The sequence below is a fragment of the Drosophila tropicalis genome, unplaced genomic scaffold, assembly GCF_018151085.1.
Source record: "Drosophila tropicalis isolate 14030-0801.00 unplaced genomic scaffold, ASM1815108v1 contig_393, whole genome shotgun sequence".
NCBI lineage: Eukaryota > Metazoa > Arthropoda > Insecta > Diptera > Drosophilidae > Drosophila > Drosophila tropicalis.
In genome coordinates, this window is record NW_027172855.1 from 1,756,804 (window position 1) to 2,045,161 (window position 288,358).

General features: G+C 34.7%; 21 protein-coding genes across 34 annotated transcripts in view; 13 read left to right on the plus strand and 8 right to left on the minus strand.

The window, feature by feature from the left end:
• Positions 1-3,579: 3,579 nt before the first annotated feature.
• On the plus strand, positions 3,580-10,718 carry Col4a1 (Collagen type IV alpha 1). 2 transcript variants are annotated; one of them, XM_068284365.1, is made up of 9 exons: positions 3,580-3,592; positions 4,134-4,230; positions 4,528-4,576; positions 4,642-5,598; positions 5,666-6,162; positions 6,225-7,675; positions 7,743-8,708; positions 8,766-9,910; positions 9,980-10,718. In XM_068284365.1, the coding sequence occupies exons 2-9, from the start codon at positions 4,211-4,213 to the stop codon at positions 10,238-10,240; spliced, it is 5,346 nt and encodes a 1,781-aa protein (XP_068140466.1). In that variant the 5' UTR covers positions 3,580-3,592; positions 4,134-4,210; the 3' UTR covers positions 10,241-10,718. The 2 variants fall into 2 exon arrangements, with proteins under 2 accessions (XP_068140466.1, XP_068140465.1); XM_068284364.1 differs by lacking the exon at positions 3,580-3,592 and adding an exon at positions 3,735-3,751.
• A 1,358-nt stretch (positions 10,719-12,076) lies between these two features.
• Positions 12,077-13,056, plus strand: LOC137572888 (uncharacterized). The gene has a single exon (XM_068284741.1). It carries the CDS (start codon positions 12,430-12,432, stop codon positions 13,054-13,056), a length of 627 nt encoding a protein of 208 aa, XP_068140842.1. The 5' UTR covers positions 12,077-12,429.
• On the plus strand, positions 13,016-14,416 carry SP555 (SPRY domain-containing SOCS box protein SP555). The gene is made up of 3 exons (XM_068284740.1): positions 13,016-13,801; positions 13,870-14,088; positions 14,184-14,416. The coding sequence occupies exons 1-3, from the start codon at positions 13,157-13,159 to the stop codon at positions 14,223-14,225; spliced, it is 906 nt and encodes a 301-aa protein (XP_068140841.1). The 5' UTR covers positions 13,016-13,156; the 3' UTR covers positions 14,226-14,416.
• A 581-nt stretch (positions 14,417-14,997) lies between these two features.
• On the minus strand, positions 14,998-17,822 carry LOC137572886 (reticulocalbin-2). Its single transcript, XM_068284739.1, has 3 exons — positions 17,000-17,822; positions 16,342-16,489; positions 14,998-15,945 (listed from the first exon to the last, which is right to left on the minus strand). The coding sequence occupies exons 1-3, from the start codon at positions 17,229-17,231 to the stop codon at positions 15,288-15,290; spliced, it is 1,038 nt and encodes a 345-aa protein (XP_068140840.1). The 5' UTR covers positions 17,232-17,822; the 3' UTR covers positions 14,998-15,287.
• Positions 17,823-18,337: 515 nt separating this feature from the next.
• On the plus strand, positions 18,338-22,077 carry LOC137572787 (uncharacterized). The gene is made up of 4 exons (XM_068284617.1): positions 18,338-18,496; positions 19,088-19,502; positions 21,014-21,117; positions 21,633-22,077. Exons 2-4 carry the CDS (start codon positions 19,421-19,423, stop codon positions 21,831-21,833), a joined length of 387 nt encoding a protein of 128 aa, XP_068140718.1. The 5' UTR covers positions 18,338-18,496; positions 19,088-19,420; the 3' UTR covers positions 21,834-22,077.
• On the plus strand, positions 22,078-22,620 carry LOC137572788 (uncharacterized). Its single transcript, XM_068284619.1, has one exon. It carries the CDS (start codon positions 22,080-22,082, stop codon positions 22,461-22,463), a length of 384 nt encoding a protein of 127 aa, XP_068140720.1. The 5' UTR covers positions 22,078-22,079; the 3' UTR covers positions 22,464-22,620.
• On the plus strand, positions 22,587-24,364 carry LOC137572786 (ankyrin repeat domain-containing protein 39). The gene is made up of 3 exons (XM_068284616.1): positions 22,587-22,722; positions 23,245-23,451; positions 23,518-24,364. The coding sequence occupies exons 1-3, from the start codon at positions 22,620-22,622 to the stop codon at positions 23,751-23,753; spliced, it is 546 nt and encodes a 181-aa protein (XP_068140717.1). The 5' UTR covers positions 22,587-22,619; the 3' UTR covers positions 23,754-24,364.
• Positions 23,923-27,638, minus strand: LOC137572784 (alpha-latrotoxin-Lt1a). Of its 2 annotated transcripts, none has more exons than XM_068284614.1 (5): positions 27,276-27,638; positions 25,852-26,148; positions 25,482-25,792; positions 24,801-25,419; positions 23,923-24,737 (listed from the first exon to the last, which is right to left on the minus strand). In XM_068284614.1, the coding sequence occupies exons 1-5, from the start codon at positions 27,499-27,501 to the stop codon at positions 24,382-24,384; spliced, it is 1,809 nt and encodes a 602-aa protein (XP_068140715.1). In that variant the 5' UTR covers positions 27,502-27,638; the 3' UTR covers positions 23,923-24,381. The 2 variants fall into 2 exon arrangements, with proteins under 2 accessions (XP_068140715.1, XP_068140716.1); XM_068284615.1 differs by lacking the exon at positions 27,276-27,638 and adding an exon at positions 26,214-26,350 and having other exon boundaries at positions 23,924-24,737.
• Positions 27,639-27,856: 218 nt separating this feature from the next.
• eIF3h (eukaryotic translation initiation factor 3 subunit h) lies at positions 27,857-29,323 on the minus strand. The gene is made up of 3 exons (XM_068284403.1): positions 29,166-29,323; positions 28,290-28,967; positions 27,857-28,220 (listed from the first exon to the last, which is right to left on the minus strand). The coding sequence occupies exons 1-3, from the start codon at positions 29,241-29,243 to the stop codon at positions 27,963-27,965; spliced, it is 1,014 nt and encodes a 337-aa protein (XP_068140504.1). The 5' UTR covers positions 29,244-29,323; the 3' UTR covers positions 27,857-27,962.
• A 251-nt stretch (positions 29,324-29,574) lies between these two features.
• cass (cassowary) lies at positions 29,575-32,440 on the plus strand. Of its 2 annotated transcripts, XR_011031759.1 has the most exons (8): positions 29,575-29,762; positions 29,867-30,028; positions 30,096-30,632; positions 30,701-30,901; positions 30,968-31,179; positions 31,246-31,432; positions 31,497-32,025; positions 32,082-32,440. XR_011031759.1 is itself a non-coding variant. In XM_068284786.1 (7 exons), exons 1-7 carry the CDS (start codon positions 29,694-29,696, stop codon positions 31,749-31,751), a joined length of 1,623 nt encoding a protein of 540 aa, XP_068140887.1. In that variant the 5' UTR covers positions 29,575-29,693; the 3' UTR covers positions 31,752-32,440. The 2 variants fall into 2 exon arrangements, 1 of the variants encoding a protein (XP_068140887.1); XM_068284786.1 differs by having other exon boundaries at positions 31,497-32,440.
• A 482-nt stretch (positions 32,441-32,922) lies between these two features.
• On the minus strand, positions 32,923-34,318 carry Sgt (small glutamine-rich tetratricopeptide containing protein). Its single transcript, XM_068284426.1, has one exon. The coding sequence runs from the start codon at positions 34,207-34,209 to the stop codon at positions 33,160-33,162; it is 1,050 nt and encodes a 349-aa protein (XP_068140527.1). The 5' UTR covers positions 34,210-34,318; the 3' UTR covers positions 32,923-33,159.
• A 430-nt stretch (positions 34,319-34,748) lies between these two features.
• vari (MAGUK p55 subfamily member vari) lies at positions 34,749-44,930 on the plus strand. 4 transcript variants are annotated; one of them, XM_068284407.1, is made up of 11 exons: positions 34,749-34,890; positions 35,056-35,235; positions 35,810-35,907; positions 41,717-41,869; positions 41,933-42,445; positions 42,831-42,929; positions 42,983-43,144; positions 43,210-43,420; positions 43,479-43,810; positions 43,899-43,973; positions 44,059-44,930. In XM_068284407.1, the coding sequence occupies exons 2-11, from the start codon at positions 35,130-35,132 to the stop codon at positions 44,317-44,319; spliced, it is 2,010 nt and encodes a 669-aa protein (XP_068140508.1). In that variant the 5' UTR covers positions 34,749-34,890; positions 35,056-35,129; the 3' UTR covers positions 44,320-44,930. The 4 variants fall into 4 exon arrangements, with proteins under 4 accessions (XP_068140508.1, XP_068140509.1, XP_068140510.1 ...); XM_068284408.1 differs by having other exon boundaries at positions 34,754-35,235; positions 41,933-42,367; XM_068284409.1 differs by having other exon boundaries at positions 34,760-35,235; positions 44,143-44,930.
• A 12,335-nt stretch (positions 44,931-57,265) lies between these two features.
• Positions 57,266-65,042, plus strand: IP3K1 (inositol-trisphosphate 3-kinase-like protein). 2 transcript variants are annotated; one of them, XM_068284393.1, is made up of 5 exons: positions 57,266-57,881; positions 57,913-57,985; positions 62,972-63,091; positions 63,676-63,785; positions 63,859-65,042. In XM_068284393.1, exons 1-5 carry the CDS (start codon positions 57,643-57,645, stop codon positions 64,676-64,678), a joined length of 1,362 nt encoding a protein of 453 aa, XP_068140494.1. In that variant the 5' UTR covers positions 57,266-57,642; the 3' UTR covers positions 64,679-65,042. The 2 variants fall into 2 exon arrangements, with proteins under 2 accessions (XP_068140494.1, XP_068140493.1); XM_068284392.1 differs by lacking the exon at positions 57,266-57,881 and having other exon boundaries at positions 57,953-57,985.
• Positions 65,043-65,959: 917 nt separating this feature from the next.
• On the plus strand, positions 65,960-67,171 carry LOC137572684 (alpha-ketoglutarate-dependent dioxygenase alkB homolog 4). The gene is made up of 2 exons (XM_068284451.1): positions 65,960-66,772; positions 66,836-67,171. The coding sequence occupies exons 1-2, from the start codon at positions 66,039-66,041 to the stop codon at positions 67,023-67,025; spliced, it is 924 nt and encodes a 307-aa protein (XP_068140552.1). The 5' UTR covers positions 65,960-66,038; the 3' UTR covers positions 67,026-67,171.
• Positions 67,102-68,281, minus strand: LOC137572685 (zinc finger protein kipf). The gene is given in 3 exon segments (XM_068284452.1): positions 67,102-67,601; positions 67,603-67,941; positions 67,994-68,281. Coding segments are annotated over 3 exon segments (759 nt in total). The 5' UTR covers positions 68,006-68,281; the 3' UTR covers positions 67,102-67,193.
• A 425-nt stretch (positions 68,282-68,706) lies between these two features.
• Positions 68,707-69,652, minus strand: LOC137572917 (zinc finger protein kipf-like). The gene is made up of 2 exons (XM_068284772.1): positions 69,232-69,652; positions 68,707-69,154 (listed from the first exon to the last, which is right to left on the minus strand). The coding sequence occupies exons 1-2, from the start codon at positions 69,600-69,602 to the stop codon at positions 68,944-68,946; spliced, it is 582 nt and encodes a 193-aa protein (XP_068140873.1). The 5' UTR covers positions 69,603-69,652; the 3' UTR covers positions 68,707-68,943.
• Positions 69,653-73,888: 4,236 nt separating this feature from the next.
• Positions 73,889-193,425, minus strand: nAChRalpha6 (nicotinic acetylcholine receptor alpha6). 4 transcript variants are annotated; one of them, XM_068284363.1, is made up of 15 exons: positions 192,735-193,425; positions 177,824-178,650; positions 169,186-170,616; positions 112,745-112,884; positions 112,409-112,453; positions 99,835-99,944; positions 90,766-90,946; positions 89,548-89,623; positions 88,655-88,849; positions 87,212-87,298; positions 81,469-81,555; positions 76,377-76,486; positions 76,087-76,301; positions 75,827-76,000; positions 73,889-74,896 (listed from the first exon to the last, which is right to left on the minus strand). In XM_068284363.1, exons 3-15 carry the CDS (start codon positions 169,244-169,246, stop codon positions 74,812-74,814), a joined length of 1,566 nt encoding a protein of 521 aa, XP_068140464.1. In that variant the 5' UTR covers positions 169,247-170,616; positions 177,824-178,650; positions 192,735-193,425; the 3' UTR covers positions 73,889-74,811. The 4 variants fall into 4 exon arrangements, 3 of the variants coding, with proteins under 3 accessions (XP_068140464.1, XP_068140462.1, XP_068140463.1); XM_068284361.1 differs by lacking the exons at positions 87,212-87,298; positions 112,409-112,453 and adding an exon at positions 103,213-103,257 and having other exon boundaries at positions 192,735-193,424; XM_068284362.1 differs by lacking the exon at positions 87,212-87,298 and having other exon boundaries at positions 192,735-193,424.
• Positions 193,426-197,174: 3,749 nt separating this feature from the next.
• On the minus strand, positions 197,175-271,469 carry nolo (no long nerve cord). The gene is given in 22 exon segments (XM_068284815.1): positions 197,175-198,883; positions 199,153-199,303; positions 199,404-199,775; positions 200,348-200,731; positions 211,302-211,424; positions 213,453-213,579; positions 218,238-218,349; positions 218,439-218,631; positions 218,633-219,608; positions 223,023-223,339; positions 223,570-223,776; positions 226,155-226,250; positions 226,494-226,596; positions 229,201-229,330; positions 233,684-233,828; positions 236,648-236,822; positions 238,482-238,834; positions 238,939-239,010; positions 239,012-239,050; positions 256,380-256,471; positions 269,800-270,844; positions 271,445-271,469. Coding segments are annotated over 20 exon segments (4,290 nt in total). The 5' UTR covers positions 256,449-256,471; positions 269,800-270,844; positions 271,445-271,469; the 3' UTR covers positions 197,175-198,737.
• Positions 260,034-261,535, plus strand: LOC137572857 (uncharacterized). Its single transcript, XM_068284701.1, has 3 exons — positions 260,034-260,261; positions 260,326-260,733; positions 260,793-261,535. The coding sequence occupies exons 1-3, from the start codon at positions 260,232-260,234 to the stop codon at positions 261,474-261,476; spliced, it is 1,122 nt and encodes a 373-aa protein (XP_068140802.1). The 5' UTR covers positions 260,034-260,231; the 3' UTR covers positions 261,477-261,535.
• A 1,358-nt stretch (positions 271,470-272,827) lies between the features above and the next one.
• eEF2 (eukaryotic translation elongation factor 2) lies at positions 272,828-277,377 on the plus strand. The gene is made up of 5 exons (XM_068284863.1): positions 272,828-272,975; positions 273,565-273,779; positions 273,944-274,471; positions 275,324-276,020; positions 276,084-277,377. Exons 1-5 carry the CDS (start codon positions 272,973-272,975, stop codon positions 277,173-277,175), a joined length of 2,535 nt encoding a protein of 844 aa, XP_068140964.1. The 5' UTR covers positions 272,828-272,972; the 3' UTR covers positions 277,176-277,377.
• Positions 277,378-277,506: 129 nt separating this feature from the next.
• LOC137573000 (uncharacterized) overlaps positions 277,507-288,358 on the plus strand; it is an 11,859-nt gene continuing 1,007 nt past the window's right edge. Inside the window, exons 1-10 of one of the 4 annotated variants that reach the window (XM_068284860.1) lie at positions 277,507-277,655; positions 282,091-282,662; positions 282,757-282,942; positions 284,099-284,276; positions 284,392-285,051; positions 285,114-285,711; positions 286,471-287,449; positions 287,518-287,645; positions 287,956-288,270; positions 288,332-288,358. The exon at positions 288,332-288,358 is cut by the window's right edge and continues 60 nt beyond it. In XM_068284860.1, coding sequence (XP_068140961.1) covers positions 282,346-282,662; positions 282,757-282,942; positions 284,099-284,276; positions 284,392-285,051; positions 285,114-285,711; positions 286,471-287,449; positions 287,518-287,645; positions 287,956-288,270; positions 288,332-288,358 — 3,388 coding nt within the window. In that variant the 5' untranslated portion in view covers positions 277,507-277,655; positions 282,091-282,345. Of the gene's footprint in view, positions 277,656-278,921; positions 279,029-282,090; positions 282,663-282,756; positions 282,943-283,458; positions 283,586-283,726; positions 283,797-284,098; positions 284,277-284,391; positions 285,052-285,113; positions 285,712-286,470; positions 287,450-287,517; positions 287,646-287,955; positions 288,271-288,331 lie in introns of those variants that run through there. The other 3 variants (XM_068284859.1, XM_068284861.1, XM_068284862.1) reach the window with 3 other exon arrangements.

Genomic DNA, 288,358 nt, shown 5'->3' on the forward strand with positions numbered 1-288,358 from the left:
CCAACTCTTTGACGCTCTCACTGGCGGCACACGGGACAGACGAAGAAGTCAGATATTTTCCAAACCCCATGGCATTGACCACGTAACCGAGTGCGAAAGAATAAGTTCCTCGACTCGAATTTCATCTGCAGTTTGTCAAACGAGCTGCACAATTATGATGCCAAACACGTGAGTCTTAAATGTGAGGAGAGGATCACAAAAGGCAAAGAATTGTGAAAGAAATTTTCTGTTTAATATGGCAAAAAGAGTGCAAAAAAAAAAAAAAAGTAAATTATTGTACTCATTATGATGAGGTGCTGGCGTGTGTCAAAAGTCATATTGATAGCCTTTTGATTCCTCCGAGTTAGATTCTAGTTGTCGCCATATTATTCTCCCATGTATGTATGTACAAATACATAGTTCTATTTTCAGTTTTTTTGTGATTCCATAATTTAAAATTCTTTACAATCAGAACGTCAATGCTATCAAGGGCGTTGAGCGTCGCCAACATAGCAATAAAGCTAATTAAAATAAAATGTTGATTAGTTAAATCTACAGACGCAATATTGATAACGCAAAACGGAAAAAAGGAAGCTCTCGTAGCATGTGCTTCTCGCTCCACATTTAGAGAACATTACGAAACACAAAAACCAAAATCACTTTAACAAACCCAATGTTCTTGTTTTTTTGTTCTTACTCGCTTTGCGATTTGCCATTAATTTATCAATTTCATAAAGGAAACAGTTTAATCTAATGAGCTTAGCAACTTATTAGCAAATTGACTACTGATTAGGTCAACATTATTAACATTTTCCAAAATGACAAAATGTGTTGCCTAGTTTACGGAGTCATTCAACTTATGAATGAAAACTTTTGTTATTTATGCAAATCAATATTAAACAGAATAAATAGAGAAATCCTGCAAGTTTTATTTATAGGATTATTATTAATTCTCACATCTGTGAAAGATCTTTAGACACATCTTATTTCTAACCGGAAATATTCAATGACAATTAGATTTTGATTTCGAAACAAAAATTAATCTTCAAAAGGTTATCGCAATTCTTTTTGCTTTTTAGCTAACCTTTAACATTTAAATTTAGATTGAGCTTCCAAAATAAACCCATCTGAAGTTGAATGACATAATATTATACATACATATGTTGTATATTTGATTGAAATCTATGAAAAAGCCCTGGCAACAAGTCATACAAAGTGAACTTCAGTTGGTTTATCTAACATAAGTCGCAACTGCAAATGCCGGAAATGCAATATATGTACATATGTAAAATATATGTTGTTATAATATTGAAATGATTAAGCCACAGAGAAACGCTGACCTAATTTGCATTTTCTTAAAGATTAAACCAACTTCGGACAACAGAACAAAGTGAGTAAGTGCCTGCTGGGTTTGAGAAGCACTGCTTAATTCTAATATGACTCTGTGGAACAATATGACATGTAATCATTCTCAAACCTAAATGCAAACTGTTTTGGAATTGGACATTAAAACACGAAATATTTTAAACATTAACTAATTAAGTGGTAAAATTTTTGTTTTAGAATATTGATTTCTCAATAGTTTCGACTTACCTTTGCGGCATGAGCAATTGATATAAAGCTGGCAATCACACAAACTGCTCCCGAGCACACCCGAGAGATTTAATAAATCTCTGGGCAACATCTCTGATCGGTCCTGTCGAGGTCCTAAGCACAAACTTTAACAGTCACCTCTCTCTCTCTCACTCTCTCAAATTCTCTACAAGTTTCTACACACACGAAACTGCGAACAGAATAAACATAATTTTAAAGGATTTTAAATTTTTTAACACTTTAATTTTGTATAAAATATATATTATATGAATTTTAAAATGGATATCAAGTCACAGATTATTAACAATTTTTTTTTATTTGTACTTCTGTTCGAATACAGGCTAAATGAATTTATGTAAAATGCATATGGATTTTGAAAAGGGGAAGATTAACTAACTGTTTCGCCACTTGATTTTTTCTGTGTTTAGTGCCTGCGATCGTCGGACACAGTACGCACTCCCCACATGTGGAGATCGTCAAGCGTTCGAAATGTTACTAAACACGAGCCCCACAAAAAGAAATTTGAATTCGTTTTGGCGCTCATTACAGGCCGTTCGGCTGCTGCTCCCCGTCGGCTCGGCTCACTCACACAAGCGCAGAGTCTGTTCTTTGTTTGTATTAGTGCGCTTTGAGGGGCTGGCTATGAGTCTTGGGGTTCTAGAAATTAGCACTTTGTTGCCTTGATTTGAGGAAACGCTACTCTAGTGCGCAACATAAATTTTTTATATTCCTATGTACATGTGTATGTATATTTTCGATTTCCCATCACAACAAGCTTCCAGTTGATTTCTTCTTGTTTTTGTCGCGTTTCGTGATTAGGTTAAGGCTTTTTTTTTTTTTTAATTCAACTAGCTAGTATGTGTCTGTATGTGCCAGAAGATTATCAGCTGCGTATTTCCTGTTAGAACAAAAATCTAATAATTTGAGTCCAAGCAAGCATCAACTCCGGGTCTTATTAATTCAATGGTACGCACAATTATAGACATTACGAAATTCCCAACTAAACCCAATTTGTTGAGATTTCAATTCATATTTTTTTGGGGCCACACATTTTGAAATGTGCTGCGATTAAAATAATCAAGGCTTTTTTGTTTTTTATTTTGACGAATGAAGCAAGAAATATGTTATAGATTTTGTATTATATTCTGGTCCATGACCTGTTAGCCTCAATAGATTGATGCTAGGGGAAACGGAAGCTAATTATGCGGAAACCATTCTTAGCTTAATCCTAGCTTCCAAAATAGAAACAGCAAACTAATTTTTTGATTAAACTAAGCAAATGATAAAAACCAAACTTATTAAGTTTAAATTAAAAATGGCTCATAGGGCTAAGAATCAAAAATTGGCTTTCATAATAGACATAAAGCAAATATTATAAAAATTTATGAAAAAAAAAAATATATTTAAATCATTAAAATTGTATACTTCATAACTCTAAGTTGGGAATACTTTGATTTAAAGGTTAAAAACTGTCTTTTTTTTAAATTTACAAACCGCTTTCGGATTTTTAAAAATTTTTTATTTATTTAAATGTTAAATTTTTGAATGGCCTTAATCGTTTGAAAGTTTTTTGAAGGGAAGTTAGGGTTTGTCCATCTATTGCCCTTAACAAAAACAACAAGAACAACAGGAATTAGTTTTTCAGACTTATCACCAGTAAGTTTCTCATATTCTTAAGGCAAAGCAACTATGACTTTGTTTAGTGGCTTGGATTAGTGTTGCTACATACATATGTACATGGTTACATACATTTATAATTATGCATAGTTCGCCCATCCGTTCCATATGTATGTCGCCGTCGCCTTCCACCCTCTATCTTAAAACGCGGACACACGTATACAACCACATGGAAAACTTTCCTCACACAGTCGACACAGACACTGTATATGAGACATATAGCCGATGTTAGGTTCGGGTTACTTTTGATCATCTCATCGTCGGCTCTCGTTTGGTCGGGACATTTTGGCTTTTGGATCGCTGAAAAAATTATACTATAATTAGTCGTGTTCCGTCTTCTCGAGTAAGTAGTAGACTGAGATTGGTTGCGCTTTGGGACTTTGGCTTCTTTTGCCTGAATGTCTAGTGTGCCTTCAGTCTTGTGGTCGCTGTCGTTCGGCTGTGGTTGTGTTTCTTTAGTCCGCTCCCGTCGATTCAGAAAGTTAGAACAACATTCTGTCAGGCAATTGTCTTACCAAAAAAAAAAAAAAATTAAAAATAAAAAGCAGAAAATTAATATGTGAATTTTATAAAAAAAATACATAATAAACACAAATAAATAGAATTAATTGAAATAATAATTTGAAACTTGAACGCTTAAAGTTTACAAATTTTCTAGTCAAACGCGTAGTGCTTGTCAAACTGTAACGCTTAGAAGTGAAAATAACTAGCAAGTTGAAAACAACAATTTAAAAACTTTTTTGTTTATTTATTTGAAATAAATTGAACAAAAAATATTTCAAAATTACAAATTCAAAAATTGCCAATAAAATTTGTAAAAATTTATTAAATAAATTTAATTGCCATATTTAAGTGCATAATTTTTTTGGTTTAAATTTTTGCAGGCCCAACGACGGCAGCATATTTGAAATTTGACGAACATTGATATAATAATAAGGCAGTTATAGGATCCAAGGGCGCCATGTTGCCCTTATGGAAGCGGTACGTACAAAAAAAACATAAAACATTTTTAATTTTAAAATTTAGGTTCTGTGTAAAAAATATATTTCTTTTAAACATCAAAGTTCCAAGTCGTTATCTGAAGAGCGATTTTATATTAAGAGCAAGCCCATGTTTTGCAGCGCTCTCTTCAATTTATTGTCTCTTCATTTTTCTCTTTCGTCTTCACAATGACACACATACACAAACTCAAAGTCACACAGACACGTAATCATTTACATATACATATGTACATATACTGTTACTTATAATCTGTTTGCATACATTTTGTTTTTGCAGGCTTTTGTTTGCCGCTGTCATTGCTGGTGCGTTTGTCGGTGCCAATGCTGTAAGGATCTATGCAATATTACATTGGCGACTATTTAAATAACTTATTAACTGACGTAATTTCAGCAATTTTGGAGAGAGTCCGGCTCAACAGGCTCCATTCAATCAAACAACAATAAACAAATTAGAGTTGAACAGAACGCAGGTAGATACACATATGATCCGAGCTATGAATTGCTGAATTCCACTGGTATACAGCGGGGGGACGAACCACCTAAGAACTGTACTGCTGGATATGCAGGTTGTTTCCCAAAATGCTTTGCTGAGAAAGGTAGTCGCGGTATGCCCGGTCCCGAGGGTCCCACTGGAGAGAAGGGTCAAATCGGTTATGCCGGACCAGAGGGTCTGCCCGGTGATAAGGGTCAGAAGGGTGATCCAGGACCATTAGGACCAAGGGGTGACAAGGGAGAGCGTGGTTCCCAAGGAAGACCTGGCTTGCCTGGTGTTGGTGGGATTCAGGGTACTGCAGGTAATCCTGGTGCTGCTGGTGCTCCTGGTAAAGATGGATGTGATGGCTTGGATGGTTTACCTGGATTGCCCGGACTTTCGGGAATGGCCGGGCCTCGTGGTTTGCCTGGCGGGCCAGGTGTAAAGGGTGACAAGGGTGAGCCAGCAAAAGAGAATGGTGACTATGCTAAAGGTGAGAAAGGTGAGCCTGGTTTCGCTGGTCGATCTGGTTTTCCTGGTCCCGATGGAGTTCGTGGTGATAAAGGCGAGCGCGGTGAGACAGGACCATACGGACCACCGGGACCACGTGGTGATCGCGGTATCAAGGGAGAGAAGGGTGCTTCCTGCCAAGGTATTGCTTTGCCCGGACAACAAGGAGAAAAGGGTGAAAAGGGTGAACCGGCTATAAAGTTTCCCTCATCTGGAATAGAACGTCTTGTTGGACCACCCGGTGAACCAGGTCAAAAGGGTGAACCTGGTCCATATGGCGAAAAGGGAGGTTTGGGACCTGTTGGTGAGCCTGGACATGACGGACAAAAGGGAGAAAAGGGTTTGCCCGGCGGAGCAGGCGACAGAGTGAGTATTTTGTGTTGGCCTACATTCTTGGAATACATAGCTAATGTGAAATCATGTCATTCATTAGGGTCGTCAAGGTGGTTTCGGACCTCCTGGCCCATCTGGTCAGAAGGGTGATCGTGGTGAAACTGGTTTACATGGTCGTCCAGGCCAGCCTGGTCAAAAAGGAGAAGCTGGTCGCCCCGGTAACGCAGGTGAACGTGGTTTGCTAGGACCGCCGGGTCCTCCAGGTGGTGGACGCGGGCAACCGGGAGCACCCGGCCCCCAAGGTCCCCGTGGATACCCAGGTATCCATGGTCCTCAGGGATTGAATGGAGAAGATGGACTACCCGGACCCCAAGGATACCCAGGTCAAAAGGGAGGCATCGGAGTCCCTGGTCGCCAAGGTGGCGAAGGACCACCAGGACAAAAGGGAGAAAAGGGCATCGCCGGACGAGGTGGACCCCAAGGCCCACTTGGCCCTGTTGGCCACACCGGTCCACCAGGACCTGAGGGTCAAAAGGGTGAACCTGGCCTACCCGGATCCAGCATTGAAGGACTTAAAGGTGAAGATGGTCTTCCCGGGTAAGTAATCTTTGTTACACCAACGATGTGAACACTTAATATTGCTTATTACCATTACGTAGATATAACGGACTGAAAGGTGCCAAGGGAGAGCGTGGTTTCAAGGGTAATATTGGTGTTCCTGGAGACTCTAAACTGGGTAGACCTGGTCTTCCCGGTATTGTTGGCGCTCCTGGACAAAAGGGTGATGCTGGTCGTCCTGGAAATCCTGGTGATAAAGGTGAAATGGGACCAAAAGGTGAAATTGGTGGAAAGTGCTCATCTTGCCCGCCTGGATTAAAGGGAGATAAGGGAGACCGAGGATTAGACGGACTTACAGGCAATCCAGGTGCAAGAGGACCTCCTGGTGAACGAGGATTTGTTGGCGAGCGTGGTGATGACGGCATAAACGGATTGATGGGTCCACCCGGAGAAAAGGGTGTGGATGGTCGTCCTGGAGTTCCTGGTGCCGTGGGAGCCCCTGGTGCTCCTGCTTTTATTGATCTTAGCTTGATTGCTGTAGAAAAGGGCGCTAAAGGTGAGAGAGGTAGTGATGGCTATCCTGGTGTTAAGGGTGAGCGTGGAGAGAATGGACAGCCTGGTTTGCCAGGATCAAAAGGAGAGATTGGCATTAAAGGAGAGAAAGGGTTCACTGGCCCAGCAGGGACAGATGGTCTACCTGGTGCTCCGGGTCGGGACGGTTTCGATGGAAGACCTGGTCAAAGTATCAAGGGTGAGCCTGGAAAAGCTGGTCTAGACGGTCTTAAAGGTGACACAGGCTTAACCGGTGAGACTGGACAAAAGGGTGAAGCTGGTACATGTGCCGCAGACGCACTTCGAGTGCCTGCTAAGGGCAATAAAGGCGACCGTGGCGCTCCGGGTAATCCTGGCCAAAACGGACCCATTGGACAAAAGGGAGAGATTGGTTACAGCGGCGAAAAGGGTTTCACAGGTCCTCAGGGTCCCCCTGGTCCCATTGGTCCACGTGGAATTACTGGACCTCGAGGGGAGAAGGGTAACCCCGGACCTCTTGGTGCTCCTGGTAATCCCGGAAAAGATGGACTTCGAGGTTTGCCTGGTCGCAACGGAGAACGAGGCCAAAAGGGAGAGCAAGGTATTTCTGTTGCTGGACCTCCTGGACCACAGGGTCTGGATGGATTATCTGGTCTTAAGGGAGAACGCGGTCCTGTGGGTAGCCCAGGACAACCCGGCCCCGAAGGCAACATTGGTTACCCTGGTGACAAGGGTGAAAGCGGTCTTCCTGGCCAGCCTGGTCAACCTGGAAGTATTGGCGAAAAAGGTGACGTCGGACCACTTGGTCCTCCTGGACACCCTGGCCCTCCTGGCCTTCCTGGCATGGATGGAATTCGCGGACTTAATGGTGTCAAGGGAGAGCCTGGAAGTCCTGGCTTGGTTGGCTTGCCTGGCAACAAGGGTGAACGTGGCGCTAATGGAATTGATGGCCCTAAGGGTTTTACTGGTGTGGTTGGTGCACCTGGTAAACGAGGACCCCCTGGAGTTCCTGGATTGTCAGGTATGTTATTACTGTTTATAACTTTTAATGGCAAAATAGTTATTTATTTATCTTAACTGTCTCATAGGCTTGAAGGGAGACAAGGGTGCTCGTGGTTTAACTGGAAATGATGGTCCGATAGGAGGTCGTGGACCGCCAGGACCCCCAGGATTTATGGGCATCAAGGGTGACATCGGCCCAGCTGGAGCCCCTGGACAGAATGGTTTAGACGGACTTCCTGGTGAGAAGGGTAACCAAGGCTTGCCTGGATTCGATGGCGCTCAGGGCGAACCTGGCGATGCTTCAGAAAAGGGACAAAAGGGTGAACCTGGCACTCCGGGACCTCGAGGAGAACCTGGACTTACAGGAGAACCTGGTCAGCCAGGTGAAAAAGGTCTACCTGGACTTCCAATTCACGGACGACCCGGCGCACCGGGCGAGAAAGGTGACGCCGGCCGAAATGGACTTGATGGACTCGATGGTCAGCCCGGACAGAAGGGTGAACCTGGTCTTACTGGTTATGCTGGACTTAAGGGCGACAAAGGATCACTTGGCCGACCCGGTGCTCCTGGTGCGCCAGGACTTGATGGTCAGCCCGGTCCACAAGGTGCAATTGGGTCTATTGGCTATCCTGGACCACAAGGTTTCAAGGGAGAAGCTGGTGTCCCCGGTTTCACAGGTGAAAAGGGTAACACTGGTCCCTCTGGACCATCCGGTTTCCGTGGATCTCCCGGTTTAAAGGGTGAAAGAGGCTTACCGGGTCCACCAGGTCCTCCACCCCCAGACGATCTCAGAGGTGATGTCGGCGCACCTGGTGAGCGTGGTTTCACAGGTCAAAAGGGAGAACCAGGTGAAAGGGGAGAACAGGGAACTGTTGGGTACACTGGAGCTAAGGGAGAGCGGGGCTTGGATGGTCCTCGTGGATTGGACGGTTTGCATGGAGCCCCTGGTCTTAAGGGAGACATTGGCCCACAGGGCGAGCAAGGCTTCCCCGGACCAGTAGTAAAGGGAGAGAAGGGTCTGCCTGGACGTGCCGGCAAAAACGGTCGCGAAGGTGAGTTTCGGAAATATTGACCATAGTTTTGCAGAATCTAACCACCAAATCTTTCAGGAGCCCCCGGACGTCCAGGAATTAAAGGCGATCGTGGTCTAGCCGGATTACCTGGAACACCTGGATTGGTTGGACTTCCAGGGCCCATCGGCCCAGCTGGCGCTAGAGGAGAACGTGGTTTGACTGGAGCACCCGGATTCGCTGGACAGGACGGTCTGAATGGAGCACAGGGTCTAAAGGGTGACAGAGGTATTCAAGGACCCAAGGGTGAACGTGGTCTAAATGGTTTTGAAGGACAAAAGGGAGACAAGGGTGCCCAAGGACAAGACGGTCCACCAGGATTAAATGGATTACCTGGACTAAAGGGTGATATTGGCTTGCCTGGTTTTGAAGGAGCACCTGGTGCTCCAGGAGCAATAGGCGAAAAAGGTTTTACGGGACCAAAAGGACGTGATGGACGCGACGGTTTGCATGGTCAGCGCGGACAAAAGGGTGAACCTGGTCTGCTTCCACCACCTGGCCCAAAGGGCGAACCCGGACATCCTGGTCGTGATGGACAAAAAGGAGAAGTCGGACCACCTGGAGAGCGTGGTCTTACTGGTATCCAGGGCGAGCGTGGTGAGAAAGGTGAGCGCGGCTTTATCGGTCTAACCGGACAGCCTGGTCGTCCAGGTGCAAAGGGAGAACGCGGAGAACAAGGTTTAATAGGACGCGAAGGCGCTATTGGAGAAATTGGTATTAAGGGTGAACCTGGTGTGCCCTGTAGCTCTGCCCAGGATTACCTAACTGGCATTCTAGTGACGCGCCACAGTCAAAACGATCAAGTGCCAACTTGTGCAGCCGGCCATACACAACTCTGGACCGGCTACTCGTTACTCTTTGTTGATGGCAACGATTACGCCCATAACCAGGATCTCGGCTCACCCGGTTCATGTGTTCAACGTTTCTCAACACTGCCCGTTTTGTCCTGTGGACAGAACAATGTATGCAACTACGCTTCACGCAATGACAAGAGTTTCTGGTTAGCAACTTCGGCATCCATACCTATGATGCCTGTCGACAACTATGAGATAAGCAAATACATTTCGCGTTGTGTGGTCTGCGAGGCTCCAGCCAATGTGATTGCAGTACACAGTCAGTCGCTTGAGATCCCTGGCTGCCCCAACGGCTGGGAGGGCCTGTGGATTGGCTACAGTTTCCTAATGGTAAGTTCATAATATTCCATTTCAATCATGTAATTTTCAATAACCATGAACATATTTGTTTTACTCCAGCACACGGCTGTTGGTAATGGCGGTGGTGGTCAGGCGTTGCAATCGCCTGGCTCTTGTTTGGAGGACTTCCGTGCCACACCATTCATTGAGTGTAATGGTGCCAAGGGTCACTGCCACTTCTATGAGACCATGACCAGTTTCTGGATGGTCACCCTCGAAGCCAGCGAGCAGTTCCAGAAACCACAACAACAGACCATCAAGGCTGGCAATCTGCTGAGCCGTGTCTCCAGGTGCCAAGTTTGCATGAAGAACTCGTCGTAGGGTACTGCGACAACAAAAACGCTGCAATAAATTTAATCTAAATGTAATACGTTAACTATACCAACGAACATCAGATAAACCGAACAAACACTGCTACAAATTCCTTAAACTAACCAATAAAATGAAACCAAATATTAAAAAAAAAACCAAACCCAAGAAGAGGGCCGCCAAAAAACACGTTCTAAGAAAAGCGGAGACCCCAATAATGCCATTTTTGTATCTGCCATTTAATGCTCTAAAGAAATGTAAAACTGCTTCTAAGTTACGAGTTAAGTTAAGTAAATGAAAAATAAACAAATTAGAGTGGTAAATATATATCGAAAGCTGCATGTTCCATTTAGCGCATTAAAATGCGATATATCTTCCAACATATACCGTTTCCACAAACAATGAAAGAAGCGAAAATGTTTTCGCAAATTGTTAATAAAACATAAGCAAAAATGGAAAAAAATTGAAAAATAAAGAAAATTTTCATGTAGCTGCTTCTCTTCTGGTTAGTTTACTTTCTAATAAAGCTATTATGCATTTCTTGTTTTTAAGGAAGTGGAAAGATCTAAGCAAAGTTTGTAGCATACTTATATGGGTTTATAATATTGATATAAATCACCTTACAACCAATCCAAAATTCGAAAAACTCATAATTTTGTGTATAGATCGAAGCCCTCATATGTAAGTACGTTTATTTAATTCAATATTTTTATTCAAGAATATTACATACATACATATGTGTGACTTTGCAAAATTTTCACCAATTTTCTAAAGTGATATCTTATTTAAATACTTTTAAATTTATTTATTTTAATTTAAAAGTAAATACCGCAAGTTTTTAAAAATCTTAAAAACATACATTAAAATCTTGAAAACTTTATTTGTCGCAAATTTTCGTAAATTAACATGATTTTTAAAAAAATTGCTGAATCGCTACTCATCTAAGATGCAACTTTTTGAAATCGGTTTGAAATATGACAAATTGACCAAAAATTTAAGTTCACAATTCCAGAAATATCAATATCGTTTTTGACCGAATTTCATTTATGTTTTAACTTTAATTGCTACAGTCCCACCTCTGACCTAATCTCCTCGTCTGATGTTATTTCGCAATATATGTACATATTTGTGCATATAAAATGTACATATAAGTAACGATTTTTTTTTTTTAAATTTTCAGTTTTGCTGATTTTGCTATCCTGCACTATTTGGCACAGTAATATCCAATTCTATTTTATCCCACCATAACGAAACGATTAAGTGTAACTGAATGAGTATATAGTACTTGGAGTATTTGTATGCCTTTATGAATTGATCATCTATAGAATCGGTATTAGTTGTTCTTGAGTATTCATTGTTTAATAAGTATTCACATAATCTTGAATATTAGCAGTCTATCATTAGTTTTTGTAGTTTAATGAGTGTTTATAATATATTGAGTATTCATAGTATCTTCTGTATTCATATTCCTAGTGGGTTGAGTATTCGTAAATCTCGAACAAACCTTCCTGTTTGTTTCCCTGTGTACCAGAACTACAAAAGTACTCACAAAGAGAAGAAAAACTGGATCCAATTTGAATTTGGGGGTTTGTGAATCTGTTGTGGTAAAAAGAAAATTGCTCGTTGAAAGGAACTCACCACTTTGCCCCAGAGAAGAGGCACTTGTGCGCATGTCAAACCTTTGTGGTTGGGGTATTTTGAGGGTGGCTATATGCCCAGAGGCATTGTGCCTGGCGAGATATCATATGATAATCATATTCCAATTGGTGGTGGGTTCCAGCTGAGGCCAACCAAATAGGGGTAGCTTTTGCAAAACGAATTGGAAAATGTTTCACAAGAACCAGAGCACAGAAGTCAGCGAGACATTAAGGTGTTTGGAGCGGATAGTCATCATACATATTGTATATGTATGTATGTATATCATATATAGACAGCAGGCAGAAGTTCAAAAAGATAAGGCGAACTTGTTCCAAAGGTGGAGGCGGAATAATGCATGGAACAAGTTAAAAGTGAAAAATGGGAAAGTTGTAACTATTTATCCTTAAACGACATCGACAAGGTAATAGTTAGTTCTACATGAAAGTTCATTTCGATTACGAATCGTCTAAGAAAGTTGGAAAAGGCTGGAGAAGGGTGTGTGGAAGCCGGAAGACCCACTTAAGTTAGCAACCCCCAACGAAATTAAACCCCCCAACCCCTATATGATTATCGTTTTGTTGCTGCTATTCCAATCGCTCTGTCTTTACTGTCAACGTCTGGTCCTGCACATCCACGACAGATGCTTTCCCCGAAACGTTAGATTGCTACAAGAAGTGGCCGAAACCGTTGGCGATCGTAAGGCCCAACAGCACTTGGAGCAGCAGGCAATTGAACAGCATAAACGACGACAAAAGCGTCGCATATTGGAACCAATACTGCCATTGGGAGCTGGAGCAAACTTGGAAGCTTGCCGTTTTTGTGCCCATAGTCCGCAAGGCTATTGCCGTCATCACTTTCATCTGCAGGAATTGCAATTGCAACGCGGAAACACCACGGACTACAAGCAACAACGTAGGATTAAACGTGAGCTAAAGCGTACTTTGGAGCAACAGCAACAACAGACACAGTTAAGAAGTTATCGGCCCCCCTTGATCGTGGCCAATAGTCCAAGTTGCAGTTCATTGAGCCCTAGCAGTGGCTACGGCACATTGAGCAATTGCAGCAATTACGACTACCTAGACGAACAACTGCAGGTGGAAGTCACAGAGGAGGAACAGGAGCAGGAGGAGGTGTCACCAGTGCCGGAGGTTGCCTTAGGGTCTGGCAATCTTGTAACGAGCCACTTGTAAAAAGTGCCACTCAAATTCATCTTAGTTGGCCCTTTCCTTTCACCTGCCATATTGATAACGTTTTAGGTCTCAAAATAATTTTTATATTGTATAAGAAACAATGTCTGATATCGAACAGCAACAGCAGCAGCCGCCTGTGGCCTTTACGCCTCGACGTCGACGTCATGTGGGCGCACGACGAGCTTTTCCCACTTCAACTCAAGAAGAGCACAAGCCTTCTACATCATCATCATCAACGTCATCATCGTTGTCATCGTCCCCATCATCCCATGCGGCATCAATTGTTTGTCCCATGAGCCTTGGCATCGAGGACAACTGGACATGGAGTAAACGCTATCGTTCCAAAGAAGTTGTCATTAACGGGCCCACAGTGCATTTTCATCCCAATTGGAGCAAGGGCACAGCCGGTGTTCAAGGCAAGCGACCATTGAATTACGGACGTCACTACTGGGAGCTTCATGTATCGCAGCGTGTCTTTGGTACATCGATAATGTTTGGCATTGGCACACGATCGGCAAGGCTTCATGTCAATGCTTTTCGCAATATGCTTGGCGAGAATGAACACGGCTGGGGTCTCTCACATAAAGGTGTTCTATGGCACAAGGGTGTAGCTTTGCGGTATACAAAACGATTTCGTGAAAATCATCCCACCCAGATTGGTATACTCTTTGATGGTGTCGAAGGAACACTCACCTACTATAAGGATGGCAGGTGTCTGGGTGTGGCATTTAGAGGCTTAGATCAGGTAAGTGAAATAATCAATAAAAAGAGGACAAATTTTAACTTACTTTCTTCATCTCTCCCCCTATATAGGTTAAAGAGCCGCTCTACCCAATTGTTTGTTCGACGGCGGCTAAAACCGAGATGACCCTAAAGTCAACACGTCGGGAATTCGTCAATCTGCAGGATCGTTGTCGTGCCGTCATAATGCGTAGAATACGCAACTTGGATCAATTAGATAAATTGAAGCTACCTCTACCAATTAGTGACTATCTTAGCGAAGTTATCGATGACATGGAACCACTGCGTCAGGTAGACAACTACGACATATTGTGTGATTTCTAAAGCTTCTCTCGTAGTCAACTTATTAGCATGAACAGTAAGTCATATATACTATGTAATTTTAGGTGGGTGTCTTGGAAATGTACAATATGAATAACGATTTATAAGCAAGTTGAAAAGGTAAAAAACCCGTGAAACGTTTATTGTGCCATGCCGTGGAAAAAGTAATCAAGAAAATTTTGAAATTATTGTAATTGTAAATTGTCAAGTTTTGTGGTTTATATTTGTAAAGCCACACAATTGTATTGTGCAGCGCTTCTCGTATTCACCGATTATAGATTATTTTTTGTTTTCTGTTTTTGTTTGCCTTTTTGTTGATTTTTTTCTTTTTTGTTTAAAGTTTATTAGCAAAAATTGAGATGAATAGGCCAATTTGGTGCAATATTTGTGATATAAGGCAAAGGAATGGTAAAGAAAATGCATTCAATTTACTAAATAATAAGTTTAGCTTTTAACACATTTCATTTACGCGAGTGTGAAAATCTAGTCAAAAGAGTTCGAGCACGCTGCTTTTTTTTTAATATTGTAATATAGAAGAGTTAATAACAAAAGGAAGTGGTTAGGTCTCGCAAATAAAAGTCTAATTTTAATTCTATAATTACTGAACGCAAACAATTCTAGTCAATGATGTGCATATATGTATATGTATATGTATAAGGATTAGTGGACAAATATAAATTCAAATTCAAAATAATATTAATAATTTATCTTTCACTTAAAGAGAAAATACTGAAAAATTCATGTAATTTAGTATTCTATTAACAAATTCCACTAATCCAATTTAACGATATTTTCTTTGCGATCTCTGTTTAATAGATTCAGTGTCGTGCTAATACCATATGAAAACATTTTAGTAAAAATTGTTTTGTTTTTTTTTTTTTGTATAATTTGTTTTTGGTGTCTATATATTTATATATACAAATATTGTAAGTTATAAATGATGGAGATAAAAAAAATGGCAAACGCTCAAGATAAAACCTAATTAGCATTATTCATTTTGTGAAAATATGTGTAATTTACAATAAATAAAACATTAAACATAAATTCGCTAACTATATAGGCATATGTGTTTTTTTGTGAGAATTTTGTGAAGAATGAAAGTAAATAATTTATATAAATTAAAAGCGCATTCTCTCGGATATGAGTTTTGAAGTTTTTAGTTTTCAATTTTACAATTCGTCTGTCAAGTGATTAATATTCTGCAAATGATCGCCATAGTCGGTGGCCTCACTGCCCACAAATGTATCATAATTGTTTAGAATTTCCAAATACGATAAACGATCATCGTGATCCAAATCGGTGGACACAAACAAATGATCGACTTCGTCGTTGGCAATTTCCGTATTGCTAGGCACAACCCACGATAAGACTTCATTGCCTGTTAGAGCACCATCGCCATTTGCATCGTGATCCTTGTCGAAGCGTTCTTTTTCAGTAATTAACCACTCCTTATCATGCTGACCAGCTGATTCGCCAACATATTCTTGAAAATCAATTTTACCATCCTGATTTTTATCCTTGTCCTTCATGGTGTGTTCCAATAGAATGGGCAGCATTTGCGGATGCTCTTCAGGATTTTGAAACAAAATGAATTCGTCTAAATGTAAGACGCCATCCTTATTGGTATCGGCGGCATGGAACATTTCCTTATCTTGCTTTATCATTTGCTGTTCCTCTTCGTAGGTATCAAAGTCAATGGTCTCCTTTTTAAAATGCTCATCTTCCATGGCATATGTGTCTTGTAAGTATTCCTTCCACGTGATTTTCTCATCTTGATCCTGATCGATTTCATCGAAACGATCTGCCGCCTCCTCTTCAGATAGTTTTCTGTAAAACAATACAAAACTCTTAGTTAATATACAAATTTTCATCGTGGGCTCAACACAATATTAAAATCAGAAACACATTAGCTAAGGCATTAAACGTCTGGGTTAGTTTGCTTTTGCTTATACCATTGCAGTATCCAATATGAATAACCTCTTTCTATTTAATTGATCCAAATCATTAGAAAAAGCAAATGGATTTTGAAGAAAATGCAATACAAATGCATAAACGATCACATTAGAATAAAACTTTTACATACATATGTACAAATGTCTGTAAATTCTTTTTAAAACTATTTTTGTGCATAGGTAAGTATATACATATATGTACTTTCAAATGTCAATATACTGCAAAGGTATTTCTTTTTTGCTTTTGTTTTAGTCAACAAACAACACTCACTTAAAAGACCTTAATATCCATGCTTTTAGTTCATGCCGATCAATAAATTCGTCCTTATTCAAGTCCATCATTTTGATAAGTATTAACAAACGTCGTTTTGACTCCTCTGGTGTAAGCGTATCGAATTCCTGTGCCTCTTTTGTGTTGCCTGAAAAGTGGAACGAAACAATGTTATTATTTTCATGTCAATAGAAGCACACACGTGTTCAAACAAAAGTACAAACAGATTGACGTGTTGTTTTCAAAATCTCAATTATTAAATGAAAAATGAAAATATTAAGGTCAATTATGGTATGCTCCTCTTCATATACACTTTTTCAAATTCAAATCATTTCATTCGGAATCCATTTTTAAAAACGTTATCAGAAATCGTTTCAAATCATTTTTTTTAGCATCAATTATAAATAACAAGTTTAGAATAGTTATTGAGATTAAAATTAATTAATGATTATATTATCTTAAGTTTATGTTTCAATAATCTCAGTTCACGAAATACTTAATGTGGACAAAAATAAAATAGAAAGATCCTGCTCAAATCATATATACCCGTCCCTTATGGAAGAGTATATGTTTTTTTATTGAATAATAAAAAATAAAAAAACCATCGACCAGGCAATGGCCAAAATATACAGAATTCAATGATGTATTCATGACTCACCTATGATCGCCTCATGATCGAACTCCACATTATGCTCGCCATGTTCGCCATGATGATGGGCGTCTCTGGGAACATAGATACCATCTTTCACTCGCTCCTTGCTTGATTGCTTCTCATGCTTATGGCTATGGCTGTTGGCCACAGCTCCAAAGGCCGGCATAGGTCCAACGACCACAAATAGGCCAAAAACCATAATACATAATGCCACAGGAAGATTGCCTCTACTTGGCATTTTTTCAATTGATTAGAAACAGACACGCGACCCCGGAACAAATTTCTGTTGCTTAGCTTCTGCTTGTTAGAAGCGTACTGAAACTGAGGGCGTAAATCGTTTTTTTGGGGATGCTGAGATGCTTTGCTTCTACTATCTGTGTATCTGATTATGTTTTTGTATTTGTATCTGTATCCACACGAGCGCGCACTTAAGGTGGAATTCTTGGCCAGCCGGTGGAATACACGTAATAGGCCAAAATAAATATTCAATGAACTCGTTTGAACTCTTTCGCTGACTTTGCCCTCTGGCTAGAATATTCACATGCTCTTTTACGCTCAAAACTAGTAATTTTTTATTCTAATGAAATTCAAAATTTTGAATTTAGAACCGACAGCTGTTAGTTTTGTTCAATGCATTTGCTCCCACTGCTTTAAGATGTTTACTTATCTAGTAAATTCCATTTCACTTCTGTTTACTTTGGCTTTCAGTAGTCACAAAGCGATGATACTTTAATTAAAAGTACATATGTATATTAAAAATTTATTTTAAAGTATTTATTTACGCAAACCAAGCCAATTTTTTCTTGTTTTTTTTTTTTTTTTTTTTTGGCTATTCTTGGTCACACTGCAAACCAAAAACTGAGTTCCGATGGTAAATGTCATTACTACGCTCCGATAAAATTAGATTTCAGTGTAACGTTTTTTCTGTTTGATTGCCCTGGTAGCCAAATATTTTAATCAAAATTACAAAATTTGTATAATTGCATAAAATCAAGAAATATTTTAAACTCAACAATATTTTCGTTTGTTGAAAATAGTGCGAACAAAGATCAAAAAGCCACTATTCGAGTATCAGAATTCGGTTTGACCCATCTTTCTAAATTGAACAGCTTTTTTTTTCCCGCCAAAATATTATTTTTTGTTAATTACTCAAATCGAAATAAATCGCGCACTTGTGTCGTTTTTCTTCGTTTGAACAAATTATGTAGTTTAAGCGCGTTTAGGGCCCAAGTAGTAATAGTAAACATTGTACCATATTTTCGAAATTGCAATACCAAAATGACACATCGCTAATATATCGCGCGGTTGTACCTATTTACTATTTTCCAACACTTTATGAGTGAAATAAAACCTTTGCAATTAATTAGATTCATTTTGTTTGCAATAATTGTTTGGAAGCATAAAATTTTTCAATAAACGAAGGAAATTTTTTATAATTGCTTAAGTAAGCTTGATGTTAGTTTTAAACACATCAAAGCGTTTAACCAAAATCAAATTTGCCAGGTAAGCTGATAAAAAAAGATGATTCAGAAGCAGGGGAAAAGTATGAAAAAATATCAAACAAAAACAGGCGACAAAGTAAAAAAACATATTTGGATGTTGATTAAATTCAAATGACATCATTGCAGGCAGTCATCGTCACCTAATATTTGCGACAGAAGCGAGTTTTATTTATTTGGAAATTTGAATCATAACTCACTATTACTACATTTGGGCGTTTTTGTTGCTTTTTTGTGAGGACAAAACACGCAAAGGATACTAAATCAAAAGGGAGGGGAAAAAAGCTTTTGTATCTGCGTATGAATGGGTTGTTTGTACAGATGGACGGCAGTGAAAGAGGAGTAGGGGTCTTGACCGGCACATACATAGGTTGGTAATAGTTACTTTTTATAGCCAAATTACCCATATTTTGTTTGGCCAGGTTGTAATTATAGCCTCTGACCAATACACCCGAAGTAGAGCTTAACATGCAACTGGTGTGTGTGTGTGCTTATGTCTATGTGTGCATATGTGGGTGTTAGCAAATGGTTAGGCATGGTGGTATGATTATCCTGTGTCCCGTTATTTTGTCATTTGTATCTTTTTACATTGTAGGTTAATCCAATAAAACACAAAATAGCTGCTAACCATTTTCAGAGAGACAAACACAAAGAGAATGAGAGCTAAATAACAAGCGAGAGCAAAACCAACAACAACACAAATAGACGCCTAGAGCCAAAGCTTGAGCAGGCAGAAAGCGTGCCCAAATTACAGTTTTAGTCGTGAGCCAAACTTCAACAGGAGAACAACCACCTGCAAATATTTGTTGAAATATCTAAAAGTTTGTTTTACATATTTATTTGATTGTTATTGTTGTTTGCTCACTTTGTCTCCGACTCCGCCCGCGTTAATTTACTAAAAAACAAAATAAAAACACAGGCAAATCAAATGCCTTACATTATCATTCGCGGCAATTTAGCCTCCTACAGTCACAAGTATCCATGGCGTGTACTCGTCTCTGGATTGAAAGGTAAATCCAAATATCTATGAAAATTATCGAAAAAATGTTTCGTTTTTTTCTTTGATTTGTTTGTCTACACTTTTTTTTTTTTGTTATTGCGACACAATTAAGTTTGAGAGCTTGGCAAACACCAAAGAGATACACACACGCACGCAGACCTACAAACACTTTTCATACACACATACATAGATATAACACAAAAACTTAGTGTTTGTTATTTGGCTATTCCGTTTTTTTTTTGTTTTGTTTGTAGTGACCACGATAGTGTCTGGAACAGTGTCTGCCCAAATTTAAGTTGACAGAGACGAACATTTTCGTTGATCAGTCATTCCAAAAGTAATAGATCCATCTCTAAATAATGCCCTTCTTATCAGCTGGTTTTGTTATTTATATTTAGGGTGTAGAAAATTTTGTCATAAATACGTAGATATATAGGATGTTTATTCAAAATTCGTTATACCAATCTCAAATGATGAGGTAAACAGTCGCAGTGACAAATTAAAGTCATGCTTAGAAATTAAACTGCCCAACAGGTTTTTGGTTTTTCAAATAGACAAAACAAAACAAATTCGAAAAACAAAATTGGTAGTTGGTTCGAGAAGAATTTTAAATTAATTGTTATTAGAAAAATTACCAAATTCCGACTTTCCAATCTATTTATTTCACTTACTCCTTTTTAGCCTGCTTCAGGGCAGATAATTTACACGTTATCCGAAAATATACATATACTCATTGTTAAATATATAGTGTAGGGCCATTTATCACATTTCAGACATTTAGCCCGATCTAGATTAAAAAAATAGTACTTATTAATATTTATTTATATGTATATGTATTATGGCAAAAATAAAATTGTACCTTTTATGGCTGATAAACGACATTTAGTACTTTCCCCTCCTTTCTCAAACTGTTTGCTGGTTAGATCGTTGTATTTTTATGGCCATTACTGTTGAGTGGAAGCTCTCGGTACCAAAACACAAATGGAGGTCGGTGCCGTCAGTTTAATTTTGCAATTCACTACGTGCAGTTCACACTCTCTTTAGGAGATCCGGTGCCTGGTCGTCTCATCCTCCTCCATCCATTCTACAGTGCATGTGAGAACATTGTGTATATGTATATACATATGTATATTTTATTTATATTTTATTTATATTTTACTTATATCTGAAAAAGTCAATGCACTTGCTTCACTTTGTTTTCTTCTCTGAAGTTAAGCACAAAATTGTTTATTATGCAGTTTTCATTTTTGCCTTTTTTTTTTATTATGAAATTAACAATAAGGTCTTGACTTTTAGCTTAATTAGCACACACATTCACACAAAAACACCCTTATAAAAACGGCCGTAGGCTGACGTCATTGGCCGTTTGTCTATCCATCAGTTATCTTTTATTTTGTTGCTGTTCAAACGTAGCAAAAATGTGGAAAAAACGATAAGCAGCTAAAAGCGAAAGCAATTACACAATGTAATGTTCTCTAAAACAGAAATATATATAAACCTATATATTCATTTAACTTCCAGCTGACGACATCGAACAGTTGAATAAGTTCTCTTGCGGCGGTTACAGTGATGAGTCCACAATTGTTTATCTAGTGCATCCTTGTCGCATATTATCAGCATTAGAGGTAAGCATAAGTGACTACATAGGGAAAATTAATTGGAAATAATGTTTACAATTAACATTTCACAAATTTTAACGTACAAAATTAACACATTGTTTTTTAACGAGTTAGACTTATAAAAAGAGAAAGAGTGGGGGACCTCGGAGACTTTTTGCTCCGAGTCTGGACTTCTCAAGGGAGCCTTAAGCCAGGGACTTGGGTACTTTAATGAATTAAAAAATTAAAACAGACTCGCATTTGGGATTTCCACTCGCCCTCTAATATTCTCTGAAAATAATTTTAGTTTTTTTTGAATTTAACAATCATTCTGTTTCAATCAAACTGTTTTCCAAATTATTAAAATTTGTTAAATTGTGGAAAAAAATTGAATTGTAAACATTGCATACAATTGTTTAATGTTAATAAAAACCAAAAACAAAGGCATCAACGTATGTAAATAAACCAATCAATATCAGATTGGTCTTAGAAAGAGATAAAGCGTTTGTGTTAACGGTTTTTGTACGCGTTCTTTCTTTCAGATTTTAGGATTTCGAGTTGTGGCCAGCTCATCGACGGCCGTGAAACAGGACTACAACGAATATATGTGGACAATGCGCAAGGAGTTCGATGAACCAGAACCCTTGGAGGCTGAATCAGTAGTGCGCGAGAATCTATCAAATATTGGAAGAGAGGCTGCGGCCAGTTTAGGCAATTATCACAAAGTTGATTCACCCGAATAGAAAACTCTCAAATCCCCACTCCCTCCCCCTTCTCACCACACACTCTCAATTCCATTTGTATAGCTTGCTGTGTGCGTGTGTGTGTGCATGTGTGTGTGTGTGAATGTAAATATATGTAAAAAGCAACAACAGAACTATAGCAACCCACAGCTGGGAATTACCACAACAGACTTTCGATAGTCAATCACAAGAAAATTCAACGTAAAACAGCAATACCCGAATCAAAAAGAAATCCAAATCTAAACTATGACTGATAGCCAACCGCCGACAATTAAGGAATCTCAATTGGCTTGCGAGTGTCCGCCTGCACAATCGACTACATCGGTGGCTGGTTGTCCGGCCAATGTTGTAACAATTCCCGTGCCCATTTTGCAAGCCGAAGGCAATTTCGCTTACATCACCGTCAAGGGTTCATTGCATGATTATACCTGCACCATTTTTGGTCTAAATCAGGCTGAGGTTCAAGCCTTATCGAAACGTTTTGATAGCGGTGTCAAGCAGTGTGTTAATGGTATTATGGTGGCTGTGCCACCAATGGAAATGTTAAACACTTTAGCCCAGTTGAGCTACAAAGTTGTCTGCAGTTGCGGTGAGGCCGAAATCTGTTGGACCATGCAACGTGAAGTCTAAACTTTATATCAAATCAGTCACATCATCACAAACATAATTCATTAACAAAGGAAAAGAATAAAAAAACCATAAAAGGTGAAACTTCACTCGAAACTCACTCGAAAATTGAAAGGATTTTGGAAACATAAAAAAAGAGTTAAAGAAAAAAAAAGCAAAATGGATCAACATAGCGCAGATAACTGCAAATGCCACAAGCAAACGCAGCCGGCACAGCAGACCCTAAGCGATATGGATTTTGATCGTGGCATTTGGAATGCTGGTAAGATATTTTAAACATAAACTAACTAATGGCTTAAATTGATTATCTTTCCCTATTTACTTGGGCTTCTCCTTCATTTTTGGGACCTTTTAGTTATTATTTTCAGTAGATATACATATGTATAAACCAAGTCCTAACCCTTGATTTACCATAGTAGTAGTTTTCGCATTAAATATTCTTATTGCCTGCTAAAAAAAAAATCTTAGCCATTAATGGTTGGACCGAAATTATCTACAAAAAAATTGCAGATTAATGGAAAAATATTTAAAATTTGTAACTTTTATAAATTTATAAGAAAATTTGCAATTATTCTTTATTCCACTGAGTCGAAGGCAAATGATTTGAAACTGACTTTGCTCAGAAGCGAGAACAGGTCTCAAATCTTATTCCGACCAAAACATTTTGAAGTCGAAAAATCCTGAACTTTCTTCTTTAAGTAAACTTTTCTAAGTTGTCCGAAATGTTAAACTTTTTACTATTTTTGTCTATCAATTGAATTTTAATTTTCTTCTACCTTTTTAGCCATCTACAATGAGGTGGACCGAGTGCGTGACTTTATCAAAAAAGGTCAGGCCATGGCACGAGATGAATGCGATTATACGGCTTTACATTATGCAGCACGCAATGGCAATGAACAAATCTGCAAGTTACTCCTGGATGAGGGCAAAGTTGATGTTAATGCGGTTACCAAGGCAGGGTCCACAGCTCTGCATCGAGCAGCTATGATGGGTAAGCAAATCGCCATAACATAGATAATGTTCGATTCGAAGTAAAACAATCTGAATCACTTTTTAGGCCACTTGGATATTGTAAAGCTTTTGAAGGATCACAAGGCCAATCTCTTGGTACAGGATGAATGTGGTCAAAGCGCCTTACATCGTGCTGCGTTGCGTGGTGAGCTGGAGGTGTGTCGCTATTTGCTGCAACAACAACCATCTCTTAAACAGCTCAAGGATAAAAAGGATAAAATTGCATTTGAGTATATTATGGAAAATGCCAACGATGATTTCAAATTGCTATTGAAACCCTAGAGAGATGGGAGGGTCTATTACTATTACTACTATTCCGCATTACAAAAGTTCGTTGTTTACCTCCCCAAAAGTATCTTTTATATCTATATATTTTCTATATTTTAGAACTTAATTTAAGAACGAAAAAGTTGCAATATTTTCAATTATCAAGTAGTTTTTCTTGTTTTTATTTTTTCATTTTAACAGTGCTACTAAAATTTTCGCGAAAATTCTTACGTACAAATTGCATTTTTTCCCCCTTCCAATGATTTTTTTCGTTTAGAGAGATCTTAACTTTGGCATAGTCAAATATGATAACTTAGTGCATCAAGTCTTAAAATATTCTAAAGGATATAGACTATATACAATACATATACAAAAAACATGCCTAATAAACATGAAATGTGCAAAAAAAAATTACAAATTGTCTAAAAGTAAAGTAAAAGGAAATCCTTAAATTTTGTGCGAACAAAGATGCTTTTCCAAATAACAATTTAATTAAATTGGTTGGGCATCTTTAAACGCTTTTTGAACACACACACACATATTCATTTAGCCACATGCATTACACATACATACCTATAAATTACTATGAAAAACTATATAATCTGAATAAATTTCTAAAGTCGTAATTGTGCCTATGTAGTAATCAATCCCACGATTCAACTGAACGTACACCCTGTATAGTGGCTACTTTAATGCCACTAACTCTTGGCAATTCTGCAAAATCGCTGAGGTACAATTTAAGTGTGGCGGGAATGGCAAATTCGTCAACCATTCTGCCCAAGGTGGAGCGCTCCGGTGTAGGAAGATACAGCAGTTGTATCTTTGGATTATGTTGCAGCGTATGTTGAAGACGCTGTCGTATTGTCAATCGAGCCAAAGATTGCAGTGATCGGGGTTGGGTGTTCAATAGAGACATCTCCTTCTCGAATTGCAATCGTGGCAGGGGCCAATCCTTTGGTAAAGGTCGTTTTTTATGAGGAAACTGAAAGCCAGCATTGCCTGAAATACAGAAAGTGAAGGCAATCTTAAGAAACCTCGTTAGGTTTAGGCGTTTTTACTTACACAGCAAACGCCCAAAGGCCAGACTACGATGTGAACAATTTGATCTCAACTCATTGACGACATGCTCACGACAAATCTGGGCAAGATTACAACCCTCACGTATGAGAAACTCGGCCAAGTCCAAACGATGCAGGTTAATGGCCCTTGACAAGGGAGTCTGGCAATAGATTAAACCACAGACAATTGTTGGAGCACACGATCCATAAAGATCTTTACGGGCACTGGCCAATTTGGACAACAGTACCCGCAAAATGTATTTGAACTCCTGTACATCGGCTATTTGTTGGACAGCAAACAAGAGCAATCCCTCATCCTGCGACTCCATATAATTGCCAAGACGGCGATGCTGTTCAGCTACGCCCAGCAAGTAATCCAGCATCTTTGGCAACTGATGATGGATCGCCACCATAATGGGCGTCAGATTATCTGCATCACGCACACAAAGACTATCGCCATGGTGAAGTAAAAGTTCTACCAAATCCAAATCATTGTGAATCACACAGAGATGCAGTAAATGCTGGGAGGCTAGACGACGGGCTCCACGCTCTAGCAGCAAACGTGCCATGTCCTTATGACGTCCTGTCACGGCATACAGCAAAGCTGTATGGTTGTCTTTGTCCTATTTAAAAAAAAAAACAGTCGATTATTAAGTTATTTATTGTTTAAAACTTATTTCCTTACCTGCAAATTAATTCTAGCTCCACGCTCTATCAATTCCGTTGCCAAGTCTAACAGGCTACAAGCTATTGCCGTCATCAAAGGAGTCTCTCCGCCATCATCAGTATCGTTAATATTAATATTCGTTTGTAATAACAGCTCGGCCGATTCCAGGGACCGACTTTCTATGGCCACATGAAGAGCAGTTTTGCCGTCACTTAAGGTCTTGGCATTGACCAAGGCTCCGTGCTTGATAAGCAGACGAGTGACTTCAGGAAATCCTGCTCCAACATGCAGTGGAGCATATCCCTCGCTATTCACAACATTGATGGGAGCTATTACCAAAAAGTATGTATTTATTAATAGATCAAAAATGAACCCCACAACCATTTACCATTGTGTTCCAATAGAATTCTGACGCACTCCTCATGCCCCCAGAAGGCGGCATAGTGCAAGGGTGTGGTCAAATCTGCATCATAGACATGGGGATCTTGCTGACGACAAGAGGCACAACATTGTGTTAGAAATTCTCCTGTATTCTCAAAGGTCTTGGCATAATAATGATAGAGTAAAGAATCATCGCCTGGACCCACCCCAGTGTTTTCCGAACAGCTCTCAAACTCATCGATCCATTCAAGTTTCTCCATTCCGTCTGGTGTGCTCTCAATCTCAAGACTGTCACCTGGATGACCTGCAATCGATCAAGAAGGAGAACTTACTGAAATGCCTTTTTCCAGAGCACACAAATTTGAATACCTTTCTACCTGACAGATCTTAACTTGTCTACTGGCCAAGCATTACTATATTCTTTCATATTCTTATCAGAAGGCCACCTTAGCGTACGACACAATGGAAACCAAACCAGTTTTTTCTCTTTTTGTTTTTTCTTGCTCTTGCCCACTTATGCACTTCAGAATGTGGGTCATAGATACACTACACTCTTGAACAAAATTATATTTAAAACATTCCCAAGAACTTGAACTTGGAAAAAAATCTATTAGATCTGTTCTCGTTTCCAAAACATTGAACATATAAAATAATACGAAATTTTTTTTCTGTAGAAATTGAATGAGAAATTTATTTCCTGATTTGACAGTTTATCTATTTCGAATTGGAAAACCGAAAAGTTATTGATACTTCTCATTTTACTTTATAATTAATTTCAGACTATTAATACAATATCGTAATTTTAAAATTATGTTTCGTTCAAAATAAATATATGTATTTTAAAAACATTATTTCATTTGTATTTCATGGAATTAATGAGTATCGGTGGCTAAAAGCTTATTTTTAAAATAGTTTGTTATATAAACATGTAATAAAATAATTAATTTTCATATCGGACAAATAATTTCTAGATTCCTACATTAATTTTAAATATTTGGGCTAACTCAAAAATGTTAAACAATTTCAAATAGGATTAGATTTACTCCTATAGCGCAAACCCTAGAGCAAACAACTATTGTCTATAATCAATCGTTATTTTTTTCGTGGCATACTGCTGGGCCTTAATCTTGAGTGAAAACTAATCCCGCTACCTGTACTTGGTCTGTATTTGCACAGAGGGACATCAGCTGCTTCACAGGAAACATCCCCTATATGGAATTTAAACAAGTTAGGAAAGTAAATGTTTTGGCCCGACAAATTCCAGGTAAAAAATTCATCTGTCGGACGCAGAATTTGTGCAATCATCTGTCGGCACCAAAGTCCATGTCTTTTATGTTTCCTTTGCCTCAAATTCAAACCTCGTCCCGTTGTGTATTTAATCGATTTTCTTTTGTAGCCAGCTGTTGCCCATGACGGGCCCACAGAACTCACTTTGACACTGATGAAACATATCCAAATCGGGCTCTTCACAGGACTGAATCAGAATTTCTAGTAGCTCAGCATCGCCCAAAAGGGCGGCCGTCCCAACTGCAGTTCGTCCGCAATTCGGCGAAACGTATGAGGCTTGCGCCCCTTGCATTATGCAGCTGAGAACCTCATCGAAGTCCCCACTCTGGACGGCAGTTACCAACCGTTCGTTGAGGTCGTAGGACAGCATATTGCCATTTGTTGTTCGGAGGGCCAATGCGTTATATGTTTACTTTCTTTTTAGTTTTTTAAATTAGTATTTTAAAGCATAGCAAAAAGCGAAAATAAGAACAAACCAAAGATAAGCTGCCGTATTAATGCTTTAAAACTTGCCTCGGGAACAGTTCACGAAAGACTAAAAATGGAGGAGAAAAAAAAAGAAACGAAAACAGATGAAAGTGCGCACGAGCGTGGCAGCCGCAGACCAATCTGAATGGAGGTGGAGGATACCGGCACCAAAGACAAACCACCACCACCCTATCATGCACTTTTAATCTTGTGGAGTGAGTTAAGAGATAAAGATAGAAAAATATACAAAAATAGGCTTATTTTCATCGTCTCCGTCAGTATTTCTATGTTTCTTTGTTTATTGATAGTACTTTTGACTTTTTTCTTGTAGTTCTCCAAATTTCAATACACGTGTGTCTAAATCTACTTGATTTCCTTGGCTTCCTTGGCATTCTGCAACGATTCTGTGATAAATAGTTTGGCCAACGATTGAGAGCAGAATTGGGCAATGTGCTGAGCGTGCGTATTAATCTGTCCAGAAGTTATTGTAGCCGTTAATCTGGCCGGCACAGGCATAGGACGGAACTGCTTGATAACCTCTTCCTCGGACACTGTGGGTTCACCCTTGGATGTACGTACAGCATTCTCGGCAGCCAGCTTAGCCAGAGCACGGTGCTTTTCCTGCAAAATTAAGTGTTTTTTTTCTTTTAATTTAAAGAACTGTATGATTGTATATGATTGATAACTTACCGTATCCTGTTTGAACACGACTTGTTGGTATTTATTATAGCGCACTGCCTCCTGATATAGTTCATCCACACGTTCAATTAAACTGCGCATATGATTCTCCAGCACTGATGCTGTTCCCAAGTCCAAGAAGTTATGACCCTTATCCTCAGGAAGCAGTTCATTCAGCTCACTCATCATAATGTTGGTAAGGGGCGAATTCTTAATTACAATGGGAATCTCAGCAAAGAGACTCTCATATCCCACCTTCAGATTACGGAATGCCTCGGGGGTAAAATCGCCATCCTTGTACATTTGTATGGCCTGTGGCGTTAGTCGATAGGCCTTAAGGCACAAGAAACCGCGAGAAGATTTTTGAGTATCATAGACCACCACCACAGATTCCTCAATGCTGGTCTGATAATGATACTGCGACTCCAGCAGGGCTAGGGATAAACTGTTGCCCACATCGGAGCTCTGATACCAGCCCACATGCAGATGATCCACATTGACTCTACGCAGACGCCGCATCACAGTCAGTTGGTACATTTCCTCGTCCATGGTCTCATCGCCACTCTTGGGAAACGGGAAGCAGTTGGTGATCTCCAGACATTTGTCCACAACAAGGCCAAGCAAAGCGCCCTGGGCAAGATCCATATTATTGGATTCTTCATGGCAATGCTTTACCATTTTCATGACGGCCTGGGGGGGTGGGAAAATTTAATTTTGATTAATTTTTGGACCACTGTAGTTGCCGCATTTACTTGTATTTGTCACTCCCTCACACATACACAGGCACACACACAAGCAACGAGAGAAGCGCGTGGCATTTACTTTCTTGCCAATTAAGCCTCAAATCTCTGTTGCTAGATTTGCGTGTGTAATAAAGGTTCATCTTACCAAGCCGTCGCATTGTACATAGTTTATAGCATTTTCAGTTTCCTCAGTACGAGCATGACGACCACCACGATTTGCCATTTTTATATTTTTTTTGGACGACGAGAGCGAAAAGAAAGGGTATTTTCCAACACTGCAGAAGTATCCCTTGGAGATGGAATTTAAAACTATCGATATGTTGTGAAACTGTATTAGCCAACACTTAAATATCGGTGCAAATATTGTATTGACTAAAATTTTAATTTGATATGAATTTCTATAGTTACTTTGATTTTCGAATGACATAATTATCATTAGCACTACGTGGAATTGACCTGTTATAATAATGATGAGTTGTTGACACTTTTGGTATTTTAATACGGTCACACTGAAGTATTTTGATAGGTGGCAACACTGGCTCAGGCACACCATTTTGTTTGCTGTGTGAAAAGAAATCGTTTAGTGTGCACGAAATAGAAAAAACTTCATAAAATTGGTAAATCTACGAATTAAATTAGTGTTTTTGAATTGGTAAAAAGAACTGCCTTTATAATGGATAACATTGAACGACTTTACAAATGCTACGAGATACTATCCGAAGCGGGTGAAAAAATTTCAGAGGTAGGTGAAAAAAAATGAGAATAGAAGAAAATGTGCCTATCCCTACCGCTGCCCACGCCGGCAAATTCATAGAAAAAAAATTTTATGTAATTTTGTTTTACCAGCACGTTGAAGAATACAAAGAAATATTGAAGGCGGTTAAAGGATCATCGAAAGAGAAACGTTTGGCCTCTCAATTCATTGGAAGCTTCTACAAACATTTTCCGGATTTGGCTGATACTGCAATTGATGCTCAATTCGATCTATGTGAAGATGATGACACACAGGTATGCCAGGGTGGAAGAAGATGATCAATGAACAAATTTATATCATTGTCTTGCGTGATTTGTGCAGATACGTCGCCAGGCCATTAAAGACTTGCCCAAGCTATGTCAGGGCAATGCAGAGGCTACTGCTCGTGTGGGCGACACTTTGGCTCAACTCTTGATACTTGACGACCCCACAGAGTTGCAGCAGGTGAATAACTCTTTACTAAGCATCATCAAATTGGATACAAAAAGCGCGGTTACGGGTCTATTTCAACAAATCACAAATGGCGATGAACCAACTCGTGAGCGGTGTTTAAAATTTATTGCCACTAAGCTATTGACTATGGGACCGACTGTTATCACCAAGGAAATTGAGGAGTATGTTGTTGAGGAGATTAAAAAGGCGCTACAGGATGTCACCGCAGATGAATTTCATCTGTGCATGTCGATTTTGGGGGCAACCAAGTTGGGTAACACCATAACGGGTCACGCTGAATTGGTTAAATTGGCCACAGAGCAGGCTGAACTGAATGCCCCAGAGTCGGCTGATAATATTGCTGTGGATGATGAGATTGTAGAAAGGTTTATTCAATGCGCCAGTGCAGCGGCACCATATTTTTCGGTAAGTCTAATGATCAAAGAATATAAATTAAGAAACAAAATGTTAATAGTGACAATTATTTTGTGTAGAAAACGATCAAATCAACACCATTTGTCTCGTATGTTTGCGATAAACTTTTGCCCCTAAACACTTGGAAATTGATAGCCACTGCTGTCTCACAGGATCAAATACAATTGAGACTTTTGAAAGTATTCGCCGAGATGATTACAAATACAGATAAATTAGATAATGCCAGCGATCGTATTAACAATGTCTATAATGTGTTATTGGTAAGATTTCTAATGGGTTAATATTTAAAAAAGTAAAATTAACATCGCTATATAATTACTTTTTAGGAATACATGCCATTGCCCAAGCTGAGCGATGACGATTTGGCCGTGGGAGATGCCACACCCCCTTCATTTGAATTTTCGCATGCAGAATGTTTACTCTACGCCTTGCATACATTGGGCAAGAAGCATCCTACAAATTTAACCTTTGTTGACGATGCTGAAAAATTAAAAGATTTTCGTGCCAGATTACAATACCTGGCCAGGGGCACACAAGGGTATATATTACTTACAATTATCAACCAAATATCTAGCAAAATTTATGTGTACTCTTCTTTTATCAGATATATTAAGAAATTGGAGGAGTCACTTAAGGGAAAACCAGCAGCGGAACTTAAAACAGAGGAGAATCAATTAAAGCAAACTGCTTTGAAAACCACTTCAAATATAAACGTATTGATTCGTGATCTATTTCATTCACCGCCCATATTTAAACATGATGTTGTATTATCTTGGATTGTGCCTAAAAATGTAATTATTTCTCGTATTATTATTTGTATTGGAATTTAGTACTAAAATTATCTTTTGATACTAGAACAAACTGGGTAAACGTCATACGCCCATCACATTTGGTGATAAACCGGAGGATGCCAATGGCAAGGAACAGGCTGATGAAAAGAAACCGAGACAGTCTAATGAACAGAAATTCTACTCCCCACCATCGGGAAAATATTCAAATAGAGTAAATCAGAATTATGGCAACAATCAGAGGTCAAGACAACGTGGAGGAGGCGGCGGCGGTGGAGGTGGCGGCGGCGGCTACAGGAATCGGCGTTACAATAGATATTAAAACATGGAGAGAGAGATGACCAGCGCATAAAGAAGCACACACAAACCCCTTTAACAGATCTATGTCCTAGTCGTAAAAAGAAAAAAGAAAAATGAAGTCCAGAATAATCAGCAGAGTCTTAAACTTGCAAAAAAAAAAAAAAAAAAAAAAAAAAAAAGAAAAACAATTAAACTTAAAATCAACTTAAAACCTTATGAAAAAAAAAACCAAGAAAGATGACAAACTCCACAAAACTCTACTTGGATATACAACGATGCATTGTTTTGTGTGTCTGGTAAGTACTGATGACAATTTACTTACTAATATTTTCTTCCCTTTATATATTTTCAGTGCCGAATTTTATCAAATTTACAACAACATAAATTTAACAAACAATTGTTCGCCATTCTGATTAATATTTTCTCATCGTCGAACTGCAATGCCCACGGGCCTTTCCCAACATCATCTCTCATTTCTCATCTCATGTTTTTTTTTTTACATTTTATCAATTTTCTTTTGTTTATAATCATTCTGAAAGGCTCTTGGCTTTGTTTCTTTATATACGAACCTTAAATACTATTTATATATGTACATAAATGAATATTTATGAACCTTAAAAAAATATTGCAATATTTATAAATACCATCAAATGAATTTAATAACTAACAAACGCATATAAATAAATATATTCATAACTTTCTTCAAATCGATTCGACGAAAAAAATATTTAAACATTATAAGCGCAATTAGTTTTTATTCAAAGTTAATACATTTTTTTTGTTAACAATTGTACAATGCCAATTTAAAACCACAAACAGCTAAGCAACATTGCAAAATTATTTTTTCTCAATAAAAAGCAAACTTAATAATCCCAATAAATTAAATTTTTGCCATATTTAAAAATGGGAAAATTTAATTGTTTTAGATAAATGGTCAATAACATAGACGTTTACATATTTTGGTTTGATCTAGCACGTTAAATTATATCGGAAAAAGTTGTCGACGTAGTCACATATTTTTGCATCGTTGCAATCTACAATAAACTGCAGGGGATATATGTACTTAAGAATGTTTTGATCAAGTTGGCCATCTTTAGATAAGTTAATTGTCAAAGATCAGAAATTGGGAATTTCAAGGGATTTAAAAAGTATGAATTGGTTTCTAACTTAAAGTTCAAAAAGCAAAGCAAATATTTTGTTTTTCTATATATTTATTATAATCAATAAAAATATAATGTATGTATGTATGTATGTGTAATAGATCCCTTTCTCAATGTATTCGGAACATATAATTTTAAATTTAATTTCTCTTTATTCTTAAATGTTTTGCTTCCTGTTTGTTTGGTTCAAATCCAAATCACGCTGCGTTTTGTGGGATTGGGAAAGACGAGAACAACACACATATGTATTTATATGGATGTAAGCGCAAACTAAATGCTGGGTGGGGGTTGCTGATTACCCGGCTGCTGTTGGCCATCACCAGGAGCACCGGCACCGGGCTGCTGAGCGCCAACCAATTGACTTGCGAAGCTCTGGAACAAATGCAGCATATCATTTGGCATGGCTGGTATTTGGGGAGCAGCACCGCCGCCACCACCGCCGCCGGGTGCAGCACCTGCTCCTGGTGCACCCATATTGGCAAACAGCTGTCCAATCGTATTCATTACCATGGGGTTTTGAGTCATTGATTGTAATTGCTCCAGATCGATTTCAGCACTGCTGAATAAATTTCTGATGTTGGGATTGGCCAGCATGGCATTCAGACCATCTGTGAGATGTGATAGTTGTGGTGGCTGATTACGTGCATTCCTGGCTACCTCCAGGTTGTTTCTGTAGTCTTGATTATCCGGCTCCAGATCGATGGCCTTGGCATATGCCTGTTCTGCCTCATTGTATTTGCCCAGATTGGAGTAGGCAACACCTAGACGGCTATAGGCCTTGCTATAATTGTTGTTATACAGCAAAGCTGATTTGCAGTCGGTTACGGCACGCTCATTATCACCCAGACGAATGTAAGCAGCGGCACGATTACAATAGTAAATGGGATTCTTGGGATCAAATGTTATGGCTCGATTATATTGCAGCAGAGCCTCATTATATTTGCACTCCTTCATTAGTCGATTGCCCTCATTTTTAATGGAATCGGCAAGAGCCAATGATTCGGGATTTCGTTCAATGTACAACGATTGGAAGAGCTCAAACATATCAATATTCTTGGTATTAACCACACTACCAGCAGATCCCGATGGGCCAGATCCATCACCACCTTGTGTTGTTCCTGTTGCGGATTGTGATGTGGTCTCAACTTGAGCTTCCACCGATTCCAGCTGCTCGTCCTCATCACCAACATCGAATGCGGCTTGCAAACATTGTATGGCCACCTCGATTGATTCGCTTTGATCGGGCGACATCACATCCACCTGCTTCTTCAAATAGTCTATGAAGGAGCGCACAAAGCTCTGCTGTACTTTATCCGTCATCTTTTCTATGTTCTTATTATTATGAATATATTCTTTGTGTAGATGATTCTCTTAAATTGTTTCAGACTATCACACTTATGTGGCTCATGCTACAGAATTCAACAGCGTTGCCGTTTTCTGTTACTTATCGAATCTATCGTTATTGCTAGAGTTAAATTGTTGAGACAGCGTTGCCAGATGCCGAATTTTGGAACCTCAAATACGCGGGCTTTTTGAATCTTTTGTTTGTACTATTTTCAACAAACGAAAATATTGTTTACAATATTTCTTGATTTTATAGAACAAATATTGTTCAGAATACAATATTCGGCTAAAATCTCGAGTAGCTTAAGTAAATATTTACCGAATTAAGGGTCTAAGTAAAAAGTGCTAAGGTCTGAGTAAAAAGTGCTAAGGTCGGAGTCGAACCAATGACTTTCGCCAGCCCTGTTTGAATTTATCGTTATCAACTCTTGTTGCAACGGCGCAAAACTTGTTTTGTATTTCTTTTGTTGGTTGAAAGCTTTTTTGGCATCAGTTAGCTCTCTTCTGGCCCTGTTGGAGGTTGCGTTTTTTTCTTCTTAGCCGCTTTGTTGATGTTGCCGTGTTTGGATTAGTTTCCAACTTGTTGTTGTCTGTTTGTGGCGTGGCATCGCGGTTGTGTGTGTGTGTAATCGTTTCTGTGTTTGTGACTTAAACTATGTATGTATAATGACCTAAACAATATTTAATTACATAATTGATTTAGATCTTAAATTTCATTTCTAAAATGAAACATATGTTGAGTTTTTGCCAAAAGTTATAGCCCTAATCTCTTATAAAAACCCCAAACCCACCCAACTACTTTGATTTATTATTTGGATTTAGGCTTTTGTCTTCTTCTTTTCTTCCGCTTATTTTGGGACTTGTCGCCGCCAAAAATATAAAATAAATACCGTAAAATGGTTCGTTGGAGTGCACGCTCTAGACGGGCGCGCCAGGATAAGGTGGAATTGCTCGCCAGCAATAATAAAGTGAATTCGGGCGACGATGAGACATCCGATAACGGTAAGTTGTTTAACATTTAACGGTTTTGTAAACTGTAAAAGAGATGAAAAACCTTATCCTACAATTATTTGTTGGTATTAAGTAATTTTAATAATTGTTCCACAAAGTTTAGTAATAGAATTATTTTATTGTAAATTTTTAATTTAATAGTAAGATATCAGACTAAATAATTTCCTTATACTCATAAATACTCTGATCCTTATGATATATCCAATTCCGTCTTAATACTCAGGAAAATATTGTTAATATTTTGTCCTCTGTCCTGACTATATGTTAGGTCCTTATTATCCTTTTAAACAAGCTGTCAGAGCATTTGACGAGTAACTAATGGCGTACAAACATATGTATGTACATATGTACATATACATATATAGCTAAACGGGGTTTTGATCCTTTAATACGTATAATGTTTTTATGTAATTGTAGTGCCATAACCAAAATCATTATAAACTGCCATTTAACACCAACTGGAAATACAATTTCCTAGCCTAAACTAGTTTCTCTGCTAGTTTTTTTTGCTAAATTTTGACTGTGATTTGCTAATCAAACAATCTTTATTAACTTAATCTTGCAGCTGCTTATCGTAATTCTGCTGATCTCTCTGATACCGATGAAATATTTCTAAAGGGTCTTTTACTGAGCAATCCCTCAACGCCGCACAAGGAGCTTATGGTATGTAGTTCATGAGTTTTCCATTTTTTGTTATTGTTGCTGACCCAGTTTATATGGCACCAAGCATCTGTTCAATATGAGGAAAAAAAAATTTACTTATGTGTTTTTCACATTTTCCATTTCCACACCAATACACACACAAAACTCATCTTTGTTTACGTTTACTTTGCATGTTGATTATATCTCGACCGAAATTTTCATGTGTCAGTGTGTGTGTGTGTGTGTGTGTGTATTTGCGCTCCACTATACGCTTTTCTTTATTACATCATTTTGCTTACTTGAAGTCTGAGTCGATTTTCTAAATCACTCACAATTGATTTTAGGCTAACGCTTCTTAGATTTGCCTTTTTCTATGAATGATATTGAGCTGTTATGTTGGCCTAAATCTCATTTCTTTTGTTTTCTGATTAAGTGACAAGTACTTGATTATATGTACTTACGGGTAGATACTTTTTCTGCTATTGTGTCTCGGTTACGGGACATGTCTTTTATGACTACTTTTTATGGCCCAATTAACACCAAGTCTCTATGTATGTATTTTCTGCTTTGCTTTTTTCGCACTAAACTTGACCCCCTAGAAGACGTGCCAGAATTATCGTTACATCATTGAATCAATGTACTTGACCTCGAGTCAAGAAGAAAAAGGTCCATTGATTTTTCTGTTTGTCCTCAATCATAATAATAAAAAATAAAAAAAGGTGGGAACCATCTTACCATGAGTTTTCTTATAATAAAAGCAATTTCCATAAAATTCCGCTGTATAATCAAATAATAAATATGTATTTTTGTTTTCTTATGCGGAAAACACGCAAATAACCTAAGAAAGCTAATTAGTTTTTTTTATTATAATGGCTTATATGCCCTTCTCTGACGAAAGTTAAAACAAATCAAATTCTAATGTGTATACTAAATAATAATAATCGTTAAGCTTGCTTATGGCTATGTAACACTATGTTACACTTGGTATTTCAACTAAAAGTAAAAAGAGTAATACCTGAGGATTACCTGATTTTACTTTTAAAACTAAGTTCGTCTCTGATATGTAGGTCTGCAAAATTTTCAATCAAACATTTCCCTTAACCTTATAGAAACATAATAACAAAGAAATTATAATAATATTTCAAAAGATTTTTACGTCTTGTGCGCTTAATAAACAATCTTTTGAATTCAGATTTTTTTTATTAAAATGCTCTGGGCAATTAAAATGTAATATCGATATTTTGACTTATTTTAAACTTTGTAGCTGTCTGTTTCTACACAAGCTCAATTCTTAGCGTTTCAGCTTAAATCACCTAACCACTTAACCAACAGCTAAGATTCTTTGATGATGTGAATTTCATATTTTTTGTTAGTTTTTTAAAAATCTGTTGGTTTTTCGAGAGGGATGAATAAGTAAAAGTAAATTAGACTATAAAGAATGGCTGGTCAAATTGCCTCTTATGACAATAATATCTGACTCTAACACAAATCCTAAGTTTTTCTTTTACTTTTATGTATGTTTCAGAAGTATGTACAAACTAAAAATACTCGTTAAAATGCCTATGTAAAATCAAAAGTGACATCGCGTGACGTAGATAATTAGAATTTGTGAAGCAAACATTTGCCCAGACCAACATTATGATTGTGGTTAGTAGTAAGATGGTGTTGTTGTTGTTGTGTTGAGAAAGGCAGTGAAAGTAATTAAAGATACAAGTCACGAGATAAGTGAATATGAAATGTCACCTAACGATTCCATCAACTTACAAAACTCACACACACAAACACACCCTCTTCTGAGTTTATGTAGATTACAAGTTACATACAGACCAAATGCAAGAAGAAGAAAAAAACCGGTTATTTGGTGAATATGCTTTTTTTTTTTTTTTAGTTCGAAAACGTTTTCAATGTAAATAACACATACCTTTGCTTACCCGTGTATTAATTATGAACTTTATGTTGGCTCAAAAGTTGTTGGCCTAATAATGCCGAAAAGCTCCCTCTCTTTTTATTTTTCTCTTAATGTCTCTCTCAGTCTCTCACTATTTCTAACTCTCTCACAACGCTTTCTTGAGCGGCTTGAGTACAGTTGTAATATGTTTGTGTTAATTTGAGCTTACAGCTCGCTAGAGAGACAGACCTAGCCCTCGCACAGTGGCCATTAACGTAAAAGAACTCTGAATTAAGGCCTATTGGCTACAGTGGTAACTTTTATTCTAAAGCGTTGGGCGTTTTCGAAATTCAATTCTTACTTTCTCGACTCCAAAGTAAAATATACCGTAAATAGTATAGCTTTTATCTGGGTTTTGATATTTCTTCGATATCTTAACGCAAAATTCAGTTTATGACGGGAAAAAATGAATTATAAAATATATTGTTAGAAGATTTGAAACATTTATATTTATTTGAAGAAAAACATTTTAATTTAAAATTTAGTATATCAAAAAATTAATTAAAATATAATAGTAGAAATTAAAAACAAATTAGAAGTATAAAACTTAAAGTTGCAAAAATACATACATATGTATATAATTCGGTGACTTAAAAATTATTTAAAAATAAAGACACATACTAAATTGAGGATAATAATTTAGACAAAATTTTTACATTTTAAATCTGTAAATTTAAAATATAAGTGATATACTTAAAGTATATTGAAAATAAACACTTTTTCCTAGGTTTAATCTTTTTGTAATTAATCAAATTAAAAAGGAAAAAATATTAAAAAGGTAATTTAATAATTAATTAAAAAGTTTAATCATATTAGACCACTGTGCGAGCTAGCCCTCGCTCTCGCTGAGTAAACTTGGTTTTGGGGCTTGGACGCATTGATGTGATGTGAGTCAGTTAGTCACTTAGTCCATAGCGAGCAGCTCGAAGGTGAGGTTGTCGTTTTGAATACGTGTTAACGCTTACACGGTCGAATCGTTCACATTGAGTGAGCACATGTGTATTGGTGTTAGTGTGGCTAAAACGGGGCGGCATATGCAACAGTTAGTTTTCAACTCTCGCTCTTTTCGAGAAATAAGAAAAACGCGGCTCAAATCGAATATTAACAAGTGCCTGGCTAAAATGAAGAAAAACTAAAGAAATCAGAAAACTGATTGTGATCAAAAATAACTAGAAACTGGAGCAAGTGTAAATTGCCTTGGTTACGCTTCCAAAACACCAAAACACCGTAAAAATGAGCTTTTTTCTTAGCCAACTTTTCGAGTATTGATGACGTAGTCGAGACGAGAATCGGTTTCTTTCTTGGTCGTTTTTTTTTTGTTTTATTATATTGTGTAACTTGGCCAACAAACTGTCTTAACTGGGCTTTGGCGTATCCAAAAAAAAAAAAAAAAAAAAAACTCCGAGAAAACGGTGTTGCATGCTCACACGACTCACACACACAGACATTCAAAATTAAATATATATACAAACATTTATATATACGCAGGGGCAAGCCCTCGCTCTCTTCAGCTCCCGCTCACACACACATAAACACAAACACACACACACACACCAATAATACACCTTTCGCTCTTCTTGGCTTAAAACGCTCGCGCGTTTTGGGAGTGGCTCCCCAAAAACAAAAAAACAAAAATTGGAAAAAGTGTTTTTCTTTTAAAAAAGTGAACAAACAATTGAAATTTGAAATAATTTTTAAATTATAAAAATTTTTGAAGCTTCTTATCCAATTTACTTCATATAACTGGTTTTTCTCACATTTTTCGAATAGTCTTAACCTTCGTCATTATTTTAAATAAATTTCATTGTTGTTTACGTATTTCTCTCTGCCATATAGAGATATTTTTGCCCATCTTTTAAGTTTTTTTTTTCACTACTAAACATGTTGTTGAATTAACAATTTGGTTAATTAGTTATTACCTGTTAAGAGATGTTTTAAAATGTTTCTATTCATATGAAATGTGGGAAGGTGAAAGCCCTCTTTTAGATATCAATAACAATTGTCGCTTCTATAAGTGTGTGTGTCTGGGTGTGTGAATGGGTGTGGGTGTGTGTATGAGGATGGGGATAGTCTGTCGTGTGGGGCTTCTTTCTGTTTTTGCATGCGGAAGAAGGGCTAAGGCAGATAGACAGGCTAACAACACGGACAAAGCGTTAATAATACAACCTCTAAAGTCGCTCTTAGCCGTTAAGCAGATTGGCTAAATAGTAACTTAATAGCAGCACATTCCTCTGTATTGATGTTGAATTGATCTTGAACTTCAAAATCAAGCTGATCAACTATACATATATCTATATATGTATAACAAATTATTGCAAGAGTAAACTTCACGGTCTGTCTTTAGATTTGCTGTAATATGATATTCGCGAGATAGGACTCACTGTTACAAGACGACAAGGTGTATCACAGCAGCAATTCAGTGGCGATTCTAAGCTAAAGAAATCGGGAAAAATTTGAAAACTTTTATTTACAAGCAATTTTATTGTGATATGGCCCCGAAAATTCCATAGAAATCTTTTTCAGATTCCACTAATTTTCAGTGAAACCATTTTGTTAGTATCAGGCTTCCCTCTTACCGGGAGAAAAAAAGTCAAAAAAATATTCAAAACATTGTCATTTCCAGACACCCAGGTCTTCTCCTTGGATTCGCACTGAAATCCTTTCCAAAATCTCAGCCAAACTTTAACTAAATAAAACTTGAAAACTACAATCTTAGAGATTCAAAGAAGTATTTAAAATTTAAATATTAATCTTCTTACAATAAATATACTAAGATAAAAAGAATTATATAGAGTACTTCGACAATAATTATATTAATAATAAATAATTTATAAACTTTCAATGTTCTTCGAAAATATTCTTAAGTATTCCACAATAGTCTTATTCAGAATGAATAATAGAATTTTCCTGCATGAGGTTTTCTGCATGAATTATTTATGAACTTTCAATTGAAACTCTTAGAAAAAACTTTCTATTATTCTACAGAGCTAAGACCTAAACAATCTCTGCCTCCCCATCTATAGTTATGCTCCATGCCATGCTCCCTATAGTTTATTTAGCTAATGCAATTTCTTCTTTTTTTTTTTGCACTTCTTCTTTCTACTTGTATTTGTCATCAGAAATAGAAAGAAAAGTCGTTCCCCTAAATTGTCAGATACATACTGATATAAATGTATTGTAGTTTATACATACAAACGTACATACATATAAATACATATTGCATGAGTGACTGAGTGACTGTCTTCATCATCAACTTGTGGGCGGAAATTGCGGAGCAAAAATAATGAATATAAATATACATAGAGAGAGCCAACCAGATGATGATGTTGATAGGGGAGGACCCGAAAAGAAGCCGTTTGTTTGCTTTGAAAGAAAACAAATATTCCGCAAAGTAGACAGAATATCAAGCCGGAAGAGAATAATTAAATCAAAGTACTTTTGCTTTACTTCTAATTTCAACAACAAGCTCAAACAATGGGCTTATTTAGTTCTGAAAGGGCGACCTAAATTTCCATACGGAACGACCTAGTTTTTGACCTAAGACTCAAAGAATGTTATAGTGACAGTCGAAGAGAAAAAGAGTTCACAAAGGTTAAATAAGAGCTAACCAAAAATGAAAAAACATTCAACCAATTAACGCAAGACAAACTCAATTAAGTTGAGGACCAGACCAGGCCAGACCAGAGAGCAAGAGCATAGCAAAAAATGAGATGAGATGAAATGACTCGAGTCGAGTTGACTTGACCTAGGGCAGGCATACGCCCCATGACAAAAATAATAATACTAATAAAAAAGAAAAGATAAATGACACAAAAATTTAATTAGATAGTTGGATAAATGTCTTAACAAAGTGTGTGTCTTTTTATAACTTCATATTCGCAGTTAAATCCCGTCGAGCCACAGCCAGTGCCAGCATTTTTACCCGCTCATCTTAATAATAAACCGATCTGTGACGATATTATACGTAAATTTTCACCCTCAAGACGTCTGGAGTCACGTGAGTTAGCCAAACTATTGGCCCAACCACATTTTCGTGTAAGTGGGAAAAAAATTTCTTATGATGCATATTAATTAGAAATCTCTTTTCCTTTCAATTAGGCCCTTTTGCGTGCCCACGATGAGATAGGATATTTATATGAGCAACGTTTGAAATCAGCTGGCGGTTCACTTACCAAACTTGAAGTCACATCTCAACGACAATCGGGCGGTTATCTATATACAGAGGATATATTAAATACCAAAATGCCAGTGGAAACCATAAAAATGGTGGGCCTACGACGGGATCCCAAACAGCCTTTGGGTCTGACAGTCGAAATGGATGAGTACAAACAGTTGGTGGTGGCACGCATCCTGGCTGGCGGTGTTATTGACAAACAAGGAATGCTTAATGTGGGTGATGTCATTTTGGAGGTAAATGGCACTTCAGTACGTTCGCCAGATGAACTTCAAGTGGAGGTATCGCGAGCCAAGGAGAATTTAACACTAAAAATTGGACCCAATGTTGATGAGGAGATCAAAAGTGGTCGCTATACGGTCAGTGGTGGTGTGGGTAGTGGGGGTCAGGTTAAACAGAATGGCATCACGAATCTTCAGACGGGCAAGAAGCTAGCGGTAAGTTTTATGTGTGTTTGCTTGCCAATTTTATCAATTTACAAAAATGAGACTTTGCCCGCTTTTTTGCATGAATTTTGAATAGTTTTCAAAACTGTTTGTTTTTTTCTCTTTACTTCTGAATTTGAATTTTAACAAAAAACTGTTGCAACCAATTGTTAAATTTCACTTTTATTTCTTAAATTAATTTTATTCAAAGAATGTTAAACGATTTTTCATTTGTATTACACATTGAAATTAATGTACTTGCAATTAGTAACATCCTAAGCGAATCTATCAAAATTCTAGACACTGCAATTAAGTAAGTAAATCTTGGCATTCTAACGATAAGATCAACCCTATATATCGAAATCCATATTAATTGTTTATTCTTTTTTCTATATAGTGCTATATGCGAGCCCTATTTTCATACAATCCATCAGAGGATACATTACTACCATGCCGAGATATTGGTTTACCATTCAAATCGGGCGATATCTTGCAAGTAAGTTTCGAAAATTTGATCAGTTCGACCAATAATTTGTATTCCTTTTAAAGATCATCAATGTCAAAGATCCAAATTGGTGGCAAGCCAAGAATATTACGGCCGAATCGGGAAAAATTGGTTTAATACCCTCACAGGAATTGGAAGAGCGTCGCAAGGCATTCGTAGCACCCGAGGCTGATTATGTGCACAAAATTGGCATTTGTGGAACTAGAGTGAGTCAAAAGCTAATCTATGTTTTAATCAATCAACTAATAATATGCTGTATATATGTTTTTAGATATCGAAACGTAAGCGTAAAACCATGTATCGTTCGGTGGCCAATTGTGAGTTCGATAAGGCCGAACTTTTGCTATACGAGGAGGTAACTCGTATGCCGCCATTCCGTAGGAAAACTCTAGTATTGATCGGTGTTTCCGGTGTGGGCAGACGTACGCTCAAAAATCGTTTGATTAACAGTGATGTTGATAAGTTTGGAGCCATTATTCCACGTAAGTAGAATGAAACTTTTACTCAAGGAAGATGTTGATTAATTTATTTGCTTGATAGATACAAGTCGCCCGAAACGTGCCTTGGAGGAGAATGGTGTTAGCTATTGGTTCATGGATCGCGAGGAAATGGAAGAGGCAGTCAAACAAAATGAATTTCTCGAATATGGCGAACATAATGGCAATTTATATGGCACACATTTACAGTCCATTAAAGATGTCATCAATAGCGGGCGCATGTGCATTTTGGATTGTGCACCAAATGCTTTAAAAATACTGCACAATAGCCAGGAATTGATGCCATTTGTTATATATGTAGCAGCACCTGGCATGGAACAGCTCAAGACCATATATGCGGATCGTCGTGCCACTGGGTCCAATAGAAATTTATCTGTAGGTTTTAGGCTAGAATTTCTTAGTTGGTTGCCCCATAATCCTCTTCCCTCCTTATAATGCGGATTTATCCATATTATATTTACAGTTTGATCGTCAAAGTTCCATACGCTTCAGTTCCAGACGTGCACGTACACTAGAATCCCTAGCATCGCTCTATGAGGTAACGATTGTGAAAGTGAAAAATTGTGTTGAAAGTCTTAAATTAATATCAATCATTTAATGTGTCCCATGCTTAAATCATTTAGGCCACCTTAGTAGCTCTATTAGATCTCTGCTTGAATACACAAACCTTGCTTAATTCATATGATCTCTATCAATCTTTTGCACAGGACGACGATCTTATAGCCACAGTGGAGGAATCGAGTTTCGTGCAACGAAAATATGAGAAATACTTTGACATGGTCATTGTCAACGATGATTTCGATGAGACGTTCCGTCAAGTGGTTGAGACTCTGGACCAAATGAGTCACGAGGAACAATGGGTGCCCGTAAATTGGATTTATTAGAACAGAAAAACACACTTATATAATCTTCGAATATTGTAACGAAAGAAAACACCAGTAATTGTTTGAAAATTTTTCATATGAACCTAAAAAGAAAATTATCCGCTTATGAAAAGATATAAAAATGTTCAAGTTTGCATTAGATTTTTGTAATTAGTTTTTTGTTAAACCAAATTAACTAAATTCAATCATTTAATGTTTTATTTTACTTATCTAAATGCCCTCCGTCTATTATTGGATTATTTAACTATAAGTCTAATTTTATAGAAAACGAATTCGTCCATTTTACAAGCTGTTTTTATATTTAATTTATACTATTTCGTATATTCTTTTTACATACAAATTGTATGTATGACAACCGCATATATTTTATACATATAATTTAACGAATCTCTTGAGTACAATCAGTTTCAAAACTCTGCCAACATACAACATATATATATATATATATATGTATATCATTTAGTTTTTAGTTTTTTTTGTTTGATTCCAATGAAATGTATAGTAAAATATTGATGTAATTTCTCTTCCCCTCGTTTCTATTGAAGAGCAAAGAAGAAATAAATAAGCATTTGGCTCAAATGAAATAAATAAACTGTCTTTAACGCAAACAATTTCTTTCAACATCAAATCTGTTACTGAGAATATGCTTTCTATTCATTCAGAGAATTTGAAATATACAAACATTGTTTATGCTCAAAGTTTTGTTCCTCTCTAAACTTAGTCGTCCTAGTATAGTCGAAAGAAATATTAGGACAATTTCCAAAACCGAAAATCATATCAAAAGATACAATTTTTCTGTAGCATCTTAAGAAATGATAAGATTTCATAGCATACTTTGCGGTGGTGCATGAAATTCTTGAGTTGTGAGTAGTAACAAGAAAATCAATTTTGTCGACTTTTCATTTATTTGTACATCGAGACTTAAAAAAAAAAAAATTATGTTTATTGTAGATTTCGTTTATTAAATATAGTCCAAGTAAAAACTTATCACAATTTAAAGGTAATTTGTAAGAAATTAGACAGAAGATATTTGTGCAAAATTATTAAAATATACTTTTCAAAGTCATTTTCAATAGTAAAACTAATAATTAAAAGGTCCTGAGTCGAGTTTTCTTTATTTTTGTTGTCGTTTGTTAGAAGAAAGAGTATTCGCTGACTTGCTTAACAGCTTTGAAGGTAATAGATGTTTTTTTTTGTTTTTATTTTGACAAGTTCGTTTCGCACTAACCCAATGACTTAATCTTTATCACATTGACTTTTGGATTTCATAATCACGTTTTTAGCAAAACACATCCACACATGGACACGTATGCAACTTATCTTTTATTGCCACTTTGTATTTTCTGCTGACTCAATTTGGATTCTGATTTACCAAACAATAAAGAAATAACACGAGAGTTCAAATGTCGTGATTCGATTTCCAGTGCAAAATCAATTTACGTCAATTGCAGCCAAAAGATTAGCCTCGTTCTAGATTTTGTGTGTGTGTTTTTTTTTTTGTGAATTAAAAATTGCCTGCTCCCATATAAAATACAATGCCTATATAAATCAATCCCTGATAATAATAAACAGAACAGATCTCAGTGGGGGGCCTCCCTCCGATCCACCACAGCTCGCTCGCTCGCTCGCACGCCTCTCTCTGTCTTCCCTGACAACAAGGCACAATAACAGCCGGCTAATGACTGCAGTCATCTTCTTTATGTTTATTTTCGTATTGATTATAATTATCAAAAGCTGAATAAAACCAAAAATAGTCACCCAGTCGGTCAGATTTGTAAAACAGATTCAGATACAGATACAGATATATATATTTATACGCGGCATACATCATTTGTGCCTTGCGGTATTTACCGTTACATGACGCAAACCTGGCTAAAAATAAAACACAACTCTTTTTTGTTAAACACAATCGAAAAAAAAAAATCAAAATGACACAAGTGCACCCACTTAAAGTCATGCAAATGAAGATTGTTCATCCAGTTGATTCAACGTGAAATATCGCCAGACATCGGTCCTTATCAATTGCCGACATCGAACTTGAAATTGTGTAATATAATATAAGTAACCCACCTAATATTGACAAACGAGACGGGGGCACGTGGCATGCAAATGAATCAAATACTCTTTGGCATAACATTATGAATTTTATTTCACTTTTGGGCAAGCACGGGTACACCCCAAAAAAAAAGTTATAAACAAAATAATAGCAGCAGCAAAAAGTTAATTAAATCCATGCGAACGTCAATTCGCAAGAAAATTTATGGCTTTTACTTTTCCATTATAAATAATGGAATAAATATTTGTCCAAAGTCTTTAACGGAAATTTGATCTTCTATTTTAGCTCGTAAATATTTGTTGATATGAAATATTTGCCTAGTTGATTTATTTGTTAAGACTTTCTTCGTAATTTTTGTGTTTTTTTTCGATTTCGTTTTGTTGTTTTTTTTTGTTGTTTAATGAAAAGTTGATAAACGAGCCAAGATTTTAGAGAGAAAAGAAAAATTTATTTCAAAGTTGAAAGTTTTAGATATCAGGGAACCTTCATTCGAATACCTTTTTTGTTTGATTAATTTTGTACAAACTTTTTTTCAAGATTAAACGTTTATTTTTTTAAAAAAAAACTTGTTTGTTGTTAAATTGTATGCGTTTTTCAATTTAGTTATCTAAGCAAAGTAATGAAAATAGGCAAAGGATTTTTCAATTAGAAAACAGATGTCTTAAATTGTAGAGACATGTTTTTTTCGGTTATCGAATAAATATTACAAGTAAAGATTCCATCCAAATAAAAAATAAGATAAAAGCTGTAACAACAATTTTAGGAAGAATTGAAACCTATAAAATGATTGATTCTTTCCACTGTGAGTGCCACAAAACATCTGGTCAAATTTTATGGCGCCTTTAGTTAGGGAATTATAATTTAGATTTCAATGTATATATTTCTAGTAATTAGACCTTATCAAATTAGTGTGATTAGTGATGATCTAGACATATGTATATGTATGTGAAACGGTTGATTGGAAATCTTAACAAATCGGAAATGGAAATCAGCTGACAAACTAATGTTTATATATATGTAAGTACATACATATGCATACATTTAATTGGTGATTAGAAAAACCAAATGCATCAGATCGTGACTCTAAAATTTTGTGCAGATGTCCATATAGTAGGTAGATAGATACATATGTACTTCCATCCATACACACTCGTACATAGGAAGGTTATTGCCATACATTCCAATTCAAATAGGAATCGAAGGCGACACGAGCCGAATATTTAAATAATCAGTTTTGATATACCCCAATGGGCGGTGTGTGGGTGGTTGTGGGTGTGTGCTTAGGACAAATAAACAATAAACACATTCTCATTAGCAGAACAATGCAAAAAACACAATTTCAAACAATAACAATAATTTCTCTCATAGGTCAGGCTTTACATATGCTGTAGCAGTAGGATACATACATATGTAGGAAATATTAAACTATTGTCAACAATATCTTATTTAATATTTACAAAGCTTATCGAGTAGCCCGGTTAGCTACCGAGTTAGGCACGGGCAAACAACACAAAACGCTCGTAAACAAATGGCTAATTGTTTTTGTGCCTTATTTTGAAGGTGTGAAGGTAATATAACTGCAATTAACCGATAAAGGCTTAGAGCTATGATAGGGTGTGGCTCCGCCTAGAATGTAGTAAAGTTGAAGCATTTCCTTTTAATAGAAGGGGCAAGTCCTAGTTCTAAAATCATTATCAGTAGTAAGTATATTTAAAAGAAGAAACTGGATCGGCTTAACCGGCCTAAATCCAAAACTTGCTTCTGACTAGACACATATGTACCTATATAACAGTATACAAAGTTACGACTTCTCGAACTTTAAGCCGACTTGCAGTTTCGGGTTTGGGTTTTCGGGAATACCAAAAATACGAAATAAAAATTTGAAATTGTTGAACTTTTTGACTTATTGCTCATCAAGTTGGATATTGGGAATTTTATACTTTTTTTATACCCTTGCAAAAAGGGTATATTAATTATGGTCAGAAGTGTGCAACGCTTAGAACGAAGCATCTCCGACCATACAAAGTATATATATTCTTGATCAGCACGACGAGACGAGTTCAAATAGCCATGTCCGTCCGTCCGTCTGGATCAACGCAAACTCCTCCTAGACCGTAAGAGCTACAGAGCTATGAGCTTTTGCACCTAGGCTTGTATATACTGCAGGCGTTGTATATCTCGGATTCAGCCGGATCACACCACTATATCATATAGCTCCCATACAAACCCCAAAGTCACGAACAGTGACTTTTCTCAATATTTCGTTATTTTCTGCGCTATTATCGTGAAACTTAATATTAGAAAGATTATTACGCCTAAAAACTACTGTGCCAAAATTTGATCAAGATCGGGTGACTATATCATATAGCTCCCATAGGAACGATCGGTGGAAAACAGTGACTATGATCAATATCTTCGTTATTTCCTATGATTGTAGGCCATTCTTTCGCAAATATAAGCCTTTTTAGATAAAACGTTCTTCCACATTGATGGCTAATAGGTAAGGAAAGAGTTACCAAAAAAGTTGCAAGGGTATACAAACTTTGACGCGGTCGAAGTTAGCCCCGGCCCTCTGGTTCTTTCAAGTTTTAGAGGTAAACTCAGTATTTCATTTTAGTTTTCCAGAAGTTCAGTTCTCATGTCGACTCTCCTTGACTTCTTTTAAACAATATATAATTTTTGAAAAATTCTCTAAATAATTTTGTTTTGATAAAACTCGTATTTTTATTATTTTTATTATTATTTTTATTTATTTTTATTTTTTTTATTTTTATAAGGATTTCTGGTTAAAGTGTTAGTTCTTAACTACCAGCATCATCAGAATATTTATCCGATTATATTATCTGTTATTTTATTAGTTGGGATGGCACACTGTGCGTATACGTCATTTGTGGCTTATTTGTGCCTCTCGTTACCTTGCCGTACCTAAAACAGATTAATTGCTTTGCAAAGTAAATCACGTGTCTTCTTTATAAGCTCTAGTCTCCTCCAATGATTACATTCACTTTTTGACATCTCAAAAGCATCAAAGTTTTTATTATTATAAGTAGGTACTTATCCGAAAATAATCTTAAAGAAAAAGACTTATCTCTGAGTAAACGAAACTGTTATCTTTAAAATGAGTAGAAATTGTTCTACTTAGTTTCATGTAGCCAAAGTAATTTGCCATCAGAAAATGAATCTTCCAGAATTGTGCACTTTAGTTTTCTTTGGATAATCTTATCTCTTGCTATGAGTGCTTTAGCTTCAGAGATTATCTGATATACCTATATATTTTATTATTTATCTACCAATATGTACCTATATTTATACATATATATAAAAAAACTGACTGGTCAAAGAGTCTTGGTGCCTATCTTGATATTTTATTGCTTTGCAGAGTCAGAGTGACGTCAAAGATGCTGAAATAATAATTGCCAAGTTAATCCATAATATGATATTTCACCTTTTTTTTAAGCTATGGACATTTGGAATTTGAAAACCACATTACGCATGTTTGTGGGTTTATACACTTTAATTGTCTATGTAAATTTTATAAACATGTATTTTAGATATTTGAAAGTGTTTCCCTAATTGTTTATCTCATTGCGGTTAAGCTCCATGCTCAACTTTGATCGCAAAACGGTCTACCAAAGACCTTCTAATCAAATATTTATTATCTATACAAATTTTCTGTTATTTTCCCCACAATTGTGTACACAGACATATGAAAAAAGGCGATAAAATATGCAATTCAAAGTTTAAATACAGGGAAAGTCCCCTCTGAAGCCCGACCAAAGAGTTCACAGTACGTAAAACTTTTGAGTGACTGTCAATCGAGAATTGTGATCGTACCATATTTGGGAACTACATCTGTACATTCGGTTTATTTTCATGTTTCTAAAACAAACAAATGAAAAAAAAAACTAAATAAAAACCATAAACTGATTAATCAATTTAATCGGAATTGAAAATGTGGGCTGATCATATAACGTCACAAGAAACGAAATTCGCAAGCCTAGATGGATTTTAAAGATGTGGTGCGACTAACAACGTCATTGATAAGCCATAATAATACCAAAACTAAAACGAAAAAGGGGAATAAACTCTACACGAAAGAGTCATCGAAATAATTAATGCAAACTCATCATAATACAAAAAGATGACTTAAGCTGATCATTCTAAACAAATGGGAGATTTCTTATTAGCTGAACTTTTACCAAAACTTTTTGAAATCCTTAAAATCCTTTGATTAAACAATAATTCTTTTGTTTATTATATTTTAGTTTAACTAACTTCTTTCGGGGTATACTTTGTAGATAAGTAAATGAAATAAATAGTTAAGTGAATGCTTAATCAGTGTTTTACTGTTTTCGATTATTTGTATTTGGAATAGATAATAAAAATTCAAAATTTAAATTTTTTTTTTTGGTTTTTTTTAAAGGATTCTTAAAATCACTAATTAAAGAACATTTCTTATTTTTCATTTAAGATACTTACATATATAACTCATGGAAAACTGAAAAAGATAATTATAAAGAAGTTTTTTAAAACAAAAATTACTAAAATTTCTATTATTTCACAGTTTAGCACTTAATAATTTTGTTTCAGTTGGATGAAGAGAAATTATGAAATTGTCGCAAGGTCTATAATTAGTCAAAAGTTTGCCAAATTATTAAAAACCTAACATGGTAACACACTTGGATTGGACTACAACAAAAACAAATTAGATTTTATTTTGTTTTTACTGATAAAACGTATTTAATTATTTCCTTTATGAACTAGCTAATTTGTATATTTTGACAATCATCTTGTTTAGTTTATATTTTGGTACTAGGTGGTCATCATACACTTGCCACCCTTGGGGGTAGATTGAGTTTGAAAATCCAATTTGATTAAGTAGAGAACAAAAAGGTCAGAAAAGTAGATTGTATATTTAGGTGAGCAGAACTTTTGCAAATTGAATGACTAGTTCTTATTAGAAATGATGGACTAGTATTTTGAAAAGGACTTACCCAAACTCGAGAACATTAACAAAATTTATATATAGTTTATGCGATGACTTCCAAGGAACAAATGATAGCATCAACGACCTCACAGTGATTGATCACGTAGGAGCCTTGGGTAACTTATGATTAATTAGCTTCGTTCTTTGTAGGTAAACAGTCCTTGAATATCAACAAAAGAGCAATCCTCAAGGGTATTGCAATTTCGGTGTTAATTTTTAGCCTTCGATTTCGTTTTGTGAATGATTTTTGCATAAATACACAAAAAGCGTAGTGAGTACCTAAAACATGTGAGTGGCGCAAGCCATTGATAAGCAACGACAGTGACATAAAAATTGTACAATTTAATCTAAGGTCACGATGACCAACATAAAATTCTTCATTTAATATAGCCAAGACGAATAAACATTAAAATATATGTATATATAAAACAAAGCCAAATGGCATAACAAATAAAGTTTAAGCGTTGAAAAATTATTTATTTAACTGCAACACGGTAAACAAGTCGATCGATTCAAGCCAAATGTTTCGTGTATAAAACAGATTGTAACTCGAAAGTATGAAAAGAATTTTCCGATTAATTTCTACAACGCCTACAAAGATTAATTATAGCATTTGAGTGAGCTATTTAATTTGCTTTCATCTTATTTTTCTTCCATTTGTTCTTATTTTTGATCTCTTAGGTCATTCATGTTAATTGAATTAAACAAAAAAACAAAGTTGTTCATTTCCGCTTAACTAATTAAAGAACAAAAGAAGCAAAGATGTGAAGAGTTTTTGTTCATTATGGTTTGTCAGTATTATGGGATTAAATTCGCCTTATATGTACTTTTTGAACTCTCTTGATCCTCCTTCTTATTCTCATCCTTATCCTTCAAGCTACATGAGCTTACCTTAATGAGATTTTTAGTCTTATTTTGCTGCTATGACCCATTTAAGAATTTGTAGAATTTCTCACTTAGCTATTCATCAGTATTTGCTTTTATCTGTCTTAATATAGAAAATATCCTTCGAAATATCACTGTCCCTCATAATTTCTTTAGTATCCTATTTAGGAAATCGATGCGATTTGGACAAATAGTTCTCATTAATTTGGTAGTGGAATTATATCTGCTTAGGGATACAAATTACTCTATGAATCTTTGAATAGTTTTATAATGATTAAATACCTTTTTTTCTACTTTTAGCTTCCATAAATGTTGTTTGATTGAGTTGTTCTCAAGACTGTTACCAACTGGTAATAATCTAATGGTTTTGAGCATTAAAACAAAGAAAAGTACCACAGTTTAAATATATGCCAGTAACCCATATTAACTTAAGTAACAATTTGTAAACAATGTTCAACAATTTAAGGCCCTAAGGCATATCAGGATCGGTATCGAACACTTCATCGTACTTGCGTTTGCGCTCCAAACGATTCTTGGAAAGTACAAATGGTTTTTCCAATTGTGAAATGGATCCAGTGGATTCCTTTGCCTTCTCGCCAGGATTCATTTGTGGGTCATTGCTTAAATCTTCCACACCAGATGCTTGATATTCATGATTTAAATCTTTATTACGATTGTTCTCCATTTTTAAAAAATATATATTTTGTTGTTAGCTTGACCAATAGTCTATAAGGTTTGAATAACAGTTAGCAAAATGCTTACTTGTTGATTTTTTTTGTAAAAATTGTACTTTTCAAGGCCATCTTGGGTTTTTGTAAAACAAGTTTAGACCAAATGGTTTGGGAAAATTTAGAAATTAAGTGGAGTAGTAGTAGTAAGTAAGTAGATTTTGCCTGGCTTACAGATTGAATTGAAAAATTTGTTTTTCTAATGTAGTATTTATATTTGCAAGCTCTCAGTTGAACTTAATTGAATTGTTATGTTCAAGATTGAATAGTTCTCAGATCCAATAAATACGGAGAGCGATCAGTATTTAGATTATAAACGAGATTGAGAGAGCTTGGCAAACATGTTAATAAGGCAACTTCTCTTTTGAAATTTTGCTTTGCTTGCTAATACTATGACGTCAGTAAAGTCATTGAATTATAAATTAATAACAAGCTAGAGGCAAAAAAAACGAAATAAAACCGAATCGAACAATAAAATAATAACAAACATTTTGTAGATCCAAAAAATTTGTTTGCCTAAAATGTGCCCGTTTGTTCAGTGCGGAAGAGATGAAGTTGGTGGTGGTGGTGGTGATGGAAATGGAGATGGTGGTGAGGGTGGAGGTGGTGAGGTGGTTTAATCAACGAAGCGTCAATCGTGAGCTACCTGAGCTTAATATTAAGTTACAATTATGACGAACAACGTTGAATGCGACAAGCCCCGAGATTCCAAGTCCCCAAAGAGACACAGTCCGATTGCGCTACGATAAAGTCGCGAGATTAAAAAAGTCAAGTGACACTTAAATGCGTCAATCGACGAGCACAAAAATAAAACACAGAGAAGACGCAAGTCTTGACTAAATGACTGACAGTTGGACCGACATTGCAGTACAAAAGTCCGTTTTGTTTGCATCTCCAGGAAAGTTACAGGGGGAGACCCAGACGTCTGAGGCGAAGATGTTTTATATTTGATTTTGGTCTGATGGTCCGTTAGTTGCTACTTATGATCTGATCATCATCATCATCATCAGCTCCATCATCCACCATCACGATGACAAAGAAAGTTTCATACATACATATATTTGACGTCAGCCAAATGAATCGGAATGGAAAGGGAGGCTCGGGTCTGGGATTTTTCCCATGGGCTTCCACTAAGTGCGCGATGATTATTCAAGTGTGACTGAGTTGTAAAGGGAGAAGGAACAATGATGCAAATTCATTATAAATATGTGGCCCTGATGGGATCTCTGGCCATTAAATTGAAATGTTGAAATTCAAAACAATCATTTCAATGGAAACCATTTTTTTCCGTTATATTAAATTGTTTCATTTTTATGTGTTGACGTATTTTTTCACTTCTGTCATAATATTTCCCTGTATATAAATACTATAAAAATGAGAAGGGTAAATCGAATAGTAGACGATTTTTCAAAAATTTTTCACCAACACAAAGTGCAGGATACATCATGGATATATAGAAATAAGTTCAAAGATTATTTGCTGTATTTCTAAAACTCCTTTGAAAGTTTTGTAAGTAATATTGAGCTAATACCTTTAATGATGAGTTAACTCTAATACAAACTCCAAAACTAATCCTAAAATTTTGTAATGGATCATTATTTTGGAGTTTGGATCAGAGTTGGTAACAATATTTTCTTCAAGTGCAAGAGAAGAAGTGAAAGAAAAAGCAATTTTTGATGATAAAAGTGTAAACAATTGCATAAATTATATATACTAGAACAAAACAAAACAAACAAATGGAAACAACAATCGGAGGAGAATAGAACAACAACTTTCAATAGGTTCAAGTGCGTAAAAAACGAATTTCTCATCCTATGTCGCAGTTGTATAACAATTTTCTTTTTTTTTTTTCCAGATATATAGATATATATGGCGCCATTTAAGGTCAGACATTGAACCATGTCTACACATACACATATCCTCAACGCCCGTCTACAATTTTCAGTTGAACTTCTGCGAAAATTTCCAAATGTTATCTGAATTGCAAATGGTTAGTTCTCTGGCCAGCAGCTTCAGCATCAGCTTCTTCTTGTTTCGGGTGATTTATACGAAAATTGTCGCCGAAATTTTGCGCCAATTCCTTGAAATTTTTTCAGGCCACAGTCCTAATCGGTTCATGGCCATTGGCCAAAGGGAGAGTGCAAAATGCGCATATATGTAGATGAATTTTTTTCTTTTTTTCTTGTATGTATATGTTTCTGTTTCGGTTCTGCTTGCTTTTTTTTTTGGAACACGGTCGATCCGTGCGTCAGCCTGATTAGGTTTCTTCGTTCTGCTGAGTGACATACAAACCTCGAGTTCGAGTTCTGCATGTTGCATGTTCTCGTTCAGCGTGTTCATCTACGTCAGTCTCCGTCTCACAACCCATTGTCATGCAAGGCCCCATAATGGCAATGCAAATTCGTCTTCGACTTAAAAATACAACAGAAAAAAATAAAAGAAAAAAAAAAAAAAAAACAACGTAGAAACTAGTCTCGCGAATTGCATTGAACTTTCTGAATGCAAGCGGTCAACGTGGCGTATGAGTAATACAATGATATTACACGTGACCGCAAAAGTATAACGAATTAAGAAATGAGTGTTTAGTTTATAAAGAGAGCGTTATGACCATAAGATGAGTAGCCCGACAACAACAGCAACAAATCTTTGCCCATATTGATAGTTATTAATAGTAAATATATAAATAACTTTATGAACAATCTTCTAATTAAAGGTCATACCCAAATCATTTTCCATTTGCTCAAAATATGTATGTATATTAACTACCAATTACTCTAATGACTTTTGCAGAAGTAAAATTAGAACTAAAGGAAGGTCAAACACTTGGTATTGTAGAACACAAAACGTAAATTAAATAAAGTAATTAGAAAGTCAAAGTAAGTTCGGATTAGTCATTTAGTTTGGCTTCTTAAATGGAAGGTGTTAGGTGGGTTTTAGTCACTCAAAAATTAGCACAATTCTGAAGAATTGTTTTTATACATACATGTATACAATAATTAAATATTTGATTGCAACAAATTAGTTTTATTGCGTAGTTTTAAATTCAAAATTCAAATGCAAATTCAGGATATAGAGCCGCAAAACTTGTGATCCCTAAAAAAGATGGTTTGAAGCTCAAAAGCCTTCTTTTAGCATAGATATAGAATTTTTTAATGTAAGACTTGATTTTGGTTTATAACATTGTTAGCATAACAAACTGATATTAAGAAGAAATTAGTCAAAGTCAATTTGATAGCTATTACATTGAAACTTGGTACATATTAAAGACTTTTATTGCTTTATTGAAGTCAATGTTTCAACATAACATATTTATGTAGCTATGTATATACATACACAGTTAACATATAATTTGTTGTCCTTTTTTTTTTAAATTTTTTTGTAAATTTTATACGTCATTCAGAATAAAAACAATAGATACACACCCTTTTAAATTTAACATTATTGACTTTAGTTGAAATATTTTTGAAAATCGGAGCAAAACTAAAAAAAGATTCGATTCGATTGTCGATTGATAAATTTAATTTTTCATACACATTAATCAGCAGATATTAAAAGTATGCCATTTTTTTTTAAATTTTAGGATTTTAATATTACTAAATGTAACAAAAATTTAGTAAAAAGTTTGGCTTATACTTTAGCAAGTACTAAATCAATTAAAAACTTATACTAATACGTAAATATGTGTTTATCTAGTATTTTATCATATGTACATACATATACATATACATTTTATTTCAATGGGTAGAAAAATAAATTGGTGGAATTTCAAATTCAAATTGGGAACAACCCAAGTTTTAGTTATATCGGGTCAAATAATATTTTATTTTACAAAAATATCAATAAAAGAAGAACCAAATTGGAATAAATAAATGATTTTGTTTATTTTACGAAATATGCAATTGCAAAATTATAAGCGAATGATAAATTCTATGTTTGGACATTTGAATAATCGTGAGTTTTTATTAATAGCATTGATAATTTTTATTTCTTTTTTTTTTTAACTATTTCACATACTTAGTATACAATATGTTTATGAGATAGAAATGATAAGGCTTCAAATATTGCACGAGTATCTCTTTATATCGTTTCTCACCAGTTGTCGAATTAAAAATCGATTGCTCTCTCTCTCTCAATCACTCAGGCGTTCTCCCCCATGCTCACGGTGCTCCCCAAGCCGATCGAGAGTGGTGCTCCCCAGCCGAATGCCAGCCGATCGTTAGCCGAACTCACGATCAACATTCAGCACAAAACTGGCTGCTATATGAGCAAACCAGTTAGTCGTCATCGTCAGCTCAGAGTCGTAAGCAACATTTCATAACTCTCAAAGAAAAAACTTGCGCGAAATGTTTCAAAATAATTAAACAAATACACATATGTATGTATATATGAACTAGTGCAACGGCAGAACAAGTAACTAAAGCAAATGCAAAGCAAAAGTAATAATAAAAGCAAAGCGAAATAGGAAATCAGTAATGAGAAAAATGCAAATTTATATAAAGCATAAAGAGTAATGTGGAAAAAATACTGAAATAAAAGTTGTGGATAAGAACGATACGGGACAAACAAAAAAAGAAAAAAGAAAACGAGTGAAGAAGAAAATAAGAAAAATAAATAAAGACTTGAGAAAGAATACAAAAAAATTGACGATAAAAAAAAACTGTAACTAAATGACTATGACTTCAACAGTGCTTCAAAGACCCGCAGCAAAAGTTGAGAAACAAACAACAACAACAGCAGCAGCAACAATCACAACAACAGCAACAAGAAAATCAACAGCAACAACAAGAACGATGGCCTGGTCAAATGAGAAATTGCGTTTCTCATGCATCGATAATATTGGCCTCAAACAGTTGTGGAAACTCATTGCCTTGGATACGAACACAAATTCCAATTCGCATTCATCTCCATCAACCATCACATAATACATCCACTCGAACAATGTTGAATATGGAAGAGACACAATCTCAGCCACAGCAACAGAAGGCAAACAACAATAACAACAATCATGAGGTAAGTTATAGTTGATAAAAGTAATATAAATAAATAAGTTAAATCAATATTAAACAGACTCAATTAGGTATTTACTTGATTTTGAAAGAAATTTACAAGTTTTTACAAAATTTTTTACAATTTTCAAAATGTTTCATACCCTGTAATAAGGAGTTTAAATGGGGATGTTAGAATTAAGTTGTTAAACCGTCCCAAAATCTTGTTTTAAAGTAAATTGGTACTTGGTACTGGGTATCTTAAAGTCGTCTCTATGCCTTATCGTATTCGGTTTTGTGTGTTTTTTTTTGTCTTCTTCGTCAAAAAGGCAAGAAAGAAAGCTTAAAATATGACGTCAATGGAGAGGGTTGATTGCTTCGCTTTGGTCAACATCCGCGTAGAAAGCCCCTCCCCTCATTTTGTTTCATTGCAACAGAGAAAGTGACCAAAAAAATACAAAAAAGTTTAATAAATGCCCCAAAAGATCTTACACAAAATGTTATATATACCTACATATATACATACATATGTATATACACATAGGTATTCGACAAACAAACAAAAAATTTAATGCCAATGACGTCTGTGGGTGTTGAAACAACTGTTGGAATCGCCCCCAACTCCAGTTTCAGTAAACATACAAACAAAAAGCGAAACATACATATTTCTGCACTGAAATTCCAATAACCCACGTAACTCCCAATTTTTGCATAAAGGAGGTCTACTCTCTGACTATGCGTTAGTTAAACAAAACAAGACTGAGGGTCCCCCAGCAAAGTCTTAAATCGATTGCCGGTTATATGAGCTTTTTACATATACATAAGTTGGCAATTTAGTCACATGTTGCTTCTGTTGGGACAACAAATCAATTCATTTTATTAAAAACAATTGAGGCGTTTGTCATGGAAGAAGCTATTGTTTTATATACACATATGTGCCCAGCATTGATGATGACTTTCCCAAAAAAAAAAAGAAAAAACAGAATGAAGAGTTTATTGACTCATTTGAAAAGAAGGTTTTGCCAGAGAATTGTGTGGTCTTGGGTCTAAACTAATTTGTTCTGAATCACCTTGTAATTATGGAAATAACAATTCTGAAAACATATTTAATAAACTTTGGTTTTAAGTTCTATTTACAAAAACATATTTACCATACGTTTAGCTCATAAGTAATAAAATAATTTATAGGAAGTTTGACAAAAGTTATTATCTATTAAATTATTAATCAGAACGTGCTCAAGTTACAAAATGAATTTTTTCATATATATAGTTAAACATTTCCCCTAAATTTATATAAGTAACTCGTTAAGCAACATTAATAAATCTTTAATAAATATTATCTTAATAAATTTTATGTTCATCAGTGTAATACAAAACTCAAAAACAATTTTTCAATATCAAACTCAAATATCAATTACCTTTAAGCAGCTGTCTGTCATAAAATCTTTTGTTTATTAAAAAAAAAAAAATCAACATCAATTTTCCTTGTAGTCGGAAAGAGATGAAAGACAAATCAGGCTGTCAAAACAGTTTATTGACTTCTTTAGGGTGCAATAAACAATTTTCTCACAGTGTATAACAAGTGTCAAGTGCAAGCCCCCACATAGGTACTTGAATTTATTTCATTTCAATCAAGGCTTAGATAGATTAAGTGTCTCTTTAAGATAACCTTCAGACAAGCCAAATTATTTAGAGTAAAGTTCAAATAATTGTATGTACATAAGTGTTTGTGTGTGTGTGTGTTTTGGTATTTCCCAAAAACACAGATCTTAATACCCATTAATACATGTTCATATTAAAATTAGTCATTCAGTTTGTACAGATTTGACGTATTAATTTTTTATTTTCTCCTAAAATGAATCACTTGACATTTTTTTCCCCTTCCTCCTCAAAACTTGAGCCATTGATCAATGGTAATTATAAATATAAATTTACAATAAAATTGCAGAAAATCCGGCATTTCATTTTTTGCACATTTAATTACTAAGTAACGATTGAAAAACTAAACAAAAAATGTCAAGTTATAATGAGAAAAATCTGAACAAAAAACTACCAATAACTTTGTTTTTTTCTTGTTTGTGTTCTGCTTTTAACTGGTTTTTGGTAGCTGCACATCGCCCCTTTCACCTGCCCTCTCTCTTTCCAGTTGGCACTTTATAAGCCTCAATTCTCCTTCTTCTACGAGGCCTTTGCAGGCCGCCTTCTCCGCCTCCCCCCTTTAACCAACATTGCGAGACGTTATTGACGTCAATGCAAATAAAGCGTAGAATATAGTATACATACTATATCAATATATAAATATATATATATATGTATATACATATATATCAGACTGTCGATGTCGGCGATATTGATGCTCCATTTTGTCATCTCCAATCCAGACAGTTTGTCTTGGTCAAATTGGCAAGTGGTTGGCCCCCAGTTTTAAGTTGGTTTGTAGTTTTTTTATAATGTCAGGGTTACGTTCTACTTGAACATAAAACTTGATTCACATGCTCTGCCTTCATCTCCTCCTGCTCCTCCTCCTTCATCTCATCCTCCTCGGGAAGATCCTGCTAAATGAAACTAGTTTTCTAGTGGGAAGAAACGGCTTAAAAAACCAGGTTCAGGGTCAACACTTATGTCCAATCGACTAGGCTGAACCTTAACAAACTGAAGAAAAAAGAACTTTCAATTTGTGCAAAAAAAAAAAGCAGCAAGTTGATTTTGTTTAATTAACAGCTCAGATCTCGGGCTTTGACGTCACACGCATAAATTTTGTTTAAAACAAATTTTTTGTTCTTTGCCTTTTTTTTTGTTGTTGCTGTTGTTGCTTCTTTTTTTTCTTTTCTGTTTAGTTAGCACGTCCGGCGGCTATATAATATGTTAAGTAGTCATAAATAAATACTACTAAAATGTGAGCTTAGGTTTTGATCTTTTTCTTTTTTTAACAGTCTAAAAATAAATTAGTATAGACACCGGTGAAATGCTATCAAAACGCATTCAGGCATAAAGTGCTGTAATTTTTTTTGAAATACCCTGCCGGCAAATGGTTCGTTGGGGATTTTTTCACTCAAATTGTCATGAGTTTGTATACTGATCTACTAACTAATCTCAGTTCAGCTTACTTATCATTATATTCTTCTCACTTGATCATGAGCTTAAAACATGATCACAGAAATGCTTTATACTTATTTTAATTCATTTGTTAGCTCAAATTTTTGTTAGAGAGTATCTTTAGGTCTTATTGCCGATTCGATTAGTTTATTCATTGTTAAACTTGTCACAGTTAATGATTGTTTTTGTGCAACGTTGCGGTTACTTGTGTGGCCTGTCAATTGTCAAACAAAATAACAAATAATAAAATAAAAAAAAAACCAAAATAAATATGCCGCCTAATAATTAAATAATTGCTTATAAAAATGAAATAATAATATTATATTTCAATGTTACCATTTTGCGGTTTATTTTTTCACAGATAAATTGACGCACAAAATATTAAAATTAAATTAAAGCAATAATGTTAATTAAGCAACAAAAAAGGGTTGACTTGACTACGTGCAAAAATGTTCAACTTTTAACGTAGATATGCTTTAGTAAATGTGATTAATATTAAGAATTTGCGCTAACTTCTAAATGGGGATCGAAGTAAGTGAGTCTTAGAAATTTTCGTTTCGTTTCTCTAATTTAGTTTGTTTGTTAGTTACGATCTATTCTCACTTAACTCTGTTACATGAACATTTTTAAAGGTCAGTGCTGACGACATACAAACATACATACATACATAGATAAAAATAATAAAATTTAATTTAATATGCCTTAAACCAAATAAAAACCGCCGCCCCTCAAAAATTTGACATCTTATTAGAAAGTCTAATTGATGAGGTTTCCCTCATATTTGCATATTTTACATGGTTAATATGGTAATTGGAGACATTAAGGCTAAAGAGATCAAATCTTTGAATGAATACGAATTATATATTGTGCATAAAGTATATATAGCTTAGAGAGTAGATATATCGTAAATGGAAAAAAAGTATCAACGTAATTTGACCTTTTCCCGCCCTTTTCATAGTTTAATCTACGCCGTCGCTGGCCCAGCGCTAAATCCGGAACTGACCTCTCTGAGCAGTTGCCTCCCCAGCTGTTAATCAACTTATTAACCACCTAACTTGTTTATATAAATAAGTATTACATTTGTATAACAAGTTTTGAATAGAAGAAGAGATGCAAAGTATTCAGGGAATTCTATATAAAATATATCTGTATATATCTGCATATATTAAAGTCTTATCTTCAAATTAAATATTTGCCTAAAGCTAACCATAAAGTACTGCAATACTGATAACGTACAATGACCCCAAATAGGCAATCCTCACTGTGGCTCTCTCAAGACGTGTTGATGGATTCATGTCACCCAAAAAAGAAAACGATATGGGTATATGTAAATTAAAGTTTTCATACTTATGTAAAAATCAACGATAAAAAAAATAAACAATAACAACTGACTCTTATCTAAAAAAAAATGACGCAGTGTTATCTCTGGCTTTAGGGCTTAACGATAATAGCTCTAAAAAAACAGATAAAACATGATAAAGACTTGCCTCTTACCTATATAAAGATGCTCTCTGTTCTAAACAAGTTTTGTCAAGCCATACCTAAATTAGTTAATTGATTAACAAAACAGTCGCAACAGTCAGCAAGAACAAGTTAAGTTCCGAGTGAGAGGGGACAGGCCTTCCATATGACGAATTGTCGTTATTTGTTATAGCCAGGGCCCAAATGGCGATGCCAAAAACGCTTATAACTCAATTTCGAACGAAGCAAACAAAAAATAAACAACAACAATTTTTGCATACTAACTGCCTCATTAGAGACACGGTTTTCGGTATCGTAAACCACACACAGCGTCCCATAAAGCTAAATATTTGTTTTTGTAGTTTTTATATAAGAATTTGAATTGAATTTGAATTGTCAATGAATCACTTTTTGATTGATTTTTCTCTCTCTCTTTCTTTTGATCAATTTGCAGCGCCTTTCGTATGAGAATTGCAGTAACTTGGCCGACTATTTGAGCCTACAAAGAGCGGCTCAGGTTCAGGCCCAAATACCTGCTGCGAATCGCATGTCCCTGCTCAAGTTCTTGGCAATTGTAAGTATCAAATAAAATAAACAAAAAACAAGAAACTTTTAAATGCTTCCTGCCTGGGACAATATGAAAATACTTGGCGGGGTGTTGTTGGTCCGCGAGATGCTTGCATAAATTTTACATTCACTTAGGGCGTGGTTTCAAAATAATAATAAAGACAAAAAACGCCAACAACAACAAGCAATTTGATTATTTATAATCTTGGGGAGCAGACAATAAAAAAAAAAATAAACACATCCATGTCGATCAGAGAGCAATCGCGTGTTTGCTATATGGTCCATCATCGGACCATTGAGACGACAAAATGTATTTTGATATGATATTTAGGTGCCTTAAACCAGTTCAATGGGGAGGAGGATGCTTGAACTCAAATTGTTGCCGAGGCGTGATATCGCCATAAGTGTGAAAATGGCAGTGAAAATGAATATGAATAGCTCATTGTCTAGAAAAATTGATTCATCCAACGATTCATTAACAAAAAAATACGAGTGTTAATGAGCAGAGAGATGCATAGGATATAGGAACGTAGTTGACTAATTTTTTAGATGCAATACTAATTAATTTCCATTTGTCTTGTTTACTTTCAGAATGCTTTGGAATTAAGTGCCCCTGCCACACCCTTGCTACTCCAGCAACAACAACAGCAGACGCAATCCAAACCAAAAGGTTGGATGCAGTTATCCGGTCATCCCGAAAGGTAAGTTTATACTTGATAATTTCTAAATTGAATTTCCATATTGAACAGTTTTCCATTTTTCTTTCTTTTGCAGTATTGTGCCCACCTCAACGGGTATAGTGCGTAAACGTATTAAGAGTCTGGATGATAGTGAAGTCCATGCCTATCAATTGATCTCCCAAGAGCCACAGACCTCACAGATAGTTCCCGCCTATTTTGGTTTGAGGGAATTGCAATCTCAACATTATATCGAGCTGCAGGATCTCTTGGCTGGGTTCAAGGATCCATGTGTAATGGATATTAAGATGGGCTGTCGCACATTTCTCGAATCAGAGGTTAGCAATACAACTTTGCGACCGGACTTATATCAGAAAATGCTTGCCGTAGATGCCAGTGCCCCGACAGCAGAAGAGCATGAAGCTCAGGCAATTACCAAGCTGCGTTATATGCTATTCCGCGAATCTCTCTCCTCCTCGCAGTCGAAAGGTTTTCGTATTGAAGCCCTACGTCTGCGTGGCCGGCCCCCACTAAAGGATCTAAAGACCTGTCGAAGCAGCGAACAAATCTCACAGACAATTGAACAATTCTTGGCCACACGAAAATCTGTGCAAAAGGAACTGATTAAACGTTTGAAGAGCATGCGTTTGGTCATTGAGCAATCGAGTTTCTTCAGTCGCCATGAAATTGTGGGCTCCAGCATTTTCATTGTGTACGATGATGAGCGTGTGGGTGCATGGCTAATAGATTTTGCCAAATCTAGACAATTGCCATCGCATTTAAGTGTCAATCATCGCACATCCTGGACACCAGGCAATCGCGAAGAGGGTCTGCTCAAGGGCATGGACGAGCTAATCAAGTCCTTTGAGGATGTCTATTACCGTTCAAACAGTCATCGCAGTTGCCTTAAGATTTAAATGGGACACCCTTATAAAAGCAATTGCCCACCACCTATCATATAAGACTGACTTCATACCAGCTCCTTTTTATATTTTGATCATTTCATAAGCAAAGCGCAGGTTCGCACTAAAAAGAACATTTTGTTCATTATTATTATTATATTCACTTTTTTTTTTTGTTTGACTATTTTCCATATTGGAAATTTATTATCTAAAAGTAAACATAGATAAACGATTAGTATTGAACACCAAGCAGCATTTTGTTTGATAGAAAACAGGTTTTAGTTTTAAGTAATTAATAATTAAAAAAGGATGAAAAAAAAACAAACCAAATCAAAAATCCAATAAGAATGCAAGAAATAAAAAATTGTATTGAAAAAAATTTCAAATTTTATATAAATTGACTTTAAATATGAATACGGAACTGATACTTTTAGATTCTGTTCACAACATTGAACTAAATTCCAATCTTTATAATAGGTTTGTTACAAATATTTATTAAATTTTCTTCTTTTTTATCCATATTCAAGATTATCAGTATATATACTAATAATAGTAAATATTTCTGACTAATCTTGATTACTAAATTTTGCTCAATCACTTTGGATAAACTAATTACTAACAACTACCACAAATGAATCATTATGAGTCAGGATGAATGAATTAGTATTAACCACAACATGAATGAATTGACATTTTGAGTAACTCTTAACTTTGACTCAGGAATTGCCACAATCATGAAATTGACAAAAAAAAAAAATAAAAATATTCAAACGAATGTTAAGTCTTTAAGCTAAAAATTTAAACAAAGATAGATGAACCTCAATTATCCACAAGTCCACACTTAAAAAAAGGGTATTCCCCGGGCAAGATAGACTCGAGAAAGTCTGAGAGAGATATCCGGCATGCTTCTTAATGAGCATTAAAACTTGTCGCAGTCTAATTTATGTAGAAATATTCTTTAATTGTTGATTTGTCTAGACCGAAATTCTTTGTGATAATTAATTTCACTACATCTTTAATTTGCGGGATAACACTTGATTCGCTAATTGGTAACACCCCCGCATCATCACGCGAGAATATTCTTGATTTGCAAATCGAGTTTCTTAGGTCTAAAGTTTATTTGTGTTTTGTTTCATTCGCATAACAATCAACTATGAAATATATGTATAAAACTTAAAATTTGAAATACTCTGTTAACATGATCTGTTAACCAGTGTAACAGTCTTTTCAACCTTCTCTCTCTTTCTTATTTTTCACAGGGATGGAGCATTCAAAGAGCTATCATTGTAGTGTAAAAATACCAAAATAGTGGGAAAAACCATGAAAGAGGAGAAAACAAAAACTGTAAAATAAAAATAGCAAAATATTAATAAACATGAATACGATTCGTCCGTGTGGTTGCAAAGGAGTTCGCACCTGTCTTACCTGTGAGGAAGACTTTCAGATAGCAAAACCTTCGTTGTGCAAACAGTTCCAACAAGAATTAGAGCCCTGGACTTACTGTATAAAGTGCCAAAAATTCTATGCCGGCTGGGACACCGATCAAACGGACAGAGAACATGAGGATCATCAACATGCTGCAGATAAGGGTCTCCACCTGCCTGGACTGCTTGTGCAAGAGCAATTCCTTAACCATGATGAAGGAACGACGTTGATGGCACGTTTAGATGATATGCCATGGACCATTTCGCAGAGTGGTCGACGCAAACAGAATTATGGACCAAAAACAAATTTCAAAAAACGCAAACTGCAAGTGGGAACATTTGCTGGCTTTCCTCAAGGCACAGAATATGTGCAGCAACGATTCAAAGAGGTGCCATTGCTAAGAGATTTTCAGACTATAGAGCAGTGCTCACTGGAATATGATCCCACCAAGGGTGCTAGTATAGATCCACATGTGGATGACTGTTGGATTTGGGGTGAACGCGTTGTGACCGTCAATTGCTTGGGCGATGCTGTGCTCACACTAAATTTTTATGACAAGCAGCAGCCGGGAAAATACAATTTGGATTTGGTGCCAGAATATAAAAATGAACTGTTAGCACCTCTGCTAAGTGATGACCAATTGGCCAACTTTAAAGGCAAGGTTTTACGCATTCCGATGCCAAAGTAAGTAGTGAACATAACAGTCTCATAGCCCATTTTATTCATGTTTATTTGTCTATTTTGCAGTCTATCCCTTATAGTACTCTATGGTCCAGTACGTTATCAATTTGAGCATTCGGTTTTGCGGGAGGATGTGACAGACAGGCGAGTTTGCATAGCCTACCGAGAGTTTACACCCATGTATATAGACGGAAAAGACAGAGAAAAGGGTGACGGAGTTAGAGAAATGGCAAAAAAGTTTTGGTGCATTAAATAATTATTTGTGCCATTCATTGTGATAAACATGTTTTTCTGAAGTTTTGTGCTTTACGAAGGATTATTCTCTGGAGGGCTTCTTTCAACACTTTATTTCAGATAAATTAAAAACAAGTTTTTGTTAACATCTATAAAACTAGTTCAGCAGTCTTTGCTTTTGTTGGCTTTTTCATTCCAAATTTTCGTTGGGATTGCCAGGACGATAGTCTAATAGTGCAACCTGGGCGGGCAGTTGTATGCCATGTAAATGCTTGATATGTGCTCTTAGATTGGTATTGGACACAAATACTTTTTTGCAAACCACACAAGAATGATGTGAATGATTGCTCCTAATGTGCTCATTGAGATCTCTTACTTTGACAAAGGACATGGTACAATATTGGCAGACATGTGTTTTACGCATATGAGTTTTTAAAAACTCTGATGAAGCATACGCCATGGGGCAATATCGACATTTGTAGACACTGGTTCCACTGTATTCCGTGGTGGAATCTTGGCGATTTGCCTCAATGTACTCTTGCAGGTTATCACGATTGAGTTCAACGGCCGCATAGTCTAAGGTATGTACGGCAGGATACGTATAAACTGAATCCCTTTTGCATTTGACGAACGGGTAAGAAATCCGAGACGATTAGTGAATCTTGATTTGAAATACTTTCTGGAGCTTCTTGTGGTGGCGTTTCTTCTAAGTTATTTTGTACATCGTTAGGTATTTCCATCACAATAATTTCATTGATATCATCGTTGGGTTCCTCTTCTGGAACGACTGCCAAATCCGAATCTTTTGCTTTGTATAATTCTCTTAACTGCAAATTGGCAATTTTTAATTTTATAAAAAATCTGTAGTTCTGTAGACAGTTGTCTAGGCACTCAATGCAGATCATGGGAGCCTCTGGAATCAGGTCCAGACAAATGTGCTGAAATGGAATAAATTTAGTTTTGCCTCAACATAGAAAAGCAACATTTTACCTTATCGTACATTTCCATAATGAGTTCAAGTATGGTGTAGTCTTGTGTTTCAGCATCGATTCCTTCATCAGTTGTGCAAACACTCGCTGTCTGATCCGTAATATCTACTGAAGCATTGTCTAATAAACAAATTCTGCATAATTTACTGAAATCCAATTGCATCTCATTAGGATCCACAGATATTGGAATCGGTGAGTCGGTGGAGCTTGTTGCCATAATCCTTAAATTCTTTATTCGCTTCTGGTTTTCCGAGATTAATGAATTAAAATTGTTTTTGTTTGCATTAGCTGATACTGGTACTTATAGTGGGATTTTTTTTACCCTATAGTGGTTTCTTTAAATTGAAAATGTCAAAGATGAGCAAAAAGTAGCAGTGACTCAATATTTATAATTTGTTTTCATATCAATGAAATCGTTGTGATAAGAATATTGAATAAAAATACGTTACTTTTCCTGATTAGTCACACATTTAAAACAATAAGCTTCCTTTCCTATAAGCTTTACATTTTTTGTTAAATTCCTTCTTGTAACAAAAATACTTAAATAATTATAAAATACTTAGACATTACTTAAATAAGAAATTTTAACAATTTTTTAAGCTGTTGCTCAGTACCAAGAAAATTGAAAAAGACTCGGGCATTTAGTGTTTTATAATTGAGATTACTGTATTTTATTTTTATTGCAAATAAAAAATTATATATTTGTATATATATAAAAAGTTTTTTTTTTTCTTATTGGAATTTTGTAAATAAAAATTAAATTTTCACATACATATGTTAATAATTTCCAAAAATCCCGTTTGAAAAATTCTTAAACTATAATAGTCATGGTTTTTTCATTTTATCAAAATTAACACAAATTGCAAGTTCATGGCAATGCATAGCCTAACTTAATTTTATAGTCCAAAATTGATTGAATAACAAAAATTAAAGTAAATCGTTGGATATCGTTCAATCCAATGAATCGACATTCTCATGGTTGTGACGCATATGTCTTTTGAGACTATCCTTTTGCTTATAGCTATTTGAACAAAGTTGGCAATGATAGGGTTTTGAGGTCTTGTGACTTATCATATGTCGATTTAAGCGAAATTGTTTTTCAAAACGTTTATTGCATACAGGACATACTACTGAGCCCCTACGTGAGCGATCCGCACCAGTTCTATAAAAACAATAAGGGAAGCAAAGGGAAGGCATTAATATGGAATGTTTTTTTGATAGACACACTGAAATTCTTACCCCTTTGAATCGTCATTGAGATCTGAATTTTGGCGATTTGTTTCATCGTCATGAAACGACTTTTCCTTTTTGTTAAGCATTGTCGCCAGTTGGTCATTATTGTTGTAAGAAGCATCTGTTTGCTGTTGCTCCAACAATTGGTGGCTTAATTCGCATCGACGCTTGAAGCGAAAGGCGAACTGAGCGGAGACAAAGCAAGAAAGGCAAACATTTTGGGGCAGGGAATCCTGTTTGTTGATCTTGCAGTTGGTGCATTCAGTTATCATTTCGGCCAGAGTCGGTTCAAGTGCTTCATCGGGCTCATCAAATATGCCAACTAGGGGTCCGTTGCCGGTGCTGTTCATGCAAATTCGACAAATTTCCATATTCATGGTTAATTTGTTTTTTGTTTTCCTCGGTTTTCTTTTTCTAACAACAGTCTGTTAATAACTCAGCTTTAGAGTCTGTTAATTTAACAGCATCATTTCGGAGCAATGTTAAATAACAGATGACTAATCGTCAGTATTTTTTAAATATTTTTAGTATTTTTATTTAAAAATAGCGCCAAATTCAAAAATCCAAAAAGGATAGTATACATATATGGCTGGGCAAACCAATATTTGGTTTCCTTAAAGTTTTTTTAATCCGAAGTTAATAAACATTTATCAAATGGCAATCTTTGTGGCTAATCAATTCGTCCCCCAAAATAATGCACTTGTGAATTGTTTTCTTTTTTCAAAATAAATTTTTATTCAGTTTGTTGTTGTGGTTGTGTTGCAATCATTTCGCATGATTTGTTTTTTTTTTTTGTTTTCTTCTTTTTAATATTAATTTATTATTATTTAAATCATTTAATTCCTTGGTTTTTTTCATTTTTTCCTTACAATTAATTATTATCGTCAATGTGACGAAAGTTATTTGTCTGTCAATATCGACAACAGACTTAGTTTTTTTTTTGGTTTTTCTAAATATTTTTTTACATGCACAATTGTTTTTTGTTTTTTTTTTAGAATTTTACACAATTGCGGTAACGGTTTATTTTTGAATTATGCAATTAGCTGTTTAAATTGAATTGGTAGTTAGAAGGGGTTTTTAGGGGTTTTGGGTGGGTTGGTAATTCAATTGAGGGAACGGGCGGGCAATTTGGTTTGATTAGTGCTTAACATTTGCAGATGCATTTGTTTTTGGATTTTTTTTTTTATTTAGAAGTAGCCTAGTTTCTTTATTATTTGGTTAAATGCTAATTTTAAATATATATATTTTGTTGCTCGGTTTGTGTTTGATTTTTTTCTTCTTTATTTTTTTGTTAGTGTTTAGCTGTTCATGAGTTCATGCAAAATAGAAACAAAATACAGGGTGTTTGGCTCTTCAATTTCATTTTGCGGGGAGCTGCTATCTTTATTTATGGTTAATTCATTTTGTCTGTGTATCTGTGGTGGGTGTGTGTATGTTTCTATGTGAAAGTGTGTGTGTGTGTGTGTGTGTGTACGCGTGTGCCTTGTGTACCAACCGTTTGTTTAATTGTTATTATTATTATTATTATGCTTTGTGTAATTCCGTTCAGAAGAAATTAGTTCGAGTTACTTGCAAAGTAGTAAAGTAGTTAAGTAAGTAGTAAAGTTTCCTCCGTTTTTCTTTAATTTTTTGGTTTTTGTTTTCATTTTCATTTTCATTTGCTTTACTACACTGTGTTTTTAGTTTTTGTTTAAACATTTTCTGTAATTTTAAATTCGTTTTTTTAGTTGCCCTCTCCTAATGTAGGACGACGCTCTTAATTAATAGTTTATCAATTCTTTTCTTTCCTTTTGTCGCCTAGTTAATGCTATTTTTTGTTTTTCTTCTTTTATACATATTCGTACATGTAGATTTCATTCTTTTAAAGAGTGTAGAAAATTGTTTTGTTTTTTTTTTTTTTTTTTTTTTTTTTTTTGCATTGCATTGTTTTAAAATAGCATTCTTTTTATCAAAAAGACATTCAATACACACATATACATAGATCTAATTAGGCTTCAAAGCTGCTCAAAAGTTTAAATGTAAAATATTCCCAAAAACAAAGTTCAAAAATTAAAATATTCCAAATAAATATCCTAGAGCTAAACGGATAAAAAACACAGAAGTTTCAAAACAAAAATGAATTCTATTATCATTTTTTCTTCTTCTATTACATTTTTATATTAGTATAGACAACCATAATGGGGGGACAGAACAGTAAGAGGTTACGCATTTGATAGGCGTAATTCAAAATTATTTTAGTTATTCAATTTTGCGATGAAATACATATCAGTTGATTTTTTTTAGATTTTCTATATTTTTTTTGAATGGAAATTCAAGAGTTTATAGGCGATATTCACAATTTTTCAACAATTGAGATGAAAACGATTTTGAAGTACTTCGAAATGTAAACATTGAAAATTTATAGCAATTTGCTTTAATTTTAAAATTAAATTAAGTTTTGAGTTAATGAAATATTGAACAAAATTATTATAGAATTTTCAAAAAGTCAAATCGACATTATTTTAAATTAATGTAAAAGGAGTATGATAGAAAAGGTTTCCAAAAGTTTATCTCAAATAATAACTGAATTTGTGTTGAAAAAAAATGGAATTCGGCTATATCGATATATTGATTTTGTAGAGTAAATCGCTTTAGTTACGTCTCGAGAGGATTGCAAGCTGTTTGCCTTAAGTAAAATGTTTGTCTGGCTTTCAAAGTTGTTGACACAATTCTGTTAGAAGTTTTCTTTCATTACTGGAGGACTACTTAAAAAACAAGAGGAAGACCAACTGGGTGGGTGTGAGAGAGATAGAAGAACTGGAGAGATATATATTGGGGTAATTGGGTGTGCGATTTGTTTATACGGCAGTGTTTTATTCATTGCGACATTATTTCAATCATAATTATTTTGTGATTTTGTGTTCGTTATCATTTTTCATTATTACTTTTTCTTTTTTCAACAAGAGGAGGTAGGTTTTCATTTGATTTTGTGTAGAAAAAGGTTTCATTAGGTGGGTATTTGGAAAAGTATAAGTACACATATTAAATATTTATATATATCACTGTTATGCTTTTGTGGTTATACAACTTGAAATTTGGAGTTGTTGGAGTTTGACAGAAACTGCAGTTTAATCGAAAAATCGAAGCTCATTCTTATTTTTGGTAGGGGGACACAAAGGACAGTTAGAGGAAGAAAGACTTTAAATAAGTTCAAATAAATCAAAGTTTTTAATGTTTTGGCTATCTTTTCATCATTAATTCTAACAAAATTGCGATGCTATTTTCTTTCCGTACTTTTTGTTGTTTGTGTTGGTTTATTTTCGGTTGGTTGGTTGTTCAGTTTTTGGGCTGTTGCTTGCTCTATTCCGTTTATTAAAAATATATATGTACACATATATATCATATATGCACTTGTATGTATATATGCGGTGATATATGTGTGTCATAAAATATATATACACCGGTTTCTTACATATTTTGTATGTTTCGTTTGTTATTTTTTCTGTTTTTCTTCAAATATTGCTAAAGTTACTTCATCTTTTTTTGGATTTGACTAATTGGTTACTATAACTTTTGGGATTTTGGGGGTTGTTGTCGGTTTCGATTTTGTTTTTTTGCTACAATATTTCAACAATAAATTTTCTAAAAACAGCATGTTCCATTGAACATATAAGTATTTCTCAATGGTATGCTTTCAATGCAGTTTTTGTCATTTCTTTAAAATAATTTATGTTTACTATTTGTATGTTTGTCTCTATATTATTATATTAATTATTATGTGTCAGTTGTTTTTTTTTTTTTTGTCATATACCTTCTCACGTTAAGCTATTCACACCACTTTCACAACATTAAAGAAAAAGAAAGAAACAAAAATATAAGAAAAAGCTTACACAGTGAGAAAACTCTAAGCAAATTACAAGTCTTTAAAATAAAAAACTCTTCTCTTCTCTATCTAAGAATAACCCAGTGCCGGATTGTGTCAGAGTCAGATCACCATCGAATACACAAAAAATTTCTAAAATTAAAAGCTTTCTGGATTTAGTTTATTGAAATAAGTTGATGTATTTTTAGTCGCATTTGAAAAGATAACTTTTCGACAAATCAATTTTAAAACCATTAAAAATTTCAAAAATTGTTAAAAATTTGTTTAAGCTATAAATTTGTAAAGTTACGATTTTTTGAGAATTTTTTTGAATTTATTACCCGGGACCCTGTTCTATGACTAATCCGGCACTGAAATAAGCTGATTTTTCGCTTGCCTAAAAGCATTCACTCGGATTCATGCCTTGCAGATTTAGCTCAACGAAATTTTGGCATCATGATTATTTAATAAATATATATTAAAATTTATATTTTTGAGTGTGTATTCAATAAAATATTTAAATTGTTTTAGAAAAGCTTAGATAAATTAAACAATGTTAGGAAATCAAAAGCCACAAAGGCTTCTTTAGGAAATCAACTAATCAAGTAACTATTTCTAAAATCATTTTTCAAAAAATTACAAAAATAATTCAGGCATGTTTTCCTTATGAATGCTTTCGGTAAAAACAAAAAATATTATTGCATAAAATGTATTATTTTAATAGGAAATAATTGTTTCTGTCCTTATTAAATAGGGATCATATTTTAGTTGCAAATCAATTTGAATTTAATGGAATTAAATGAAAATTACTTGTTGGTCCACATGATCCCTAATAAAGTGAAATGAAATAGTAATTATATGCAAAGAGAGAGGGTTGCTTAAAAAGTTACTATATTCGAAGTGAAATTTTTGTATTCACATCCACAAATTGTTGCTGTCCCTTGTCAATTTTATTTGTTTTGTTGTCCTTTTTTTGGTTTGTAACATTTGTCAATTAAGTGCTTGAGTGTGTGTATGTGTGTGTCTGTGTCCTATTGTGGGTTTCTTTGTGTGTGTGTATGTGTGTTTGCCATTTTAAATACATATCTAATGTCTCATAGGAACAATCTCTTATATATATATATATATATATATATGTATATATCTATTATGCATCTTGTTGCCTCTTTGCCGGTGTTGTACATACATAAATTATAGCAACTCGGCAAGTTAATTAACTTATAACTTTGTTATTGTACATAATACATATGTAATTATGTCTATGTGTGTTTCATTTTGTTGTTGTCTTTATAATTTTATCTTCATCTCATCACACACATCCTTTTTTTTTGTTGCTTCTTATTTATTTTTTTTGTATCTGTTTCTTGTTTCGGCAGTAATTTTTGCTTTAATTTTCTTTTGTCCATAAAATATTTCTTACTTTGGTTTTTTTCTGATGTTTTGTTTTGGTTTTTTTTTTCTGAAATTTACTTATAATTTATATTTATTTAATTTTCATGTTGACTTAAAAATGTAATTAACAATTTTTTCGCTTTGTTTCGAAGCAGTTTTGCTAGGTTTTTTTGAAAAAAGAAACTTAACTAGGACTTCCTCATCGATTTGGGAAGTACTTGGAAGACATACATACAAGTGTTGTATGCCCATGTGTGTGTGTGTGTTTATTAGAAATATATCCGTATCCTGTGTATGTATGTATGTATATATGTATGTGTGTTTTCTAGCTTAATTGTCTAAATTGAGCGGCCTTATTGCACAATTATATGCGGAGCTGAGAGCAGCACGGTTACCGTTGCAATAATCGTAAAGAGCGTGAAAACAATTAAACAAAATCTGTGAAGTAGAAAAGAGAAGAGAACAGAGTGAGCATGAACAAAACAAAATGGCGGCATTTCGCCATTTCTAGGTGTTGGCCATGTTTGAATATTTATACCACGTGTGTGTGTACGTGCCAAGCAATTTGCCGGAAGTTGTGTGCGCCAAATGCGTCTCTCGTGCGGGCTTAATTGTTTGATTTAGATGGCAGCAGCTCAAAGTAAACCGCTTGTTTGTTGGCATTAGGTAAACTCCTACACACACACACACACACACACGCGGCTTGTGTATATACAAACATATGTATGTATATTATATCACATGGATGTACATATATGTGCTTTTAGACACAATAAGGGTTTAGGTTAACTAACGAGTTTCTTTAAAATTGTTTTAAGATTATTTTTGAGATTTTCAATTTGATATTAATTAAAGATCAACTAACGGATATCCTATCTAACTATCCGATCTATTTGCTGTGATCAACGTATCTTTAGAAACCATAGGCTCCACTGAGTCGTGAATTTTACAAGTTGAAAAATCTTGATCTGCTATCTGAAAGAATTAATGCACTCAACTTCTACGTCTGCCTTAAACGAACTCAATAAGAGATTACTTAATAGATATAGTTGGGCCTGTTTTAGTATTATGGCTATTCCACTTAACTCTATATTAACACCGTTAAGGCTGAGCTTATACAAACATATGAAAATAATATGTACAATAAGAACTTGTACTATTCAAAATGATCTTTAAATATCCTGACTTCTTAGTTAAGGTAAATGGTTTAGTTTATTGAGATTTGCCTTTGAAAAGAAACGTCTTCAGTATAAGCTCCTCTTAGAGGATTCAGAAAACTTGGATATAGATAAAGTTAGTCTTTGTTTTAGTATACCTGTCTGTATTGACTTTCAAGTTGTCTGAATTCTGTGTGTATTATCTACTTACCTATCCACAACCATTGCAGCGAATTTCCAATCGCTTATCAATTCCGCTTCATCGTCAGCTTTGCGCATGCGCGCCGTTATAAATTGCAATTCTTTAAGAATTAAGTGTAAATCTTTATGATTGCATCCTATTGCAGTATGATGCTCCTCCACCGTTGTGGGTCGGCCAAAGCTACTACAAATTGGCCATAGAAATAAAAACAGATTTAAGTTTGATTTTCATAACAATTTGTTGTTTTGCTTGTGATATAGGTTACTTACGCCGACGAACCGATGGCGGTCTGTGATCCCGATATTGTGTGCCGAAAATCATCATCAATATCGAGAACATTGGCTAGTAGGGATTTGGAAGAACGTTCTTTTAATTCCAATTCCTTCATGCGATTGCTTAATAATATTGTTTTGCGTGTGATTTTGCGGCCGGGTCGACCCATTCGCAAAATCCAGGGCAGCCATTGTAGGAAAACGGATTTGATCTTAAAAAAAAAAAAAAAAGTTTGTTTTGGTAATTAAAATATTGAATATATAGAGTCAGCTTTTGGAGTACTTACCCACGGTGGCATCTCGTGTATATCCGCTGTGCGATGATGATAGTTGAGTACCACAACCGTTAGCACCACAGATGATGCAACCATGAACATGATGCAATTGAAATAGGTGCCTAGATGTTGATCACGTCATCGATTATCAAATTAAAAACACAAAAAACAAACAAAAAATAATAGAAAAATATATTAATATTTTTAGTCCTTGGGTCCTATTCAATTTAATAGTTTTTTTTTTTTTGGCAACACTAAGAACAAAAGCCTTGAAATAAAAAACTTTATACAATAATTTACTTTAGTATTTATATTCATTTCATAGAGTTAAAAAAAATGTGATTTTTTTTTTCAATTTTGGATGCTTTTTTGTGATTAGCTTTACGACTACTTATATGTACATACTTTTAGTTACAACGGGGTGACAGTTTTCACATGCTTTAAAAACATGCAGTTTAGTTTCACAAACTTTCTACTAGGATATGCTCTAAGGACAGTTAAATAGATTAAGATCATGTGAAAGATCACGTTAATTATATCATGTGAGGGTAAGACTTAACTGGAAGCACATTAGTTTAGTACAAGGGTTAAAAAAGGTTCAATTCTAAAACTTTATTTATATATTTTTTATGACTTGATTGGAATTGGCTTTCATCAAGACCCCATTTTGAAAATATATTCATTCAAGCTTAATTTCTTATATAGAAATCTGCTAGTTTTTGTTTTTTAAGCTGTAGTAAGTTAGCAATGTTTAGTTTAGTTTAGTTTCGGCTGAAAATTAACTCATCTACTTATTTTAATTTTAGAATTGTGTGTATGTAATCTTCAACTATTATTTTATATACACAGATTGAAGATAGAAGAGTATTAAGTCGAATAAAAATATTAAATATAGCCATAAAATAAACTAAAATTTATTTTTTTGCACTTTTCTTTATTGTCAACGTAAATTCCAAATATTATAGTAATGAAAAAAACTTAATGAGAATTTAATTTTTGATGTAAGTCTGTTTTTTAGAGAATTATTTACAGATAATATTTTTTTCGTCAAACAGAACAGGCAATTTTTGGGAAAGTAAAATCAAAATTAAGTGTAAATATTTACTTATATATTTTTGAAAAATTTACAAAAAAAAAGGAAGCATAACTAAAGATTTTGTATTATAGATTAAAGAATTTTGTTTCAAATGTTAATCATAACTTTTCTTTAAGGAGTTGTGTTTCCAAACAAAAGTTGATTATTTTTTTAACTTTGATCTATGTACATCTAAATGACTGTCCTTTGGCAATAATTTTATGAAGGTCACAAAGGTCACGGCACAATATTTATTTATACTAAATAATAAACATACTCATGCATACATAAGTCGAACATTTCTAATTGATAAAATGTGAATGTGAATTTTATACATAAATGTTTATTCTTATAATTCATTTAAGTTTTGCACTGTAAAAATGTTTTAACTAAATTCTCAGTGAATATTTAAATATATACATATATCATATATATTTAAGGCATTTATCAATTGGTTTAGTCAGCTTTTGATACTTGGATGTGAGGAATCTTTGATTTGATTGATTTTTGATTTGTTTTGATTTAATTCGTTTTCATTTCGACTACAATCATTTTAAAGTGTTAGTTTTGTGTATTTTTGTTAAAATTTCAGAGTTTTGATTACGTCTTTGGTTTCTTTGCACCCTGGTAAGCATTAAGGTTCAGCCAAAAAAAAAAAAAAAAAAAAGGTTATGGAAAAAAGTATTAGGGGTATCTATGCATGTATGTATATGCTGAAGGGGCAGGCAGTCCTTAAGGATACTTTTGCGTTCTTGTTTCTCATGCTCTCACCTACTTTATGCGCGACTCGCTTCTCGATTTTTAAATTATTTTACAAATTTCATTTCATGATTTTTATTCAGATTGGATTTTTGGCTAATTAGTAAGACTTTGTACATTTTCATTAAATTTGTTTTAGCAGCTAAAAGAGAGAAATCTTATTTGTTGATTCTAGGAATTTCGTTTTTTTTTTTTTTTTTTTTTAATACTTTTTTAAAGTGTTTTGTTTTGTTAAATGATAAATTGAAATGTTTTGTGTTTTAGATTATTGTTTTGTAGACGAATACCTAATAGAGGCACCGCCTCGCTTGTCTTTGTAATGACATTGCCGACCAATAAAGAGAAAACTGTTTGCGATAGTAGTATAGTAACACCTGGAAAATATTTATGGTCAAGAATTGCGTTTTGTTTAATACAATGTATGTTTATAGAGCATATAAAGGAAACACTTTCAAAGTGCCATCAATTTGGCTTGTCAAAGAGAAAAAGTGATAGTTTTTTTCCAGAGAGAGAGAGAGGGAGAGAGAAAGTTAGAGAGATATTAGTTGGTTAGTTAGACCCTAAATGATATTTTTTGGCTGAACCTTTTTGCAAAAGCTTTTGTATTTGGGCGGCATTTGAGTATGTATAATATAATTATGTTCATATATATTATTGAGTGCATTTATGGGTTTAAAGTTTGAATAAAAAATATCAAGGCATCAATCAAGCTTACACATTAGTTTGCATTGGGACCCATAACGAAATGATATTTTTTTGTTTTTCGGTTTATCCTACATTTTTTAGTTAATATTGTTCATTAAGTATGACAAATTCTCTTCACATTTTTCCAAAAAAGGTTCTCAAGCAAAAAATATCATTCCGAGAAAACAAAATGAAATGAAAATGGGCCAAAAGTAGTAGTAAGTAAGTATGTGTTATATATATATATATGTGTGTGTATTAGAAGTTATAGCCGAAAGTAGCTTATCAATCAAAGAAAAATCGAAATAAAAACTAAAAGGAAGATACACTTGAAATAGCTGGTGATTGGTTTTGGAATTGGTTAGTGGAAAAATATCATTTGATCTATGGCATTTAGGATAGGGTGGACTGAGCATTATCTGTATCTGTGTGTGGGTGTGTATGTGTCTGTGTAAATGTGTGGGTGTTGGTGTATATATGTGTGTGCGTGTGTGTATATGTTTTGAAAAGCGTACGAGCGAGAACGAAGGGTGAAAATATATGTATATATATAATTGATTAAAAGTATTTTTTTTGCTGATATATGCTAAATGCTAAATAAGGTGATTTATGAAGTGAATTTTATAAACCAAATCAAATACAAATCAAAGTTTTAAAAATTAAATTAAATTTTTTTTCGTTTCTTTTCTTGTTTTCTTGTTTTTCTTGTCTTGATATTTTCAGTTGTTTTCACGCCGATGACGCTGACGACGACGACATCCATTTTTGGGCTTATTCATTCTTGTATATTCATTCATTTGGATTAGTTTATTCACGAGTATTTTCCCAAACTCACTTGTATTGAAATCTGTCTCATAAGTATCTTTTGTAATTGATAGTGAGAGTTTGATTATTTACGAAGTTTGAAATTAAATAGTACAATTAATGTGTACTATAAGTTAAAAAAAAAAAAAATAAATTTCAAATTTATTTCATATATATTTTGTTGGGTTTTGTAAAGTGAAAATTGCTTGGCATAATTATAAAACCAAGTTATGTAATAAAAATGGTGAACAATTTTCGATGCAAGAAAACATTTTTGTTCGAATACTTTTGGCCAATTTGCAATTGGATTTCGTTCTGAATTCTGAAGTGAAACGAACTTTTATTTAAGAAGTTTTCAAAAAATGTTATTTTAAGTCTTCTTGGTGTTATATTGGATAAATAAATATATTTGGAAAGATGATTAGATCGATCAGTCTAGGGCTTAAAAAATATTCATTAAGCTGGACTTTGAATAAATAGTTTTAGTGTAACAACTGAAGAATTAATTAGTTTAAATTTCGAATCACTTTTCATATAAATTATGAATGAACTTAAATTTTTTTTTTGTATAGAAAAGGTGAACGAATAATTTGAATATGAAATTTTGAAGTTTTCAGAACACTTTTTGATTCAAATTGTAATGAAAATTTTGAAGAGATTCATTAGCAAAAATCTCAAGAATTTTGGAATTTTTATGCATCAAATTGTTGTTATTTCACCAAAATCAAGTTACAGAAGAGAATAAGTTTTTTTTTTTTGTATAGAAGTGAAATCATTGACGTAGCTTCAAAAATGTAGTAAGTTCGTTTTTTGTGCTTAGTTAAGAAGTTCTTGTAGATAGATTTTTGTTTGCCACGTTTCAATGAGAAAGAAAGTTATAGAGAAAGTAAGGTGAGATAGTTCAGAAAATATATATAATAATTTATATATATATATATATAATATAGATAACGATAGCATTTAAAAGATGACTTTATACTTTTTTTTTTTGTTTTGTTATATATTTTTTTCTTTTTAGGGAGATAGAGTTACGTTGCTTTGAGGGGCATTTGGATTGGATTTGGTTATTAAAAAAGCAAAACCATGAAAATTATATATTTTTTGTTTGTTTTTGGGTTGTAAAAATGAACGGGTAGAGTGAGATAGACTGATAGATAGACAGACAGAGAGATAGATAGAGAAAGAGAGATAGAGTGAAATAGAGATAGCAACACAATATTATGATCAACTAAGAAACGATTTTCGTTTAGAACAATTTTAGAAAGAATTAGTTAAGTTGAGTTTGAATTGATTTGGTTTTTGTTTTTTTTTCATTTAGTTAGTTAGTAATTAGTAAACATAGTACGAAGTACACAAATAACATTTAACAACTTGTTGGCAATTTTTTTTTTGAATATTTTTGATGACTTTGGTTTTTTTTGGTTTAGTTAGACTAAAACTTTATTTAATCGGTTTTTTTTTTTTTTTTTTTTTTTTTTGGTTTGGTTTTTAGTTAAGGATTAGATATGCGAACAATTTAGCAAATGTGTGTGAATAATCATAATAGAATATATATATATATAACAACAATAACAATAATATTTATGAATATATATAGATATATATATATATGTATGTACGTATATGTAAATCATATTAAATTTGTTAATTAATCAGTTAGTTTTTTTTGGTTTTGTTTGACAAATTTGAATATATATTTGCATTTTTTTTTTTGTATATATATATTAATTTTTGTATTTTTTTTTTTTTTGTATTTTTTGTATTTTTAAATGCAATCGCTACCTAACAAGGGGATTGCATCAGATACTTGGGGCAATGTCTCAGCTACAAGGTTGAGAAACACTGTGAGCGATAGAAGAATTGTAACTCCTGAAACAAAAGAATTGAATTTTGGTTTTTTTGTTGTTGTTTTGTTTGTTTGAAAATCACAATAGAATAATAAAATGACAATATCGAAAATTAAATAACCAGTGAAAATTAAAAAAGAATCAAACGTACAATTATGTTATATGTTGTTGGTTGTATTGTTGTTGTTGTTGTTGTTGTTATTGTTATTGTTTTTGCTGTTGTTGTATTGTTGCTGTTGTTTGTTGTTGTTATTGTTATAAGTGTGTAATTTGTTATTAATGTTAGTAACTTGACATTTTGACTTTTTGCTTTCGCTCTGTGATTAAGTCAATTTTTGCGATTTTTATTATTTGAATTGTTTTTGTTGTTGTCGTGTATATATTGCATTTTTTTTTTTTTGACCAAATATTTCTCTATTTAGAATTAACATTTATTGGCTTTGAATTTGTTTTTTTTTTTTTGCTATCTCAATGAAGTGTTAATGAGTATATGCTTGAGTATGGTAGTAACTCAACTAAAATATTGATTAGGATCAACTAAAGTCGGGGGGAAATATACGAGATAATAAGTAGGCCGAAAGTGTAAAGTAAAAACCATGTCCTAAAGAGAGTGGAAATGATGGTCCCCTTCGCTATTATCGCTAAATAAACACTTTGAAGGAGAAAGATACGATTCAAAAAACTGAAATCTTTAAGTATTATTTTGATTTGTCACTAAAACAATTTTTCACACAAAACTATTTAGACATCAGTTTATTATGAATAAAATTTGTTTCTGAAAGCCAAAATTCTTAAGTGATAACCATTTAGAGAGAAAAGTTTCTAGTGACTTGTTTTCTTGAACTTAACTGGCAAAATTCATAAATTCGAATTATTTGGGGAAATATAAAATTAATAAAATCGAATATTTTTACTCCTTAGTAAAAGAAATAGATTACCAAATTTAGCTACCGAATGGTATTCATTTTATTTGTTAATACTGTGAGATGGAACTAATTTGGCAATCGCTTTAAAATTAAAAATTTGAAAAAGAGTTTGAAAAATTGCTGGGACTTCTTTTTCGAGTATTCTCAACAGTTTTAAATCTTCGTATCTACGATGTTAAAATTATACATTTTTGTTTTGCTCAGAAAATTTTGGCTTGAAGAAGCATATATCTCCATAACATGACCCATTATTATATAATATTCTTTTAAATTGAAACGCAAGCTGCTAACTATATCATTTATCTGTATGCACACATACAAAATTCGTTAAATTCGTGTCCGCCACTGTACATATGTTGTATCCTTCTTAAACGTTGAGATGATTTTGTGAATAAAATATAAAATTTATTTTGAAAATATCGAAATGGGAAAACTTGAAATACTTGAATAAGTTATCTGTTAGGCAATACTCCAATTCTGTAATTCACATTACTTAATATTTTTAAACATTTTAAATTTTGGTCATTGAAAAATTGGAAGACCATATATGCAACTACATAGCATAGAATGATCAATCAAACGCCCTACTTCCCTGCCAGAGTGTAGAGCCCGAGATGGAGTAAGTAAGTTCAATTTTCACGTTTTTTTTTTTTGCCTTTTGGTAAACTTGGTGGACGAAAAGTAGATGGCCTGCTGTTGGCCACATCCTCTCAACTTTTACCCATTATAAAAGTTATAAAGTAGCAGAAGTTTGCGTTCATTTTTTTTTTTTTTGTATTTTTCTCCGTCTCTCGTTTACTACTGTATTTTCTTTTTCCTTTGCCTGTTTGAAGAATATTTGTAAATTGAACTCGAACTCGAAGTGGAGCTCAAGTCAAACTATGCCTGGGTGTGTCTGTACTTAAGAAGGCTTTTTCTATTTAGTTTGCAGCATTTCCACCCACCTTGGGACTACGTGTTGGCCTAACTTCAATGGGGGGCTGGGGAGGCAGCTTATTTCATTATTTCTGCGTGAGGTATTAGTAAAATAAAATGAACAATTTTTTTGCTTTGCATGGCTTTTTTTTTGTTCTGTTCTTCTTGAAAAGGTAATGGAGTTTGGGGGTTACATAATCATATGACATAATATGAACGCATGATGAGACAGGAGCATCATGAACGATACGATATTATGTGGAGTTGCAACTCAACCATCTGATCAAATGGATCTGCATAAAATGCAAGTTCAAATGTTGCGCAATTTCATTTTAGATTTTTTAGCATTTTGGTATTTAAGTTGAATTGATTTTTAAATTGGATTAAGGGTGTTTGAGGGGGGTTTGGATGATTCTCTATATATTTATGCAAGATCTGAGTGATTATCTGGTTACTGGGTTTTATTTGGGTGGGGTAGGAGGGGAGCTAAGTTTTAAAAGTCAGGAGTTTAAAGGGACAAATGAGTGTATACAACTTTTTCATTGAATTTTGTCTTTAAGCATTGTTTTTTTTTTTTTTTTTTTAGTTTATTATATGTATTTTATGGTTGCTGTAAAGTGTGTGAAATTGGAATTCATTTTATTTGTTATTTAATTTTTTGTATGTGACTTTTGTGCAAAAACAAAGAGTTCTTGCCAGACAGAGAGCGAGAGAGAGAGAGAGGGAGAGAGATAGAGCAAGATTTAAAGATATACAGATTATATAGATCAAGAGAGAGTTATATATTTGAAGAAATCAAGTATTTAGCTTTACTTTAAATTTTGTTACTCAGATTTGGTTTTGTGTTGGTTTCTTTTTGGTTTTTTTGTTTCTCATATTTGGCCTTATAGCATGCGCGTTTTCAGAGTTCGTTCGAATTGTATCTATCGGATATAATTTTGGTTCTTTTCCTCCATGTAGTTCTGAGTGAGAGTTTGGTGTACTTACGTCTGTTTTGAGGTGTACGTTATTTACAGTGTTCAGTTTTGTTTTGTGAGTGATAAGTGGCATAATTATAAGTTTATATATAGAGGTATATAGTATAAAGATCGATGGTATAGATATTTTTCGGCTTAAAGAAAAATAAATACCTACCAAAATGACTAAAAATGCATTTAATTATACATATTTACTCGATCCTATCTCTATATATATTTTTGTATAAAAATATGTATAATGTAGTTATGTTTATTAAATGTATGGTTTTCCTCTCTATTCTCTACCAAGTATCAAAATGACATTGGCTGGCTTTTGATTTGTTCTTTCTTTGCTACAAAGTAAACTACAATAGTTGCTCTAGTATTGATTTTGTGTTTTCCTTTGGTTTTTTTGTTTATTACAAGGAAAAAATGTAACTACTTGGTTTGTTTTTGGAAAACATTTTGTTGTTTCTTTTTGTTGCAACTAACCATTTATGTACATATGCATGTGTATATGAAATTAACTGACTCTGCATACACAAATGTATATTTTTGTTTTATATTTGTGGTTTTCAGTTGGGATTTTTGGTTTTTGTTTGATTAAGCAAATGCAAATTGTATTTTGGTTCTGTGGTTGAAATTTCTGAGAGGTTGAAACAAAACTCCGTTGCTTTGTTTTGTTCGTAGCTCAAATAAATTATGAGTAAATAATTCATTATTTGAATAAAAAGTAACAATAAAACATCAATGAAGATGCCAACGATTTCCATTTGGCATGAATTTAGTTTGAGTTGCTTGTAAAGTCAATGAACTTGAACTGTTTGCAGAAGTTTACTGACCTTAGCTCTATGATTTGAATGATTTCGAATGACTAAGTATTTGGACTACACTCATTCGGTATGAATACTAAACAGGCCACGAATACTAAGAGCTTTGTGTGCGTTCTTCAACAAATTGCAGTTAATATTTCGAAAACTCTAACTAAGTCATCCAACTACGAGATACTTAGAATACTCGTTTCATTCATTTTGCGATGTATACATGAGAGTACTTTGATACATTTGATTCAATGATTCATTCATTGCTTTGAAATATCGAAGAAAATTCGTTCAAAAGTATTTGGAAAACTGAACTTCTTACATTCAACTTAAGTACTGAGAACTCTGATTTCTGTTTTTGAGTTTTTCTCTTCGAGAAATCAGTTGAATAATATAAAACCTTATGAAGATCTATTAATATTCGTTACATTTATCATTACAATTTGCATTGGCTTATTATATTTTCATGTTTTTTTTTCCAACTTTTTTGTTTACATTTTCTTGTTGCTGTTGTTTCTACTCGGAAAAACACAAAAAAAAAAAGAACTTAAGAATTGATAAAGCTATATTTGGACACTGTATTTAACACATTTTGTTTGTCTTCTGTTTATATTCTTTATTGGTAGCGAAAAAAGGTTGTTCGTTGGATTTGTTTTTTTGTATTTATTATAGTTTTTGCTATATACAATTGTTATCTAGATTTAAAATACATTTTCTTTAATTAAGCTTTCAGTCTATTTTTTTTTTTGGTTTTTAATGAGATTTTAATGCTGCTTTGATGATTTTAGATATCAGGCAATTATGAATGAGGAGGGGGGAAGGATCCCATATTGTACAGGTTTATATATAGGCATATATGATTAATTACGTTTTTAGACACACTAAAGTCAAGCGATATATACATGATGAGTAACTGATGGGATTTATTTAATTGATTTAATATATAATACGTTAAATAAAAATAAAAAAATTTTTCGATATAGTAGTAAGACAGAGAAATGATAGCTAAAGGAGGGAGATACGGATGTCGGAGATTGGGGGAGTACACAAACCAACAAATCGACTAACAAACAAACAAACGAACTGACAGAAACAACAACTCAAAAACCGATTATATAGGCTTGGGGATCAAGAGTAAAATACAGCAAAAAGAAAAAAAAACAGAAATTGAAAACTTATTCTAGTTGGTTTTTTTTTTTTTCTTTTTTTGGAAACTGCTTGAGTGTTGTTGTGCTACTGTGTGTGTTTGAGTGTGTGGGATGTGTGTGTGTGTGTGAGGGTATGGGTATGTGTAGTCAAATACCAATTATGTCAGAGCTTGTTTTTATGATTTTTTTTTGAACTTTTAAGAGAATGAGCAGCTGAGTAGAAAATCTATTGTAGTCACTAGTTAAAGTAAAGTAATAGTAAGTAGAAGTAGTTTTATAGAAGGAAAAATAGACTTTATAGAAAAAGTTTTATGATTTTTATTAGCTAGCTAGTAGAAGAAAAGAGAAAATGAAATAAAATTGTATTGCTCTGGCTTCTTGAAATGTACTTTACATGACTTAAGACAGGCATACATAGTTTAGATAGAGATAGTTGTAGAAGTAGTTGTTGTAGTAGTAGGAAGTGGTTTTTATATCTGATTTTGTATTTGATTTATAGTTATTATAGGTAGGTAGAGTTCTATCCAAGTTCCTTTTTGTGGTCCATACATACAAGAAGTATTAAGTTATAGATATATAGATATATGTATAAAGTAGTAGTAGTCATTCTCCATTCTGGGTGTGTTTTGTGTAAGATCTAAATAATTGGCATTTTCTTCTAGAGATTTTCGATTTGAAGTTAGTATATTTTTTGTAAAATTTTGTTCTTGCTTGTTTTTCTTTTTTTTTTTTTGCACTACATAAATTTGAAAACTAATGATCGAAAATAACAAAAGACATAATTGAAACAATTAAAGTAAAACGAAAACGAGTTAATAATATAGCATTTTTCTTGCTCTTGGAATGCACAGCTTGGGCTTTTTTCTATATATGTATATAGCAAATCATTACGTGTATGTTTTAAGTGTGTACCTATAAGAGGAACAGCATCCGACGTTGTCGGCATAGACTCAGCAACAAGGTTTAGAAAAACTGTTAATGATAGTAGTATAGTTACGCCTGGAATTGAGAGATATTTATAAATAAATATATAAACAATAAACACAATTCGACAAATCAGTAAAAAGAAAAAAAAAAATAAATTCTTTAACCAAACTAAACTTAATAAGTACACAAAGAGAAGAATCAAATCAATAAGACATAGAGAAATAAACTGATAGAATTTATTAAATATATTTTAATGTATATATATATATAAAGAGGATATTGAAAAATCGTTTACATTAGTTTACGTTTCAATTTAATTGGGGAATTGCAGATCTTTTGGCAAACGAATACAAAATGAATTAGTCAAGCAATTCAGAAGTATAGTGGTTAGTTGTTTCATATGATCATAAGGATCATATATTCAAGAAAACAGATCTTAATCTTGTTTTTGTAGTGTTGAGAAGTAAGTATATGTGAAAGATAAGAGATGGTCAATCAACGTTATTTAAACTTTAGTTCTAAGAGAAAGCCACAGAATATAATAGTGTAAAAGCCGAATCAAGTTCAATCTTAGAAAGAAAATTAAATGAAAGGCAGGAACAATTAAGTTCTAAAGGCTTGAGAGTTGCAGATGTTGAACGCTAAAACCAGTTGGGAATTACAATTACTAACTGACGTAGAAAGAGGGTAAGAAAAGCTTATGTCATCGTTTTTTGTAGACATGCGTACTTTTTAAAGGACGAACTTGTCTTTGCTTAGCATATTTTCAATTGAAATTCTTTTTTCTTATATTTGGCTTAAAATTCACATTAAATATTCTTCAGAACCAACTCATTTTTGAACTCGTTTACCAAGATTTGCATTAAATATGTATTTATTTAAGGGAAAGTCACAACTTTATTAGTTTAAAAGGCGACTAAGACTGTTTAGTAGGCTTAATAAGGGGTATATCCTTTAATTTAATATTTTATTTTTTTTTTTGTTGTCACTTTTACATTTTACTTAATCAAATGAAAAAAATTTAAAATCATGCATAGTTTGAATTTGATTTATTATTTGGACTAGAATCTTTAAAAGCAGCAGCGTATATATATAACTTTTTTTTTAAAAAGAGGTTTTTATTTTTTTAATTTGTTGTTGTTTTTTTTCTTTTATTATTTAAAATCCAGCTAAGCCTCATTTCGCTACCTTGGCTGCTTTGCCTAACCAAAGAAATTCGAAGCCCTGACTAAATGCTTACAAAAAATGGTTTACCACAATATTCTGTAAAGAGCTGCAATAAAATATATAACTTTTTGAATAGTAAATTTCCAAATTAACGATCGATATCGATAATTTTTCCATCGTAGTAGATTCTTTTGTTTTTAAATGTTCTATATTCGTTTTTTTTTTATTTATGGTCTTAACTGGAAACATTTGCATACTCACCCAATGTTAGTTTTTCACCCGAATCTGGTGGCAATGTGAAACCCAATAGGGCCATCGATGATATTAGCACACATGGTACAATTAAATTAAAAAAATAATATAATGTACGTCGACGTATTTGTATAGTAAAGGTGATATCAACATATGGTTCAGGGCAGCAGGCGTAGACTATGGTATTTTTCTTTCCCGGCATGGCTGGACATCAGAGTCGAAAAATTAATGTATATAGATCGATTAGTAAAGTTCATAATTTCAAATCGATAAAGAGACATACACACACACACATACACGCACACAGACATTGACATTTGTGACTTGTGTGTATGTACATAAAGCAAAATGGATCAAAATTCTTCTTATGGCATAACACTTTAATGTTTAAAAAATTGAAAATTTTGAAAAGACTAACTCAAAATTATATTGGCATAACAATAATATTAGAATTTAGAAAGTCTATACATACAACTAATAATCATTTAATTATTTAAGCACTAATTTAGTCAAGCTGTTATGCCATTATCGTCTTCTAATAAAACTCTTTCTGATCCATTTGATTCATGTACAAACTTTGCACAGATAAATAACACATATTTACAAGTATTTATTTTTTTTTTTTTTTTTTTTTTTTTCATTTTTTGATTTTTCTATTTACAAAAATTATTTGAATAAAAAAACTAAGCAAATGATAATGATCTATGAAGCGTATTTCTAGAAAAAATATATGCTTATAAATATACAAATAAAGTAAAATATATATATATATATATGTTTTTAAATAGGACAAGCATAAAAAGCAGAGGAAAATTATAAAACATTTATACAATGACAACAGATAACAGTTTAATTTTTTTTTGGGAAAATAATGATGATTTTTCTTTTTTAGTTTTACTAACCAAGCAAGTACCACTCGCCATTTGTTATGAAATCGGAAAGATCCCCTCCATCTTCGGAATTCAAAACCAAATCCAACTTTTTTTTTTTTGTTTTATGTAATAAGAAAATTTTGTTAATTTTTTCACACAGTTTTGAGTTTTGGGGTTTTTTGTTTTTTTTTTTTTTGTATTTGGAGAAAGAGAATATTTAAATTGTTTAGTTTTCGTTTGTTGTTTAAAAAGAAATAAAGCCCCATTGATGCAACATTTATGTACAATTGGAAAATGTGTTGGAGGTGTATGAAAAAATATATATATAAATGTATATAGCAAGAGCGAGAGTTTTTGTTTTTACTTTCATTTAATTTTTAACTTTAACATTTTTTCATCGTCGTTTTTGTTTAGTGCAAAAATGTTTACTTCTTGGGGTTAGTTTTGCTTTTTTTGTTTGACTTTCATTAAGAGTCTTTACTGCGTCCAATAAATAGGTTTATTGTAACTTTTTTTTTTGAAAATAAGTTGATCTATTTTTGGGCGTGGTTGTTATAATCAATATTTTGGGCCTGCCACCATGCAAAATAGTTTGAAACTGCTCGAAAGAAATTTCCACACATGATTCCTTGATTTGAGAGACAAACCTACAAAATTTTTCAAACTTGTTTGATTTTTCTTTAATATTTTGTCCGTGGACATAAAAATATTCAATATAAGATTGATCATTTTTAGTTCACCATCAATTTTTTGGATTTGGTTAATTTTTGGTTTTGTAATTCGCAAAAACGCAAAGAATTGATTTGAGTAGGGACAAAAGATACAAAGTTTAAACTCATACTAGAAGTATAGATTAGGTATAGAAAGAGAAGGAGAGAAAGATTGATAGATAGGAAGAGAGAAAGTTTGGGAAAATAAGGAATCAGGTCAAATGAAAGCATACCATTTAGAAGGCCTATTGACTATTTGAAACTCTTGTCAGCCTAATTTAACCAACTAACTAACTAACAGCACCTTGCTTAAAGTCGTTGTTGTTTCCCTGACGATACCCTAATAATTTGCTTTGTTTTACTGCTGTTGTTGTGCTTGTGATTTGGGTGATTCTGAGTGTTGACGTGTGTGCTAGCCTAGCTTTTTTTCTTATTTTTGCTTTTACTGTACTGTAGTTTAGTTTTTAGCTGTTTGCTTGTTTTATTTATTAGTTTCTTGTTGTTTTTTTTTTTTTTTGTTTTTGCCAAAACACTTTACCTGATTTCCATCGTAAGTCCAACTACCGAATTTCATTTCGCAATGTTGGTCATCAAATGGGAACCACGTGATGTCTATCTTGCATGTGCTCTTGAAGATACCAGGGGGCACGTACAGACAACTGCCGTTATGTTTGACCACAATGTTGGTGTGATACGTGCCATCGAATCCCTCATCCGCGCTAAATTATTGTACAATTTGATTTTAATTCAATTATGCGTGGTACTTTTTTTTTTTTTTTTGGTAATAGTTTATAGGTTTTTTTTGTTTGATTTGATGTTCATTTTTTTTTTTTTTTTTTGGTTATCGGTTTTGTTATATAATTTGCGCTTTTTTTTTTGTTTTTTGATTTTCTTATTTTTTTTGGATTTGGAAAAAAATTTGAATTGAAATTTTTTTTTTTTTTTTTTTGGTTTTCTCTAAATAAAAGATAGAGAGATAGAGATAGAGCTTGGGATTTGGATAAACTATATATGAGGGATTATTCTAGTGTTTGGTTCGCAGTGTTCTTTGTGGTTGTTTTTGTTCTGTGTAATTGGAGCTTAGTTTTTAAGTAATATTTTTGTTTTTTGATTCTAATTTATGAACTACAGACATTAAGAGTATGGGTTAATTCTATGTATGTATATGTATCTAGATGTAAACTTTTTTTGGGTTAATGTACTTATACATATGTAAGAATTTTATAAGTTACCTTAGACTAGATTATATTACAAATATATACATACATAAATTTTCCATATATATCTATTTAGACTCATCCTAAAGTTACTTCCTTTTGTCCTATAACAATATTTTGGAGGAATTTTGAAAACTTTCCAAAAGCTTTCAAATTATTCTGTGGATAAAAATAAATCCTCCAAGCAAAACTTATAAATTTTAATACTTTTCCAACTAACTACATTTTTTTGTGACAAATTTCCCTCACATCACCCCTGTAGAAGCCGACTGTGGTCTAATTCATCTTAACCTTCAATCGTTTAAGCAAAAATTGATAAAACGCCCCTCACCTATGCCGATTAAGTCTTTAAATGAAACCAAAGATAGCTACTTAAATTAACTTTGAATAGTAGTTAATAGTTTATATATTAAGCTATTAACTTCCAATTTGTTTTTGAAATTTAAAACCTTTTTGTGAGATTACTTAAAGAAAGACAATTCCGTTTTCAAATTAAAGCAAATTTCGGCCATAACATCCAGAAATTCACTACATTTGCGTAAATAGAAAATTTATTTTTATCGATATCTATGTACATACGAAATAAGCTAAACTCAATGTCCATAATTCATATTCTGATGAGAGAAACTACATTTTCTTTGTTATGGCCACAAATGTATGTGGAAACCCTCACAATATTGAAAACATGAATATCTGCGTGGAACTAGAAGCAATATCTATGCATATAGATGCATGCAAATGAATGAAACTGTGTTTTTGGGGTCGAATCCAAGTCCAATTGAAGTGGCATTCTTCGATTGAAATTTCAGCTGGCTGCCATAAAGCGTTATAATATGTACAAAAAATGTGGATTTTACTTCTGTCATCATATCGATACGTATATATGTATGTATGTATACAGCTGATTCTTTTTTTTTTTTGTTGTGTGGTCAGAAAACGTGGCTTGTGGCAAACACTTGAATTTAGTTTGCGGGGCACTTCACAATGATAACCACAAGAATTGGGCGTTGGAGCATGGCATCTGCTTACCATGAGCCTATATGGCGGAGCGTATAGGCATTTAACTGGAATTTGTACGATGATTAGTGCAACAGACGAACCAGTAACGAGGGCTTAGACACACACATGCGCGTTTACATTTACACACACCCACAGATAAACACAGAAACGCACAGATGTTGTGCATTTAGGCTTGAGAGCTTGTGGTTAAGCGTTAAATCGGATTGAAGCCAATTCGGATGTTGGTATTTTTGAGTTATTTGCCTAAATTGAAAGGGGTTGTGAAGAGCAGTTTTCCAATCGTCAGATTTCTAAAGAACTAATGCACCTTCATCATCATCATCATCAACGAACTTGGTGAAGTTTATGCTTCACTTAGCCCAATTGTTCAGACAATGTATTGCTTTGTTTGTACATTTCGATTGGGGTTATGGCAAACTGTCAGTTTCATTTGGATCGAATAACTAAAATACTGGAAAAAAATATTGAAAATAAAAGTGAAAGCATTTCAATGAGATTTTTGTTGAGATTTCATGGGAAATTTCTTTTTCAAAAGGCCAAACCCAAACGGAACCCAATTGATTTGCACTCCATAATGAGGCAAGGCCAATCCTAATCTGTGTGTATCTTTTCTTTTCATTTTTGTTTTTTTTTTTTTGTTTTGTGTTTCTGTTCTTATGTTATCTGTATCTATCAGGGCTCATCTAAATGATGGGACGTACATTAGCAGGACTGGCGTCGCATACAAATTAGCCTTCCTCTCACCAAACCCCACGCAAAAAAGTCACAAAACAAAAAGAGGAATTAATAAATTAAACGAAATAAAAGTTTGCCAATTGTCAGAGATGTTCCACAATCCGATATCAACGAAAAGCTTTGGCAAACTAACTCAGTAAAGGAAAATATTTTGGAATTCTCCTTGAATCAGTTAAAGAAAAATTGTATTTTTGTTTGGGAGTTTTCTGGTTAATTTTGATTTGCGGAACGTATTCTGTTATTCTTTGGCTTTGGACTCTGTAGAAGTTCATTAGCAAATAAAGTTGACAGCCAAAAGGTTTTTTTTTTCTCGTTTTCTAGAGGGGAACGTGCTATGTGCCACGCCCAAGACGCCCATGTTCATCCAATCACCACACCAAAAACTCAACAAAGCCCACCCATCACCAATATACTGATTTCCCCAGACTGTTCTATCTTGTAGTCTGCTCCTGCTGCCTGCTGCCTACCATAGCTAATCAATATGATTTTTATTTCAAGCCCCCCCAAAAACAGACCAAAAGGAAGTGAAGCGTTGCTTTTTGTGGGCAGTTTCGTTGGAAATCAACACCGGATGCTGCGTGCCAGGCAAATTAAAGGCCGAGGCATCGCGTACGTGTTTTGTGTTTTTCACTCTGCTTATTCTCATTTTCTCATTCATTGCGGGAGAGAGAGAAAAGCCTTTTTCCGTGACATGTAAATTCCATTTGCCGCACCATGCGTCAATCAAGTGTTGAACTAACTTTAAATAAGCTGCTGCATTTCGCCAAATAAATTGCAATTAGTTGGAAGCAAGAATAAAAACAGTTCCAACTCAGACTCTGAGGTGGCTTGACATTCCACCAGGTGCATTTGGGTTTTACAAATTCGCAGAAAATCCTCGCAGTTTGTCTTCATTTCAATGTGTCTGTATATAGCACGAAAAAAAAAAAACTTTATGGCGTTTTGGGACCTGCGGCATTTAAGCATCTATGTAGGTGTTTTTTGTTAACTTTTTTTTTCTAGTTCACACCTGGAATGGTCAACTGAGAGTTGGATAAATGGGCTACAAATTCTGACATTTAAGTTATGGCTTAAAACTGTTTAAGCCTTTCATGTGGCCGAGTGGTTTTTGTGGGCTGAAAAGTATGCAATGTTTTTTAATTTATTTTGTTGTAAACTTTCTAGGTAATTTAAGAAACTTTCTTCATAGAAATGTGACAGAAATATTTATTATATTGCAAGTGGCATTAAATGACTTAGTGATTGGTAAGCTGCTACTCTATTCTTCAAATGTTAATTAGAAAAAATCCTGAGAGCGCAGAAATTCCATATTCTGTTATTTCACCCATACAAATACACTCATGTATTCTATCACATTCATATATGTATATCTTTAACAGTTAACTCCCATTATTTATCCCGCATTAATCTCAATTAAAATCGGAGCTAATGGTTAGTTAATTATAATGAGAATATACATACATACGTAAGTAGCTACATATAATAAGAATAAGACACTATTAATGGGTTAATTTCTAGCGCTGTAGATTTGTCTGCTTTGACTTAGGTACCTATCATTTATATCTCCTGAAATAGCTAAAACATAAAGCTAGATTACCAAATCTGATTTCAATCTTTAATCCTTTAAATCGGCTTGTAAGTCTTTCTTCTAATTCGTGTTTAATTTAAATTTATTAAACTATAGCTCTAGAACTTTAGATAATTATGAATAAAGTCTCTCTCGAACTAATCCTTCAATCAATCTATTCAGTTTAATTGAAAAAGATTTCTTTCAAATAATTTATAAATAGCTGTTCATATATGCATATACATATATAATACTTTAGATGGGGGTGACTTAGAGCATTAACTTTAAGAACTATATATATATATTTGAATAAAATAAAATATTAAACAAAATTTCTTTGTTGAGTTACTTGGAGTCCGAAAAAATCAGAACTAAATTGCGAATTCGCTATTTAATCTAAGTCGTTAGAACTTGAAAATTATTCCAAGCAATGCATCAAGTAATATAATTCTAGCTATTAAAATTGCATCGTAATTTTTGACTATTTTTCAAGTTTTTCTTGCTTCGTTTTTTTTGCACACAAGTTGTTTTGCTGTGTTTACACTCGATTTTCTAAGTAACTAATACATATGGTTTTTGTGGTCAGTTTTTATTGTAGCTCAGCTTTGAATGTCCTTGGTGTCTTAGTCTAAATTGTGACATGCATCTAAAATGGAGCTTACAAGCAATACAACTTAAGCTAACTTACAAAGACTTAATGGTTTGGCAAATGGTTTTCGGCGCCGGCGCTGTTGGTTGGTTTGGCTCTATGTGGTTTCGATTGAGGATGATGCATCATTTGTGTGTGTAGTTTTGTTGGTTATTTAGGATCACACACATCGATAAACACACACACACATACACACACATACACGCAATCGATACACACGCACTGACGGATATGGTATAGATAAGTTAGTTAGACAATTAACATAAAGTATAGTTAGACAGCAAAAGTTAACTTGGACATTGATAAAATAAGATAAGGATATATGAAATTTATATAGTTATAGACAGATATAAGTTTACTCTGTATGTGTATGCATATTGACGTATTTATACATATACATATATATATGGTGAAACATAGCCATGAATGAAACAATTGCACACACATTGATAACAGTTGATTGCTTTGGTAATTGGCAAACACATTCACACACTTTCACTCACACAAACGCAAACATCCACACAGACAGAAATAATTCTTCTTCGTCTAAATGTGAAATGAAATAGTAATTATTCTGTGTATTTCGATTGCCAATCGAATGAACATAGAACATTCACAATACAATAACATTGATGTTTACTTTTATAGTATATTTAGTAATTTTGTAATCTTTTTGCTTGTTCTGTTCGCACTTTTTTCTATGCTTTGTTGAGCTTTGGCTTATGGAACGTATGATTTATTTGAGGCATAATTAGTATTGAAGCGTTTACTTATTTCTGTTATTTCACTCACACAAGTACACACACACACACAAGTATATTCAATCATCGATTATATGAACACACATTCAGTTGTTCTATACGTACTATGTAGGTAGTTGATTTTACTACATATACTAACATCAAGTGAGAGCAAAATGGGAAAACAAATTTCATTTAGTTTTGTTTTAAATAGATGAATTAGGCAAAGTGAATACTACACACATAGAGTAAATACATTTTCTTTTTTGAGTTATTATATTTGGCATTTAATATTTGTTAGTTTTTTATTTGATGAATTTTCAATACAACATAAAATGTTTGTTTCAAAATTTATGACAGTAAAATGCCATCAAAGAAGAGAATAGATGATTTCAATAAAGAATAACAGACACTTAAAAATTTTGCCAGCGAATTGGATTGGATAGAACACATAAACTGCTTTCATAATAATATGAAAATTTGTTTAAAAAAAGGCTGTTTATAATTGCTGATTATTGTAAATAACTAATTGTCTACTTGTTAATTTCAATATCTTAATTTGTTATTGAAAATTCATCTTATTTGATCGGTTAACCGAATATAATATACACATGGTTAGTTATTAAGTATTTTGTTGCGGTTTTTTTTTTTTGTTTGATTTGCCATCATATTACGATATTAGTCTTAACTATATTGATTCTTTTAAATGTTAGTATTTAAGTTTACAATTAAATAACAAAAAAAAACTTAATTATTCGTTTGTTTAATATATTTAATTTAATCGTATATATATATTTGTAGATGTATATGTTTGTGTCAGGTGTATATATATTTTTTTTGTATAAGTGTGGGATGTGAGGATCGTAAAATAGATAAACTTTTTTTTTTACCAACAAATAAGAAGTGATGTATGTGAGTGTGTGTGTGTGTGTGGGGTGGAAATTGGATAGGTGGGTTAAACAGTTTAACAAAGTGCCCAAAAACTAGTATTTCGTTTTGGACACGTTTAACTTTTTTTTTTGTTTAAGAATTTAATATTATGAATTCATTTTTTGTGTTTTTTTTTTTTTATTTTTATTTATAGGTATTATTTAGAATTTTGTTTGGTTTAGTACGAGGGATTTGATTTCTCATGCACAATACTTGAAAATCTATTTTGCCATTTTTACAACATGAATAACGACGTGTGAGAAACAAACAAACAAAAAAAAAAATTGTTTTTTATTTATTGTTTTTTTTTTTACATTTTATCTATACTCTTGCAGCGTTTATTGAAAGGTCTAACATAAGAATCTGACGGATAGCCCCAAAAAGTATGCTACTTTTTTGGTGAAAGTGAATTTTGAGGAAGTTTTGAGAAAACTTTCTTGTAGGTTTTATGGAATCGGAAGAATAGTTGAGGTCTTCAATAGGAAAACTATTAATCTGTTTTTCAATTAAGGCTCAGCCTAAACTTAGCTTTGAATTATGGTAAGACTAAGTTTTCTTAATATCAGAAGTAGCACTAGTTAATTTCTCTGAAATTAAAGTCCGTTTTTCAGCATCATTTACATGGCTAACTGCAAGGGTATAAAAACATCGGTGTGCCGAATGATATGTTTGGTTTTGTTGTGGTTGTTGTTGTTGTTTTTTTTTTCTTTCGATTGTTTGGCCAAATAAATTCAAGTACTGAACGTCTAACCAGAGATATTACACCAGCATATTGTTGAACAAAGTTCTCTCATGTTGGTTATTGTCTTTCGGAATTAGAGCGAATACGAAAAATTCTAAGAACAGACCACAGACCATGAATACATATAAAAAAATGCTTTATTTTTCTTTCTTTTTCATATCGCATTTTTTAGGGTTGGTTTTTTTTCTTTATTTTTTTTCTTTCTATTTTCATTATTATTATTATTATTATTTCTTTTTGTTTCGAACAAACTACTTGCATAATATTCTGGTTAAACAACAAACAAATATGTGAGTATTTTATTTTTATATATATTTATTTTTTTTTTGTTTAGTTCTGGGAGTTTAGTCTGAATGATTATTTAGGAAAATTGTTTGTATTTTTCTTTTTTCTTTTTGTTGTTTTCTTTTAAATCATTTGTTATTTGGGTTTTATGAGCTTTTTATAGATATATATTGTTGTTTTTGATAATATATATATAATTTAAGTTCGGTTAGCAATACGAATCCAATTACAATGTGAGGCCCACATCAACGGCAAGCTGACAATGTACAGTCCCACTAGAAAAACACCACTGCGTGTAAACTACTCTTAATTGAAGTAAACAAAATGATTCTTTAAAATTGATTTTTTGTTTTTGTTTTTTTTTTTTTGGGTCAGTATTTTAGTATTTAGTCACGTTAGCAAATTATAAGGTTCTGGGAATTGGGTTAATAAGTGGGGAAAACATTGAAACACATAATGAGTTTGTTTAACTTAGGTTCACGGATAAACCTAATAACAAAATGTTTAAATTGCGGCTTTTGAGTTTGTTTTTTTTTTTTTTTTTTTTTTTTAAATAAACACACAAACAATAGCGAGTGGATTATGATAGTTTTGATTGTATATGGATATATATATATATAAATATATAAATAGATATATAAGTTGGTAGGATATTTTAAAATACATTACTATAGGGGATTATGCAAACATATTTTTGTTATGCATGGCCATAATTGTTTTCAATTGAAAAAAAAAAAAATGGAAATCAAATTTGATTTAGACAAAACAATGTAAACAATCTGAAATAAAATTTTGCAAAACGAAAATGTATTTTATTTAAGTTTTAGGATAATTGAGTGTCATGGAGCTTTGATTTGAATCTTTTCTAATTTTTTATTCTTTACTGATTTTTCCTTTGTTTTTAGCAAGTCCGCAAATCAATTGGGTAGATAAGACCATATTATTTTTTTTTGTTTTTAAGTTACGTAAAGTAATTTACACATAATAAATTTAAATTCAATATCTTGCCTTATCTTTTAGCCCGTGAATGGGTATTACTTTTTCGTGAAGAAAAGCAAAGAATGGCTACCCTTAAAGAGTTTTTTTTTTATCATTCTACAAGTTTTTTTCTAGTGTAGACTTAATAAACTTATGTATCAATAAGGATTCTATCATTACATTTGTCTATGTATCTATTTCATATTAATTTTCATATAAACTTTATGAATTTTCAAACCTTCAATACTCAAAGCTCCAAGACACTTTATTGAGAATTTGATGTAACAACAAAAGGTCAACTACGAAATGTAACTAGAGGTTCATTGCTTAAACAACTAATGCACAAAATCAGCTACATAATATTCTATATAGGTATGTATGTATAAAATAGCTTTAACACAACTCAAGTAGAAATAAAATATCGGTTATTTAATTAGGTGATTATCTTATTAGTCTTAGTATAGTTTCGGTTTCAGTAGTCAGAGCCTAACTTACCATTGATGATATATGTGGTATATGTTTCTATAGATATAATATATCATAATTGTTTTGCTCTATACCTATATATGGTATACTCCCTATAGATTATCGATTAGCGCCAATATTATTTACTCAATATGATTATATGTGGGCTTTGTTTAGCCTTTCTTTTCAATTAGAGTCGTTAGTCGAATGATATCCATGGATCCACACCCCTCTCAATTATAGGAGGTGGGACACATAATTGAACCTCTTTGGACTTACCTATTATACATAAGAACATCGGGTTTCCACAGTTTATTTGGCGTTATTCGAAGATCCTTAACTCCACCGTATTCAGTTTCATTCCACCGTAAATTATAATCAGTCCATTCCTATACAAATATAGATATGCTATTAAATAATTGGTATTTCTTAAGTAACTAGGGGTTTTAACGGTTATCAACTAATAATTTTCATATATATACATTACTAAAAAGAAAGTCAAATAAAAATGCGACGTGTATATAAAATATAGTGATTTTTGACTACATATTTGTTAAGAACACGCAATGCAAAATAATATATACATATAGATATATGTAGGTTTAGATAGATACAGTCATGCAAAATGCCTTATGTTTAGTGCTAAAATACAAATCACACTCTCTAAGACAGGTTCAACAATATGCAATACACATACAACTTGACAAACAAATTTCAAGTTAAATCATAGCCCCTAGTTGCCCCCACCAAGTGCTCCGCATTCACACAGCATTCATCCGCCCTGTTGTCCCCTGAAAACGCGACAAGTTTTATCGCGGTCTCAGTTTCTGATTCTGGTTTCTCTCTCACTGTCTGTTTGTCTATCTCCCTCTCTTACTCTCTCTCTCTCTCTATCTGTGGTTCAGGACTCACTGTGCTTTGTGTCATTTTGCGTGCTTCCAATCTGCTTCACTGCCCCACTGATGCTTGCTGGAGCTTGTTTTGCGGCTTTGCCTACAAGTGGTTCATGTTTATGTCATAAAAGCAGCAAAAAGTTTTCCTTCTAGTTTTCAGTCTTGTTGTTGTAGTTGTTATTGCAGTTTGTTGTAGTTGCGTTTATAATTTAACACATTTGTGGCATTTTTAGAGCAAGCAATTGTCCCTAACTACGCCTTTGCCCTCACCCTCGCCCCTCACCCCTTAACTACCCCTTGTTTTTGTTATCGCTGTTTGCTTGCCTTTTGTAAATCACAAAAATTTAATTACATGCCATGGCCACCATGTATTAAATTATTTTTGCTTTAAATTTTTGTTTTAAACTATCATTACTTTTTTCCCCTTCCTACGATTTTATATTCCCTGTTATTGTTGTAAATGTGTCTATGTGTGTGTGTGTGTGTGCGGTTTTAATGACAGCTGTTAAAACAGTAGTTGGGTTTCGGTTGGCAAAAACCAACCGACTCTTGAAAAATTACACAATTTTGTGGAAAGGGATTTTGATGCGTACGAGTATGTGGCAATTATATTACGAAATAGTTTTCAGTTACATGGACAAATTGAACGTGTTTTCAGCACTGTAGCTGTTTCGCATTTGTGGTGCCAGATACTCATATGCACATCTGTTGGCCAGGTGAAATATGTGATTTTTTTTCGAAATTTTGTCATCACATCATTTGATTTTTTTCTTTAATGAAAAATGTTAAAAATTTAAAAATGCTTTAAGAGTTGGCTTTTGTTAAGAAATTTACAAAATTTGTAAATATAATAAACTTTATTTAGTGATAACCTACTAAAACTATAGCTCTGTTGTTCTCCAGAACGAAACCCGACTTAGTTGCTGTTTTCTTTTCCTTCACTGGAGACTAAGACTAAAAGGTAGTTCCATCAAGATAGAACTGTGTTGCATATTCAATAAAGTTAGAAGTCAGTCCTAGCAAATGAAAAACTTTGATTTCTTGACCACAGAAAAGATGTCCCTTTTACTTCCATTTCAGTAAACCAAACCAGAATTCTTGTATAAATGTTGAATAATAAGTTTTTATCTGGTTTTATTCCGTTTTAGAGCTATCTTTGTCTTGCTTGTGCTTTAGGGCAATTCCATAATTACGTATACGCAATGTAAACCAATTTTGGAATTTAAAGTGTATACAAATGTCAAGAGAAGTAGCTGTCAAAATTGTTGTGTAACTGTTTTGTCCATTCCAGTCAAATGTTAGCGATAATCGATTTTGGTTAACAAAGATAAACATTTTACTAAACCGCTCTCCATTTCCTACTAGTCATAATTTAAATTACAACTGTCCACCAAATTGACAAACATTTGAACGGCATTTCGGAAAAACTGACAGTTTATAAATGGTGCGTATGAGTCCCATCAATCATATACGCTATACATATTTACACACACACACACACATTCAGGAAGTTGATGTTGGGGGGTGGGGTTAAAAAATAAAACAATAAGGATACGCACACACATGTTGTGGGAGCAAATTTGCAAAAATTATGGATAATCGGGCGGTAAGCCATATCCATAGGAGTATGACAATGGCCAATCTACGTGTTAAATAAATAATTTAATTAATTTCACGAATTGACAAGCCTCGATGATGATATAAGTGCAGAAAAAATGCTTCGTATTAAATTGACCACGTGCACACGCACGCTCAAACACACTCTCACACACTCACATACACACGCACAATCACACACACAGATTGAGCAAACCAAAAAAAGAAGAAAATTCAACTAAGGCATGCAAATTCTTTGTGTTATTTTTTCTGTTGTCGTTAGGTTTTGTTTTTTGTTTTTGTTTTATATATGTATATTTTATTGTGTTTTGTTTGTTTTTAGTTGCTCTTAATGGAAAAGTAAAAAGAAAAACTAATTTTCAAGAACTTTAATTTTTAAATATTTTCTCAAACTTAAACGAAAAAAAACTGTTGAAAGAATTGATAGGAAAAAAGGAAAAACTCTATGATTTTTGCTTCTAGTGTAGAGAAAGGAAAAAAGTCAGTTTTGGTTTTTGTGGTGTTTGCTTTTTTTTTTTCTTAGATGTTTAGCTTAAGGGTTTATTTGCGTGTTTTGTGTAGGGTATTTAATTAAGCATCGATTGATTTAAATATTGATGATTTAGATATATGTATTTAATGGTATTTTGACATGATTTTTAAATAATTTAACACACACACGAACGAAGCCACATATGTAATAGAAAAAGAGATCAGAGATAGAGAGAGTGAGAGAAATAGAAATTCTTTAGTTTTTTAGGAAATATTGATTGAGGGGCGAAGGGGAACTCTTAGCTCGTAAAATTATGGCCGTGTTGGGTGTGTGTTGAAATTATGAGCAAGCAAAGCATTTCCTTAGCCAACTTTGACTCTTTGACTGTTCAAGAATCAAACTAACTAACTACTATTTGATGAATATGAATCTATAGTATTATATACGACTCGACTTAGGTATACAAAGAATATAGGAAGGAGAAAAGGATGAACTTGAACAGTTTTGAAGTTGGCCAACAAAATGCTTGAAGGTATTATAATATTTAGATTGTGGTGTTTAAAGCAGATACATTATTTAATATACTTTACTAACTATTTAATAGGTTTTAAGTTTTAAATAAAGGTGTTTTTGTTTTTAGTTTTAGTTTTTTTTGTTTTTGTTCTTGAAACTTACCAACGAAAGCCAAAGATTCGTTATAAGTAGTTGATTTTTCTCGTCCTACATACAGTTTTTTTTTTTTTCGTTTACATAATAAACCAAAACCAAAAAACAAAGAAAAACAGTAGACGAAACAAAAAGTAAACGAAAAAAAAATTTATAAATAAATAAGGAAAAGAAAATTGCCAACAATGGAAAGTAATAGTAAAGTCAAGTAAAAGAATAAAAGTTAATTTAAGTCGAAAAAGAACAAAAAGTTAAAAAGAGCAGAGCATGATAATAGAAAGTTTTTTGTTTTATATATTTGTTTTATGAGTTTTACAAGAAAAAAATTTCTCTTGTGTTTTTTTTTTTTTTGGTTTTGTTTTTTTTTTATATTTATAGCATCTGTATTTATGGCGTATTTTTCGCTGCTTGCTCTAGATTTGATGCAATTTGGCTTTAATGTGCTTGACTGATGTCTTGGAAGGGGGTAGCGGAGGGAGGGGGCTAAGCAGTGAAAGGGTGCATAAATATTTAGGAGTAGTTTTGGTGCAAAGCCTAGTATTGAGTTTATTTTAGTGCAATTAAATCTTAACATTTTATGAAAATTGATAACAATTGCAAAGTAAAGCATACTTTTCGGCTGTTGTTTTCTAAAGGGTTTTATTCAATTTAGCTAAGATTTATATATCTTGGCAGGGGGATTCTTTTATTTTGTTAATAAACTATTGTCGTTTAATATTATTATCTTAGCTCTTAGATAATTTTTCTTCCTTTTTTCTTCCATGTAAACGTCTTACAGATAGACCTCAAAGAAATTCCTTTTGGAATTTGTTGCTTCATTTTAGCCTCATGCATCAAGTTAGCGGTTTATATTAGTTCTCATTTAATTTTTTCTCTGTATTTAAACTTAAACTCTAAGGGAAAATGTAGTGTACAATATAAGATAATAATTGTAATCAATTATTAACCATATATTATCAATAAAATCTATTTGATATTCGACTTATGAAGCTTAAACCTCCCAGCAAAGATGAAAAGAAACCCCGAAAATTGAATTAAATTTCTTGTAACTTAATTCACTTATTCAACTTCTTGTCGAGTGGTTTATCTTTGTACTAGATATCTGTAATTAGCTTCGTCGTCTCGTTGCCCATCATCATTCAATTTGTACAAAGACTTGAACAATAAGAGACACAGAGAGAGGAGAATCTGAGCCGAGTGCCAACAAAAACTTTGTTAGCCCACACAAAGGTTTAGTTCTATTCTGTTTCGTTTGCCTTGGAATCCAAAATCTAAATCCAGAAACCAAAACCAAAAATTCCAATCTGCTGGTTAGGCCTGGATGAAAGAAAGACTGGCGAGCCTTTGTCCAATTGCGCCAATTTACTTTATATGAGCTTATCTCCCCTATCGCCTTCACCTTACCCTCCATCCCCGTTGCCCGTTTATCTACATCATGTGGCTGTAGCCAATAAAAAAAGTTTTTTTCTTACTTTTAATTTTCACTTTTTGGTGTGTGTGTGTGTGTGTTTTTTTTGTTCTGTCGAAACTAGATATCAAAACCCATTTATCTTTATATAGAGAAATTTTAATTAAAGATATTTTCATGCTGGCACATTGTCACAGAGCAAATAGTTCAAGGTGGACTTTTGTTTGATATGCAGATTAAGGTATATTTCGGCCATCTTTTTTGTTTTTTCTGTTCTTTGGAAGGTGTGGCAGATTGTTGTCATTAATAACTTGCCAGCAGCTGCAGTAACGACTTGAGCCATTAAAAAAAGAAGAGAAAACACCAAGAAAAAGAGAGAAAACAGGGTGTCTGACTTAATGATATGCTGGAAACTCAGTCTGAAGCTGCCGGTTCAATCCACTTACCATATTTTTATGTGTGCCTCTCATTCTCTGTCTCTCTGTTTTGTTGGGAGGGTAAGCCAATATGCAAGGACTTCCCTCTCAACGTCAAATGCCATAACATCATATACATATGAATGTATGGGTCTGTGTGTGTGTGTGTGTGTGTGTTTGTGTATATGGATGTGTGTGTTTGACTTTGGCTGTTGACACCTTATAAAAATGGCGGTTTTGTGCAAATTTCATGTTTATGACATGCCGTTTGCTTAGGGGTTTTTGCCACCTCCACTTGAAGAAATGAGCAAGCAAGAGTGAACGAGAGTCAAGGCAATGGGAATATCCCTGACGTTGACGCATACTAATGACATTTTTGGGAAAACCAAAAAAAAAAAAAAACAGAAACAAGTTTAAAGCATCATTTGCAACAAATGACATTTGCATTAAATGCTCAGATACACACATACACACGTACATCACGATGTCTCCCTTTGTTTGCTGTTGTTGTTGTCCTTGGCATCGTGTGCTTAATCGTAGCACTCTATAAGCAAAAGTTTGCCACTGCTGCATAAGCTTATAGATTTATTTTGCATTAACGTGCCAAATTGTTTTTAAATGAGTTTCTAATGAGCCAACAATTGGCGATGTCGTCTGTAGTTATATATTATATATATATAATACAGATATTCCCGATATAAGTGTAACATTATGTAGGGGGTGTGCCCCTTACATCTCTGCAAAACGTTGTTCCTTTTTTTGATAAATGTTTGTTGTTCTTTCTCACTCTTGCTTTCCCCTGCTTGTTTGTCATACCCTTTGCTCATAATTTTTATCAGGAGTATATACGAGTATGTAAAATATATGCAAAAAGACTTGCATGTATTAGTGATATTGGCTAGGACAACGATGGAAGAAATATAAAAAATAAATTTAGCAATTCATTTATTGAAGTTCGCTCTTCTAGGCACCTAAGGCAAAAGTCTCCAATCTGGGCAAACTTAAAGTAAAGGGTATCCCCGAGCCGATGTTCATATTTATTTTTAGTGACTTTATTGTTAATTTCTGTTGTCGTTGTTGTAAATGGGTTATGCATACCATTCATTGGGTACATATTGGTTTGCCCCGTTCAAGGACAAAGTTTGTTGGCCTTCTGGCATCTGGCATTTATTCCGTTTACTTTGCAGAGACAAATGAGCGTGTGATAAGTGCGAGTACGCGCAACTTGGTGTTTGGCTCTGTTTTTTTATTTTGTTTTATTTTGGTAATGGGTAATGGCTTTTTCGAACAGCCATAAAATTGGGATTAGAACATGATTTTCATGTTTTGAGAATTTAAGACCGTGTTATTAGAGCGAACAAATGTTTATTAATTAAACAAGTTTGCCTAAAAAGGGTAGCTAACGAGTTTTATGAAAATAAATATAGATATTTATAGATACTCGAAAATTAATATATACTTTTTAAATTCATGTTTTTGCAACATAAGTAAAGTCTTTGTTCAAGAATAATAACTTGTCATTTCAGAATTTTAAAACTGATTAATAAAGAATGTCTTTGATTCAGAATCAAGCTTCTACTATTTCTTAGAAATCCAACTAATACAATTCTAGCTGTTCGAATTATGTCAAATACTTTGAAACTCGTATATTTAGAATAGACATAATCAACATTAAATAATATTTTAAAAAACCTAAGAAAAGTAACTTTGCTAAAGTTAAAAAATCATGAATTTGAACTTTTTATAATCTTCGATTGAGTTGAATAGTTATAGAATTCTTTTTTGAAACACCTACAAAATTCTTTTGCATTTGCTTTTATGTTTGAAAACGATAAAAAAATGATTCCAAACCTTAACGACTTCTCATGGCATATAAAATAAATATAAAAACACAGCAAATAGACCAAGGCAAACGGTTTAAAAGCAATTTATGAATGTCAATATTTTTGGGCATTAATTAAAATGAACAACGTGTTTGTTCAACCAGGTTTCAGACATACATTTCTGTCATGCTCTAAGGATAGATTGCCTCAATTTCCAAAAAATTATCTGGCAAAATATTTGCACTTTAGCCATGGACTTTTGACTTGAGCCTCAATTAAGCTGCTATTAGCATTTTACAGTCTCACTATCAATGCTTGTCACATTTTGGCCTTTGTAGAGGTAGAAAAACGAGGACATTCTTTTTTTTTTTTTTGGTTATTTCCTTTTGACACATTTTCAGGGCGAGTCATTTGAGGTGCTTTTGTTGCTGGAAGTGCATCCTGGGCAAGTCATTACGCCTTGTCTGGGTGTTAGCCGGTTATGCTAATGACTTTATTTCTTAACTTTGATGCCACACAATGTGCATTTTAATGTCGGTGCCAAAAGATGTTCACGTACAACACGCTCCCCGGCCTCGTCCTCCCGCCACGCCTTCTAACAACAATAACAAAAATGAGGAAAAAACACAAGAGCGGCAACAACAACCAAAGAGAGAAAAAAAAGGAACCTCAAAAACCTCTGGCAATTTTGTCAATGACACTTTTACCCTGTTTGCTTGGGTGTTTGGTTGCATTTCCGACACTGACGAAACGCACACACACACATACACACTTGGCTCACTCTGGCTGACATGCCGGGGCCATCAATGCTAAAAGGGCCATCATCATCAACATCAGCTTGTACAAAAGAAAAAAAACCAAACCAAACAAAAAAATATAGGAAAGAACTTTCCTTGTTAGACCACGAGCACGTTGCCACATCATGGACACTTGTTGTTGCGGTTCAACATTGTTTTTGTTCAAATAGTTTAAAAAGGAAAACCCTCTAACTTAATTTGTAGACTATTTTATGAACTAAAACACACGTAAAACTAAAAAAAACTGATTTAAAATTTAAAAATCTCTCTTCTCACAAAGAAATCTATTGATCATAAGAATTTTTAAGATCCTTTTGTTTGTGGATTGTCTTGTGTATTAATAAAACTTTAAAAGTTTCTTTTGACAACTTGTGCTAAAAATAATTATTGCCATAATAAAACAGTTTTTAAAGTCTGTCATTATCACTTTTTACCCAATTTTGACCATTGTCTTCATGTTTCGTAATTTGACTAAAATTTTAGGTACAAGTTTTGTTCGTCTGGATACTAAATTTATTTTCACTGGATTGTTGGTAAAATACATGCAACTAATATTTATACTGAATTTTCAGCTAAAATCCCCAAGAATATATGAAACTTTTAAATATTTTAAAGAAAAAACATTAAGCCTAAAAGTATGCAAGGAGCAAAGGTTTTTAAAATTTGAATGAAGTGTTAAATATGTAAGTGGCATTTACTGTACTTTCTATAAGCATTTAAAAAGAAACATTTTGAGCCTTAGACTATAAAATTAAAGGGAGAAATCTATAGTTTATGTCTTTATGGACTATTTGATTAACATCAATGTGAGTTTTTGTTAAAAAAAATAAAGCATCTATTCCTAACCAACCAAAGGGCTATGACGCACTAGGTTCTACAGGATGCGTTTTCAAATTAGGTCGATCCTGCAGTGGTGCAACATTTAGTAAGCCTATCACCACTATTTTGATGTGTGTAAGCCATTAATTATTTGTAAACTAATTAGTATAATTGACAACATGACCGAACAAGAAAGTAACTTGGTATTTTCTGCATGACGTCAACAGGGATTGGGGCGTTGAAATTTATACAGTTTCGCCGATGCAATCGAATACAAAAATGCATAATTTATATACTTATATACATACAACTCAACATCCTTTGCGGTTTTCGGTATTTGCTGGTATGTATGTACTGTATCTACTATATCTATCAATCTGCTGCTCAGTGCATAAATCAAATTAAACAAACATACATATTTGATGTGCGTACAAGTATTTTATCATGAAAATGAAATGGCTTTGGATGAAATGGGATGGGATATATGTATATATTTATTGTATATGCATTATTTAATTATCTTTGTTGTTTTTTTTTTTTCTGGGAAGTGTTTTTAAGGTGGTCGAGAGCACAATTAAAGCCAAATCGCATTGCCAATTTGTTTGGGTCTATTGTTTTCTTGGTTAAATTAAGTTAAATAGCTGTTTAGATTTAAGTATATTTTTTTTTTGTTTGGTTTCTTTTTTTTTTAATCTGTGTATACAAGTACGCATATACATTTAGAGATACAAAAGTAAAACACCGAGTTGAATTTCTTAATTGATTAATTAAATGCATTTTTTCAGTATTTTTTTTGTTTTTAAACAACTTTGCATGCCGTCTTTTGTTGTTGTTGTTTTTTAAATTAATTGGTATATTTGTTGTAGTTTGCTTGTTTTTTATTTTAGTTTTGTTTGTTGCTATTAAATTCTGTTATATTCAAGAACGTTTTTTTTTATGACATGTACCCAGCAAAATATATATATATATATTTTTTACATAAATATATATTGTTAATAAATCTATAAACAAGGTTTGAAACATCACACACGCACACACACACTCACACGCACACGCACGCATACACACCAAATGGGATTCAGAAGTTGCATTTAAAGTGAATCAATTAAAACAAAGCAAAATGAGAGAAATAAAATCAATATCGATTAAAATTTATATAGAACATCTGTAAATCATGTAATCATATGTAAAATCATTTCTAATTAAACGTTTAGAAATTTATTTATGTAGGCTCATAAATTATGCTGATTGTAGGCAAAGATTAATTTGATTATACACACAAATATATATAGAGTGAGACTTGAATATACATATGTATAGGTTATTGAAATTTTCAAAAATGCTGAAGAAGGCAAAAAAAATTGTGGTCTATAGGATCTGGATCAGTCAAACACAGTTTGTATTTTTAAACCAAATTTTTGACTTGTATGAACTTATCTCTAGTCGAGATTTCTACCTTTATTTAAGTTAAATTAAAGAAATATATTTTTAAATGCTTTTGGCTTGGTATTAAAAATTTAACTTAATCCAAATGATTTTAGACAATTTTTATTTGTCGAAAGTCAAAGAGGATTAAAATGATTTTGCCGTTTTATTATTTAATTTTTTTTTTTATTTTGTATTCTATTCAAGAGGAATTTACCTGCTGAATTTATTTTGAAGCCTCTGGCCATATTATATTTTCAATTGAATTATATATAATATAATATGCAAAGCAATTTTAAGAGCATTGACGAAATTGAATGGATATTGGCAAATCTCATATCGAACTGACATATAATAAATATTTCATTTTTAATGTGTTAATTTGTTGCAAAAAACCGATAGAATTGTGTGTAAATCAAAACAAAAAAAAAAAAAAAAAACACTGTGCCTACATAAATAATTAAATTGAAATCAACAAAACTGAGAACAAAAAAAAGAGAACAGAATATTTGCATGATTGTATTTCAATTACACATTGATAACGACAAAACAACCAAACAAAAAAAAGCCTAGGCGAATGCATTTTGTTATTGTTGTTGTTGCATTTTAAAATGTTTACAATTTTGTTCACACAACAATTAGTTAGAGTTTTAGTTTAGTTGTTATTATTTTTTGTTATTTTTATGCTGCCATTTGAACACAATAAAGTAAAGGAAAATGGTTTGGAAAATTGAATGTTAGTGTCCTGAGCCATAAATTTAGCCTATGGACATGGGATGGCTGCTATTAATTTTATTGAAAAGGGTTTGTCTTTTTTTTTTCTTTTTGGTTTTTTTGTTGTTGTCCGGCGGTTTTCTGCGGATCGCCTCTCGACTGACCCAAAGTTCAGGTGTGGCATAAAGCAACAACAACAAAAAAAAAAAAAAAACAGAACAAAAAAATTTGCTTGTTGTTCTACATATAAATTTTATTTATGTTCTTTTTGTGTCTTTTTTTGTTGTCCTGTAAGTTTGATTTATTTGTTTATGTTTATGGAATTGTATGGCAATTTCTGCCAATTTAGCAATGCCTTTTTGCCTCAGTTATAACGAGCTGTGTTTGTGGCTATTTCAGCCTTATCACAGTCCAAGCCATGTCCAGGTTAAATGAATTTGTGTAAATCAAAAGTTTAGATATACCAACATACAAGGGCAGAGAGATACGCTTAGCCGGAATATATAGAGGTGAATGCATGTACATATATATTGTGATTCATGAGTTGAGGTTTTAATCTATCTCGGTTATTTATCACAAAAATATATTTTATGCAAGAATTTTGCAATTTGCATACTAATAAATTGATGTTATAATGTTGATGATGTATTTGTTTAAAAAAGTTTCAGCATAGACGATATTAATTTAATCTCTAATCAAAGTCTAATGCAATAATTTTTCTTTTAGGATGGACAATTTTAGAAAGTTTAAGATGTAGTTAAGAATAGGATGGGATAATTAATTTGCTTTTTTTTAATGCTAACTTTGAAGTTTGAAGGAACTGAAAAATCCTAACAAATGGATAAATTTCAGCCTGTAAGATCAATCAAATATTTTATGATATGCCAATCGATATTTCTTTAACGAATGCAAATATTTATTATCGATGTCACTTGGGATCAAGAAATTATCGTCTGATAAGTAAGTCTGAAATGTAAGTAAAGAGAGTAAAGAGAACTCTGATCCTTAAATGGCTAAGACAGCTGTAGTAATATTTTTGAATCAACCACAATAGAGATAAGATGTCTAAGTTTTATACTCTTAAGTTAGTAACTATAAGCAAGATAGTCCTAGGTTTCTGTTAGTAGTAGTAATGTTGGAAGTTTTTTCGTATTGTGGACTTAAGCTTTAAGACTAAATTTGTTTCAAATCGGACATTTCATACTTCATGTCTTACAATTAGTCACTAAAACGTATCTTCCTCCACGGCTTTGCCGTAGTAATTTTTGTGTCAAACTGTCAAAAAAACAGAATAATAAAATAACTCTAACTTTTATTAACTTTATTGTTATATATTAACATTTGATTTTAATTGGATTAGTTTTTGGTTTTTTGTTTTTGCATTTAATATCTTTTTTGCTCTATGAAATACATTTAAAACAGTGTCGGACAGCAAATAGTTCATTTGAATAAAAATTATATATATATAAGTGTAATACAAATGCACTTATTGTTCACACACATATTGAAGACAACATATAGTTATTGGTTTTAGTGTCTTTTGGTATTTTTTTTTTTGGTTTTATGGTTCAAAAGCTTGCGTGTATATTGTTTAAAAGCTAAATAGATCGTCGCACTTATTTAAAAAAAAAAAAAAATCGTCACAAAACACAAATAAAGACGAAACAAAAAATGGCGAATCCAAAGATTAGCTTTAAAATAAGAATATGGAAGAAACATGATTGGAACAACGTAAAGGTCCCTAAAAATTGACACACAACTGGTGCTAAATGATAAATTTGACGACGGGTACATGTCACTTACCAAATTTAACCACGCATTTGTGGTCAGAATCTGATTCTTTTCATCCTATAAAAAACGCAAGCGTTAAATGTATTAATAACGTGTAACCGGGTTACTAGAGCTCGACAAAAATGTTTGATTTTAATTCTGAAAATTTTCGCATATTTTTGTTGTGTATTGGCGGCATTTTTCGAAAAACTCCATACAGCTTTGATTTCGTTTCAAATTCAAAGAGAATTGCTTGATGCTTGAAAATATATTCTTGATTTTGATATAAAATTTCAAAAGGGAGTTGGTTTTCCCCATTTTCTTTTTTGGTTTTAGGTGGGAGCAATCTTGTTTTAAATTCCAACTTACCACATCGATGATTTGTTGCAGCGTCAGTCCAAATTTAACCTCAAGCGGTTCCGATTCATTGGCAACGGGTCGCTCCAGTGTGTTGTAGGTGGAGAGCAGGTGATTGAGTAAACGTTTTTCGTGTGGTCCCTGACAGCTTTCTGCAATGACAAGCATAAAAGAGAAGAAAAAACACAATATTAAACAGTTGTATTTTACTTGTTTCTTGCTGCTTTCCAATTAAGTGAAACTTCCCGGTACTCAACACTGATTTATGGCACATTCAAACAAATTAAACTAATAACCCAGCTCAGTTATTGGCAGTTGGGTGGCAGTTAGTATGGCCAGCTTCCGTTCTCTAGGTCCACTAACAAAACGAAACCAGACCAGACCATACCCGACCGCTCATTACGGAAAAAGCTATTAAAAAATTCCGAGTACTTTGGCCATGGTGATGAGTTTTTGGCAGCCCAGTTAATTGGTTGGTAAAACGTATTTGCTCCCCTAAACGAGGACTGTATGTGACTGCGAATGAAATGAACTCGTACAAGGTGCAGGGAAGTAGCGCGGAACGTTGTAAGTATGAAGTAGTTTTTTGAAATAATCCCATAATTGTCATCCTAAATGGTTGAATTAAAGTTTACCCTTAGCATTTTCTGCAGTGATTCATTAAAAGTGTTTAAGAAGATACACGATCAATTTTTGTTTTTTGATAAATGGGATGGGAAACATAAATTTTTTAAATTCTTCTTAACTGCAAAGCAACTTTTCTATCATTTCTAAGATGATTTCTGTTGAGATTTCTTCCATATTTTAACAGAAGTAGGCGTAGTATTAACATTCTTTAAAACTAATTAAACCTATTCAAATATTAAAATTAAACCATTTGAACTTATTTCTATCTGATGCATTTATTGATATGCAGTTAAATCAAATATGTAATTAAATATTCCCTAGACTCAACATTTGATAAACGCTTTTATTCCCATACTTAAAAGTGTTGCCTACTTTGTGGCTCGACATTTTATGAGTTGGAAAAATTATGATGAAAAAATAGAAACAAAATTCAAATTTTATGTTATGGTTTTTTGTCTATATTTATTAATTATTTGGGAAAAGCGTTCATGTGGAATTATCTTTGATTTATTTATGTGTCGCTAAACATTTAGATAAATAATTAAAATTGAAAATTAGTTTCTATATTGCAATTAATATAGCTTTGCTGCATTTGTTCAATTAATAAATTTGCCATTTATAGTTAAGTTTTCAGCAAATTTCAGTCAACGCTTTATGGCTCGTTTTTTCCCCCATCTAATCTCGCCGTTTAGTCTCTGTGGTTTTCTACCTCCATTTTTGGTTCTCGCCAAGTGCCACCCATAAAACGTCATTAAGTGGCTCACTCACTCTGCAAGCCCGAATGGACACTACCTCTATGTATGTATATACATGTGTGTGAGTGTGACGGTAAAAACGGGCTATGACAAATATTTGAGAGAAGAAAGAGCCCGGAAAAGTTAGGCAATTTACGAGCATGCCAGGAGATTCGAGAGAGTGTTAAGAGACGACGCTGTGGGCAAAATTGACAACTCAATTGTGAAAACTATTTGCACGCCATTAGGCGAAATGACGGCAAAAAGTCGCCATAAAAATTTCTTTTAGATAAAATGACAAAAAGGGGTTTTAAACTAGGTAAAAGTAAATATTTGACAGGTCGCCAGTGTGTGTGTGTGTGAGTACTCCAAAAATCTACCTCATTCATAAATGCATTTTGTGGGTACCTCTCAGTTGGAGGACAATCGAATACATGTTGGAATTGCGTTTAAATTATGCAAAACCAGGCTGGTCAACAGACTCATGAATTTGCCATGGCTGGGGGAAACCACTTGGAACCTTACCACTGGCCACTGGAAATGACGACTGCCCATGGTGGCTGGCCATTGCTGAGCCAACCAGGCTGTCAAGGTGAATGATTGTGTTTATTACATGAGCATTAATATGCATGTGCTGAAGAATTTGTGCATGAGGGGGGAAAAGACGTAAACAGAGAGGTGGATAAAGAGAGAGAGAGAGAAGAGAGGGAGAGGTGCAGAGAGAAAATCAGTATGCTTTATCCTGGTTATGGTTATGTGTGAATGAAGGGCTTGTCCTCAGTTCGAAATGAACTACTTTGTCATATGACACATATAACAAGAGGCCTATAATATGCTTTTCGGCCAGGAGTAAATTGAATTTTGCATTAAGCCATGTTGTCCATCAAATTGTTAGTGATGAAAAACAGTTGGTTTTATCAGTGACCAATAAAAATCATTATGAAAAAGTTGTAAAATTTAATGTTTTTTAAACATTTCCAGTCATGATATATTTAAGGACTTATAAAAATATTTTTAGGACTTTTAATAAATTACGTAGCTCAATTTTAATTTAATTGTTGACAAAATGGTGACTTGTCATTTAGTTCGTTTCATTTTTAATGAAACTGTTTTTTGGGTGAACTAATTTAATTCCATGTTCTGTTTCTTTCTCCCCAGGTGGCCATGCCTCATTCACTTGCTCCCCTTCGTTGTATGGTCTGTCTGTCTGTCGAGTGTTCATTGAGTATTCGAGATACTTAGTTGGGGAGAAAATGTATTTGTATTGTTGTATTGTACTTAGTTAGTAGGTATACTAGCGAGTTACCTAGGTGACCTAGTTTCGATTTTGCTCCCTACTCTTACTTTACCACACACAGATTAATTTGGCCTTGGGCGTCACTTACAACTTCTCGAAATTGTAGTTGTCCTTGCATAAAGTTGACATTTGATTTTCACCCATTGAGCCACCCACTAGTATTCCACACCTTAGTAGTTTCACTTCTGTCTCTCTTGGGTCATGGTTTGCATGATTTAAAACTATTTAACTTCTTTTCCTTTTGTTTTGTTACACTTTTGACATTTGCCACTGTGATTTCTCTTTTCACAGTGCTGAGTGTTTTTCACTTTTACCACTCTCCCTCTCCGACTCTCTTCGGCTCTCTTCACATCTCTACTCACTTCCACTCAATGTTATTCAAAAATTTATGAGTTCTTCAACCTTGATGGAAAATAGCAAAAGGTAGCAAAAATGGTCGGTTCTGCTCTCTCTCTCTCTCTCTTTCTTTTATTGTTTGTGTGATTGTGTCTGTAAATTGTTAATTACTATTGTGATGCATTACAACGTCCCCTTTGGTGGGTTTTCCTTGCTAGCCTTGATGTTTGCTCTCCAGTGTATGACAGCATACGCGGCGTATACGTAATTGTTGAAGTAAATTGAAAATTTAACATTATAATAAGTTGATTTTCATACTGAAATGGCATATTTTACTATTCCTCGCATTCTTTTTCATCATATCTGACTTGTCAAATAAATTTAATTAAAAAATAATATTGCATTAATTTAAATGTAAATATTTATTTTGAGCCAAGAGACTATTTCATTGCAAAATGCAATTTCAAATGAATTTAGCTCTTTGCAAAGACAAACAAACTTCTTTCCTTGCAAAAAATGTTTAAAATAATATATGAAAATATTAAATTATAACAAGCTGCGGGAGTATTAATGGGCGAATTTGTGATTGAAATGCAGTCACTCGAGCTTGTTTAAAGTTTAAACTAAAAATAGTCTTTTGCTTTTACAAAAAGTTTCTATGTTGTAAATTACTTTAAGGCTAACTTTAGTTCAGTAGAAGCTATCAATTTTATAGCAATTCAAGTGCTGAAATCAAGTTGAATAATGTTTCAGCAGAGTTTTCTCTTTCACTCTTTTTCACTACTTCACTCCCTTTTTGAAAGCAATGCAATTTATTAAACTAACTACTTAAGCATGAGAAAATAAGTCGCACAAGCGAGATAGATAGATAGATAGATGGTAAAAAGGAGAGGAAAAACTAAACACATAAAAATAATCTAACACACTCTCAAGGCAGGAAGGACTCTTCTTCCTCTGCATATACATACGTATACTTACTAACCAAGTAGTAGAAGTAAAAGAAGCAAAAGCTGAAGTACTCAAGTGGCAACACACACTTCAAGGCAAAAGAGGGAAAGATATGCTCGACACTCTCGCTTCGACAGGGGCAACAAAACAGCAACAACAACAACAATAGCAGCAACACCGACACAACAGCAACAAGGACAATGGGGTCCTAGGCTTTTTGCAACTTAATTGCAATGTGTGAAGGAAGTCTCGACTCGTCTCGGCCTTTGCATTATGCATGAACCGACTAACACATAGTCACACCGCCCACCTACACACACACACACACACCACACATGTACATATCCGTATATAGGAATGTTTATATACATATACGAACTCGTTATTATCATTTTTGAGTCGCTTTGGCACTAATTGCAATTAAACAATAATGCACGCAAAACGAAGACAAAAACGCAGATGAAAACTAAGCAACGTTGAAAAAGGAAAGATAAAAGCGAAAAGAAAACGTCGGAGAATTTTCGAGGAAAAATTCGTTTAGAAAAAAGTGAAACTGACAAGTAATTATGTCGCACTTTTGACAGCAAAAGGGCGTTTAATTAAATGTTAACACGAACGACGAACAGGGAACAACAGCAACAACAAGACCAACACCGGGTGAGAAGAAGACAACGAGCAACACAATTAACGCGATTCTCGCTCTTTTATAATTGTTTTTGTTGTTGCTATTGTTGTTTGTATGTATTTGCATATCATTAGGTTGGGTATGTATATATATATACATATACATATATATATATACTCATACACACGCACATCTAAACGTTTCCTTAAGTGAGACATAGAGTGCATTATCAACACTTGCGCCACATCTAAGGAAAAAGTGCCATAAATGAGAGCACTAAGAGTCTTAATGTGAAATTGGATTGAAACACTCAAAAGTATTTAAACCTTTAAACAAATATTTACAACTTATAAGAATTGTTAAGGCAATTAAGAAGTATCTCGTTCGAATTTCAGAGTGTTCATTAACTAGAAAATTTTCTTAAGATTAAAAGCTGTCCTTTGGTAAAGTGGATGTGCTTAACACGAATCTTTGCTTAGTTTTATTTTGGCAAGTCAGATTATCATAACCGCTGTGTTTTAAATCTATCCTGATTTCGGGATATTCAGTGGAAAGTTATGATTACAGAGTAATTCGGAATTAAGCTAGTAGAACTCAATCAACGAAATTACTTTCTAAAGACCAATTTTAAGTAAAAAACTTCGAAAACGATTCTAAAAGTTTTCCAAAGATGTCTGAATTTCCTGTTGATTAGGTAGAATAATAAATGGGTTGAAAATTGATTTAAACAATGTTTTTATGTTTGGATTTATAAGTTATAACTTAAAAAAGGCGAATCGGTAAGATTCTTCTAATGTTTATCGCAGAATCAATAACTTATTGCTCGAGTTATATGCAAATGCAATAAATGTTATTGTTAAATATGTAAGTTTGTGTTGAATTCTTTTTTCTTTAACTTTAAGAAATACATTTATGAAGTTAAATATTCAACATTTATGTTGCTCGGCATCAACAATAAGCTCAGAATTCGAAAATATAACTCTTTTTCGTTTATCCCATTGACCTTGGGGTGAGCCCAACAAGCCAGACATAAGCCCACTTAAAGAACCATAAAAAATCAACACACACACAGACACAGACACACACATAGACAAATTCCAAATAAGCTGCACAAATTTCATTATGGCCTTAACTACTCTCTTAACCATTACATTTTGGCCGTCTTCATGACCATTGCCTATTGCCCTATGCCCATTTCTATTCCCAACCGACCAGTTCCCATTCAAAGGCAATGAGGATTATGTGTTTTTCAATTTTCTTCCTCCATGTTTTTTTTTTTTTTTTTGGACTCCCGAGCCAAAAGCTTCAACTTAACTCTACAATTCGCTCATATTAAATGCATATCGTAATGTGAATGTGTAAATTTTGTGTTAGCTGCCTGGCTGGCTGGTTGGTTGGTTGGTTGGCAGGCAGTCAGTCTAAAAAAGGCAAAGGCAAGCTGTTGGAGGCGGTCATGAGTTTGTGTCACGTTCGCGACTTCATTTGAAATTCATGCATAATAAGCAGTCGAGTACACAGGCATACACATTTACACTCATATACACACACATATACGCATCTAACTGTGTGTGCATCCTGAGGGTCGGTTCTGGTTCTGCGATGTTCTTTCTCTCTCTGGGCCGTCATCGTTGGAATCGTTGGTTGACTGCTGCTGCATAAACAAGCACCCAATGTCGGAGCTAATTTTATTAAAAAGCAACGCCAGCCAGAGTTAAGCTAAAAGGCAAATATACACCCACACATATAAACACACACACACACACACGCACACACAGTGGTAACAAAATGTAAATGTAACGAAATAAATTTAAAGTCTATGCAAATCTTTGAAAGATGGACTTATAATGATTTTATTGCCAAAAGATTTTATTTGCATTAACTGAAAAGAATTTACAAAAAGGCAAACGAAATTGAAATATATTCCAAAGTAAAAATATATACCTTATAACAATATTAAAGAAGATTATAGAAAAATACAATAATACAAATTTTGGAAATTCAAAAAAGTTCGTCGTTTCCCTTCAACACTTTAAAATACTTCTTTAAAGGCATTCAAGTTTTTGATTTACATTTAAAATACAAATTGAGTAATATAAAACCAACTTCAATTAATTGGAAACTCTTAATTGAGTTTGTCATTGCTCTAACACAATATATTAAGAAATGAAAATCATTAAATTTTGTTTCATTTTTGACCCACCGTCTGTGGTATCCTATGGATTGGTCTCTGTGTTCAGCCTAGTTGACTGGTGCTAGTACTGAATAGATTGATGTTAGTGGACTATTCCTTTCTGGTTGTTGGTGCTTTTGGCGTTGTTGTAGTCAGCAGAACATAAAAATGCAGCTCTGAAGCATAAACAAACATCACAGAGACTAAAGAACGGAGAGACTAGGTTAGAATTTATGTGTTCCGAGCTGATGGCGAAGCGCTTAGCATACAACTTCTAAATAGGTTTGGCCTTTTTGTGCTCGCTCTTTTGTTGTCCAACGCAAAAAACATTTGTGGCAGCATGTTTTATGCAGAGCAAATTATAATTAGATACATCTTTTTTTTTGTTTTGATACATTATTGGGGCCAGCCTAAAAGCATGCTCTCTAAAATATTTGCTGGCCATCCACTTTAACCAGCTGAAAGGTGTCTGAAAATGTTGAGTGTTGAGAGGTAAACCTCATTTGTGTAGGTATATACATATGTGTTTTTCATATACATGACTCTACGAGAGGCGCTCACATAGTTAGTCATTTTGGTATTTGTACATAATCGGAAAGTTTTTGTAAAATAATTCAAGGGGTGTTGGCTAGCATTTTCATTTTAAATAAAGCATTTTATTAAAGTTTTGTATAAATAAAGTTTGTTTTTTGATATTTTTAGGTGCGGTTAAAAGATTTAAAGTCAGTTTTGCAGAAATGTTTTATCATTAACATTTCTTAGCTCTTCTTACAGTTTAAGTTATCTCGCGAATATTAGGAACTCTTGGGTGGGCTCCTTTTTTAGTTACTGCTTACAATTTAAATTTGAACTCTAAAAAAAAAAATTGTTTTTTTGGTGAAGTGAAACTTGTTGTGACTTCTTCATCAACACTCGTATTTAACATAGAATATTTTTTCGTCTCTAAAACGTTTCCACTAGTATTTCACTAACCCACAACCACATATGACTTCTTTTTATTCATTTTATTTCAAATGTTTCAGCCAGAGCGTAGGCAATGGTTTTTTTCTTTTCTTTTTTTGCATATACATATTTTAAATGGGAAAAAATCCTTTTCAAACAAATGCACATACACACTCACACATATATTTTGAAATTAATCGCACGATTTATGACGCTCAATCTAACCGCTAATTTATGAGGCTTAAAATTTTCACGGTATACTGCTGACGCTCTAGCAGCCACGCCCACACCAAACTCTCTACGCATTTGAAATGTATTGTGGCTTACACTCAACCAGAGCGTTTTTTTTTTTTGCTCTCATTACTCTTTTTTTCACTCTTTTTGATAATTTTTGCCGTTTTTGTTTTTCTATTTTTTGATGGCAGAAAACGTGTGCGTGCATAGAGTTTTTTAAAATGGCTTTTGCGTTTCTAGAGCGTTGCTGGTAAATTCAATTTCAGCATCAACAACAACAACATCGACAATAACCACGATGGCGATGATGATGTTGAGACTGATGCCATTATTTTTACTGCACGCAAAACCTTACAATTTTCATCTTTAATATAATTTTAATTTAAATATGTTAGAGACAGAGAGAGAGAGACAACATGGGCGAGAGAAAAGCATAGTAAAAAAGGTGAGACTCTAAAAGCCTTTTCTGTTATAATTTCTTCATGCTTTCCGGCGGATTTTCGGAATGAATAAACATAACACACTTATTTCCTGGCACCTAGAAGTATGCTAAACTGACAAATTCTAAACCAGGGCTACAACAACTATGCCTAATCTTTGTTTTGCCTAATTTAATTGAGTTTAGATTTGAAACACTTAACTTAATGTCAAGTTTCAAGTAATAGAAAGCTGTTATACATAGTTTCCAGCCCTGTTTGAAACAGTTTAATTAAAATCTTCTCCATTGAAATCAAAACAAGTCTGTAACTCTAATCTAGCTAAGTGCTTGGCATTATTTGAAATCACTGACAAATTTATACATCTATATATTTATGTATATATTTTGATTTACTTTTGCCTGTGCAGTGTTAAATAATTTGGCAAGTCGACTGACTCATTATCGTTTTGCGCTTTGCCAACCGCCCTCAAACCATTCCTTACCACCCACATGCCGCCCAAACATATTCGCATTTATTCATGACTAGTGAAAGAAGGAGAAGGCAAAAGTTATAAATTGCCACATAGTTTTCTAGGGTTCCTGCCAAGTTTTTTCCTTCACAGCCTCCTTTCCTCTCGTTATGTGTATGTAACAAAATTAAATGTGCTCTAAGTAACGAGTGTGGCTGAATGTGGTGTGGGTGTCTGTGTTGCTCCTGATGATGGCTAGGGGGTATGGAATGGGGTGGAAGGGGCTGGCTTTGAGTGTAAGAGATTTGGTGTTTTTTTTAGCCTGTGCATTTACTACGACAAATTAAAAGCACTTGTGATTTCATTTTATGACATGATTTCAATGCGACGCTCTTGAAAAATTATGCATATGTTAGAAGTCAACGGAGAGCTCTATAAATTTTCTCTCAGAACTGATGGCAAATGGAGAGGGTGAAGATGGCAACAGCTTGGAATGTGAGCAATGTTGGAAATTAGTTTTTTTTCCCCCCCTCTTCTAGCTAGGGAAAACTGAAGACAAATGTTCAAGTGGAGTTGAAAAAGTGCGAATATGTAAGTGGATATTATTACTGAAGATGGGTTAGACTGAACAAAATTTATTAATGCCAACTAATGTAGTAACTACGAGTATTAAAAGAACGGTTAGGGGTTTCAAGTTTTTCAATAATGTTAGAAATTGTTAGCTCAATTTATACTATCTATCATAAAGGTGAGAATTATTACTTATTTTGTGTTAAAAAACAGATTGTCAGAGAACTGACAGAAATACCTTTTTTTTTTAGTATTTTCAAAGATTTTCAATTAAAATTTTGTCTTCCCCTCTTTAAATTTTCATTGTTTTCTTACATCAAAGATAGATACAGTGAACAATTATCTTTGTAGTTAAGCGAAATCTAAATTTACCCCTGCACTTTGTGACTCATTAATGTTTGTAATGAAAGCAAATCAAATGTTCGCCCTATTGATGTCGTGTAATGGCAAACGGTTTTGGCTAGCAAAGGAATATACCACACAGAAAGAGAGAGGGCGAGACAGGAAGGGAGGTCTAAAGAGAGAAGAAAAGAGATTATAATCTTGTACAAATGGGAAAATCCCAGAATACCGACAGATTAAATTTGTATTCAACTCATACCAAATGGATGTGGTCATGTGTGTGTGTGTGTAAAATTACTTGCCGTCCTCTATATACAGATACATACCTATGTGTATGTATATGTGGGTGTGGGTATAAATGTGACGTTGGGGATGGGTGTGAGTGTGTATAGTAAGGCCTATGTGCTGGTCAAAAGGTGGCTATATACCACACAAAAAAAAAAAAAAAAAACAAAAGGCACATGCATAGATCTCATGCATAGTCTCTCTCCCTTTTTCTCCCTCTGTCTTCACCGAGAACTCTCCATTATTTATGAAAAGGCAACACAAATTATACGCACATATGTCGAAAGCGGGGGGCGCAGACATGGCTGGGGAAGAATTGAAACATGGCCACTTGAGTGGCTTCTCGACTTGGTCGACTTAGTTAGTTAGCCCAGAGATTCAGACAGCACAAGTTATAGTTTTGTGAATGTGTATGTGTGTCTGTTTGGGAGCTACAATTTTTCATGAATGAACAAAATCGTTCGTTTTGTTCTGTTTTTAATCTGGTTTTTAGCCATGTTAACAATTCTGTATCATTTCGTATGAGGGACTTAGTTTACAAATTAATTTCTCACATCTACATCTACAGACACAATTCACACCAATTTCAATGTTGCCCTCATTTGTCTTTCTCTACTCTCTTGATGCCTGGTTCCATGCGGTTGCGAAAAGTTGCAAACTTGATTAATGGCATTTGGTAATGCGCTTTCAATTGCATTTAAGGACTGCAGAGGAGAAGTGTGAGAGAGAGAGAGAGAGAGAGAGGAATACACCAGCACACTCATGCCACATGCCACATGAAACATGAGATAAATGTATCTAGACTGGAACAGTGGAAAATGATGCTACTACACTGAGCAATATTGAAGACGAATGCATATGAATGGAATTTAATTTGAAGCCATATAAAACATTATTCAATAAACTTAAAAAATTTGTACTTATATTTAATAATTTAATTAAATTGATTAGTGTCCGTCTATCACTTTGTCTGTTGGCATATAAACAAGCAGCTCATTCATTGCAATTACCATGATGTAACTATAACATATACATATATGTCGGTCGACCCAAAAATATATTTGAATACTGAAAGTATGAAAGAGACAGCTAGATTTTGGCTAGCTTTTTATGAACTGTTAGGAATGGAGAAAGAATTGAGGTTCTTTCTTGAAGATCTAGAAATATAGAACAGACAAAATGAGTTTGCATAAACTTTTCGTATGATGTCTTTTCTTGACTTGATGTGAAGCATTTCCAACTTATTAAAGGTTTAAAGATATGTATGGTCATTGCGATTGATTGGTTGCAAAAATTAACCTCAGCGTAAAAGTTTTTTAAAATATTGCGATCGAGGCAATTTTGCCATGATATTTTATTGTACTTTGAAGAGAATTTTTAAACAATAAAAATCGGATAAATTATTTAGTATTTATTTTTGTCCATTCTACTAACAAGCTTTTTCAATTAGTTGGTTGAGTGAAAATACTTCTTGTGTCATATGTTACCCTGAACACACGGTCGGTTGGGTTCTAGTTATTGCAAAGTCACAAACTAGTTGCAAATAACAGACTGGACAGATGGCCAGAACGAAACTTGAAAAACCAATAAGGTCTGGTTTTAATCAGCACGAAAACCTGAATTTCGGTTCTCTCTCTGTCAATCTGTAGCCATTGATGGCTGTAATACTAGAGCTAGTGCTGGATGCGGCTTGCATGAGCAAACTGTAAGCAAGTTTCTATGATATCGTTTTGCATATGCATATTTGAATTTTAATCTGTCTTCGATGTCTCTTCATTATATGTGTAATTAATGATATAATTAAACTAAGAACTTAAAGGTGAGTCTTGACCTACTACTTCATACATCATATCGTGAAAATCTTCATTCAAAAATTGTGTTAAAGAAAGATAGATTGTTAAAGCTTTGACTAACAGAGGAGTCGGTAAACTGCTGGAGTTTAGTTAAGTTGGTAACCCAAGTTGGCCATTTTTCTATTCATGAAGCTGGTACGCAAACATTTCAGAATTTTTATTAGACTTTGTTTCTATAGTAAGTCTATTAAAAATGTTGCTTAGTCACTGCAGCCTGTGCAGTCCTAAAATATTATTAATAATCTGCATATTTTCAACTTAGAGCCCGAAAACTTTTATCCTTCTATGCAGTGGAAGGGGATTAAAGGGGAGTGGGAGTTGATGAAATATATTTCAACCACATTCGATGCTGACAGTTTTCTGGCACAGAAAATAAGCTTGAATTATGGTTTACAAAAGCAAACAACTGCAAAGCAACTGCAGCTGCAATTGCAAAACTTCAAACTGGAAAATTGCTACAGAATTTTTGCTATTGCATATTTTCTATAAATTTCTCACATTTTTCCAAGTGCCAAACTGTTGTTCTGTATGTGTATTGCAGGTGCTTTTGCCTGACTTCAGCTATGAAAACTAGGCTAAGAAAATTTGTATTTTGTGACACAAAACTGGAAAATGGCGTTTCCAAAGGTTTGCCCACTTTAATATTTATGAAACAAAAGGCAAGCTAGTCCTATCCTCTACCCTACCTCTCGTCCCTATTACCACCCTTTTCTGGCCCCTCAAGCGTCTGTGTATGAGTCATTCATTTATGCATGTTGTGTACATATTTGATAGCTGTCAGCATGAGTGAATCAAGCTGAGACTCAAGCCGCCTTAAGTGCCCTTCATCATATTTTATGTAGCCGCCACCACACAAAATGCATGCTGAGCTTAGTTAGGTTTCCTTTTTTTTATGAGTTTTAGAAGACCAATTCTCAGGCAAAGACATAAACCTGTCATATATAAACCTTCAAACAAGAAAAAAAGCATAGGGACAAAAGTGTCAGAGGATGAGACTCGTGAGAGTTAAAGCCTTTGCCCGCGGGATCTTTGTAATATCGCGTTACAGGAAATTAACACGAGTAAAAATCGGCAATAAGACGAAGCCACCAAACACCCAACCATTGAACCAACCAACCAAGCCAACAGTCGTCAACCAGCTCAACATCCTGGCCAAATGGCAACGTTGGCAAACCAAAACCGAAAAACCAGTGAGGCTACAAGCGCCGTTTACGTCACCAATAAATGTTCCGAAATATAAGCAAAAGTTATTTACAGTTCGCCGAATGGTAGATGGAGAGGCCACACAATTGTAGGTCGTAAAACAGCTTAAATGATGGCAAAACGGTTGAGCTTCTGCATTTCAGGACGGGCATTGGGCGAATGAAAGTGGTGAAGAAAGTATGAGAGAGGTATGTATATGCCATGCAAGATTTTTTTCCTCTTCCCCGTTTCTCTCTCTCTCTCTCTCTCTCTCTATCTCTCTGTCTCTCGCACTCAGGGCGTGGGGACATTGTGTTAAGCCTTTTACTGCGTAGGCTGTCCAACAATTTATTGTAAATAAGTAGGCAGCAAATTCTATGGAAATTACGAGCATTATGCTCACTAAAGAGGGTCATTTAATAACTTCATGAGAGACACCAACAAAGTACAATAAGGGAGAAAACGATATTCCAATTTCAAAATGGAAAGATGAATATTGTAAGAGGGTCATCAACTCCTTAATCTTCAATAAGATCGGATACAAAGAACACAAGTTGTAACCAAGAGTTAAATAATAAAAACTGAATTGGAAAAGACTTATAAATGAGCATATCAACCTTTAGTTAAATTTGGATAATCCGCAATTCCTCAATATTTCACTTAATCTCTAATTAGGAGTTAAGTATTTTCAAAATTAATGTAAATATATTAATTAATTGTATATTAAAGCAACCCCAATTACAAACATACATAAATATATAAAAGGACTAAACATTTAAGAACAGAAAATGCTTTTTAAAGCAATAGCTTTTATCGTTTAGCTCTTTTCATCAAAGACCTAAGCAATTGTATGAGAAACTTTTCAACTTACTCTCTGGCAGTCAGTCACCCCACAATTGGAAAATGTTTCGCATGTTTTTGTTGGACAATGGCCCAAGCAATTACCGCCAAATGAGTTCGTAAAATAAATTCACATTAATTGTACTTGTTTGGCTATTTATTTTAAAGTTTTCCCAAAAAGAGAGACAGACGGAGAGAGAGACGGCGCGAGAAGAAAAAACAGGAAAAACGATAAACGCGAAACAGGGCAATTTAATTGCCCAACAGACGGCAGAATTGGCCAATACGATTTGTGGGCCAAAACATGGTGTGTCGCCTTGTTGATTTGTCGCGACACATTGCCCAAAAACGTGAGGCGAATATACATAGACCCAGAAGACAAGCAATTTGTGCAAAAAATTTCGAATCTCTGTCAGAGAAGAGACCCAGATGGGAGAAACGGCAATGCTCGAATGAGTGCAGCGGTGCCATTTAAGTATATCACTTACGGGCTTTTATGGCAATTGGCGTGAAAATTGTAAAATGCATTTTCCAGGCTCTTTTTTTCCTTAAAATTTCTGTGGCTACCAATGTGCTGCAGAGTGCAGAGTATAAGATATAGAGTGAACAGGGACATGAAGTGTCGAGTACATAGTGTCGCTTTCTGTCTCTCTCTCTCTGTCCTCTTTCTTTCTCCGTGGGATTGTGTGGTTGTGTTTTGCCAGTTGACTAAATTGAGTTTCAATTGCCGACACATGGCCGGCACGTGGGGAATTCTCAATTGTTTTCTCACTGTACTCACTCTGGGTTTTTCTCTCTCACTCTCTGTGTACATGTGTGTGCATTATTTATATATGTGCTGCTCGAGTGCATTGCTTAGTAGCTGGCGCTATGAATCCAGGCCAAAGAAGTCCTGAATAGTCAAGTTTAAATAATTGAGAACCAATGGGACTTTTGGTCAGGCATTCAGCCAAATGGAATCAATGAAATCAAAGCCCGAATACAAGTCAACTTTAAATGTGTCAAATGTATGTAAAACTAAACCCATGAAACTAAAGGCAATTTAATTAATTGTCATGCAACTGATTGACATATTTCACAGTTTACACTTCATCCATCACCCCCACTCACACACTTTTACTACATACATATATTTCGATGAAAATTCCATTGACAAGTCAAAGAGCAAAATAATTAAATGTCATATGTGGTATAAATAGGCAATGTTCGCTTTGATGAAAGCTTAGGAATCTCCACAAAGGCAAATGACCGCACGCAAAATGCATGAAATGAAGGGTCGATATACATAAATGAAATATCAATATATGTAGAGTAGACCTTCCTGCTTTAAATAAGATTGAATATTCGTTCTGGGTATTTGTTTGCAGAACATTGTATTTTCTAAACAAATGTAAAATACTTCTTAAGAGAAGAAATAATTACCAAATACATGATATTAACATTTAGAGGTTGTCTAATTTATGTGCTTCAATTTGGTTTTGTTTAATTAAATGTTCAACGCTGCGTATGCGTAATTTTTTGTTGTTCCTGGAACATTTATGGCATACACAGGAAAACAAATGGCTAAAATAAAATGATTAACTCTCCAAATGTAACTTGCATCTGCAGAATGCTGTTCATTGTCCAATTCTCTTTTTTGTTTTTGTTTTTCTACTCATTTTTATTATTGTTATGTTTTTTTTTTTTTTTTTGCCAAGACACGCACCAGACGCAACTTTTTGCTGTCATTTTGAGTAGATTTTTCATTTTTATTACGAGTATATTGTGCACATTTTTTGGTCCAGTAGACTGGCCATTCATTTCGACTCTTGCCTGCTGGCGCTTTTGCTGATGCTGTTGCTCTGGTTCTTCTTGGTTACAGGATAGACAGAGATTAATGAGCAGCTTCGCATTTAGTTAATTTTGACAACTGCTCCGCGTGACTATTATTGTCGGACGACTGGCAATGCTGATGACTTAGATGTATATATTGTATACATATACATATATATGTTGAGAAGCTTAGGAAAATTTAATTGCCATCCTCCTGGTACTCCATTTTAGAGAATTTCTACTACCATTCCTGCTTATTATGCTGACTGCGGTTCATTAAACTTTTGAGTTTCATTTGTCATTCTGACTGGAAATCCCACTCGCACTCATTTGCCATTCCCACCCCCAAATTCAGCTAACTGAAAGGGGGAAAGAAGTATTTGTTTTTTTATACAATTGTAATATACATATATTTGTCAGATGAACTTTTGCATTTTGGGGTTTTGAAATTTAGTTGTTTGAATAGAAGTTGTTTAAGGTAAAATTTGTCAATGATTTCATGCCTGAGATGATTTCATTTGAATAGCTCAGCTAATTAAATTATGAATGAAAATGTTTCGAAATGTAAAATATATCATTGAGATAAATTTCGACGAAAATTATTGTTTATGGGAATAAAACGAATGACTCCTTTTACCAACGTTTTGCCTTGACCAAGCAACCAGCCAACCATCCAATTAGAAATCTTAGATTTTTATGAATATTTTGAAAGTATCTTCAAATTTACAAAAACTTTAACATATTATAGAAAAAACAGACCCATCCAGCAATTGGAAGATTGTTTTAAGAAGAATTTTCTTATTAAGTCTCTTTTGATCGCTTTTGTTGATTATTTGTTAATTGTTTGTTGATGTTTTTATATTTTACTACGACAATTTACTTGTATAATACGGCATATTGGCTAAAAGAATTATATTAAATATATTAGATGAAAATATAGGCATCACTATATTTTGCTTACTTTCCTTGACTCAGTGATTACCAGCGAATTGCCATTTGCTTAACGCATTTTGCATTAAATGAATGTAGTTAGTAATGCACTTAACTACACACTCATTCAGTCAATCACTCAGTTCAGTTATTCACTTGCTCTCACTTCATTACCATGGGTAATGTTAAATTACTGACAATACTGGAAATCGCATACGTTACCACTTCGGGTTCTCTGGCATTATGCATAAGAACATTAAATGTTATATACCTTAATTAAATTGATTGCAATTCGCTCGATTTAGTTTAATACATGCAAAACTCATACACACAAACACACACAGGCACTCACACGCACACAGACTCATAGTTTTCCAGCTTTTATGCATTTTAATTAAAGTTTATTATGGTTGAGAGGCAACAACACTTACAAATACCATCAACCAAACGCACCACCAAGCATCTAGCCACCCATTTATACGCCCCCACACCCACACCCACACACACACACACACAGAAAGGCATTGCCTCTTCAAGTGGTGCGCGAAAGAGGACGAAGAACGTAAGCAAAAAAGAGAAACAAAAACAAAAAACGTATACTATTGTCCCGGAAATGCAAACTTGCCTTCTGCCAAGTTGAACTTTTGTTAATGAAAATAATGCAATTACAACAAAAGCAGCAGCAGCAACAGCAACAGCAGCAAACGGCAACAGAACAAGCAACAAAAATTGAATGCAACTCATGTGTGAACGTGTCTGCGGTTTGCCATGACTGACTGCCAAGAGAAACACTGACTAAGAGAGAGATGGAGAGATGGAGAAATTGAGGTTAAAGAGGGTCTCTCTGGCAGAGTTTCCAAAAAAAAAGGGGTATATATAAAACTTTTCGTTTAAGCTTACATACATCTGTCTATCCATTGTTTGTATGTATGTATCTTTGGCCTGCTCCGCTGTTTGTTTAATGCAATTAAGCGAAGCGGAAGTAATTCCTATCCAACTTGCCATGCCACCGACTACTGACTGACTGATCTTCTGACTGGCTGACTCTGTGACTGACTGGCAACTGACTAGAACTCCTTCGCCATGATGTTGCTCGTGGTAAAGAAAAGGCTACTAATGAATCGCTGCATTCCCAACAATGCATCAACTAAAGGCAAGAATGGACCTTGGGTGAAAAATCTATGTACAAGTTGGCCAATACCCTGAAACCATACAAGAAAATCTTACAAAAATCTTGAACAAATCTTTAAGCATTCCGAGTAAAAAAATTACCACACCACGAGAAAAGAGTTTTCAAACTTAAATTTGACAATTTAGAAATCAAGCTAATAAATCGTGATGAACATACATTTGAGAAGCAGCAAGGATAGTAACTAGCTTCTGGACTTAAAGTTTTTTAATTTAATCTTTAAAAATAAAAGTTGTTCTCATTAAAATATATTTCCTTTTCAATAAGTTTCGATAAGTGTTTTGCGACATAAGTTTTGCTACTTATATTTTTTATGATCGGTTCTTGTAATTTAGGATTTTTAACTATTTAAAGTTCTTAAAGAACTAAAATCAAACTTTGAGATTTTTAACTAATACGAGAGGAATACATTAAAAACTTTGAGTGGACAAAGCTTTTGAAGCATTCGTTTCAGTATTCATGATATTTTGTTTAACAGTCTAATGGCTTTTACGGCTACTTTACAGGGTATAATTTTGCTTAAGCAAACAGAAAACAAAGGGAATAACAATTTTTTTTTTTTTTTTGCTTCTACTTTGGCGCCTGAGCACATTTTTTTATTTAACTGTGCTCAAGTTTTAATTTCTTTTTCTTGGTGTTCGGCATTGTTTGCGAGCTGAGGCCAGGATAACCCAGCCCCATCCAATTCTAAGGCCACTTGCCTCGAGTTGCTGTTGCGGGTTTGTTGCCATTTCCTTTTCTTTTCTTTTGTTGTTGTTTATTTTTCTTCCTTGTTGTTATTTTTTTGCTTTCTTTCTCTGTTGGCTTGCGGTGCATGCTAAAGTGGGTTGCAGACGGTTTGCAAGAAGTGCACTGCGTTGGCGGTTGCTCCTGTGAATTTGATTATCGCCGCCATAATTATTGTCACTCTGCCTTAGTTGAAGTTGCATGGCTTTGGCCTTTTCATTGTGACATATGACGCATCCTCTGTAATGCTCGCTTTCTGTCACATACAATCTCTCTCTCTCTCTCTCTGTCTTTCTTACTCTCAACTCATCTGTGTCTAAGTGCCACGCCTCGAGGAGTTCAAATATTGCACTTTGTTGCAAGTGCTAAAAGTTGCAAAGAGCTGCAAAACAAACAAATAAACAAACGAACGGCAAAAGAGGAATGCAGCAGCAGCAACAGTAACGGCTGCAACAGCAGCTGACAGCGTCAACTGGAAGGCAGTGGAAACTATGGCCATATGTTAACAAAGTTTATGCAACTTTGTTGTTGCCTACCCAACATAGCAAAGCATAGTGGCTAGCAAGAGCATCGACCCGGCTAAGAGGTGTCTAAGAAATTGCTTTGATGTACAGTCAAGCTAGCCGTAAAGGGCGAAAGGAAACGATATCAATTTACTCTGCTTTTCTGCTCAAGCAAACAGAAGCAATAGAAGAAAAAAAGGCAAAAAACGATTGCAATGGAAAATGCACAAAGAATGCAGCAAGCAAAGAAGCCAAGGAATGTGTTAAAAAGTGGTAGATTTATTTCAAAAACTACAGCACAAAAAACGAGAATGAAAATATAAAATTAGTTCAACTGAAATCGCCTTTCACTCATGTCCTTCAACATTATATTGCACCATGCACATTAATCTGATTATACGTATAAGTTGTTTTAATTTTAAAATCTTAATACGATCTTTGAATCCTTTTCAAGCAAATTTATAAGACCTACGAAAATACACAAATATTTAATAATATTTATATACTTAAAATAAGAAGCAATGTCGCCTTAAACCTAGGTAAAAGTATAAAAATTATTTTCCTCCTTAAACTAAGTAATTAATTACAATAATTTCCAATATTTCCCTCTTTAAACAGTCGGAGTCAATTGTTGCTCCTTGCAACAACAATTCTTATCCTACTTGGTCCTTTCACTCGGCTTGCACACTTATTGCAGAAACTTTTCTCACATTTATATAGCTTGAAAGGCTTTAGCCGGCCGTCATCGTTGGCTTTGCCTTTTCAGTTATTGCCTCATAATTTAAATGGGCAAACCGAGCAATAATCCTTAATTGCTCATTTTACTTAAGCATATTTTCTTGATGCCCGTCATCGTGGTGGCTGAGCTTTTATCCTAGCCTAGGCCTTGGCTGTCTACCTTTTTGGCTTTAGCTTTTCATTAAAAATGCCCAACGCAAACAAAGTTTACATTTAAATAACCAAAAGACTGACGAAGCGGAGTGTGAAACTGAGGCTTTGCCCAGGGCTTGTCTGTTAGCCACGTTTCCCTTTATACACTGAGTTTCGGCACACACACACACACACACACATACACACCACGCAGTTTTAGGCCTTTCAGCGGCCAACATGCACTGTGTGTGTATTTACTTGTATAGTATAAAAAGGACCTAGCACAAAGGACTGAAGCCATGAGAAGATTTCACCCTCGACCGTCAACGGATGTGCACTTGCAATTTACGTGCAACGTGGCGTATGCAAAATATTTGCATTGATAAACAGCTCGAAGCGAAAGCACCAAGTTTTGTGCATGTGTGTGGGTGTGTTAGTGTGAGTATGAGAGTGTTTGCCTGTTTTGGCCATAACATTGACATAGTGGTTTCTAAACGTAAAATGTTGCTCAGACTTCTTTTAAATAATGTTTTAAATTAGCAATAATAATAAATAAAACTATAATCATACTATTTTACTGTTATTGCAAAATTTCATTAAATATTGAGAAATCTTTGGTTTGTATGACTAAATTTGTTGACTGAACTGAATTAATAATAATAACGCATTAGATACATAAGGTTTTGAGTGTTTAATAGTGCACTTTTTTCCTAAATATGTAGATAAATTTATATTTAAACGAAACTATGTTAATAATATATATGAATAATGTGACGATTTGTGACTTCATTTTAAAATATTCTTTCATTGACTAATTGAGAGTTGGGAGATAAACATAATGAACATACTAAACTGAACTAAAGCCAAGTAAAACATTAACTGCATAGTTTAGTAAAGTTTCATCTCATATGAATGTATATGCAGATGCTTGTACTCCGAATAGATTTATACGATATGGTATCATTATCCCCAAAGCGTTATTAACTATAACAAAACTGAAGAAAATTGCAATTTCTTTTTTAAAAAACAGAATTAAATATTTTTCGTTGTGATTTATTTGATTTACCATATTAATGTAGTGCAAGAGATAAACCACTGTGCAGCTTCATGTGTAGTTGCCTCATGGCACTTAAAGTTTTTCATTTAAAGTTTTAGTTGAAAGGTAGCGAGGGAGGGTGGAGTCCCTGCACCCCATCAGCATGCAGCATCTATGCAAAAAGTTATCGATTGGCATAGCGACACATACAGAGAGTTAGCCTTTGCTTTAGAACGCTTCGTTGTATGCCATGGAATTTTTATTATATATTTTTCAATGGCGGTCGACAGCGGAAAGGGAGATAGATAGAAAGAGAGAAAGAGAGAGAGAGGGAGAGACTTACAGAGTAAAAGCGACAAAAGGGAGAAATTGAAAGGTTAGGGGCATTGCATTTATTGATTATTATTATTAACTCGGTCGGCCTTCTTCTTCTTCGACGAGAAACTATTCTTTATTGCCGATGACCTTCACAATTACAACACGAAGCTGCTGCTCTTTAATTGCGCAATTGAGTGTAAATTGCTGGCTTGATGCATTGAGACATTGACGAGCCGTGAAAATGCCGATGCCAATTTTGTTTTTGTGTTTTTTTTTATTACCCGCCCTTAAGTCGTGATGATGCGCTTCATTGGGCAAATGTGCAAACAACAACAGCAGACAGCAACCATAACAGAAGGAAAGAGAACCAAAATGGGATAACTGAACGAAATGAAAGATGAGAACTAGCTAGAAGAATATGAAGCCATTCATGCAGTATGAGATGCATCATCATGTTTGCTGGCAAATAAACTACACACACATACACACGCACAAAACACACAGAAGCTCATACATATAAAATTTCTTTGTATTTTTTTGGAATGACAGTGATGACGAAATGTTAATAGTTTATCTTGAATATTAAGAAATTTAGATTTGAAAAACTAAATCTTTATATTGACTCTGTAAGTTGTTTAAGAAATAAGTACATAAGTATTAACAAATTTTTGCAGTGATAGCCTTCGGTGTTTGTTTATGGCAAAATCTAAATAAATACATTGTAGATCCTATCATTCTCTTAACAACTGACATTATAAGCAGAATTAATGTTATTTTAAAATGGTTATTAATAGTAGTTGTAAATAGACAATTAAACTATACAACCATTAGTTAAATACAATAACAATTTTAATTCTAATTGAAAGTTTCTATGATCCAAATACTTATATTTTGATTTCCGTTTCAAGGGTTCTTCATGCAAAATGTGTCATCACTTTTGACAGCTTTGGCTTTTATGGAATGCATACAATATTATGTTTATCCACTCTGTTCGCTCCATCTTCCTTCCTCTCACTCTGTCTCTATCCTTTTCTGTCTATTTTTCTTTTACTCTCCGTCTCTCTCACTTATGGCACACTCACATGCATGCAAGTCAAGTAAAGTCATGTCGGTCGGGTCCTCGAAGAGTTGCTTTCAATAACAAATTTCGTGAGCAAAATGCTGAAAAGCGCACAAAACACAAATAACATTTAAGGCGAGCAATACGAGAAAACGATACGACATATATGTGTGTACCAATATATATATATATATATATATATATATATATATATGTATACAGTTATAAAACGCCACAGACAAGTAGAGAAGATGGAAAGAGGCGAAGGCTGTAGAGGAAATGGTTCTGGTGGAACAGGCAGGATTCGTTTACAATTGTCAGTTGCTGTCTCTGGCCTGACATGCAACTAGGGAAAACAATTTAATGATGTTGTACAACATCATTCTGAGGCTCATGTAGAGAACATACACAGAACTAGGAGACAGCCCAGAGACAGAGGCCCACATAATGAGAGTGAGGCTACATGGGAAGGGAAAGGCAGTTCGCAGCAGCTGCATTTAACTGGCCAAGTGCTGACCCGCAGCACTCGGATGATGCTTAATTATGACAGCAAAAAAAAAAAAAAAAAATGGCAAAAAAATGTACTGCTGGCTGTAGGGGAAAAGATGAAGTGATAAAGAGAGTGAAGAAAGAGAAAGAAAAATACTGTAGCATAACTTTCTGCGCTTTTGCCTATTGGCAGCTGCTGCGTTTATTTACTTAACTTTGCTTTTGCTATTGTTGTTATGCTGCTGGTGGCCACCCTTAATTAAACGTAATTAAAAAGTTAGCTTGACACGCATTTGTTAACGCATTGCATCTGCCTTAACACCCCTCCTTCCGCGTACTGCCCACCACCATTTTGCTATATTTTACCCTTTCCTCATCTGTCTCTCAGCGTTCTGTGCTTTACTTTGTCCTCTTCCTTCTGCTAATGGCTGAAAGTTGCCCAAAAGAACCTTTTTAACTTGACTTTTATGGTCACTTCTGAGAAATTTTTGCGCATAATTAGACAAAGTTTTTGGTAGAGATTCATCGGTTGAATGTGTGTGTGTGTGTGTGTGTGCGGGGATGCACAAAAAAGTTTTTCATGCCGCAAATGTGCAAAGCCTTTTTGCCAACTCGAAAACTTTATAATGGAAAGCAAGGGAAATCACATGCAATATATGTAACAAGATTTCAAATGAAACAGATTTATGAAAACTAACGAACATTTAAAATATGTAGACATATGCAAATTTTAGCAGAAGCAGTTTGGGTGCCAAAAAATACATATTGACCAGCAACTAATATGACAAAGAAGTTTCATTCATCCATTGTCGAATATTTGTACCATCTTAGACATTTAAGACAAATTACAATTGAAGCTTCAATTTAACAATAGTTTTAAAATGAACATTTTTATATTTATCCCGTCTCATCTCTTAAAAGATTTATGGACCACTCTGATCAATTGCTTGGTGATAAAAACAAACGAAAGCTATCAAGTTTGGTAAATAAATTTTAATAGATTCATCAATAAAAACTATTTCACTCAAGCAATTTAGTTGTTGAGTTGTTAAAGGAGTTCATTTGATGGATATCTCTTGATGGCCAAGTACCAAAAGTTAAATATATGAATTTATAATCAAGACAAAAAATAAAAGCATTATTTCTTCCATGGTCATCTTTATAAAGTATTTTCTTAAAAGTCTTTAATAGAAATTCATAATGCTATTAAAAATTCACTTTGCCAGAATCCTACGGCTATTTTGCATTAAAATGCTTAGTCACGCCAAAAAAAAAAAAATATAAACAATGGAGACAAGAGAATCAGGAAATCGAGAGTCATTCAAACAACAAAACAGAGAAAGAGAGAGGAAGAGAAATGTTTGTTGGACAATTTCAATTTGATATAAAATGTAACCATTGGGAAACATAAATGTCATTTGAGATAAACGTAAAAATTGCCATTTGATGGTGTTTGGTGTAAAATTACAAGCATAAAAATGTGGAACCAAAAGAGAAACAACATAGACCCAAACAACAACACAGGTAAAAAGGGAGTGAGTGAGAGGTGAGAGATGCGATTTGAGACAAAATACAAGTACACTGACAAGCATACACAAAGCCGAGCCAAGCAATCTCTCACAGAAAGACATACACACACACGCCAAATACACCTGACGACAGTAAAATTTCATCAATTCTCTCTCTCTCTCTCTCTCTCTCTCTCTATTTTTTTTTTTTTTTTTTTGTCGTGCCTTGCTCACTTTTTCTCTGTGGAGTGCTTGAAATAATTGAAAATACACAAAAGTTGAAAGCTAATTTGAATGAAAGAGACACAATATATAGAATGACAAGAAGTTGTTTAAATAAAACACGAAAGAAAGGAAATGGAAAGTGCTTGAAAAATCAATTTTGCACAAAAATATTCGAATTGTGTGTTTGTGTGTGAGAGGAAAATTTAAATCATTTGTATGAACCAATTGAATTTCCTTTCTTGATTAACACATACAGACATACATTTGTTCAAAAAAGTGCCGGAAGGGGAGAGGGGAGGCTGTCGGACTGGTATATCATCATTTTGATCATCATTATTATTATTGTCATTATTTTTACATATACACACACATGTGTATGTCTGTGTGTGTGGGAAAACTATATGAAAAATGTTTTATTGCTACATGCTGTACATTTACAGTTACAAATGAACGTACGAACGAATGAATGAATGAAAGAAAAAAAGAAAGAGGCTGACAAACAAACAGACAGACAAACAGAGAGACAGTGAGACAGAAAGACTGCAAGACAGACAGTTGTGCGTGTCTGTTTACCGCTATTCATATACATGTAAAGAGGTGTCTGGGCCTGGACCCATTGTGTTGGTCCTGCACAAACAGGAACTGGCAAACAGTCAGAGGGGCCGAGAGAGTTCGGAAAGAGAGGAAAGAATACTGAAACGGCAAAAGCAGAGCCTACAAAGTGAGTTATGAAATGTTGACAAGACATTTTATTGTACATACATGCACATACATAAATCATATATAGTGCAAACACATATACATACATACATACATACATATTACATGCGTTGTGGTTGCAACCCTTTTAAATGTTGAAATACCTTCCGAGTAAAAGATGTCTTATTATTGCCATAAAGTGACCATAAGAAGAGATACAGACACTGCAAAAGACACATACACACCCGCTGACACTCTGTGTTTGTGTGTGTGCCAAAGTAAGAGCCACATCACCCATTTGGCTGTGGACTTGATGAATTTATGTGCCATGTGTGGCTGCTTTTGTTGTCATTGCTGCTGATTGTGTAATGAAGATGAAGTGACTGATGCTTGCGGCACAACATGGCGTATGTGTAACTATATATATGTTACTAAATTACCCTTATACGACAAGGTGGGTGTCTTATAGCACTAGAGAACAAAGTTAGAGAATTTCAAAGAATCGACGCTTCTGTTTACTGAAACTCTTCAATCGAATATATAATTTCCATATTGCTCATCACTCATTATCATCTAAAGTGATATACATACATAAATCAGACAAGTGTCTTAACCAATCTTGGCGAAAATCTCGTTTCGGTCAAACTGTATCACATGTAAATATCACACATACGCAGCGTGTACATACATACATATGTGTATAGCATTGCTAATAAGTCATACTATGTCAGTTCTGTTCGATTTTGACAGTGGCGCATAAGCAATCTAAAAGCAAATGAATGCACATTGCTCATACGTCATGTGGGCGCAAGAACGGAAAAAGCTAGAGAAACCAATCTCACAAATGTCTGCGAGCATGTCTGCAGCATGTTACGAGATGAGACGTCACAAAATAGAAGAAGTTGATGAATGTAACTTTAACTTAACCGAAAGAAAAAAAAATATTACATTTGGGTAAAATGTTATATAAATTTCTAACAAAATAATAAGGGTTAATTTGATATGATTTTAAATTTGTAAGCCATCTATTACAAAGCCATAAAGATCAACTATGATGGTTAAACAATAAAATCCATATTGATTGAAAAATTAATTATTTAAAATATTTCTTTACATATTCATTAGCAGCAATGAAGGACTGAAGGTTGTTCAGACTTTAACTTAAGTCGGTTTCCGGTATTTGGTTCTTTATGAAAATTCAAAGACAAACTTTGCAATTTCCAAAAGCTTCAGTTCTCTTAGTCATCTTAAGCAGCTCCTTTTAATTATCAAGGACTTAGCCATCTGTTTTGCATTTTTCTTTTTGCTTTCATTATTTTTTCTCGCTGGACTTAACAGAAAGATTCATCGTTCAGTTAACGTTTACCCTCTTCCACTTTGTAAACACCTTTTTCACATCTTTAGCCATTTCCATTTCGATTTCAACCCTTTTTATTTTGTGCCCAAAGAATTAAATTAAATGCCAGTGCTCAGCAAAACGCGAACTTGGCGCATACAATGTACATACATATATATGTACATATATATCTAGTTTATCCCAAGTCCTTTTTGCGTCAAAACCTTGACACATTTCGGTTTGCTTTCGCAACGAAATGGAGAGTTGGTGTTGGTTTTGGTTTTTCCAGATTGTTTTAACTACTTGAAATTGGTTGCGCCATGGCTTTAAAGTTGTGTGGCTCTTGCCAGGCCTTGGATAACCTTCACCCAAAAAATATCAACCAACACATGCACCGAATGTTGACGACACAAAACCTCAACACGTGCAACATATAGCAGCAGCAGCCCTTGGCAGCCGAGTGCCATCAATGTGTCGAGAACGATGCTGCCCTAGAGGCACTTAAGACATTTGCGGCATGTTGCATGCATTTGCTACAACAGCCAACCCACTGCCTACCACCCCCTTCATTAAAGTAATTGAAGGTGTTGCAAATGACAGCAATCTGCCCTTTGCATAGATGAATTTTTCTTTGCATCACTCTTTCCTCTGCCAGTATCTAACATGTTGCATGGCATTAAAATCATTGTCACAGCTACCGGAAGAAGAGAAACAGTGAAACAGATTCCAAAAGAAACCTAAAGGGAAAAATATAATGAAGAAATAGACTTGACATAAAATTATGTTGACACTAAGGTTGATGCTAAGTGGAAGGCATTAGAGTCAAAGGGAAGCCTAGAGAGTGTGTGAAGAATTTAATGCTGGCATGTGCACATAAAATATTTACGAGCCATAACAAAAAATAAAATCGAGAAGCCGGAAAAAGTACATACTATATACATACATATATAGAAATGAAAGGCCATAAACAGAGTTCAGGTGCACACTGAAATAACCTTATATATATGTATGTATGTACACTTATATTTATTTTCATTTGCAATAAACTAACGCTGACCGTAAGTAAACAAGCCCATAAATGTATACAGATCAATTTCTAATACTCAATCAAACCGACTGAGACAGCGAGAGGGTGAAAGAGCTATGTGTGTAGTAGACCAAAGCAAATCCTCTCAAGAAAGTCTCAAGAAAATTGTGATAAAATTGGGTGCTTAAATAAAAGAAGTTGACCCAAAAGCAGGAAAAAAAGGAAACGTAACAGAATTGGTATTAAGTGAAGTGGGCAAGAAAAGAATAACGAGTTTTTCATGAATCGGTATAATGCCTTGGCAGACCTCAAACTAATAACTAGTCAGTTATGAATATTTAATTAACAAGGTGCCAACACCAGCAATTAAAAAGAGTTTAAATATTTATCGACAATTGATGGCCAATTGTCTGTTGGAAAATAGTTAAATATTTACTACCATGAAACACATCAAGGAATCAAACTGCTAAATAAGGACTCAATAAAGTTCAACTTAATTTCAGTACACTTGAAATTGCATAACAATATTTTTCATTATTCCCGCACAATGAAATATATTTAATATGGATTTTAAATTAAATATCTGAAATACCTTTAAATGAGAGTAAATATATTCATCTGAAAGTTTGAATTCTTATAGATAAATGACATATTACCAAATAAATAATTATATGTACTCGAAAGTTTTATATTTTAAGTCTTTGAAGAAGTTTGTTTAAAATTCAAGTATATTAAATATGCATATGTTATAAGCAGGATTAAAATTTCATTTCCAACTTAACTTCGAGTACCTACTCAAAAACTGCTTGTGGCAATGTTTCTTCAATCTGGATTTTTATCATGATGTCAAACAGTCATGTCAATCAAGGTTAATTCTTGGAATTAATTTTACTTTCACATGTAGCTTAAGTTTCATTTTCAACAGCTTTCTTTTTCTGTTTTTGGGTTTTCATCTTTTTAAGCGATAAAAACGCAATTCGATTACATCGAACAACATTTTCTTAACAATATTTCGTTGTATGCGAAATTTGGCTTGTATTGTACTCTTGCCCCCATACTTCCTTTGCTCATACCACTTTTAGCATGCCTCTTTTATTATGTGTATTTTTTATTGTATTTTGCTTTTGTTGGTTTTGGCTTTGGTTTTTCAACTTCGTTTTACGCTTCAGTGGCATAAATATATAAATTATTAACTCGTATGCGTATGTCCTGGTCCTGGCGTCGTCTGCCATGGCGCCAAGTACACAAGAATCCACCCAGAAAACGCCCAAGGCCCAGGGACCGACGACCATCTTAGCCCTTTTTGCTCCCCTTTGCCTACCTCTCGTCATTTTTGTTTCTCATATTGCCAAGTTCTTTGGCTCGTGTTCACCTTTTTGGTTTTTTGCTTCTTTTACCCACCTTCCTTTTTTCTCATTCTCATTTTATTGTTTTGTATTATTTTTAGTTATTTGCCCGTAGCATTGTGTGGGCGTGGCTGGGCACATACATATTTGTGCAATACATACATATATACATATGTCTACATGATTTATGATCCAAACATTTATAGTGCTGACAATTGAATGATATTTTTTACGCTACCATCAAATGCGTTTTGCGGCCAACAACAAAAATAAAAGACCAAATGCTGCCCACTTTGATCGATGGTGATGAAATGGTGTGGCATACAGGATACTCAGCAGGCGGCTGTAGGAGAGCTCGTCTGATTTGTGTGACATTTTTAGTGACAGCTCATGCATTGCTGCGGCCATTGTTGACCAAGCTGCCTTAGGACAGAATTATTATGCACATATTTGTTTCCCTATATCTGTTAGATTGATGTATGCAACTTTTTACATATAAATTTTAATCAATTTATTGTAAATAAATGTTTTGAAATTGAAAAATACTGCAAACTTTTGTAAAATTTATCACATTTTATTTGCCTTTGAGTTGGATTTATTTCAATTGAAAACATGTTCATCGATAATAAAGTTATCAAAGCTGCAATCTTAGATTGATTTATTGATAGAAATATCATAGATAGAAATTAATATGTAAAAATGGCTTACAATTGTCAAAATGATGTACTTCAGTTTCATTTCTTTGAGGAAATTTAAAAGATTAAAAGAAAAACAAATTATTCATAATATAAGTTCAATTGTGAGAAAAGTGAATTTCATACACTTGTATGCATAATGCAATAAAATTGTTGCTTATCCTATTAAGAAATTTTTAGCACAAAATGCTAAAACTTTTTGATAGATGTAACTTTGCTCTTGGTCGAAACGGTCGAAACGAAAGTCGAACAACAATATATTTCATCAATTATTAATCAAATGGCAGGCAATTCAGAAAACATTATCACTTTAGAAATGTTTCTATATTTCTTCAAAGGGAAAGAAAAATTTGCAACTGTTCGGTTGAACACTCTTTTTGCCTTTTTGCCCCTCAATTACGACAAAGTCTGGCAACACTTTAGCCAAATGTTAATTCGAAATGCAAAATATCTCTGTGCTGAATAAAACATGACTAACTTTATCGCTTTTACTTAATTTTACCCTTTTTCCAAATGCTGCCCACAAAGAAAACCCGACCTTTATACATTTTACCCCATTTTTTTTTTTTTTTTTGCTGTTGGTTTTCGTTTTGGTTTGGTTCGTTCTGGTTTAGTTTGGTTTGCCTGACATTGAGCGTCCAAAAAAGGGACTGCCTCAAGTAAAGGGGCTATGCATAATTAATATTGACACACTATGGAATGCAACGCCAAGGCTAATTTGGGCGTAGGCGCATGCATTTGCCGCATAAATCACCTTGAAGGACTCGAAGGACTCGCTAGTTCTCCCAGAGAGAGAGAGAGAGTCCCAGAGAGGGAGAGAAAAGGGATGAGGTTGAATGCCAAAGCAGCTGCCAAGCTGGCTAAACTGAACTGCTTTTGTTTTTAAGCAACTTTCTAATTGCCACTTTAGCCTGGCAACGCGCAGACACGCACACATAAACGTGTCTGTGGCTCTGTGGCAGTGAGCCTGATTCGGAAAAGTGCCAGTGCGAATGTGAATGTGAGTATAGCTACTCATTCATTAAAACAAACTGCCGGCAGGCTAAGAAGGAGCAGCAGCAGCATGAGCAACATCTCGCATCTAACGACAACAATGAAAACAAACGGCATGGCAAATCCCAACAACAATGTGCAGAATTGCAAAAATATTTGTAGTTCTTTTGGCCTTCAAGACATTGCAAATACTCTACATTTCAGTTTCGTCAATTGCATTTATTAATATGCAAAATAAGTTTGCTGTAAATTAAATTAAAGTCGCGACATGCACAAATTACACGTCATTCCATTTGGTTAAGTCACATCATAGGTATTTGTATGTGTATGTAAGTCTGTGTGTGCATGTGTTAATACCAATTAAATTAATTAAATTGGTTAAAGGACATCGAGGTCACTTTACCCAAAGTTATTCGATTTCAATGCAAAAATTTAAAACGAGCAATTTTTTCAATTAAATTAATTAACAATCGTCTTTTGGATAGAGTTAAATGTCGTCCATTCGTAATTACAAGGTTACCAATTTATCATTGAAATAATGTCAAAGTTAACAAGTCCATTTGTTCTGTAATAAATCATTTCATCAGAGTCTCTACATGGCAACTTTAATAATTAAGGCGACTCTTCAAAAATATTGTAAATTAGTCCACATCATTTGAATAAGAAAAATTTAATTCCAATCAAATTCAACTACATTTAAAAAGTCACATCATCAAGAAGTTCATAGATGCAGCTCTGGTTTAAGGTCGGAGACATTGCTGCTATTAGAATAATAGTTTTACAGGAATTTAATATAGGTACTTTTAACACACAAAACAATCACAATTTGAATGTATTTTAAATGCGTTATGACCAAAATTTTAAATCGCAGCGTAGGCTGGTCAAATGAAAAATAATTAATATTGATTTCAAAAAACAAATCCCAGGATTTTGATTTCAATAAACCATCTATAGCCATAGCTTTACAACGTTAAGTATGTACATATGTATTTACATAGTTAAGTTTTTGTAATGCCGAATCATTTTAAAAACATAATTCTTTTTTTTCATCTGATAATTAACTTTACCTTCTACTTTTGACTTATTTAATCTAGTTTTTAATATAAGAATATTTTAAGTATGAGTTGTTGGAATTTATTCTGCCAAAAAGTCGATATTATCTGTTTTTCTAGTATAATCGGTAAATCGAAAATCATCTAGGATATTAAAATATAAACAGTTTAAGAAGTGTTTTTGCAGTTTTTGGGAGCAAATCTCACACAGGGTCCTTTCGAAGAATCTCAGATCCAAAAAAACATCATTGCTACAAACCATTGTTGGTAAATTTCACATTTAACATTATTTTCAAATTTTCTTTACTTATTAACAACTAAAGATATGAATCCAACTTGGCCAACTTATAATTGTCTAGCCTCTTTGATCTTTAAGTATTAATGGCACAATCGTTTAATATAGTAAATGATTTCCATTATTGTTTCGTTTTTAGTTTGTTTAACCAACTTGACCACATTGCCATCATGCCACACATCGTTAAAACACTTATGTAGAGTACATGCCTTCCAACTGTCTCTCACCATGCATGTTGACGGTTTAGAGCGGAAATGGCGTCAGAGCATACAACCCGGACTCAGGCAACCCGCTCCGTTTTCCTCAATGTTTTTGGGGTTTTAAGCGGGGAAGAGTGGGAATAAAAGCGTTGCACACACTTAAAAATTTCTCAAGTATACCTACCGGACATCATTTCATAGCAACCATTATGAATGTGTCCATGTGTGTGTGGGTGTGAGTATGTACACACACTCTCACAGGGTTAGACATATGTATATGTATGTGTATATCTATTGTTTGCCATCGTTCCATCGTCCTTCTTCTTCCTGTGTCATGGCCCTCTGGCTACAACTGTAACTAAATAGCCCAGCCACTGTTTGCAAAAACTTGAGCGTGAACATTTTATTAATATACAAACATACATATATATAACTTTTTTCATTTTTAAAAAATGCTTCAAACTAGCGAAATGTTTTCATTTTTCTTTAGTGTTTTTTTTTTTTTTATTCTCCGTTCTTTCTTTATTCCAAAGGCTTCTAGCAAGGGCATTTTTATCATATTTTATGAGCACTTTTACTCTGTCCCTTGCTTTCATTACACCATCTTTTCCAACTCCCTCTATCACTTTACCTATTTCTCTCCGTGTCTCGCTCACTTACGCAAAAGTTCAAGGACTTTTCAGCATTTATAAAGCAATTAAAATTTAAATGAACAATTTTCGGGTGGGCGCTGATGCTTCTTTTTTTGTGTTTTTTCGTGTTTTTTTTTTTTTTTTGTATGTTTTTGGCTGGCTAACAAATTGTGACATGCAAGTCATAAAATATTTATGAAATTTAATATACAAGAGAGAATACAATTAAATCTTTTAGTGCTTTGTTTTTTTTTTTTTTTGCAAGTTTTCTAAACTAACTAATTGGCTACGAAAAATGTAACAATATGCAATAGTTTATGACCTTGATTTAAAATTGAGAGGGGGAAATGGTTTTTAATTAAATCTTTCCATTTTGTTGGTAATTAAAAGTATTTTTGATATAATCCATTGTTGTATTGACAATTCCCAATCGACATATTATTGCCCAACATTATTTAGAAGTTTAGCCATTAGGTATTTGGAAAATTTTGCAAATATTTTATGTGTATTAACTAACATAGAGCATATTAACTTTTGTCACAGGGTTGTAATTTTGAGTTAGTTATATACATATGTATGTATGTGATATCTCCTGTTGATTACTCCAGTTAGACAGTTTCTAGCCCTTTTGACTACAGATAGACAGTAACTTATTAAATTATATATGTAAATTGAATCAAAAACCCAAAAATTTTGTGATTCCATCCCTAATTTGTTTTAAATGTTTTTTAGGTTGCCTCCACTGCTTTTTAGTTTATTTCAATTATGATAAGGGTCAGGTTTTTAAAATTTTTTTTGTTATTTTCGTATGTGTGTGGTATGGGTTTGGTTTTATTTTTGTTTTTTTCTTTGGACTGAGCGCATTAACTTTACTACCGCTGTCGTTGGTTGGGCCATAAATTACATGTAGCAGATCCCTGGTAATATGAACAACAAATGTGCCAGACCCATGCAACAAGCAAGCTAACCAGCAAGCTCTCAAAGGACTCAGTATCCTGGCAATGGCACGCGAGCATTAAAGTTAAATTGAAAATAAATATGGCAACGCAGTGCTCTGGAAATGTCAATACAAACTAACAAACACTGTATATATGTACATATAAGCGAGTGTATAAATGTGTGTGTGTGTGTGTGTGTGTTTGCCAAAAATTGAAAGTCACAAAAGCCAGCTTATAGAACCAAAACTGTAAAAAGGACCACCAAAAAATCATTTGAACAAATTGTTCACTTTAAAAATGAAATGCACAGTTTTACTGCACTCCATAATCTACATACTCACACTCATACTTGTTTAGAAAATTTCGAAAGGATCTATTCAAAAAGTTTGAATAGGACGTTGAATGAGGCATTTTTGGTATTTAATTTTTCAGTTTCATGTATGTAACTGAAAAACTTTTCAATTAAAATGCTCAAAATGTAAAAAGAGAGCACAAATACATTTTTAGTAACATTTTTACACCAAAAAATTTACAAAAATAACCAATTTGAAAATATCTACCTCTAATCACTTTATCATATTTAGCTCATCAATTTTAAATTAAAGTCGAAATTTTCATATATTTTAGCTTTTTGAAATGAAATTTATAGTTTTATAATTTATTTTTCTTTTTCGATTTTCAAGTTGACGTTGGATATGTAGCTGCTTTGATTATATTATATAGAATGAATTAAATTCATCAAATAAAACTCACTCAGATGTGAAGACAAGTCACAGTTAAAGTGATTACATGATTCGTGTTTCTTTTTTTACACTCTCACAAGTAGATCTAAAACATGTTGCCATCTAAAGGACGAAGATATATACGACCTTTTCGTATTGACTGATTGATACAGATTCAAAACGCTGGTTACTCTAAGTACTCCACTTTAAATACTCTACCTTAAGTAATTTGTTGTCATTTATTGATGATAATGCCAAATTATTAGAATTATTATCAGCAAAACAGTGAGAACTACACAAAAAGGGTCAAATTTGAAAAGCTTACAAAATTTATATCCCTAATTTTGATTTGTTTGATAAAAACCTAAGTAATGACGGAAATTTCCTTTGTGCCCTAAACCACTATTACTCTCCACTCATATAATTAAGTTCCTATCATGTAATATATTATCTACCATATTTCTCATACAATTCAATTCAATCAAGATGTATGGGCAAATAAGAAGGCTGAATGGAAAAGGATTAATCTAACTCAACATATGAGATAACTTTGTCTACCGCAATTGATGGCTTCGCTTCACTATGCTCCAGGCTTATACTTAATAGCAAAAAGGACATGGACAGAGAACGTAGGCGACTGATAAGGATAATCCAAGAAAGTTATAAGAATGTTGACCAAGTGAATATACCCCATGGAATCTGGAGCAATGCTGGATGTTGAATACAGATATGTATGTATGCATGTAACGAATTAAATATATATGCGTAAATTGTATTTTTTATATGTATGTACGTTTATGTGAATGTGTGTGTATATGTAACCTGTTGTATCGTTAGCTGTGACAACCCTGGCATTCAGTCGTAATGGCAACAACAACAATGGCCTCTTGTCGACATTTAGACTTAATTTAAATGCAAGACAAAAATGGAAAATGGAAAACGAAAAACAAAAGCCACAACGCAAAGAAACGTAACGTAGCGTAACGTAACGGCTGTGAAAAGCAACACACACCCACACACTAACGCACACACACACAACATATACAACAACAAAAAGTATAATTTATGTGTATTTGTGTTGTTGTTGTACATACTTTGGCACAAATGCTCATTTCATCGTTTAAGTTGAGACAAGGGCACACCACACACACACACACACACACACACACTCACAACCGCATATTCACCCTTACCCACACATACACACACACATGTACAGCGCAGGCTGCTTAACCCAATTCGCCCCCAAAAACAAAAAAGGGAAAATTCAGAGAGAGAGAAAAAAAAGTGAAAACACACAACAGAATACTGAAAACGCAAGTGTCTTAGGCACTCGCTCTCGTTGGTAGCGGCACTGCCAGTGAAACAACAACAACAATAACAATGTATTTGTTGTTGCCGACAGCGGTAAAGGCGGTACGATGGCTAAAACGGGGGGTTGGCGGTGGGCAGGCAATGGTTATGGTTAGGGGTACGACTGTGTTTGGCAGGCAGCTTTTCACTTTTAGCTTAGATGAGGCAACATTTGCGGCAAAATGATTCTCAAAAACACAGGAGAGAAAAAAAAAACCCAAAAAACAACAACGAAAAATAAAAAATTTATTTTTTTCTTTTGGCTAACTGCGAGGGCCATTTCAAGAATTTGAAATACATACATCGATTATTCAGTTTATTTGTTTGACATTGTTACTATGAGTTTCATTTATATCCCTAGCTTGTTTCAATATTACATTTATCAATTTGATAAACACATCTCACGCATTTCATTGAAATTTTCATTTAGTTTTCTAACTTTAATGAAATATTTTGACTACCTTTGACATGGAATCTAAAGGAAAAATTAAAAATCCTCCCGTTACGAATCTTCTGCTTTTCTTAAATTTAGTTTCAACTAGTTCTGTCGTTATGCTAGTGGTACAGCCCTACAAATCAAGAATGGTTAGCTGGTAAGTAAACTTAGTAGTTATGAAGAAAAGTTATTGTTGATTTCTCCAAAAATGGAATGGAATACAACGAAATTTCTGACACATCTTCCCTTCTAGGATAGACCAACCCCTTTGTAGAGAAGTTCTTAAATTTGAGCAGAGTAAAAGTGGTAGCAAGTAAGAATTTCTACATAAATCGTGGTTCTTTCGACATTTTCTTAATTATCTAGACAATCTTAATTGTGTACCAGTATGAATATGCAAAACTCACAAGTACTTGTTCCAACTTACCACCACCGTAACTATTATATATTGGTTGTTCACAGAAACATATATTTTTCGAATTGATTGTCATCTAAACCCTTTTAACGCCCTTTTCATGTTCAACATGTTTCCACTAATCCATAATAAGTATGCTTGAATTTTGCCATATCATTCAATCTAGTTTTTCGCTTTTCTTTTTTTTTTTTTTTGGGAGAAAAGCTTAAGCAACCCTTGGCAAACTCATCGCCTAAGCTAACAAGAGTCTGAAGTGTGTTTGTGCGTCTGCTGTAGATGTATTTTAGCTTGTTTTCTCGAGTTTCTTAAATGAAATCAAAGTTTTTGCTATGATTAACTTCTGCACCCACCACTCGACAGGAGCAGCAACAGAGCCAGCAGTACTCGACAGCCATCTGCTTCTGTGATTCTGTGATTCTGGGCTGCTGCTTGTGTGTTAAACTATTTCAAGTTTAAAGCCCAAATAAATAGGAAATGCCATGGCTCGTTGGCCGATAGTTTCTTTTTTGCCATGTAATTTTCTTTATGATTTGCCCAGACCAAATTCGTGCGTGCGTAAAATTGAATACCGTAAAAGGAAACGAAAGCAAAAAACGGAAAATCTCACGAAAAAGGAACATTTTCGTTTGGTTTTTTTTTTTTTTGTTTTTTATGAGTTGCTAGTTTAAATGACACAAACGAGGCGAACTTAAAGCCAGTGAGATAAAGAGAGAGAAAGGGAAAGAGGATGATAGCCATAGCAGCAACAGGGAAAAACGGAGATATGAATTTTTTTTTGTATACAGCCTTTGTCACCGTTCCTTCGCTTTATATTCTCCACTCTTTCAATGGGATTCAACAGTTCCGTTTGTCGTTCCCACGGACAAGCAATCCTTTTGTCTGTATATGAAGTCTTCCCCCGCCCCATTGTATGGTATAACCCGACATGCGTGTAAGCGAAAGAGGGGTGTATGGGTATGTGTGTGTGTGTAAGTATTTCCCTCGCCTGTTTATAATCAACTAAAAGCCAAATAATCAAAAAGTCAACACAATGTGAGAGCCAAAAGATAGAAGAAAGAGGATAGCCCGAGAGAGACAGAGAAAATGCGAGACAAAGAAAGAGTAAGATATTCATATATATATATTTTTTTGGTATGGGTTATTGTCTTCGTGTTGCGATAGGTTAAAGGAGGTTACCCCTAGGGACAGGAACGGTTTAGGACTTGTGTGGAGGAGCCTCCCCTAAGTGAAATTATACCACGATTTGCTCACCAAATTTGATTACCAAAATCGATTGGCATGTTATCAATATGTAAGCAGATTCCAATAATATTGATATATGTTTTTATCCATAAGAACAACGTCAACGTTTTGGGTAACGTCGCGACGTTTTAAACAATTGTGAATAATCAATCAATCGATAAAGAAAACCTTTAAAATACAATAAAATGTGATAAACTTTAATAAAACTTCATTAAATTAACGAAAGTCTAATACGTAACAGAAGCTCATCGGAAAAACGGGAAATTGAATTAGAACTACTAGAGAAGAAGGGTTCATTCTATTTTTGTACACTTTTTGGCCTGTCCATAAAAAGAAAACTTTAGTGCATTTGCTTGTTTCTTTTGGTGTAGCATCGTGCAGGGCTTTAATAAAAAGCAAAACGAAAGAGAAAAAAATGAAAAAATACTGAACGAGAAATGACAATCTTCAGGATATGGTCCATGTAGCTCTTGTCACTTTGAAGGCGTTGGCCATAAAAATCAATGAACGCCTTTTGCCCAAATAGTTGGCAGCTGCCTCATGCTGACAACGAGAAAGATGTAAAGATTTTTAAACGGTTTTTGCTTAGCGCCTCACCCTCCCTCCCCGCCCATTCTCATCCTTTGACTTTTCGACCTTCCATGGCCTTTTTAGGCACAGTCTGGTTATGTGTATGTGTGTGTGTGTGTGCGTATGTAGTAAACTTATAAAAATATCCAAATACAATGAACGAAGGGGGCTAAAGAGGCTGGAAAGTCTCCAACATGTTGCCTACTTTTTGACATTTTCAACATGTGTCCAACGCCTTCGTATTTCTTTTTTTCGTCCTTTTGCCCTACTGTTTCTCTATGCTAGGTCTTTCGTCTTTCTTCTCTATATTTTTTTTTTTTGTGCTTTTTATTCTTTTTTGTAGCTTTTCTGCGTTGACGTTTGCGTTGATTTTTGACAGCTGCCTAGGCAGAAAGCCCAACAACAACAACAGCAAAAACAATAAGAAAAACTTGTTACCAAAGTTGAGGCAGATTGCCTTTGCCTGCCTGCCTACCTCCTGTACCCCCCCTCATGTCATGTCGCCCCTCATCCAGTTATTGTTAGACTTTTGTGCTCATATCTCTAAGGTTTATGTGAAGGTTTCTCGTTTTTTTTTTTTTATTACTTTGATATGCCGTTATGTGTACGTTTTTTTTGTGTGTTGCCCCCGCTTAGAGAAAGCATTTTTTATACTTGCCAGAGTTTTTCCTTCCACAAATTGCAGTTTAAAGTTGACAGCGAGAGGATATAAGCACTTACCTGTAAGTAAAAGAAGCAACAAAAATACCAGGTAAAAATGAAAGCTGATTAAATATACGAGTATTGCGAAAAAATGTATGTCCATAAATGTATGTATGCGAGTAATGTGAGCCAATGAGCGTGTGTAAAAGGGTAATACAGTTAACATTTATGGTCTTTTCCAAGCTTATCCATTTAGAAATGGGACAGATGCTTCAGTTCCTAAATACTAAATGATAAACTACGTTTATCGATGGAAAATTGAGCAAATGCATTACCCCTGGACTGAAAAGAAAAAACATTTTCTGAATATTCTCAAAACTGTTAAGTATTCTAATGCTTTAACAAACTATATTAAGTCCTTAAAAAGGTCCTTAAAAACACTGGGAACTCAAGTTAAAAATTTACATTTTCAAGTCCCAGCTGAAAAACTTTTTAGTCAGAGAGACAAAGTAATATAAAGAAAAAACTTGTTGCATGATTACCCTTGCCTATTTAAAGATAAAGATATTTACCACTACAAATGATAGCTATTATCTCATTGTATTAATAATAACTTAATCATCAATAACAATTTAATTAAAGTTAAAGGGCTGCACGAAAATCATTTTCGGCAAATACGGTTTTTAACTTGTTTATATTAAGATAGTAAACGAATTCTGACAGCCCAGCCACCGCTCAAAGCGAGATAGCGGATATTTGTCACTTTTCATTAAAAAACTTTTCATTTAAAATTTTATATCTTTGTCTTTTTGCGTCTTCTATTTATACAACTTCCCATATTGTTTCAATCGATTTGATCTAGGCCTATCTCTTTACAACTCGTCATTAGCAATTTGTAAGTCATTCAATTTGTTAAACCTTTTAAGGCGTAAACTTACTAAAAACCAAATGACAATCTAGGATACAGTACCATCTTGATATTACTATCTATCTTACAACAAAAAACTCAGCATTACGATAGATTAATTTCTTTTAACTAGTATTTAACATTTTTTCTTGCTTTAAAAGAGACTTGATAGCGACTACAAAGCTAGGAGTTTTTATACTTAGAGAGACAATATTATATTATATTTTACCAAATTGGTCATATATTTATAACGAACACAAGAAGACATTTCCGATCCCATGAAGTATATAAATTGTTGATCAGCATGAGAATCTGAATCAAATCGGTCCATTCAAACCAACTTCATGAAGCCATCTTAGGAGCTAATCGAGTGAAAACTGATATATACATAAGCTACTTATAACCCGGGTAACATATTATATGAAAATCGTCAGGATGGTAACTGCTCTCCTTCATAACACTTCATCATTAAGTCCTTTAGGAAAAATTTGTTAAGCAGGGTATATTTTACCAAATCTACTAATGATATAGTTTTCCACATAAATATATCCCCCATATCCCAAAATTTTAATAAGATCGCATAAAAGGAACATACATAAAGAAACGGAAATAATATTTGGATGGTTTTGTCTGTGCATTGCTGAATTGTGTTACAGAAAAAGAGTTTGGGACATGTACAAATATTAAGGCCAAAAACTGCAAGGGTATATAAGCTTCGGCACAGCCAAAGTTAGCTTCTTTGATATTTTAAATCAATTTCTTCTCTATTAATCAATTTTGAATAACATGTTTTTAGGAAGTATTGAATCAATATTGAGTCAATCTTTTTCTTTTTAAATTATTTGTTCAGTTCTACATACAAAAATATTATTAACCTACAGTTTTAGATTCTAAAGTGATCACCCTATAGACCCCATATAAATTATTTGAAGCTTGATTGTGGATCTTAATTTAGAGTACTCTAAAGTACTCGTTAGTCTGCTTATCGAAATAGATATATTCAATGTTTATGACAAGGCAGTGTGTATAGCCACATTTAGATTACAGTAAATCATTTTTGTGTATCATGAATTTATAGAATTATAGTTGGGCATTGATTTGAATACACATAGCTATAAGCAATATCAGTTGAATCACTTCTCCTTACCAATGTATAAGCTCAAAATACTCGAAATATTTGGCAAATAAATTGAATTAAATGCTTTCAACAGTCAGACTTCAAATCCTACATCTTATCAATTATGTATATTGAATTAACTCTCTCTCTCCACATTCTTGCCTTGACCCACATTTTGGGGGTGAAAAATTTGTTATTGGCAAGACAGGCAATTTGCCTGCATGCAAAAGACTTTACAAAACAATTGTAATCAATTAAAAGGCTTGACCGTTTGGGGAGTGAATCGTGGGAAGGCTATGCTCGAATATAATCTTAAAATATCTGATTTATACGAGGGACACACAAATATTTATTATTCGAGCCTAAAATGCAAATAAACCACAAAATATATTGGCCATTTAAATGCAATTTTCTATTTGGGTATTTTTGTGTTTGTGTTTGCACAACCAAATTGAAAATACGAAGCCACAATGGTAGAAAGATATACATGAATGTATATATACAAATGGATGGATTGATATACATATAGGAAAAGGACCCGTAGCAAAATCGGGCATGGAAAAGCATTTAACGCATGACTTAAATATTGAGGCAAGTGACAAGAAAATCGAGCAACAAAAAAGAAAAACAGAACTGTTCAACGTTTTGCAATGGCAATACAACAAGTCAAATATTGATGCACACAGACTGAGTGGGCAAAGGGCCCGTTGGATGATGGTAGGGGGGGATGAGTATTGTGTTTGGATTCTATGTGTGTGTGGGTGTGTGTGCCTGACATAGACAACAACAAAAAAGGAAAAAAATGGAAAAGTTGGGTGGAAAAAAAAAATAAAAATCTGCACGCGCCAAACAAAACAAACAATTTGCCCGAAAACTTGGCAAAAGCAATTGCAATTGCAAGAGCTCTGGCCATGATGGCAAAAGGGGTCGACAGCGGGGGGGGAGGATAGCAAAAACATCGAGTGAGCACCACAACAAAGTTGTTGACAATGGCAAACACGTTAACCGAAAACTTTCGGCACAAAGATAAACGCAAATAAATTTGCCAACTTGTTCCTGCAAATTCTCCACACTCTGTCTTTCGAAACAACAACAACAACAACCACCACAAAAAAAGAAAAGGCTCAAGCACAAAAAAGAGGCAAATTAATGCAAGGCACAAAAACAGTTGTAGAGGGAACCTAGTAAAATTACCCGCATGGCAATCGAAGGAGCTTAACCCGCATTTAAATGACAGAAATATTACACAGTACGTATTTCAGGCCATAAACGATTTTCACGGGATCTGATCAGAAATCTTTACCATTCTGGGCAGAGAAAAACCGCAAATTGACATGCACAGACCACATTTTGCCATTTCACCCCACCACCATCACTTTTCACAGTTTTATATGCCAGTTAAGTCTTCTACCAAAAGAACTACAAACAAAAAAAAAAAAAAAAAAACCTAGAAAAAAGATATATGTATGTGTGTGCTTTATATATGTAAGGACAATGTGTCCGTCTGTGTGTGTGTGTGAGTCGTTTTGGCCATGTATCTTTTTGCAAGTTGTGTGCAGAGATTTGCGACGCATGACACTCATAAGTAAAATGCCTCCAGCATAGCTCTACGTGTATGGCCTAGATACCAAGCAATGAGAAATCAAACCGAGTCTATCTGCTAACCTCAAGGAAACATTGGAAGAACCACACAGAGTGGTCACTCTATACTCTGGGCCACCGCACACCACACAGACACACATAAATCGTTTGCAAAGTCTTGCGACTTGCCAGCTAAAGATGAAAGTCGCTGCTATTTCGCTCTCTCTTTTTTTCTCTCGAGCTCCTAACAAGTTGTCTATGGCTTTTCTTTCCTAGAAAAAATATAAAACCAAACAGAACAAAACAAAAAATGTCTACAGCAACAATGCACTGTCTATTGGGTGGCATAAAAAGTTTCTTTATCTAATGAAATGACCAATCAGTTATAGACGGAAAGCTGATTCTTTCAAAGACAAATCAAATAATAAATCATTCGAGCCAAGAATCATTTTGCTAGCTGTGTTCATTTGGTTCAAGGAAATTCAAATAATGTTAACAAATCATCACTTTATTTAAATATTTTCAATTTGATGGATTACTATTACTAAAATAAAGTAGAATACAATCAATTGAGTTTATGGAAACCTTATGATTTGAAGCAGATTGTTTTTTGTATTAAATTCTTTTTGCCATTTTCAACCATATATAATTACAGCATATAAAAAATTGGACAAGTCAAATACACTTAAGTTCTATCATTGGAAACTTTGCAAAAGCATGAGAAAGCTGGACTTTAAAAACCAAAAGATAACATTTTGGTTAAGACAATTTTTTTACCACTTTTATTAGGGGCTTAAATTATGCTTTCAGGCGAAATTATTATTTGCCCCTCTGCAAAAGGCTTAGTGAATATGTTCATAAAATTTTAGAGCTCGTAAAAGTTTCTTCTGCTGCGATTTGGATGTAATAGTGAAACTTGATCGGAAACTATAAAGATATTGAATGTCTTTAACCTTGCTTATAATTTATATGGTTGATTTGTATTGAGTTATATTTATGGTTTTGTTTTCATATTTACACTATTTTTAGGGTTGTTTGAAGATAATTTTTGAAATTACCCTCGCATGGTCACTTTTCGCTCAATATGTACAACTGCAGTGCTATATTGGCTACACTTGTTATTGACAGCTTTGTTGCTAGGACATGCAATATATGTACATACATGTGTGTGTGTGTGTGTTTCTCTTTGTTGTGCTATACTGCTCAAGAAATGGGCAAAAGCTGTCCCAGCAGTTAGTCACCCGTCCACAAAGCATAAGACTGACAGGGCAATCGCTAAATCGTTTTTACAAAATCTCACAGGATACGTTAAGGGATATTACACAGAAGTTAAAGCAATTTTTGGTCATTTTTATTGGCTTCGTCTGAGATGGCCAAGGAACCTCCGACCCCACCCCAAGACACAAACACATACACACTCATCTCGACACATGGTGAAACAATGAAGAATGGGCCGGCCGTACACATATGCGTATACGTAATGTGGCGCTAAGAGGAAATGAAAAATGTAATTAAAAAACTTTTTTTCGGCCAAGTCTTTTGTCAGAAGTTGAAAGGCTTTTGCAGAGAGGGGCACTAGAGCAACTCTGTTGAGGGGTGCAAATGGGAAGGGCGGGACCAAAACTGAACAGTTGTCAAGTTTGCAAGCGAAGCAATTTGCAATGAGAAGTAGAGGCGGCCTTTAAATGTGCGATGAGTGTCATTCAGTTGGTTGGGCATGTTTCAAGCTTTTTAGTTTTGTTCTGTATGTGTTTGTGTGTGTGACTACACATACATACATAGCATACATCGCACACACACACATTGCAACGAAAGAAGAGCGTTTCATGTGTGCATATAAAAAGTGCTCATTAAAACATATCAACAAGCTTTATGGCAGCCATCGTTCTCAACGTCGTCAACGTTGTATTTGGTCGTCGGCAGTTAAATTCATTCATAAACTACGTGACAAAATGAACGGAAATGTAGAAGCGGAAATTGCCAACAAACATACACACATGCAACCACACACACACACACACACCCACTAACACACATATAAAAGAATCTACAAACCAACACGTGCACATTTAGTCAGACATAGAGTCAGCAGTTGGCATTTGGCGGTTGAGGTAGGGGCCACAAGCTGATGGGACTGATGGGAAGCCGGAGGACATTGGGCTGACAGTTCAACGTGCGCAAAATATTTTCGCACTCGCCGTCTTGCCTGACATTTACAATCAATTTTTTAAAAGCTTTCATCTATGCTTAACCGGTTATATGTATACCCTAGAATCCTAGAGTTTCTCGAATTTTGTATATCCTTACAAATTAAGTATTTAGCATCTTAAACTCATCCATTTTGTAGATATTATTGCAGTATTAAATAAACTACACCAATCTTTAAACTCGACAGTCATAAGGTAATTTGTATTTTTTTGTTATGATCTACTTAACATATTTTTATGGCAAAAGAAATGAGCCAATAAACACACATATGTTATTTACAGGGTATTCTTGTAGTCATCAACTTTGTATTTAAACAGGGTTTTATTTTATTTTTATTGGAACATAACCCAACCCCTTTGAGTGTCTACTCGAGTGTAGCAAAAAAAGAGAAAAACGTTGAATTGCTCTGCCGAGTCATGCCGTGTGCCCTCCCCTACAACCGTTTCTCCCTCCTTCCTGACAGCCAACAAGCATATTACATTTGAAATATTTTTCTCGTCCTCCAACTTGTATATACACAAATATACATACATATATGTATGTACATAAGTCCATCAACAAGCGGGTTTCAGGCGGTTAAATCTCATAATATTGATAGTGCGCTTTCGGTAAGGATGTGAAAATAATAAAAAAAAAAAAAGAGACACGAAGAGAATCAGATGAATTTTTTGATTGCAAACCACAATAAAATGAAAGACGACATAATTTGAGTCAATCAATTTTCTGACAAAGAACTGCTTAAAAAGTTGCGAAAAAATCTCTGCAATCAGAATGGCATTGTCTCGCAAATAGGCAACATACATAGCTGCATTGCTTCAATTGCAATGCTAATAAACAATGTTTTTATTATAGTTTATTTGCTAAGAAGACAAATTTTAAACACAAACAACAATCAGTTGCTTCTGGCGGGAATGATTCTATTTAGAAAGGTCACATTTTTGGTTTGCTGACCCTAAAAAGCAACTTTGTAATTTATATATCGATCTCAAGTTTAACATACTAAACAACAGTTATATATGTACCCAACAATAAAATTTTAAACTGCTACAATTCTCTTGTTTTAATGCCTTCTTACTTTTACTTTTATGCAGTAAAAACTAGTAATAAAATTAAATTTTTTAACTAATTAGTTAGATGTTTGAATATCCCTTTAACTTTGAGTTTTGGTTAAGTTTATCAAGCCAATGACATTGAGGAAATTACTAAAATGTTAAAACTAATTTAATTAAATTTAATTAGAATACATAATTACTTATTATGTTTGCACTTTTTGCACTTGCATTTGCTTTAATATTAAGAGAAAGCATTTAGCTGTAAGCTGACAAGTTAACTGGCCCGCTAACTTTGTAACTGTAACTGTAACTGTCATTGCCCTGAATGAAGGACAAGCAAAGCCAGAGAGAAAGAGAGAAATACCCACTATATATATACAGCGAAAGAAAGAGAGAAATAGATAGAGAGAGAGTGGAGAGAGAGGGAGAATTAGAAAATAAGCAAGTGAGAAAGAACTATGCACTTAAAATAGCATACAAACTGAATGAGCCACTTTTAGTTGACCTAATTTAACCTTGACCCATTTCATGAGTTCGTTTTAGCTTTTTTCCCCCAACCTTTACTGTCAACTAACTAGTTGCTAGTTGGCATTATTGTCTATTGAAACTTATATTAATTAAGGTGAGATAAGGTCATGTTTTATTCACAGCGGTTAGCTATCCTTCACCTTAGCAAATATTTCACTCATTTCCATTTAACAATATCGATTACAATCAATATCCATCAGTCGATACCATTTTACCTGCCCACTCGATTTTGCCAAGCAGTCGAGAATGAGAAAGGGAGAAAAGAAGATACAGAGAGAGAAAAGAGCGGGGAAGTAAATGTGAAAGGAATCCTTAACCTCAGCCCACAAACCTAGGCCAAATCCCCATGGTCATTTCATCGACAGCCTCTGGACCCATAAATGTCAAAGTCAATGCAGTTAGACCACAAAAAAAAAAAAAAAAAAAAAAAAATTGAATGGGAGCCAAGGACTCGTTCAGATCCTTCTTCACTGTGGTCCCCAAATAAAATCTAAAAAATATGTGAAAAGGTCTCGAGCAGGCGATTTGAAATGAAAATCGCATGCGTGAATAATTGAAAACCATAAATTTTCACACGCTTGAAATTCAATAAAGTTGACAATTTTTTCTCGTTTCTGTTGGGGTTTGTTTCTGTTTGTTGCTGGGTGTGGCAACTTGTAACTTGTTGCTGAGGCATGCATAAACATTGTTTCATGTGCACAAAATAACAACACCAACAACAGGACAATAAAAATCACGCATGAATTTCATAGTTATACATGGTACATGCTATGAACATATATCCTGCAATCTACCACCTTGCTTCTAACGTCCTTCTCTCCTCCTCCTCTCTGTCTCATTCTGTCTCTGTCTCTTTCTCTATCTGGCACTGCCCCACTGTGACACTTGCATAAACAACTATGCGGGGAGTGCAAGGAAAAAAGGTCGTTTTGTGGAACAAAAAACCTCAACACGAGTAAAACAAAATGTAATTACAACAAGGACTTTTCAACAGCAGCATTTTGCACATTGCAACAGCTTTCTTCCCCGCCCCCCTCCCCACCGCACTATGCGAACTGGTGGTGGATGGTGAAAGGGGGGGTCACGGGATGGAACAATGCAATATACCTGAAATGCAACAATGTGGCACGCATGCATATGCATGCATGTTCATACTCACCGAGAGCCGGTGTGTGTTAGTCAGTGAAAGTGAAGGTTAGCTCAGGCTCGGGCCCAGTTTGAGTTTTGGGTTGGAGGACGACAAACCAACGAGCTCGACGCTACACTTGAGCTTTATTGCATACATTAAGGGGCCAAGGTGCGCCACAGAGCAACTTGCATGTGCGTATATGTATGTACATATCTGTGTGAGTGTACGTCTATTAACGGTGTGTGTGTGTCTGCGTCTGTGTGTATATGTCTATTTTGTTAATGGACATTGTCGTTTTTATATCGCAGACTAAAAGAAATGCTACAAGAAAGATTTGCGGTTAGATGCAGACTAAAGCCATAAATCATGGCTTCAATGGAGAATATTGTATCTCTAAAGCTTTATATTTATAGTATATGTGTATATAATTTTCTATTCCGTTTGACTGATGGCCACAAAAGTCATGGCTAGATCATTTGTTTTAAAAATACCAAATGAGAAAAACTCTTTAAGTAATGAAAAAAGTTATTACCACAAAGCGAAATGTAATGTTTTTTGGCTAAGGTAGTGTAAGGCATGAAGAGGTCAGGACAGTTTCCTTTATATGTTGTATATGCTATACAATTAAATCAAGTGTAAAAGCAATTGGAAAACCTTATTTTAAAACTCTACATAATCAAACAACTAAAAGAATCGAATATATCATTATAAAAAATTAGTCCTAAGAACTTTGAAACCATCTTAGCCAAAGGTTGCAGCAACAAGTGCTCTTGTTTTATCTGTTTACAATAAATACCAGATTAAAACTGTTTGTTAATATATTCACCAGTCGGAGTAGCTCGCCTATAAATTTTCTAGTTCATTCAAACATTTTATAAAGTTAACGTTAAAATTATGAAAATATGTGTCAACTGTTTAAATTTTAGTCAAAGAGTTAGTACCAACTCAACGAACAATTTTGCACAAACATACATACTCACATATGTATATGCTTACTCTAATAAGAAGTAAAAAATTGTAGAGGCATTTTCCAGCTAATTCAACTTGGCCATTAATCTCTTAACTGCACACATAGACCATACACACACACATATGTACACTTAAAAGCCAGTCGGAGCCTTAAGTTTCACCCAAAAGTACTCCAACTAAGTAGTTTTGCTCAACCTTTTTCCCAGAACACAATAGCAACAACAACAACAACAACATAATCAACCTGATCATCATCATCGCCATCATCACGGAGTCCCATATGAATGCCAACAACATTTTACGCTCATCATTGTTTGGCACTTAGTCAGAAGAAGGATGTCGGCGCCGATGCCAGAACCACCCGCCATTCCCGTCGCCGTCTCCACCACTGACATCGTCGCTTCTGTCGTCACCGTCGATGTAGTCGTCATGTCGATTAGATGATACTCCTCCAGTTGCTGTAGCTAACGAGCAGCTGATATACAAAACGCCATTTGGCTTTTAGTTCAGTTAGGTAAAGGATTGAATGCAGGCTCCAAATGCACCTGTGACCCAAACCTACACACATCATCCTTGACATGCTTGTGGAATGCCATGACAATTGTTCTCAAATCGCCGTTTCCATCTCAACTGCCAACAACACAGATACACGTACACATACATACATACATATGTACATTTGTGTCTCAGTGCATATTTCTTAATTAAACCGTTGACGTTTTTGGTCTCAATTAAACACGCACAGTAGGAGGGCAAAACGAGCGAAAACGTACATAACACAATAACGCACTTAATGCTGCAGTTTTGCAATTGCTAATGGATGGACAAGAAACTGCAATAGCAGTAGGCATTCAAGGGGTTGGGAGGGTGTTGGAAGGGATAACGAACGGGTATGCCATCTTTTTTCATGTCTGGCTTCAGAGGACTTCCCAGACATAAAGCCTATAAAAAATTCAGCTGTCTGTCAATTATGAGCCGAAAAATGACTGCTGGAGAGAGAGAGAGAGAAAGAGACCTACAGAGAGAGTAAGAGCGAGAATCAAGTAAAAAGAAACGAAGGGAAAAGTAAAAGAAAGAATAACAATAAATGAAAATACACACACTTGATGCTGATGCTGTGTGTGGATGTGCCTCTTGCTATATACGAGAAATGTATTGAATGAAAACTTTGCTTTTTGAGTGAAAGAGATACGCACTGGCATCTCTCTCCCTCTCTCACTCTCTCTCAGGGCACTCACTCTCTGTCTTTCACTCATATTCTCTTGAATCCTGGAATTGAGTGCAAAAAACGGGAATAAACATGCGCATCCCTGTATATCCTTGAAAACCAACAAAACTGGATGCCCGAGTGCGAATCTCAAATTCCAGATTTTAATTCATTATATTTTGAAGGGAGCCAAATACTCACCTGACCCCGCCAAATGCCCAGACCCAGACCCATCCCACGCCATAGGATTCACATTGTTAATGTCACCATGGAGACATGGCACTGGGACAGAAACCAGGACCAGTTGGAGTAGCAGTTAAAGAGAGGGAAAGCGGGACGTAGGCTATGCAAATATCTCGACACAGAACAAAGTAAAACCTCGCTCTGGGGCCCACGTTGAAAAATTTGCATGTTTTCCTTTCTTTTCTGTGCTTTCGACTAGAGTCAGTCAATTGGGTTGGCCCAGTCTCACTTTTTGCCGCCTCTCACCTAGTCACCCAGTCACCCAGTCGCACAGTCGCCCATTCACCCACTCACCCATCGTAACGCCCAATCACCCTCTTGGTCTCTGTTACTGCCATTTGTCCCCTTGTCTTCTCCCATACATTCACTTTCATTTTTTTCCTTTTTGGCCTACTGTCAGTTATTCGTTTCGTTTCGTTTGGCATTGCATATATTAGGGCGCCGCGGGGCTGCGTTTTTCGTGCCTTTTGGGCTCTGTTTGTAATTCGCTTTGTAGTCGCCATGGGCGCAATTATTTTTTACCTTTTTTATAGGCAACTCTTCGGTGCTTTAGCACAGCTTTTAGTGTATTGAAGTGTCTGGTAAACATTTGAGCTAAAGTCATGAAAGTTACTCATCTGATGGCCGATGGCAGTTCCTTCTTTTCTTCGCTTCCCTTCTTTTCTCCACTTCTTCTTTTTTAATTTCTCATTTTATGGTCTTATTTTGTTTCTGTTCTTGTTTTTTTTTCCACTTCAGGAAATCTTAGCACTGTGTGAAAAACACATAAACTTGACAGAATATATTTAATGAACTACGGTATCTAAAAAAAACAAAGCAGTAGGAAATCAACAATTTTATGTTTATGTGAAAGAACTTAAAAAAAGGAATATAAATGACTGTGCCTAATATTTGGTTTACTATGCTTTAAGTTTTGGTCATATATTTGACCGATGCGACCAATTTGCAATTTTGCCACAGTGTGCCAGACTGCGCTGTGCAACAAGTCTACTTAAGTGCACTTGTGTTGATTCAGTAGTAGTTTTTGGTTATAGAACTTTCATCGGCTTAAGCCATGGGAAGAATCAAAGAAAAATATGAATGTATAAAACTTAAGTTCAACATAGTAAATATGCAAGATATATGTATACGCATTTATCTCTTCTTTGAATATACATTTTTTGGTGGAAAAATGATTATCCTAGCCACAATCAATTTTTGAATATTCCCCAAGAGTCTTTGTATAAGACTCACACAACTGCCAAACTTCAAACCGCAAAAACTTCGCCATCGAATTGTGTTCTCTAGCGGATTGCTGGCGCACATACGAGAGAGACCGCCCTTTTGCCTAAGCCAACTTTTCCACTTCCTTGGAACTTTGCAAGCCGCGGCTGCTTCTCCTCCGCTCCACATCCATCAGCTTTTGCCTTCAGGTAAAATCGGATAACTCTAACTTTAGCTTTGGCTACAGCTTCCGCTGCAAGCAGCATCAACTTTCATGGCCGTTGAGGCAGGCGGAGAGGAGTGAGCAGTGCACTGTAAGAAAAACAATTTTTTTTTTTAGTTACGCATTTCTGCACTTCCGTGGCGCCAGCGACATCAACCTTGGCTCCTTTACCTAATCCCCACATTGCTTTAATACCAAACAAATGAACCAGGGGAGGAAAAGTGCGGGTTTAGCCTGGGCAAAGTGGTAAAGAGAGAATAATGGGTCACGAGAGAGAGAGAGAGATACTGTAATGGGGCTCGGGTAGGCACCTGTAGGCTTCCACGAGAATGAGTCAGCAGTATTGCCGCCACAAAAGTTTGCAAATAAGCATTTTTTATATGGCCAATCCCCCAACCGCCATTTTACTCGTAAAAAAAAAAGCCACCAGCACCAACACCAACGACAACAACAACAACAACAACTGAAACTTAGTGCCTGCGCCTAAATAACCGTAAACAGCACTCGTGGGCCTGCCAGACAACAAAAACAAAACTTGATAAGCATAAATTTGCTGTAATTTAACGCATTCAATTACAACAAAAAAAAATATAAAGCAGAGACAAAAACAACAACAAAAGAGCCAAGGAAAAAGAAGAAAGTAACTCGCCGGATGCGAGCTGTGACTTACTTAAAAATGTCATAAAAACGTGGCAACAAAAACAAAAAAAAGTTAAATGGAAAGAAAATCTGGTGGCAAAACGAAAGAACTGTATTTTCATCTTATTCACTCCGTTATTCGCTGCTTTAAAGCTAACTTATATATATTTTACACAGACAATTCTATTAAATCTAAGACTAAACTATCATTTAATTTGTATTTGGCTTATACAAGACTCAGGTGGAATAAATAATTTATTTTTGTGCCTTTGACTATGGGACATCATTTAACTAAATAAAACAGTAAATAATTTAATACCAAACGTTATATAATATGGTCTAAAACATATATAGTTTAATTTGTTTTTGAAAACATTTTGATACAGTGAAATTCCTGGATAAAGGTTTTTGCGTGACCTAAATATAAATATTAAAAGATATTAAGAACATTTTCCAATTTATTTTAAAAACTCCGTATGAATAATAAATTAAATAATTAAAGGTATAAGCCAATAGAAATATAATTTTTGGTTTTAATACATTTATTTTAATACGCAAACCTAACTATCTTCATTTTGTCAAGTTTTACTCATTACAAGAACCCATTAGGTAATTTGTGCTATTATAAATTTAAACATTTATCTTAATGCTTAGATATTATGGCCAAGATCTTGCCTTGAAAACCCTGTAAAGAATGTAACGAAACCTAAACCAAAACCGCATTCGCTTCTAACATTTCCTGACAGCATAAGTTAAGTGCGTATCAAATGTAAATTAAAGTCCAGAAATCCTGAGAATCTTTAGCCCCACATCCTGTGGCTTTGCACAACCAAATCCAATAGAAATTTATGTCATTTAAATTTAACGAAAATGCCTTAAAACAGGAATATATATATGACCAGTAGTAGATATATAAATACATACGCCCGCATGTATACATTATGTATGTATATATACATATAACAAATGCAGAGAAGGGGCAAAATTTCAAGGTGCGCCAGCCCATGGCCACAAAATTTATGCGTTCGCCAACTGCCAACTTCCAACGAGAGAAGCAACAACAGCAACACCAATACCAACAACAACAACAACAATTGACAATGTTGCCATTGAAATATTGTATTTTGATTCCTCCTTCCATCTACCATCGACTATTCTCCTCCCACTGCTGCTCAATGCTTTTGGCAATTTTCAACTGCTGATTTTCCAATCACCGCGCACTTTGTTATCCCCGAGCCAAAAAAGGAGAAAGCTTATTGAAAATATTTGTCTTGCCAGCTCAGAGGAAGCGATTCGAATGCGACGCTGTCTTCATTAGTCTTTGTCTGACAGAAATCTCAGCCAAGAGCAGCATCGAGCACGAAAGCCCGAGAAGGCGCAGGAGGTAGGCAGCAAAGACAAAGTCAAAGATTTGCCCATGGAACTCCCACAGCGATGCTTAAGTAATAACTTTGCACTGCGAAAAAGACGTTGTGAAAACAAAAATAAAGAAAAATTCCCACCCACAAAAATAAAAAAAAAAAAAAAACGAACCCATAGAAAATGAAGTAAAACAAAAGTTCAGTCTGAATGTGGAATAGTGTGTGTGATATAAAGATAAGCATCACAATTATATTTTTTTTTTAGAACTGATTGTGAGACAAGCGAGTTATGAATCTCAAAAAATATTCAAATGGTCTGGTAAATAATTTGTATTTGATTTAGATTTTAAAAATATTTTAATTTATTTAAAATTTTCAAAAGCAGAATCAATAGCTCATTTTTCAGAGTACAAAAATAGCCTTAAAAAATCGTGACGACTTGACTACTTCCCGACTTATTTTAAATAATTTTTATAAAGAAAACATTATTCAAATCGTTTTTTCTTTACTTCTACATTTGTCTATCTGTTGCAGAGATAGCACATCTCCATTTAAAAGATTGAAAACATTATCTCTATATGATAAAAAGCACTCCTATCAGCTGCCCATCTTAAATGAGTTGTAAGGTGTCCTAGGCCATTGATTGCAGCACTCTAAGCTTTAGCCTGCTGTGGCATTTATTCTAAATGCAGCATGGATTCCAATCCAGGAAACCCAAAAATGTAGCTGCGGCTCACACTATATAAATTAATTTAGATAAAATAAGATATTTCCAAAATACAAGAAATTAAAACCAATCCATTTATTCCCCACAATCTACTACTAAATCTATCAAACATTTCATTGCTCTCATTAATATTTTTATAAAATTTCAACAAATTTCGAAATTTATAATAAAATAATATATATATGGAAATTATTTATTTAATGTTATCTTTCGTATTAATTAAGATGATCCACATTAACGTTTTCATTTGCATATGGCAATGCAAATGTTGGCCAATGGAAAATCAACAAGCCGAGCCTCAACAATCAAGAGTGAGAGAGACTTCGTAGTTTATGGCCGCTTGTTATTTTTGTCAACACCCTGTTCTACAGTGGGGCATGCATGTGGGGGCGGAATGTGAGTGGGTTGTGGTATTGGAGCTCGAGTAGGAGTAGGACATTCAGACAATTCAGGCAGAAAAACCAACTTCTGCGCCAACTCTCAATGCAAGTTGGGAAATAAAAAAAAGAAAAACGGCAAAAAGCAGAAAAAATGAAACGGCGAAAAAATGGAAAGGGAACTGAGAAGAGAATAACTTGAAATCGCGTGTGTTTGCGATTCTCGGAGTCACTCTAGGGAGCAGCAGATGGTAGATTTGAAGTACGGCCTCCTGGGGAAGTATGACAATTGTATTTTTTTCTTCCTGCCTCCATCCGCCTTTCCCCCTACTCGAATATTTGTCTCATTGCCGCGTATTATACATATATTTCTCGGTATTTTTTGTCTACTGTGGCAATTGCAAACTAAAGAAAAAAAAAAAAAAACGCAAAACGTAAAGCAAAAATATGGCAAAGTTTGGCTCTGAGCGATCTCCATGGCGACAATGGCATCCATGTGAATTTATGGCGTGCTGCTTGGGAATTTGAGCAAGTACAACTGGAGAACTCTATATAATAGCTACATACATTCAGACACAAACACATATATGTATGTACGTATGTGGATGGGTGGGTGTAGTGGTATGGGGTCTCCTATGTGGTATGGCTTTTACTTTTTCCATTTTAAGTTTTTTGTTCTCTACCTTCTCCAGACTCCTGGTTAAAGTGCCATAAAAAACCAGCCTGCCAGTTGAAATTGAAAAAAGAAGTTAAGCAAAAAGAAGAAAGCAAGGGAAAGCAAAACGCTCAGGAATAAAAATCTCGTTGTTTGTAGTTGGGCGAAATAAAAGTCTTGGCTTGGCCATCTTAGTTGCGGTATGACAGAAGACAAGATTTATGCATAGTCAGAAGAGACTTGTGCATTTTGAATTGATAGTGAATAAAATGTGAGCAGAAATGTAGACATCTTAAAGTATCTAGTTAACAAGCTTGTTAAATTGTACTTCATAGCTTTAATATTTATTGTAGAATTTGCTTTCTCGCCTGATACTTAAACGCGCCTCACTGTACCCATCAACCGATGGATAATTTAATTCATTTACTTATCAATTTACACATTTTCCATTTCATTTTCCCACCGCACTAACATTTTACGCTTTTGATGAACTGAAAGCTTTTGAAATTATTTTTGATTGCACCTTACAGGTAGTTGATAAGTGTTTTTCAAATGAAAAGAGAAGCTTTTAGTCAATATTAACTAAGGAAGATGGTTAGATTTTTAGATTGTGAACAAAAATGACTCGTGTCAGTAATTGTACTCTAACGAAAATTTGTTCGTTAGTTGTTGTTACTTAACATATTATTAGATTATTTTTCAAAAATTTTGTGGCACTTGAAAACTAAGTTTCTTTGTCATAATCCAATCCAATACATTATGCTTTTAAGAGACTTTTAGGTTATTATATAATTAAAACTGGCAATTTTTTGTTTTTTTCCAAATTTAATTCGAATCACACAACTGCAGAACCCTTTTATTTACAAATTAATCAAGATTGAAGTCTGCAAACTTTGAAAAAGTCGAAAAAGTTAAACAAAAAACAAATTGCTACCCAACAGAAACTGCTCAATCTGAGGATCTTTTCAGTTAATGGAAATTCAGCTTAACTTTTCATTAAATTTCATGGGAACAGCTAGCCTTGACCTTCGTCAATTTATTTTTTATATTTTTAATATTTACAATTATTTCATTACACAAACATTTAATATGCAATTGTGTAAAGTGTGATAAGAGGGCACAACATGGAATAATGAAAAGGGCAAATAGAGAATGAAGTGTAGGGAGAAAACTGAGTTGGCGGCAGAGCACTCACCTTTAATTATCACAAGGAAGATCAACACGGCAAACAGCGTGCACGACAACGACGAGTCCATGTCCTTGGATTGTTGTTTGCGTTGTTTTTAGGTTGAATAGCTCTTTCTCTGCTGCCAGCTTCTGCCTCTGCCTGTGCCTGTGCCTGGGACTGAGCCTTCTCTTCTGTATTCTTTCTCTTGTTGTTGATGCTAATGGTGGTTGGTTGGAGAAGCCGGAGAAGGATGAGCAGGAGCAGGAGAGCAGCAGAAGGAGTGAAAGTGGCTCTGCTTTAAAACTGGCCTGTGGCTGCAACAAAGTGGTTAGCAATCCTTGCCTCGTCACCTTGGTTAAATAGTAGTAGTCGCCACGTTGTATGGGTAGTAATACTGGGAGTGGGAGATGACACCTCCTTTCAGCTACCGCTAAGTAGATGCTGGCTTTCTAGAGAAACAGCAAACAAAACAAAGGCCAAAGGAGACAAAAACCAGGCGACTGTTTGAGTGGGTCAGCGAGTTCAGCGGTGCGCGTTGGTGTCAACAATGGTTCGTGATGAAGGAACGTCCTTCTTTTCTTCCTTTGCTTCGTGTGTGAGCTATCCTAAGTATGTGAGCTTTTGTTTTTATGTGCCAAGGTGTGTCTGTGTAGGCGTGGGTGTGTATGTGTGTCCGTGTAGGTCAATTAGTTAACCTACTGCCAGGTATTTATACGCTAATGTCTCTTCAGTTTGCCCACCAACATTTGTTTCGTTCGTAATGTCTTAATTTTCCTCGGTTTTTTCTTCTCAATCCTATCTCCAGCGTTGTTTGTCGTTTCTTTTTTTATGCTCTTGAATTTTCCCTTTTGATTATTTGATACTTTGTTTTTTTCTTTTTTGGTGTGCACAAATATTTGGCACGCGTATTTCCTTCTTGCTTTTTTCTGCGGTTTTCTTGCTTTGAAATCTTTTTCGAATGCGTTTTGCGGATTTTGTGGCTGTGGTTTTTGCTTTGCACTGCTTTCTTTTTACATTTATTTTTTTTAAACTATTTGTTGTTATTTTTTTTGGCTTCTTTTATCCTGCTTAATTTTGTTTTTTTAAATATTTTTTTGAGGTTGCTGCCGTTTTGCAGATTTTATTTTCGTTAGCCTGGCCGCAGATCTTTTTAAGAATTTTTAATATAGTTCTATTTTATGGTTACTGCGTTTCCTCTTATTTATTTTTATTCTTTTTTTTTTTTTTTTTGCTAAGATTTACATATTTTGCACTTGACTTATTATTCTTTTTGTTAAATTTTTAAGTTATATTTTTATTTTTTCGTTATATAGATCTTCAGAAACCGTAGGTAGCAGTATTTGTTGTTGTGTTTCTTTTGCGTGGTTTTTTCTTTTCTGCCAGTTTACCTTTTGTATTTTTGTTAATTGTGGTTTGTTCAGTTATATATCGTTGTTTCGTTCAGTTATATGCTGATAGCTAGAAATATACAGAAAAAATAAAAATTAACAATGATTATACTTTTTTTATACATTTTATCGTTTTAAATTTTATGACTTTGTCAACCAGTGTTGATCAAATTTGGCTGCAGAACATGAAATAAAGTAAACAAAACTTAATTTAATAATTTTCTATATTTTTAAAATCTTTTTCTTACATTTTCTATTGGCGTAATAGTAGTGACTCTTCATTTTATTCTATTTATATCATCTCTTCATTAACACCCTAACACTTTTGAGGTTTTGTTGTATTCATCGCGATTTTTTTGTGCAGTCTTTTTTGTTTGTTTTAAGTTAAATCCTTGGCCACAACTTAGCAGACTGCTGCTCCGAGTTACCACAAAGAACGTAAAAAATTTTGGACTTCAACAAGAGCTAATGGCGAAAGCTAAAAACCGCAACAGAAAAACTTAAGCTTACTTAATGTTTAATTAAAAAATATATGCTATTAACCCCATTAGATGTTTTAACCTCATTTCACAAAAGCCGCAGATACGTTGTCACCTTGAGGCCCTCATCGCTAAGTTTCTCCCCTCAACCTACGCTATTTTACCAACAGCAAAAAACCACATTGATTAGTTTTTGTTTTCGGTCAACAAACTTGAGTAAATTAAAACAATGAATTTGCGTAAAAATGCGCCAGATAACGGGAAAAAAAAAACAACAAATTTACCTAAGCGGATGACATCGACTTTGAAATACCTTTTACTAAAACTTAAACCTAAATCTATAAACTGAACTAAGAACTCTCCAATGAACCACATATGTTATGGCCATGAATATAGATTTTATGATCGTAGTTCCGTTTTAAGTGTTTTGCTTGTACATATGCCATTTACCTTCACGGTAATGGGTATTAAAAGGAAAAGCAATGGGAAAAGCAACAAAACCAAACCAGGCAGAAATTAAAAAGGCATGGATAAAAAAGCACGGCAGTCGGGCAGTCTATGAGAATGATGAGGGGGGTGACAGGACGCAGAGGGTGTGTGGGAGGGGCGTATCCCAGGCATAGGCGGTGGCAGCCGCATGAGAAATGCAGTAATTGAAATACATGCTGCGTGTTGCGAGCTCCACCTCCTTTTATGGTGTGAGTTGCGCAGCAAAAAAAAAAAAACATAGCACACTTTCAGGCATCGCCCATCTTTGGCCCACCACGACCACAATAATTTACACGTGCTCGGCGGCCAGCAGGCAGGCAAGCCAAAGGACACAAGAGAGAGAGAGAGAGAAAATAGAGTGGTAGAAAGAGAAAGAGCATTACGCTTTTTACTCTCATTTAGAAGATAATGTGCGATAGGCAAGGCATTTTTTCTCTTTTTTTTCAAAGGATGTGAGTAACGATGAGTTAATATCAAGATGAGACTAGAGACCAAGTGGAATTTTAATGAAGATAATGTGTATTAGTCAAATGTACGCAGCAGCTCATTCTCAGTTAGTTACCTTAAGCATAATTTTCAAATAAATTCTTATTCATTTAACAACGACTTTTTTGTTAGAGTAATAACATTTCGGTTCCATTAGGCAGCAAAAATTTTTCTTTTCATTTAAAGCTGCCAAGTCTATCTAATTTCACAAAGCTACAAAATTATATTATTTTATATAACAAATCGCAAGCTGCTTTCATTGCTTTCCCTTCTTTACCTTTCTCTCTTTCACTTTCTCTGCTTATCTCCTTCTTTCAGTCTATGACCGCGTCAGCTGTTTGTGTAATTAGGAGGTTTTATGAGTTATGTCTGCCAACCAAAAATAACAAAAAAAAAAAAAAAAAAAAAAGAAAAAAGAAGAAGCAAGACTGAGCCGACTTTATACGCAAAAGAATGAGCTAGCGGGGGAAAAACGCAAAACGCCAAATTTAAATTGCACTCACACACTCTTACAGACATACACACACACACACACTTGGAGGGAAGGACTCTTAAGAGGTTCTGGGAATTCGCCTTGTCGCGGTTAATTAATTTCAAGTTTAGTTTTTATGCCATTTGTTTGTGGCACAGAGCTGGCAGGTAAGAAAGTTTCAAAGTCAATTTTATGCTTCGACAATGATGAGAGAGCCAACTACGCTACCCCACACAAAAAAGGAGAGCAGACCCCTCATCTTATAACACACAATGATCCTTGAAATTACCAGGCAAATATTTATTAGCTCTCAATGAAATTAGTTAATTTTTTTATACCCTTTAAATGGAAGACCTAGAAATATTTCTATTGCTAACCTTTGCCAACTAAAATTCTATGTGGTTTCTATCATGGAACCAAGACTACTTCAATTTAAGCACTGAACAGATTACGAAAGCAATGTCATTTATTTTAAGCCTACACAAGCAATTCTGTCAGAAATGTGACTATAATCCTTAGGTTCATACCTAATTGCCAAATAAGGATTCCCTTTAGAGTAGGGTATGAAAGTAAAAGTTGTATCCGCTTAGGCGTGACAAAAGAGGTGGCAAGCCGCCGATTTGGCTCCCTTGTGGTTGTCAGCCTACACCCATTTATACACACACACACTCACATACACCTACACACATACACTCTGAATACACTGCAGTTTGCAAATTGCCCCCACCAAGGGGATTGGCAAGTGCCCTGCAGTATCCGCTTTGAGGTTTCCATGTTTTTTGTTGCAACATTTTTTGGTTTTTGTTGTTATTTTCTTTTTAATTTTTTTTAGTGGTGGGCGGTCGTCTCTGTTTATAATTGAACCCTTTGGCATACATTGTTGCACAAATTTGTTTAGCAAGTTGAAAAATTATGCCCAAGGGGCTGGTTTATAAATATACTTAAAATGCCAGTGAAGCGATTTTGTTGGAAAAAAATATACATACATACATATACATATTTGTGCAGAGATTTTGGGGTTAGTTTAAATTTTTATTCAACTGGATAAGAGATACCTCCCTACATTGTATATGTATGTGTATATAGGATTGGAAGGATATAGTTAACAATTTTAAGAACAGAACTAAGTTAATTGATAAATTGCTAAAAGACGTGTAGAGATGAAAAAGTCGCTAGTTGTTATAATAAAGAAGTTTAAAAGATTTAAATCATTCTTATTCAATGTGTTAACATTGTATTTATTGTTAGGGAAGAAATATTGACCTGGCTAGCAAGTCTAATTTCAAACGAACAAAAAAGATTGCTGAATCCATAAACTGTATTAACTTTAACAAGAGAAACAAACATTTTTGTAACTGGCGCAACTTAAAACAAAACAAAAGGATTGAAATAAGTATTTCTTAGATTAACAAAATGTGAATACATGAATTTTAAGTGAAAGCTATAAGTCCCCAAAAAGAGTTGTTAGAAAGTTGTTAGAACCACCGTCCAGGAATTAGTAAACAACAAGTGATAAAAGTTATTCGACAGCAAAAGTTGCAATTCTATTTTACAGTGTTAGGAACTAAATAAATGAAATTTTAAAGGGCTTAAACTATAATTAGGCAACATTAAATTACATTTAAATTCAGAAATATTTATTTTTTTTTTATTTATTTCAAGTGAAAGCTGACACATTCATAGCATAAGCAAAATTGTATGATAATTTGATGAATTTTCATCTTTACTGAACAACACGTTGAAAGACAATACCACTGAATAAAAATTTGAAATTGTAGTCATTCATATTTTCAAATGAAAAACCACAAGAAAAATTTTGCATGAAATATTATGGAATATTAAATTTTTGTGAAAGATGAACTCGGAATTTGGTTCTTTGTACTGCATAAACACACACGCACACACCCACACACATGTACACAGGGGGCAACTTGTGCAACTACCCACACACACATTCTCTCTTTGGAAAAGCGATTGCAAATATTGCCATCCAAACGTTGAGTATCAAAAGTCATTTTGCCAAATAGTGCAGCATACTTTTGTGAGCGAGCTTTTTTGAAGTGCGGTTATTGGTACTCTTTTAAAACACATTGCAACACAAGAGCAATAAGAGCGAGACACGGAGTTGCAAAAAAAGAAAATCGACGGAGAACGAGCGAGAGGAAGAAAGTAAAGGCAAACACAACAAGTGCTTTGTGCTAACAACAACAACAACAACAACAACAGCAACAGCCACAGCAGGAAGAACAATTGCCGCTATTGCTGCTGCTGCTGCTCTGAACTGGGTCAGACATTGATGATGAAAATACTGGTGTATGGATATGCCCAATGATAATTATGATGATGCTGATAATGATAATTATAATGATAACGATGATGATGATGATGTCATTGGTGCTGATGAGTAGCTGACATTATAAACAATTTTGCAGCCACTGGCGCAGTTTAATTAAAATGGCGACCAAAAAAATGAAACAGAAATATTCAAGTATGTAGGTACTATAATCTATTTCAGACTCAAAAGAATAAGTATGTGTGTACACCAAACAGAGAAGAGAGAGAGAGAGAAAGAAAAAGCAAGCGACAAGTTAATTTCATGGCGCAAAAGGAAATGGCACAACAAACAAAGCTAAAGACAATGGCCAGGACGACATTGCATACACACAGGACGACACACCGGCGGGCTGGCAAGCAGGCAGCCAGGAAGCAGAGAAGAACGGAGAAGCAGCAGGCAGAAGGCATTCAGACAGAAATTAAATTGGAAATGTTGTACTACGTGCAGCAGACAGGGCTAAAAGGAAATAAACCAAAGGCAACAACAAGTGGCCAGGACATGGCAAAAAGGAAGCTGTTGCTCGCTGCTGGTACTACTGCAGCTTGGCAACAGGAGACTATATGTTATTATACAAATGAAAGAGAGGATTCTCTTATAAGTTAAAAATTGTCTCAGATTTCGCAGAAAAATGAGGCAAACTACTGCAAAAAAGAATATAAAACCAAAGACGAACTCTGTACACCCTAAGAATTGAAGAAAATTTATATTTCAAAATATTGTTTATTCATTTAAAATTGTTTGACAAAGAAAGGCCCTTATCAGCTATTTATGGTTTATTGGTCATGGGGTCTTAAGTATGACATAAACACGTTGCTATACCCTTTTTTGAGTTACCCATTTTTAAAAAGAAACAAATGCAATTCAAACCATCTGCTGCTTCATGTTTAAAGGGTCCCAGACAAACAAAGATTGAAAGATAGTTTCACACACACACACACATAAATATATAAATGGAGATACATACATAGCAAGAGAGAGATAGAAAGAGATAGTCGAAGAACACAGAAGGACCCAGAAGAGGAGCCACAGCAAAAGGAAATGCCTGGCAACCAAAGCAACATTATTTAGGTTTAATCAGCAAAAACAGATTTGCATGAGACAGTTTTTGGCTGCAATGAAATAAACCAACTGGAATTGAGAGATAGACCCCGGCAGAGACATGGTCCAAAGAAAGAAAGCAATATATATGTATGAAACTAACGACAACAACAATAACCACAGTAGCAGAAATTTTCAAAGAAAGGGAGAAAAAAGGCAAAAACTATTAAGAACTGTTGACAACAAGGGAAATGAACTTTTGCCCCACACCCATCAAACGAAAAAATAATGATAAACGTTTTGTGGTTACGTTTCTAAGCCCAAGACTATTGTGGCCACTTGAAAATGGATACAGTTTTATTTTCGACTTTAATTTACGAACTATTAACTAATAAAAATTTCCTAATTGAATATGGTTTAGGTATGGGAAATAAAATCATAGAAAAAGTATTAAAAACAAAACACTAGATCCATACATATACTAATTGCTTCAAATTTGGTTATTTTCGATCTCATCCATGATACTCCACTTCATTGGAGAGCAATTCATATGAACATTCAATTGAAGCTGAGTAAGCAAATTAACTATTTTTTTTTTTTTTTTTTTATCTGCATGTATGTATACACAATGCATTTCACATTCGGTCACGTTTTTCATTTTCCATCAACCCGCTGCCAATTTGGGTTTTTCAGTTTGCTGAATTAAAATCGAATTAAGCAACTTTTCATACGAAACCGAAAACTGCAATGCGTCAAGTCGAGAATGGGCCAGCAGAGGCTTGGGGGACGAGACGAGGAGGCGTTGAAGTGTGAGGGTGGCACATTGCACCCGTGTCCATTACCAAACAAAATGTAACAAAAATTTTGCACTCCAGTTTACTTTAAATACCCTTACAAAAGCTATTGGAATTCGCTATTTAATGATCATAATTGTGCAAAAATCTTGTGTGTTTGTTTTTTTTTGGAATATAAAAAATTGAGAGTTTTAGATTTTATCTACCATGTGATTTATTTTCACTATAAATATAGTAACTGCAAGGGTATATAAATTCAGCCACATTGAAGACAAGTTTGTTGAATTTTCCTTTCCTTTTCACCCCATTTAAATCCAACGCACTCTGTGTACTAAATTTGCTTTTTTATACATTTTCGTTTTCTTTTTTTCTGTGGGGGTGCTCGTTTTGTCCAGACTAACGAAAATTGCTTTCGGTGATTTTTATTGGATTTTTTCAAACGAAATATGAAATTCATAACAGGCAACGACAAGCTAAGAGAAATCAGTCGCTGTGCAACAACTTCAACTCCAACTCCAATACTAACTCCCTAAAAAGGACAGCAACGTTTTACAATTTTCATGCAGCCAGCTGGTTTTGATGCCATTTTGCTTGCTTTCGTTATTTTTTTTATATTCCTCCCGAGTTTGGTCCACAAATGCCAAGCTCAATGTTCAATTTGGATTGCAGGTCCAAAAACATGACTTAAATTTACTTTTTGGACAATTTACTTCACTTTGTAACAGTTGGCTGAAAATCTCAACTATTAAGATACAATTTGATGATATTTGAAGATTTTCATCTTAGCATTTCACAGTAGAACATCATGAAATTTAGAATTTAAGTTCACTTAGCCCTTTGTTACAATTTTCAACATTATTTTGCTTTAATAACTAACAATGACAGAATAGTTTTCATTCCTGTGACCATTCTCATTTTTTCCTTAAAAAAATATCAAACAAACGAAAGTTTAATTTGAAATTATTAGTTTAATAAACTGAAAAACATTAAGTTGGTCTTGATTACAACTAGCCATCAATGCTTTTTTCACTTTCCTCAAACACTTTTTGTCTAGAATTTTCAGTTAGGTATTATAATTTTTCGTTCCGAGAACAAATAAATATACTTTAAGATTCTGCTGCACAAATTTGAGTCTTTTTTGCATAATTTTATTCTATATAGTTTTAAGCTTGTCTGCTACATACCTGTTAGTTTAATTTCAGAGGCAACAGCAGATGATTTTATTCTTGTTGCTGATGTTTTAGTTGCTTCTATAATGTTTTGGTTGTTGTTGTTTTTCTTGATGTTGTTGCTGTTATCTAGTTGTCGTCGTTGTTGTTGCTGTTGTAGTTGTTGTTGTAGTTTATGTGTTGACTGCAGCTGCTGCGGGGCATCAGTTTCGTTATGGCAATGGAATAAACACAACAAAAATGTTGATGAATATTCCATAATTAATACAAAAAAAAAATTAATAAACGTTTATTCAGCTTGTTTACTTTTTAAACCTTTTTCGTTTTTGTTTGTTTGTTTTTTTTTTTTCTTTTTTGGTTTGTTTTCTTGTTTGGTTTAATTATTTAAATTTTTCATATTTAAACTTGTTTTATTTGCCGTTTTAATGAGGTGCATTTAATGTTAAAAACATTTAAGTTGTTGCTGCTTCTTGGTTTGCTGCTATTTTTGCTGTAGTTGCGTGCTTGATGGCTTGATGACAGTAAGAATTGATGATTGAGGCGCTTGATTGACTGATTGAAAGGATAGAGCAATTTATTTTGGGCATTTTCTTTGTCGTTTTCTTATATTTTTGTTTAAAGATGTCAAAAAATTAAGATAGAAGATGATGTTTTTTGTTTTTGGTTTTTTATTATTTGCTGTTTAAAAATAATATATTTTATTTTTATTTTATTATAATTATGAACACTTTTTGTAGTTGTTGCGTGTTTATATTTTGTGTTTTTTAAAAAATTAATTATTTAACTTTTAATGTTCCAGTTTATTTAATTTTATTTATGCATTTTGCCTTTAAGTTGATGAGCTGCATGGTCATTAAAAATCCAAATTATTTAAGGTATTTATATAAATGTGTATGGGATCTATCTATAGATAGAAGTGTCTGTGAATGAAAACTATAAGTAAAAGAAAAAATAGTGAAATATTTTATAAGATATGAGTATTTACATTAATTTATGTGTGTTATGCAGCGTTGTGATTGACAAGAATATTTAAACAATTTGTTCGTTAAGTACTAAATCTAGTCAGTAAATATTTCCATTGAATTTTCTTTAATTAACTCTTTTACACCTGGCAATAGATACTTTATATCTCTAATCTCAGTTAATTAAAAGACTTTAAGCTTACTACAGGTTAAAGCGCTTTAGAAGCAGTTACACAGTTTCTAATCTAAAACTGTAAACAATTCCCTGCATTGCCATTGCAATTTTAATAGTTACACTAACGACAATAGACGTGCTTTTGTCCATTGAAATACAAAAGGCTATACATATGGGAACACAGGCATCTTAGCGTTTTGCTTTTCGCATTCCAAAACAGTCCGGTGTACAATGCAAAATGTTGATTGTATACCCTCCATTCATCTGATATGTAACACATATTAATTACTACCAATTTTGATAGATTGCAATTGCAACATCATCTGCAGGACATCAATTTCAAATGGGTCGACACTTAAAACTGTCACAGACCATAAAATTCAATTCAATACAATAACTGTGCCCAAACCATAGAAAAAGAAAAACAATTGCCAAGTTACGCCCAATGATTACGCCTCTCGGTGTCCCTCCCAGTGTCACGTGCCACAATTTACGGTCAAAGTTTTGAGAGGCCATACTCAAAAAACTGTAACAAAAGCAACTAAACATTAGTTTAATGTATCCTCTTGTATTTTTATCTGTTGCCTTTCCTTTCCCTGTCTATCCATCTGTGTGTGTGTGTCGTTCTTTCTGTCTATGGGCCATTGATAACTATGAGTACTAGCATTTGGTTAGCTGAGCGCACAAAACTTTGACAAAAGTCACTTTAAGCAGCCCTCCCATTTGGTATATCCGTTTTGAGAAGAAAACGCCCAGGCAACTATTGAAAAAGGAAATAGCAGGCAACATTATGAAAGAAAGTATAACAAAATCCATCAAGCCAAATAACGACTCAAAAATACCTTAGGCAAGCCTGTAATCTGTTGCTTAAGACTTCTTTATAAATACATCGAATCAGAACATTTTGTTAAATTGGTAATTAAAGCAAATAGTTAGCCACAGCTTATTTAGAAATATATCAATGTGCTATAAACTAATCTAATCCTACTTAAAGGGCTTCCATTCTAATATACCCACATTGTACCCTAAGGAAATCATATAAAAATGATAAAAAGAGTTGAGCCACTTACTGACCAAGAGACACCCGAAACAAAAACCGAATAAAGAGAAAAAAAAAACAGTAGCAAGTCCCGGACTGGGACTACTCAGTCTTTGTTGTTGTTTTTTTTTCCTTCTTGTTTGTTATTTATGACAATTTCATTGTCTTGTCCACTTGCTGCCCTTTTTTCAGCCTGCTTTTGCCTTTTGCTTATTTACTATGACAGTCAAAGACACACTCTCTCACACACACAGACACATACACAGAGCCATAAGCGGGCACCGGGAAAAGAGAGCTCTATCCCTTTGTGTAGCATACTTTTGTGCGCGCTGCCTTATCAAACGTTTTCCGCGCTGTTACTCTTAATATTTTCGTTTTTTTAAACAGCTCTATCTACAAGAGTGTATATGTATGCGTGTTTGTGTTAGTGTACGGCTGTTATCAGTGCACAAAACTCATCGTCCATTGATGGAAAGTTTGAGTGAAAACTGTGTGTGCTGAGTGAGAAAAGAAACTGGAAAGCAACTCAAATGTGTTTACACTTGGAAGCACACAGCAGCCAACAGCAGTAGCAGGACAACACAAGGAGCTGCCAATTGTTGCAAACAAGAGTTCTGTGTACCTTATTTTTTTTTCTCGTATTTTGGGTTTCCTTTGGCTTAACATGGTTGAGGGCGGCGGGCCAGCAGGCCCGGTGAAAGCTTCTCAGAAAAGTATGCTACACATACCAAATATTTATGTATAACCAATTTGGCCAGGCATTTGTTCAAAAATTTATGAAGCTCTCTCTGTCTCCACACTTCTCTTTCTTTCTCTCTCTTTCTCTCTATTTATCATTTTGTGTGTCTTTTTCTATCCTCAGCTGTTTGTGTGTGTGTGTGTGTGTTTTGGGTCTCTTTCTGTCACTTGGAAATTGAAATTTATTTAATTAACCCTAGACAAGGAACTGAAATGGTTCATTCAATGTCAGCAGAAATTGTCTTTTAAGCGTTTTATGAGTGCGAGCAGGATTTCAAATGATTATTTCTCTTTCCCCTTTTTTGTTAGATGTACTGTTGTTTGTGGTTGTTGTTGTTGTTGTTGTTGTTACTGCTGCTGTTATGTGCTCCAATTCCCAAACATACACACTCACTGATACACACACACGTAGAGTAACAATAGGCAGCACAAAAAAACTTGCAACTTGTTTGCTTTTTTCACTTACTCTACCCGTGTCTATCTCTTGTTTCCTTTCTGTTTTTTTTTTTCTCTGTTTATTCCGCGTTGTCTATCCATCTCTTTCTGCTGATTAGAAATGCTTTTGATGTATGATGAAAATCTGTTAACCAAGCGAAACGAGTGCAGCAACCTTAATCAAACATAATGAGCAATTAAAAACTTTTTCTTGTTCGTTTATCGCTGGGTTTGTCGAGCCCCTTAAGGTATAGAATGAAATTTTTTCAATATGCTTCAAAGATTGTCTTTAATTCATAATCTTCTCTTCCCCTCCTTTTTTCTTTCTATTAAACCTGGCCATTGTCATAAAATATCAGAGGAAAAAAAAAGGTTTTTTTTCTTCCATGTTATTTGAAAGGTAGTAGGTCATTGAGACAGCAACAGAAGCCACAGCCGTAGCCACAGCCATAGTAGCCGAACAGACAACGCATGTCCTTCCCAATGATGGATGTGGTCTTTGGAAGAGCTGCTCAACTAGTCGAGAAAATGTAAAAAAAAAAAAAATAGTGAAACATGTAGACCTGCCATGCAAAGATGTGCAAGAAAACGAAATGGCAAGCCAATTGAAATATATAGAAAAGAAACTGTGAATTGAGCAAATAAATCACAATTATTGAATCGAAATATTTCAACAAGTTCACAAAAAAATAAATAAAAAATAGTCTCTGACGAAAGCTAACAAACTAAACAAACTATAATAAATCACTTGAATATATTACAATACACTTGCTGTATGTTTCAAAGGATTACTTTGGAATGTTGTATGCTTACATTAACTTCAATAGAAAATCTATTGGTGTTTACAGATTGATCCTAATTTAAAGATTTATTATAGAGCGAAAAAAATCAATTCTATTTATAGGCTTTTTTAGGAATGAAATATAAACGTAAGTTTGACCTGGAAGTTTGCAAAAAGTAGAAAAGAATAATTTTTTTTAATTTTATGAAGAACTTTTTAAGTGTTTTATAGGTAAACAACTGTATATTTACTAAATGTTGGTGGCTTGAACCGTTAATAAACTCTAAGACAATATTAAAGTACTTCATAAGATAGAGAATTAAAATCTTGCTGCATTTTGTGCGAAGCGCCACTGTTCGCTTATGTACCAAAGGCAGAGTTTATTGTCTCTGACATAATCAGCATAACATTTTTCTCCTTAAATAAGTTGAAAATAAATATCAAGGATCAAGTTTAAAGCCAATGTTATTGATATTACTCTTTCAAGCGCTAAATTTGATTGATGAATAATAATGCATAATAAAAATTGGCATATTTGATATACTCTTTCTTAAAAAAAAAATTATATTAGTTTTGACATCCACTTCATTTTAAGGAGCTTTGAGATTTATATATACATATATACATACATAGATATCCATAGATTTGCATAGATTATCAACTATTTGGCCGTTAATTCAGTGAACATTTTTGAATTTTATAAATTACATAAATATGAATTCTAAAATGCTAAAAGCACAACAAAAAAACAAAATTCGGATTATATAATGACCCAATTTGAAAGATTCATTTAAATGCAGATTCTCGGTGAGAGTGAAAACTTTAAATGAAATCATATTTTTGTGCAACTTGCATGAATAATTCTTACTACTTGTTATGGTTATATAGACGTAAAAAAATATATATGTATATATACACAGATCTATATACATATATGCGTGGGAAAGTAAATGTATTTGCAGTTTTTTACTTTTTACTGACCAGTTGCTGCTGTATAAACATTTTATTGATCCCATCTAGGTTTTATTAATTGCTCTCCCTGTTGCGCCATAAAAAAAAAAACCAAAATAAACTACAACAAAACAGACAAATGAAGAAAGAGTGAGACGAAAAGAGAGATGGAAATGGAGAGAGGGTAAAATATTCCTTTATGTGCATAATTCCAGTTTTATGCATCATAATTTTTTTCTTTAAGAGTAAAAGCATTTCGTTTTTCGCCCACCTATCTCTGTCTCTCACAAGGTAAACAATTTTCTATCTTTCGTTATTTCCTTTTCCCCCACCCCCATTTTCTTGCCACTGTTTACATTCCCTTATGAGTTCATATAAATTTTGTTTTATACCTAAGAGACGTTAGCAGAAAAAAATACAAAGAATACAATGTTTGCTCTTCAACTCTGTGCTTATTCTTTTTGAACAACAGATATGTGTGTCTAGTTCACGTTGAGTTTTTTGTTGCAGCGGAAAATGGAAAAGTTGTAAATCGCCAACTTACGTTTAGTGCAACAAAGTCGCGTTTTCATGTGGAGATGCCAACGTGAAAGAGTAAGCAAAAATGTTCACACATAAAGACAGCAGTGAGTGAAAAGCAAAGCAAAAACGGCGAAGAAAGTGGTATAAATTATAGGATAGGCCAGGGGAGAAAAGGTTAAGTCAGTGGGGTAAAAAAGAAAAAAGTGCCAAGCTCAACAGAAATTCAATGCTTTGGCGACGAAGATGCTGTTAAAATAAAATAGAAACGAACGTAGGGCAAGCAATAAAAGTGCGTAAGGATATATGTGGCAAGAAATGGCATACGAAAGAAAGAAAGTAAAGTAAAGAAAAGGAAAGGAAATAAGCAAAACGTACGAACGACGAAACGAACGAACGATGACGATGTCGAAATTAATACGAAAAATCACATTAAAACTTCCACAAGGAGGCAAGAAGGAGCTCAGACTGAGGCTAACACTGAAGCTGAGGCTGAGACTGAGACAGAGGCAGAGGCTGGCCAAAGCTTTTTTGGCTGGGTTAAAGACGAAACATATTGTGCGTAGACGAAAGAAAAAGGACGAATAGGATGGTTCACACACACACGTACATACACTTACGCAGTCACGCATACACACACTGACTGACAGACAGGGAGACAGACTGGGAGGCAACGTGTTTATGTTTAAGTGTTTTGGTGCAAGGGATACACAGACATGCCTTGTGAATGAGCACGAAGGGATGAGACTCTGAGGGCAGGGCAAGGTTTTTTGCTGCCGAAGGATGAGCAGGGGTAGCTTGAATTTCGTTAGCAGACAGATATACAGAAACGTGCTATGTATTGTTGTATGTATGTACATACATATATACATACATATAAAGTGGAGCAATTTCGACGACTCTATTTGGCATATGTGTGTGTGTGTGTGTGTGTGTGTGCGAGAAAGCCAATGTTTGCCTGTATGTGTGCGTGTATCTGCTTTCAATTTGTGTTCCTGGCATTTAGAGAAAGGTAGATGCATAAAAGTTTTCTTCTTTTTATGATGTCTACACTGTCGCTTATCAGTGGACAAGACAATAACTTCCTAAACAGAAGAAATATTATTTATATATACAGTCTCTGGTCTGGTCCGTTTGAATGACAGACACAAAACTGATAAACAAAAATCAGAGATATACCAATCACATTCGAAGCTTTTGGGTATTTCAATTCATAAGGGGCTTTATTTTCTCAATTGGCTCTTACATAAATTACAGCAGGTACACAAACAAACAACAACCGCCATAAACTACTTGAAATGTCTGATAAACTAAAAGAATTATAAAAATTCAACTCAATTTGGAAAAAGGTAGGTAACGCTTTATAATGAAATACAAAGAAATGCAATAAATTTGCTCCTTTTGGCATTGATCCTATCAATGTCACCAACACAAAAATTTTATGCACGGTCGACCTGTCACCTATGTATGTATGTGTTCAGAAACGTTTCCACAACGCACATTTTGGACATCTGCCACAACCATTGACGCCCACTTACCAAATGTCACATCCTTCACATCCTTTTACACTGTCTACAAAACGAATAACGACTAAATATCTTCTTCACTTAAGCCAAGTAGTCTCTTAAGATGTAAAACAATAACTGAGGATGCTTAACCTCGGGTCCGAACTGTCACATTGTATTCCATATAAAAATTATAAATAACGCAAAAAAAAAAAAAACAATTATATATGTAGGAACCGGTGATCAGGCACCGATAGACAATAAAAGAACCAGAAGCGGTCATCGTTTCTAAAGCCAGTTCGTAGTGCTAAGCCAGCATATAATAATAAAAGACGGTCACACTGACTTCTAAGTTTGCAACGATAGCGAGCACACGTTTCGGGACAGACCTACAGTCCGTTTATTTTCTCAAAGCCATAATCTTTAATTGTAACACTAACATCAATGCCAATAACGAAACCGGAATATAAATAAATACCACAAATTGGGGGCTCGTCCGGGATGGCAGCTTAAAAGTGAAACAATTAATATTGGCTATTGAATTTTACAAATTCGTTAAAACTTGTAAAATTCTAAGAAAGAGGGAGACAGCAAGTGACGCTGCCTCGAAGAAACGTTCACGTGAGAGGAAGAGAGATAGCTGCAGTAAAAGCGCGGTATCGGCGAGCAACAAGAACTAGAAAACTTGGCCGACGAGGGAGACAGCAAGTGACGCTGACATAAGGAAACTGCAGAAGGAGTGAGAAAGCTGATCAGAAAGGTGGTTCTGGAATTTTCGCAGCACGTGACGAAATATTTGTGAGGTTTGGCCGAAGAAGGTACCATTGGGATATACCAACAATCAAAAGGCAAGGCAGGAACGGATCGAAGGGCACAATAGAGAGCGCTGGAGAAGTGTACGGCGCTAGAGAGGATTGTGGCTACAACGATTCCGGTTGCAAGATTGATTAAAGGTTGCAAAATCGATACAAGGCTGCCACAACGGAGGCTGTGTAAATTGCTGGAGAAGTGTACAGTAGTTTACCAGTGTTGGTGGTAATAACGTTTCGAGGCTTTGTTAACTGTTGCAGAAGTGTACAGCGGTTAGCCAAGGCTGGACGCAACGAAACTTGAAGTCTACAGAAACTAGCGTTGAGTTCTAGGAGTGAACTGCGTTAGTGGTGGCGGTGGACAAAATCTGGTGACGGCGGCGTGAGAAAGTTTTGGCAGTGGCAACAACTCGAAGGTTGGCGAGAAACTGCAGTATTGTTGCTAAGAGGGGATTTCGGATGGAATTTGGCGATAAGACGAATAACATCGATCAATAGAAGACGACGACAAAGCAGAGCGACGTGGGACCAACGAAAGACGGGAAAAGCGTATGTTATTCAGAACTAGCGAAAACTGATAACAATTTTCAAAGCTAGAAAATAATACTCACATAGTATAAGAAGAATTGTACGTAATTTTAAGTTTGAGATGGAGCTTGCAGAGATTCTGGCTCTAAGCGTGGTGGCTTTGCGATCGAAATTATCCGAACTAGGGCTCCCTACGACTGGCAGGAAACGGGATTTGCAGAATAGGTTACTCACCTATTATGGTTTGCAGGAGGAAGATGAGGAATCAGACGATCAGTCAGTTATAACAGCGAATGGGGAACTAGAGATTGCAGCGGGAAACGTAGTTAGACCCGAGAGATCATGGTTTACTTTGAAAGATGTTGAGGACAGCGTGTCACAGTATTCTGGTTCAGATATTCCTAACATTGCTCAATGGATTGAAGAACTAGAAGAATGTGCAGCCACGGTACAGTGGAATGAATTACAGTTATTTGTGTATGGAAAACAGTTATTGTGTGGGGCGGCAAAATCTTTCATAAGAAGTCAGAGAAATATTAAAAACTGGAGATCCTTGAAAACAGCTCTTCGTGCTGAGTTTAGTGTAAGAATATCTTCAGCTGCAGTCCATAAGAAGTTGAATCAGCGCCAACAGAAGAAAGGCGAAACTCTAAATGAATATTTATATGCATTGATGGAAATTGCGAAGCCGGTAGACGTAGATGAGGAGAGTCTGATAGAGTACTTCGTTAAAGGTATTCCGGATACAAAAACTAACAAAATGATGTTATTCCAAGCTCGTAATATTTCAGAGTTAAAGTTTCAAATCGAAGTTTATAAGAAGGGACGTGATTCATACAAGGCAGCAAACAGATTTGAAAGTAAGGCATATGGTTCAAGTGAAGCACAGGCATGTAGATGCTTTGAGTCGAGTCGCCTGTTATTCAATATCGGATAGTATTATTCATCGTCTGAAAGAAGCTCAATTGGTTGATGATTGGACAAATGCTGTAAGAAGTCTAGTTGAAAAGGGCGTGTATGAGGATTTCTATATTTTGAATGAGGTCTTGTTCAAAGATGCCAATAAGCAGTTGATCGTAGTACCCGAGCAGATGGAGAATGAAATCATCTTACTTGCCCATAAACAAGGACATTTCTCAGCAAAGAAAACACAGTTATTGGTCGAAAAATCATACTTCATTCGAAAATTGAAAGGAAAAGTTACACGAATAGTTGAGAGTTGCGTACAGTGTATAATAACAAATGCGAAAATGGGTAGAAAAGAAGGGTATCTGACAGCGATTGATAAGGGAGATCAGCCGCTAGTTACGTTTCATATTGACCATGTGGGGCCGATGGACCTCACTAAGAAGAGGTACAATCATTTGTTAGTAGTTGTTGATGGTTTCAGTAAGTTCGTATGGTTATATCCTACCCGAAGTACCGGGGCAGACCAAGTCGTAAATCATTTGGAAAACAAGCAAATATATTCGGTAACCCAGTGAGAGTAGTGACCGATAGGGGAACGGCGTTTACGTCACATTTGTTTGAACAGTATTGTAAGGACAATAACATACAACATTTATTAATTACAACTGGTGTTCCGCGGGGAAACGGGCAGGTCGAAAGAATGCACAAGATCATTGTACCCATGTTAACGAAATTGAGTTTGGAAAGCCCAGCAACCTGGTATAAGCATGTAGGCAAGGTACAACAACTGATAAACAACACTGAGCCAAGAAGCACCAAAGTGAGTTCGTTTAAGATACTAACAGGTTTAGATATGAGAGTTCCTGAAGATGCAGAGCTAAGAGAGCGTATTTTAGGATGCATAGTGAACGAGTTGGATGAGGAACGAAAAGAGATCCGAGATAGGGCGATTGAAAATATTAAAGTCCTACAGGACGAAAATCGAAAGTCCTTTGATGCAAAACGGAAGATCGAAAGGATATATAGGCCTAACGATTTAGTAGCGATAAAGCGGACACAGTACGGGGTAGGTCTTAAGCTTAAAGGAAAATACTTCGGTCCGTACAAGGTCGTATCAGTCCAGAAACATGGAAGATATGAGGTTGAAAAAATAGGAGATACGGAAGGACCAACTAAAACATCCACTGTGGCCGAGTTCATGAAACCTTGGGAAACTTCATTCGAGTCGAATGAAACGTCAGGAAGGCCGAATGTAGGAACCGGTGATCAGGCACCGATAGACAATAAAAGAACCAGAAGCGGTCATCGTTTCTAAAGCCAGTTCGTAGTGCTAAGCCAGCATATAATAATAAAAGACGGTCACACTGACTTCTAAGTTTGCAACGATAGCGAGCACACGTTTCGGGACAGACCTACAGTCCGTTTATTTTCTCAAAGCCATAATCTTTAATTGTAACACTAACATCAATGCCAATAACGAAACCGGAATATAAATAAATACCACATATAATTTAAATAGTTATTGTGTTTTTTTTACACATGTCATGAGAATATTTGCAATAGAAGTTGTACCACTCTCGTCCTGAAAACGTTTGGCTTTGATATATGACACGACAGTTGAATGGAAAAAAGCCTTGATTACTTTATAAAGTATCTATGAGTAGTTTTGAATACATTGTTTTTTTTTTTTAAAGACACAACTTTATTAAGAAGTCGACAACGACGACGAATTTCAGTTTTGGTCACTTAACATCTGAAACTCAATATGTATAGATAATCTTTGAAAGTGATAATAGTATTTACATTAATGCAAATTTAAACTATGTAAGTTTAATCTGACAAATAGAAAAGTTTTCATAATTTCTTTTCCATTGGATGCATTGCACAGTTATCATAAATAATTTTCGGTCAAAAAGTAGCAAAGAAAATGTTAATTCTTTAATTCATAAAGTTAAAAAATATTCCTAACTTCCTTTGCTAATAGAATATTGTATCCTCTTTGGTATTCCGCCGATAAATTTAGACATTTCTGCTTCTAACATGTACTTGAGATAATTTCTACAAATTTAATTCTATGAATAGATTTGTCGATATATTTTTTAAGACGTTCTTTTCTTTATATTTCATCATGTGGTTAACCTTTTTTATATGGTGTATTGCTTAAAAAAAATTATGTATATTTTCACAAATTTTGTAACATTTGATTTTCATACTGTTCTATTGTTTTCCATTAGTTTTAAATGTAAACTGTTGTGGAACTAATCAGGGCAACTAAAAATGTATCGTGGTTAAAATTTTTGCAATTTTTTTCCTTCAAAATTTAAAGCAGGACTAGAAACAACTTTTCTCTTCTCTGCTTTTAGTCCCATAATGGACTCAATTTTCTCTAGTTTTCTCAGTAATTTTTTCTCTCTCTCTCTCTCTATCTTTCTATTCGTATTCTTGGCCTCTTTGTCCCCTCTAATAGATATGGGCGGCCCATTTTTAAACAACAAGACCTAAAATGTGAACTAGGCGTAGTCAAGCAAAATGATTGATGAAAAATCTGCGTGTGTACACAACTTGGCACTCAACACTACACTGCACACACACACACCCACAAACACACACACTCAGATGCAGAAGACTCAGCCACAGACGTACATATATGTGTGAACCAAAAATTATACACACACACACACACACACATGAGCACTTACGCCCACTTAGACACGACGCTTTCTGGTTGTTTTTGCTGCCTTTGCCAGTTGTTAGTTGGCACAAAACTTTGCTTCCTTCCCGTTTTTCCATCATTTTTTTTTTTTTTTTTTTTTTTTTGCTGTCTTTTACCAAATTGAATGATAAGGAGGCAAGTGAAGACAAACAGCCATGGGAAGAGAACTAAGGAAATGACTAAAAGAAAAGTTTTTGTTTTTTTGTTTTTTTTGTTTTTTGCACAGGAGTTTTTGGGTCTGATTGATAGCAGTGCAAAAGTTAATTGCATACAAGCAAGAAGGCGGAGTGTGTTGAGGGCGGTCCCAGAGGCGATTCAATGATGACCACAAAACTGCAATTTATATGAGAGAGATTGCATTGAAAATCTCAGCACAATGAAATTGCAATTTAAGTCGAGTATAATTCAATTTTAATTATCGCAACAGCAGCAACCCAAAACACACAAACAAAAAAAAGTGAAAGAAAGAACCACAAAACAATTTAATGAGAAACCCAAAAGAAATATCCATACAAAAATGCGCTTTTAATAAGAGTGAGAGACAAAGAGAAAGACGGAGAGCACCAGAAACGAATATCTATATAAACCAAATTATAATGTCAAAACATTCACTTGAATTTTCTTTCATTTCCTTCGTTACTTGGGCATTTTGCCAGAAAAACACAAAAAAAAACAGGGCCACCAACATGGAAATTTTCTCTTTGATTTGTTTGCGATAAATATCAGGAAGCAACAGTTTATCAGCCAAATAAACAAAATTCACTAGCAAAAAAGTATTGCCTTGCCAATCCAGGCTGGGTGAGAACTATATTGAACGCCCTTTCCATAGAATAAAATAAACTAAAAACTTGGGGAAAAATCAAGCATCTTCAACATTTTCGAATCAGCCATATCAATATTTTGTTTTTTTGTTAATTTTTTTAAACTTGAATATTATAAATAATTACTAAAGGAAAAGAATCACTAGCATCGAGGTCTCCGAAACATAAAATTTATTATCTTTCCTAGCTTGAAAGCTGAAGCTAAAAGAGTAATTAAACTTCGTCATGGTAAATTGTTATTTCAGAACTATTTATGTTGTCTTTGAGTTGAATTTACATTTTACCAATTGCTAAATCGGATCAATGTCAAAGGTGAAAGGTGTAGAACATTTGATTTGAAATTCAAGAATTTACTTTAGACGCTTGTAAATAAAAGTCCTTACATTGCACAAATGCCAAAATAAAGCATACAAAAATACATACAAAAAACTATTTGTGAATTTGGCTTTTCGTCTTGTGATCATAAAATTTAAAAATTTAAACTCTAATATTATGCGTTGTGGAACATTAAGAAAAATTCTGAGTTTATTTAATCACTTTATACGATTTCATTTAACTAATAAGCTTTTCAAGAAAATTTAAATGGAATTCTGCATGCAGCTTATTTTTGCGAAAAATAATTTCAATTCTGTGGAATTTTTATGAATTTAATATTCTTATTTACATTTAAAAGCCTAGACTTTTTACAATGCCTTTTTATCTTTTCTTTTACACTCGGAAGTTTTACAATGACTTAAAATTTTCCAAATTAAGAGCAAATATTTTTACATTGTATGCAAAAAACTTAATAATATTTAAGAGAAATATAATGACTTGTCTTCAATATGTTTTGTTTAGTTAGATTTTACTAAATTTGTTTTCATTTGCAATTTAAAATTTAACGATCTAATTTATGCAATTTATGATTTTGATCTAAATGTAAAAAGTAGAGTTTTTTATTTCCTACAAAAATCCCTGAAAATCCTTTATATGTGAAACATTTTTTCAATCAAAAGTAAACTTGAAGAATATTCATATTTTGGAATGAGAACAAAATGTTTGCCTTGCAAATACTTTCTCTCTTGCTTTAAATTATTATTACCCGCGCAAAAGCTAATATAATCAACTTACTACTCAAAAGCGAATATATATAACTTAATTTTTACAAATTCAGAAAAAATATGCAGAAACCTTTTGAAAGATATCTAAATTGCTGCCATCAAACATTGAAAACATTCAAACTGTATTTGCTGTCACTGCAGAAATGCATTATATGTACTAACGATAAGGTTCCCTTAGTATACCGTTATTTGACATGCAGGACGAATAAGAACTCAAAGCTTTTTCTAAAAGACGGAAACAAAACCCGCGGGAAAAAACTTTCATAGCTCCGCACTTAACATTTTCTGTTGGCATAAAATCAAATAGGTTTCAATCTCTACAACTATTTCTAGTCAATCAAATTGGCCACTTTTTTTCTATTTCTATTTCTACATAAAAAAAATATAAAGAAAGCGAACTAAACTTGTTTAAGAAAGCTATGTATAATATAAAATTTAACATATAAGTTAAAATTTTTCATTAAAAAAAATTCATTGATTGTTTGCTGGTTAAATCAATTATGCTATTTTTTAAAAAGAGTCAAGTAGTTAAGCCCTGCACAATACTTTCTTTTTGGAGATTTTTAGTTATTGGAAACATTTGAATTTTAACAAGTAGTTAAACAAAAGATACTTCATTCATATGCTATGTCTGCTCTCTGATTTTTTAGCTAAGCAAAAGCGCAACAATTTATGTGTTAAATAAGTAAGCATGTAGTGGTAAGGCACCAACGTACATATGGATAGATATCGGGGAATTCATTTTAAGCTGTTGCACCCAAAGGAATGGAAATGGAAAATCATGGAAAAGCCACAAGAATTCATGCACTTAACGAACAAACAGAGCTTGAACTTGTAGTGGAGCAACAATTTTTCAGCAATTTTCATATTAAGAATGTATGTGTATGATGGTATGTGTATTGGTGTTATGTATACGGTGTGTATATAGGTGATGTGTTTACCTTTGGGATTGGTTAATCAAACAATTTGCGTTTTTTGTTTTATTTTAGTGGGTTTTACTTTTATAAAAACTTATTTTCATTTTTTTTTCTCGATTTTTAATTCACGTGCTTTGTGTTTAGAATTTTAGAATTTTATGTTTTGTTATTGTGAAAACACAGACACATTTACGTTTTGAAGTTTTTTAAGGATATGTACACAGACACACTCCCACACTCACACAAACACGCACGCACGCACACACACACTGATACACACACACACGCACAGGCAGACACAACGAGTGGAGCACTTGGAGCTGGGAGTTGGGGAGGGGAAAAGAGCAAAACACATACACAAATCGCGCGCGGTAGATGCCAAAAAAAAGAAGAAGGCAAAATTAAAGTTTCGATAACGACGACGAACGCGCACGATTTTAAAGTTGATGAATGGTTGTTGATAGCTTTACATCCGATAACTTTGATTTGTATAAATTTGATTTGTATGTTTTGTATTCCTGTTTTTTTTTTTCTCTTTTTTCTTTACACAAAATAGTGTTTTTCTCTCCCTTTTCCTATTTTTGTTTGTCGAGATGGTGAGAACTTTACGGTACACACACGCCAAAGCCAGGCAAAATCGCAAGAAACTGGTCTGCGGAAAAAGTGCGTCCTATCTGGTTGTACCCTAACGACTTAATGCGCTCAACGCAGCTTTTCACACGGCCATGGACCACGCAGCATTTGAACTCAGCTTTAGCTCAACAGCACGACGACAAGGATTCGCTTGGTTCGTTTCTGTTACACTTCGTGCTATTCGATTTCATTCGTTTGGGCTCACATTGTGTGTGTGTGTCCTGTGTGCTTGGGCTTGAGTGAAAGCTCGTCTCTGTCTCCGCCAGCCTGGAATGTTTACAGTTGAGCGTTAGGCCTTAGCATTAACATAACTAAAGCGTGGGTGTCCCTTTTTTTTTTTTTGGTCCTGGCTGGTCAATGTCTCTATACCTGCAAAAATAATGGACATCGAGGAGTGGAACAGCTCTGCAAACTTTTATTAATGAGCGACAAGTGTGCGAGTGGGTGTGTGCCTAAATCTTGTTTTCGTGTGTATGTATGTGTGTGTGGGTCTGTGTGTGCGCGCACTCAACATGTGCGAAAAACTTGGCCATCCAAACGGATCCGTTACGAACCTTTATCCTGGTACACATTTTGTACTTAAGATGCGCTAGTTAATGGCTGTCCAATATTTTAAGTGAAGCAGCTGTATGCTGTCTCTCGATATTGACAATGACAAAATCAAAAACGAAAATCGCACTCAAAGTCAATAAAGAAGGCACGAGCAATAACACAGTGGGCATAAATTCAACTAATACATTTTCAGATATATGTATATAAATCAGAGCTTAGGTAAGCTTTTTGAATGCTAATAACCCCTCATTAATTAACCGCCATGATCTGGTTAAAAGCTTATAAAAAGTTAATTATTAAAGCCCAATTGGCTATTTAGAAAATAATCAGCGGCATATTTAGCATTGAATTCAATTGAACGTTTGCTTTCCTATGAAAACGACCCTATGGTACTCGTAATATATCAAAAGGATATCTTTACTTATATTTGCAACTAAATAAATTATTGTTGCTTCTTATTCTTATTCTTTGGGTAATGCATTCTTTTCCTAACCAGTAAACCAAATCAAATAAATATATTTAATACAAATTGGTTTATGATGTATCTTTTTTCCTTAAGACACTTATTTAGCCAACAAATAATTATTTCAAACATGTCAAAAGAATATGTTATGAATACAATTTTTGAGAAATGTAAACAAAATCAATAACACGTGTTACATTCTTATATATTTAGTTAATATTGAGGAACTTTGTTAAGTAAATTAAATGGTTGAAAACTTTCACGATGAGCATGTTTGACAAATTCATTATACGTACATATATACCTATATATACGAATAAACCTAGTCGGTGGCTCTACTCCCTACCTACCTACTAAAACTACAATTCTGTTGTGCTCGAGCCCCGAACCCCGACGTAGGTGAAGTTTCCCCCGATGAAGCAATGCTGAAAGGTAGTTCGATATACGAATAAAAATAAAATTGAAAATTCGACTATAAATCGAGAGAACTAAGCAACATTATTTAATAGAAATGAGAAAAAGCTACCAGAGCATTGGCTGCGTCAAAATCATATACGGATCTACCATTTTAAAAAACGTTCGTTGATGGACTTATATCCGACTATGTACAGAACAAATATTCATGATCAGTAGGACGAGACGAGCTCAAATAAGCATGTCCGACCGTCCGTCCTCCTTCAGGGTCAACGCATTTTCCCCCAGACGGTTGAAGCTACATAGTTAAACTTTTGCATGAACGATTGTACATAATGCGCGAATTGTATATCTCGGATTCAGCCGGATCAGACCAGTGTATCATATAGCTCCCATACATATGGCAAAGTCACCAACAGCGATGTTATTTCAGTTTGACGGCTAAAGGTAAGAAAAGAGTAACAAAAAACTTGCAAGGGTATACAAACTTCTACACGACCGAAGTTAGCCCCGGCACTCTGGTCCACTTATATTGTTACCATATTTCTTATATACAAATATTTTGATTGTTTGATAATATTCGAGTTGTCAAAAATTTCGTATTATAATAATAGATGTTCAATTACGGGCCTTGACTTGTAAACCGAGCCAGCTTCACTGCAACTATCTGCTATCTGTTCTCTCAGCCTCTTATGTTTATTCTCTTTTACGACAGTGCCCTTTTCGTCTAATGATATTTGAAAAGAAACAGAATCAAAAAGTTATCTAGAATCATATTTAAGAATTGTCCTCATTACAATTGTCGGACTTAATCATAATATAAGTAGTACAGACTCTGATTTCATTTGGCCTTTAGAGCGCATTATATTTCATTTAACTTATGAATGTTTTGTACAAGTTTTTACCTTTATGGCATATAATCCCCACAGTGCCTAAAGGATTATTGTAACTGCTTTATTTTGCCGTTTACAACCATGAATTATAGAAACCAATAAAATTAAGTGCATTAATGCGCTTTGCTCATCATTTTGTATGACTATAACGAATGGAACTTGGATTTCATACTGGCCAAGGGCATAGCAATCATTTATGTTTGCATATAAAATATATTTTATATATGTAGATACATATATGTATATAGAGGTGTGGTTGAAAGATAATACCAATATATATGTATATATGTATGTATTCTTGTGGACATTCGTATATTTGGCATTTAAAAGCCTCTCGGCAAATGACATATGTTGTTGCACTTTGAGTGGATAGATTAAAACTGAGCTAATTGGTTACGCGACTAATTACAAATAATCAATATGTTCGTTTAATTAAGTGTAATGCCTTATGCAAGCAATTTTATAAGAATCGACAAAAAAAAAAGAACTTTATGCACATGCATATTGATTTATTTCCGCTACTTCTTTTTTAATTTCTTCATTTAAAATTCTTTTTATCAAGACATTTACTTTATTAAAAATGTATGTATACCTCTTAATGTAAAAAAAATTAAAGATGGTAATGGCAAGTATAAGTATTTTTAAGGTGAGGCATATTACTTTTTTCCCACTGCAAATCAACGTTCGCTTGAATGTAGTTTTCTAAAGTCTTCCATATATAACAGATAAAAAACAAATACTTTGTCATTCTTACAATTAGATAAATTTTTAATGTTTTAGTTCATATATGTAAATATTTGTTGGTGATATTAACCCTTTAAATATTTATAACCATTAAAGATATCATTAAAGATATTAACATAAATGTTCTCAATATATTTAGAAAATAAAATATGAATACGACTTCTATAAAACGAATACAAAGCGAAGGTAAACAAGGATATTCTAGCAGTTTATAATTACTGAAGTGAATATTTATTATATAGACCAAAAATTGGCTATATAAAATGTTGTTTTATCAATTTAACTAGAATTTAATATCTATAAATTTGACTTATTATTTCAAAGGAGTATAAGAATTGTCATGCCTATCGATTGTTTTACCAAAGGTGTAAGGAATATTTATATATCAAGCTAGAATACTTTTAGCAATAAAGACTTTCTTAACATCGGAAAAGGCTCCATCTAGAGGTCCTTTACTTATACAGTAGATAACAGAAAATGTCAAGTTAACGAACTAAATTAAAGCTTATTTTAGTATTGTACAAAACTTCAACGGCAGGAGCGTTTGAAAGAGCCAGTAGCATTTTCATAAAGGCAAAAGCTTTTTAGCCCAATTAAGCTTAGTCGGTTTCGAGCTGTTCACTCAGTTTTGACGGGTTTCGTATGTAACTTTTCAAATGGTGGTTATATAAGCTTAAAGCTTTTATATGTGGAAAATTCTATATTTAGATTTCGTATTAATACCATTCAAAATCGCTAAAAAAATGTCTTTTGCGTAGTTTACTCTCAAAAGTAGGCAACACATTTTCACTCTTTGGGATTTCTTGCTTTTGGTTTACTATTCTGGCACGTAAGAACAATTAAATGAGCACACACACTTTTTATATATTTTTAATATTTAATATTTATTTCAGTTTCTTTTATTTCATTTCGTGGTTTTTTGTTTTTTCGTTTTTGTTTTGTTTAAATTCTTACAGTATTTTTAGCAGTTACTTTCGCTGTGTCTTCGCTTATTTCAATCATAATATTAATCATATCTTTGTTGTATACGAGTGAGTGTGTTGTTTCTGTGTGTATGTGTGTGTGTGTTTAACATTGGTTATGGTTAGCTTTTATTTATATATGTATTTATGTAAGTTAATTTATAACCTTTTCCTTTTATTTTCTTTTTCTTTTTTAGCTTAACAATTTAAACATTTATTTATGCTTTCAACATTTGTCGGATCTTTGTTTTAATTTCTTGTTTTATAAAACAATTTCGCTCATAAAAAACTAATTACAAATATCCCATACATTTATTTATATATATTTTGTGTTTTTTTTTTTTTTAGTTTTAGCCTTTGAAATGAAATAATGTTTGTTATTTACAATATTCAGAGTTGGAAATGTATATTATTAAATTTCTATAAATGCAAAATGAAAATTTAACAAACGATTGCTAAGAATTGACAATTTTGCTTGCCGTTTTGTTTTTTCTCTTTATTATATCCTATATAATATTTACAATTATATCTGTTATAAATATTTAGTTTAGGTAACTGTGCTGAATTTATATAATTTTATTTTTTAAATGCTCGGCAATTTAGCTGATTTAGTGATTCGGGTTTTCGGTTTTTCTCTATATATTTAAGCTAGTCATGGCAAAATGTGACGTTTTTCACAACATTTTAATGGGGAGTAGGAAGGGAGAGGGGCTAGATGCATTGTTGTAGTTTTATTTAGTTCAGTTACTAACTTGATTTTACACTTAAATTTTGCATTGCAGCAGCGCTCATTGACATTTAATTACTATGACTTATATTTTTGTTTGCTTTTAATTTTTATTAGTAGTTTCTGGTTGTTGCTTTCAATTTTAGTATTGCTTAAAGCAAAGCTGCTTCTCTTCAATTTGAAAGCGGACTAATTAAATTGTCTTGACAAATTAATTAACCCATCTTACGTTGTGTAATCAATATGTAAATACATATGTGTTTTGTATGTAAGTGTGTGTGTAGGTATTTATGCTTAGTTTAATTGCTCAAATCAATGTTATAACAAATTCGCGTAAAATTTAAATTAATGAAAATTTTTAAATTACATTTAACTATGCGATTGTTTGTTTTGTTTTGTTTTTTTTTTTTTTTTGTTGGTTGTTGCAGTTGCTGTTGAAAACTAAATTTTTTTTATAAGATTAAGAATTGTTTTAATTGTAGTTTTTAGGTTTAGTAATACATACACACAATATGCATAAGTTTAACTTTTATGTATATGTTTGCTATGCTTGCTTTTACTTTTCTTTTTTCATTTGCTTAATGTTTCACTCCAAGTTACTTAGAGCAATTGCTTGCAGATCAACTACAAAAAGTCCAACTACTGGAATATATATTGATGGCCCGATTGTTGGCATGAATTGCAGCATTTCTCCTTATATCGATGCAGTCGACATAGACCCATAGATCGAGCATTGCGACAATAACGAGACGAGTCGCGACAATGCAAAGCAGCCGATGCAGATACTAAAAAGTGTAAAAAGAAAAACAATTTATTAAACTTGTAACTTTTTGCAAATTTTATCATTGAAAAAGATATTGACTAAATTGTGATGGAGACAACTATTTAGAATATTCTAAGTTTAGCCTTTAAACCTAGTTTGATCGAAAGATAATTAGTTAATCATCCTAATATTTTAAGGTTAATGTTGCAATTTTCATTACAACACTTATCGATGCAAACTAAGTTATTATTATTCCATTTTCATTAATAATTAGTTCTAAAAACTACTCACACTTTGCCTGACAGGGTGGACTCTTGCAGACCTTTCTGACCGCTGGGCGGGGCTGATGTTTGCACACATTGCCAGCTGGCCGACGAGTGCCATACCAAACGCACTGCAGTATGCGGTACTTGATGCCTTGGCGACTGCACGGAGCATTACACTGCAAAAACCAGCAAAAATTGTAGGACATTAATTGATAATGTTTTTTAATAAGCACCCCAGGAACAGCAACAGGAGCTAGAGGGGTCGAGCCAACCTACCTCAGACCAAGGCTCCACACGCCAAACGCCTTTGCAGCGCTCGTTGTAACATTCCTGACGCACCAGAGGCTTCTCGTAGTCATCGCAGGCCGTGCCCAAACTGCCGTTCTCATACCGGCAGCTTACCTCACGACGCTGCACAGCCGTATTCCGACCATGGCAGCGGGAGTTCTGGCACAAAGTCCAATCGCCCTTGGTCCACTGAGGACAGGGCTCATTGCCGCAGCTCTGGAACGTGTCGGGCATGTCCAGGCCGTGGGCGGTGCACTTTGAATTGTCCACCATGTCGTTTTCATTGTCCTTGTTGTTAGTGTTGGTGTTGGTATTGCCATTCCCGGCCTTTGCCTCTCGCAGGCAGCTTAATGTGCGGCGCTTTGGGAGAACAAAAAAAGCAGCAAGAAGAAATACAAGAAAATAAATTTTTGCCCATAAAATAAGAAAGTACAACGCAAGCAAGCCAGCAGGTTGAAGGTAGTAGATTGTGGCCCATGTCGGGACCTTTGGCTGTTAAAATATTTAATCTTGTGCTTGATTTTATGAGGCTGCTACTGAAGTCAGATTTGTGGGCTGGGAATTTGCTGTGCATTTGGCTAATTATTGCATTAATGCCACCAGATGCCTCTGGCATGAAGATGAAAGGAGACTTGAATATACTTTTATGATTAGGAAAACTAATATTAATGCAAGAACCTTTTAAGTGATATTAAAACTCCAGAGCTAGGTATTTAAATCCTAATATGCATAGGGATCTATTACAATCCGCCCAATATTATATAGTTAACCCCAATGGAACTACCTTTCAGTACTTTTGTGTTCAAACTCAGGAACAAGAGAATTTTAGATATATTGAGTTTCTACTTTACTTGAGTCTGCTTTAAGCCTTTCCATTAGTTCGAGGTACTTGAATGGTTCTGCAATTGAAATTTCCATCTAACATATCTTACCTGTAAACCACTGCCAGCTGCACCACATTCCTGACTGCATTTGGACCAATCACCCAAATGCCATTTGTAGATAAAGCCATCGCCTTCAATGCTCAAATTTGTTGACGACAATGTTGGCGTTTTTGGTGTTGTTGTTGTCGATGTTGTTGTAGTTGTTGCAGTGGTTGCTGTCTCCCATCGTGCATGCGGCATATGCGGTGGTTGCGTCGCCTCAGTCGTTTCTCCCATAGCTTTCGCTTCGATATTTAGCTCTTTGGTCATCACACGCACTGGTTCATCTTGCTCGAAATGTTGAGGTTCCAAATCAACGCCATACTTGATCGCCTCGCCATGCAGCAAATGTTGGCCACGTGAATCCTTGAAGCGCTGCAAGGGCCATAGCAACTGTGGATATTCGTGTAAGGAAGAAAAATTTTTTGTTTTTTAGGCTTAAATGCATGAAAAATACATGACGAGCCTATGCTGTAGTTGTTGTTGTTGTTGGCTTAAATATGCGCTGAGGTAAAATCTTTGGGTTGGATTTTTGTATTTTTTTTTTCCCAATGGCTGCCGCGTTTCCTGTTGCCCATGCCATAACGTGTAATGTGAGTCAATTTGTGTGTGTGTGTGTGTGGGTGTGTGAACGAATATGTGTGCACTCTTCATGCATAGCCACTTGAATTGCCCACATCAATTGCTTCACGTTGACTGACTACGAACTGCGAAATCCGATTAGCCATTGAACCTCTGTACCCTACCCTAATCCAACTCCCTGTCTCTTTCTCCCCTTTTCTCTATCTACCCTGTCTAACACATCTCGCTAGAAATTTGACTACCAAATGCGACCAATGGGTTTTTTGGACAAAAAAAAATAGGATATTTCGAAGCTTTTGATACACTTGAAGAAATGGTGGGCTCATGGTCTAGAATGGTACAGCTAGAGATATAAGAACTCAAAATTCATATAATCAACTATATTATCTTTTTCGCAATTTATTTAGTAACCCATATTAGAAACAATTGCAAATCCAAAAAAGCAATCAACTAGCAAATGTCACAATATTTTCAGTGCCTTATCTTTGATTGCTCAGGATTTAGTTATGGGTAAATAGGAATATATGCCTTTTTATTAGAATTTGCAGTCTTTAATGAGCATATCGAATATTTTACAAATTTATCTTTACTGTGTTGTGTTCTTATGGGTCCCCTTACAGCAGTCAACAAGGAAATACATTGCATTGAGGAGAGGTGGCCTTTTTTGTGGATTTTTAATTTTTTGATGTTCTTTATCTTGGTCTTTTTTCGAGTGTCGTTGAAAATGACTTGAACACAGTTTTCGCAACTAGAAAACAAACCTCAAACCCATATGAAAATGGCTCCCACACTATGAAGCTTATTGTCAAAAAGCATTGTCCTGGTCTAACGTCAACATCATTGCGCTGCTCGTTTTCATTTACAGCTGCACAGAGAGAAACGAAAGGGAGATATGCATTAAGAGAAAGAGAGAACGAGAAGGAGTCGAAGGAGGACTAAAGCTAGTAGAACCGATTTCGAGTCGAGTTGAAGGCACACAGAGATGATTTCCCAAGTGGCACTTGAAACCGACAAATACGTTTGCATAGTTTTTGGGGTTTTTTGTTCTTGCTGCAACCAGCCGGTTGCATCTGCTGCTGCGCTTTTATGTGCAGCCTGGTCGACTTCTGTTCCCCAAACTACCTCCCATTTGAACCGCCCATTTTGACATTTGTTAGCCAGCTCTACAACAGCCAGCAGCGACAATGACGATGACGCCTCCATTGCCTTTTATTGTTGGCACCGCAATCGGAACTTTGGTTCTTGTTGCTGTTACTGCTGCTGCTGCTGCTGCTGTTGTTGTTGTCAATATGGTAGCAACATCGATGGGGCTATGGGTGGGTGGTTGAGGTCATGGGTCTAGGGAATTTTTGGCTAGTATTTTGTGTGTTGCCTTGGCTCTTATGACTGTCATGCATTGCGCTTTTTTGGGCAACTGTAATTAGTTCAAAGTCATGCCTACGTTTTTGGATTTTGGTTGGATTTAAAAATTTTCCAAAAATATCACATAGGCTGCCTTTGTTTGAGCTCTAAAGAGATTCTTCCGTAAAAAAAAAAAAAAGAAATTCCAAAGCAACAGAAAAAGCAACATTTATTCTGTTTGTTGGAATTTCGTTCAGTTAACGAAAACAATCAACATACGTTTGAACAAAAATCATAATCCAAAATGTAAAAAAACTTACTTTATCCTAACAATCCTAGCAATCACAAGATAATGTAACTCTATCTTCTCTATCTTCTTCTATCTCAAATAATTTACTCCATTATTTAAAAAAGGCCATTTTATACTTTAGTTTAGAAGATGAAAATATTATCAACAAAGTATCAGTTTTAAATAACGCTTTATTGCCTTATTAGCAGTCTTAATAAGGGTAAAATTTGTGGAATTTCCTTCTTTCGCACCTTGCAGATAAATGTGATACATTCAATACAAATTCAAATCTCTCATTAGCAACTCATAACGTATTTTGTGTACTCTTTGGCAGGTGGCAGGCAACTGGCAAACCAAAAACAACAAAAAATCTCACATTTTGATCCAAACGCACATCGTTAAATTCTCACGCCTGACAGGCGATGCCAGCAGACACTGCTGCACAAAATTATCCAACTAGTTGCAAAACCAAAAGCAACGTGAACCGACAACTCAACCAAAATGTATGTCATTTCATTTAATTTAACTTTCAATGTAAAAAAAAAAAAATAAATTAATATGAAAACAAAAAAAAAACACTCACAAAAATATATGCAGTAAAACTGCAACCAAATGGCATGGAGTTTTAAATGGGGGGGTAAAAGTGCCCAGGAGGCAGAATCCTGCAACTGCAGCCTCCTCTTCAACAACATGCTTGCATTTAGCCCAGCGTCAGCTTCAGCCCAGCTTCCTGGCATTAATAAATAGTTGCAATCAAAATTAAAATGCGCAAAGCATTTTACTTGTTTTAAATCATTTGCGCTTGGAATGACGAATATGTATAGCAGCTATGTTTGCCGCATAGAGGACGGCTGCCTGGATACAAGGATGCAGGGATGACGGGATGGAAATTTATTAACGCGCTTTAGCGCTCTCCACAAGCCAAAAAACACAAAAAAAGTAGCGAGAGAGAGAGAGAGAGAAAAAAAAAAAAGAAAATTTTTCGGCCTGGGAAATGAAAGAAAATTTGTTTTTCCAGCTTTGGTCCTAATATAATTAATAGACCAAATGTGTTGGGTCATAAATTATTTGTTAGAGGCCAAAAAGGAAAATTGATGAAAGACCCCGAACAGGCGGATTGCAGTTACTTAGCTAATTGGGATCGGCCTAGGTTGAAGTCAATGCATTAGTTTGCTATACATAAATATATAGCCTTAGCTATGGCCCATAATTTGTATGCTGATAGCTAATCAATAAAATGTGCTTCAGGTAGAAGTGTATGGCAATTGACTAAAGCAGCTTTTCCTCATCGCCTACTGATAATGATGATGGTGATGATAACGATGAGTTGCTAATGAGCAGCTCTCAATGGCAAACAATGCAATTAAAAATGAAATTGCCCAGGATTTGCATTCATCATAAAATCAAATTGAAGTTTATGGACTCCAATAAAGCGAGCTCACGGAGCTGAAGAGATGAGTGAAGTAAAATGGTTTGAAATTGAAATTAATGCCATGGAATGACTTCAAATGATGTCAGATGTTGGAACGTGTGTACATATATACGATGAGCTCATTCAGTGGATTAATTAGTTAGATGAAAACAAAGTATTGCATACTTAATTAAAGATGCAAAATAAACTTTGGAGTATCTATACTTTCTGCAAATGATCAAATAAAATATACATATACATATATCTCTTAAATAGAAGCAGTTAAAAAGACAATTTTTAAAGAAGTATTCTTCCTAGAAGACTTTATAAACTTGAGAGTTCTTATTATGTTGATTGGTAAATTGAGCCCTTTTAAACTGGAAAAAAATATTAAAAATTGTATAGCTACAGGTAAAACTAAACTAAGGCTTATTTTGCATTAAAACATTTCCTTTTAAATATGTATGTCCGTTTAATGTATCAAAAGAGCAAGTGGTCTATGGGTAACGCAACCACAAATACATTAAAAATTTTAAAAGTCTTCTTTAATTTGATATTGCATACGCTAAAATGCTTATGTATCTTCAGTCACATATATGTATGTATTTATATTTGCTAACCAATAAACAGATTAAGTCATAAATATTTAAATTTTAGGCTCATTAAACTGTCAACAATTGCATAAATTGATGTGTTTTATTATTAAATTTTAAAGTCGCTATATGAAAACGACATTAATTTGGACCAAAAATGCCGCACAAACGCACACAGAGCCAAACAAAGGCACATAGATATACATACACTTACACAGAGAATTGCATAAGAGCTTGGCACTAAATGAAATGCAAATATATTTTATTTTTAACAATTATGGAAAATTATTATTATTATGAGAAAAAGAGAATGAGTAAAAGAGAGTTAATCAATGTGCCGCAAGCTTTCAACCTCAATTGACAGTTAGCATATGGTCCTGCCTCAACCTATATATGTATATGTGTGTGTATGTGTGCGTGAGTGTGAGGGGTTTTTATGTCTGTCAATGTGTGTCCTGTTTGGCTTGGCTAAATATTTTTTGCGGTTCGCATGTTTTTTGGCTAACCAGAGAAAATGTGCAACAAAAATTTACTACCAAAATTAGATATAATCCTGTGTGTGTATGCGTCTGTGAAAGTGTGTGGGAAAGGGTATAAATAATTGTGTTTGTGTGTGTGTGTGTTTGTGTGGCTTACAATTTTACGGTAACTAGCTTTGATAAATGCTTGCCGCCTGTGAAAATGGTTTGCCATATCGCAATACCATCCGCAACTGCACTCCGAGTGCTATGTATGTATGGGTTTCCAGAGTCAGTCTGGGATCTAAAACTGAGTCTGCTGATGGTCTGAGTTGTTGGCTGCGCTTCATAAATTATTTTTGCCTAATCTGCATACGGACGATGGAGAACCAGTCAGTTGAAATTTTTGGGCTTGGTACTCTATATATCTATGTACATATATGTGTACATTTTTTGTTGTTCTTTTCCGACTAGAGAATTTGTCGTCAAAGTAGCTAACTACAGTATGTGTTAAAAATTGATATACCCATTACCCGAAAGTTAAAAATTATAATCAAAACACAATTGATTATATAGACGTTACTCTTCTCTGAGTTCAAATTGAATAGATTACTTTATACCTGATAGAAACAGACTTATATTTTTGAATAATTATATGTACATCAATGTTAAATCCATTTGTCCATAAATAAATTTTGCAAAATTATAGACATTTTTATTGCTAATATGTGTAATAGTCTCAGTATGGAAGAGACCATATGAATAGTATCTTGACTTGTCATTTGGCATCATTAACATGATATCGATACAACTTTATTGCCCTCGTAAAAAAAGGTATTTGTAGAAATTCTATATATGTATCTACACCTACCTATATTCTAGGTAGAGTTTGACTTTAGGTGCATACTTTCTTTTTTCATAGGCTCTGCAAGTCTGCAATTTTTATACAAATGGCAATTCTTCTTTCTCTCTACATTATTCCAAAACTAAATCAAGCGCAGAACTTTATGTTATGGCCAGCACTGTAGAAATGAATCGCATACTTTTACTGCCAACAACTTTCTTTTTGCTCCATTTTTTTGCACTCTTTGCCCTCCCACATGTTGATGTTAGACTTGCCGCGCTCTTCCACCGGGTCTCAATGGTTTAATTTATTTTCTATTGCATTATAAATTTTGGTTGCCAAAAAGGAAAAGTTTGACTGAAGTCAAGGCACCGACATCAAGTTACCCAGTAGTAAAACTTTTTGTATACACTTAAGAAATTTATGTTGGTCAAATTTAATATAAATTAAAAGAAGTGTTTTTGGTAATAAAACTCAAATAATTTTGTTTGTTTATTATTCTACTCGATTCAATAATTATATCAGATTTGTTTTGAAAAAATTTGTTTAACAATTTATTAATTGTTAAAAAGCTAATCCTGGAACAAACCCGAACTGGCACATAAGTCTTTCAATAGGATAAGAATCAGTTAAAAGAAATGGAGTGACAGTGTTCGAAAAGTTTTCGATAGAGGGCTTTAAAATTCAATTACTGTATGAGGAAGCAAAGGCTTTCCCTTCGCTTATTTTATACCACCATATACCCTCCTACTCTATACCCAAAGGATATAAAAAACCGCAACGCACACACACACCATATACAAGGGAAATTTCTAGCAAAGCGTCAGGTGTAACATACACGACGTTAACGTTGACTAAAAGCTAATTTTCTATGCTAAAAAACAAAAATTCATATTGCACATTTCGTCATTTATCTAGTTTAACTTTTATGCGGCTAGCCGAAAAACGTTTATATGCGCTCGCGCGGTAAAAAGAAAAACTTTTCAATTAATAAATTAAGTTTTATGTTTTTTTTCTCTCTCGTTTTTGGTTACTAATTGTTTGTTGGTCTGCACATTTTTCCCATTTATGAATACAGTTTATGCATATGGGTATTACTTTTCACTGCACGTAATGGCATGGCACTTACCTAGCCGGCATATCAGCCTTATAGCAACAACAACACAGCTCAAATTATTAAATGCATAATTAATTAGTTGAATAAAAATTGACACAGATATAGATAGATATATACAAAGATATGTACAAATAGAAACTATATAAATAGGTCATTTGTATATAGTTTAAATATGTTTTAATTGAGTTTTTCGCATGCAAAACAAATATACATCGCAAAAATAACTAAAATAAAAAACAAAAAGAGAAACTTTGCAATTTATACAAGAAATAATTTCAACGTAATTTCAATAAATAAAAATTGTAAATTTTTTATGAATTTTGACAGCAAAAATTACTATGCCTATTTGTATGTATGTAAGTACAAATATTTATACAAATGTTTTGCCAGTTTATTTTCTGGCAATAACTGTCGAGTTTTCTCTGCGCTAAAAACTAAAGCTAAGTGCAATTTTCACTAAATTTTATTTTCAAACGTGTTTGCACATTTATGGAAATCGAATACTCTCACAGAGGTTACAACCGAATTGTTATTTGATGTGACATGACCTGGACCTGCATTTGTAGAAATATGTTAATTTCTTTGCTAGGTTTTTTTAAACCTAACATTTAGTCAGACTTAAATATATATTCAAAGATTCAGAAATATATATATATTTGAAGAAACAAATTGAATGTAAAATAATAACACAAGTACTTAAATCAATGTTTTATTTGCTTTACAGTCATTTAATTGTAAGTCTTCTCATTGTCAACTAACTCAAGTGTTTTGTTTCTCTGAAGAGCTTAACTTTTTTATCAGTTTGTAATCTTTTTGAAAAATATTATTATATTCTATAGACAACATTAATGCTAGACAATATTTTTGGTGTTTAAAATATTGATATTTATTGATATTATTGTTATCAATACATTTCTAAAATAAATTTTGTTAATCTTTCCGCATACTATGCGTATACGTTATATTTCATTTATGGTAGTTTTCCCAAATAATTTTTGAGTCAATTTTTTAAATCATTCCCATTTTTATTTTTTGTATCAAAAGACCAAGGTACTTATCCCAACCAATGTTCTTATTCTTACGTCTGTTGTAAATGACGCTGAATTTAAGAAGTGATTTTATTTCTTAGCCATTTCCAATGACCCTTTTTAGATTTCAAACTGAGCTTAGTGTTAATGATCAAAAATAAGGGACTCAAAAACTTGGTGAAAGAATTGCAATATAATAAAAATGAATCCTTTTAACTCAAATAATCAATGAAAACATTTATATAATCACCCAAATTAAAATATCTTAAAGTCTATGGAGATAGTTTACTGTCTTAAGAATTCTACAACTACAAATTATACCATTTTTTAAAATCTTTCCCTCGTCTCTTCCTCCCTCCCTCCACTACAAAACAATAGAAAATTCCAGTATGAACAATATCACTTTAATTTGAAAGCATAATAGAAATATTTTAAAGAGTAAATAAACTTCGATGTTGCGCTGCTGATTTTAGTTTTTTTCTACATATGAATCCCAGCACTATGCCAATTAGAGTGAAAAATGTGATTTAAGGTAATTTAAATTTAATTAAATTGTTCGATTTATGCTCATCTTTTTTTGTCGATCTAAATCCACATATTTGCATATGTTCATTCATATGTACACATATGATATGAAGTGGTTGTGTTGATTAGTATATTGATAGAATAGAATTAATTAGATTTCAAAAATGCAATCAAAAAACATTGACAAAATTTATGTCAATAAAAAAAAAATTTTTTTTGCACATTTTGCAATCAGGAAAAGCGAGAATAAAAAAAAAAATTATACAGATGCTCACTCTCGTTCATGCACATTTTCAAAACACATCAATTTTAATAATATTAATATTGTTGATGGAAATTGTACTTTGTGCAGCAGTTTTCCCCAGCTAGTATTATTACTATTATGCCAATTGTTTGCTCATTTTCCGAGCAGGAGCAAGCAGAAAATGTCTTTTGATGGGGCAGGCGGCACAGCAAGACGCGCAAAAAGTTGCATAAAGAGGAAGACTTTCCTTTCCTTGTTGGCCAATTTAATGAAAATATTTTAATTAATTTTCATTATGGTATATCCGATAGTTAAAGTGTTTTTTTCTTTTTCAGTTCTTCTTTTTGCATGCTTTTACTGAAGGAAACTCTTTACGCGCTTTAAATATTCGTTTTGTTTGTTTGTATGTATGAAGTGAAGTAAAAAGTGCTTAGTTCGTAATAATTATTTGGAAAGTTTTACCTACGTGGTATATAAAGTTTTTGATTATTTAATTTGTAGTTTTATTTTAAGGTTTCAAAGGGGAATATTTGGTGTATTCAACAATTTGTAGTTTTCCCATTGTTGAGTGTGTTGTTATGTTGTTATTGTTGTGGTTGTTGTTGTTGTTGGAGCACCCAAGAAAAACAAAGGAAATCAAACATATGAAGAAATATGTATGTATGTTTTACGTGGATAAAGTTTTGTATTTTAATCTATTTATTTTCAAAAAAAAAAAAAAAAAACTTTTTTGTTTCTGTAAAAGTCATGCAAAATCTAGTCAAAAACTACTTGGAAAAAATTCATGCATAAAATACAAAAATATATTTAATCCGAATAACAATAAGGTCAAGTAAAATTAGTTTAAAATGGGTTAGAAACTATCCTTTATTGTCATAAACTTCATTAAGACAAGGTAATAAAAGTATGTATATAAGAAGATAAGTAAATAATTAATAATTGAAAAGAATTTGAATAGCTATTTAATTGATTTATTAGAAATCCCTTAAATTCTATTAATTGTTGGCTTATGTAGGTTTATTAAATGAATATCGTATTAGGTTTTATATGCATTTAGTCAATGCAATTCAGATTATAAAATAAGCAGATAGAAAATTTAAACACCTTTTGTTTAACAACAAAAGCCAAATACATATATCTCTTTAGTCTGGCTATCCTTTTGCATAGTTTGATTACTGCCACCAGTAAAATGTATATTTACCTGCGCTCACAACTCATACAAAATGACAAATTGCAACAATTTCTAGGCACAGTTGTAGTAGTAGGGAAAGATAAATATGCAGACATTGCAAAATTTATTTGCAACACTTTGCCAGTGCACTAATTACACGCACATACAAAGTTCAAGAGTGGGCGGAGAACTGTGCCTGCCATCCAATTTCGAGTACCTCAGATATATGACTACTGCCACTGTCTTTGGCTGGCCAAATTAATGGTTACAAATTTTTACAAGGTACAAATGAAAAACCAGAGGGCCGGGGCTAACTTCGACCGCGTCAAAGTTTGTATACCCTTGCAACTTTTTTTGGAACTCTATCCTTACCTATTAGCCATCAATGTGGAAAACTTTTACGTTTTATCTAAAAAGGCTTAAGCTTGAGAAAGAATGGCCTACAATCATAGGAAATAACGAAGATATTGATCAAAGTCACTGTTTTCGACCAATCGTTCCTATGGGAGCTATGTCGATATAGTCACCTGATCTTGATCAAATTTGGCATAGTCGCTTATAGGCGTAGTAAACTCTCTAATATTAAGTTTCACGACAATAGCTCAGAAAATAACGAAGGTATTGAGAAAGTCACTGTTCGTGACTTGGCCGTTTGTATGGGAGCTATATTATATAGTCACCCGATCTTGATCAAATTTGGCATAGTCGCTTATAGGCGTAGTAAACTCTCTAATATTAAGTTTCACGATAATAGCATAGAAAATAACGAAGTTATTGAGAAAAGTCACTGTTCGTGACTTTGGAGTTTGTATGGGAGCTATATGATATAGTGGTCCGATCCGGCTGAATCCGAGATATACAACGCCTGCAGTATATACAAGCCTACGTGCAAAATTTCAGCTCTGTAGCTCTTACGGTCTAGGGGGAGTTTGCGTTGATACAGACGGACGGACGGACGGACGGACGGACGGACGGACGGACGGACGGACGACGGACGGACATGGCTAGTTGAACTCGTCTCGTCGTGCTGATCAAGAATATATATACTTTGTATGGTCGGAGATGCTTTGTTCTATGCGTTGCACACTTCTGACCAAAATTAATATACCCTTTTTGCAAGGGTATAAAAAGAGACAAAAGAACAAACAAAGAAGAAAAAAAACAACAAATTTGCAGAACGACATATAAAAGATCCAATAACAGAAGAAGAAGAAACTTTATTCAACGCAAACGTAATGAATGAATTTAAATCAAAAGCAATTGACAAAAAAAACTGTGTACCAACATGAACACAAGAACACAGCGAACAAAGAACAAGAATTACGAAATGAAGGTAGCATAGCGAAAGGATGCTTCTCACCTGAAGATTGCTCAGCAATGCCTGAAAATATGGCATGGCCAGCAAAGTTTTGGTGCGACTGCCACCGCTGCTGGCACTAGCTGGTTGTGGAATTCTGTCCTGCGATTGCACTAATTGCGATTGCTGCAGATGCATACATATATTCATATTCATATATATATACATTTATAGATATATCAAGCAATTGCAATTATGTACAAGGAACAGTCGATAGTTTGGTGTGGGGTGGAAGGGATAGAGAAAGAAATATATAGTAAAACGGTTATTAACTGTGGTATTATTTATTAGCAATATGGTTTTCGGTTTAAAGTAATGTGGTTATGAATGATATGAGTAGGATGTAAGTACTTGGGTAAAGCGACGAAATGGGGAGATTTTGATTTCGTTAGGTTTATTATTACAGCGTTCCTTTGTTTAAATAACAAAGTAAATAGAAACTATAGGAGTACAAAAAGAGTCAACGATAAAATATTAAGAACATTTTGTAGTTACAAACTTTTCCAATATTAATATTGTTGCCACTTTCCTGGTTAGCTAGAAGTGTTTCAGACTATTTGATATCACTTGGGTTGCTACAGTTTGTTCCATCTTAGAACCTTATTCTTTATTTAAAAGTATGGATTATCACTTAAAGGTTTACCATCACTTTTCAACACTTGACTATTATTGTTTCAATACTAAATGGTTCAGATATTGTAGATTATTTTCAGCAAAGTGTCCTAATGTAGCTAAAAAAGTAGTTCAGATCTTGAAGCTATCACAAATTTGTTTTGTTTGCTAAGCTTTATTTATCAGGTCGGAATAGTCCGTCTGTCTTCACTTCTATTAGTTCATTCTCCATATAATATAATGTACTGCATTTCACCAAAGAACAAATGCACCTATTTAATTTAAATAATTGGATCACACAGTACTGGCTTTCTTTGATAATTATCAATTATTTACATTTCCAATTTCAATTTCTAGGCTCAATCAGTTATAAATGAAACACAAATGCTTTAAAAAAATGTATTACTACAAGGTGATTCTACGTCCCTTCAAAAAATGATAGCAACTAGTTTAAATCCAACAACGGCTGCCTATAACTTTGAAAATGAATTTTCTTTCACCCACAAGCAATCAATTTTCTTCTAATTTTCTGCTTAGAAGCAAATCCTAATCCTTTACCACAATAGTCAATTTGCAGGCCTCTGCACCTAAACCGCATATTCCAATATAAAGCAACTTCTACTCATACTTTCTAGTACGCTTCCAAGCCTATTTTATCTCAAATGGTAATATCTTTCGTGTTTTTTGCCCCTCTTATAACCAAATTTCCAATTTCATTCACCTACAAATTGAAAGTCTACAAAATTCCCTTTCCACGTTTCACTTTCCCATCACATAGTAACGAACTCAATCAAGGCATTTACGCTAATTTTGGACTGCTTATACAACCAACTGGGAAACTGGCAAATAACCCAAAAAAAAGAGAAAAGAAAAACACAAAATAAATCCCAATTCTGACCCGCAAAAGCAAACCTGATTCATTCTCTCGGCAAACAACAAAATTTTTGGTTTTGCCAGGATTCTCAACACTCTACACCGACGACAACAACGACAACAACAATAACAACAACGTCAGCAAAAACATGACAAAAAGAACAAGAGGCAGAAAAGCAGGTCACACTTGTCCTCTTCTATTCTTTGGGATAGAAATTGTAAAATGCTTTTGGTTTACTTTTTTGCTTTGGCCAACGCTAGGTATACGTAATTTCATTTCAAAGCCAACAACAAGAAGAAGACAAAATCACAACTATAGAGTAATCTACAGATATTTGTCGACATAGGAGTATATATATATAAAAAAAAGGGGGAAAAAAAAAACAAGAATTGAAAGGGGGGAAAAAAAATTGGAAAGCCAAGTGGAAAAACTATCAAATTACGTTGATGTTGACAAGAAAAGGACAAACCACAAAATCCAATACACACACACAAACCCCACACCCGACCAAATAGTATAAGGAAGGACGAAACATATTTAAAATGTAAACATGTTAGAGATGACGACGACAATGACGTTGATAGAGTGGGACAAATCATATATGTATGTATGTATGTATGTATGTATGTTTGTATGTGTGTTTATGTTTTAATGGTAAGCACACTCACATCATCTTCCATAATGCTGCTGTCCGCATGTTGAATCCCATCCGATTTTGGTCGACGATTGCGTTCACGTCCATTCTGCATGCGTTCCGACTGTTGTTGACGACGACGTGTGCCCTGCTGCGACGACCTGGAAAAATGAAAGGAATACGAAACAGGGAAAAATTAGAAAACCTTAAAGCCAAAACTTTGGTAAACACTTAATGCAAGCCTTCACTCCTCACACCTTAAACCCTTTTCTACGGGTTCTTTATGCAAAAGATAGAACGAGGTTGAAAGCGGGGGTTGGCGAAAATGTCAACTTCAGGCATGGATTTCTTTGGAACAAAGCTTTGTCGAGTGGCATTTTGTGGTGTTCCTGTATCCTTTGTTGAGAAGTCGAAGCCGAAACCAACACTAACCATCCACCTATATATATATTTATAGGATACATACATACATACATATGTATGCATATATACATCCCATTTACCAAACCACCCATCTACCAATCTATAGCGTAACAATTAAGCTTTGTTTTTGTCTGTTTGTCACCCGGTTACATGTTGCATTTTGTAAGGGGGGCTCTGAAGTGTCAAAGGGTAGGCTGGATGCTTGCTGAAAATATGTCAGTGAAGAGCTTATATCTTTTGTTACTCTCTGGCATAAACATGAATGCATATTGAAGAGGGTATAGTCAGTTAAAATTGGTCAAGAAGAGAATTTTGCAAAATAGATGAAAAACTAAACAGAAGAGTTCATAATAGCAATGTCTGCTCAAATGAACAGGTAAATAATCAAAGTTAAAATTTAACACATTTCCATTTTATATATTTTACTTTTTAATAAGAAATTTTAGGAAAACAATTATAGGATTCGTTTTTGTATAGTTTTCATTGTTAAGGCTATCTTCGTTGATGTCTAATATTAGGAAAAATAAAATATTTATTCCTAAAAAAAATTAAAATATAAATTAATAGTATTTTAAAGTAAGCAAAAGTAAGTAAAAAGTAAATAAAGACAATTAAGTCACTCAATTTTAATGCTCTAGGTAAGTTTAGCTCATTTAAATTGCTGATTTCTTTTGCCATTATTAAGTTTTAAATTTGTTGTTTCTCGTTTTTAATTTTTACTTAAAATTTTTCCTCTGCCATTTAGTCTTTGAAATTTCATTTAAATTTGTAATTTAATTGTTAAAAACATATATTCTGACTTATGAGACACTTCCATTTCTTAATTATTATATTTAATATAAACAAAAAAAAATTAAATTATGGTAACCTGCCACAAGTTTTATTTGTGTTTGAAAAAAATTGGATAAACTCTAATAGCATAAGCTTTGTAGTAGAAATCTTTAAATCTAGTTTAATTAAGTCAAAATGATACATTTGATAATTCTATCTTCAATTTTCTTAGCATATTTATTCAAATGCAGTTATTTATGATGTCTGACTATCATACATATTTATATTCCATTATTAGAGCTGAAGTAAACGTTATTAGAATTCATCAAAACAATTTGCATATATCAATATTTGGCCAACAAAGTTTCTCTCCCCTCACCACCCGACGAATACGAGCCACACACACACATGCCCCATGGAGTTCTGGCAAAAGGCAACATAAATAATAATTTGGAAACCAAAGAAGAAAAACGAGGAGTGAGAATAAATAAATAGAAATGGAAATGAAAATAAAACAAAAAACTGGAAGAAAAAAAATAACAACATTTAATGCACACAAACACACAACATGTTGGTCAAAGAACTAAAGTTCAACCCATCTAAACACCTGCTCCGCTCCTGGCATAAATTTGCATATTTTCTATGCAGCATAAAATTGACAAAAATTGTTGTGTGTGCCATTTTGACCAAAAAACAAAAAATAAAACCACACACACACACACATGTTTAATGTGTGCGAGCAGAGGAAGTGAAATTTTCTCAACCACATCGACATAAATCTATACACATATACACACAAATGTATAAAATATATATATATGTATATACGAATATATTTGAAACATTTAAAATGCGATCAAATATTGCTCCACCCCCCATCATCGCGTTGTTCTCTCTCTCTCTCTCTTCCCCATAAGCGACCAACTCTGCTGCATTGAGTTACATGTTGATATTTGTTTTTATAGCGAAACGCCAAAAGTTAGGCAACGAAAAGGACGACAAGGACAACGTTGATGATGCATTTGTAAAACCAAAAATGCCGCCGTGTATATATGTGTGTGTGCGTGTGTGTAGCTTGTGGCTTTGCCAAAATGCATTTTGCTGTTGGCTGTTTGCTTTTAACCATTTACGTTAAGCAGGTGGACGGGCAGGGGCAAGTGGCAAAAGAGACAGAGATGGAATAGGTAAATGCCAAGTGGAAGCTATGACAAACATATGGAATTGTTACATACATATGTATATACATGCATATATACATATATATATATATATATGTGTATGTAATTCATTTTTATCTTTTTTTTGCGAAACACAACCAAACACGTAACCTAAATTGCAAAATAAACCGCACACACGTACATGTACATTTGCATGTATGCGTGGCTCTAAAATGTCATCAGTTCGGCAATGCGGGGGGAGGGAAAGCGTTCATAGATACCCCCTCTATATTTCCTATGAAAAACGGGGTACAAAGTAAGGCAGCCACTCAATAGACTTAAACCGTTCAAGTGGCTCAGAGTACCCGAGCTAGTGAAGCTGCAAGAAGGAGCCAACAAGCAGACGATGCCAAACAAGCGGTTTAAATACAGCAGCAAGAAGAAGAGGGAGAGCAAAAGAATTGAAAATTTTCAAATAAATATAGTTAGATAAAAGAAGATACCATCTGTATATATGATGGTGACTTTTTAGTATCCTGAAAAAAAACATAATTGGTAACAATTGTTTCTCAACACATGCATAATATAAGGTAAGTATTTCTTCTTCTTCTTATCCAAATTAAGTGCAATCATAAGGGGCAACCCTGAACTTCAAAAAACAACTTAATTTTTGTTTATATAATTTGGTAGCTACAACTGTTATGTTCATTCTTGCTATTGTAAAAAGTCGTCATGTATGTATACATTCTTTGGCCTATATACTAGAAGTAATGTTTTGAAACGAAACCAAATTAAAAGAAGCGATTCCAAAATTTCCCCGAATTCAAACTAAAAACTTAAAACTAAAGTTACAACTATTTTTCCACCTGATCCTCATGTGTTTCCTAAGTTGTCAATTCACACAGATTTTAAAGAAGTTATTTAACTTTCCTTCCTTCTTTCCTTTATCATAACAAAAAATTATTTGCAACAACTGATAATAACATTCAATAGACCTCGATAAATTTAGAAATATTTTACAATTTAATTAGAACTGACTATAAGTTGAAATTAGCTTTACATACTCGTTTAGGGGTAATTAAAACTTTGCAACTTGAGAGTCGCACATTAACGCCATGTGCAGTCTCTTCGAAAAACAATGAGTTAAGTAAGAATACGGTATACCCTACAACCAGATTAAGAGGTAATTCAAAACCATAAGGTAAATTTCGTATACAAATCAAACATAATTTAAGGTCTCGCCATCTTCCACTCTTTTTAGCCCACGAGTAATTTTAGACCACATAGCGTCAATCTTTGCCTTTTGGGCATTAAACTTGGTTATATTTAGAACAATTTTTATCTGCTCTTTAAGGTGTCTTTGTTTTCGTCATTTAATGCATTATTCTTATGTACTTTCCGTTTAAGCAGTACATATCTTTTTAACCTAACTGCACAATTTCCATTAGTTTAACCCTTTTCTTTTTTGTTTGGTTTAAGCGTTGAGCATAAAATGTCATTTGGAAACTTTTTGCAACCAGTCTGCAGCTCTGCCACAGGTAAGGCTAGGTAAGGTGACTAAGTAACCATGAAATTTACTTAGACTCGTCTACCCCGGTGCTCTTCTCTTGTTTCGTATTGTACGAGGACATAAAACTTGAAGGCTAAGCAAATACAAATAAGTAAGAAACGAGATGTAAAAGTACATAACACTTGGAGTACTTAGTTAGCACGCATACGCAGTGTAGGCGGAGCCAACTAATGGGCGGGGTAGGAAAGGAAATTACAGTTAGATAAAGACAAGACAGGAAGCAGAAGAACAAGTGCATAACTGACCAACCGACCAACAGGCGGCAGGCAATAAGCAGTAAGCGGTAAACACTTTACTGTTGCAGCCGTTAAGGCGCGAATATTGTATACGACGTGGTAAACCAACAGCTAAAGGAACTGGCCAAAGATAAGCACAGGACATGACAGAACAGTACAGTACAGTAAAGAACAGGAAAACCATAACTGCACAGGGGAGGATAAGCAGGTCAAAGACGCAATTTTAAAGTAGTCCAGGCAAAGATAAGATTTAAAATTCCCACTAGTCCAAAAGGAAGTAAGATTACCACAAAATGTGGCAACAGCCAAGACAGAAAAAGTGCCAAAAGAAACTCTATTTGAGGGATTAAGACTCAAAGATTAAAAGCAAACAAATGAAAGAATATTAAAATGAACACTATTGAACTCACTTTTATAGTTTAAATAAAAATTTTACTCGGAATATTTACTTTTGATAAGATATAAACTTATCCATCTTAGCAAATACTCTTTCCATTTCAGAGTCTTAGTTAAATATAACAACTTAAGCAACGATACCCCAGGTAAGTTTTATGCTCAAACCCTTTTTAAAACTTTCATTTCAAGCAACAACTTCCATCTAATGCAAAATGAAAAAGTTTCAACCAGAATTGAGTCACACAACTTGGCCTCTCATTACTTACCCATTAGCATTTCCTTCAGCTGCGTTGCCTCCCCCGCCGCCAAGCCCATCGGCTGACTTCATATCCGCCGATGTTAGAGCCTCGGTGCCACTTCGTTCACGCACCAAACGATCTAAAGAAGGAAATGAAAATGGAAACAAGCAACAAAATTATGCTCATTAGGCGTCCACCAGTTTTAATGCCATGTTCACATTTACTCACCTGCCTCCTGACGTTCTAGGTCCTCAGCCTTCTGACCTGGCTTAGCCTTAACTTCAATATTTATCTCAGCTGAACTGAGACCAGCATGACACGAATAGACGCCGGCATCACGGAATGTTATATCCAAAATTCTAAGAGCACCCTTTTTGGATACTTTAAATTTACGTGATCGTTGCAGGGGTTTGTGATCCTTTGCTCCACTTTATTTTCGTGCGATTGTAGCGCTTTACAGGACACTTGATTTTCACTTGTGTGCCAAAGAAAACAACACCAGCTCCACCCACTTTCAAAGTGATTTTAGTTTTCTTCGGATCATGTTGTATATGCGTTGAATTACTTATTTGAATGACCGGCTTGGGATCCTCTGGAGGACATGGCTTAACATTGCAGGGTTTCTTATCCGGTGGTTTAATACTGGGACACATTGATTCTGGCCTCTCGATTTTATGCTCTTGAGCCATAATCTGTTTGCACTCCACCTTACGGTCCTTGATGCCATAGCCGCAAGTATGTGAACATTTCGACCATTCGCCCACTTCCCAACGTACAGGACAATCAAGAACATTGCAATACTGACGATCGGCTGGAGGTGGCTGTGGACACATGCTATTGGGCACCACCATGGTATTCTCTCCACCACGTGTGACCTCATGTATGCATTGAACCTCACGGGTCTTGATGCCAATGCCACAACTCTTCGAACAAGGCGTATAGTCCGAGTAATTCCATCTCGGTGGACAAGGACGATCATTGCAGGTGCGTACCCTAGCCTCGGGCTTGGTTTCTGGTGAACATAAAAAGGGTGAAACTACTCGACCATTATCTTCGCGTACACAGTTGATGATAAGCTCCTCCACACCGCCAAGGCATGAGGCACTGCACGATGTATAACCCTGTTCGCGCCATACATATGTCTTTCCAGGCTCCGATACACCAACCTTAATCGAATCTCGCGGAAATTGGTCATCATAGCCGTGAGAAGGCAACATGCAGGGCTCTTCTACACAGCGCTCAACCTCATCATGGGGTTTAGCACCCTCGCACATTGTATCATTCACCACCACTATGGTACGCGAGAATTCCAAAAGTATTTTGCATTTAAAGGCACGCCGACGGATGCCCTCACCACAGGTAACACTGCAGGCTGACCACACCGTGTCTTTTATATAACTGAAATAAGAAATAAGAGAATCATATTAAAAATATCAAAGAGTTAAATTCGGCTATGCCGAAGTTTATATACCCTTGCAGTCCTTGACAATAATAATTTAATGTTCAAAATTTGTTTTCTGCAACTCAATTCATTAATATACAAACAAAACAATTTTACTCTTCTACTATGTACAATTTGTTCTTCTTCTTCCTCATTCCTAGAAAGCAACGCACGCATACACATACAGTTTATGTAGCGTTGCGTCTGTGTCTGTATGCATGTGCTCTGTTGATTTGATGATGACGTAGTAGGCGCAAGCAGAGCTGCCGGCAGCGATTGAACCGATTTTATAGACTGTAACTTGTGTTCTATTTATCCGATCAGGGTCAAATTTTGGGATCTGAGATTTTATATCAAATTCTATTATATTGGTAAATTTCATGGGGATACTCCAATTTTTGCACAAATTTTTGTTCCAGAGTTATATGATATAGTAGTCCGATCCCAAAGATTTTCATACTTTATCTCACCCGGGTAAAAAAAGCTCCCAAAAAAATTTCATCCCGATAGCTCTTAAGATGGCTGAGTAAAACGCGTACGCACCGACGGACAGACGGACAGACGGTCGCGGACAGACGGACATGGCTATATCGACTTAGCTTCTCATGCTGATCAAGAATATATATACTTTATGGGGTCGGAAACGTCTCCTTCTGTGCGTTACAAACATCTGACCAATTTTATAATACCCTCTGCGGGTATAAAAAAGGAAACAAAAGAGCATTCAATCTTCCAACTCTGTGGAGTGTTTTCTTTTTGCCTTCTGGCGCATTCACAAAAATTTATCGACAACAACAGAGACTAAATCAACTAAAAACTTGTGTCCACTTGCCACCATCTACTACCAAATCCTATTCGTCTCTGCCCCTTGAATGGGTGACCACTCTCTACACAAATACCATGACACAATAGTCAGTCATAGTCCGAGTTCACGTTTTACACATTGCATTTCATTTGATGCCAGGACGCGTGCATATTTATCAGGGTCCTTTGCCAGGACAACAGCAAAATAAAAAAAGGGAGAAAAATAAAAGGCAAAACTGCCATGAAATGTTTGCTGTCACTCTGAATAACTTTGTTGCTGTAGTTGTTTGTTTTTTTTTTTTTTTTTTTTTGTCTCAGGGCTTTGGCATTGTTTTGTGGCCTGAAGTGGTTTTTATGGCCGCACATTGAATTCAGTGTTTAGTTCGACACCCCGCAGCCTTTGTCACTCTAACTTCTCTTAGCTTTTTCGCCCCCGTTCCTGATCTCGTTTTGCTTATTGATTTGTAGTCAAATTGTAGCTACAAAGACTGGGAATTAAAATGGCGCCAATGGCAAGATTCCTAAGGGCTCTAAGTAGGTCGCTGTCGGCTATGAGTTTGCTGATGCTGCCACTGCTGATTTCATAACCCAAACCAAGCCCAACCCAACCATCCTATTCATCCTGTCCCATTCTATCTTAGTCATATAGCATATACAGTGCATAGGCCAAAAGTTTGTGTTTGTTTGTATTTGTCTGGCTGTGTGCCATTACCCATCTTTTCATGGACATTATTGTTGCGGCATCGGAGGCCAAGGTTTTTCCTTCTCTTCGTTTTTTTTTGGCAGCGACGGCGGCATCAAGACGCGACTTTATGGCGGCGCCACAGCCACCAAATAGTTTTAGTTTCGAACAACAAAAAAATATATAATGACAGACAACAAGAGATAATTTGACATGGTCTTTTAGAGGCAGTTTGTTGTTTGAGTTTTCTTTCATTTTAATTTATTTTATTTTATTTTATTTTCTTTTTTTGCAATTTGACCATGAAGCTTATAAGATGTATTTACAAGTCTAACAAATTATGAGAATAATATAAATTTTCTTTAGTTATTCAACAAATCAAAGACTAGTATTAGAAATAACTCAACTAAAATTGAGGGAAATTTTCCCTGAAAGGTATTTTATATTTACTCAATGAATTATAATTAGTAATGTCTGGAAACTAAAAAGTGGTCCTTGTTGAATTAGATTGTTTACAAACAATTGCTTCTCAAAGTTTTTCCTATGCCTAATGGGGTACTCGAGACGAAAACCACTTGATTGAGGGTTTCACTCACAAGTAAGCCCTTTGTGATACCCAAGGGCTCTATCCGACTTTAGTTTAGTAAACAAAGTTAAATGTCAGGTAACCACTGATTCTATTAAGGAAACTGGATTTACATACACTTTTGGTTGTATTCTCTGTCCAACTTCTTTAATTAGAAGTTACGTCCCGTAAGCTATAGTTGTTGTTTATCCCTCCATGAGATATGAAACTCAAAGCAGCTTACTCTTAGTAGTTGTACGCACTAGCCTTAAGTGTAAGCCACAACAGAAAAGACCCACTTGACATATATCAAGTTTAGTGCGTGCTCCTTCCACTTCTTCAGCTACTCTCACTTTAGCCCTTAGCTTCTTACTTACGACTTCAACTTAAGCACTTGGCTTACACACTAACAAACATTTGGGCACGCTGTTTCGACACTCCTCCTACACCCCCGTGGTGTGTGCCCCACACCCTACACACTGCACCCACACTCTACTTCACCCTCTTTTTCTCATTCTCTGTCTTTAGCGTGCCATGTCTCATCATAATGTCCTTGAGCATTGTCGACACCTAAAATTAAGGCTATTAGACACAAGTGGTAGTTGAAGGCAGGAGCAGGCCAAGTATCGACTTGGCATTGGAGTACATTGTAAGTACAGTAAAGTCGCCTAATGACAATTAAAGTGCCTGGAGCTTTCCATGGCTATTGGAAAACGATAAAGTAGCCGCGATAAGCTTGGTCAAACATATCAATTTGGTGGGTAATATATACACTTTAATTAGAAAGAACTCACAAAACAAAATACACAATATATATATCAAGGCTATATGTGTGCATGCATCTAATGAAATCATTAGAAACGAGTGCCAAATCAAATGGTTTTAACCATTAATTGGTATATAGGGAATACTTGTAGACCAAATAATACAATAAATTACAACTCCGAGAGGGAGGAACCCACGGCCACCCTAGCCGGATACATTGTTTCCGTGTGTGAGAATGTTTGTGTGCTTCAGGAAATTAGTCTGGGCAAATGTACAAGTTCGAATCAGAGACTAACATTTCCTGTATTTGTATTAAGCACTCAAAGGATCTTTTAGCTTTTCACTTGTAGTTCTATATGTGGAAATGTATATGAATTTCTTGGAAATGACAATTATGATTGACTTATAATACGCCACGGGTAAGTAGGGCAAGACAAGGAAATGAATACATATATGTATGTATTTATGACTAGTATTCATCAAGATTAAAAGAGAAGTCCACCGCTATGAAAGCCAACTTTGCTACAGAATATATTCATCTATATTTTTACTTACGTGGGATCTAATGATGGTTCATCGGTTCCACCGTTATTTCCTCGTCCATTATTATAGTTGTTATTACTATTACTATTCGTATTTCCGCTCATTAAGCGCATGGTACGCGGTTCTTCAGGCGTCTCATGATGCAATCGACTCTGTGTATGATGGGCATAGCGTAATGGTTGATCGGCATAAGATAGTCCATCGCCATCATCTGTATCCTGACCCGATTCCAAATCATCAATATCATCAGCTTCATCATCCATGTCTCCATCGTCATCATCATCGTCGTCATCATCCACATCTGAGCTATCCATGTGACGATCAGAACGCTGCAAAATTATGATGCCAAATAAATTTAGTTCATTTTTAATACTTTTTAATGCTTTTTTAAATTTGTACTAACAATTGCCTTATTAACATTTGAAAAATTAAAAAGGTTTTTATTTTAAATTTAGTGTATATTTGTCTATTTTGTTTTTCATTGTGTCCATAGAGAAACTGTTAGCCTGGTTAGCTGATGGTCTTAGGTAAATTTTCTTATATTTAGTTAAAAACGCACCTCATTCATTGAACGACTGCTGCCCAAAATGATGGTTCCACCGCCATTCTTATTCTTTCCACCACCGCCATCACAATGTATGCCCGTGGAACATTGCTGCATGCTGGCCGGCTTGGTTAGGGGGTCGCATTTGGCACTTAAACTGCCATCGGTGGATTTACATTCAACGCCTCGCATTTGTATGCCCTGGCCACAGGAGACGGAACACTGCAGGTAGGCGAAAAGGATAACAAAAATTATTTCCATATGTTTTCCGTTTTGAGTAGCATCATCATAAAATGCAAAAAAGAGAAAAGAAAAGGCACAGGAAAACCAAAATTTGTTTGTTCCTTCTCGTTTCTCAACAGTAAAAAATGAAAATATTAAGTCTACCCCTAACATTTGTACGCGCCCATGCATATAAATGCAAATTTTCATCTGTTTCGTCCTTTGTCTTTGTCTTTACCTCGGCATCCCTCTCGTTCATCTCATTTAATGGGGTTTATTATTTTTTTTTTTTTTTTGGCATGCGGCATATATACAGTACATATATTTTATTAATGGACATAAACGTTAACGTGTTTTTTAATAAGCATCTTTTTTTTTTTTTTTTTTGTTTTGCTGCATTTAATTTAAAAGGTTTTGTGGTTGCCCTTGGTTGAGGCGTAAGTTATGAGAATTTTAAAAAGTTTTAATACACTTACAAAAGTTTATATATGTAACTGTTAATAGAATGGATTTTAAGTACCTATGTATATATGTAGTTTTAATTTTAACTTTTAAGGGCTTATTTTGTATTTAAATTTTAACTTAAAACTAAAGTTGGAATACAGTTAGAAAACATTTAAAATGTGTAGTAAAACAAAAATTGAATTTTCGACCTGAATTGCAAATAAATATTTATGATAACTCTACCTCTTCCTACTTTAGTGAATTATAAATCAAATTTTCTGAATTGCTTATCGTTTAATTTTTGCATTAAGCACACAAATTCTCATGTGTTTTTTTTTTTTTTTGTATCTTAAATCCTTTTTAAGCTTCATTGGGCTTACAACCATCACTCTCTTCATATATTCTCTTCAATTTCAACCTTAATCCAGAATCAACAAAAAAATCGTTTTTTCCCTTTTTAAACCACCGCCCAAAAAACAAAACACAGTAAAAAACCTTATGTAACAGGCAAACACAAAAAAAAAAAAAAAACAAGAAAAGAAAAAAATTTAATAAAATAAAAAACTTAAGACAATTCAATTAAGCAACACATAAACTTGACACTTCCCCCACCGCCTCGTGGCTTAACTTCTCTACCCGTTTCCCTCAAACTCTAAGCTCTTCTCACTCGACGAAAGTAAACATATGCATATATGTGTATGTGCGCGCGTGTGTGTGTTTGTGTGTGTGCTCTGAGGAGTGAACATTAATAAAGTTGCAGTTTAAATGAACAGCCAACCAAGGTGTGAGTTAGTGTGAAGCCAAATGGTAAATCGCAAAATGGTGTGAGACGGCGGTAAAAGAAAAAAAAGGAGAAAAAAAAAGAGGGAAATGAAGAACTTGCGGCCAGACAAACTTAAGCACCAGCAACGCCAGCAGCAACTCCGGCACCAACTTGATTAAGTTGTATGGCTATGACCGGGAAGAAGACTTGAGTCTGAAGTCTAGCGGCTAGCAGCTTATTACAAGCCACCAAGCAAAGTAAGTTACGTCAAGAAAGAAAAAAAAAGAAGGCACAAGAAAAAATATATACAACGATTTTGCAATCTTATTTAACTAGTCGAATCTTAAATATTCTACAGAATTATATAGAGGGTTTTAATTACAACCGACTATCTTGCCTATTATGTCGGTGTTTAGGTGTTTAGGACATACATACATATGTAAATTTATGCTTAAGGATATAATTGATATGTGCTTGCTCGAAACGCTCAACATTAATATAACTATTTTTAGGTCTTACAATTAGTTCTGAACATGAGATTGCTTTTTATTGGTCATTTTAATATCCTTCAATGTAGATGACTTTAGAAATGATCCGTTTGCTTCTTATTCTGATCATGTTTTTCCATTGTATAAGTTATTTTCGATGTATGTCAACATGAAGTGATAATTGAATTATTCTTTTTTTCAGAGTCACAAACTCTTTTAACAGTGATTAAGTGATCAAAACCCGATATCAGTGAACTCTTTAAACTTTAGCTAACTTTACTGATTAAAATAAAATTGGGTTCTATATGGTTAAATCAGTCTTCAAAGTTAACAATAGAGTCAGTAATTTTTATTTTATTTTGTGAAATTTACCAATACTTCCTGAAATTATTTTCAGTTTCTGGTTAGTTTAAATTTAAATTTCAATTTGAAAAGTATGATAATGTTCGTCATTAGTTAGTAGTTTCTTAGTCACAACAACCTTTAGTTTAAAGGTTAGTGTATATTAACAACGAGTAGCAACCCAGACATTTAGTATACACAATGGTGTCCCAGACATGCCCCGCCCCGAACTGTCTCGTTTTTCGTCTTGTGTCTACTATAGTCGTCTTTGGTTAGTCCATCTCACGGAGCACAGAAAAGTGCATGATTATTACACGACTTGTTGGTTGGTTGGTACTTACACCAGTCCAGTCCTCCACCTCCCAATGCGGACACTCCTCGATAATGCAGGTCTCTTGTGTTGGCGGTTTAGGAGTGCGGCACATAATATCTGCAACCTGTTAGGAGAGCAAAGAAGACGGGCAAAAAAATAAAGAAGTGCAAAATGTAAAGTGGGAGAAAACATAGTACTAATAATATGAAAGGCCCACAACAACTTTCCTTGGGGTTTTTTTTTTCAATTTTTGTTGGAGGAGGGGTATGCAAAAATTAGCAGCGTTTAAAAGTGGGCGTCCACTTTTGGTAATAGCCACTTTTGGGCCAACATTTTGGTACTTGGACTTGTGGTACTTGATACTTACCCTAGTTTTGATGCCATTGGTCTCTTCGGCACAGACAACCATCCGTTCACGATAGCCATGACCACAGAGGCGACTGCAAGTGCTCCAATCGTCGGTTATCCAACTGCAGATTGAGAATTGCCATGGGTCCCAGAGAACGAAAAAGAGGAGGGGAAACATAGAAAAGTGGTCAGTGTGTTATTTCCTTGTATTTTTTTTTCTACTGTTGGGGAATTAGCCAAATAAATAGTTTACCCCCCACCAAAAAAATGCAAGTTGAATGTGGGTTTTGCTTTTACGGAGAAAACAAATTCACACGCTTTGAAATATGTTCAACATTAAAGTGCATGCGGTTGCCGATAGTTGAGAGGTCAGTTGGAAAGTGGGCACAAGTGGAGCTGGGTTGGTGTCGGTTGGGTATTGCTTGTGAATTTTTTTCTCCTTTTTTCCTACTGTCTGTTACAAACAGAAAAGTTACTGTTATTGGCTGTGAAATGTTTTAGCGTCAGCGGTAAATTGTTGTGGGATTTGTAACTGAAGTGGCAATGGGGGAAATGTTCAAAGAACTTTCCCTGAGCAATGTGAGAAATCTGTTCCATAAAAATGATTCAATTAATAGTTAGATGCTTAACGAACAAGTTATTTACTAGAATGTTGTACATTACAAAAGATTACACAGATTTTAAATTTTTATTTTCCGAAGGTTGATTGTAAACAAATAAAAAATGAAATCTATTAGACCACATCTTCATACTAGTCGGTTTTAATAGGTATATTACCTTACAAATTCTCAATAAGGCACACAACTAGACGGAAATGCCCACCTGAATGTAGCATTAACCGTCATTTATTCTTCTACTTTAAATTCTTTTACTCTAGTTGATTCGTTTGACTAGTACTTACTTTTTATTTAACCAACTTCTTTTACCTAATTTCGTTTGTTATATTTCCAAACAGACAGTCTATTAGCCATCTCCAAGAAAACCCTATCTACAATTGCCTAAATTGCTATCTATGGTTTGCTAAGTACTCTAAACCCCCAAAGCAACTATAAACCAATAACAACCAGAGGGCCGGGGCTAACTTCGACCGCGTCAAAGTTTGTATACCCTTGCAACTTTTTTGGTAACTCTATCCTTACCTCTTAGCCATCAATGTGGAAGAACGTTTTATCTAAAAGGCTTAAGCTTGAGACAGAAAGGCCTACAATCATAGGAAATAACGAAGATATTGATCAAAATCACTGTTTTCCACCGATCGTTCCTATGCGAGCTATATGATATAGTCACCCGATCTTTATCAAATTCGGCACAGTCATTAACATATATATTAAATTAAGAAATGTTTAATTTAAAAGCAATCGCGTTAAAAGTAACGAAGTTATTTACAAAGTCACTGTTTTCGACCAATCGTTCCTATGGGAGCTATATGATATAGTCACCTGATCTTGATCAAATTTGGCATAGTCGCTTATAGGCGTAGTAAACTCTCTAATATTAAGTTTCGACAATAGCTCAGAAAATAACGAAGTTATTGAAAGTCACTGTTTGTGACTTGGCCGTTTGTATGGGAGCTATATGGTATAGTCACCCGATCTTGATCAAATTTGGCATAGTCGCTTAGGCGTTGTAAACTCTCTAATATTAGTTTCACGATAATAGCATAGAAAATAACGAAGTTATTGAGAAAGTCACTGTTCGTGACTTTGGGGTTTGTATGGGAGCTATATGATATGTGGTCCGATCCGGCTGAATCCGAGATATACAACGCCTGCAGTATATACAAGCCTACGTGCAAATTTCAGCTCTGTAGCTCTTACGGTCTGGGAGGGTTTGCGTTGATCCAGACGGACGGACGGCGGGGACGGACGGACGGACGGACGGCTGGCTAGTTGAACTCGTCTCGTCGTGCTGATCAAGAATATATATCTTTGTGTGGTCGGAGATGCTTCGTTCTTGCGTTGCACTTCTGACCAAAATTAATATACCCTTTTGCAAGGGTATAAAAATTGCGGCAAACATTCCATGTAAACAGAAACGCCAAAAGGAGACTAAGTCAAAACAAACCAAAAACAAGACAGACAAAATCAAAAACAATAATTGATGTCTCACCCACAAACACAGCTCCCAAAAAAATGAAAACACAAAAGCGACTACTATCCAACAATAACCATAGAAATGGAAGAAAGAGCCACCAGTCCAGAGAACAGAGATTAGAATTTGAAGGCGTTGCGCACCACAAACGGAAAATTGGCGTAAAGTTTTCGTTTCGGTTTTGCGAAATGTCACAAAACGATAAATAAGTCTAGTGAGTGGGGGGAAAAGGCAAACGGTGCGGGAATGGAAGACAGCGACAAGGCCCCTGGAGCCAAGTCCGCGTTGTCGTCCTCCTCCACGGCCGGTGATAATAGTGTGCCTGGGAAGGCAATCAAAACGTGCGCACGATAACCAACGCCATTTAAATTGATAGGTGGGCAGGTAAACCAAGGGAACTGCTGCTACACTGAGAGAAAATAATAAAGTAAAAATGAATTTTTCCAAATATTGTGGGAAAGTAAACTTCTTTCCTTTAAATCTTGATTTTTCTTTCTCACAGTGTAGACCAAGCTACCTCAGGGACGGGAACCCAAAGACAGATTGGGGCGGTGTGGGGCGTTTAACATTGCTACCTGTCATGCTCATCCTCCCATGCCTTCCCCAAATCATCCCTCTGCTCTGCCTGTACTTACCGCGGCGGACAGCTGTGTGTATTACATGGCACCACCGACGGCTCCGGGCGATTAGCAACGCTGCAGAGCGTCTCATCGACATCAGCATTGGTTAGACGATTCCTGCATATAGGACGAGACATTTTGTAACCTAAAGCGTGCAAAAAAAAGAAAGAAAAGAAATGGAAGAAATTGCAAAAATAGAGAAGAACAATGTTAGTAAAAGGCAAAATTGCAAATGGCATTCGACTGCCAGACGACAATTTTATTTTATTTTTTTTTTTTTTTTTTTTTTTGTTTTGCCTTCTGCTGCACTTTAAAATCAATAAAAGTCAGAAGCTTCTAGCGGGGATATATGTTGGCAGTAGGAAAGTATAGAGTAAGGTGGCTAATATGGGTGGGTTGGAATATAAGCCGAGTGCAACTTTAATGTCACTTAGGCACTTAAGACAGTCACGGACACGCCTGAACGTTGCTGGTGATAAGAAACAGAACTGCAGTTGCTCTACATAATGCAGTTGGCATACAAAAGTTAACCTTCACGCTGAAATTTCCCTGTAAAAAGGGTGAATAAAAGTTGATTTCAAACACTGATATTAGATAGAGGTCTCTCTCCAGCTAAATGAAAACATGCAATTTAATTTAACGAAAAATCTACCTTAAATGTGGAAAAGATTCCTCCATTTTGTGCTATTATTAGAAGGTTATTGATTTCAAAAGTCAAACTTTGCTTATTTGTAATTTACACAATTCACTTCATTATGGCGTATAATTTAAATGGTTCTTTAGAAGATATAATTAATCAGTGAGTAATAAACATAAATAATCTGAATTGTTAAAAAAATGAGAAATTTCACATATCATTTAATGTCACATATTGAATTTAAACTCTTATTCAGATGCATTACCGTCTCCACAAATTCAAATAGAGAGAAAACTATGAAAACGATTTCTCAAATTTAATGGGTTAAATGGCAGCTAACCAGTCGAGATGTGGGAGATAATGTAGCAGGAGGTAGGACAAACAATCCACCTACTAGCCGTAGCCAAGCTAAAATGCTAGGTCACCGATGTGAAGAAGCCGAACGCCAAGCATTGGACGGGGTCCCAAAAGCATAGCCGGAAATTGGCAGCTGGCAAATGCAGAACCAAGGGTTACAGAGACAGGTTAGAGCAAGATAGCAAAAGACACTAACACAATGCATAATGTCATAACGATCTGTCAGTTTGAAAAATAGTTGGATGCTAGCATTGCCTCCATGTATTACCTCTCCCACTTTTCTATCTCCACCATTGTGCTTCCACCAACAACAAATTTCGTTATAAATACTCCCAGAGTGAAGCAGCACGAACAGAAGCAGCTGTGACGCTGATTTTCAGCTATTGAATTTCGTTTATAAGCTTCATTGTGTTCAGAAGCTCGTGAGTGTGCAATTTGTGTGTGTGTGTGGGTGTGTGTGTGGGTGTGTGTGTGGAGGAGGAAGAGTATGGGCATGGTGGAGGGTCTATATGTATGTCATCCTCGTCATCTCCTGCGTATTCATGACACAATTGGCTTAAGGCAATTGGTAATATCCTCTCTTGGCATTTATGTCAATTGTTGTAAGGCAAAAAGTCAACTTCAATCTGCTTCATGCGGGTAGGTACACAGCGAATAAAAAGCAAAGCCCAAGATTGTCATGGGATTGAAACTATTGAGTGGATTTATGCTGGCATCCCAGAATATACGTACATCGATATATCTACTAAGCTCTTGTGTACTTAGTTATTTCTATAGTAAGTTCCTGATTTAACATAATGATTTCCTATTACTTCCATTTTAAAAAAAATAGTATCTTAATATATTTTTAAACTATTTGAATTGCTTCTCTACATAAATATATGTATAAGTATTAAGTATTTTTAATTAAGCTATAAATTTGTATGCTCCTCCAAGCCTATGGAGACTTTAATCCCATTTGGTGTCAGTACACATCTGTTTTAAGAACTTATGAGCTAAATATTAACTAAAAAAAAGAAAGTATCCTAAAAACTACCAAATTACTAACCAATTAGGTGATTCGCTTCTAGGAAATCGATTTTAGAGACTTGACTTTGCCAGCACCTTCTTGGTAACAGATTAAGCTGGTATGTACCCTGAGTATGGCAGCAATAAATCGTTCAGCAAATGACTCTTAAGTGACTACAATTTGGTAGTTTACTCTTCATTTGGAAGTTAGAACTCCTGTCACGTAGTTAGTTGAAGAACTGCACTTCTTGGAGTAACTAAGCACCGCAAAAACAAACTCCCTCAATACAAATATGTATAATTTAACATAATTGCTCTTGTGAATTCCGTGACATTATATTCTTAGACATCATAAAAAATCAATTCACATGACCAGATATGTGACCAACACCCACCAACCCTATCCAAAGTACCTAATTTGCCCTTTTTTGACCACTGCACTTGACATTTAACTGACACACACACACACACATGCAGCAGTAAAATGTAATTACAGGATCCATTTTCCTAAATAGTAGTAGTAGGTCATTGGGGTTAAATGACATTGCAATTAAAATTGAATCGAAATTGGAATGAAAGAAACATGAAATTGATTTTGCCATTTGTTAGATTGATTGAGAAAAGGGCTTAATGTCTAAGTAAACGTCTGCCAGTTGTCATAAGTTAACAAGTCTAGAGTTTGCCATCAAACTATTCATAACTGACATTTAGCCAAATGAAAGTCGACGGACTAATGACCACAAAAGCGAGGAAGAACTGATTAAACATTTATGAAAGACAAATTCAAAGTTCGGCTATGGATAATATTTGTTTTGGTTTAACACCAAACCCAAAACGACGTCGTCGTCGTCATCATCGTCATCGACATTCATTGCGTGTCTTAAATATTTCAACTTCAAAATTGATTTCGAATCGATATTCAGCTATCCATTCCACCGATTAATTACCAGCGAATAGTAGACGCCACTTCACATCGCAGAGGGGCTGGCGTTCTATTTGATTAAATTAGTGGAAAAGGCTTCAGGGATTAGGGATTGTGCAGCGAATGAAACTTATGCATTCATTTTTAATGAACTCTCTAAATGAGCTTATAAGTGGAAAACAATTGTTTCAAGTTCAATGGGAAATGGATTTTAATTATCAAATGAAAGCCCACAATAAACACATTAAAATGGTAAAATTTAATTAATGCTTAAGAGCTATTTTATTTAAACGTTTGAATCTCAGAACTTTGCGGATATTGCAAGTAAAATTAATATTAAAATCGTTTGTTTTTCAAGTGGAAAAGGAATAAGTATTTAATTTTTATTGACAAAAAAAACCCAATGTTATAAAAATTAGGAAAGCAAAATGCTTTTTGGAGTTGAAAATTAATGATCGCATAAAATATGAAGTCGGAAAATTTAAGCAAATTGCAACTGGAACTTAGGAAATGGGAAAATCTTAAACCTATAAGCCTATTGTCTACAGTTTTTTAGGAAGGTCTCTTAAATATATCCAAATGATATCTCTATTCATAAAGTAAAGTAAGTGCTAACAGTATTGCACGACATCAGTCTAATGAAATTTGCAGTGACTTCAGACTTCGAAAGACAGAATACTTCTGTGTGATGATAGTAGGTGATGAAATTTGCTTTAATTTATTTATTTATATTTTATGATTGTTGATGAACAAGTAATTGAAAACAGATCCTATGCACACCTAAAGAACTTTCACGATTAGGATGGTAAGGGTACTCCACTCAACCCATCATATATTATGACATATATTTGTATCTGACTAACCCAAACGAACTCTCATATAAGTTAGTGAAACAAGCCCTCAAAGCATTTAGATTGTGCTTACATATTGCTCTTCAACACCAACTTCCATTACCTGCTCATCATGTTACACATACACGAAACACGAACTCTGAATGCCTCCCAAACTTCTAGTTCATAACTAAAGTTTCAACTGTAGTTTAACCCACAAAATGTTACCTTTTCAGGTGAATTTATGACAGGCATACTAACATATACATATACAACGCACACAAAGAAGCCTAATCGACAAACTTTACTCTCAAATATATTATTTCCTCAAGACTATTAATCATATAAAAAGTAAAGTTACAATACACGAAAACTTTAACATATTTTACTCCTACTGGGACTCGGCTGCCACTCGATTACCATGCAAACATTCAATCGAAACAAATTCCAATTCAATGAAAATAAATGAGCACAACAAATGGCTAAAAAGAAGCAGCAAAATGAAAAGGCAAAAGGTAAAAAGGAAGAGAAGAAAAAATTTTTTGACAGCATTACAAACGGCAGTCCTGCACGCCAAGAGCCTCCTTGTTCTTGACATATTCCACTTGTTTATTTACACTAAGGATAACCAAAAACGAAGAAAACCAAGAAAAAAAAAACAAATAATCGAAAACAGAACACAGGAAACGCACAGCAATAGCAACAACAAGAATATTGTGAATGTAAGAGAAGCAGGAAACTTACCGCCGCCGCAGGTGACAGAGCATTGCGACATCGGTGCCATCTCCCAGTAATAGAGAGGTTGTGAGCATGAGTTGCCATCCCCGCCGCAAACGCCACAACCGTCGATTTTTTTTGTCGAGCCTATTTTCAAATCGCAGCCAACGCGCTGTAATAGATAGATAAATGGGGAGAGAGAGAGAGGGAGAAAACAAATGAGAGATGTAACTAGAGTTTGCTAGAGAGAGACAGTGGTAAAAATAAATAAAAATGGCTGCGTAAATAAAGTGTAAATCAACTGTTAGCGGTATCAATATCGTAACAAACACACAAACATAAATACTACACGAGTTGTAATAAATAAAATATGAAAATCAATGGGTATCCATTGCATAAGCCTCGGCGCTAGAGAATCAAAGCAAGAGAGTGAGAGAGAGGGGGAAGTCACACACACACACCTACACGAGTTTTTCTTAGTTTAGGGAGCATGGTCATGGTTATAAATGTTTTGTATATTTAAGGAATTAACTGCCGTCTGATTGTTTTCAAATGCATTTTTCGCAATGTTAGTTAGACATGTGTCCTTTGAATTCTCTTGGGGGAAATCTTTCTTTTTTTTTTTATTTAATTAATTTGTCAACTTCTATAAGGCTTGTTCTGAACCTTGAAGTTTGGATTTGCTTCTTATTAGTTGTTGGAAAACGTTGAAAAAAACAAGTCTGATACAATGTCCTTTGATTTTTAATCTATGTAATTTCAAAAATTATTAAAACCTGTCTTAAGTGCTTATAGCGATAGCGATGTATTGCATTAAAAGATGATTAGGACACAGGGCAACCATAAACTATTGCATATTTTTATGCGCCATTATGGACAATTTCTCGATAATCAACGATATTAGCCTTAGCTTATGCTTAGTTAAACAAATTAGATATTTAAGATCGTCAAGTTCCTTTAACGTAAATTTTGACTTATATAAATTATAGCTTCCCATTTAACCATTTTACATATTTTATATGAATTAATATGTATATATGTATATGTATATTAATAATGCATATAAGCGACCTTCTGTGGCTACTAATCCCAGGTTTGAAACGCAAAGAAATTTCAGCTTGTTTATCACAAATTTCCCGGAAATATATCATCAAACCAACGAACAATAAATTTCTAAGAATTGAACAGAATTCTTAATTACATTTTTATTATAAAATCACATTAAAAAATTTGTATATTAACTGTCAAATAAAATTTTTGAAAAGTTCATTTAACGAAGAAACAAGACCTTTTTCCAAGGAAATACTTCAAATGTCGCGTTAATAATTCATTTTGGACCACTCGTGCCTGTGTTGTTAGGAAAGTTCATTCTAGAAACCATGGGGACCCATGTCAAGATCGAACTGGCTTTTTTTTTTGAGCCACCAATTCTCTCGGCATGTTGACTTTTGTGTTTGTTTTAAACCGCAAGATAAACAGAAGGAACGTTTTGTATTTGTGTGTGGGTATATAGACTAACCCGCGGGTCGCATTAAAATCCGCAAAAACTGGCAACATGCTATTTGATTTATTTATAACAGATATATACATATAAGCATTAACTATATATATATTTGGATATACATATACATACATCTATGTGTGTGTATATTTATATGTATGTATGTATGACCTGCGGCAGCTGGCGACAAATAAAACACAACGTAAACCGCATGACATATTGGCGTTTATTACAACAAATTGGGGTGACGATTTGGCGGCATTACAAGCGCAGCAAGAAACTAGACCGAAACTTCGGATAAGGCTCAAACACCAACACACCCAGAGACACATAAGTGCCCACACATATACACAAGCATACATACATATGTACATATATACATGTGTCGCGAAAATTGAACTGAAACTCAAACAGAAGTTGCGGCAAAAGACGATGAAAAGGAGCCGCAGGCTGATGGGAGTATGCTCCCACGTTACGTTGTTGCTGTAACTGTTGTTGTTTTTGTTGCTGTTGTTATTGTTGCTGCTGTCGCCAAGTTGGTTTGACATTATTGTAGTTGTAAGCCTGCCAAAAACCCAGCCAGGCAATGGCAGCACTTGAGGATATGATGCGAGGTGCAATCAAGATGTTGTCAAAGTTGATGTTTGTACAAGAAGAAGAATCACCTTTTAGTATGATATGTTGAAATGTTTTGCTACTTTTCTCTGATATAATGAGTACTCCGCTAAATGTTTTTTGTTTATCATGCAAATATCTTTTTAGTAGAAATATACATAGGTGAAAAAAATCTAATTTCTCCCCTTAAAGTATGTAATATATTAAAGATTGTAATCTGCTGAGCATATTTATGAAACTTAATAATATCACAAACTGATTAAACAGCCCACTATCAACTTGTCAACATATCGTAGCATACTTTTTTGCAGCGCATTGCAAAAGAGAAAAAATGTACCATCAAGTGAAGGGAAGCAAAGTTTATGCCTGAAGCAAGTTTTATTGGCATTTCAATGGGGTTGACGGCAATCCTTGATGTCAGTAGGAACTGCTCCCACCTGCATGGCATGCCTACCACTAACCTTTATGATTTATTTATATGCTCAGTAGCAAGCATAATGATACAAAAGACGCCAGGCTTTATGCAATCTACATATATATACATATGTTTATGGGAGGTTTCTTTGTTTTTTGGGCGATCACCACCCTTCTCCCTGACGGCATGCCTATAATCACGCCCAACACACGACGTTGTCATTACATTGTCGATGTAATTTATCATCTTTTACTTAGTTGTCGATGTGGAAGGTCCAGGAAGGAAGCTAACAAGGCGGCTATAAGTTGGCATTCCCCCTTTCTCTCTCTCTCTCTCTCTCTCTCTCTCATACACACACATTGAGTATGTCACTCTCTTTCCATGGCAAAGACATAGACAAGCACACATATGTTTGCTTTAAGTTTTGCCATATTATGATTATATCTTGGCTCACACTCACCTGACATTTTCCTTGGATGCACATATCCAAACTGCCGGAACGACAACGGGTTCCATCCTGTACCCTTGCCGACAATTGCACAATGACACTTTGCTCATCATAATGTTCCGTTTCTTCAGCATTGCCAGCAGCCGTCTCTGGTGAGATATCCTCGGTAAGATGCGCCGGGTGGCCTCTGTGTTTTTGTGTGTGTGTGTATGTGTGTGCGTGTTTATATGGAAGTACAAAAAGCATAACAAAACATCGTTTATAAGCACACTCAACGCTTGGTTTAATATTATCAAAAATGCCTGATTAAAGCTCAAAGTGCAGAGTTTGACTACATATATTCTCTTAGCATAACTCTAGGGAATTATTTTGAGCTCAAAATATGACATTCAAAGCACAAACCATAATGATAATAGATCAGGTTGTTATAAACCCATGACGATGAATGAAGATGATTGAACACTTAACTTACAACTTTTGCATTTAGTGGTACTCTTAATTGTTTAGTGACTGTCACAAAAGATTTTCTAAATTATTTATGTTCTCAGTAATACTGCCATAGTTCAATGTGATTTCTTTTACATTTACTTTTAAAATTTTAAACTATTTTACTACACTGAACATTGTGAAACAGTAGTTGAAAAAAAAAAAAGAAATAATGCAAATCTGTATTAACATGATAGATTTGTCTCCCCCTTTTTCATTCCAAAACCCCCCCCCCCGTTAAATTTAAATTAATAGCTATCATTTATTGTTTCCTAGCAACATAATTAAATTATTTTATAAATTGTAACAACTTTGTGACCTTAACCTTAACTAGCCACATCCTATTAACATCCAATTAAAATCTCATCCCTGCAACTCTCTTGGCCATCTAATGCATCTAATGATTTCTGTATCGCTAATTATGTGAAAGTCAAGTTTAAGCACTCATTCTATTACTGTTGCCAACTATTTAAATAACATTTAAATAACATTTTGTGCCTCATAAATATAATTTAACGTATTGTTTCCGCTTAAATTTCCAAAAGTGGACTTATCTCCTCTTAGCTAACTGTGGCAAATCTCTGTACACATTTCGCTACCATCAAATCATATCCCTTCATTTGCAACTAAATTGCACAAATTTAAAGCTTAGCAAATGATTTATATTACCCGCATACTTTTCATACATATACATATAAAAAAAGAGAAAAACATAAAAAGTAACCCAAATGGATTAACCGCAAAAACTCAAAACCGCAAAAACCTAAACCCAAACACGGCTGCCACTAATTTGTACCGCAAATACAAACGAGCTGCAAAAGAAGCAAAAAAAAAAAAAAAAAAACAAAGAAAAATAGAAGAGAAAAAAGTAGCAAGGGAGTGGAAAAACGCGCAAACAGCTTTTTTATTGTCACAGTCATGGCAGGATAGCTGAACGAGGAGCAAAAGGACAACCAACTGAAACCACAAGAGAAAGGGAATCACTTGAGGCAGCTGCCATTTGAACGGAAGCCATGATAAATAATGAGTGCATATCCCTCTAACTGAACCAGCTGTTGACCACAAAACTAGGTGTGAGAGCAATCTGCAGGTGGGTTACGATACCGTTTAGAAAACAATATTAAAACTTTAATGTTATATTCAACCTTTTGAGCAGGATCTTTTCAAAATATTTTCATTTAATATACTGTCTACAATAAAATCTAAGGAAACTGCTAAAAAATGTCTGTTCTGTTTTAATATACTGTAACATTGCATGTCTGACCCTTCACTCTTTACCTCTACCGTTTTTGTGATTTTGCTTATGCAAATATGCAGCCACACTAATGGTTCTTACGTTTAGTTTTCTTCTCTAACTCACCTGCATGTTAGCGCACAGGGCTCAACGTAATCATAGTGCGGTGTCCATTTGTATAGTGTACCATCGTAGGGTACATCATTATAAGCGGCACACTGATTTGACCGGAAGTCCTGTTGCTCCGGACATGGTTGCATGTTGCAGATGCGATAGCGGGCACTCTCACCTCGACAACTTCCCTGGATGCTGCATCTACGCATTTGTTGCATAATGCCGCCATCACAGGTGCGCGAACAAGTCGACCACTCCGACCACGATGACCACTGACCAGGCGTTCCACCTCCTGCTCCTCCACTACCCGATCCACTTGACATTTGTCCATTCGTTGATCCAGAGCTTTTAGCTCGTTTCTGTTGCTGGTGGAAATTTTGTGTTATATTTTTTTTTTTTTTTTTTGGAATTAAGTTTAGGTATATGGGGTTGATTTTTGGGCACCACTAAAGAGATTTGGGCTACTTACTTCCAGTTCATTTTCTAAATCGGAGGCTGTATTCCATGTGTCATCGAAGGCTTGGCTAGCATTCAGTTTTTTTTGCCCAAGCGACATTTGAATGTAGCACGCAGAGAGTGGTCTGGAAAAAGCAAAAGAGTTTTTATTAATCAATGTAAAATCACTATCAGCAAATGAAGGTACCATTAATGGTACCATTAAATACATTTGAAATATCAGTTGCCAATTTTCACTCATTCAGTGAAATGATTTTACCACAGAAGCACTTCAGTTGACTTGTATAATGTTGCCATAAAATCCAACTTAAACTATCTACCCTTATCGAAAAATATTACTCAACCCACTTAAGCCCCGATTACGTGTAGTAACCAAAAAAAAAAAAAATAAGAAAAAACGAACGCCTAAAGCACGTGGACATGCCACGACACGCCATAAAGCAACGACAGCAACATCAGCAGGCAGACATATGACATACGCCACCCACCGAAAACCAACCCACCACAGAGCCACCCCCCCCCACCGATACCCTGGAATCCACCCACAGGCAGACAACATAACCCTTGACACGCCAGTGTTGAGATTGTTTTCGATGCCTGGGCATATCATCCATCCATATATGTATATAGTATACGTATACCCATCTACATATAATATACGTGATGCGTGTCCTAAGGTTAATGTTCCTTCAATATGAGAAGGAACCAAAGTCGGAAGCCAAAATGCAAATTGTTAACGTGACTAACGTAAAAGGCGCGTGCGAGAGAAAACAATTTATACAAAATATGGAGTATATACTTACTTTACTCCTTGTCGCAGGAGTCATCTCTTCTTTACTTTTAATGTCAACACAAATAATCCAAAAAGAACAAAAAAAAAAAAACAAAAACAAAAAAAATGCAGTAAATATATAAAAGAACATGGCAACATGTTTTTGTATGACATTAAAGAGCATTTAGTTTAAAAATGTCAATTGTAAGACTGACATTAATCCAAGCAATAAAAGTCAATTTACAGGAATGATAAAGCCAAAAAAAATTTTTTATTATTTTAACAAATAAAAAATGGTAACTATTTCATAAATTCAATTCAATGTTTCTTTTATTTTCATAGCTTTAAATTGCTAGTTTTCTTTGATAAAAAATATTTAAAAAATTTTTTAAAAAAAAAAAAAAATAATAACAATTAAAACCTGTCAAATATCAAAGTCAATAATAGATATCATATAAATAAGACGTTTAAGTGTATGACACAAAGTTCTAATAGTAACTAGACTTTGGAATCCCATTTTGGAATAGTCTATTGGTAATCTAAAAATTATTTGAAATTTATTCTTAAATATCCGAATCTTTAAACTCTTACTTTTTAAAGGTTTTTTATCACACCTTTTAGGTGTTCATGTAAACCTTTTGTAAGTTACAAAAACTAAGTTAAAATACAGTGGTAGTTGTTTTTTGAAAGCTAGTAAAAGAATATTCATAACTAAAATATAACTTCCTATTCTAAATTCAAAACAAAAAGCCTTAACTTTATAGCAGCCAATATTTTGTAGTCTACAACTATAAATTTAGAAAAATTTGGGATGTTTTATAGCCTAGATTTTTCTTAGATTTAACAGCCATAATTAATGGATCAAAATCTGCTGATCCAGAACATGTGCTTTATGAGGTCGTAATTTTTGGATTTTCACGTTACAAACTCTTTGTATCTGATGCAAGGACAAAATCTCTTCTTTACCCAATATCTAAAGGTAAATACACTTAAGTAAAAGGCCTTCAAATTGTATTTCTATGGCATGTTTTACGAAAAACACTTAAATCAGAAAAAAAGCCTATTAAGATGATCTAACTTATGGCTTACTACACACTTAATCGCTGGTATATCTCCACCCTAAGGTCAACAAATGACCAACATAACTATCAACTAGTTGGCTTAACAACTTTGCCTTAAACCAAGGTCCTAGGGGCCACCCACTCACCCTCTCAAGCAGCCAACCAACCCGTGTAAGAACAATAAACCGTAAACATGAGCCAATCTTAAAGGCAAATCAGCGCCAAATGGACCAGAGCCAGAGCCAGCAACCAATGTGCAGAAAAGAAATCAACAGTCAGCCAGACTAAAACGGAAACCAACCGAAACGTATTGTGGGGTATGGTAAGCTCTCTCCTGCATGAAACATGAACTGACCCAGTCTAAGCCATTTTATTGCACAACAAGATGAAATGTCCGATAAAGCAAGTGTAGAACTATAAAGGCTGTAAAAAGCAAAAGGCAAAAAAGAAGAGGGGCAACAACAAAAAAAAAAGAATACAACAAACAAAACCAAACAAACAAAACAAACACAAACACTGAGCTTAACAAAATCGGCGTAAAATCTCATATGTCCATCCATGCGGTTAGGAAAAGCTACTAAATTACTATTTAAGTATCTATTACCACGTTTCAAGTGTTCCACCTTAATGGACCCTTGTGCAAACATTAGGGAAAAACAAATAACAAAATCAGCTAAACATTCACTCCGAATCCGATTCCATGACCAAGTCCGTGTCTGTGTCCGTGTCCGTGTCTCTCAATTTGAGCCTGAAAACCAATTCACATGTTAGTCGAAGGTTTTGTGGTGCCTCTGTTTGACGGTAGGGGGCGTCGTGTCTCCCCATATAGTACTTTGGAAAAAGAAAAACATTAGCAAACAGCATTTATGCACAAGCATTTTGTGATTCCGGTAATTATTTATTTATGAGTTGAAACAGTTTCAATAACTCACTTTTTCCACCCGTGGACCTCACCGCCCCCGCCTCCCACTGGTTTCCTTCCTTGACTCTTCTATGTCAAATGTCGTGGCTCTAGGTTCGAGCACGCGTTCGTATATAAGTGAGTGCTCAACCTTACTTGTAGTCGTCGTCATAGTCATGGCAGGAAGTCATTTTAGGTAGTTAGTTAATGTGCACAGTGGTGCGAAAATGATGAATTTATTGTTGTGTTTTCTTTGATTACACAGTGGTAAGGGAAGGAAAAGCGTTGAAAGCTTTTACAATACATCCCCTTTGCCTCTGACAAGTTCAAAGGAACAATAAAACAATCTCAAATAGGGCAAACGAATGAAAAAAGTTAAGAAAAAAGGAGTGAGAAAGTTACCAGTCATTCGTGTAGTTAAAAAAAACTATAATATATGTATGAATGTATATATAGATGAAAAGAAATACAAAAGTAAATTAATATAGCAACTAAAAATTTAAAACCTGATTTTAATATTTAAATATGCATGAAAGAAAACAAAAAGGCTACAGAACATCGAAGTAGAAAATATTCAAAGAAAAGTTGTAATACAAGACAAAGGAGTGTGGCAGCAAAAAGTAAACACAACTTTGAAATAGAGATAAGAAAAAATCTAAGGCGGGTATCTTTCCATCTTTGTCAAACTATAAAAGTTAGCAGCGATAAGCAGAACAATGACAATATTATAGAAAATTTTCCGATTACAAGAAAATGTCTCGCTTACTTTTCCCTTTAAAAAAGCAGGTTGCCAATTTTAACATCTTCAATAGTGAAACATGATAAGCTAATGCGATTTCATTGGGTGCCAAAAAACTTGTCACTTGTCGAGCGTGGACCAGGTTACTTCCAGGGGACAGGAAACAAAACTCTTTAATATGTATAAGTATGGGAAATTCAAAAGGATAAAAATATATTTTTGTATTTACTCAAGGATATATTCATAATAGATTTTTGTGTATGTAAACAAGCTTTAGAAGCTATTAGATGTAATTAAAATTTAAGAAAAAAACATAAATAAACTTATGTATAAATTATAATAAATCATTATTAACATATATTTCTAACAGAATGATGTGAATTCCGATCTAGCGATCTGGCAAGGCAGTGTGGCAAAAATTAAGATGAAATCAGCATTCTTTAGGACTATCTCCCTGTGCTTTACAGCAAAGTCCTTTTACAGTTAAATTTATTGTTTCTGAAATATTTTATATATTTTATATTAACTTCCTTTATTCCACATTTATCACCTTTGCCATCTTCTTAAGCCACGATTGTCCTTTGATATGATTTATAGCTTTCGGATCATAAAAACGTTCAAGATCTTCACAAAGATATAACTAAGAGTTAGAATCGAGCTATGTCCGACATGTGGATACATTAATATTTCAACTTAAATTTATCCTTAAAGGATGTAATCTCTTTACAACAAAGACAACTTTTAAATACTATTGGACATGCCGATAAATGGCGAATTTCAGGATTTCAGGACTCATTTGGTTTGCTTACGAATAGTTGTGGCATCACTGTGCTTTAACACTGGCAATGCAAGGTAATAGACAATCGTATCTATTTTCAAAGCCAGAAACAGTAACCATATGAGAAGAGACAGCAAAAAGTAAGTGTACCTATGCATATAGACATATACATACATACATATATGGGCCAACAGACAGAAGGCAATTTTTGCATAAATACTGGGACACGGTTGGTTAGGTCGGGGTTGATAATGGAGAAGACTGCTGGATGGCAGTTGGAAGGATGCTGCTAGATGTTGAATGCAAAAGAAGCGTGAGTCCGTCAGACGATTAGACTGTCACTCGTTGGGGGAAGGTCGGACGTACGGAGGGTCGGACGTACGGATGGACGGTAGAATGGATTTGGGGCACGTGGAAACAGGTAAACGGTATTCTGCCAGTTGATTGTATTGTAACTGTATATATCTTGCTCTCTCTCTCTTTCCCTGCTTCCTAAGTATGTGTGCTTGTGTATGTGTTCAGTTGGGTAATGTGTCTGTAGCATCACGTCAGTTATTTATTCAAAGCGACAGGCAGGCAGAACGTCAATGAGCAAAAATTTCCGTAAGCGAAGGTTCAAATAAGTGAAACAAAGGTATATACCGGGAAGGAGGATGATGCTGCCAAGGTAAAACTTTCACAATGGTATAAAGTCGGAATCGAGTGTCGCTATGGAAGCAGCAGCAACATCGGCAGACAACAACAACTAAAACAACTGACATGACAAGGGATGGATGGATGGTTGGATAGATGGATGATTGTCTAGGGTTGGGTTTAACGGTTCTTGAATTGATGACTATGACTCGCTTTCCTGTTTTCCAACTTTGTCCATATGCTATGCGCTCTAACCTGTCCGTTTGTCTCTGCCTGTCTATCTATTTGACTGACATTACTTTGTCATTAATTTTCGATGCGAAACACTTAACGCACACTCACATACACGCACACACACACACACATAAGTGAATTGAATCATAGGTCAAATGTCAGGCCCAGCATCTCGTAGCTCCCTTTTTCTATAAATACAAAAAGAGTCAAATTTTGAGGACAATGACGCAATTGAAACAGGGATTGAGCAAGCGAGATAGCGCAATAGATCTAGAAATAAACCTAGCACCTTTTTTTCGTGTTTTGCTACCCCCTTAAAAGCCATCACTTCTCAGGTAATGCCATTTAACAGTGGTAAGTGGCCAAAAGGCTTAGCCGTTGTTAACTGTTTCCGGTTTTGCAATTGTAGCAGCTGCTATTGCTGCTGCTTTTAACTCTGTTATTATATGGCTTCCACTTGTGACCCTCAACTTTGCATAAGAACTGTAAATTTAAGGGCTGAAGTTGGATATTAAATACAACACATGAAACAATTTGTTGTTAAAGTGGAGATCTAACTTAGGTGGAGCCGTATATACTGTATAACGTCCTTAGGTCTTTTAAGTACAATTAGGTGTCTTCAGAGTTTACATTTTAAATTGCTTCAATAATTATTAAAACCAAAGATAATTTGATTTAAATCTCTAAAAACCTAAAAAAAAAGGAAAAAGGCAACCAAGGATGTCTACTTTCTAACACTTTAAGATATTTACTTCCTAACGGTAATGATGAAACCTGCTGAAGTGGCAAAAGAAATTTATTTATCAACACCACAAAAAGTATGCAACAGAATTTTTGTTAAATAAATTTTCACAGAAATTATGTTGAAGATGAAATTATATTTCCATTATTAACTAATATTTTGTAAGAACTGACTACCCCCCACCTTCTTATGCTGTTTTTCCTTCGCTGACTAACTGCCGCGAAGCAATTAATAAATTGAAATAGTCTACATGAAAACTCAATTTTACGTAGTTAAACTCGCTTCATCTCTCATACCCTTGCTCTCTACTTTTCCGTTAGTCTGGCGGCTTCTTTTACCTCTTGGCAAACTCCAATTTTTCCGAAGGGAAAGGGTGTAGAAAAGCAGAACCATGCCATTTGCCACTTGAAATGTCGGTCTTTTGTGCAAATAGCACGTACCAACTACAGCTACAACAACAACAAAAACAGGAGTTTGCTTTGCTCTGGCATTCTCTTTCTCTTTCTCAATTAAATATGCTTTTCTCTTTCGCACACTGGCAGTGCTCTTGCTGCTGCTGTTTCTGCAGTACGTGTAGAACAGGCATAAAAATTTGTAACACTCTCATGTAATCCGTTTGTCCTAGGTCTGTGGGTCTGGGTCTTTTTGTCTATCCTTCTCTGTCTCTCCAGCTATCTGGCGACAACACTCTCGTCGCTCTTGTTGTTTATTCACTCTACCAACTCCCGGCTATACCAGCCCTCCCCCGCACCGAGTCACGCCCACATCTCCTCACTCCGCACTTAACTCTCTCTTTTGGGCATTCGGCATGTCGTGCATTTTATTTCAATTTCATTTCGATTCCATTTTTGAGTTAATGACTTCAGGACATGCAAAGCAGCAGCAGCAGAAGCAAAAGTCTTTTTTTCAGTCCTTCCTTTTTTGGCATGTCTAATATTGATTACACGATGAATCCAACATCGATGATATTTATTGACAAAGTTTTGGCATATATAACCGAAATTTTTATATTTTTTTTACCAAGTGAGGCAAAAAGTTTTTTATCTGGAATTTTTATTTTATTATTTTCATAGGGTTGAATGTCCTACCATAGTTGAGCCTTTGGTATATTGAAATTAGCACATAAAAATATTTGATTTTGATTTTTGTACGCTTTTTTTTACTACCTGTCCTAGATGCTTAAATAGTCTTACTTAATGGATCATAAATTATGTCTGACGGATTCAAAGGATTGGCATTTATCAGTTTTTTAAGGATTGTGAAAGAAACATTTACTGTTTGTCATATTTGATTTAGTTTTGGTATTATATGTCCCCAAATTCAATAATCATGAATGATAGCTGTCAGAAGCATCTGAGACTATCGGCTTATGTTAGCGCCTAAAATTATGCAACATTTCTGCATTTTAGCAGCATTCGTGTCTTTTTTAGTTTCTTTCTTTTCTTTGGTTGGTAGTTGATCGAAAAAGAAAGCAACCCACATATGTATATTAAAATAATCTGGTAATTTTTATCATAATGCATGGAAATTTAAAAGATTAATATTGTTCAATGTTAGCGAATTTCAGCTAACCATGACAACAACCACAACAGCTTTTGCAATAGATATCAATCTAATCAAATTTTCAACTAAGTCAATTAAAGTTAAATTTTGTTTTATTCGTAAAAAGTTTCATTAATCAAATTAAACTATAAAAAGCAATATATACTTCTATTAAATGAAATATGTCGTTTGGAACTTTTTCATTTCTTTCTAAACTTTTATTTGTGCTGGTTTTCATGTCTTTTTGATCTTTTTTACAGAAAACTGGTCACAGCAGTTTTCTGTTCTTAAATGTTTCTAACGTTTTATCATTTCAATATACAAGTGACCTCCATAGCAATGTTAAGAGTCACTTTGCCTCTCCCGTTCCCCCAAATTCTCTGCCGAAAAGAACCTCTAGCCCATTAATCATCTGTTACAAATGGCACAGCTTCGGTTCGAGCATTTTCTTCCTTCTCATTTAAGTCACTAGCACAAAACACTCACCGCAAAAACTTGTCAACTACGCCTAGGCCATTAACACGCCCTCCACTACACAAAGCAAACAAACCAAGAAACCAACAAACAAACAAATATCGGAGCACAGACGGACAGACAGGCAGACAGACAAATAGACAGAAGGACAGACGGAGAAGCAAATAGTCGAAGAAGCTAACGGCACACGCAAAACCTTGGTCGCAAAGTCAAATTGCAAAACGAAGCAGGCCGAAATGAAAGAGCAAAAAAATACAAAAAAAATAATATACTATATACATAATAAGAAGTAGGAGAGAAAAAGAAACTAGAATGGCAAGAAAAATATTTACTACACGTAACAATAAATCCACTCGAAAAGTGGGCGAAGGACCTTAACAACAAGCGAAGCTTACACACAAAGGCATTATTATTATGTAGTAGAAGAGCACCAGGATGGAGTTGCCAGCAGAAAATGGGAATAAAGGAAGTAGGGAGACCGGTTCGCGTTAACAACAAAAAGCTTTCATGTCATTCCCGATGAACCCTTTTTCTAGGTTTTTCCCCCTCGTTCTTTTTTTTTTCTTTCTTTCAATTTTTTTTTTTTGGTTTCTTTGGGTCGCTTTTGGCACGCAAGGCAAACATTTTTTATATGTGAAATGTAACACACACTTCGACAAATTGATACCAAGATTAAATCAAGACGGCCATGAGTCAACACAAAGCCAAATCGACTTTGCCCCTTTTATTTCCTCTGCTTTCCCTCTTTTTTTTTTGGTAATTAAATTTTGTCCATAAATTATTGATGGTACAGCCAAAAATAAAAAAAAAAAAAAATCTAGTTGGCAACTGCTTATAGAGGGGCTCGCAGGAGTTTTGGGTCGCATCGTGAACTAATTATGGTGCACCTGAGTTTGTATTACACGCAAAGAGATGAGTGCGTGTTGGAAAAGTATCGTATAAACAAGTCACCAAAATGCACTCGAAGATTTATTTAGATATAATTATTATCCACATTTTTCAGTTAATTATCGTACAATTGTAGTCCGAGTTAATTCAAAATATTTATTTTCTCCAATCAAATAAGCTTTTCAAATATTTTTTTAACTTCATACGATTTTTTAAATTTTTTCTATTTTATACTGAGATATTTGTTTGCTCCAATTTCACGAATTGTTAAACTTGTTTTTGATGAGGCAATAAAAATCTTAAATACATATATATTCATACATGTATATTCATTAAGTAATTCCTTTAAATTGTGGACATATCGTTTTGCACATAAAAATTCAAAAAAAAATATGAAAAGGTTAATTGTAGATTTGCAATGAAGAAAACGAACGATTTTCTTTTCCTATTTTATTCAAAGAATCTTGGGAAGTTTCTCAAGTCTCGAAGGACCCAATAGCGAATTAGAAGGTCTTTTTAGTCAATTATTTTTATGAAACAGAAAAGGATTTAGGAAAGGATCCAAAAGATTGTGATATCAGCAAAAACTGTATGGGTCGAAGATTTAATATGAATTTACTTGTCTTAAAAATAAATGAAGCAAGTAAGTCGACTCGTCGACTTGGGTATACCATACACCTGGTGAAACAAATATTTCAAATTTCGAAGACCCAATGTATGTCTCGCTCACTCTACAAACACACGAGCACTCTAGCGCCGCTACTAGCCAACGTCCAATTCTGGCCTTGTGGACCGCGTAGTAAAATACATTCATACGCATATTTTACATGTTTCTAGTCCGATTTCAATAAAATTTGATAGTTTGGTAGAAATAGATAAGATAAATTAGTCTGCCAAATTTAAATGCGATAGTCAAAAAACTAAAGGAGGAAATCGTTTTTTTCTAAACTATGGAGGCGGAAGTGGGCGTGGCGAAATGTGAAAATATCTAAATTCTCTGCGCATACTATGCCAGTATACATACTAAATTTGGTGACTTTAGCTTTGTTAGTTTTTGATAAAATCAGTTTTGTTTAATTTACAGGGGCGGAAGTGGGCGTGGCAAAATGTTCAAATAGCCAATATCTGCGCGTCTATTAAGCTAGTCTACATACTAAATTTGATGTCGGTAGCTATCATAGTTTTTAAGGAAATCACTTTTATGTAAATTTCGGGGGCGGAAGGGGGCGTGGCAAAAAGTTTAAACAATTAGTTTCTGCGCGCTAACTAACCGAGCATATAAACCAAATTTGATGTCTCTAGCTATTATACTTTTTAAGAAAAACAGTTTTGTGTGATTCCTGGGGGCGTAAGGGGGCGTGGCAAAAAGTTTGAACAGTTAATTTCTGCGCACTAACTAATCGGGTATACAAACTAAATTTGATGTCTCTAGCTGTTATACCTTTTTAAGAAAAATAGTTTTATTTGATTCCTGGGGGCGTAAGGAGGCGTGGCCGAAATTCCAATTAACTCTATATATGTACATAATACACGAGTATACATACCAAATTTGGTGGCTCTAGCTCTTATAGTCTCCGAGATCTGCGTGTTCATACAGACGGACGGGCGGACGGACGGACGGACGGACGGACAGACGGACATGGCTAGATCGACTCGGCTGTTGATCCTGATCAAGAATATATATACTTTATAGGGTCGGAGAAGCTTCCTTCTGGCTGTTACATACATTTTGGCGACTTTAATATACCATTTCACCCTATGGGTGTATGGTATAATAAATAAATCTATAATATCGAAATTTTCTGAAGTCTATATTTTTCAAAAATAATTCAATTTATTTCTCTTTGCTTGGTAAATGATAAGAATCTCACTCCAATATTTTATATATTCTAATAAATATTTGGAGTTTTAAATGAATTTTTTTCTATTTTCTTATTTTTGCCAAAAAGTTCTTTATAATTACAAACAATAATTCATTCTCACGCTGCCATCTCTAGTTGCACATTGAGAAATCTGTTTTTTTTTTTTGGCTGTTCGCCATTTCTAATTTCAATTTGTACAACGAGTAGCTGCGGCTGCCTGTTTTGTATTTGAGTTCTAGTTTCTTTTCTTTTTGGTCCCCTTGTTTGGTTTCCTTCCATCAAGGACCAACACAAATGACGCCAAATGTCCATTGACATCGTTTTCTGGTTACGAATGGAGCAGAATGGAGCAGAATGAAGTCGCCTGCTCAACATTAAAATTAATTACCACAAATGGACAAGTCTCATTACTGGCATTTCTTTTGGCTTTGGCTTTTGCTTTACCTATTTACTGAGCAAATACTTATAACAAAATAAGTATATAGAAATGTATATAAACTATAGAAGACGAGAACAACCATGACCATTGTTATTTAGTGGCTATATACGTGTACATAGAATTGAGAGGGTGTGAGAAAAATGCCAAGGAAAATTAGAACAGGAAGAGAACAGCAAAGCGGAGTTAGCCAACTGGCCCTCTCTGTTTCTCTCTCTCGCCTTCTGTCCATACTTATTGAATGCGAAACTATGTACAAAAGTTACTAAAGTAAATCATTAATTTGTTATATTGCCCTACACTGGAATAATTGTGGTATATTTCACGATTAGAAGGGAAATTCCAAATTGGACTTATCTTTAGCATAAATAATTTTGTTCGTAGAATTTGGTAATTCTATTCTATTCATCTATTGTGGTCTAACTAACTCTAATTCAATTTATACTTTTAATTAAGCTATAAAAGATATAGATAACAAAGTTGATAAGCAAAATCGTTAAACAATGTTTAACCTATTAAATAAAACTCAAACTTCTTTAGAATTTAAAAAAGTTGTTCATCTTCAGTAGCTTAATGGTCATTTATCAAAATAAATCGACCATGATCCTTGTATTTAATAAATGGTATAAAATATACAATAACTGTTATCAAATAATAATTGAAAACGAGTTTTTATTAAAATTCCAAAAAAAGGAGCAACTTTTTGTCCAAATTATATATGTATCTATGTACATATATATATTATTGTTCAGCCAAGTTCAACTGGCTTAACTTTTTGTAGCGCATTTTTGAGTATAGCAATTGAATGCATTGCCAAGCAAAAGCTTCAATATAACAAAACCTCATACCTCATTCCCCCCTTACAGCATCCGCAACTGTATATAACAATGGCAAACTCGCCACTTTAACATGGCTTCAACCATTGTGTATGTGTGTGTGTTTGGGTGTGTTTGGGTGTGTTTCGGGATGTATGGCAACAAACAAAACTGAACTCAGCTGAAAAACGAATGGACACAGCATCTGCGAATGAATAAAAGAATGCAAGTTTGGCAAAAAGCCTGAAAGAGAAGCAACAACAACAACAACAAAATGAAGCTGAAAATCATGAATTATTTTGTACATTAGCAATTGTTGTTATTCTTTGGTATAGGTTTCTCTGTGTGTATTGGTGTGCCAATAATAGTCCAGTTTGACTTTGTTATAATAAAACTTCTTGAACTTCTTATATACACACATATGTACATACATATATTTCATTACAATTGTTTTTGTTTGCTTTAACTTCCTCTTCACAATTACTCAATGTGTTTTTGTGCTTTTAGCCAAGTAAATGTAGAAATTTCTAAATTGTTAAACATTTATTTTTCAAAGCCAAGTGAAATATTTCAACAAAGAAATGTAACTTTCATTATACCAGTGAAAGAAAGCTAAATTGAAACTAATCTAAAACTATTGAGCTATTGAGTTTTTAATAGTGACAATATTGATAACAAAAACGGTTAATTAAATGAGTTATGGCTTTCACAGCTTCAACACATAATAAAACGGTTTTTTTGGTTAAATTTGTATGCTACGAAATTTGGCCATTTAACAAAACAGTTTGCCACAATCTAAAGCATCGCACTCCATTGTTCAGATGACCAAATTAGTGGCCATGGTTTTTCACTCATTGGTTAGGCCATTTGGTTGTGATCTGCCATTCACTTTAGTTGAGTGTATAAAATATGTAAACGAACCTCACCCACCCCGTTCCGACCCATGGCTATGTGGCTATGCAGGTGAATGCTTTTGAATAAATGCAACTGCTAGTGCCAACATTCACCCAACCCGACCCATCTCCCAAAACACCACAATCCAACACGCACACATAGACATATAAAAACTTTGTTTAATTGTTTTAAAATGTCCGTGTATTGGCTTTTATTTGTGCTCATAATTTATGCATGATATGCCTTTTTCCGCTCTCTATTTCTCTCGCCCTCTCTCTTTCTCTTTATGTACATACATACATATATGGAGTTATCGGCGCCATTTTTGGAATTGACTGCAAAAAGTCAAATCGAAAAGTTTACATATTCCCAGTGGTTTTTTTGTTGCTATTTTTGTTATTGTTGTTATTGATAAATGAATATTTAACAAATCAAATCTGCCGATCAATAGGTGAACCAAATTATAGAGTAACTAGACGATAATTGAAAAAATCTGAAACATATTAAAGTATCACCATAAATATTTCATTTTTGAAGTCCATTAATTCTTCTGCGATACACAGGTAACTATTCAATTAATATTAATTGATAAGGCAATCGGAAAGCTACTACTCAAATAGCCTGTTTAATTATGGCCACTAGCAATCTGTTGGAATATTTATTCTCAGGCGTGGTATATTTGACAGCTTCCTTAGAGCTTCCTTAAATATAACATTTTTGATAAACAAGGAGATTTCGTTGAGCCAGTAATACTATAATATGAACATAGTTTAAACTAAATAAACTTAACTTAAGCCAGATGATAGCAGAAAAACAAAAGCTCTAGTAAATTTGAATTGTTAGATACTATCTTAATCTTGAAAGACATTATCTAAGGCTACCAACAAGATAATGTAGGCCGAAAGAGACAACTGGAGTTTAATCGGAATAGGTAAATTTGTTTTAAATGTGTTGCTTATCTCGCTGGCCTTCTGCAACTTCATTTTAATTGTACAAGTTAGAAAAGTATTAAAAACTCCATTTTAAAATATCATGAAAGAAAGAATAAAATTAATAAAATTGCCTAACTTGACATACTAGACCTACTAACATCTTGCCTAAGTTGAAATAAGAAGACTATGGCTAGTAGACGAATCATTTCACATTGATCAATCGTCCACCTTATCCATACCTTATCCATATTAAAAATCGGACTACAAAATTTGTCAATTTAAGTATGCTAAGCAATAGTACAATCATTGAAGCTATAAGCTAGATCCAGTCCATAATTTGAAGCTGCAAAAACTCTAATAGAACTTTTTATTTATTGTAATCGAATATATATATTTCATATGATATAGTGGACAAAATTTTAACAATATACAATTAAAATATTCTTGCTTTGTTGTTGTTAAATAATTTTATATGATATCTGCGTGCAATGGACACAGAGCGTCTTATTATTACAACATTTATTAGAAATTAAAAGTAACTTTCTATGTACTTATTTCACATTACATTAACTTTTAGCCTTATAACTTTGACCTTGTAACGCATTCGCTTGAGAAAAGTTTCATCAACTTTGCCCTTGGGTGTTTATAAGCCTCCAATCGCGCCACTTTATAACCACAACTGCACACCTCCTCCCCGTTCTCTTACTGCTACACCCTCTCCTCCCCATTCTCCTACTCCTCCTTCTGTCATGCATTGCATAAATGGTCACACAAATTTGCCATTATAAACTTTTTAACAGTTATTCACGCGTGCCCACTTAAATATGCAACAACTTCCGCATAATTTCATAAACAACCGCCGCAGGAGTCACACCATTTCAGTTACGGACTCAGGTGATGCCCAGAAGGCAAGGCTAATCACGTGTCGTTCCAAAGCGAACTCTATATATCTATGACACTCGTAGCAAAAGAGATGGAAAGAGACAACGTGGGAAAGAGAGAAAGAACAAGAGCAAGTGAGGTATATGTTCTGCATGTCTGTGTGTATGATAGAACTTGACGGTGAGCCTATGGCCAAGCAATTATTACGCACCAGCAAGCACGCAACACACACGCACCCACACACACTCACACATGGTTGAGTAAACAGACAGGACACACACATGGTGTGTGTCTGACAGGATTTGCGGCTAGTGCGGGTGCTTCTGACCGATGATTAATATGAAGCAATTTTCTCACTCCACCAACTCTCTATCCAATTTGTATGTGTGTGTGTTTGTGTGAGAGCGAGTTTTTCTATAGATATATATGCTATGTATGCTTTTGGCGATGCGTGAAATGTCAGGCGATTTTCAACGCCACGCGACTTCTAAACTGTTGAGCTATTAAAACTAAACAAGATAACGAAATCCACAAAATTAGATTACCAAGTGGCCAAAAAAAACAGACAAAAATATGACGTGTGAATGTGGAGTATCAATCATTTTATGAAAATATCTAAACTAGGTCAAGTGTTAAGAGCATTATTTAGTAGACCATCTATCAACTGGCACTTCAACTGCTTTAGAACCTCACAAATTATTAGACAACTGAGCGAGACTAATAACAATTAGAAACAGAGATTCTGAGTTCTGAAATGAGCAGTTATTAATTGAGAGCTTTTGGAATGACAAAAAGTAAGCAACAAATAGGATACCCTATCCACATTTAACTAACTTGTCTTTCACTTGTCCATGGTTTAAGTAATTTAGTTTTAATACTGCCCATCGTATACTTTTACAGTATTTTGTGTATCCTCCTTATTAACATTTCCTAGCTTCCTTTTAATATTTGTGTATATATATTTTTATAATTGACTTGCTGCCTCCCAAACTTCAAACGCTTCAAACGAGTCATTGTCTATCATTTGTATCTCTATTTCTAACAATGACTGCCTTTATGCCCCTCGCTCTATGGATTACACGAAAACCCCCTTTCAATAAAATACCCTACTTACATCACCGCTGTATCTCCGAAATTATTGTCTCTACATATTTCTCTCGATGGTTTACAATCAGTTTCTAAAATATGTCTTTGAAAACTCTCTATTCTCTAAGTTCTGTTCTTAACAGTTTGTAAGTCTTTTAAAATCATTGGCAGACGCTCTCTGAATAGATTGTCAGTTGTAGCTGCCTACGTTGTCACTCCTTGAGTTATCTCTTAAATTATCTATTTCGTTCTTTTTAATTTGTCTCACTTTCCAAAATTGTCTTTACCTTTTAATTGTCTCTTTCTAAGTTCACATAGTAACCTTCATCTATCCCTCGAACTTTTCTCTTAATCCCTTTATCGATCATAATTGGGGCACCGGTTTTGTATTCAAAATTTTGTGTACCACAAGATTCATTCGTTGCTCATCGCAAAGGACAAGTATTTGTTTCACAAATATTCCAATATAATTTATAGAAATTTCATTGTAATTTATTCATTGGCTGACAATTGTTATTATTGGCAGCAGTCAGGTAACTGAACAAATGACTATCGGTATTAGATTGTATAAGTATATGTATATGTGTGTATACAAAATGTATGCATACATGTACGCATTAAGGCTCCACAAACTTGCCTGTACCTCAGGAGTCCTTTGGCTGAGCCTTTGCCCCACTTTGGCCAAACTTACCTGAACATTATTTACATATCAAAACCAAATTCGAAGCTCTAACCGAAACCCCAAAAAGCAAAGCCCGCATGGCATAAATACAAATACAAGTCGAACGAAGGTAGAAACTGCGGGAGGCAGACAAACACATCGAAACACATCACACACACAAAGAGACGTTTACATATACAAGAAGAACCCAAAACCAGAATTCAGGCAAAGGAAAGGAACAGAACAACAAAAATGTATGGATAAAGCTTAACATTAAATATTTATAAATATTACGTATACGTAATCGAATTGATTGATTTTGCAATTTCACGCAAAGCGAAACAAAAACCAACCAAGAAGTTGAGAAACAGAGAGGAAAATACAACAAAAAAGGGAATAAAGAAATAAAGAAAGAGAGGAGGAGAAAATAAAGTAGAAAGGATTAGGTTGGTTTTTATTTCTGTTTAGTTAGTTGGTTGGTATGAGTATCTTAAGTGATTTCTAACAGTGTGCGATGGCCAAGATAAAATACATTATGTTAATGTGCACACACACACATACATACAGTACATAAAGGAGTAACAAGTTGCTGACTTGCCACGCCCACCGCATTAAATAGTAGAAAAGTCAATGTCCAGAATGACACGCAAGTTTCTGGTTACATCGTCTTGGCCCAAGTATCCGCAATCACATAATGGCACGTGTTTGCTGTCAAGGGCAACCTCCTTAAAATAAAAACCCTTCAACAAAAAGAAGTGCCACCGATCCAAACGATGAGGGACCAAAAAGGGTTTAACGCTGTTAAAATTATTGGTAATTTGATGTTTTATTACATTTTCGGTTTCCCCTTCCAAACTCCTTTTTATCCCCATTGCCTTTATTCCTTCTCTCTCTCTCTGTCTCTTTTTCGGGTTAAGTCATTTTGATGTGCTTTTTATAGCAGATCCTTGGACCTACATATTTGCTTTGGTTAAGTTGCTTTAAAATTTATGAATTTTTGCTTCATTTGTCCAGACGAAAATTAATGAGATTTATGGGCTACTTTTTTTTTTTTGGTTGTAATTGTCAACACTTGCTTTTATGATTATATAATAAATATTTAAGTTTTTGAAGTTTACTTACCACAAAAAGTATCACCACTTGAATTTGTTTAGACTTGCAATTAATGTTTGCCGACATTTTTATCTGCATTTTCTCGTAATCATGATTTCATGCTGCAATAAAGTAAAAGAAATATTTATTTGAAATTTAATGTAAATTAATTAATTATTTTACCTATGATAATTATTATGCAAATATTCACACCTCACAAAACACCGCCAGCAATTAGGCGAAATGTAAATAAAAACCTTACAACATTGAACTTTTTACATATTTACAACAAATATGTATAAACATATACAAACAAATACATGGCTGTTAAAAGTGAAGAACCCTTTTGAAATAATTAAGCAAAATATTTTAAAATATATTTTGTGAAAAGAGTTTTACCAATTTATTTGTTGAAACTTGTATACTCTTTTGTTCTCGCGTGTTTTTTAAACTTTAAACTTTGATATGTTCTTTTCAACAACAATTTATTGTAATCAAGACCCAGAAAAAGCTAATTTAATGTTTTTTTTTATTATTATTGTATCTCTTACTCTATATATTTATATTTTTAATAACAAGTTTCTGCATCCTTTCTAAAACAGGAACTGGGCATTTCCACAGAGTGGATCTAACTCAAGTGGTTCTAATTCCAGGACGTTCACTTTACACCATCTTATCAGTTTCTTTCATATATAAAGTAGCTTTACATAAATTTGTATAGATAAAGTTTGGTTTACACTGCTCAATTGATCCACAATTTCAGGTAAAACAGAATTATTGTGGAACATAATACAATGATACTTCTTTTCTTCCTCTATGAAAAGTTAAAATGGCCACTTGAAGGGGATAACAAACGATTAATAAAGGCAAATTGGGGAACCCAGCTGAGGGAAAGTTGCTAAGATATATGTCTCAAAAAACAGTCAAGATGAGAGGAATGTTGAACTTTACAGATTGGTGGAATCGGTAAGACAAACAAACATAATAAATACGTTTGTTGGCAGTGGAAAAACATTTGTCATTTCAAATTAAGTACAAAACGACATTATTCATTTTCTTCCCGAGAGCTGAATAATTTTTGCAAGGCAAAAGAAAAACGTTAATTTGAAAATTTATTTTTAGCCTTGAAAAAAAAACATGACTAAAGTTATTTGTGGAGCTACGAATATGAAGCCATTTATAGAAATTCTCAATCAATTTATGACAATCAAATTGCCCTCAAATTGTTTTTCCTCTAAATGCTCATTGGAGACCACTAAAACTCTAAAAATACCCTGAGCGCCCCCTCCCCCACTTCTTGGCACTTAATGGATGAGAAACTTTAATTCGATTATCCCAATTTTGACAGGCAATAAAAACTGATCACACGATATTCTCGATTAAGTCTATATAGTTTCACAAAATGTCAACACTTTCTGGCCAAGAGACAAATATATATATATTTAGCTTCAAATATTCCAAGAACAAAAGTAATAAATTAATAGAATGAAATTTCGTGGCCCATATTTGTGGAATGGATGACCGCCCAGGCACGTGGGTGTTTCTGTTTTCTTCTCTCTTCGTATAAAAACTCACGCAGGTGACTTTATGTGGCAGACAAATGTAGCCTAAACAGGGAGACACAAAATGGGGTTAAAGCTGCAAAAGTTTGGAGTTTTTAGGTTGGGGAAGGTTGAGATGGGGTTGTGTAGATTTGGGGCGTGTGTGGGTTAATTTGAGATTTATTTGGTTTAAAAATTTATACTAAAGGTTTTGCTTGGGGTTGAATGGTCTTTTACTCTATGCAGAGGGTCACAATTATAAATATTAAATTATTCATTCATGTGAAACATCTGTTATGTTTTTTGATGCTATTTTGTAGGACTAAACAAAAATGGCAAATGGACAATTAAAAATGTGAATCAAGCCAAGTGTTGAGAGCTTTAACATGGCCAAATGTCAGTAGCCTTTTTTTTTTTTTTTTTTGCTAGGCTGTAAATATAGTTTTTAATTTGGGTAACTAATTAATTTTGAAAGTAGAATAAAAATGAATTGATGATAGTAACAGATAATTGAATACTTTTGATTTTGTTTGCACGCCCCTTTAAGGTGAATTAATATAAGCCTTAAAAATTTTGTATCTATTTTTTCGGTTAAATAAGAAATTAATAATTTTCAAAGTAATTGCTGTTATCCAAGATGTGGGAAAAGTGTCCAATAAGAAAGCCTTATGTAGGCGATGAGTTTTTCTTTCAAATCTAATTATAAAAAATTTATTAAACTATGTAATTAACTGAAAAAATAAAATACTACATAGAAAAGTAGATTCTTCAGAGATTAAAATTGATTAAACCATTATTTTTAAATGATTTTTAAATCTATCCTTTTTTTTAATCAGGCTATGAATTATTGAACTTTAAGCTGAAGATAAATTGTTTGAATAGTATTAAAAATACATATTTTATATCCCTTAAATTATAATAATAAAAGTCAAATCATTACATACAAGTAAAAAGAGTATGTTGTCATAACTTTTTTTCTTCTAGAACATTTGAAATTTAAAGTAAGAATAGAAAAATAGTTCAAAAATTAAGCTAAAATTTTAATTCATGACATTGTTATCAAACATTTAAATCTCTTACTCCACAGTTACTTAAAAAATACAGCACTATTATAATTTCAAGATTTAATTTTTCTCCCCTTTTTTGTTGTGCCGTAATTTAATTGAATTCATGTAATATTCTCTCCCATGCCACTCAATTTAACTGACTCTTCCTGGGTGGCCCAGCCGCAATTTGCATATCGTTGTGGCGCAATTAATTAAAAAATTTTAAAACCTGATTTAACGAAAACAGAAAAAAAAAACAAAAAACAGACAGAAAATCCCAAAATCAGACGACGTGGTACAAAGTGAAAACCCGAAAGAGAATACTTGAAAAGAAATTAACTATGCGCTCTGTCCCTTTCTATATTACTCTGTCGTTCTCTGTCTCCCTAGTTCCCTTCCCTTTTGGTTGACCCTGTAACGCGTTGTCATTGTCATTGTGGTCTATCTTTTTTTAGGGGGTGCAAATGTTGCACATTGAACTTTTAATTAGCAGACAAAAGGGGTAACTGTATTTGTACTACCTCCAGTTCTACTATAATCAAAGTACAAAAAACGTGGGATTGATCATGGTGTACCCTAGAATAATACAATCTTATTCAGTGACAGATTAGCATATTTCGTTTTATAATTGTAATTAGAAAAAATAACAAATTTGTGGCTAGAAGTTTATGAAAGTTTTAAGATCTAACTTTATATGCATCAAGTATCTTATCTATTTTTCCTCTTGTTTAAACATCTGTAAGAGATTTAATCCTTTTAATCCTCGTGTTAGTTACAATAGATAGACTTTCATTTACTTGGGCAGCAGATAGACATGTTTTGTGAATGGCTAATGCAAGAAGTAATCACTGTCCAAGCTATTTATGGGCCACCTGAACAAAAAACGACAAAACTTGCCAACTGATGCTAATTAAACATGGATACTACTAGATAAATATATATTCCTTTTGGCACTCTTCGTATAGGGTATAGAAAATTACACAAACCCAACCAACAAAGTAAAACTCATGTCTAATTCTCTGTCTCTTCGTGTTTTTTTGTGTATATAAATTATGAACAATTATAAAGTTTTAGTCTCTACTGACTTTGTTGTCAACTTAGTTTGTTCAGTTTATCGTCGTCTCCCCAAACACCCAACACCTTTTTGGAATACACACGCGAACAAATTCATCCCATTCTTCTATAGTGTCATGTCAAGCCATCGAAGCCAATGGCAATGCCATAAAATGCAACAGCAAATCAAACAAATCGCACATACACAATAAAATCAATAAGTGTAAATCAAAAATCTCAAAATGGCCAATAATGCAAGGCAAAATAATTGTGTAAGTTTTGTGGTGTGGTTAGAAATCGTTTGGCATATAACCCAATTGTAATTCTCTTTCTCAGTTGAACAATCGATCCAATCAATTGAACGATATAGTTCTTAGACAATTCTATGATGCATCACAAATGGCTCAAGCTCATTCACCACAGCAGCAATCATATTCGTTTGTGGCCCAGCAGCATTTGCCCCAATATTATGAACCATCACAACCTGAAATGGGAGTGAATAATATGATTAATTATAATATGACTCCCATCTTGGCTCAGGGATCGATACCATCTTGGTATTCGTCTTATCAGCAACAACAAGTACAGCATCCCTATACCACCTACAATAATTGCTATGATGAGCAGCAACATCGTGATCAAAATTTTGCCAACGGATCGAATAGAATGCAATTCGTTACCGAAATGGGTGGAATGACATCACAACCATTTAATCAATCCATAAGTGGAGGTATGGAACAGCAGGTTAGTTGATAAGAAAGAAGCTACAAGCAACAATATGTTAAGCCTAATTTTATTTATAGCCCACAGCAGTAATCTATCGACAACAATCCGGGCAAGGAAGCCAAATGTACTGGACCCAAATGCCGACAAAAGCTTTACGTCCCAAAGCCGGAGGACGAGCACGTTGCCCCATACATGATAATCCACGGACCTATTTGAGACCTTTTCCACTAGATTGCTCTACAAGCCTCAATCGCAGCTTCAGTGTAAATAGCTTTAGGGACCATAGAGGATCTCGCATTCGTGACTCTCAACAGGATATGGAAGAGTATCGACGCATTGCAGCTCGTAATTTACGGAAATCTAGGAAAAACAGGACTACCACAATGAATAATTTCGATGATAATGCATCGATCAAATCAAATATGAGTAGCGGAGCTGTGCGTTTTCTTAAAAGACTCAGAATGCTCTTAAAATTGCGTTCAGATAAAGGTAGTCTGTTCTCATTGCTGCGTAAACGAACCAAATCCCAACCAAAATATCCAAGTTCACAACCTAAACGAACGAAACAGAGATTTTTCAAGAGTCTTTTTGATGAAGTTGAAAGTGATAATTTGCATGCAAGACAGAAATCCCTGGCCAATAAACACTATCCCACCGATCCAGCATTAGTTTCAATGCAAGAACATGACGTTCAAGAAGCTGTACATTTCAAAAAGTTGCGGGACAAAGCCAAAAAAGAAAAACAGAAATATTACCACTGAAAATAGTTAAATCCAATCATCAAACATTATTACAAATAAATCAAAGACGATAAACGTGATTTTAATTAGCTTAAATTTTGTAATCAAATCTACCGTCAATCAATTTCTTTTACAGCAAATTATAATTTTCTCGTTCTCATAACCCATTGATCCAGCGACCTACCACACACAGTTCAATTTCATTGGAAACCAATTTTCGTTTGATGACTCCAAAACAGAAAAAAAAAAAAAAAAAACAAGCCGGGCGTCACATCGTCTCATTAAACGGCCATCAACGCTTATTAATTTTGACATTTCAATAGCCATATATCACTATCTGTTCGTCAGACGACGACCATCATCAACAAAGCGTCAACTCATCAAGTCGGTCTCAGCATCCCAGTTACAGCAAAGGCAGACCCACAAACAGTCGGACAGATAGACAGACAGACAGACTTTGGTTCGGCTGTCAGACAACATAAATTCCCCAAAATTGCGCAGCGCAGTTAACACGCTAATCAGCTCGTTACCAACTCTCTGTGCCCCTTTTTTTATGTGGTGCCAAAACAGAAAAAAATACAAATCTAAAACTATTACGAGGGCGGCATGAAAAGTTATTAACTAACCAGTTATGAGACTAATTCAATTGGAATAATTTGAAATTTTGTAGAAACATTCGTCTTTTGAGTGGACAAAATGGACATAAATGTTAGAAAATCTGTTATTCGTTTTCGGCTCATTAGAACAACTGAAATGCATGTTGAGATTGAGTACAAAATAATATGCAACCCGATCATAGATATCGATGTCTCATAAGACCTTTATTGCTTGCTGCTGCCTATAACAGTGAGCAATTAAGACCTATTTAACTGACCTGCTATGGTTAGCAGAACCGCTGACCTAACATTATGCAATTATTACCTTTATATATTTTTTCTATCAAAGTAGTTACAATTAGTAAGATCAGATACCAATTGTAGGTATATCGGGTGTGCATCTCTCTGTCTTTGTCTTTGTAATATCACTACGAAGTCCACACAATTTATATGTTCGTAGCAAAAACTAAGTATTAGCCACTGCTTTATGATTGTCCACTTATCTAAAAATTAATATTTACTAAATAGAAGAAATTCGAATGTGTTTCATTAAGGTATGGCTTAATTGCACCTTATAAAGAAGGTAATTTCGTTTCAAATGTCATTATAATATTTATTGTAATTTAAAAAAAAAAAACAACAGTCTATTCTGCTAGTATTTCAATAATGAAGGAGAAGTAAGAACTATGTATATCTTTAAAACAAGTCACTATTAATGGACAACATTACAACTTCACCTTCCATGTTTACCATGCCCTTTCCCATGCCCATGTTGATGCCCATCTGACAACTCATTATCATAGGCTGCACTTTCATAAGTCAAGTCTTTGTTTTTGTGTTGGTTTTTGTTTTTGGGCAGGCAATTGTGTGTAGGGCGTCTAGGGCGTGTCAATTGTGTTTGCCTATCATTAGTAACGGCTCAGAGCTCTCGAAACTCTGGCTTAACCACTGAATTAAAAAATGCAACGCTTCATTGCAGCTTACAGCACAGGTATAAAAAAAAAAAAAAAAAAAAAAGATATATGTAAATAGAATGAATAAAATGAGGCCAACGAAAAACTTGTTGACTTCTTGTAATATGCTGTAGGAAGAGCAGCAGCAGCAGCACCATCGAACATCGAAATCAAATTTGCACTCATCTAGTATATAGTAGAAAAATGCCAGAAATTTTTCAACTCCCTTACCAATGGCCCATCCACCTTCTCCTTGAGCGACGAAGCGACGATGTAGCGTTGACAGGCGAGCGAGCAATAAGTTTCAAATAGTGCCGATGCCGTCGAAGTCGTTGCTCATGTCAAATGGAATGAATTGATGGTGGTGCTGGAGTTGGTGGAAGGAGAATGACGGCACCAAAGACCCACGACGAGGAAGAGTGCCTTCAGCACTGGATGTGAAGCTCGTTTCGATTTCAATGAATTTTATATGCATGGCATACAATATACACAGAGAAAAAAACCAAAAATCTTATATGGGGACAAGAATTTAAAATGCAAAAATCAATTTCTTAAAATAATATACAATTTTTCTATAGCAACCTCCAATCAAGAAACAAAAACGCATTGAATTTGAATATGTTTGGGGAATTTTTGTGAAAGTTTTTTAAATTCAATAGTTTTTTTAAGCCTTTCTATAGTTTTATAGTCAAATTTGAAGTTCAATTTTGTTTTCATTGAATTTGAGATTTTGATAACTTTGCAATTCCATTCATAAATACATAAAATATTCATATTTCATTTCAATATACACAATACACAGGCGAGCAAAATTTTGAGTAATAATCTTCCACAACGATCCCATGTCGATTTTGAAAAATGAATTCGCCACGAAATGCCAAGTTATGCTGCAAAATACCTTAAATTTGGTTTGTATCGGACAATTTCCAAAGCATTTGCAGAACAAATTTGGCGGAAAAAGCATAAAGCCAAACGAACCATATAGTTTATTCAAATTGGAAAATAATATCAACACATATTTAATTATGTTTAATAGCAAAAAAAACCGAAAAATGCAAATCAATGCGAATGCTGAAAATCAATATGCTTCAATGTTTCGAAAGTCTGGGAGAACCTTATACCATACAATTAGATTTAGTTCACACATTGTGCATTGAGCGTCAATCGCCATTTGTCGATGATTTGGCTAAAACAGGTGGGGCCTTTGAATATAATCCGAGTCAGTTATCTGCCCTAGTCTATGCCAATTACGATCCAAATTCAGAAGAATCTGGAAATTCAACGAGTGCAGCATCTCATTATCATATAACCGTATTAAATATTATGATGTGGCTATCCATTGCCATGATTATGGTATGGATTTTCAAACGTTGGCGAAGCTGAAATCATTTTCTGGAGTACCAAACTATTTGAATTCTATAAAATGTTAACCGAATTGTCTATCATTTGGTCAACAATTTGTAGAATTGAAATAGTTTATTATAACTGAAAATGCCAAACTTCAGTTGCATGGATCGTATTTCGCTTCAAAAAAGTGAAATTCCTGTTTTGTGGAGATTAATGAATGAACGTAGTAAATGAAACTACTTGAAAACAATATGGAACACTTGAAATCTTGTGTAGAAACTTGTTTTAGTTTACCTATAATGGTAATAATAATATTATAAATTAATAAAAATTGATGCCTAGTTGAATTTTAATTATAATTGAATTAAGTTTTGATCATTTTAATTCCCCTAACATGCTTCATAGAAATCTTGATCATCAGTATTTGGCATACGAGCAACCCTACCTTGCTTAAATTTAGGTAAAAAAAGGTTTCTTAGTACATTTTTGCCATTTTTATTTCCTTTTTATACAATTTGATTTTCTGATATATATTTGTGACTTTATGGTCGTGTCCCAAATTTAAGTAAGATCTGTTTAATATTGCTAGAGAAAAATTGCTATAATATTTCAATAATTCCAAAATATTTGGCGGCTTGTCCAAAAGTTTTAAACTAACTTCATCAACATCAAACTTCAATATTGTCGGGTATAGTGTGGATTCGAAAAGTTATCTATTGCTTTTAAATGCCCTAGATAACTATTTAGCATGTTTGGAAAAGACATTTATCAACTCATAGACTTCAATAGACACCCTAAAACCTACTACATATTTAAACTGATTTCATTTTGGCAAATCTCCTATTTAAATCATTGAATTTTGAAAACAACCATTAAATTTAATTTTCTATAGCAATTAGGACATTAATGGTAAAAGTCTTAACCAAGATCCATCATTCAACACTTCTAAAGCGAAAGACTAGTAACTAAAAACCTTTAGCCACTTAAATGTTCCTGCCACAGCAGACACAGTAAAACCATTTAGACAAAAAAAAAAAAAAAAATGTAACAAAGAAAACGAAGAAGAGATTCCGCTTTTCAACTAATAAATTATTTACCATGTATAAATCACGACTGCGCGGCCACACAAGAAACTTGAAAACATGTTAAAGCCATTGCGAGATTTATTTCGAAATTCCCAAGGAAAGGCAAGAGGGAGGCAGTTGCAGAGAAGACGAAGAAGTCTAGCTAGAACTGAAGAAATAATGAAATAAAGAACAAAAATATAAAATGATGAAAACGAACAAGGTAGAGTTAAAGGAAAATAGAAAGGAGTGTGTTGGTAGCGGGTACTAAGCTAAAGTTTCGATGATGTTGCCACTTTATTTTTTTTTTTTTATATTATTTCATTTTAATTTTCACTTGTTTTATAAGATTTCCAGTGACGACGACTGGCAATGTCGCAATGAGTATAACTTAGGTAGGTAGACGCGTATGTCAGGGATGTGGGGTTCACGTATTTCCAAACAACTTGCACAAAAAACTTCATCCTCTTTTGCCGTCGTTGTGCCATTCGCTAAGGCCACTCGAAAAATTTCGCATGTCTGGCGGGGTTTTCGCTTTACCTTCTTGTCTTCAGCCTGCCTTCTGCCTTCCTTTCCTTTTTTTTTTGTACCTTTGCTCTTTGATTTCGTGGCAGATTTCAAGTGTTTAACTTGGTTTCCAAAGAGATGGAGTGTGCGGAGAGTGAAAGAGCAGAACACCGGGAAACAGCGTGCAGAACTTTATGCAGTTTCATAATTTACTACCTTGTCTACGTAGAGACGGTCTCTACTCCTTTTTAGGTTTTCACCGGGTTTAAAGCAAGTTGCATTAACGCATCAAAACCCTTACCAACACTTCCTTCCCGAAACAATAGCTTAAGAGAAATCGCTTAAAACTTATAACTTTATCCATAAAGTTCAATAGGTTAAAGTTGAAATACTTGATACGACAACAATTGAAAAAGAACCAAATAAGATTTAGAGCATCGAAGCTGAACGAGTTATGGCAATCAACCGTAACAATGTAACTGAAATTGACAAAATATTCTCATTTCACTTCTTTATATGTTTTTATCTCAAATTGTCATCAATACCAAGATCATCAGGGGAATTTTGCCAGCTTTAAAAAAGATATCAAGACAAACAAAAAAAAAATATGGATTCTTTTTGCACCGCCTCTTAAATCAGTTCTAGACGATTAAAATTCTTGTGTTTTTAACTTCAGGTAGATCAAGTACTACTCGTCTCTGAGTAGTCTGCATTCTGCTTCGTTTCAGCTTTCAGCATTGAACAGTTTACATAAACTAAACTTAAGCAAATTTAACTTAAATTCTTTATTCAATTGTCAACCACAACCTGCCTTAAAAAAAACCTTTACTTGAATGCTCTCTTTATATTCTTAAAGCCAAATAAGAGTAGACCCTAAAGTTTCACTATTTTCTATCCAACATAGCATTCCGTCTTAATTCATATGGTCTTTTGACGTTTATGACTATGTGATCCATTTATGTAAGCCATAAAACGAACTGGGAAAAAAAGGATCAAAAGGTAAAGCCTTTATGCAATTCACGAGCAAAACTGAACCCTAAACTTAACACCTAACATCATTCCACCTATGTATGTATAAAAATATGTACGAACCCAGAACCGAGAAGAGAACTTTTACGCTTACTTTAACGTTTTACAGGTTTAAAAAAAGATCCAGAAAGCGAAGAGAGTTGGGTAAACAAAGTTCTATGAAAAGCAATCAGCTTGCCCCCAAAAATAAAGTCATCATAAATATGGCAGATGCTCACAATATTCCTCCACCTCACATAGTGCTGGGGCACTGCTCCAAATCTAAATCGTCATAAAGTATACGAGACTGAGTTCCATCACACACACACACACACACACACACACAGAGACGGAGGCACACGTAGACAACTTAATAAACGCAGCTAATCTGAAAGGCATACAGACGCACATGCTGGGAGAGAGTTTTCTTTCATAAGCTGCCTAAAAAAAATCACACAATGGGCTTTATGTTTAGGACTCAGACTACGGAGACGTCGGGCTGGCTTTTTTTTTTTTTAAAGTAAATTATAAAGCATTGAAATTTTATGAAAAAAAAAAGTTGAATAAAATGATATAAATGAACTCAGAGGGAAGAGAGGAGAGAAGTATGCAAAAAGTCAACGACAGTTGAATGTCGTCCAGACAGGCAGAAACAGAAAAAGATGTATACATATATATTCAGAGTGAAGGAAAAACTGGCTGCCCGGAAAGTTGAAGGAAATGCAGACAATGTGGGGAATGTCGGGCATTGTCGCCACCAAGTGTGTGCATATGTGTGTGTGTGTGTGTGTGTGTGTGTGTTAGCCGCCGGAAGTCGTAGTCTTCTTCAAGTTCTTGTGCTCGCTTAGTTGATCCCACTTTTCCCTTTTTTTTTTTTCTTTACTTTTAGCTGGTTACATTCTGCAATTGTCTTCTTTTTCTGCATCTCTTTGTAAGTGTGTGTGTGTGTATGGAATTTTCCTCTGCATCTGCATTGTGTTAAGTGCCTGACCGTGTAACATTTGCAATGCTAAAAGTTCGAGTCAAAAATGAAAGAAAAATTTTCACGCAATGAAACTTTTGTTTTTTCCCACCGAAGTTTCATGTATATACTTTAAAAACTTTACTTTTCCAATGGCAACTTTAAATTAATTGACTAATAATACGCGCTATAATATTAGAAACTTTAAAATTATACATTCATTTTAGAATTGTCCCATGTTCATTAAGGGAAGATCTACTGAATACATTTATTTCATTATCAGGGCTTAAGGGAGGTTCTAAAAGAGTAAAACACGAATTCATACGCCCCCTAAAGTATGCTATAAAATGTCATTTTTATTATTTTTGCAGTGACTATAATATTTTTGGGATCATCAGTGTCCATTTCGTATTGTCACTTTTAAAAGTCTTTTCTACGACTTTTCATGAACTTCACATAGCCCAGCAACTTATCAAAATAAATATGCATTCTTGAAGAAAGTGTATAACACAACCAAATGGTTATACAGGCTAAATGACATTGTTATAGTATCAAATTAAATATGAATTTGTTAAAACGAATGAGGGTTTATTATTTAATAGAGTCCTTTTATTGTTATATATTTTATATCTAGGTCTGATAGACCCTTGTGGCTATTTCTGTAAAGAATGGAAATTGTTATCTTAGTTGCATTTACCTAACACTTATACCAGGTTTTAACTATATTTTAAGGTCATCTAAAGATTGGTGTTCTGAATACTAATCTAAAATTGCATCTTCATAGAATCCCTTTTAGTCATAAAATATGATTCTACAATAACAGAAACTACCGCTTATGTTCATATCATTTACCAAATGCTTACTTAATGGTTTTGTATTTGTATATAGCTAAAACTCTTAAAGTCCTTCTTTACTTCCTCTTAACTTCAGTAAATATTTTGTACTGCAGTCAACGATGTAATTCTTTATTCATTTTAATGTTAATGGACACAAAAGCTTTGTTTGAAAAGTCAACCTTTTTTCTGTAAGTTTTGAAGATAAAATACAATGAATTGAACTGATAGAATTGAATCAAACTGTTACAAAAGAAACTAAATGTGAGTAAGTTGAACGTGCTAAAGTTAAGGATGTTCCTAACGTCGATAACTAGCGATTATAATCGTTATATAGTTGTATTAAGAATAAAATTATTGAAAAATGCTAAATTCTTGAAGAAAATTACAAAATAATTGGATATTTTCTGATATCCGATTTTTGGTGATTTTATCGGAATTATAGTTAAGACATGTTTTCCTTTTTGAATCCAAATCCAAAAGTCCAAATCAAATGCAACCTACAAAACATTTTTTGAATTCAATACGAAGAACGACATGGATCATCCCAGTGAAGGATCTAGCTATAAAATTTACGAATAGTTAGATAGATTAAAATCAAGTCGTCTACCAAATTTCATAATATTCGGCAACATAATTTCATATACTATTGCAAACATGTTTTAAGCATTCAAACTTTGTAAACATGTTCTGAGATTTAGTAATCACATAGAAATTAAGGCTTAGACAGTAAACCGATTGATATTTACACCCTGAAATAAGAGTAACCCTTAATAACATTAGCTTAAATATGACAATACAGGTCAACTAGAATGTTTCCGGCTTCCCGCTAGAATATAGATATTTGACATCATTCCAACAAGATCTCCAAATTGTCATGTTCCCATTTAGGGGAACAGCAACAGTTAAGTTCAATCCAAGGATCGCCATTGGAAGCAAAAGTAATGCCGCAAGGACACTGCGATAACTAAAATGTGTCCCCATGCTTAACCCAATTGCGTTATATCAGTTATGATAAGAGTTTTTTTTCGGAAGTTTTTTATGCTAGAAATGGGGAGGGTTAAACACAACTTACAACAGTCAAAAGTTAAGCACGCTCAGAGCTCTGCATTAAAATTCACAACCAAAATAAAAAACGGATGCTTTGGTTTGGTTGTTGTTATCCTTGTGATGCTCCTGGTTCTGTCTGCTGATGCTGCTGCTGCTGCTGCTAATCCACTTTATACTCTAAGGAGAGGAGCTGAGGTAAGGACTGTACCGGTGAAAATGCAGCGCTTTTTGTTTTTGCACTTGCTGTTGTTGTTGTTGTTGTAGGAGGGGTTTTTTTTTTTTTTTCGCACTGATTGTTACACACTAAAATCGAATTAAACTTGCCATGCAGCGGTGTTTTTCTTTTTGTTGTTTGCCCGTCTTTCGGGGGTTTTTTTTTTCTTTCTTTCCTTTGCCGCACTTGCCACACGTTGCACAACAACTTTCGCCTCTCACAACTTTTACTTTGTTTGGCTGCCGGCACAGGACACACAGAGAAAACGCAACGAAAATGGCAGAAAAAAAACAAGAAACGAAAGGGAAAAGAGTGGAGATGAGAGGAGAAAGCAAAGGAAAACTTTTAAGACGTGCAATTTTTTTTTCTATTTTTTCACTTTTTTTTTTCTGTTGCGTCTTGCGTAAAAAGGATTTTCTAATAAGAAACGCGAAACGCGACAAAAGTTATCCTTTTGTGTGTGTGTGTGTGTATGTCCGCCGTCAAAGGACGAAGCACTGGTCCAGTTCCCTGCTCCGGTTACGGGATTATCCTTTCACGCTTTTCCCGGCATTTATTATAATTATCTGTTTTTTTTTTTTTTTTTTTGTTTATTGTTTCATGCTTTTTCTTAAGATCAAAATGAAAATTTTTGAATTTGCTTTTGTTTGTTGTTGTTTTTTGGCTTACAAATTTAACGCAGCTTTTAATTAAATTTGTCAATTTTGTTGCTTTCAATTAAGAAATTCCATTAAGTTGAAACAATTTAATTTCATTTCTCGATAAAGTTTTTTAAGTTAAGGGTTTTTATTTTAAGTTCTTTTAATTAAATTATATTAAATATAAAAAAAGTTTATTTCTTGACTTTTTCTGTTTTCTTTTAGACAAAATATTTTCAAATTTAGTGATAAATGACAACAAAAAAATATAAATCAACAAAAAACAGTTGTTATTATTATTTTTATTGTAAAAATTATCTATTTTTATTGAGAAATAAATTGTTTAAAGGATCAAAAGTAAACCTCTATTAACTGCTTGATTTTTAAATATAAACAAATTAAATAAAAAATAATAGTAAACTATAAATATTTAAACTTTTCAACAATTAGAGCAAAAATAAGTTATTTAGCTTTTTAAATTGTCCCTTAATTACTTTGGTTATTTTGTCTAAATGTTTAATATTTTGGAAACATTTTTTTATGATTATATTTTAGTCTTTATTTTGTAAGAAAAAATTAAATTGAGTAATTTTTTTTTTGTGTTTCAAATTTCTTTTTTAATCCAAACCAAATGTAAACACTTCTTTTAACCGGTTTTGGTGAAATATTTTAAATAATTTTCCTTTAAATATTTTTCATTTATTTGCCACAAATTTACACACTTTCGAAAATTAGCACACACTCACATAATGTTTTATTTGGTGTTTCTGTTTCAGTTTTTTTGTTATTTATTTTGTATCGTTTGATATTAGCTTTACCGTTAGCATCAACCGTACGCACATGCAATCACTTCGTTCCACTGTATTGAACTGTTCAAACTCGAACAAAACAGTGCAACATGCAACCAAATGGCCGAATCCAGCAGAAGAGTCCAACTCGAGCAAAGGAGTCCAACTCGAGCGCAAGAGTCGAACGCAACCCGAAGCAAGGACAACTTCGTATGGTCTTCGGCAAGTTTGAGGGGTTTTCGAGTGACTCTTGCCGGTTTGAGGAATCCCTGTGGAAAAACGTGTTGCAACTTGAGCGCTGTTGCCAGAGTGTGGTGAAAATGATGGCTACCTGAGTGACAACAATATGATGGACAACATTTCCCCTTAGTTTAATGTTGCGGCAACTTGTTTATATACAAACGTTACTTGTGACTCTAATAAAGATAAAGACCTTGAAGAGGAGAAGGAGATACCACACTTTGCCTTACAATCATGAAAACTGGATGGATTCTCTAAATACGTGTAGGAACCGGTGATTTTTTCGTTTAAGCCATAAGAAAATTAATTGTAACACCTAACATCATTGCCAATAACCGAAACCGGAATATAAATAAAACACCACAACAATTTTGGGGGCTCGTCCGGGATGGGCGACTTAAAACGTGAAACAATTGCCTATGAGAAGACAGAAGGGAGTGAGAAAAGGAAAGAAGAAGGGGGGGGAATTTAATGTATTTTAACTTGTTAATATCAAATTGGGATAAGTAGTGACCGTCTAGCCTTTCAAAAATGAACCGTTCAACGCTTTTTAAACTAGTGAGTAAGGAAGACTCGCCGATTGGGTATAGCATACAAGGTGAAACAAGCTTTTGCGGTATCGGCGAGCGACAAAAAAATTGAAAATATCTAGACCTATGAGCGAGACAAGCAAGTGTACGCTGAGATAAGGCAACTGTAATTATGATAGTTGAGTATGGGGGAAAACTGATCCAAGGAAGGTGGAAGAAAACTAAAAATTAAAAAACAAGAGAAAATTCTGGTATTTTTGAAATTGATGCCTTCTAAACAACATTAAAACTAATGAATCAAGAAGAACAAGATTTCCTAGCTAGAGATAAGGCAAAATTGCCATTTGTTTAGAAATACATTCATTTTCAGATGGGCAAATCGACAAAGACATCTATACAGACAACCCCGGGAAAGACAACATTAAGTCAGAAATAGAAGATAAACCAAAGTATTTATAAACATTTTCACCAGTTTAAATGACTGACAACGACGATAACAATGAATTGAATATACCGCCTATTTTGTAATTTAAATTTTGTATCTGGCTACGCCATTTAACCTACTTTCCAACACTGTCATGAAACACATTTTATTGTGACTCTGGTAGCACGAATTTATAAGTTTTGCCACCTGTAGTTTTCTGCTGGTAGTGGCAACACGTCAGATGTCTCAGTGGCTTCTGGCAACGCTGAGCACGAACACGTTCTCTTTCTTTTTCCTGTCGACGCCAGTGCAGGCGTGTAGTGTTTTTAAAGTTCGTCCACGTGAAAATCCTTAAACAACCAAAATGGTAGGTGTAACTAATTGAAACAATGCAAATAATTTCCATTGCATGAAAGGAAATAATGTTAATCATGAATTTGTATTGAAATTGTTGAATTCGGAGGTTTTTGTTCGATTCTAACCTCAATGCTGGGGACCTGGCAGTCTCACTTTGTCAATGTGTGTCGTAGTCGTCGTCTGAACGTGTGTTTGTGTGTGTGTGTCTATGAGATTTTGTGCGACTGTGAATGTGTGGAGAATGGTGAAATGCAAGAGACAAAGACCAAAATGACGTATGCAAAAGTTTGCTATTGAAAAGTCTGTGTCAGAAGAAGAAGACACAATGTGTAAAATTGTGAAATAAATAGAGCAATGGTCAGATTATTTTTAAATATATATGCTTCTTATTTGTTTTACCTTGCAAGTGGTTTTAAATCGAACGTAACCTCAAAAATTCCACTAGTGACGGCTCCCGAAAATGTAGCATGATTTTTAGATTTCTCACATTTTGATGGACGCCATTTTTAATATGCATCTGTTACCCCGCCCCGCCCTATTTGCCTACAATCTTTATCTTGGTTTTCAATATTTTGTTGTTCCATTTTATTTTTTTATAGGTCAACTTCACCGTCGACGAAATCCGTGGCCTGATGGACAAGAAGCGTAATATTCGCAACATGTCCGTCATTGCCCATGTGGATCACGGTAAATCCACTCTGACCGACTCTTTGGTGTCCAAGGCCGGTATCATTGCTGGTGCCAAGGCTGGTGAGACTCGTTTCACCGATACCCGAAAGGATGAGCAGGAGCGTTGCATTACCATCAAGTCAACGTAAGCAAATAAACAAGAACTCATGCCAAGAGATAGCCTAGCAAGAGGTCAAGCGGGCGAAGTCTCATGACGTCATTGCCATATTATTGTAGGCCTATCTTTTGTAATTTTATATGACCAATATAATATGTCTTATCTATGTATCTTCTTTTGACTATTATCAGTGCCATCTCCATGTACTTCGAGGTCGAGGAGAAGGATCTGGTTTTCATCACCCATGCCGATCAGCGTGAAAAGGAATGCAAGGGTTTCTTGATCAATTTGATCGATTCACCCGGTCACGTTGATTTCTCCTCGGAGGTGACAGCCGCTCTCCGTGTCACCGATGGTGCCCTTGTTGTGGTCGATTGTGTCTCTGGTGTGTGTGTCCAGACCGAAACTGTGTTGCGTCAAGCCATCGCTGAACGTATTAAGCCCATTCTGTTCATGAACAAAATGGATCGCGCTCTGCTCGAACTCCAATTGGATGCTGAGGAATTGTATCAGACTTTCCAGCGTATTGTTGAGAACGTGAACGTCATTATTGCCACCTACAATGACGATGGCGGCCCAATGGGTGAAGTGCGTGTGGATCCCTCCAAGGGTTCCGTTGGTTTCGGTTCCGGTCTGCACGGTTGGGCTTTCACCCTCAAGCAGTTCTCTGAAATGTACTCTGAGAAATTCAAGATCGATGTGGTCAAGCTAATGAACCGGTAAGTCCGCCTCCCTTAGTATATTGTATTTCCATGCTTTTAGCACAAAACGTGTGACGTTGAGCGTGCAGCTTCTCTCTCTTTTGAGAGAGAACTATGCGTGATGAAGGCGTCACAAGTGCCATAAAAATAAAAGTAGAAAAAATATTTCAAAAAAAAAACTGTTGAAACGCTGCATCGAGACCTCTTTCCTAATGTCTAAACGTTGCATGCTAAGGCAGTTATCTTACAATTTATAATAAATTAGAAAGGTTTAAATAATAACATAAACTAAGAATCAGATTGTCTTGAGTTTGTCTCATTTTTGTAGGCCTTTGTGGTTTTCAATATAAAATTATGTCATAAATAAGAAATTTCCATCTGTTCCATCTATTAATAGAACCGTGAACAACTCGTGGCGCGCAGCACGTGAAATTTTAGACAGTTAAATCATTCCAACACAAAAACAACATGGTTGTTCTCCACACGCTTCAAGCAAAACCTGTTTTTTAGTCATCTTTAAAGCATATTTCGAAGTACTAGAATTCTTCAGAAATTGATTTCTCTAACGAATTTCTTTTAAATTTGCAGTTAAACTAGAAATTTCCTGTTTGATAAGGTTTTAATTATATTCTTTAAATATTTCGAAAACCAGGTTTAAATCTTAATATCCTAAAAAATTTACCTTCTCCACGAACTACTTTCAATTCCTTAGCAAAATTTTATAAATAATCAAAAATAAAGTTGCAATTTTATAATCTATATATATATATAAATTAAACGACTGCCTAATCGAAAATCGATTAGAGCTGATAAGAGTCACCTTGATTAACTTTTGAATCAACATTATTTTATTTAACTTTTCTCTTTTAGTTTGTGGGGTGAGAACTTCTTCAATGCCAAGACCAAGAAATGGCAAAAGCAAAAGGAAGCGGACAACAAGCGTTCCTTCTGCATGTACATTCTGGATCCCATTTACAAGGTCTTCGATGCCATCATGAACTACAAGAAGGAGGAGATCGGTAACCTGTTGGAGAAGATCGGTGTTACCCTGAAGCATGAGGACAAGGATAAGGACGGCAAGGCTCTGTTGAAGACTGTGATGCGTACTTGGTTGCCAGCCGGTGAGGCTTTGCTTCAGATGATTGCCATCCATTTGCCATCGCCAGTGGTTGCCCAGAAATATCGTATGGAGATGTTGTACGAGGGTCCTCAGGATGATGAGGCTGCCATCGCTGTGAAGAATTGCGATCCCGAGGGTCCATTGATGATGTACATCTCCAAAATGGTACCGACCTCCGATAAGGGACGTTTCTATGCCTTCGGACGTGTGTTTGCTGGCAAAGTAGCCACCGGCCAGAAGTGCCGCATCATGGGTCCCAACTATACACCCGGTAAGAAGGAAGATTTGTACGAGAAGGCCATTCAGCGTACCATTCTGATGATGGGTCGCTATGTGGAAGCTATTGAGGATGTGCCCTCAGGTAACATTTGCGGTCTGGTCGGTGTTGATCAGTTCTTGGTGAAGACCGGTACCATTACCACCTTCAAGGATGCCCACAACATGAAGGTAAGTTCAAGTCATCTGATTGGAGGCTTAATCTTATCAACATCATGTTTCAATTTTAAATAGGTCATGAAGTTCTCCGTGTCGCCTGTCGTGCGTGTCGCTGTCGAGCCCAAGAATCCTGCTGATTTGCCCAAATTGGTGGAGGGTCTTAAGCGTTTGGCCAAATCCGATCCTATGGTGCAATGTATCATTGAGGAGTCTGGCGAGCATATCATTGCCGGTGCCGGTGAATTGCATTTGGAAATTTGCCTTAAGGATTTGGAAGAGGATCACGCTTGCATTCCTCTTAAGAAATCCGACCCTGTTGTCTCGTACCGTGAGACCGTTAACGAAGAATCCAACCAGATGTGTCTGTCCAAGTCCCCCAACAAGCACAATCGTCTCCACATGAAGGCTCTGCCCATGCCCGATGGTCTGCCCGAGGATATTGACAACGGTGATGTTAGCTCCAAGGACGATTTCAAAATTCGTGCCCGTTATCTGGCTGAGAAATACGATTACGATGTGACTGAGGCCCGTAAGATCTGGTGCTTTGGTCCCGATGGCACTGGACCCAACTTCATCTTGGATTGTACCAAGTCCGTGCAATACTTGAACGAAATCAAGGATTCCGTTGTCGCTGGTTTCCAATGGGCCTCCAAGGAAGGTATCCTGGCCGATGAGAACATGCGTGGCGTTCGTTTCAACATCTATGATGTCACTCTGCACGCTGATGCCATCCATCGTGGTGGTGGCCAGATCATTCCAACCACTCGTCGTTGTCTGTATGCTGCTGCTATCACAGCCAGCCCACGTCTGATGGAGCCAGTGTACCTGTGCGAAATTCAGTGCCCCGAAGTCGCTGTTGGTGGCATCTATGGTGTGCTCAATCGTCGTCGTGGTCATGTCTTTGAGGAGAACCAAGTTGTCGGCACCCCCATGTTTGTGGTTAAGGCCTATTTGCCTGTCAACGAATCCTTCGGCTTCACTGCCGATCTCCGTTCCAACACCGGAGGACAGGCCTTCCCTCAGTGCGTGTTCGACCATTGGCAAGTGCTGCCCGGTGACCCAAGCGAGCCAGCCAGCAAACCCTACCAGATTGTCCAGGACACACGTAAACGTAAGGGTCTTAAGGAAGGTCTGCCCGATCTTACCCAGTATTTGGACAAAATGTAATCTGGCGGCCACTCTAATGGCACTTCCTGACGGAGCATAAAATTAAACATATCCCAATCACCATCTAAGGGATTCTGTGTTTTGTCAGCGTTATTAAGAAAAGAAACACACACAAAAAACATTTAAAGAAATTTTGATGATTATTAATTGTATAACAGAACAACAACAACAACCGTAAATAAATCAAGTAACTGATTACGTATTTAAGTTTATATAAAACATACTAAAACAAAAAAAAAACGAAACAAAATGAATGAAATGGGGGAACTTGCTATTGTAAGTAAGTAAGGAGAGAGGTACTCTAATCAAATCTATTAATTTTGAATCAACATACCTCTTTTGTTTCTGTCAAATCTGTTGAATTTTAGTTGTGAGTTTGGAAAAGATATAAAGCTAAATGCAACATATTTTACTAGTTACGTAGCAGATTACGATTGGATGGCATTCAATTTCTATTAATTTTATATCTATCAATTATAGGTAAGTTAAATATATAGTGGGAAATTAACTTGTTGAACTTTAAATTGTTGTTAAAATGGATGGCAAAACAATCTAATATTGTGATTAAGGGTCTCGCACAGTATGATATTCTGAGGTGATCCTGTTTGTTTAGATATACTTGTAGAAACGTATTATATGTAGTATCCTCAGAAATTAATCTATTGTGGCTGTGTAAAGCAAAAGATTCCGAATCCTTTTGAACGTGTTTATTTATAAGATAAGCTTTATATCATTCTGCATGTTTTGTCGGTCACGATGTGTCATCTGTAAAAATTTTTACTATTTATTTTGGGCACTTATTTTACATAAATATTTATCCCAACTAGTTCAAATTGTATCACCTATATATATGCTTTTTTAATATTGGTATTTGTAATAATTACTTCAATCGGCAGGTTCTTTTAATTTCGTTAATTAACATTTAAACAATATAATGGGAGAACTAGGCAACCTACATATGTATTTCTTTGATTGCAAATAGTCAGCAAAAATTATCTTGATTATTATTTGCAATTTAAATACGATAGTTAACGAATTCTATCAATTTGTTTATATTATCGGAGTCCTAGTCGATAAATAAACTGTTAGATTTGACAGCGCTGTTAAGTGAACACATACTCTGTTATACTCTTTTTTTCTCTTCCCCGAGCGAGAGAGTATTTTTGGTTTGTTATGCTCTTTGTTAAACATTGGGGGAGGGTAGTGTAACTAATCATTTAGTTGTTTACTTACATTTCCATTAGCTAAATAACAAACACAAATAACTGGATTGTTTTCTATTTTGAAAAATAGGATTTTGAAAGATTTTCATTGAGAAGAAACGAATTTCCAAATACTTTTTTTGCAAAGAGGTAACAAATAACTACAATGAATAAAATTTCAAAAGATTTTATGAATTGGGATCAGAGTTATATTTCAAATATTCTTGTTTATGTGATATGAAATGTAATTAGTTGAGATAAATAGCTAATAGTATATGATAAAACAAATTAAAAATTTAATTAAGTTTATAAACAATTTTATCTACTTTGCTCGTTTGGGCTTTAATTTTAAAATAGGTGAAAAGTTTTTGAAAAGACAAAGCATTTTTCAAAATATCAGATAAATAATTTATAATTGTTTTTTTATTAAATTCTTTAAATGAAAGTATATTATGTATTTTGTACAATGAAAGAGTGTTCACTATTCACATCTCTATATCCAAAATATACTTTATACCGTATTCTTGATTTTGCTTCAGTCGCAAATCAACACGCAGACGTTAAAGTCGTTACCAAAGTGCGCGACGGCGCTTGAGTTCAGGGATAAAATTTGTTGTGTGTAAGAAGTGAAAAACGCGACGTGCATAGGAGGTAAAAAGATACATAAATACATACACACTAAGTGCGTGTGTGTGTGTGCATAAGTGTAAGCAAAAATTGCAAAATGTTGTTCTCGGAAGTTAGGCCGCCTGCCTCCCCACCTACCTACAACCCCCCTCTCTTGTGCTTGTCTGTTTTTGTCATTCGGTGACTCGAACAAAGGCTAAAAAGAAAAGCCGCCGTTAAAGTCGCCGCCGACGTTGACGTTGCCGTTGCCGTCGCCGCGTCGTCTGTCATTACCGATACAAACCAACCCACTCAAAATCTACCATCGCCACCCCCCTCTCATCGTCTTTCCAACTCGCCGTGTTTATTTGTGTGCGTGCGTTTGTTGCCTATATTTAGCAAAAAACAAAAAAACCAATTGGAAGATTTTTGATTTGACCTTTTAAGTGCAATTATTAGGCAAAGTCGAAATGAAAAGTTTATTTCACTTTTGTCAGTGTATGAGTGCGGCTTCCTCTGCTTGGTATTTCTGTTTTTTTTTTCCTGTCCCTCTCTTTCTCTCCCACTCACTTCAAATATGTGCATGTGTGTGTGTGTCTGCATAAGAAAAAATCGATGCCAGACTCCCTGCAGAAACTTCATTCAGTAAAGCCGCAGTAAATTTTACAGTTAGACAAAGTTAGCTTTCTGTGCAAATGTGAGTGTGTGTGTGTGTCTCTGTGTAGGTGGCCAATAACACCGGAAATGAAATTTTTCCGTTTTAAGCAAAATAAGTAAAAACTCTGAAATATATGGCAAAAGTTTTTGTATCTATTGTTGTTTTTTTGTTGCATCCGTTGAGCAAATAGCAAAAAATATAGACATAAAATAGTTTTTTCTCGTTGCAAAAATCAGAGCAAAAATCATGTTTATATATAGAATCGTGAGCTTGGATACATGTGTGAGTATTTGTGTGTGAGTGTGTGGGAGGTATGCATGCGCCCGACTCTCCTGTCTCTCTCTCTCTCTTTCTCTCTCTCAAACTCCGACTCCTATACTCCTTCTCTATGCCGAAAGTGTATAGAAAATATGAATGAAGATAAGGAAGGCAAAATGCGACGACAAGGCAGAGGTAGAGAAGGTGTAAAAGAGTGGGAGTAAGAGAGTGAGAGACTGCGTATGGGTTCCTGTTGTTGTTCTGGTTCTTGTGGTTGTTGTTTTTTCACACCAGCCAATAAAAACGTGAAAAATCAATGCACACAAAAAAATACAACAAAAAATACAAATTTTGTTGCTTGAACAATTTTTAATTGGCTAAAACAAAAAGTAAAACACGAAAAAACAAAAATTGTGTGTGCTATAATGTGAAAATCATTTTCCAGAATTTCGCAAAAATGAGGGCGAACACAAAGAGCGATAAAATAGAAAAACTTTTTGCCGGAGCATGAAAATTTATCTCAAACGTGTTAAACGGTAAATGGGAAAAGGACCAGGAAATGCCACTATAAAAGAAAGAGTAAAACAGATGGAAATAAGGAAAAATATATGTACATATGTATGTACATACATGCATCTAATCCAGGGACTTGTGAGTTTTAATTAAAGTTGAATAAATTAAGATGAAATAAGAAATTAGCCATACAAATAGGCCAGAATTAACAATCGCTCAAAGGAACAAAGGGACATCTTACACACTCAGGACTCGATTTATTGTGAATGCCGACCGGCAGACCTTTTCGCCGTTTTTATATTTTCAAATATTGGGAAAACCGTTAAATAATCTTTGCCCACGGGACAAGTACCGAGCTTAGCTCTGCTTTAGAGCCTTCCGATATCCGAAAGACATAAGTAAATATATATGTACATATGTACATACAATACATACATTTGGAAAACTATGTTAACTCAGCTCCACATTTATTTCAGTTTCTTTCAAGACTTGGCTAAACTTCAATCTATTATTAAAGGCTAGATAATATTCCTGTTATCTAGCAGATCTAAAACGTATAGTAAAGCTAGGAAAAGTAAACATACTTCAAATTTTTATGACATCTATTAGATGTAAACAAAAATTTCTAAGAAATTTCTAAATGGTTGTCTATAACAATTTGTGGAGTTACATCTTTCAGCTTCACAGCTTTATACACAGAATGTCTTTTAAAATCCTACATTTGCCATTTGTGGGGGGGTCCCAGATTACAATAAATTAATACTGTACAGTAACACAAAAATGGGTAAAACTAATTTTAAAATATGTGTAACACATGAGACGCATAATATTCACAGAATGATATAATTTCTATGCAGTAAAATAACTTTGAAATTGGGATATATTTCGTCAAATAATATCAAAGACACTTCTACTAACTATCAGTTAACCAAATACTTTCCAAAAATCCTTTAAAAAAGGCTGTAAAGTTTATGACATGATAATCGAAGTTAAAATATGTACTTAGCTTCATTTTAATACTTCGTATACCCTACACATTAAGGTATAATTATACCAGCTTTGGCTCTCTTGTTGCAAATTTTCATCGTTCAAGAGAGGATACATATAATTATTTTGTATTGAATTCGGCTATCCATAACTAGAATCAAATAATTGCATATATCCTTGCCAAGTTGTGTAGTCCTTGTTAATATATGTACGTGTAATTATATTCTAGGATTCAAACTAAAGTCAAGGTCAAAAGGAGGGTAATAGAGAAGCAGCAACAAGACAGGCGACAAACACTTTGCGTGTCTGATAAAATCAATTAACATCAAACAAATTTCATTCCACACCTAGACTACTTAGGCTGCTCAATAAGACTCCCTGTTCCCTTTTTCCTGCCTGTGTCATAAACATCAATATCAATTTCCTCAACAAAAACGGAAAATATCCATATCCTTTGAACATACTGTGTGCCTGCTCCACATGAAGGCAGCACAGCAGCGCAGCGTCGTCGTCAAAGTTAGAGTCAAAGGGAAAGGCATCTAAATCGCACGCGCGCCTAATTGGTTATCACAAGCTACTGAAATCAATATTAATTATTTATTAATAGACGCCGACAGCGGTTTTACACATCACAACAACAGAGTATTACGAATTCTCTACCAAAATCTCACCTCATCTTTCTCATTTGCAGAGTAACTGAAACATTTTGATGATGAATTCAATGACCTGAAAAAGAAGTAAAGAGACGAAGACGACTAACAAAAAAAAAAAAATTTGAAAAGCCAATCACTTTCACAAGAGTCGTCGTTGTCGTCGTCGAGGGAGCGCCTTTCGTGGGGGCGCATTGATTACATTTTCATAATCAAAAAAAGAAAAGAAAAACGAAAACACAACAACAATAATATAATAGACAGAGTCAGCCCATGGTTTCAATGAAAATCGCATAATGTCAGCAGCAGCAACAGCAGCAACTGATTCGTGTGGAGCACGCGATTCAAACGACGCTGAGGCTGAAACTGAAACTGAAACTGAAGCAGAGGCGTTGGATAAACTGCTGGAACTGGAACTGGATCTGAAGGCGGTGTCCGACGACCCCAAAACGCAAACAAACACGGAGGCGTCCATCGATTCGGAGGTCGCAGCAGCAGCAGCAGCTGGTCCAGTTTTCCAAATGGCCAGCAACGTGCATGTTGATGGGGATGTGGTGGATGTCGATGAGTTTGACTCCGTACTGCCAGATGCTTGTGACCAACATAAGCAAAAGTATGTCGCCAGATTGTAAATTAATTAAAAATTCTAGAACAACGACATTAATTTGATTCATTTGGTTTTCTTTTTTGTTCTTTCTTGATTTCAGCGAACAATTGCATTTGCAGTCGTCACTGGAGCCCATCTCCCTTGATGATATACCCGAGCCCATTAAAGTTCTAGATGAGATAATATCCGAATTTGAGGAAGCAACAACGAAACCGGTGGCATTGCATAGCAATAGTGGAGAAAATCAATCAGAAGATGATGGCTACATGAGTCTGAGTCGCAAAAAGTAAGTAACTAATAAGAAAATTCTACGGATTAGTTGTAAATTCCCTCAAATTAAGATTTGGTTTTAGATCTTGCTAGTCTGGTTAACTTTCCGTTGCAGATCTCTCATCTTAGGAACTTTAATTTCTTACTTTGATTATTGATTTTAACTAAGTTATATGGAGGGATGTGTAAGACGTGAAAGGATGAGGGATATATAATTCAGTACATTTAGCATTAAAGTACATCAGGCCTATCCAAAATCAGAATTTTCGTCTTATGACACAATCTATAAATTTAAACATGCCGCTGAATATGTCCAACTCCACAATTGTTATCATATACATATGAGTCTTTTTTGAGTCTTTATCTGTTTAAAACGATTTTCTGATCATAAATATCTTGCCCGTTTTGAAATTTTAGTTTTCCATTATAAAAAACAAGTTCCCAGTGTTTTATATTTCAAATAAAGATCAATTTTTCAATTGAAATTTACCTTGCAAAAGTTTTAGTTGTTTGTAAATTTATATCATATCAATGCGAATTATTTTTCTAAGTTGCTAAAAGCCAAATTTATTTTATTTAAAATCAATTTAATCTGAAGATTTTGTTATTATGTTCTGTGTTATGCCCAAATTTCTGTACATTCGTTTTACGAGAACATTGTAATTACAATTTTAAAAATATTCAATATACATAAGCAACTCGTTTGATGGAACGTGGCTTACAAATTTATAAACTTAAATTATTATTTAATTGATTTTTTAGTAAAAAATAACTTCAGAAACTTTAAAAAGTGGTTGTAAATTCAAAAAATATGTAAAATTAATCTCGTTATACTTAAAATTCGCTTAGTTAGTTTTATATTTGATATATGTATATATATATAGTTAAGCTGTGATTGGCAACATTTGAAATATTTTTATTCTTGCTTTGCCTTTCTTATAGAAAGTTATACTTTATCTTTAATGTTTTTTCATTAAATAGATATCTAGGAGGGATACTTTAGTCCTTTCAGGACATAAAAAAAAAACATTTATACTAAGATTATTAGAAGGGCAATTTTCTAAATTATAAACACCTATAAAAATTGATGGTGCAATATGCCTGTACAAAATTATGGCTTTAACTATAATAACCATGGAAAATAATGTATGGCTTACCTTTATTTTTGATAGCATGTCCAAGAAAGACTCGGAAGATGTTCCGCAGACACCCAGCACAGACACCGTACCCGAAGGCAGTTTCAATGAAGTCGACGGCACAGCCGAAAATCTAACGAAATTATCATCCGAGGCGGAGCATGGCCAGGAAACAAGGGAAACAACAACGACGCCGCTTATACAGACAACGCTGGTAAGTACCACTCACAACCACCCACACACACACTCACCCAACCATTCCACTTAATGGGAAACCAATTAACCCAACCATAACTCGTATGTCTATTGCTTTGCCACCCATTTTTTAGCCCAAGGCACGTAGTGCCAACTCGACGCCAGCCACCAACTCAAACTACTCAAGTCTACCGTGCTGTGGCGCAAGGGCCTCTTCCAATTTGGTTGGCACTTCCGTGGCAAATTCCTCCAGTGGATTGGAGGCCAACAATCATCGCACTGGCAGCTGCAATGGCAGTGGCGAACGAAATGCACTGGGCATTGATATTAGTGCTGTGCATAATGCTGTGTTACGTGGCAACCTGGCCAAATTGCCTGAACCTATCGTAAATGAACATCCGGTTACCATTTATCCGGGTCCATCGGCTAAGGCAAGCGGCGGCAATGGCGGTGGCGAGGGGGCACGTAGTAAACGTTTATTGAATTCGGTTGAAAAACACAAGGAAGTTTGTCACATGTTGAATCCACATTCCAATAGCACGACAACATCATCGGCATCGTCTGGGTCTGGCTCTGGTTCGAGTAGTGAGGCATCGCCATCGGCTTCCCATTTGAATGTGGGAAAATTGGGTAAAAAGGATGATGACTATTCGGAAGACTCGCTGGAAGAGTCAACCATCTCCACAGATCTAACACCAGTCAAACAGAATGGTGTTGCCTGGGAAATACATTTCAAGAGCAATAAAAAGAAATCATCCGGTTCAAAAAAGACATCCGGTGCATCAAACAAAAAGGTAATAAACAACAAGTTCACATTAAATTGATTACTTCTAATTGAAATCATTTTATCTTGTAGCATCAGCAACAACAACGTTCCAGCAATCAATTGGCCGACTTTAACAATAGTTTCGTCTACAACGAGCAAAGTATGCTGGGCAAGGGGACTTTTGTTATACGCCGCTCTACGGGCAAGAAACCGCCGCGTGCTGCTGAAATATTTAGTATACCAAAACCACCGCGTACATCGTTAAGCGGCGGCATTGGAGGTGGAGCTGGAGCCATAAGCAATGAGTTCTATACCAGTGACAGTGAACAAAGCGAATCTGCATCTCTGCCACCAGCACCAGCACCAGCTCCTGCACCACCACAACCACAGCCATCGGCGGCTCCGTCCGAGATGAATTTCATTTACAAGGAATGCGAAGCTGCAGCAGCTCATACCCGACGTGGTTTGGAAATCGCTGCTGCTCATCGTGCTGCTCTCTCGTTGGATATAGCCGAGGCTCCCGATCAATTTGCTCACAATAAACCAATCAAAAGCAAAACGGCCATGTTAACCGAAAAACGTTTGAGTGCCGAATCCATGCCGGATAATACGTCGAGCAGCGAAGAGTTTGATGAGACACGTTTAAATGGCAACAGTGGCTACGATATGTATGCATATAATGGAAATGGTAAGGATTAAAAGTTTCTCAATTTGGATTATAGGTCGATTATAGGTTAACTTTGATTTTTGCCGAATTCTTATTAATACTTATTAAATATTGTATACTACAGCATATTAATTAGTTAAACCTCTGATCTAAAGAGGTAATACTTACTCTTAACCCTGAGGCTCTGCTAACATTGTTTAATATGTACATAAGTATGTGCTAGAGCAGTCAAAGGTCCGACAAGTCACTTGACTCGTTTAAAGCATATAGTTGTGCACATAAAGTTCCATCCGAATTGGAGGCATCTTTTTCTTTTCTTATATTTGTTTACCAAACCTTATTTAATCTATTTTAAGTTTCATGTCTTTATTTTGAAACCAAAATTTGAAAGTTTAGCCATATCTACAGTTCTTTTTGAAACAAATTTAGTCTTCAAAACAAATAGTATGTACACATAAACTAAAGTAAAGTGTTGTTAGTATGCTGGTTCGGAGCATTTTATACAACGAAATTGTCTACAACTAGATAAAAGTTTCAGTTATGCGGGTGTTTCAATCTGAAATAAATCAAAACAATAATCGTTAAAATAAAATTAAGGCAAACTGAGGGGACTTAGAAACAAAGTGAAGGAAGGAAAGTGATATTTGAATAATTTTGTGGGTAATAAAAGTCAATTTTGTTAATTAATTAAGAGCAGCCAATAGCACTTTCTTTTAGAAGTCTAAACCATCTTTTAGTAACGTCAATTGACTTTTAACTGTTCTCTCTCTCATCCCACAGATCAGCGCGTTTCAAATGCCACAACGCCTCATACCGATTTGGCACCCACTTTGGAAGAGGACGAAGAGTTATCCGACTTTAGTTACGGCTGTGCCCCACTCAAGCAGATCGAGCATAATATTAGCGCCTTGTTACGTGGTGATCTGCCCATTGTGGGTCAACAGGCAACGGGCATAAGTAATGGAGTGGGTGCCGCTACAGCTGCTGCCTCATCTTCTGCAGCGGATGCTTTGCATGCTAAGCGAGTGCTTGAATTTCGACCTGGTGTGCACAAATCCGAGAGTGCCAAAGAGATGTTGTTATCTCAGTTGCCCGCTTTGGGACCTTTGCCACCATCGCCACCCAGTTCCAATCCGGATATGTTTGATTATGATGCTCCATTGCCGCCGTCGCCGGTGGAGCCACGAAAGCAACTGGAACTGCCAGCAACGGCTGCTGCTGCAGCGCCACCCAATCGTGGCACCACTGTGGTGGAGGTGCATGCCACTGCATCAGGAGCTGCTGTCCATAGTAATAGCCATACGCGTCGTAGCCGGGATAATGTGGCTGCAGTACGTCATTTTACTGATGAGCTACCCCCGCCACCGGCACCGGCACATCAATCAGCCAGCTTTGCCGAGGGTCTTACCGGAGTTCCCATTGTTCCGCCTCATCGTGGCAGCGGTCCTGCTGGTGCCAATACAATGAAATCTTGGAGCATTGACTCGCAATACCGCAAAAGGTCACCGAAACTATTCGGACACTATAGCAGTGGCAGTGGCATAACCACGCCCACTGGTCTGGGACAGATGCCACCGTTACCACCGCCGCCAGTACCCCATATGGGTACAATTGGATCGTGTGGCGAAGGCGCCACCGGTTCCTATCAACGCAGGTACATCAACTATGGCACCAAACGCAGTTTGAAACAATCGCCGCGTGAAGAGCATCGCCTGCAAACCTCATGTAGTCTTCCTGAAACCCCAATCTTTGCCAGAGGGTAAGCCAAAACAAAGGACTCGTTTAAATTTTCAATGAAACTAAACATTTTTCATTCTTTTTTATTAGCTGTGACATACCACGTACGCCATATCGACGCCAAAATGAGCCTGTGCCAGTGAGTGGTTCACGAACAGCTCCAAGATCTAGTACATCGAATAGCATAAATATGGGCACTTCCATTTTGGGAATTGGTGGTAAGTTGAATACCGAAATATTATGCCTTAAGAGAGCATACTTCCCAATGTAAACTAGTAGAATCTTTTGTCTATGGAAGTCTATGTATATGCATTAGAATTTAGGAGTTGATTGAGCTTTCCTTAAGTCCAGTCATTTAACTCAATGAGTATTTTGGGAAGTATGTAATTGAAATTCATTCACTCCTCGACTAAATCTAAATAGTAGGTAAATTTTGATTTAAAGATCAATTCAATGCGATTTTAGTTTTGTAGATTGATTTTTTATAGAGATTCTCTGAAATTAATGTTATATATCTTACTTTTTTAGGTGGCAATTATGGCACTGCCCAGATCTGTCGCCAACGTTCGATTAATCATGCCTTGGCCTCCAACGAGATGTTACGTATGACTGGTGCACCGGCACGTGGTTGGTATCCCAAGCAACGTGGATTACGTCCCGCATCGACCGAAAATATTGATCGTTTGGCCTCCGTTCGTGTCTGGGATAATCCGGCTGGTATGTCCGGTACAGGACAATCGCGTAAACCTCTAACATTGCCACCAAATTTAACGCCATCATTTTTAAATAAATCACCCCGCGAGGCATTGCGTCGTGTGACAAGTTTGCTTATTACCAAGAAGAGTGAGTAACGTCAAGACCTTTTCATTAAATTTGTATTAATTTTAATTCTTTCTCGATGCAGAGAACAATAAGGAACGCAAGCACAAGG

Coding starts and splice junctions, on each gene's coding strand:
- LOC137572684 (XM_068284451.1), top strand. CDS start 66,039: ATGAATACGATTCGTCCGTGTGGTTGCAAAGGAGTTCGCACCTGTCTT. Junction 66,773..66,835: donor TTACGCATTCCGATGCCAAA/GTAAGTAGTGAA, acceptor TCTATTTTGCAG/TCTATCCCTTATAGTACTCT.
- LOC137572787 (XM_068284617.1), top strand. CDS start 19,421: ATGCCTTACATTATCATTCGCGGCAATTTAGCCTCCTACAGTCACAAG. Junction 19,503..21,013: donor ACTCGTCTCTGGATTGAAAG/GTAAATCCAAAT, acceptor TTTAACTTCCAG/CTGACGACATCGAACAGTTG. Junction 21,118..21,632: donor GCATATTATCAGCATTAGAG/GTAAGCATAAGT, acceptor TCTTTCTTTCAG/ATTTTAGGATTTCGAGTTGT.
- SP555 (XM_068284740.1), top strand. CDS start 13,157: ATGTCTGATATCGAACAGCAACAGCAGCAGCCGCCTGTGGCCTTTACG. Junction 13,802..13,869: donor CATTTAGAGGCTTAGATCAG/GTAAGTGAAATA, acceptor CCCCCTATATAG/GTTAAAGAGCCGCTCTACCC. Junction 14,089..14,183: donor ACATGGAACCACTGCGTCAG/GTAGACAACTAC, acceptor ATGTAATTTTAG/GTGGGTGTCTTGGAAATGTA.
- LOC137572888 (XM_068284741.1), top strand. CDS start 12,430: ATGATTATCGTTTTGTTGCTGCTATTCCAATCGCTCTGTCTTTACTGT.
- cass (XM_068284786.1), top strand. CDS start 29,694: ATGGATAACATTGAACGACTTTACAAATGCTACGAGATACTATCCGAA. Junction 30,633..30,700: donor CAGCGGCACCATATTTTTCG/GTAAGTCTAATG, acceptor TATTTTGTGTAG/AAAACGATCAAATCAACACC. Junction 31,180..31,245: donor CTGGCCAGGGGCACACAAGG/GTATATATTACT, acceptor TTCTTTTATCAG/ATATATTAAGAAATTGGAGG.
- eEF2 (XM_068284863.1), top strand. Junction 274,472..275,323: donor GTGGTCAAGCTAATGAACCG/GTAAGTCCGCCT, acceptor TTTCTCTTTTAG/TTTGTGGGGTGAGAACTTCT. Junction 276,021..276,083: donor AGGATGCCCACAACATGAAG/GTAAGTTCAAGT, acceptor AATTTTAAATAG/GTCATGAAGTTCTCCGTGTC.
- LOC137572886 (XM_068284739.1), bottom strand. CDS start 17,231: ATGCCAAGTAGAGGCAATCTTCCTGTGGCATTATGTATTATGGTTTTT. Junction 16,490..16,999: donor CGATCATGAGGCGATCATAG/GTGAGTCATGAA, acceptor TCCACTTTTCAG/GCAACACAAAAGAGGCACAG. Junction 15,946..16,341: donor TGGATATTAAGGTCTTTTAA/GTGAGTGTTGTT, acceptor ATTGTTTTACAG/AAAACTATCTGAAGAGGAGG.
- eIF3h (XM_068284403.1), bottom strand. CDS start 29,243: ATGGCAAATCGTGGTGGTCGTCATGCTCGTACTGAGGAAACTGAAAAT. Junction 28,968..29,165: donor ATGTACAATGCGACGGCTTG/GTAAGATGAACC, acceptor CCACCCCCCCAG/GCCGTCATGAAAATGGTAAA. Junction 28,221..28,289: donor TCGTGTTCAAACAGGATACG/GTAAGTTATCAA, acceptor TTAATTTTGCAG/GAAAAGCACCGTGCTCTGGC.
- LOC137572857 (XM_068284701.1), top strand. CDS start 260,232: ATGGCCAATAATGCAAGGCAAAATAATTGT. Junction 260,262..260,325: donor ATGCAAGGCAAAATAATTGT/GTAAGTTTTGTG, acceptor TCTCTTTCTCAG/TTGAACAATCGATCCAATCA. Junction 260,734..260,792: donor GTGGAGGTATGGAACAGCAG/GTTAGTTGATAA, acceptor TTTTATTTATAG/CCCACAGCAGTAATCTATCG.
- Sgt (XM_068284426.1), bottom strand. CDS start 34,209: ATGACGGATAAAGTACAGCAGAGCTTTGTGCGCTCCTTCATAGACTAT.
- nAChRalpha6 (XM_068284363.1), bottom strand. CDS start 169,246: ATGGACTCGTCGTTGTCGTGCACGCTGTTTGCCGTGTTGATCTTCCTT. Junction 81,556..87,211: donor GGATGCTGTTCCTCTTATAG/GTACACACTTAA, acceptor CTTTTGTTTCAG/GAGTTACAATTCTTCTATCG. Junction 74,897..75,826: donor GCTGCAATGGTTGTGGATAG/GTAAGTAGATAA, acceptor TCTACTTCACAG/ATTTTGTTTAATTGTTTTCA.
- vari (XM_068284407.1), top strand. CDS start 35,130: ATGGTTCGTTGGAGTGCACGCTCTAGACGGGCGCGCCAGGATAAGGTG. Junction 41,870..41,932: donor TGGCCCAACCACATTTTCGT/GTAAGTGGGAAA, acceptor CCTTTCAATTAG/GCCCTTTTGCGTGCCCACGA. Junction 43,811..43,898: donor GGTCCAATAGAAATTTATCT/GTAGGTTTTAGG, acceptor TTATATTTACAG/TTTGATCGTCAAAGTTCCAT.
- IP3K1 (XM_068284393.1), top strand. CDS start 57,643: ATGACTATGACTTCAACAGTGCTTCAAAGACCCGCAGCAAAAGTTGAG. Junction 57,986..62,971: donor ACAATAACAACAATCATGAG/GTAAGTTATAGT, acceptor ATCAATTTGCAG/CGCCTTTCGTATGAGAATTG. Junction 63,092..63,675: donor TGCTCAAGTTCTTGGCAATT/GTAAGTATCAAA, acceptor GTTTACTTTCAG/AATGCTTTGGAATTAAGTGC.
- Col4a1 (XM_068284365.1), top strand. CDS start 4,211: ATGTTGCCCTTATGGAAGCG. Junction 4,577..4,641: donor CGTTTGTCGGTGCCAATGCT/GTAAGGATCTAT, acceptor ACGTAATTTCAG/CAATTTTGGAGAGAGTCCGG. Junction 7,676..7,742: donor TGGAGTTCCTGGATTGTCAG/GTATGTTATTAC, acceptor ACTGTCTCATAG/GCTTGAAGGGAGACAAGGGT.
- LOC137572784 (XM_068284614.1), bottom strand. CDS start 27,501: ATGCTGTCCTACGACCTCAACGAACGGTTGGTAACTGCCGTCCAGAGT. Junction 26,149..27,275: donor TATGTTTCATCAGTGTCAAA/GTGAGTTCTGTG, acceptor GATCGATTGCAG/GTCATCCAGGTGACAGTCTT. Junction 24,738..24,800: donor GGCCTTTGGGCGTTTGCTGT/GTAAGTAAAAAC, acceptor TCTGTATTTCAG/GCAATGCTGGCTTTCAGTTT.
- LOC137572786 (XM_068284616.1), top strand. CDS start 22,620: ATGGATCAACATAGCGCAGATAACTGCAAATGCCACAAGCAAACGCAG. Junction 22,723..23,244: donor TCGTGGCATTTGGAATGCTG/GTAAGATATTTT, acceptor CTACCTTTTTAG/CCATCTACAATGAGGTGGAC. Junction 23,452..23,517: donor GCATCGAGCAGCTATGATGG/GTAAGCAAATCG, acceptor ATCACTTTTTAG/GCCACTTGGATATTGTAAAG.
- LOC137572788 (XM_068284619.1), top strand. CDS start 22,080: ATGACTGATAGCCAACCGCCGACAATTAAGGAATCTCAATTGGCTTGC.
- LOC137572917 (XM_068284772.1), bottom strand. CDS start 69,602: ATGAATATGGAAATTTGTCGAATTTGCATGAACAGCACCGGCAACGGA. Junction 69,155..69,231: donor CTCAATGACGATTCAAAGGG/GTAAGAATTTCA, acceptor TTGTTTTTATAG/AACTGGTGCGGATCGCTCAC.